A 283034-nucleotide genomic window follows, 5' to 3' on the forward strand; every position below is an offset into this window, starting at 1 on the left:
AGAGGAGTATCTTTGTTACACATGTTAAAAAATAGATTGAGCTCTAAGTAGTCACTTTATTGTCCAGAACTGCTTTCTCTTTAATCTCTTCTTGTCTTTTCCCATACTTGAAGTTTCAGTGGGTCATCCAGTCTTTTTCTGATAGCTTTTGGTCTTACTAGAAAAGCAGCTCTTCACTGAGGTATCCTAATCTTGCGTTATATTCTTCTACCTGAAAAACTGCCAGCCCATTTACTTACCTTTTATGTGGAGTTTTCTGTACTTGTATGTGGGGAGGAGAGGATGAGTTTATGAAAATGATAAAGGGTCTTTAGGCTGATCAACTCCCCAAGGTAACCAGTAAGCAATGCTTCTCATGATTTACTTATTTTTTCCCCACACCCAGCTGTGTGTCACCATGCAGAGTAAAGGGAAAGGTTCCTATAGAAGCAGTAATAACACTGAATTTCCTTTCCCAGACTGTACCGTAAGCAGTGATAATTTTTTTTCATTGCTAGCACATCCTTAGTGTGTGCAGCAGCAGTGCTTCACAGTTGACTCGTGGACTTCATCAGCTGTGTTTGCTTGGATGAAGAGCCTAACTAAGCTATACACATGTACAAATAAAGCTTCTTTCAAGAAAAGTAAAGGTCAAGCTTGGGAAGTGTGCATTTGTACTACAGATTAGCTCATCTTTTAGACTCTGACAAAGATTTTTAGTGTAGAACTAGGACTAGTTTGTGTGTGGAAGTCATTAATCTGTTTTGGCTCTCAATTTTCCTTCAAAGACTAAGGAGAACTTCATTTTTGTAACCCTTCTTATTGCCCTGTTACTTTCTTATTTCATTTAAAAGTTACAACAGTTGTAGTAGCTTCTCTAAAGAGATAGTGTACACATCTAATTGTGATTTCTATGTCTGTGTCAAAAGGTGGAAGTGACAAATACTGATAATTTTGTATGGGTTTAATCTTTTTCCTTGTTCCTGTATTTATAACTCTGTTTAGCAACTACCCAGACGACAGCCAAAGTATGTGCTGTAGAAGATACCACATCTGATGTTTTCCTTTATGTGACAATAAAAGGTGAAAAGGTAAGATATTTTTATCTCTACAAACCTCTTTGTGCACTCTGCTATAGAAGTTATAACTTTGTGACAGATTTAAGACCGAAAAGTGTTATTTGCAAGTGAAATTTGTAATTTGCCATATACAGTAGAAGTGCAATCATTAACTTATTAGAAGATTTATTTTCTAAATCTGTTGTTTGTGAACTTTGGAATGAATTCTGTGAGGTGGAAACTTGTGAACCGCTTTGGAAGGTATTGACAAGCAAATGAAGTCCCCCAAGTACTTCAGATGAACAACTATGTGAATTTACTGTACTTTTGTCCTTCTTTGTGATACACTTAAAGATATTTCAAGAAGGCGGTTGCATGGTGTTATGAAAATAAATACAAGTTCATATGTGCATAAGGCTGAATTCCCAAACAGTTGGGAGAAAGGAAGAAAGCTCGTTGCACTTACCAAAGTGCGTAACTCTTGCTAAACCTCTGCTGCAGCTACTGTCAGACTTAAGCAGCTGCCTAGTAGACAAAAATAAATGTGTTTGAAAACTGCTGCCATTTGGAGTATTTTACCAAGACTTTTAACATTAGAGCTGTGGTCTTCACTGTAGACAATAACTTGGATTACATCTTAATTGGAATACATTCTCTGTTCATAATCACAGTTGGCAAGTGTCACTTCTCTCTGAGCCAGTGAGAACTTTGAAGTTGAATATTGTTTTTTCCTGCCAGGTTTGGATGCACTCTGAATCAAAGGGACATAAAACTGTTAAGATAGTTTTTCTAGAAATGTTTAAAGCTCATAGAAAACTGAGCACAGAATTTTAGGCAAAAGCATGAAACTGGTAAGTAACACCTGTTTGGAGAACATAGAGGAAGATATGACCAACTTTCCTGCCCTGGAATGAGTACTCTTCAGAAAGCATTTGTACATACTGCATATGTCTTCCTGTTGTCTCCAGCTTCAAATAAATTCTAAAGCAGTATGTGATGGTGACTTGCTTGTTGATTCTGGTCAGTCAAATACTTGGGTTTTTTAGGTATGCGTTAATGATGATCTCATCTTAAGCAGCTTTGCTCATTTTGAGCAAGCTGAAGGGAATGCATTGAGTTCAGCAGATTATCAGGAGACTCAAACATCATTAAATCTTGACTCTCTTCCAATGAAAGTTGTTAATCCTGCACTTGATTTGAGGACAGTGCTGCTCCAGCAGAAGGTATCAACAGATCCTGAAACAAGTGGGAACCGTGTGTGTTGGCAGCAATCATTCATGCAGTGCATCATTTGTCTTTACCTGGATATATTGAACTACTGTATCAGTTGGAATCCAACAAGTGGAACAAAAGGTATCCTAACAAACACTGCCTATGTATCAGACTTTACAAAGAGCAATCAAATCAGCAGATGCAGGAATATTCTAAAGCATTTTGTGCTTGATAAGACAAAGGGTGAGTTGCAGGGTCATTTGTTGATATGCTGAAAAGCATTAGATACTGTTGAAATAACTTGTAGCATTGATCAGTGATACCTTACTGTTTGATTTGAGTTTAGAGGGATTTCTCTACACAGAGGTAACTTGAATGTTTTCTGTGAGTTGTCTTGTTTAAAACAGACTTGAATCACTATAAATATCCTCTGTCCTTGTTCCCTCGGTTCATTTGCATATCTTTATGTAAATACAACTGTCTTTTGGTTGTTCTCTTTGCCATTAGAAAATGAGACAAGCAGAGAAAGAAGTCAGTTGCAACCAGCTGTAAAAACACTGGCCTTTCATAGATTCAGATAATCACAAACGTGTTTCTGCATCTTTTAAAATTGTCTTTCTAGATCTTGCTGTATCTGGTTCTGTTCTTGAAAAGACATGACAAAGCTCCAACACAGATGACAGTGAAACTACCACATCTGTAAGTGTTAGATTTTCTATTCAAATGTCAGAATGAATTAAGTGAAGCATCTGTAAGGCAGATTAGGAATACTGTAGTCAGCTATCACGTCCTTTTCTGTAACAAATCTGGGACTAACTCTTGATCTAGTTAAAAGAGAACGTTGTCCTTCAAGTTTGTGGTTCTGGTGGTTTTGGTTTTTTAGATTGCAACGATGCACTTTGAACAGGTTGTGTCTCCTTTTGTACTCACTTGCTCTAGTGCTGTGAAGATGTGTAGTGGTTTTGTGTGGCCAGCTTTTGGTAGTTGTTGGGGGAATACAGGAGCAGATTCTTCAAAGAAAGAGCTGCCAGAAGCTATAGCTTGAGATGTGAACATGAACTGATTCTCCTGTGTGGTTGATGTTCTTGTTGCATGCTTGATTCTTAATGAAGAAAATTCGGTTAGGTAAGAAAACCACCTTGAGCTCAGTAATGTTTTGTTTCTAAAATGTTGCTCTTAAACAGTATTTTACTGCCAGAAAAGGGTTTGTCTTTTCTTGATAGATTGTCAAAACAATCCCAGGATTGCCTTTCAAGGAAAATCCAGCAGTTCACACAGACAGGTGTGGTACAGTATGTTACATATTTGAAACAATTGTGTAGCCAGATAATTAGGAGCTGTAGTATGCTTCCAGTTACTCTTCTTAGACAGCTAAAAGGGCAGAGGGTAAGACAAGATGTGTGCACATGGTATTGGGGAAGGAGGCCATTAGAAGCTGCTGATACTTCTCCAGACCACAGTGAAAATAGCAATTCTTTCTAAACAAGGATGTGATGAGGCAGCACGTTTCTGCACACTCAGCATATTCAGTTGCCTTATTTTATTCTTAGTGTGATTGATAAAGTTTTCAAGCTGAATGAAATCTGACTGAGTTGATTTGTGCAAGGCTTTTATTATGCTGCAAATCATTTGCTGCATATGTAAACAAGCTGAGGGGTGTTTTTAATTCAAGTTTTAACTGTTGCAAAGATACATTATTTCATGGTTTTGCAACTTTAAGACACCTTTTTCCTGCAGTCCCATCTGATTTTCTTCTGAAGTTGAGGAACCCACCAATTATCTTGGTTAAAAAAACCTTTGGGTTATTTTCGGATACCTAAAACCTAATAGTAAATTTTACATCCAAAATGGTCCTTTTTGATTTCTTCTTTCATATTTGAGGGTTTTTGTTGGCACAGGTAATACATCAGAGATATTTTGTAGGTGAACTGTTTCGTGCCATTTTAGAAATATTGGTGATATTTATCGATTACGCTTTCCTTTTGCATTTCCATTGAATTTAATATTTGTATATTTCTCAGGCTTCAGCAGTGCTTAAATTCTGATCCTTTGAAGACACATAGAACTGAAAATGAGCAACAGGTAATTCCAGGATATAACTTCCATTTAAACCTCTGCAAACGTGTGTCATATATGTGGAAGGTGTGGGTAGTGTTGAGGCTAAAAGAGTGGTCATTGTGGAGGGACTCTGTGGAGGGACATCAGGGACTGAATCCAGCCACATCAGCAACAAGACCAGACCAAAGGTCAGCAAGCCAGCAAAGTTGATGGTGCCTCTGTGAAAATATGAAGGGCAAAAAAAAAATGCAGGGGAAGAGACAAAAAGAAAAAAAGCAAGAAACAGAGGCAATGGCCAAGTCAGGGGACAGTAGGAGTCTCAGCACTGTTCTGTGTGACGTGTGTGTGAGTTGTACTTCATTTGTGTTTACATTTCTTTGGCTAATTCTTCTCAAAAAAAATAGTTTTTAAATTGGATGTAAGCTCAAACCCATTTACTAAGTATTGCCTTTGTCATCTATTTCATATGGCTTCAGAGTTTTCAAAATCTTGAAGAAAGAAACTTTGTCTTTCTTGGCAAGAAAGTGAAGCCACCATCAATTCTGGAAGCAGCACCACTTCTTGAAGATCTGGAAAGGGTAATGCTAATGTAATACATTACATTTAGTATTTTTAAGACTAGTATCATACCTTAACTTTCAGATACTAAATACTATAGTAGCTAATTTTGATTGAGGAATGTGTAGGAGGTTGTTCATACGGTTGAGTAAATTATGCTTCAGAGAGACTGTAGAATTGTACAGTTTCATCCGATCTATCAACCACTGCTACAAATGATGGCATTTGAATTAGATGTAAGAATTTAACTCCTCATCCCAGAAGAACTCTTATCATATTGTGTGTTAAGGAAATGTATTATGCAGTGGGTCAAAGGCTTTTAAATTGCTCAGTGCTTTGTGTTGCCTTGTTGGTGTTTCAAGCACACGATTTTCAGGTAGAACTCTTTATTTCTCTTTCTGTAGGAACTTACTCGGAAAATAAGTTTTAGGCCCTAACTCCACTGAATCTTACTGTTGGCCACCAATAGCTCAAGGATGTGATGTAGTTGCCATCTCATGTCAGGGAAATAATCCTTTCTTGTATATTCCACCAGTTCTTATACTTTTGCAGTTGAGCAGTTGCTACAAACCTTGAGAAACAGGAGTGGAGGTTGTATATATTAGAGTACTGCAGGTTTGGTGTTCTAAGGTGCAAATGTCAATGAATGATCCAAAAGGTAGTGCATGTTGAGAATGGGTGCATCTGATGTCATCTTAGAGTATCTTCATGACGCTTCCCAGGTTATTTAGGCCATCTGCTTAGACATTGACAGAGATGGACTGCATGAGTGTGGGAGTCTGTAACTTATTTATCAAGTAATATCTAACAAGTGGTTAATGTCATATCACTTTGATACTCGATGAAGCTTGGTTTTTAAGGGGCTGTTACATAGTGAAATGGAAATGTCTGGTTTGATTTTTAAAACATTGTCATTCATTTTCTAATGCATTAGATCACAGAAACATAGACTCACTGAGGCTGTAAGGGACCACTGAAAATGGCTCACACAGCTCCAAGTAAGACAAGATGTTTCTGCTTCTATGAAACTTTTGGACCTTTCACCGTGTGTTGCTGCACATCCATTTGTCTCCAGCTTGGTGCACGGTTCCTCGGGCCTGTACCATCTGCATTTAAGAGGTGATATGGTGTTAAAAGCTTCTGTTTGAAGCATTGAAAGGCCTGTTTTGCAGATTTTAGTTTTGCCCTAAATTCTGAAATAGTACAATGACTAAGATTCTAAACAGTTGTCTCATGCTCTACTGTAACTCTTTTGTACATACACACCTAGCCACTAGCACTTATCTTGTGTCCTGGGTGGAAGAAGGCTCAACTTGGTTTTGAGCTACTGAAAACATACCAGAGATGCTCCAGACAGCTTCATCCAATGTTGTTAATACTTGGGCAGAACAAAGAAGCAGCTAAAAGTGTGAAAATCTGAGGAAGTAAGAATACTTCTGTCGTCTTAATGACACTTGAATGCAATGTAGGCTGTCTTAGTTGCACAAAACTGTAAGAAATGAAGTTTTACTTTTTCCAATCAAGTGATCATTTTGTTTCTTAGATGCTGTAACTCTAGTGATGCATGAAAGTTCATTAATGCTATTGAACAGCAAATAGTATTAAAGCTGTTAAAATGATCTATGTTTTTGCAAGACTCATAACCACTTTTTTGAGTCAAATGAGTGGGAGGGGTTTGCTGAGGTTCATGCTGAATTAAGATTCATCATAGATGTTCCTGATTTAGAAGCAGGTTTTACAATAGTGGTTTTATTTTTACATGTGTGTATTTTTACATACATGTGTAGATATGGAAGATACAATATTGGCTTTATTTTGTTGCTAAAACCAAACTTCTAAAGGCTATGCTTGAATGTGTTTAAATATTTACCTTCTGTCGATCTGGTTCTACCATGGTCCTGTTGGGAAATGAAATGACATCCTGCTCTGTAAAGCTGTTAACAAAGACTTTTCAGTGTTTAGGAAACACAGTTTTGCCTACTCAGATCTTAAAGACACACAGGGGTAAAGAAATAGAAGCGAACTAAAATGACTGTTGACTAGAAGTCAGAACATGGAGTTATATGGTCCCTATTTAAAACAAACCAAAACAAAAACCCCAACCAAAAATGAGGATAAAAGCTATGATATTGACGATAGCTCCCACAGGAAAGCAGCTACAAATGTTGACATCGTGCTTACTGATAGACTGCATGTGGACCTACTTACTACTGAATATGGGGTCTGCCTTCCTGCTTTCTGGTAGCTCCCATACTCAGCGGTATACCTTAACAGACACATGTATTTTATCAATGGGAGCTGAGCAGAAAAAGTGTGGTATTGAAGATAGCTCCCACAGGAAAGCAGCTGCAAATGTGACACCATGCTGGCTGATAGACTGCATGGGGACCTACTTACTACTGTAGCTGGGGTCTGCCTTCCTGCTTTCTTGTAGCTCCCATACTCAGCGGTATACCTTAACAGACGCATGTATTTTTTTAATGGCAGCTGAGGAGAAAAAGTGTGGTATTGAAGATAGCTCCCACAGGAAAGCAGCTGCAAATGTGACACCGTGCTGGCTGATAGACTGCATGGGGACCTACTTTCTACTGTAGCTGGGGTCTGCCTTCCTGCTTTCTTGTAGCTCCCATACTCAGTGGCATAACTTAACAGACACATGTATTTTTTCAATGGGAGCTGAGGATAAAAACTATGGTATTGAAGATAGCTCCCACAGGAAAGCAGCTGCAAATGTGACACCGTGCTGGCTGATAGACTGCTTGGGGACCTACTTACTACTGTAGCTGGGGTCTGCCTTCCTGCTTTCTTATAGCTCCAATACTCAGTGGCATAACATCACAGACACATGTATTTTTTCAATGGGAGCTGAGGATTAAAACTATGGTATGGAAGATAGCTCCTATAGGAAAGGAGCTGCAAATGTGAAACCGTGCTGGCTAATACACTGCATGGGGACATTCTTACTAGTGTAGCTGGGGTCTGCCTTCCTGCTTTCTTGTAGCTCCCATATTCAGTGGTATAACTTAACAGACAAAATGTATTTTTTTTCAATGGGAGCTGAGGAGAAAAAGTGTGTTATTGAAGATAGCTCCCACACGAAAGCAGCTGCAAATGTGACACCGTGCTGTCTGATAGAGTGCATGGGGACCTACTTACTACTGTAGCTGGGGTCTGCCTTCCTGCTTTCTTGTAGCTCCCATAATCAGTTGCATAAATTAACAGACAAAATTTATTTTTTTCAATGGGTGCTGAGGAGAAAAAGTGTGGTATTGAAGATAGCTCCCACAGGAAAGCAGCTGCAAATGTGACACTATGCTGGCTGATAGACTGCCTGGGGACGTACTTACTACTGTAGCTGAGATCTGCCTTCCTGCTTTCTTGTAGCTCCCATACTCAGTTGTATACCTTAACAGACACATGTATTTTTTCAATGGGAGCTGAACAGAAAAAGTGTGGTATTGAAGATAGCTCCCACAGGAAAGGAGCTGCAAATGTGACACCGTGCTTATTGATAGACTGCATAGGGACCTACTTACTACTGTAGCTGGGGTCTGCCTTCCTGCTTTCTTATAGCTCCAATACTCAGTGGCATAAATTAACAGACAAAATGTATTTTTTTCAATGGGTGCTGAGGAGAAAAAATGTGGTATTGAAGATAGCTCCCACAGGAAAGCAGCTGCAAATGTGACACCATGCTGGCTGATAGACTGCATGGGGACCTACTTACTACTGTAGCTGGGGTCTGCCTTCCTGCTTTCTTATAGCTCCAATACTCAGTGGCATAACATCACAGACACATGTATTTTTTCAATGGGAGCTGAGGATTAAAACTATGGTATGGAAGATAGCTCCCATAGGAAAGGAGCTGCAAATGGGACACCGTGCTGGCTGATAGACTGCATGGGGACCTACTTACTACTGTAGCTGGGGTCTGCCTTCCTGCTTTCTTGTAGCTCCCATACTCAGCGGTATAACTTAACAGACACATGTATTTTTTCAATGGGAGCTGAGGAGAAAAAGTGTGGTATTGAAGATAGCTCCCACAGGAAAGCAGCTTCAAATGTGACACCGTGCTGGCTGATAGACTGCATGGGGACCTACTTACTACTGTAGCTGGGGTCTGCTTTCCTGCTTTCTTGTAGCTCCCATACGCCGTGGTATAACTTAAGCGACAACATGTATTTATTTAATGGGAAATGAGGAGAAAAAGAGTGTGGAATTTAAGATAGCTCCCACACGAAAGCAGCTTCAAATGTGACACCGTGCTGGCTGATAGACTGCATGGGGTCCTACTTACTACTGTAGCTGGGGTCTGCCTTCCTGCTTTATTGTAGCTCCCATATGCGGTGGTGGAACTTAACCGACATGTATTTTTTCCAATGGAAGATGAGCCGCCCCCGCACAAATTCCGCAGACCCAAGCTTGCTACGGGTCCGGGGTCCGTTTCCCCTCTGCGCCCTCACCCCGACAACGACTTCATTGTGACGCAGGCCGACCCCGCCCAAACCTTGCAAACCCAGGCCTGCTGTGGGCCTTCGGTCTGTTGCCCTTCTCCACTGTCACCCCGACAACGGCTTCATTGTGACGCACTCTGCTCCCACCCAAATTCCGAAACCCAGGCCGGCTACAGGTCTGGGGACCGGTACCCCTCTCCGCCGTCACCCCGACAACGGATTCATTGTGAAACAAGCCACCCCTGACCAAACCTTACAAACCCAGGCCTGCTGCGGTCCTGGGGTTTTTTGCCCTTCTCCGTCGTCACCCCGACAACGGGCTCATTGTGACGCAGGCCGCCCCAGCCCAACCTTGCAAACCCAGGCTTGCTGCAAGCCTGGGGTCCGTTGCCCCTCTCCACCGTCACCGCGACAACAGGTTCATTGTGATGCGGGCCGCCCCAGCCCAAACCTTCCAAACCTAGGCCTGCTGTGGACCCTGGGTCCGTTGCCCCTCTCTGCCGTCACCCCGATAACGGGTTCACTTTGATGCAGTCCGCCCCCGCCCAAACTCTGCAAACCCAGGCCTGCTACGGGCCCTGGGTCTGATTCCCCTCTTTGCCGTCACCGCGACAAGGACTTCCCTGTGACGCAGCCTGCCCCCGCGCAAATTCTGCAAACCCAGGCCTGCTTCGGGCCCAGGGTCTGTTGCAGCTCTCCTCCGTCACCCCGAAAACGAATTCATTGTGACAGAGGAAGCCCCCGCCCAAATCTTGCAAACCCAGGCCTCCTGCAGGCCCAGGGTCTGTTGCCCCTCTCCTCTGTCACCCCGACAATGACTTCCCTGTGACGCAGGCCGCCCCCGCCCAAATTCCGCAAACCCAGGCCCGCTGCGAGCCTGGGGACCGTTGCCCCTCTCCGCCGTCACCCCGACAATGGGTTCATTGTGACACAGGCTGCCCCCTCACCCTGCAAACACAGCCCTGCTGCGGGCCCTGGGACCGTTGCCCCTCTCCGCCGTCACCCCGACAATGGGTTCATTGTGACACAGGCCGCCCCCTCACCCTGCAAACACAGCCCTGCTGCGGGCCCTGGGACCGTTGTCCCTCTCCGCCGTCACCCTGACAACAGGTTCATTGTGACGCAGCTCACCAACAGCCAAACCTTGCAAACCCAGGCCTGCTGCGGTTCCGAGGTCCGTTGCCTCCCTCCGCCGTCACCCCAACAACGGCTTCCTTGTGACGAAGGCGACCCCCGCCCTAATTCCAAAAACGCAGGCCTGCTGCAGGCCCAGGGTCTGTTGCCCCTCTCCTCTGTCACCCCGACAATGACTTCCCTGTGACGCAGGCCGCCCCCGCCCAAATTCCGCAAACCCAGGCCCGCTGCGAGCCTGGGGACCGTTACCCCTCTCCGCCGTCGCCCTGACAATGTGTTAATTGTGACGCAGGTCGCCTCTGCCCAAACCTTGAAAACCCACACCTGCTGCGGGCCCTGGGTCCGTTGCCCCTCTCTGCCGTCACGCCGACAACTTCTTCCTTGTTTCGCAGGCTGGCCCCACCCAAATTCCGCAAATGCAGGCCTGCTATGGGCCCGGGGTCCGTTCCCCTCTCCACCGTCACCCCGACAACGGCTTCCTAGTGACGCAGGCCACTGCCACCCATATTCCGCAAACGCAGGCCCGCTCCGAGCCTGAGGACCGTTGCCCCTCTCCGCTGTTTCCCCGACAACGGGTTCATTGTGACACAGGCCATCCCTGACCAAATCTTGAAAACCCAGGCCTTCTACGAGCCCGGGGTCCGTTGCCCCTAACCGCCATCACCCCGACAACAGGTTCATTGTGACGCAGTCCGCTCCCGCCCAAACCCCGCAATCCCAGGCCCGCTGCAGGCCCGGAATTTTTTGCCCCTCTCCGCCGTCACCCCGACAACGGCTTCCTTGTGACGCAGGCCGCCCCCGGCAAATTCCGCAAACCCAGGCATGCTACGGGCCCGGGGTCCGTTGCCCCTCTGGGCCGTCACCCCGACAACAGGTTCATTGTGACGCGGGCCGCCCCCACCAAAACCTTGCAAACCCAGGCCTGCTGCGGGCCCTAGGTCCGTTGCCCTTCTCCACCATCACCCCGACAACGGGTTCACTGTGACGCAGGCCGCCCCCACTCAAACCTTGAAAACAGATACCTGTGAGGGCGCTCAGTCCGTTGCCCCTCTCCGCCGTCACCCCGACTATGGGTTCATTGTGACGCAGACCATGCCCGCCCAAACCTTGCAAACCCAGGCCTTCTGCTGTCCCTGGGTCTGTTGCCCCTCTCCGCTGTCACCCCGACAACGACTTCCCTGTGACGCAGGCCGCCCCCGCCCAAATTCCGCAAACCCAGGCCCGCTGCGAGCCTGGGGATCATTACCCCTCTCCGCTGTCACCACGAAAACGGGTTCATTGTGACACAGGCTGCCCCTGACCAAATTCCACAAACTACGGGCCTGCTGCGGGCCCGGTGTTTTTTGCCCCTTTCCGCCATCGCCCTGACAACGACTTCCCTGTTAGGCAGGCAGCACCCGCCCAAATTCTTGAAACCCAGGCCCGCTGTGGGCCTGGGGACTGTTGCCCCTCTCCGCCATCACCCAGACAACAGGTTCATTGTGAGGCGGGCCGCCCCCACCCAAACCTTGAAACCCAGGCCTGCTGCGGACCCTGGGTCCGTTGCCCCTCTCCGTCGTCACCCCGACAACAGGTTCATTGTGACGCAAGCCACCCCCGCCCAAATTCCACAAACTACGGGCCTGCTACGTGCCCGGGGTCCGTTGCCCCTCTTCGCCATCACCCTGACAACAGGTTCATTGTGACGCAGGCCGCCCCGTCCAAACCTTGCAAACCCAGGCCTGCTGCAGGCCGTTGGTCCGTTGCCCCTCTCCGCCGCCACCCCGAAGACGGGTTCATTGTGATGCAGGCCGCCCCCACCCAAACCTTGCAAACACAGGCCTGCTGCGGGCCCGGTGTTTTTTGCCCCTCTCCACCGTCACCTCAACAACTACTTCCCTGTGACGCAGGCCGCCCCCGCCCAAATTCCGCAAAACAAGGCCCGTTGCGAGTCTGGGTACCGTTGCCCCTCTCCGCCGTCACCCCTACAACGGGTTCATTGTAACACAGGCTGCCCACGCCCATATTCCGCAAACCCAGGCGAGCTGCGAGCCTGGGGACCGTTACCGCTCTCCTCCGTCACCCCAACAACGGGTTCATTGTAACAAAGGCCGACCCCGCCATAACCTTGCAAATTCAGGCCTGCTGGGGGCACGGGGTTTTTTGACCCTCTCCGCTGTCACCCCGACAGCGGCTTCCCTGTGATGCAGGTTGCCCCCGCCTAAATTCCACAAACCCAGGCCTGCTACGGGCCCGGGGTCCGTTGCCCCTCTGGGTCGTCACCCCGAAAACGGGTTCACTGTGACGCAGGCCCCATCCACCCAAACTTTGAAAACCCAGGCCTGCTGCTGTCCCTGGGTCTGTTGTGCCTCTCCTCCGTCACCCCGACAATGACTTCCCTGTGACGCAGGCCGACCCCGCCCAAATTCCGCAAACCTAGGCCCGCTGCGAGCCTGGGGACCATTACTTCTCTCCGCTGTCACCACGAAAACGGGTTCATTGTGACACAGGTCGCCCCTGACCAAACTTTGAAAACGCAGGCCTGTTGCGGGCCTGGTGTTTTTTGCCCCTTTCCACCTTCGCCCTGGCAACGACTTCCCTGTGACGCAGGCCACCCCCAGCCCAAATTCGGCAAACCCAGGCCTGCTGTGGGTCCGGGGTTTTTTTCCCCTCTCCGCTGTCACCCCGACAACGGGTTCATTGTGACGCACGCCGCCCCCGCCCAAATTCTGCAAACCCAGGCCTGCTGCGGGCCCGGGGACCATTGCCCCTCTCCGTCGTCACCCCGACAACGGGTTCATTGTGACACAGGCCGCTCCCGCCCAAACCTTGCAAACCCACGCCTGCTGCAGGCCCTGGGTCCGTTGCCCCTCTCCTCTGTCACCCCAACAACGACTTCCTTGTGACGCAGGCCACCCCGCCCAAATTCCGCAAACCCAGGCCCGCTACAGGCCTGGGAAACGGTAACCCTCTCCGCCATCACCCCGACAACGGGTTTATTGTGACACAGGCCGGCCCTGACCAAACCTTGCAAACCCAGGCCCGCTGCGAGCCTGGGGAACGTTGCCCCTCTCAGCTGTCACCCCGACAACAGGTTCATTGTGACGCGGGTCTCCCCTGCCCAAACCTTGCAAACCCAGGCCTGCTGCGGGCCCTGGGACCGTTGCCCCTCTCCGCCGTCACCCCGACAGCGGGTTCATTGTGACGCAGGCCACCTCCGCCCAAATTCAGCAAACCCAGGCCTGCTACGAGCCCTGGGTCAGTAGCCAATCTCGGCTGTCACCCCGACAACGGCTTCCACGTGACGCAGGCCGCCCATGGCCAAATTTCGCAAACCCAGGCCTGCTAAGGGCCTGGGGTCCGTTGCACCTCTGCACCGTAACCCTGACAACAGGTTCATTGTGACGCACACCACCCCCGCGCAAACCTTGCAAACCCAGGCCCGCTGCGGGTCCGGGGCTTTTTGCCCCTCTCTGCCGTCACTCCGACAACGGGTTCATTGTGACACAGGCCGCCCCCGCCCAAACCTTGTAAACACACGCCAGCTGCGGGCCCTGGGTCCGTTGCCCCTCTCTGCTGTCACCCCGACAACGACTTCCTTGTGACGCAGGCCGCCCCTGCCCAAATTCCGCAAACCCGGGCTCACTACAGGTTTGGGGACTGGTACCCCTCTCCGCCGTTACCGCGACAGCGACTTCCTTGTGACGCAGGCCGCCCACGCCCAAACCTTGCAAACCCAGGCCCGCTGCGAGCCTGGGGAATGTTGCCCCTCTCCGCTGTCACACAGACAACAGGTTCATAGTCACGCGGGCCGCCCCCGCCCAAACCTTGCAAATCCAGGCCTGCTGCAGGTTGTGGCTCCCTTGCCCCTCTCCGCCGTTACCCCGACAACGGGTTCATTGTGACGCAGGCCGACCCCGTGAAAACCTTGCAAAACCAGGCCTGCTGCGGGCCTTGGGTCTGTTGCCCCTCTCCGCCGTCACTCCAACAACGGCTTCCTTGTGACGCAGGCCGCCCCTGCCCAAATTTCGAAAACCCAGGCCTGCTGCGGGCCTTGCGTTTTTTGCCCTTCTCTGTCGTCACCCCGACAACGACTTCCCTGTGACGCAGGCCGCCCCGCACAAACCTTGCAAACCCAGGCCTGCTACGGGCCCGGGGTCCGTTGCCCCTCTCCGCCGTCACCCCGACAACAGGTTCATTGTGACGCAGGCTGCCCCCGCCCAAACCCTGCAAACCCAGGCACGTTGCCGGCCCAGGGTTTTTTGTCTCTCTCCGCCGTCACTCCGACAACGGTTTCATTGTGACGCAGGCCGCCCCCGCCAAAAACTTGCAAACCCAGGCCTGCTTTGGGCCCGGGGTTTTTTTACCCTCTCCGTCACCACCCCAACAACGGGTTCATTGTGACACAGCCCGCCGCCGCTAAAACCTTGCAAACCCAGGCCTGCTGCAGGCCCGGGGACAGTTGTCCCTCTTAGCCGTCACCCCGAAAATGGGTTCATTTTGACGCAGGCCGCCCCCGCCCAAACCTTGCAAACCCAGGCCTGCTGCGGGCCTTGGGTCTGTTGTCCCTCTCCACTGTCACCCCGAAAAATACTTCCTTGTGATGCAGGTCGCTCCCGCCCAAATTCCACAAACCCAGGCCCACTACAGGCCTGGGGATCGTTACCCCTCTCCTCCGTCACACCGACGACTTTCCGGTGACGCAGGCCGCCCCGCACAAACCTTGCAAACCCAGGCCTGCTGCGGGCCCTGGGTCCATTGCCCCTCTCGGCCGTCACCCTGACAATGGGTGCATTGTGAAGCAGGCCGCCCCCCCCCAAACCTTGCAAACCCAGGCCTACTGCGGGCCCTGGTTCTGTTGCCCCTCTTCGCCGTCACCCTGACGACGACTTCCCTGTGACGCAGGCCGCCCCCGCCCAAGTTTCACAAACCCAGGCCCGCTGCAGCCCCGGGGTTTTTTGCCCCTCTCCGCCGTCACCACGACAACGGGTTCATTGTGACGCAGGTCGCCCCCCGCCCAAACCTTGTAAACCCAGGCCTGCTGCGGGCCCTAGGCCCGTTGCCCCTCTCAGCCGTGACCCCAACAACGGGTTCATTCTGACGCAGGCCGCCCCCGCCCAAATTCCGCAAACCCAGGCCTGCTACGGGCCTTCGGACCGTTGCCCCTGTCCGCTACCACCCCGACAACGGCTTCATTGTGACTCAGGCCGACCCCACCCAAATCTTGCAAACCCAGGCCTGCTGCGGGCCTTGGGTCTGTTGCCCCTCTCCGCTGTCACCCCGAGAACGACTTTCTTGTGACACAGGCCGCCCCCGCACAAATTCCACAAACCCAGGGCGGCTACAGGTCTGGGCACCAGTACCCCTCTCCGCCGTCACCCTGACAACGGCTTCCTTGTGACGCAGGCCGCCCCCGCCCAAATTCCGAAAACCCAGGCCTGCTACGGGCCCCGGGTCTCTTGCCCCTCTTCTCCGCCACCCCGACAACGAGTTCATTGTGACACAGGCCGCCCCCGCCGAAACCCCGCAAACCCAGGCCCGTTCCGGCCTCGGATTTTTTGCCCCTCTCCGCCCTCAGTCCGACAACAGCTTCATGGTGATGCAGGCCGCCCCCCCCCAAAACCTCGGAAACCCAGGCCTGCTGCGGGCCCTGGGTACGTTGCCCCTCTCCGCCATTAACCCACACAACGGCTTCCTTGTGACACAGGCTGCCTCCACCTAAATTCTGCAAACCTGGGCCTGCTACGAGCCCGGGGTGCGTTCCCCCTCTCCTCCGTCACCCTGACAACAGCTTCCTTGTGACGACGGCCGCCCCCGCCCAAAATCCACAAGCCCAGGCCTGCTGCGTGCCGGGGGTATGTTGCCCTTCTCCACTGTCACCCCGACAACGGCTTCCTTGTGACGCAGGCTGCCTCCACCCAAATTCCGCAAACCCAGGCCCTCTGCGAGACTGGGGATCGTTTCCCCTCTCCGCTGTCACCCCGACAACGGGTTCATTGTGACACAGGCCGCCCCTGACCAAACCTTGCAAACCCAGGCCTGCTGCGGGCCCGGGGTTTTTTGCCCCTCTTCGCCGTCACTTCGACAACGGCTTCCTTGTGACGCAGACTGCCCCCCCCCCCCCAAATTCGGCAAACCAAGGCCTACTACGGGCCCGGGGTCCGTTGCCGCTCTCCGCTCTCACTCCGACAACGACCTCCTTGTGACAGAGACCGCCTCTGACCGAACCTTGCAAACCCACGCCTGCTGCAGGCCCAGGGTCCGTTGCCCCTCTACGCCGTCACCCCGATAATGACTTCATTGTAACGCCGGCCGCCCTCGCCCAAATTCCACAAACCCAGGCCTGCTACGGGCCCCGGGTCTCTTGCCCCTCTTCTCCGTCACCCCGACAACGAGTTCATTGTGACGCAGGCCGTCCCCGTCCAAACCTTGCAAACCCAGGCCTGCTGCGGGCCCTGGATCCGTTGTCCCTCTCCGCCGTCACCCCAGACGAGGCTTCCTTGTGACGCAGGCCGCCCCCGGCCAAATTCCACAAACCCAGGCCCGCTGCGAGCCTGGGGACAGTTGCCCCTCTCCGCCGTCACCCCGACAACGGGTTCATTGTGATGCAGGCCGCCCCCGCCAAAACCTTGCAAACCCAGGCCTGCTGCGGGCCCTGGGTCTGTTGCCCCTCTCCGCCGTCACCCCTACAACAGGTTCATTGTGACGCAGGCCGCCCCCTCCCAAACCTTGCAAACCCAGGCCTGCTGCAATCCCTGGGTCCGTTGCCCCTCTCTGCCATCACCCCGACAACGGCTTCCTTGTGACGCAGGCCATTCCCCGCCAACCCTGCACCCCGAGGGCCGCTCAGGGCCCGGCTGCTGCGATCCCGTCTCTGCCATCACCCCGACAACGCCTTCCTTGTGACGCAGTCCACCCCTGGCCAAGTCTCGCAAACCCAGGCCCGCTGCAGGCCCGGGGTTTTTTGCCCCTCTCCGCTGTCATTCCGACAACGGCTTCATTGTGACGCAGGCCGCCCCGCCCAAGCATTGCAAACCCAGGTCTGCTGCGGGCCCCGGGTCTGTTGCCCCTCTCCGCCCTCACCCCAACAACGGGTTCATTGTGACGCAGGCCACCCCTGCCCAAACCCCACAAATCGAGGCCCGCTGCAGGACCAGGGTTTTTTCCCCCTCTCCGCCGTCACTCCAACAACAGCTTCATTGTGATGCAGGCCGCCCCTGCCCAGACCTTGGAAACCCAGGCCTGCTGCGGGCCCTGGGTCCGTTACCCATCTCCGTCGTTACCCCGAAAACACGATCATTGTGACGCAGGCCGCCCCCGCCCAAACCTTGCAAAGCCAGGCCTGCTGTGGGCCCTGGGTCTGTTGCCCCTCTCCGCTGTAACCCCAACAACAGCTTGATTGTGACGCAGCCTGCCCCCGCTTAAATTCCGCAAACCCAGGCCTGTTGCGAGCCTGGGGACCGTTGCCCTTCTCATCCATCTCCCCGACAACAGGTTCATTGTGATGCAGGCCGCCCCCGCCCAAACCCCGCAAACCCAGACCCGCTGCGAGCCTGGGGACCGTTTCCCCTCTCCGCCATCACCCCGACAACATGTTCATTGTGATGCAGGCCGCCCCCGGCAAAACCTTGAAAACCCAGGCCTGCTGTGGGCCCTGGGTCTGTTGCCCCTCTTTCCTGTAACTCTGACAACGGCTTCTTTGTGACGGTGGCCGCACCCGCCCCAATTCCGCAAACCCTGGCCTGCTACGGGCCCAGGGTCCGTTGCCCCTCTACGCCGTCACCCTGACAACAGGTTCATTGTGACGCAGGCCGCCCCGCCCACACCTTGCAAACCCAGGCCTCCTGCGGGCCCTGGGTCTGTTGTCCCTCTCCACCGTCACCCCGACAACGGCTTCCTTGTAACGCAGGCCGCCCCTGCCCAAACCCCGCAAACCCAGGCCTGCTACGGGTCCGGTGTCCGTTGCCCTTCTCATCCATCTCCCCGACAACAGGTTCATTGTGACGCAGGCCGCCCCCGGCAAAACCTTTTAAACCCAGTCCTGCTGCGGGCCCTGGGTCTGTTGTCCCTCTCCGCTGTCACCCCGACAACGACTTCCATGTCACGCAGGCCGCCCCCGACCAAATTCCGTAATCCCAGGCCTGTTACGGGCCTGGGGTCCATTGTCCCTCTCCGCCGTCACTCCGACAACAGGTTCATTTTGACGCAGGCCGCCCCCGCCAAAACCTTGCAAACCCACGCATCTTGCAGGCCCTGGATCCGTTGCCCCACTCCGCCGTCACCCCCGACAACGGGTTCATTGTGACGCAGGCCGCTTCCGCCTATAACCTTGCAAACCCAGGCCTCCTGCGTGCCCTGGGTCCGTTGCCCCTCTCCGCCGTCACCACAAAAACGAGTTCATTGGGACGCAGGCCGCCCCAGACCAAACCTTGCAAACCCAGGCCTGCTGCGGGCCCTGGGTCCGTTGCCCCTCTCCGCCATCACCCCGACAACGGCTTCCTTGTGACGCCGGTCGCCCCCAGTCAAATTCCGCAAGCCCAGTCCTGCTTCGGGTCCGGGGTCCGTTGCCCCTCTCCACCATAACCCCGACAACAGATTGTGACACAGGCCGCCCCTGTGAAAAAAGCTCCCACAGAAAAGCAGCTGCAAATGTGACACCGTGCTGGCTGATAGACTGCATGGGGACCTACTTACTACTGTAGCTGGGGTCTGCCTTCCTGCTTTCTTGTAGCTCCCATACTCAGTGGTATACCTTAATAGACACATGTATTTTTTCAATGGGAGCTGAACAGAAAAAGTGTGGTATTGAAGATAGCTCCCACAGGAAAGCAGCTGCAAATGTGACACCGTGCTGGCTGATAGAATGCATGGGGACCTACTTACTACTGTAGATGGGGTCTGCCTTCCTGCTTTCTTGTAGATCCCATACTCAGCGGTATAATTTAACAGACAAAATGTTTTTTATTCAATGGGAGCTAAGGAGAAAAAGTGTGGTATTGAAGATAGCTCCCACAGGAAAGCAGCTGCAAATGTGACACCGTGCTTACTGATAGCCTGCTTGGGGACCTGCTTACTACTGTAGCTGGGGTCTGCCTTCCTGCTTTCTTGTAGATCCCATACTCAGTGGCATACCTTAACAAACACATGTATTTTTTCAATCACTGCTCAGGACAAAAAGTGTGGTATTGAAGATAGCTCCCATAGGAAAGCAGCTGCAAATGTGACACCATGCTGGCTGATAGACTGCATGGGGACCTACTTACTACTGTAGCTGCGGTCTGCCTTCCTGCTTTCTTGTAGCTCCCATACTCCGTGGTATAACTTAACAGACACATGTATTTTTTCAATTGGAGCTAATTAGAAATAGAGTGTGGTATTGAAGATAGCTCCCACACGAAAGAAGCTGCAAATGTGGAAACGTGCTTGCTGATAGACTGCATGGGGACTTACTTACTACTGTAGCTGGGGTCTGCTTTTCTGTTTTCTTGTAGCTCCCATATGCAGTGGTATAAGTTAACCCACAACATGTATTTTTTTCAATGGGATATAAAGAGTAAAAGAGTGTGGTATTGAAGATAGCTCCCACACGAAAGCAGCTGCGAATGTGACACCGTGCTGGCTGATAGACTGCATGGGGACCTACTTACTACTGTAGCTGGGGTCTGCCTTCCTGCTTTCTGGTAGCTCCCATACACAGTGGTATAAGTTAACCCAAAACATGTATTTTTGCAATGGGATATAAAGAGTAAAAGAATGTGGTTTTGAAGATAGCTCCCACACGAAAGCAGCTGCAAATGTGACACCGTGCTTGCTGATAGACTGCATGGGGACCTACTTACTACTGTAGCTGGGGTCTGCCTTCCTGCTTTCTTGTAGCTCCCATACGCAGTGGTGTAACTGAACCGACAATATGTATTTTTTTCAATGGGAGCTGAGGAGAAAAAGTGTGGTATTGAAGATAGCTCCCACAGGAAAGCAGCTGCAAATGTGACACCGTGCTGGGTGATAGACTGCATGGGGACCTACTTACTACTGTAGCTGGGGTCTGCCTTCTTGCTGTCTTGTAGCTCCCATACGCAGTCGTATAACTTAACTAACAACGTGTAATTTTTCAATGGGAGATGAGGAGAAAAAGAGTGTGGAATTTAAGATAGCTCCCACACGAAAGCATCAGGAAATGTGACACCGTGCTGGCTGATAGACTGCATGGAGACCTACTTACTACTGTAGCTGGTGTCTGCCTTCCTGCTTTCTTGTAGCTCCCATACGCAGTGGTATAAGTTAACCCAGAACATGTATTTTTGCAATGGGATCTAAGGAGAAAAAGAGTGTGGTATTGAAGATAGCTCCCACACGAAAGCATCAGGAAATGTTACTCCGTGCTGGCTGATAGACTGCATGGGTACCTACTCACTACTGTAGCTGGGGTCTGCCTGCCTGCTTTCTTGTAGCTCCCATACTCAGTGGTATAACTTAACAGACATAATGTATTTTATTCAATGGGAGCTGAGGATAAAAACTGTGGTATTGAAGATAGCTCCCACAGGAAAGCAGCTTCAAATGTGACACCGTGCTGGCTGATAGACTGCATGGGGACCTACTTACTACTGTAACTGGGGTCTGCCTTCCTGCTTTCTTGTAGCTCCCATAGGCCGTGGTATAACTTAAGCGACAACATGTATTTATTTAATGGGAAATGAGGAGAAAAAGAGTGTGGAATTTAAGATAGCTCCCACACGAAAGCAGCTTCAAATGTGACACCGTGCTGGCTGATAGACTGCATGGCGTCCTACTTACTACTGTAGCTGGGGTCTGCCTTCCTGCTTTATTGTAGCTCCCATATGCGGTGGTGGAACTTAACCGACATGTATTTTTTCCAATGGAAGATGAGCCGCCCCCGCACAAATTCCGCAGACCCAAGCTTGCTACGGGTCCTGGGTCCGTTTCCCCTCTGCGCCCTCACCCCGACAACGGGTTCATTGTGACGCAGGCCGCCCCAGCCCAACCTTGCAAACCCGGGCTTGCTGCAAGCCTGGGGTCCGTTGCCCCTCTCCACCGTCACCGCGACAACAGGTTCATTGTGATGCGGGCCGCCCCAGCCCAAACCTTCCAAACCTAGGCCTGCTGTGGACCCTGGGTCCGTTGCCCCTCTCTGCCGTCACCCCGATAACGGGTTCACTTTGATGCAGTCCGCCCCCGCCCAAACTCTGCAAACCCAGGCCTGCTACGGGCCCTGGGTCTGATTGCCCTCTTATCCGTCACCGCGACAAGGACTTCCCTGTGACGCAGCCTGCCCCCGCAAAAATTCCGCAAACCCAGGCCTGCTTCGGGCCCAGGGTCTGTTGCAGCTCTCCTCCGTCACCCCGAAAACGAATTCATTGTGACAGAGGAAGCCCCCGCCCAAATCTTGCAAACCCAGGCCTGCTGCAGGCCCAGGGTCTGTTGCCCCTCTCCTCTGTCACCCCGACAATGACTTCCCTGTGACGCAGGCCGCCCCCGCCCAAATTCCGCAAACCCAGGCCCGCTGCGAGCCTGGGGACCGTTGACCCTCTCCGCCGTCACCCCGACAATGGGTTCATTGTGACACAGGCCGCCACCGCACAAACCCTGCAAACACAGCCCTGCTCCGGGCCCGGGGTTTTTTTCCCCACTCCGTCATCACCCCAACAACGGGTTCATTGTTACACAGGCCGCCCCAGCCAAAATTTTGCAAACCCAGACCCGCTGCGAGCCTGGGGACCGTTGCCCCTCTTTGCTGTCACTCTGAGAACGACTTCTTTGTGACGCAGGCCCCCCCGCCCAAACTCCGCAAACCCAGGCCTGCTATTGGTCCGGGATCCGATGCCCCTCTCCGCCGTCACCCCCGACAACAGGTTCATTGTGAAGCAGGCCGTCCCCGCCCAAATTTCGCAAACCCAGGCCCGCTGCAAGCCTGGGGACCGTTGCCCCTCTCCACCGTCTCCCCGACAACGTCTTCCCTGTAACGCAGGCCACCCCCACCCAAATTCCGCAAACCCAGGCCAATCGCGAGCCTGGGAACTGTTGCCCCTCTCCTCCGTCAACCCGACAATGGGTTCATTGTAACACAGGCCGTCCCTGACCAAACCTTGAAAACACAGGCCTGCTGCGGGCCCGGTGTTTTTTGCCCCCTTCCGTCGTCACCCCGACAACGACTTCCCTGTGACGCAGGCCGCCCCCGCCCAAATTCCAGAAACTCAGGCCCGCTGTGGGCCTGGGGACCGTTGCCCCTCTCCGCCATCACCCCGACAACAGGTTCATTGTGACGCGGGCCGCCCCCACCAAAACCTTGCAAACCCAGGCCTGCTGCAGGCACTAGGTCCGTTGCCCTTCTCCACCATCACCCCGACAACGGGTTCACTGTGACGCAGGCTGCCCCCACTCAAACCTTGAAAACAGATACCTGTGAGGGCGCTTGGTCCGTTGCCCCTCTCCGCCGTCACCCCGACAATGGGTTCATTGTGACGCAGACCACGCCCGCGCAAACCTTGCAAACCCCGGCCTTCTGCTGTCCCTGGGTCTGTTGCCCCTCTCCGTCGTCACCCCGACAACGACTTCCCTGTGACGCAGGCCGCCCCCGCCCAAATTCCGCAAACCCAGGCCCACTGCGAGCCTGGGGACCATTACCCCTCTCCGCTGTCACCACGAAAACGGGTTCATTGTGACAAAGGCTGCCCCTGACCAAATTCCACAAACTACGGGCCTGCTGCGGGCCCGGTGTTTTTTGCCCCTTTCCGCCATCGCCCTGACAACGACTTCCCTGTGAGGCAGGCAGCACCCGCCCAAATTCTGGAAACCCAGGCCCGCTGTGGGCCTGGGGACTGTTGCCCCTCTCCGCCATCACCCAGACAACAGGTTCATTGTGAGGCGGGCCGCCCCCACCCAAACCTTGAAACCCAGGCTTGCTGCGGACCCTGGGTCCGTTGCCCCTCTCCGTCGTCACCCCGACAACAGGTTCATTGTGATGCAAGCCACCCCCGCCCAAATTCCACAAACTACGGGCCTGCTACGGGCCCGGGGTCCGTTGCCCCTCTTCGCCATCACCCTGACAACAGGTTCATTGTGACGCAGGCCGCCCCCGTCCAAACCTTGCAAACCCAGGCCTGCTGCAGGCCGTTGGTCCGTTGCCCCTCTCCGCCGCCACCCCGAAGACGGGTTCATTGTGATGCAGGCCGCCCCCACCCAAACCTTGCAAACACAGGCCTGCTGCGGGCCCGGTGTTTTTTGCCCCTCTCCGCTGTCACCTCAACAACTACTTCCCTGTGACGCAGGCCGCCCCCGCCCAAATTCCGCAAAACAAGGCCCGTTGCGAGTCTGGGTACCGTTGCCCCTCTCCGTCGTCACCCCTACAACGGGTTCATTGTAACACAGGCTGCCCACGCCCATATTCCGCAAACCCAGGCGAGCTGCGAGCCTGGGGACCGTTACCGCTCTCCTCCGTCACCCCAACAACGGGTTCATTGTAACAAAGGCCGACCCCGCCATAACCTTGCAAATTCAGGCCTGCTGCGGGCACGGGGTTTTATGACCCTCTCCGCTGTCACCCCGACAGCGGCTTCCCTGTGATGCAGGTTGCCCCCGCCTAAATTCCACAAACCCAGGCCTGCTACGGGCCCGGGGTCCGTTGCCCCTCTGGGTCGTCACCCCGAAAACGGGTTCACTGTGACGCAGGCCCCATCCACCCAAACTTTGAAAACCCAGGCCTGCTGCTGTCCCTGGGTCTGTTGCCCCTCTCCTCCGTCACCCCTACAATGACTTCCCTGTGACGCAGGCCGACCCCGCCCAAATTCCGCAAACCTAGGCCCGCTGCGAGCCTGGGGACCATTACTTCTCTCCGCTGTCACCACGAAAACGGGTTCATTGTGACACAGGTCGCCCCTGACCAAACTTTGAAAACCCAGGCCTGTTGCGGGCCTGGTGTTTTTTGCCCCTTTCCACCTTCGCCCTGGCAACGACTTCCCTGTGACGCAGGCCACCCCCAGCCCAAATTCGGCAAACCCAGGCCTGCTGTGGGTCCGGGGTTTTTTTCCCCTCTCCGCTGTCACCCCGACAACGGGTTCATTGTGACGCACGCCGCCCCCGACCAAACCTTGCAAACCTAGGCCTGCTATGGGCCCTGGGTTTGTTGCCCCTCTCCGCCGTCACCCCGACAACGGCTTCCTTGTGACGCAGGCTGCCCCCGCCCAAATTCTGCAAACCCAGGCCTGCTGCGGGCCCGGGGACCATTGCCCCTCTCCGTCATCACCCCGACAACGGGTTCATTGTGACACAGGCCGCTCCCGCCCAAACCTTGCAAACCCACGCCTGCTGCAGGCCTGGGAAACAGTAACCCTCTCCGCCATCAACCCGACAACGGGTTTATTGTGACACAGGCCGGCCCTGACCAAACCTTGCAAACCCAGGCCTGCTGCGAGCCTGGGGAACGTTGCCCCTCTCAGCTGTCACCCCGACAACAGGTTCATTGTGACGCGGGTCTCCCCTGCCCAAACCTTGCAAACCCAGGCCTGCTGCGGGCCCTGGGACCGCTGTTCCTCTCCGCCATCACCCCGACAGCGGGTTCATTGTGACGCAGGCCACCCCCGCCCAAATTCAGCAAACCCAGGCCTGCTACGAGCCCTGGGTCAGTAGCCAATCTCGGTCGTCACCCCGACAACGGCTTCCACGTGACGCAGGCCGCCCGTGGCCAAATTTCGCAAACCCAGGCCTGCTAAGGGCCTGGGGTCCGTTGCACCTCTGCACCGTAACCCTGACAACAGGTTCATTGTGACGCACACCGCCCCCGCCCAAACCTTGCAAACCCAGGCCCGCTGCGGGTCCGGGGTTTTTGCCCCTCTCCGCCGTCACTCCGACAACGGGTTCATTGTGACACAGGCCGCCCCCGCCAAACCTTGTAAACCCACGCCAACTGCGGGCCCTGGGTCCGTTGCCCCTCTCCGCTGTCACCCTGACAACGACTTCCTTGTGACGCAGGCCGCCCCTGCCCAAATTCCGCAAACCCTGGCTCACTACAGGTTTGGGGACTGGTACCCCTCTCCGCCGTCACCGCGACAGCGACTTCCTTGTGACGCAGGCCGCCCACGCCCAAACCTTGCAAACCCAGGCCCGCTGCGAGCCTGGGGAACGTTGCCCCTCTCCGCTGTCACCCCGACAACAGGTTCATAGTCACGCGGGCCGCCCCCGCCCAAACCTTGCAAAATCCAGGCCTGCTGCAGGTTGTGGCTCCCTTGCCCCTCTCCGCCGTTACCCCGACAACGGGTTCATTGTGACGCAGGCCGACCCCGTGAAAACTTTGCAAAACCAGGCCTGCTGCGGGCCTTGGCTCTGTTGCCCCTCTCCGCCGTCACTCCAACAACGGCTTCCTTGTGACGCAGGCCGCCCCTGCCCAAATTTCGAAAACCCAGGCCTGCTGCGGGCCTTGCGTTTTTTGCCCTTCTCTGTCGTCACCCCAACAACGACTTCCCTGTGACGCAGGCCGCCCCGCCCAAACCTTGCAAACCCAGGCCTGCTACGGGCCCGGGGTCCGTTGCCCCTATTCGCTGTCACCCCCGACAACAGGTTCATTGTGACGCAGGCTGCCCCCGCCTAAACCTTGAAAACCCACGCCTGCTGCGGGCCTTGGATCCGTTGCCCCTCTCCGTCATCACTCTGACAATGGCTTCCTTGTGACGCAGGCCTCCCCCAGCCCAAATTCTGCAAACCAAGTCCTGCTACGGGCCCGGGGTGTGTTGCCCCTCTCCGCCATCACCCCGACAACGGCTTCCTTGTGACGCAGGCTGCCCCCGCCCAAACCCTGCAAACCCAGGCACGTTGCCGGCCCAGAGTTTTTTGTCTCTCTCCGCCGTCACTCCGACAACGGTTTCATTGTGACGCAGGCCGCCCCCGCCCAAAACTTGCAAACCCAGGCCTGCTTTGGGCCCGGGGTTTTTTTACCCTCTCCGTCACCACCCCAACAACGGGTTCATTGTGACGCAGCCCGCCGCCGCTAAAACCTTGCAAACCCAGGCCTGCTGCGGGCCTTGGGTCTGTTGTCCCTCTCCGCTGTCACCCCGAAAAATACTTCCTTGTGATGCAGGTCGCTCCCGCCCAAATTCCACAAACCCAGGCCCGCTAAAGGCCAGGGGATCGTTACCCCTCTCCTCCGTCACACCGACGACTTTCCGGTGACGCAGGCCGCCCCGCACAAACCTTGCAAACCCAGGCCTGCTGCGGGCCCTGGGTCCATTGCCCCCCTCGGCCGTCACCCTGACAATGGGTGCATTGTGAAGCAGGCCGCCCCCCCCCCAAACCTTGCAAACCCAGGCCTACTGCGGGCCCTGGTTCTGTTGCCCCTCTTTGCCGTCACCCTGACAACAACTTCCCTGTGACGCAGGCCACCCCCGCCCAAGTTTCGCAAACCCAGGCCCGCTGCAGCCCCGGGGTTTTTTGCCCCTCTCCGCTGTCACCCCGACAACGGGTTCATTGTGACGCAGGCCGCCCCGCCCAAACCTTGTAAACCCAGGCCTGCTGCGGGCCCTAGGTCCGTTGCCCCTCTCAGCCGTGACCCCAACAACGGGTTCATTCTGACGCAGGCCGCCCCCGCCCAAATTCCGCAAACCCAGGCCTGCTACGGGCCTTCGGACCGTTGCCCCTGTCCGCTGCCACCCCGACAACGGCTTCATTGTGACTCAGGCCGACCCCACCCAAATCTTGCAAACCCAGGCCTGCTGCGGGCCTTGGGTCTGTTGCCCCTCTCCGCTGTCACCCCGAGAACGACTTTCTTGTGACACAGGCCGCCCCCGCGCAAATTCCACAAACCCAGGGCGGCTACAGGTCTGGGGACCAGTACCCCTCTCCGCCGTCACCCTGACAACGGCTTCCTTGTGACGCAGGCCGCCCCCGCCCAAATTCCACAAATCCAGGCCTGCTGTGGGCCCTGGGTCCGTTGCCCCTCTCCGCCGTCACCCCAACAACGGCTTCCTTGTGACGTAGGCCGCCTCAAACCAAATTCTGCAAACCCAGGCCCGCTGCGGGCCCTGCTTTTTTTGCCCCTCTTTGCTGTCACTCTGAGAACGACTTCATTGTGACGCAGGCCCCCCCCGCCCAAACTCCGCAAACCCAGGCCTGCTACAGGTCTGGGGTCCATTGCGCCTCTCCATCGTCACCCCGACAACAGGTTCATTGTAACGCAGGCCGTCCCTGCACAAACCTTGAAACACAGGCCTGCTGCGGGCCCGGGTTTTTTTTCCCTCTCCGTCATCACCCCAACAACGGGTACATCGTGACCCAAGCCGTCCCCGATCAAACCTTGCAAACCCACGCCTGCTGCGTGCCCTGGGTTCGTTGCCCCTCTCAGCCGTCACCCCGACAACGACTTCCCTGTGACGCAGGCACACCCCGCCCAAATTCCGCAAACCAAGGCCTCCTACGGGCCCGGGGTCCGTTGCCCCTCTCCTCCGTCACCCCGAAAACGAGTTAATTGTGACAGAGGAAGCCCCCACCCAAACCTTGCAAACCCAGGCCTGCTGCGGGCCCTGGATCCGTTGTCCCTCTCCGCCGTCACCCCAGACGAGGCTTCCTTGTGACGCAGGCCGCCCCCGGCCAAATTCCACAAACCCAGGCCCGCTGCGAGCCTGGGGACAGTTGCCCCTCTCCGCCGTCACCCCGACAACGGGTTCATTGTGACGCAGGCCGCCCCCGCCAAAACCTTGCAAACCCAGGCCTGCTGCGGGCCCTGGGTCTGTTGCCCCTCTCCGCCGTCACCCCTACAACAGGTTCATTGTGACGCAGGCCGCCCCCTCCCATACCTTGCAAACCCAGGCCTGCTGCAATCCCTGGGTCCGTTGCCCCTCTCTGCCATCACCCCGACAACGGCTTCCTTGTGACGCAGACCATTCCCCGCCAACCCTGCACCCCGAGGGCCGCTCAGGGCCCGGCTGCTGCGATCCCGTCTCTGCCGTCACCCCGACAACGCCTTCCTTGTGACGCAGTCCACCCCTGGCCAAGTCTCGCAAACCCAGGCCCGCTGCAGGCCCGGGGTTTTTTGCCCCTCTCCGCTGTCATTCCGACAACGGCTTCATTGTGACGCAGGCCGCCCCGCCCAAGCATTGCAAACCCAGGTCTGCTGCGGGCCCCGGGTCTGTTGCCCCTCTCCGCCCTCACCCCAACAACGGGTTCATTGTGACGCAGGCCACCCCTGCCCAAACCCCACAAATCGAGGCCCGCTGCAGGACCAGGGTTTTTTCCCCCTCTCCGCCGTCACTCCAACAACAGCTTCATTGTGATGCAGGCCGCCCCTGCCCAGACCTTGGAAACCCAGGCCTGCTGTGGGCCCTGGGTCTGTTGCCCCTCTCCGCTGTAACCCCAACAACAGCTTGATTGTGACGCAGCCTGCCCCCGCTTAAATTCCGCAAACCCAGGCCTGTTGCGAGCCTGGGGACCGTTGCCCTTCTCATCCATCTCCCCGACAACAGGTTCATTGTGATGCAGGCCGCCCCCGCCCAAACCCCGCAAACCCAGACCCGCTGCGAGCCTGGGGACCGTTTCCCCTCTCCGCCATCACCCCGACAACATGTTCATTGTGATGCAGGCCGCCCCCGGCAAAACCTTGAAAACCCAGGCCTGCTGTGGGCCCTGGGTCTGTTGCCCCTCTTTCCTGTAACTCTGACAACGGCTTCTTTGTGACGGTGGCCGCACCCGCCCCAATTCCGCAAACCCTGGCCTGCTACTGGCCCAGGGTCCGTTGCCCCTCTACGCCGTCACCCTGACAACAGGTTCATTGTGACGCAGGCCGCCCCGCCCACACCTTGCAAACCCAGGCCTCCTGCGGGCCCTGGGTCTGTTGTCCCTCTCCACCGTCACCCCGACAACGGCTTCCTTGTAACGCAGGCCGCCCCTGCCCAAACCCCGCAAACCCAGGCCTGCTACGGGTCCGGTGTCCGTTGCCCTTCTCATCCATCTCCCCGACAACAGGTTCATTGTGACGCAGGCCGCCCCCGGCAAAACCTTTTAAACCCAGTCCTGCTGCGGGCCCTGGGTCTGTTGTCCCTCTCCGCCGTCACCCCGACAACGACTTCCATGTCACGCAGGCCGCCCCCGACCAAATTCCGTAATCCCAGGCCTGTTACGGGCCTGGGGTCCATTGTCCCTCTCCGCCGTCACTCCGACAACAGGTTCATTTTGACGCAGGCCGCCCCCGCCAAAACCTTGCAAACCCACGCATCTTGCAGGCCCTGGATCCGTTGCCCCACTCCGCCGTCACCCCGACAACGGGTTCATTGTGACGCAGGCCGCTTCCGCCTATAACCTTGCAAACCCAGGCCTCCTGCGTGCCCTGGGTCCGTTGCCCCTCTCCGCCGTCACCACAAAAACGAGTTCATTGGGACGCAGGCCGCCCCAGACCAAACCTTGCAAACCCAGGCCTGCTGCGGGCCCTGGGTCCGTTGCCCCTCTCCGCCATCACCCCGACAACGGCTTCCTTGTGACGCCGGTCGCCCCCAGTCAAATTCCGCAAGCCCAGTCCTGCTTCGGGTCCGGGGTCCGTTGCCCCTCTCCACCATAACCCCGACAACAGATTGTGACACAGGCCGCCCCTGACAAAACCTGGCAAACCCAGGCCTGCTGCGGCCCCTGGGTCCGTTGCCCCTCTCCGCCGTCAGCCCGACAACGGGTTCATTGTGACGCAGCCTGCCCCCGCGCAAATTCCGCAAACCGAGGCCCGCTGCGGGCCCGGGGACCTTTGCCCCTCTCCGCCATCACCCCGACAACGGCTTCCTTGTGACACAGGCCGCCCCCGCCCAAACCTTGCAAACCCAGGCCTCCTGCATGCCCTGAGTCTGTTGTCCCTCTCCGCCGTCACCCCAATAAAGGATTCATTGTGACGCACACCGCCACTGCCAAAACATTGCAAACCCACGCCTGCTGCGAGCCCTGTGATCCTTGCAGCTCTCTGCCGTCACCCCCACAATGGCTTCCTTGTGACGCAGGCCGCCCCTGCCCAAATTCCACAAACTCACGCCTGCTACGGGCCCGGGGTCCGTTGCATCGCTCCTCCGTCACCCCGACAACGGGTTCATTGTGACGCAGGAAGCCCGCGCCCAAACCTTGCAAACCCAGGCCTGCTGCGGGCCCTGGGTCCGTTGCCCCTCTCTGTCATCACCCCGACCACGGCTTCCTTGTAACGTAGGCCCCTCCTGACAAAACCCCGCAAACCCAGGCCTGCTGCAGGCCCAGGGTCCGTTGCCCCTCTCCTCCGTCACCCTGACAATGCCTTCCTTGTGACGTAGGCCGCCCCTGTCCAAACCCAGCAAGCCCAGGCCCGCTGCAGCCCCGGGGTTTTTTACCCCTCTCCAACGTCACTCCGACAACAGCTTGTGACGCAGGTCCCCCCCGCCCAAACCTTGCAAACCCAAGCCTACTGCAGGCCCTGGGTCTGTTGCCCCTCTCCGCCGTCACCCCGACAACGACGTCCCTATGACGCAGGCCGCCACCACCCAAATTCCGCAAACCCAGGCCCGCTGCGAGCCTGGGGACCGTTGCCCCTCTCCGCTGTCACCCCGACAACGTGTTCCTTGTGACGCAGGCCGCCCCCGCGCAAATTCCGAAAACCCAAGCCTGCTACGGGCCCGGGGACCGTTGCCCCTCTCTGCCGTCACCCCGACAACAGGTTCATTGTGACGCAGGCCGCCCCCGCTCAAATTTCGCAAACCCAGGCCTGCTATGGGCCTTGGGTCCGTTGCCCCTCTCCGCTGTTACCCCGACAACGACTTCCTTGTGATGCAGGCCAACCCTGACCAAACCTTGCAAACCCAGGCCTGCTGCGGTCCCGGGTTTTTTTGTCCCTCTCCGCCGTCACCCCGACAACAGGTTCATTGTGACGCACGCCGCCCCCGCCTAAACCTTGCAAAGCCACGCCTGCTGTGAGTCCTGGGTCCGTTGCCCCTCTCCGTCGTCACCCCGACAACGGCTTCCTTGTGACGCAGGCCGCCCCCGCCCAAACCTTGCAAACCCACACCTGCTACGGGTCCTGGGTCCGTTGTACCTCTCCGCCGTCATTTCAATAACGGCTTCCTTCTGACGCAGGCCTCCCCCACCCAAATTCCGCAAACGCAGGCCTGCTACGGGCCTTGGGTCCATTGCCCCTCTGCGCCGTAACCCTGACAACAGGTTCATTGTGGCGCAGGCCGCCCACGCCCATACTCCGCAAACCCAGGCCCGCTGCAAGCCTGGGGTCCGTTGCCCCTCTCCACCGTCACCGCGACAACAGGTTCATTGTGACGCGGGCCGCCCCCGCCCAAACCTTCCAAACCTAGGCCTGCTGTGGACCCTGGGTCCGTTGCCCCTCTCCACCGTCACCCCGATAACGGGTTCACTTTGATGCAGGCCGCCCCCGCCCAAACTCTGCAAACCCAGGCCTGCTACAGGCCCTGGGTCTGATTCCCTTCTTCGCCCTCACCGCGACAAGGACTTCCCTGTGATGCAGCCTGCCCCCGCGCAAATTCTGCAAACCCAGGCCTGCTACGGGCCCAGGGTCTGTTGCAGCTCTCCTCCCTCACCCCGAAAACGAATTCATTGTGACAGAGGAAGCCCCCGCCCAAACCTTGCAAACCCAGGCCTGCTGCAGGCCCTGGGTCTGTTGCCCCTCTCCTCCGTCACCCCGACAACGACTTCCCTGTGACGCAGGCCGCCCCCGCCCAAATTCCGCAAACCCAGGCCCGCTGCGAGCCTGGGGACCGTTGACCCTCTCCGCCGTCACCCCAACAATGGGTTCATTGTGACACAGGCCGCCCCCGCAGAAACCCTGCAAACACAGCCCTGCTGCGGGCCCGGGGTTTTTTCCCCACTCCGTCATCACCCCAACAACGGGTTCATTGTTACACAGGCCGCCCCAGCCAAAATTTTGCAAACCCAGACCCGCTGCGAGCCTGGGGAACGTTGCCTCTCTTTGCCGTCACTCTGAGAACGGCTTCTTTGTGACGCAGGCCGCCACCGCCCAAACTCCGCAAACCCAGGCCTGCTATTGGTCCGGGATCCGTTGCCCCTCTCCGCCGTCACCCCGACAACAGGTTCATTGTGAAGCAGGCCGTCCCCGCCAAAACCTTGCAAACCCACGCCTGCTGCGGGCCCTGGGTCCGTTGCCCCTCTCCGCCGTCACCCCGACAACGACTTCCTTATGACGCAGGCCGCCCCCGCCAAAATTCCGCAAACCCAGGCCCGCTAAAGGCCTGGGGACCGTTACCCCACTCCGCCGTCACCCTGACAATGTGTTAATTGTGACGCAGGTCGCCTTTGCCCAAACCTTGAAAACCCATGCCTGCTGCGGGCCCTGGGTCCGTTGCCCCCCTCTGCCGTCACGTCGACAACTTCTTCCTTGTTTCGCAGGCTGGCCCCGCCCAAATTCCGCAAATGTAGGCCTGCTACGGGCCCGGGGTCCGTTCCCCTCTCCGCCGTCACCCCGACAACGGCTTCCTAGTGACGCAGGCCACCGCCACCCATATTCCGCAAACGCAGGCCCGCTCCGAGCCTGAGGACCGTTGCCCCTCTCCGCTGTTTCCCCGACAACGGGTTCATTGTGACACAGGCCATCCCTGACCAAATCTTGAAAACCCAGGCCTTCTATGGGCCCGGGGTCCGTTGCCCCTAACCGCCAGCACCCCGACAACATGTTCATTGTGACGCAGTCCGCTCCCGCCCAAACCCCGCAATCCCAGGCCCGCTGCAGGCCCGGAATTTTTTGCCCCTCTAGGCCGTCACCCTGACAACGGCTTCCTTGTGACGCAGGCCGCCCCCGCCCAAATTCCGCAAACCCAGGCATGCTACGGGCCCGGAGTCCGTTGCCCCTCTGGGCCGTCACCCCGACAACAGCTTCATTGTGATGCGGGCCGCCCCCACCAAAACCTTGCAAACCCAGGCCTGCTGCAGGCACTAGGTCCGTTGCCCTTCTCCGCTATCACCCCGACAACGGGTTCACTGTGACGTAGGCTACCGCCACCCAAACCTTGAAAACAGATACCTGTGAGGGCGCTCAGTCCATTGCCCCTCTCCGCCGTCACCCCGACAATGGGTTCATTGTGACGCAGACCACGCCCGCCCAAACCTTGCAAACCCAGGCCTTCTGCTGTCCCTGGGTCTGTTGCCCCTCTCCGCCGTAATCCCGACAACGACTTCCCTGTGACGCAGGCCGCCCCCGCCCAAATTCCGCAAACCCAGGCCCGCTGCGAGCCTAGGGACCATTACCCCTCTCCGCTGTCACCACGAAAACGGGTTCATTGTGACACAGGCTGCCCCTGACCAAATTCCACAAACTACGGGCCTGCTGCGGGCCCGGTGTTTTTTGTCCCTTTCCGACGTCGCCCTGACAACGACTTCCCTGTGAGGCAGGCAGCCCCCGCCCAAGTTCTGGAAACCCAGGCCCGCTGTGGGCCTGGGGACTGTTGCCCCTCTCCGCCATAACCCCGACAACAGGTTCATTGTGAGGCGGGCCGCCCCCACCCAAACCTTGAAACCCAGGCCTGCTGCGCACCCTGGGTCCGTTGCCCCTCTTCGCCATCACCCTGACAACAGGTTCATTGTGATGAAGGCCGCCCCCACCCAAACCTTGCAAACCCAGGACTGCTGCGGGCCCGGTGTTTTTTGCCCCTCTCCGCCGTCACCTCAACAATGACTTCCCTGTGACGCAGGCCACCCCCGCCCAATTACCGCAAACCAAGGCCCGTTGCGAGTCTGGGTACCGTTGCCCCTCTCCGCGTTACCCCTACAACGGGTTCATTGTAACACAGGCCGCCCACGCCCAAATTCCGCAAACCCTGGCCCGCTGCGAGCCTGGGGACTGTTGCCCCTCTCCGTCGTTACTTCGAAAACACGATCATTGTGACGCAGGCCGCCCCAGGCCAGATTCCACAAACCCAGACCCGCTGCGGGCCCGGGATCCGTTGCCCCTCTCCGCTGTCACCCCGACAACAGCTTCATTGTGACGCAGGCCGCCCCCACCCAAACCTTGCAAAGCCAGGCCTGCTGCGGGCCCTGGGTCTGTTGCCCCTCTCCGCTGTCACCCCAACAACAGCTTGATTGTGACGCAGGCCGCTTCTGCCCTAATTCCGCAAACCCACGCCAGCTACGAGCTTGGGGTGCGTTGCCCCTCTCCACCGTCACCGCGACAACAGGTTCATTGTGACGCGGGCCATTCCCCGCCCAAACCTTCCAAACCTAGGCCTGCTGTGTACCCTGGGTCCGTTGCCCCTCTCCACCGTCACCCCGATAACGGGTTCACTTTGATGCAGGCTGCCCCCGCCCAAACTCTGCAAACCCAGGCCTGCTACAGGCCCTGGGTCTGATTCCCCTCTTTGCCGTCACCGCGACAAGGACTTCCCTGTGACGCAGCCTGCCCCCGCGCAAATTCTGCAAACCCAGGCCTGCTACGGGCCCAGGGTCTGTTGCAGCTCTCCTCCCTCACCCCGAAAACGAATTCATTGTGACAGAGGAAGCCCCCGCCCAAACCTTGCAAACCCAGGCCTGCTGCAGGCCCTGGGTCTGTTGCCCCTCTCCTCCGTCACCCCGACAACGACTTCCCTGTGACGCAGGCCACCCCCGCCCATATTCCGCAAACCCAGGCCCGCTGCGAGCCTGGGGACCGTTGACCCTCTCCGCCGTCACCCCGACAATGGGTTCATTGTGACACAGGCCGCCCCCGCACAAACTCTGCAAACACAGCCCTGCTGCGGGCCCGGGGTTTTTTTCCCCACTCCGTCATCACCCCAACAACGGGTTCATTGTTACACAGGCCGCCCCAGCCAAAATTTTGCAAACCCAGACCCGCTGCGAGCCTGGGGACCGTTGACCCTCTTTGCCGTCACTCTGAGAACGGCTTCTTTGTGACGCAGGCCGCCACCGCCCAAACTCCGCAAACCCAGGCCTACTATTGGTCCGGGATCCGTTGCCCCTCTCCGCCGTCACCCCGACAACAGGTTCATTGTGAAGCAGGCCGTCCCCGCCCAAACCTTGCAAACCCACGCCTGCTGCGGGCCCTGGGTCCGTTGTCCCTCTCCGCCGTCACCCTGACAACAGGTTCATTGTGATGCAGCCCACCAACAGCCAAACCTTGCAAAACCAGGCCTGCTATAAAACCGGGGTCCGTTGCCCCTCTCCGCCGTCACCCCGACAACGACTTCCTTATGACGCAGGCCGCCCCCGCCAAAATTCCACAAACCCAGGCCCGCTAAAGGCCTGGGGACCGTTACCCCACTCCGCCGTCACCCTGACAATGTGTTAATTGTGACGCAGGTCGCCTCTGCCCAAACCTTGAAAACCCACGCCTGCTGCGGGCCCTGGGTCCGTTGCCCCTCTCTGCCGTCACCCCGACAACAGGTTCATTGTGACGTAGGCCGCCCCCGCTCAAATTTCGCAAACCCAGGCCTGCTATGGGCCTTGGGTCCGTTGCCCCTCTCCGCTGTTACCCCGACAACGACTTCCTTGTGATGCAGGCCAACCCTGACCAAACCTTGCAAACCCAGGCCTGCTGCGGTCCCGGGTTTTTTTGTCCCTCTCCGCCGTCACCCCGACAACAGGTTCATTGTGACGCACGCCGCCCCCGCCTAAACCTTGCAAAGCCACGCCTGCTGTGAGTCCTGGGTCCGTTGCCCCTCTCCGTCGTCACCCCGACAACGGCTTCCTTGTGACGCAGGCCGCCCCCGCCCAAACCTTGCAAACCCACACCTGCTACGGGTCCTGGGTCCGTTGTACCTCTCCGCCGTCATTTCAATAACGGCTTCCTTCTGACGCAGGCCTCCCCCACCCAAATTCCGCAAACGCAGGCCTGCTACGGGCCTTGGGTCCATTGCCCCTCTGCGCCGTAACCCTGACAACAGGTTCATTGTGGCGCAGGCCGCCCCCGCCCATACTCCGCAAACCCAGGCCCGCTGCAAGCCTGGGGTCCGTTGCCCCTCTCCACCGTCACCGCGACAACAGGTTCATTGTGACGCGGGCCGCCCCCGCCCAAACCTTCCAAACCTAGGCCTGCTGTGTACTCTGGGTCCGTTGCCCTTCTCTGCCGTCACCCCGATAACGGGTTCACTTTGATGCAGGCCGCCCCCGCCCAAACTCTGCAAACCCAGGCCTGCTACAGGCCCTGGGTCTGATTCCCCTCTTCGCCCTCACCGCGACAAGGACTTCCCTGTGACGCAGCCTGCCCCCGCGCAAATTCTGCAAACCCAGGCCTGCTACGGGCCCAGGGTCTGTTGCAGCTCTCCTCCCTCACCCCGAAAACGAATTTATTGTGACAGAGGAAGCCCCCGCCCAAACCTTGCAAACCCAGGCCTGCTGCAGGCCCTGGGTCTGTTGCCCCTCTCCTCCGTCACCCCGACAACGACTTCCCTGTGACGCAGGCCGCCCTCGCCCATATTCCGCAAACCCAGGCCCGCTGCGAGCCTGGGGACCGTTGACCCTCTCCGCCGTCACCCCGACAACGGGTTCATTGTAACACAGGCCGCCCACGCCCAAATTCCGCAAACACAGCCCTGCTGCGGGCCCGGGGACTGTTGCCCCTCTCCGTCGTTACCCCGAAAACACGATCATTGTGACGCAGGCCGCCCCAGGCCAGATTCCACAAACCCAGACCCGCTGCGGGCCCGGGATCCATTGCCCCTCTCCGCCGTCACCCCGACAACAGCTTCATTGTGATGCAGGCCGCCCCCACCCAAACCTTGCAAAGCCAGGCCTGCTGCGGGCCCTGGGTCTGTTGCCCCTCTCCGCTGTCACCCCAACAACAGCTTGATTGTGACGCAGGCCACTTCTGCCCTAATTCCACAAACCCACGCCAGCTACGAGCTTGGGGTCCATTGCCCCTCTCCGTCGTCACGCTCACAACAGGTTCATTGTGTAGCAGGCCGCCCCCGACCAAACATTACAAACCCAGGCCTGCTGCCGGCCCTGGGTCTCTTGTCCTCCGCCATCACCCCGACAACGGCTTCCTTGTGATGCAGGCCGCCCCCGCTTAAATTCTGTAAACCCAGACCCGCTGCGGGCCCGTTGACCGTTGCCCCTCTCCGCTGTTACCCCGACAACGACTTCCCTGTGACGCAGGCTGCCCCCGCCAAATTCCGCAAACCCAGGCCTGCTGCGAGCCTTGGGACCGTTGCCCTTCTCATCCATCTCCCCGACAACAGGTTCATTGTGATGCAGGCTGCCCCCGCCCAAACCCCGCAAACCCAGGCCCACTGCGAGCCTGGGGACCGTTTCCCCTCTCCGCCATCACCCCGACAACAGGTTCATTGTGACGCAGGCCGCCCCGCCCACACCTTGCAAACCCAGGCCTACTGCGGGCCCTGGGTCTGTTGTCCGTCTCCACCGTCACCCCGACAACGGCTTCCTTGTAACGCAGGCCGCCCCTGCCCAAACCCCGCAAACCCAGGCCTGCTACGGGTCCGATGTCCGTTGCCCTTCTCATCCATCTCCCCGACAACAGGTTCATTGTGACACAGGCCACCCCCGACAAAACCTGGCAAAGCCAGGCCTGCTGCGGCCCCTGGGTCCGTTGTCCCTCTCCGCCGTCAGCCCGACAGCGAGTTCATTGTGACGCAGGCTGCCCCCGCCCAAATTCCACAAACCCAGGCCCGCTGCGAGCCTGGGGACCGTTGCCCCTCTCCGTCGTCACCCCAACAACGACTTCCTTGTGACGTAGGCTCCCCCGCCCAAACCCCGCCAACCCAGGCCTGCTGCGGGCCTGGGTTTTTCTGCCCCTCTCCTCCGTCACTCTGACAACGGCTTCCTTGTGACGCCTGCCACCCCCGCCCAAATTCCGCAAACCCAGGCCTCCTGCGGGCCCGGGGACCGTTGCCCCTCTCCGCCGTCACCCCGACAATGGCTTCCTTGTGACACAGGCCGCCCCCGACCAAACCTTGCAAACCCAGGCCTGCTACGGGCCCTGGGTCTGTTGCCCCTCTCCGCCGTCACCCCGACAACGGCTTCCTTGTGACGCAGGCCGCCACCACCCAAATTACGCAAACCCACGCCTGCTAAGGGCCCGGGGTCTGTTGCCCCTCTCCACCATCACGTCGACAACGGGTTCAGTGTGACGCAGGAAACCCCCGGCCAAATTCTGCAAACCCAGGCCTGCTACGTGCCCCTGGTCCGTTGCCCCTCTCCACCGTCACCCCGACAACAGGTTCATTGTGACGCAGACCGCCCCTGACCAAACCATGTAAACCCAGGCCTGCAACGTGCCCCGGGTCCGTTGCCCCTCTCTGCCGTCACCGCGACAATGGCTTCCTTGTGACGAAGGACGCCCCCGCCCAAATTCCGCAAACCCAGGCCTGCTACGGGTCCGGGGTCTGTTGCCCCTCTCTTCCCTCACCCTGACAACGGGTTCATTGTGACGCAGGCCGTCCCTGCCCAAACCTTGCAAACTGTCCTGGTTTGAGCCAGGGTAGAGTTAATTCCCATGAGGAACCAGGAAAGGGCACAGCCTGAACAGCTGACCCAGGCTGGCCAGCAGGTATTTGATACCATCCTAACCGTCATGCCCAGGGTACTGGTGGTGGCTGGCTGGAATAAGCTGTTCCCCGGAATAAACTCTCGGTCGCCGGTTGGGAGCAGTCGCTCTCGTCGGGTCCCGGGTGCTGAGCAACTGTATCACTCACCAGTTTTCTTTGTAATATCCCCTTGTCTTTGTTCAATTTCCCCAGTAAACTGTTCTTATTTCAACTTACGTGGGCTCTTTTACTTTTTTCCTCCCTCTCCGATCCCCTCCACATTCCGTCGGGAGGGGGAGGAGTCGCGGTTTCCTTCCCCTTTGCTCCGGCTGGGCAAAACCACGACATTTATTGGCGCCCAACGTGGGGCCCGCGAGGTTGAAATAGAACAGAGTGGGTTTAAACAAAATCCTTGTGTACACTCCTGACACTAGCTGATTGCTGATCACAATGTTGGCTGATATGCTCGTATGGTGGTATTACATGTCCTCTTATCTGCATCATGTATGTCCTGTGATAGTGTTTCTCGTCGGTGGAAAATGTATAAAAATTCTCATGCTACTGCACTGGATGGGATTGGCTTATGATATGATTTTGTCGTGGGTTATTAAGTTGGGTTGGAATGTGTACATGGCTTTTCTATCTCTTCCACACTTTCTCCTAGAACTTAATAATGGCACTCAATTTATGGGAAAAGCTGACGTGTAATTGCTCCCACTATGTCACTTACCCTCATTCCTTCAAGGTGCTTCTAATGGATTCTAACAATAATACTCTGAATGTTCTAATTACCATGTTTGTATTATTTTCCCATGTTTTCACCTCAGCTTGGATTGTAACATTTTTTTGAGAGCTGTGAGGAGAGGCATACAGAATTTGGAGAACACAGGAACCCATTCCTAACTCAGCTGTGCCAGAACCAGTTGCTGTTCCAACTCCAGCAGTGGATGTTGCAGTTGCAGCTGTGAACACTCATACCCAGACTGCTGACACCATTGCTGTTACCACTGTGGACACTCATACCCAGACTGAGAATATTGTTGTTGTGTCCAATCAGACTGCTGCTACAACTGTGGATGCTCAAACCCAGACTGTTGCTGCTACAACTGCGGCCACTCAAACTGAGACAACCAATACAATTGCTGTTGAATCAATCTGTGCCAGTATCAGTTGCCCCTGTACAGAAAAAGAAATACACAAAAAGACCAGTTTGCAGCACTAAGGATGAAGATGAACAAAGGACACCACAGAGGGAAGAAGAGTTGGAGCCAGAGATAATCAGCCGGTCCTTGTCCCTGAGTGAGCTGCGAGATGTGCGGAAAGATTACAGCCGTCGCCCAGGTGAGCACATTATCACCTGGATGCTCCGATGCTGGGAAAATGGAGCCCACAGTTTGGACTTAGAGGACAAGGAAGCCAGGCAATTGGGCTCCTTGTCCCGGGACGGGGGCATTGGTAAGGCTATGGGAAGATCGTCACAGGCCCTCAGCCTCTGGAGGCGACTTTTGTTGGGCGTGAAGGAAAGATACCCCTTCAAGGAAGATATTACAAGCCCCCCAAGCAAGTGGACCACCATGGAGAAAGGCATTCAATATTTGAGGGAGTTAGCTGTGCTGGAGCTTATTTATAATGACTATGCACCCACAGACCCAGATGAAGTTCAATGCACACGAGTTATGTGGCGAAAGTTCCTATGAAGTGCACCACCAAACTATGCCAGTTCGTTGGCAGTTGTCTCCTGGAAAGAAGATGAGAGGCAAACGGTGGAACAAAGAGCTGCTCAGCTTCGGCAATATGAAGAAAATGTGTCTTGTCCCCTACAGGCTGTTGTTTCAGCTGTAGAGAAAATGTCACAGAAGCTTGACCAATTCGTGTCTCGCTCTCCACCTGCCAGTACTCCAGCTGTTAAGAATAAGCGTCCCGGTGCTCAAGAGTAGGAACATAAGGAGTATACACCCCAGGATGTTTCACGGTCCCATCCACAGGACCAAGGAGACAATATGAGCAAGTGGGATAGGCCACCTACCCCATCTACTCCAAGATCACCCACTCCAAGAGCACAGGCACAGGAGTTGCGGAAAGGAAGGGTTAAAAGAAGTAACTCTCCTTGGAGGAATGCCACTCCAGTTTCCAGTGAGCAACCCCCTAGACAAGATAGGAGGATTGATTTCAATTCTGATTCCCTCGAGGGGACCTCTGGTGTTTCCTGGGAAACAGTAAATGATGACTGCGATGACCAGTATTAGGGGGGTCCTGCCTCCAGCCAGGTGGAGGAAAGGGATAATCGGGTTTATTGGACTGTGTGGATTCGTTGGCCTGGCACATCAGATCCACAAGAATACAAGGCTTTAGTGGACACCAGTGCACAATGTACTCTGATGCCATCAAATTTTAAAGGGACAGAATCCATTTGTATTTCTGGAGTGACAGGGGGATCTCAACAGCTATCTGTATTAGAAGCTGAAGTGAGTCTGACTGGCACAAATTGGCAAAAGCATCCTATTGTGACAGGACCCAAAGCTCCATGTATCTTAGGCATAGATTATCTTAAGAGAGGGTATTTTAAGGACCCAAGAGGATACAGGTGGGCCTTTGGTGTGGCTGCAGTGGAGGCAGAAGAGATTGAACAATTATCCAGCATGCCTGGCCTTTCAGAGGACCCTTCTGTTGTGGGGTTGCTGAAGGTTGAGGAGCAACAGGTGCCAATTGCAACCACAACAGCGCACCGTCGGCAATACCGCACCAACAGAGACTCTGTGATTCCCATTCATAAGTTGATTCGCCAACTGGAGAGCCAAAGAGTGATCAGCAAAACTCACTCACCCTTTAACAGCCCTATATGGCTGGTACAAAAGTCTACTGGAGACTGACAGTAGACTATGGTGGCCTGAATGAAGTCACGCCACCGCTGAGCGCGGCTGTGCCAGACATGCTGGAACTGCAATACGAACTGGAGTCCAAGGCAGTCAAATGGTATGCCACCATTGATATTGCCAATGCATTCTTCTCAATCCCTTTAGCAAAAGAGTGCAGGCCTCAGTTTGCTTTCACTTGGAGAGGGGTGCAGTATACTTGGAATCGACTGCCCCAGGGGTGGAAACACAGCCCCACCATTTGCCATGCACTGATCCAGGCCACGCTGGAGGAGGGTGAGGCCCCAGAACATCTGCAATACATTGATGATATTGTGGTGTGGGGTGACTCAGCAGTGGAAGTCCTTGATAAAGGAAAGAAAAGAATTCAAATTCTTCTAAAGGCTGGCTTTGCCATTAAATGCAGGAAAGTCAAAGGACCTGCACAGGAGATCCAGTTTTTAGGAGTAAAATGGCAGGATGGACGTCGTCATATTCCAATAGAGGTGATAAACAAGATTGCAGCCATGTCTCCACCAACTAACAAAAAGGAAACACAAGCTTTCCTAGGTGTTGTGGGTTTTTGGAGAATGCACATTCCAAATTACAGTATGATTGTGAGCCCCCTCTACCGTGTGACACAGAAGAAGAATGATTTTGAATGGGGTCCTGAGCAGCAACAATGTTTTGTACAAATTAAACAGGAGATTGTTCATGCGATGGCGCTTGGGCCAGTCCGGACAGGACCAGATGTTAAAAATGTGCTCTACACCACAGCTGGGGAGAATGGCCCTACTTGGAGTCTTTGGCAGAGAGCACCTGGGGAGGGTCGAGGCCGACCCCTCGGGTTCTGGAGTCGGGGATACAGAGGATCCGAGGCCCGATACACTCCAACCCAGAAAGAGATACTGGCAGCATATGAAGGAGTTCAAGGTGCGTCAGAAGTGATTGGCACAGAAACACAACTCTTCCTGGCAGCTCGACTGCCAGTGCTGGGCTGGATGTTCAAGGGGAAGGCATTCCCTACGCATCATGCAACTGATGCTACATGGAGTAAGTGGATCGCACTGATCACACAACGAGCTCGCATAGGGAAGCCTAGTCGCCCTGGGATCCTGGAGGTGATCACAAACTGGCCAGAGTGTGAAGATGGTGAAATATCACCAGAGAAGGTGACACGTGTTGACGAGGCCCCATCGCATGATGAACTGTCAGAAGATGAGAAGCGGTATGCCCTGTTCACTGATGGGTCCTGTTGCCTTGTGGGGAAGCATCGGAGATGGAAGGCAGCTGTATGGAGTCACCTACGCAAAATTTCAGAAGCTGTAGAAGGAGAGGGTGAATCCAGCCAGTTTGCAGAGGTAAAAACCATCCAGTTGGCTTTAGACATTGCTGAACGGGAAAAATGGCCAAGGATCTACCTCTACACTGATTCGTGGATGGTGGCAAACGCTCTATGGGGATGGCTACAGCAATGGAGACAGAACAACTGGCAACGACGGGGCAAACACGTCTGGGCTGCTCCACTATGGCAGGACATTGCTGCTTGAGTGGAGAAACTAGTTGTGAAGGTGCGCCATGCTCACGTACCCAAAAAGCGGGCCACAGAAGAACATCTGCATAACCAGCAAGTTGACAAGGCTGCTAAGATTTCTCAATTAGATCTGGATTGGCAACATAAGGGGGAGTTATTTTTAGCTCGATGGGCCCGTGATACCTCAGGTCATCAAGGCAGAGATGCTACCTATAAATGGGCTCATGATCGAGGGGTGGGCTTAACCTTGGACACTATTGCACAGGTTATCCATGAGTGTGAGACATGTGCTACAATCAGACAACCAAACGATTGAAGCCCATATGGTATGGAGGACGATGGCAGAAATATAAATATGGAGAGGCCTAGCAGATTGATTACATCACACTGCCACAGACTCGCCAAGGCAAACGACATGTGCTCACAATGGTGGAGGCGACCACCGGCTGGTTGGAAACGTATCCTGTGTCTCATGCCACCGCCCGGAGCACCATCCAGGGCCTTGAAAGGAAAGTCCTCTGGCGACATGGCACCCCAGAAAGAATTGAGTCAGACAATGGGACACACTTCAGAAACAACGTCATAGATGCCTGGGCCAAAGAGCACAGCATTGAATGGGTTTATCATATTCCCTATCATGCACCAGCCTCAGGAAAGGCTGAGCGATACAATGGGTTATTGAAAACCACACTGAAAGCAATGGGAGGTGGAACTTTCAAGCATTGGGATACACATTTGGAAAAGGCCATCTGGTTAGTCAACTCTAGAGGATCAATCGAGCTGGCCCTGCCCTTACCTATTGTAGAAGGGGACAAAGTCCCTGTGGTGCATGTAAAAGACATGTCAGGGAAGGCAGTCTGGGTGTGTCCTGCCTTGGATAAAGGCAAACACATCCGTGGGATTATTTTTGCTCAGGGACCTGGGTGTACTTGGTGGGTGATGTGCAAGGATGGGGAGACTCAATAAGTGTCTCAAGGGAATTTCATTCTGGGTGACAATAACCCGTGAATTGAATTGTATAATGATAGCTGTTAAATGTCACGATTCCTATAGTTGCTTTACGTTATGTATGTGTAGATGATTATGATGTGTAAACCTAGACATGACGTGTAGATGGTATAGAATAAGGGCTGGAATGTCCTGGTTTGAGCTAGGATAGAGTTAATTCCCGTGAGGAACCAGGAAAGGGTACAGCCTGAACAGCTGACCCAGGCTGGCCAGCAGGTATTCCATACCATCCTAACATCATGCCCAGTGTAGGGGCTGGCCGGAAGAAGCTCTTACAGGGGCACGGTTTCTGGGTCCGTGGTCCAGAGCCATCGCCTAGGTTGGGTCCCGGGTGGTGAGCAAATGCATCATTCACAAGTTTTCTTTCTAATATCCCCTTGTCTTTGTTATAGTTGTTCCTTTTCAATTTTCCCTAGTAAATTGTTCTTATTTCAACTTAGGCGGCTCTTTAACTTTTTTTCCTTTGGATCCCCTCCATGTTCTGCCTACAGAGGAGAGAGGGCGTCAGCACGGGTTTTTTCCCTTTTGCTTCGGCTGGGAAAAACCACAACAGAGCTACAAGAAAGCAGGTAAGAAGACCCCATCTGCATTGGTATGTAGGTCCCCATGTATCCTATCAGCCAGCACTGTGCCACCTTTGCATCTGCTTTCCTTTGGGGGCTATCTGCAATCCCATGCACTTTGCCTGCTCAGCTCCTATTGAAAAAACGGCTGCCAGTAGAAGTTCTGCAACTGCATTTAAGACCTACAAGAAAGCAAGTAAGCAGACCCCACCTACAGTGGTATGTAGGTCCCCATGTAGCCTATCAGCCAGCACTGTGCCACCTCTGCAGCTGCTTTCCTGTGGGATCAATCTTCAAACCTGTTCACTTGGCCTGCTCTGTTCCTACTGAAAATACGGGCTGCCAGTGGAGGTTATGCCATTGCATCTGGGAGCTACAAGAAAGCAGGCAAGCAGACCCCACCTACAGTGGTACGTAGGTCCTGTATGGTACTGTAATGTCACACAGCATTGTTTAAGTGTCCAGTTATGATGTGATGTCATAGAGAACTGTTGCTGTGGCCAAATGTGTTTTGAATTCACACAGCCCCATTGCAGTGCCCAGATGTGCTGTGATGTCACACTGCCAGATTGCAGATACCAGAGGTGCTGTGATACCACAGAGCCCCGTTTAAAAATGTCCAGATGTTATGTGATGTCACAGAGCACTATTGCAATGTCCAGATGTGCTGAGATGTCACACAGCCCCGTTGCAAACCCAGATGTGCTGTTGTGTTACACAGCCCCATTGCAGTGTGCACATGAGCTGTGATGTCACAGAGCACTGTAGCAGTTCCCATCTGTGCTGTGATGTGACACGGGACTTCTGCAATGCCCACATGTGCTGTGATGTCACACAGTCCCATGGAAGTGCCCAGGTGGGCTGTGATGTCAAAGAGCACCATTACAAAACCCAGATGTGATGTGATTACAAACATCCCTGTTGCAGTTTCCAGAAGTTCTGTGATATCACAGAGCACTGTTGCAGTGCCCAGATATGCTCTGATGTTAAAGAGAACTGCTACAGTTCTCAGGTGTGCTGTAATGTCACAGAGCATTGTTAAAGTGTCCAGTAGTAATGCTATGTCACAGAGAACTGTTGCAGTTGCCATGTGAGCTGTGATGTCACAGAGAACTGTTGCAATGCCCAGATGTGCTGTGATGTCATGCAGCCCTGTTGCAATGCCCAGATGTGCTGTTTTGTCACACAGTCCTGTTGCAGGTCCCAGATGTGATGCCACAGAGAACTGTGGCAGTGCTCAGAAGTGCTGTGGTGCCACACAGTGCCATGGCAATGCCCAAATGTGCTCGGATGTCACATATTTCTTTTTTTCAGTGCCCAGTTTTACTGTGATGTCACAGGAAACCGTTGCAGTGCCCATGTGTGCTGGGATGTCACACAACACTATTACAATGCCCAAATGTTCCGTGATATCACAGGGTACTGCTGCAGTGCCTAGATATTCTATTGTGTCACAGACTCCTACTGCAGTTCCCACATGTGCAGTGTCCAGTTGTGATGTGATGTTCTAGAGCACTGTTGCAGTGCCCAGATGAGCTGTTCTGTCACAAAGCACTTTTATAGTGCCCAGATGTGCTTTGCTGTCACAGAGACCTGCTACAATGCCCAAATGTGCCAGGATGTCACACAGTCCTGTTTCAGTGCCCAGATATGTTGTGATGTCACACAGTCCCACTGCAAAGCTACATATGCTGTGATATCACATAGTCCTTTTGCATGTCCGAGATGTAATGTCCCAGAGAACTGTGGAAGTGCTCAGAAGTGCTGTGGTGTCACAGAGAACTCTTGCAGTGCCCAGGTGTGCTCTAATGTCACAGAGCAGTTGTGATGTGATGTCACAGAGAACTGTTGCAGTTGCCATATGAGCTGTGATGTCACAGAGAACTGTTGCAATGCCCAGATGTGCTGTGATGTGACACAAGACTTCTGCAATGCCCACATGAGCTGTGATGTCACACAGCCCCATGGAAGTGCCCAGGTGGGCTGTGATGTCACAGAGCCCCGTTACAAAACCCGGATGTGATGTGATGACAAACATCCCTGTTACTGTGTCCAGATGTGCTGTGATGTCACAGAGCACAGTTTCAGTTTCCATATGAGCTGTGATGTCACAGAGAACTGTTGAAGTGCACAGATGTGCTGTGATGTCACACTGCTTGGATACAGTTCCCAAATGTGCTGCAATGTCACAGGTTCCTACATTGACTGTGATGTCACTCAGCAGCACTGCAAACTCCAGATATTCTGTGATGTAATAGACCACAGCTTCACTGCCCAGATGTGCTGTGATGTCTAACAGCCTGGATACAGTTTCCAGATGTGCTGTGATGTCACAGAGCACAGTTTCAGTGGCCATATGAGCTGTAACGTCACAGAAGACTGTTGCAGTAACTAGAAGTGCTGTGATGTCACAGAACAATGCATCATCACAACACATCTGGGTTCTGTAACGGGGCTCTGTGACATCACAACTCATGTTGCCATTGCAGAAGTCCTGTGTAACACAACAGCACATCTGGGCACTGCTACAGTGCTCTGTGACATCCCAGCACATGTGGGCACTGCAACAGTTTCCTGTGACATCACAGTACATCAGAGCGCTGTAAAAAAGAAATGTGTGACATCCGAGCACATTTGGGCTTTGCCGTGGGACTCTGTGACACCACAGCACTTCCCAGCACTGCCACAGTTCTCTGGGACCTCACAGCATATCAGGGAACTGTTGTGTGACATCACAACACACATCAGACTCAATGGTCTTAAAGGTCTTTTCCAGCTGCAATGATTCCATAGGTCTCTGAGCTGTTGCACAGCCGTGGAGCTGAGGTGCTGAGGGACAGGGGTTGGTGATGGGCTCGGCAGGGTGAGGCTGGTGATTGGACTTAATGATCTCAAAGACTTTTCCAACCCAAAGGATTCTTTGATTCAATGATTCTATGTCAGGATGGAAATGTCTCTGTCAGCAGGAATCTTCCCCAGGGACCAGAGGCCCTTGCAGACCCTGAGCCTGCTGTCCCCAAGACGTGCCCCTTCCCCACTGTCACGTCTTTGTGCTCTGATCCCCCCCAGTCAGCCTCGGGGACAGCCCTTGACCCTTGGGCAGCCCGGCACCAGCTCTGGCCCAAACCCCCAAGGGATTTTAATCAGAACAAAGAGGAGGCACAGCCTGAACTCAGGACACTGAAAGTAGAGGAAATGGCTGGCAAGGGCCGAGGGCTCCCTGGAGCTCAGGGCTCTCCCAGCCGCACAGCTCCCTCCTCCCTCCCAGCTGCTCCCAGCCCCGCGGCAGTGACGGGCTCTCCTGGCCCGGGGATGGGCCACCCTTGTGCCCTGAGCTGCGGTGTCACGGCCTCGCTGTCCTCAGGGGGATGTGCCAGGGACACCTCTTGGGCATCGTCGTAGCTCCAGCTCTCTGGGCACAGGCACTGGGCATCTCCCTCAGCTCCAGGGGCCCCGGCACTGCTCTGGGAGCACAGCTTTGTCTCTGCAAAGCAGCAAGGCAGGCTGTAGCACATTTGGACATCTTCCTTCCTTCTCCTCACCACTTCAGAGATGCTGAGCCCCCCTCCACCCGCCCTGTCCCTCATCCTCATACCCATCCTCTCACCTCCAGCTGCGTCCCTGGGCCCTGCTCCCTCCTCTGCTGCCCTGGGCACTTCCCAGTCTCTCTGCCCAGACACAAGGTCCTCCCCTGGGTCAGAAACCTCCCTGGCATCATCATAGCCATCTGCTGGGCCACCTTTGGGCAGGACAGGGACATCTGCAAGCATCGTACAGAGAGGAAGACGGGAGGAAGCGCAGGGACACAGCGCTCAGACAGCGGCACAGGAGATCCCCATCTTCTCCCCAACTCTGATGGTGACACTCAGGGGCACCACTGTCCATCCCGAGTCTGCAGGGATGAGACATCAACCCCTTCCTGCCCCCCAATACCTCGTGCTGACCCCAGACCGTCTTCCTCCTCACTGTCCCTGTGGTGGGGCTGCAGCTTGGTCAGGGACCCCTCCAAATAGGAGCCTGGAGAGAGGTGAGTGGGTGCTGTGGGGGTGAGCTCTGCTGACCAGGCTGCTGCTCTGTGCTGATGGGCACGGGGGACCCACAAAGCCACGGCTGAGTGGGGCGGAGGGCCCAGGACTGACCCTCTGCCCTGGGACAAACCCAGCAGGGGTGGGCAGAGCTAATGGGGAGGAAGCTTCTGTCCTGGGCCAGGACATCTCTGCTCTCCCCACATTGCTGCAGGGACTTGGGCCTGGGGGCTGCAGGGAGTCAGCTGCAGGTGGGGACCAGGGGACAGAGCGCCCAGGGATGGGCCCAGACCCACCTGATGGTTTGAATGTCTCCTGCTCCTCCCACACTGGGCTGTAACACATCTCCTGGTAAATGGCCTCAGGGAAGGGCTCCAGGGCTGTCTGGGAGCCTGTGGATAGAAGCCGCTCTGGCTCAGGGACAGGCAGCTCCCACCTTCCCTCCCCTCTGCAGCTGCCCCCTCTCTGCCCCACGGATCCACAGCACAGCCCCTGCACTGCCACGGGGAGCTGAGGGCTGGGCAGAGGAGCAGCCTGGGGCCTGACACCACGGGGATGGACCCTGCTGCCCTGCATTCCTCCTGGCACCTCCCCTGCCCCACAGCCCCCTCCAGAGCTGCCCAGAGCTCTGACACTGGCCCTTCCTCGTTTGTTTCCCCCCTGTGCCCATGTGCCCCAGCCCAGCTCTGGCCACTTCTGGCCCCATCCCCAACTCCCCCGTGTCGGGACTCTCTTCCCCTGGCTGCTGCTGGCCCATCATCAGGCAGTCAGTGGCACAGCAGCAGCACACGCCTGTGCCCCAGCTCTGCCTGTGCTGACACACACACCCCACAGCGCCCTGGCCCTGCCAAGAGGCATCTTCCTGTGGCAGCGTGGGGCAGGACCCACCTCTGCGCTCAGCCCTGGTGCTGAGCACTCTCCAGGCCAGGAGGGCCAGCAGCAGGCAGACAAGGGCTCCCAGGATCATGCACATGATGACGGGCAACGAGACGCTTCTGCTGCTGGTCGGGCGGCCCCGAGTGGGATCTGCACAGGCAGCGACACACAGAGGGAAGCACCAGGCCAAGGAGCAGTGGGGGGCTGGAGCACACCAGCCCTCACCCCCATCATCCTGTGAGTGGGCAACTCACAGCCCTCCCCACCCCCAGCACCCATAACCCGCTGCCTCCTCTTGGGAGTTTCACCCCCAGTGAGGATCCCCTTCCCTCTGGCTGGGTCACAGCCCTGCCCCGAGGAGACTCGTTGCTGATGGGAAGGACACGTCACCTGCTCCAGGGGTCGGTGCTGCTGTCCTGGGCGCAGCTGCAGAGGAGGAGAAGGAGAGATGAGCTGAGAGGTGGGTATGCGGATATGAGGAGCCTCCACACCCTCCCTGGGCAGCCTGGGCCAGGGCTCCCTCACCCCAACACCAAAGGAGTTTTTCCTTGTGTGTCAGGGGAACTTTTTGTGTTCCAGGTTTGTCCATTAAAGCTTGTTCTGTCACTGGACAGTACAGAAAAAATATCACCCCCTCCCCTGACACCCACCCTTTAGGTACTTGTACACTCACACCTGAACCTCCTCTGGGGCAACTTGAGTCCCTTTCCTCTTGTCCTGTCATTCATTACTGGAGAGAAGAGACCAACTCCCACCTCATTTGGAGTTCGAACTCCGAACTCTCCTGCCAGGGAGTTGCAGAGACTGCTCCTGTCTCTCCTCAGCCTCCTCTTATCCAGGCTCAACATCCCCATTCTCTCAGCCCCTCCCCAGCTCCCTTGTGCTCCAGCTCCCTTCTGTGCTCTGCTGCCCGGCTCTGGCCACGCTGCAGCCCCTCAGTGTCCCTCTGGCAGTGAGTGAGGGGCCCAGCACTGAACACAGCCCTCGAGCTGCAGCCTCACCAGAGCCCAGCACAGGGGACAATCCCTGCCCTGCTCCTGCTGCCACCCCAGTGCTGATCCCAGCCAGCAGGGAGGAATTGCTGGGTGGATGCTGGTGCCCGTGCAGCTCAGAATTACCACGGCAGGTGATGTGGGTCACATCTCGCAGCTCGTCGCACGACCGCGGGTTCCAGGGATCGGAGGGACACAGCCAGAAGGAGCCGTGTCTCTCCTCACACTCCACACGGTCCAGCCAGGCGGGGCCAGACACTCTGCCCCGTGGCCATTGTATCTCCAGGGTCCCTTCCTTCCCGCAGCCCAGCTCCTCGCACGCCAGTGACACCGTTTTGGGGGTCATGGAGTTGGAGCAAACGCTGCCCCACGTCCCGTTGTAGAAAACCTGCAGGCGGCCGGAGCAGCCGTCGCTGTTCTCCAGCCTCAGGGCCGTGAACTCTGGCAGGGGAGAGAGACGAGTCCCTGAGGGCCGCACACCGCTGCCCTTGCCGCCCACCCCCAGGCACAGCTGAGCTCCCCAGGGACCCCGGCGGCCCCGGGGCTGCCCGTGCCTGGCTGTGCGCAGGAGGTGCCGGCGCAGGAGCTCAGCGGCAGCCCGGGCCAGCGCTGGCCGTGCCCGGCTCTCCTGCTGGCCCGGCCTCCCTGAGCACCAGCCTCCCGCCACAGCTCCCGCCACGCACCCGAGCAGATGGCTCCGGCGTCCTCTTTGTGCCCGCAGTCGTGCCGCCCCCAGGGCCCGGCCGGGCAGTCCCAGAGAGCGGCTTCGGCCCCGGAGCAGTTGACACTGTCCAGCCAGATGTGCCCGGAGCCCTCCCCAAAGGCGGCAGAGCCCGGCGCCTCCACGGCCCCTCCGCAGCCCAGCTGCCGGCACACAACGGCGGCATCGGGCAGGTCCCAGCCGTCGTCGCAGACGCTGCCCCAGCTGCCCTGGGAGTAGATCTCCACTCTCCCGGCGCAGCGCCCGGGCCCGTTCGTCAGCCGCACGCGCCGGCTCCCTGCGGCAGGGACAAAGCCCAGATGGCGGCGGGGGCCAGCTGCCCACCCACCCTGTGCCCCGGGGGCCCGTGGGGACACTCACCCTGGCAAACCACCCCCACGTCCTCCACGACCCCGGCTGCCAGCCAGGAGACGTTGCAGAGGCTCAGCTGGGCCTCGTGCCCCTGGCACCGCACCCCTCGCAGCCCCACGGGGCCCATCCCTCGCTCGGCCTTGGGCGGGTTGTAGGCCATCTCTGCCTCTCCGCACTGCAGCTGCCGACACGCCACACGGGCCTCCGCCACGTCCCACTGCTCAGACAGGACTCTGCCCCACGTCCCGCGCTGGAAGATCTCCACTCGCCCGGCGCACCGGCTCCCTCCCCCCACCAGCCGCAGGGACCCGGAGCCAGCGGGGCCTGGGGAGTCGTGGAATCACCAATCATGGACTCACACAACCCTTTGGGCTGACAGGAAAAGCCCCTGAAGCTGCTGCAGCCCCAGCCCTGCCCTCACCCTGCCCAGCCCAGCACTGACCCACGGCCCTCAGCACCTCAGCCCCACGGCTTTGGGATCCCTTCAGGGCTGGGCTCAGGTTTCCCTGGAGCAGGTTGAGATTGGAGCTGAGGTGCTGGGTCAGTGGTGGGTTTGGCAGGGTGAGGGCAGGGCTGGGACTGAAGCAGCTTCAAGGCCTTTTCCAACCTAAACCGTTGGTTCTCTGCTGGAGATGGGCCCTGGCAGCCAGTGTCCCTGGCAGGGAGCAGAGCTGAGGAGTCTGCCCCAGCAGAAAGGACAGGTTTGGGGCTGGTGCTCACCAGAAGCCCCAGCCTGGCTCTGTGCCTCACCCCCTGCTCTTCTGCTGCTGCTGCTGGGGGCAGCCAGGCAGCCCCGTGGGGCTGAGATCATGCCTGGGGCTATTTCTGTGTTGCTGGGACAGGGCTGTCTGCAGCCAGAGGGGTGGGATGAGCCCCACAGCCCTGTCCCACACCGAGAGCCACGGGGGACATCAGAGGAGCCTGAGCCTGGAGGTGGCCCTTGGGGCTGCCCTGGGGGGCAGGGACAACGTCTCTCTGCAGCCCTCAGGGCTTCTGCAGGGGGAAGTGCAGCCTGGGCCTGCCCCAGGTCCCCTGCCTTGGGCTGCTGTCATGCCAGGAGACAAAGGAGCGAATCCAGGGTTTGCCAGCCCTCACCTGAGCAGATGACAGCAGCAGCATCCTCATGGGAGCACGGAGAGGCCCCCAGCACAGTCACTGGGCACTGTCCCAGGTGGGCTTCAGTCCCACTGCAGTGGAACGAGTCTCTCCAGACGGGGCCCGTTCCTCTCCCAAAACTCCCTCCTCTGGGAAGGGACATGGCAAAGCCACAGCCCAGGCGGCCACAGAGGACGTGGGCGTCGGAGAGGTGCCAGCGGGAGGCACAGAGGCTGCCCCAGGTCCCCTGCACGTGCAGCTCCACCCTCCCCTCGCACGCCGTGCTGCTGTTCACCAGCCTGAACCCTGCAAGCACAGAGACAGAGAACAATGGAAGGGGATGGACTTGTGCTCTGGCTCCTTCAGGAGCTGGGGAGAGGCCAAATGGAGGAGAGCTGCCATCCTCCTCCTCCACCTCTTCCCACATCATTGTGGGGCTGCAGACCCCACATCAGCCCCTCTGTCCTCAGGCCCAGCACGGTCCCTGCCCCGCTGCCCTGTCCCCAGCACATCCCTGGTGTTTTACACCCCAGTGAGAGTCCTTACGTGTGCAGCTGAGCCAAGTAGCAGCTCTGGGGCTGCAGAGCTGGTCTCTGGGGGTCTCCCTGGGGCACAACTGGAGGAAGGGTTCATTCCCTGCACACTGCAGCTCTCTGTCCCACATGGCACCGGTGCTGGCTCCATCACGAGCTGCCCCTTGGATGTTCAGGGCTGCCCCACACTGCAGCTCCCTGCAGACCACAGCAGCAGCTCTGGCACCAAAGGCTGAGGCACAGACACTTTTCCACTTCTCCCCATCATGGATCTCCACGTGTCCTGAGCAGTCGTTGTCCCCTCCGACCAGCCGGACAAACCCTGGAGCAGACAAATCCCCTGTGAGTTCCCAGAGCCTGCTGGCAGTTACCTGCCCTCATCCCACCTCATCTCCAAGGAGGCCACAAAGCGCCCCACAAGCTCTGCAGCAGCTCCCAGTGGATGCCGCTGTCACAAACACACCAGGAACAGTTCTGGGCTGCAACAGCTCCCAGGGTAAGGACGGGCACTGAGGACAGTGCAAGTGCTGGCAAAGCTCCTGTGGCACAGGGCAGCTGGGGCTGGGGTAGGCAGGAAAGGTGCAGCAACAGGTCACCCCAACTGCATGGGGTGTGTTTCTGTGGGATGCAGCTCAGAGGGTCACACTGGCAGAGGAATAAGGTGCCAATAGCCCCAAAGTCCCTTGTTGTCTCCTGCTGTTCCCCAGGGCTGTGGGTGGCTGCATGAGAAGCTGTGGGTGCCTCTTGCATCGTGGGACCTGGCACGTGGCAATGCCAGACTGCTCCTGGCTGAGTGGGAGGAGGAAGATGGGAACTGAGACACAATGGGGCAGGGAGGAGGCAGGGCAGGCACCAACTGAGAGTGGGCTGAGCAACCTCAGAGTCCAGGTTTGTGGTGAGAACCCGGGCTGCGTTCCTATTGCCCTTTGTCGGGACTGGAGACACCAGCAACACCAGCTGCAGCTTGGCAGTGTGACCAGCCAGCCTGGACCGTGCTCTCACACACACTCATTGCTCCTGGAGGGCACAGCCAGGTCTCTTTCTGGCCTCTTACCTGAACAGCTCACCCCAGCGTCCATGCTGTGAACACAGTTGTTCTCACCCCATCCGCTGTGTGTACAGTTGGACAGGGCAGGCTCGGAGCCACGACACTGAATATCAATCAACCAAATGGGGCCAGATCCTGGACCGAAATTTCCGTGCCGAAAAGCTTGAACAGCAGACCCACATCCCAGCTGTTTGCAAACCACTGCAGCATCTTTCAAGTCCCAGTTGACACTACAGACAGTTCCCCACTGTCCCTCGTGTTCCACCTCCACTCTCCCAGCGCAGCGGCTGCCGCCATCCACCAGCCTCAACTCTGCAGCCCCTGAAACGCCAACACGGGGCTGGTCAAGAGAGCACTGAGCTCCAGATTACAGCTCTGGGGTCCCCCCTGCCCAGGCAGAGGTAAAGGCACCTGAGGGACAGCCCTCCTCATCCTGGGCTGTCCCTGGGGCAGTCTGGGGGTCCATTTTCTCCCCAGCTCTGCAAAGGGCTGAGGCTGCCCAGCAGCAGACCTGCTGTACCATTCACAGCCCCACAGCCTGCAGCACATCCCCACTAATTCAAACCCCCCTTTCCCATGTCCCCTCTCTCCTCCCCAGCACAGCAACCCCCGTATGGCCCCGTGCCGCAGCCCCACACCTCCCTCTCCCACCCACACAGGCACAGCATCGACTCCCTTGAGCACCTTCTGCCCCTCGTCCCAGCGGCACCCGTGAAGAAACCGAATTGCCAGAGGTATCCCGATGAGCACGCTGGTGCCCACTGGCCCTGGCTGTGGGACAATGGAGCCAGCACTTACCCCTGCACAGCTGCAGCCCGAGGAGCAGCCACAGCACCCGAGGCCACAGGAGTCCCTCCGTGCCCATCCTGAGCCTCCTGCCCCGCGGGCACAGCCCTGCTGCTCCCCACTCCCCAGCACGGCTCCCGCACCCTCGTGGGGCTGCTGCTGATGGGAGGGTGAGATCTCTGAGAGATGCCAACGCAGCTGCAGGAGCCAATCCAAGCAGCAGCACCTTTTGAGATGAGATCAGGAGCTCTCTCCCCTCTGACACAGCTCAGCCCGCCAATGAGCTTCTCCAGTGCCCTTCATGCCCATATATGAGGGACACCACGGTCCCAATGCAGGTGCCACGGCTGCTGCCATGGGGCAGAGTTATGGGTCGAGGCAGGCGCAGAGGGGAAATGGGTCTCCAGGCCCTCAACTGGGAGCACTGGGAGCACTGAGCATCCCCAGGGCTACACTCATCAGAGAACTCACAAGGGCAGTGTCCAGCAGCCCCCGAGCTGTGGGGCTGCTCTGGCCCTGTGTCGGGGTGGAAAGGGAACAGCCCCTGCCCTGCTGCAGCCCCTGTGGGACAGCCCTGGGCTGGGGGCAGAGCTGCAGCCCCGGCCTGCAGGAACATCGCTCCTGGAGAGCCTCAGGACAGGGCCCCGGCAGGAGCCGCGCTGGGACACGTCCCCAGCCCAGCAGCAGGAGAGGCCCCAGCGTGTCCCCAACCATCCCCGTGTCCCCCAGGGGCCGTTGTTCCCTGCAGGCAGATGCATCGGGAGCTGCAGCTGCAGCTGCACAAACCGCAGCCCCCGCGGCCTCGCAGCACTCGCTGCGCTTCCCCCACAGCGCCCGGCCAGGAAGCCTGAGGTTTCCTCCTGGCACCCAGCCCAGGCACAGCCCCGCGGGGCCCCGACACACCCCCAGCCCCACTGCTCCTGCCGGGGCTGCTCCTTCGGCCTCGCAGTGACGCCAATCGCAGCTCCTGGCCCCTGGGACGGCCTCGCTGCACACGGATGCTCCACACTGAGCCCCACGGCCATGGGGGGCACTGCAGGGATGTCACCTCACACCCACATACAGGCACCCCTGACATGTTGTTCCCACTTTCTCACTCCCTTCTGCTACAGCAGCTTCTTCCCCTTCTCCAGTCCGTCCATCACAGAGGCCTTACCTCCATCACTCACTGGCCAGGCCTTGGGCAGCAGCGGGTCCAGCCCTGAGCTGACTGGCCTGGCCCTGCCAGATACATGGGAAGCTCCTGGCAGCTCTTTGTTTAAAGCAGCCACCCCTGGAGCCCCCCACTGCCAAACCTGCCCACACAAACCCACTGCATCCCGTTCCAAGAGAGAGATGCTGTGAGCGAGCCAGCTCTGAGGAAGCCTCGCACTCGCTGCTCAATGGGCTGCAGCTGGGACAGAGCAGGTTCAGGCCTGAGATGAAGGGAGAGGAAGCCAAACATTTCCAGAGCAACATTGCAAGCATAGACACCACCAGCAACAGCAGGAATGACACATATCCTGACAAAGACAGTTTCACAAAGAAAAGCAAAGGCTGTGTGTGGCAGCAAAGGGGAACAACATTTCCTTCTCTCCTTCCCTTTGACTCCTGCTGCCCAGCCCCTTTGTGGGAAGAAGGGCCTCAGGATGCCCTGCAGGTGCTTTGGAAGACAAATGACTCAATGACTTCTTCTTCCTCTGGGCTTGTGTTGCTGAGCAGGGCACCCCAGGGCATGGAATCCCCCTGGGGTCAGCTTGGGGCAGCTCTTCTGGCTTTGTCCCCTGCCAAGCTCTGGCCCAGCCCCAGCTGATTCCCCAGAGGCTGTGCTGCCATTCAGCGGCATCTCCACCGGCTGGAGAGTTGGGCAGAGAGGAACCTCCTGAGGTTCAACAAGGACAAGTTCAGAGTCCTGCAGTGGGGGAGGAACAACCCCCTGCACCAGGACAGGCTCAGGGTGACCTGATGGAGAGCAGCTCTGCAGAGAGAGACCTGGGAGTGCTGGTTGATAAACTGAATGTGAGCCAGCAACGTGCCCTCGTGGGCAAGAAGCCAATGGCAGCCTGGGGGCATCTAGAGTATGAGCAGCAGATCAAAGGAGGTTCTCCTCCCCCTCTCATCTGTAGGTGTCCAGCTCTGGGCTCCCCAGCTCCAGAGGGACAGGGAACTGCTGGAGAGAGGCCAGTGCAGGGCCACCAAGATGATCAGGGGACCAGAGCATCTTCCTTACGAGGAAAGGCTGCGGGACCTGGGGCTGTTTAGTCTGGAGGAGACTGAGGGGGTGAGGGAGTCCCAGACAAACTACCCAGGGAGGGTGTGGAGGCTCCTTCCTTGAAGCTCTTCAAGACCCACTTGGACACTGTTCCCGTGTGATTCTCTGATACTCATTGAATTACAGACGGTCTCATTAGCTACAAAATACATCTTTATTAAAACCAGAAACAGACTTAAATCCACAAGCAGTATCTGCCCTTCCTCCCCAGCACGCCCGGCTTCCACACACCCCTCAGCTCCTGTACCCCCCTCTCCCCATCTGTAAAGCCAGAGGGGCACCAGGAGCCAGCCAGGGCGCTGAGAGTTCTCCCCTGTGGGCAGTGGAAGTCCAAGAGGCCACGTGCTCGATGTTCTCGGTGCAGGCGACAGTGAGCAGCATGGGCAAGGACACAGAATGGAGCTGGATGCCTGAGCCGTGAGCAGGAGCTGCAGGCCCCAGCAGAGGCGACAGATGCTGCGCTGGTTCTCCACTGGGCCGTTCCTGGAGCACACACCCAAGGCCACGAAGCCCCCGAGCAGCAGGTAGCCTGCGGGAGAGCAGAAGCATGGGGCAGGCACCACCCAGCAGGCTCAGCCGGGCTGACAGGAGCTGCTGAGCTGCACCCGCAGCGCTGCAGGGAAACCTGACGCCGGAGCCCACGTCTCTCAGAGCACCAGGGCAGCGGCTGCGGCAGCCACGGGGGCAGCAAGCCCCGGCTGTCCCGGCAGCACCTTGCAGCTCCAGGAGGAGACACACGCAGTGCAGAAACAGCCAGTCCAAAGGGCTCGGTGCCTACCTAGGAGGTACTGCCAGTAGGCTGCAGATCTCCTGCAGGATCTTGAAGATCAGCTGCCGCAGGCTCTGTGAGAAACACCACCCTCGGAACAGCAACAAGGACGTGGCACTTTCCTAGCAGAGGAGATGGCAAGTTGAGGACAGGCAGTGGGCAGCCGTGGCTACCTGCCTCCAGCTGCTGAGCCCTTGCCCTGCAGAGCCAACGGGCACTACCCACGCAGCCCTCCTTGTCCCCAGCTCATGGGGTGAAGGAGGTGACACCTGCTCAGCCTGTCCCCACAGAACAACAACCACAGGCCAAGGAAGTAAAGCAGGAACAGCTTAGGGTCAAAGCCTGGACACGGAGTGTGTCCAGGCAGAGAGGAACCCTGGCACGGTGCCGTCTGGGCTGAGCTCCATCCTGCCACATGGTCAGAGGGACAGGGAAGGGACAGAACCTGCCACAAGTGCCCCAGATTCCCCTGCTTTCTATCCCATGGGCAAACACTGGCTTGTGTGAAAAGCTGCTGCAAGTATCCCCTGTGGGCTTTAGGAGGAGCTTCCATTTAAACATAACTAACATATTTCCCTGTTAATGTGAGGGAGCCCTGGCCCAGGCTGCCCAGGGAGGGTGTGGAGGCTCCTTCTCGGCAGGTTTCCAAAGCCACCTGCACATGTTCCTGTGCCCCTGACCAAGCAGAACCTGCTTTAGCAGGGGGTTGGGCTGAAGGATCTCTAAAGGTTCCCCATCATTCTGTGACTCTGTGGGGAGCAGCCAGGCCCTGTCTCCAGCTGCCACAGTCACGGCTGGACGTGGCCTTCCCTGCAGAGCCCCACACAGCCCAACAGTCACATCACTTCACAGGCATCACAGGATCACAGGATCATTTCAGCTGGGAGAGACCTTTCAGCTCTTGGAGTGCAGCCTTTGTCCCAGCCCCATCACCCACCAGCCCATTTCCCTCAGTGCAACACCCACTCGGCTCTGAAACCCCTCCAGGGACGGTGACTCCAGCAGCTCCCTGGGCAGCTGTTCCAAGGCCTGACAGTCCTGTCAGCAAAGAAATTCCTCCTCACATCCAGTCTGAACCTCCCCTGGCACAACTTGAGGCTGTTTCCTCTTCTTCTATTGCTTGTTATCAGGGACAACAGACTGACCCTCACCTCGCTGCAGCTTCCTTTCAGGTAGATGTAGAAAGTGAGAAGGTCTCCCCTGAGCCTTCTGTTCTCCAGGCTAAACAGCCCCAGTCCCCCCAGCCCTTCCTCATCTGAGACGTGCTCCAATTCCTTTCCTAGCTTGGTAGCTGCTTCTGGATCCTCTCCAGCACCAATATGTCCTTCTTGTAGAGAGAGACCCTGAACTGAGCACACTATTGGAGGTGCAGCCTCACCAAAGGCGAGTCCAGGGCAACGATCACCTCCCTGCTCCTGCTGACAACACTGTTCCTGATCCAGGCCAGGGTGCCCTTGGCCTTCTTGCCCATCCTGGATGACTGAATGTATCCAGCTGGGAAGCTGAAGCTCATTAGTGATGCTTCAGCAGCAGGATTTGGGTTAAAACTGGGCTTTCTGGGAAGAATGAAGCATTTCTTACAGCAGCCACAGCCCTGCTCTCTGTACCCTTGCCCATTCACACCAGCTGCCCAACGGGAGCCCGAAACACAACAAAGGGTGAAAAGGAAACAATCTCTTTGGGGATGGGTCTCACCTGTTTTCATTTCCTTTTCCTTCTTGGAGATCTCGCCTGTCTCTTCTGTGACCTTGGCATCTCCCTTCTCACACAGGCAGAGAACCGAGGTGCCGGCGCTGGCCGCTTCCACCACCGCCCACAGGGCCCCTGAAACACAAACACAGAGCACGTCAACAACCAGCAACCTGCAGGATCTGGCTCTCTCCTAAAAGAGGACAAGGCTCTCAACTCAGATCATCAAGAGAAAGGGGCTGGGGACAGTCAGACACCCCAGTGGAATGAGGCTTGGAGAAGGTTTTCACAGCTCCAGCTGGAACACTGCACAGGGACTCACAAAGTTCACCCCCAGATGCTTCCAAACCCTCCGAGCTTCTCCTCTTTCTGTGAGCACCTTGGTTTTTGCATGAGGCTGGTTTGGGAAGTGCCTCTGCTGGGAGCTGTTTCTGTGACTGATGGTGTGTGGTTTAGGGGAAGGGGATGGCTCTGAGCAGGAGGGTGCTGACAACACCCAGTGAGAGCCCAAAGCCTTGCAACTACCCAACAAATCACCAACACAACTCCTTTTGTCACCTTCCTGCCTGCCACAAGCATTCAAAAGGGAGGAGTAGACTTGGAAGTACAGATAAAACCCCAAAGGAGGGAGTTCAGAGGGACACACAGAGGTGAGGGCAGGACAAGTTCAACCACACCCAGTGGGAAGAGGAACAAAGAGCTGTGCCCACCACATGAACCCAAGGAGCAGACAGCACTGACCAAGAGCCCCCTCCCACTGATGGCCCTCACAGGGCTTCCTTTAGGGAATCCAAAGCCCTTTATATCACTTTAAAACACCTGACTCAGATGAGAACCTGTGGGGCAACCAACTTTTCACCACAGTTGTGTGTTTGCTGCCCCCAGACGTGCTCACACCACCCGTGAGGGAGAAGTGGCAGCAGAGACACTGAGCCAAAGTTGCAACCTCCCGTCCCAAAAGGAAGCCAGGCCAGAGGCAGCCGCCCCACAGCCCCGTGGCTCCCTCCTGAGCTGCAGCCACCGTCCCCTCCAGAGAGGTGGCTTCAGAAGAAATCCCCAAGTCAGCTGCTGGAGAGAGGGACCCGGCGCTACCGATGCGATTCCAGGGGGGCTCCAGGAGCCCTTTCAGCTGCTGTCACCCCTCTCTGGGGCTGAACTTCCTCCCCCTCCCCCGCCATGGGACCGCATCAAGCAGCGTTTAAACACAACAGCGCGAAGGAAATAACGCGGGGCGGGGGAAGAGCGGGACACAAAGTGTTTGCGGTGAGCGAAGCGTGTCCCAGGCAGCTGCCAGCGCCGGGGCCGCCTCCCCCGGGACTCCCCGCCGCAGAACGGGGCCCAGCCCGGTCGTTCCCGGCTGCCCGGGGCTCGTCCCGCTCCGCCGCGGCTGCCCGGCTGCAGCGGGAGGCGGCGGCGGGGAAGCGGGAGCGGGTCAAACCCCGAACAGAAGAGCGGAGCGGGGCAGCGCCGGGGCGGGCCGCGGGCGGCAGCCCCCGCCGGGCCCGGGCCCCGCTCCCGCTTTCCCCCGCGGCACGGAGGGACGGCGCGGCCCCGCCTCCCCCCGCCCCGCTCCGCGCCGCCGCCGGGGCCCGAGGAGCCGCCGCGGAGCCGCGTTCGGCCGCCTCCCCCCCACCGGCGCCCGCGGGCGGCTCTCGGGCTCCCGGGGCCTCGCCGCCCGCCCCGGGCCCGCCGCCGCCTCCGCCCGGCCCCGCCTCACCGGACACCCCCGGCCCGCTGCGGAGCCCCCTCCCCGCCGCCCTCCCCGCCGCCCCCCGGCCCGCCCGCGGCCCGCGCTCACCGCCGGCCACGCGCCCCCCATCCTGCGCTCGCTCGCCGCCCGGCGCGCAGCCGTGGGGAGCTCGGCCGCCTCCTCGCCCGACACGGCCGGAGCCGCCTCCGCCGGGACCCCCGGGAGCAGCCGCCGGCGCCGCCCCCGCGCTGAGAGACCCCGGCAGCGCGAGCGGCGGCGCGAGCGGGGCGGCGGCGCGGGCTCCGCGCGGGGCACGCTGGGACTACGGCTCCCGGCAGGCACCGCGGCTCCCGCCGGCGGCTTTGCGCGACAGCGAGGCGCGGGCGCTGACGGGAAATGGAGTCCGCGGGGCGGCCGCGGGGAAACGGCGCCTGTCCCGCGGCTGCCGGTGCTCCCGCTCCCGCTCCCGCCCCGCAGCATCATCACCTCTGGGCACAGGCGTAAGAATCGCCCGAGGGTGGCAGCTGGAAGGGCCGTCACTAAAAAGAGTCACAGAACGGTGGCAGTTGGAAGGGACCCCTAAAGCTCATCCAGCCCAACCCCCATCTCAGGCGGGTCCCACCTAGATCAGGTCACACAGGAGCGTGTCCAGCTGGGCTTGGAAACCTGCCGAGAAGGAGCCTCCGCAGCCTCCCTGGGCAGCCCGGGCCAGGGCTCCCTCACCTCAGCAGGGAAATGGCTTTTGCTCATGTTTCAATGGGACATTTTGTGTTGCAGCTTCTTTCCATCAGCCCTTGTCCTGTCACTGGATACAACAGAACAAAAGTGCTGCCCCAGCCCCCTGACACCCACCAGTGACATATCTGTCAGTATTAATGAGAACCCCCTGCAGTCTCCTCTTACCTAAACAGCCCCAAGGCCCGCAGCTTTTCCTCCTCACACACATGTTCCATCCCCTCAGCATCTCAGTAGCCCTGTGTTGCCTCTCTCCAGCCGTTCCCTGTCTCTCTGGAGCTGGGGACTCTGCCCTTACTCCTGGTGACCCTCAGCAGGTTCCTCTCTGCCCAACTCTCAGCCTGTCCAGCTCTCACTGACTGGCAGCACAGCCTCTGGGGAGTCAGCCAGTGCTCCCAGTTTGGTGCCATCAGGGAGCTCACTGAGGGTCCCTCTGTCCCCTCATCCAGGTCCTTGATGAAGGCATTGAACAAGACTGGCCCCAGAACCCATCCCTGTGGAACCCCACTGGCCACAGGCCTCCAACATGAGAGTGACAGGGCAGTGGAACAGGCTGCCCAGAGGAGTTGTGGAGGCTCCTTCCTTCGAGGTCTTCAAGACCCTCCTGGACATGTTCCTATGCCACCTGATCTAGGTGACCCTGCTTCTGCTGGGGGGTTGGACTAGATGATCTCTAAAGGTCCCTTCCAACCCCTACCAGTCTATGATTCTATGATTCTAAGATTCTACATCTTTTAATGTCACAGAGCACTGTGTCAGTGCCCAGAGGTGATGTGACGTCACAGAACCCCGCTGCAGTGCCCTGGTGTGCTGTCATTTCACGGAGCACTGTTGCAGTGCCAAGATGCTCTATGATGTCACATCGCCCCCTTCCAGTGCCTAGATATGCTGTGTTTTCACAGAGCACTGTAGCAATGTGCAGTTGTGACATGAAGTTATACAGCACTGTTTCAGTGTCCACGTGTGCTGTGATGCCAGAGTCCCGTTTCATTGCCAGGATATGATATTATGTCTTAGAGCACTGCTACAGTGCCCAGACATCCTGTGATGTCACAGAGCACTATTGCAGTGCCCAGATATGCTATTATATATCACAGCAGTGATGGACTCCCCAGATGTCTTGTAATGTCACAGAGCACTGTTGCAGTGCCCAGTGGTGATGTGATATCACAGAATGCCACTGCAGTGTCCAGGAGTGCTGTGATTCCACGGAGCACTGTTGCAGTGCCAAGATGTTCTATGATGTCATACAGCCCCCTTCCAGTGCCTAGATATGTTATGATGTCACAGAACACTGGTGCAATGCCTAGTACTGCTGTGATGTCATAGAGCACTGTAGCAATGTGCAGTTGTGATGTTATACAGCACTGTTGCAGTGCCCACATGTGTAGTAATGCCACAGAGTCCTGTTTCAGTGTCCAGATATGCTATTATACATCAGAGCACTGCTACGGTGCCCAGACGTCCTGTAATGTTACAGAGCACTTTTGCAGTGCCCAGATGTGCTGTCATGTCACACAGCCCCGCTGCAACGCCCAGATGTGCTTTTCTGTTACAGAATCACGTTGCAGTGTTCACATATGCTGTGATGTCACACAGCACCATTGCAGTGCCCACTGGTGATGTGACATCCCAGAATCCCGCTGCAGTGTCCTGGAGTGCTGTGATTTCACAGAGCACTGTTGCAGTGTCAAGATGTTCTATTATATCACACAGCCCCCTTCCAGTGCCAAGATACACTACGATGTCACAAAGCACTGTTGCAGTGTTGAGATACGATGTCACAGAGAAATGTAGCAATGTGCAGTTGTGATATGATGTTACAGAGCACTGTTGCAGTGCCCACCTTTACTGTGATGCCAGAGTCCCATCAATGCCCAGATATATTGTGAAGTCATAGAGCACCGCTACAGTGCCCAGACGTCCTGTGTTGTCACAGAGCACTTTTGCAGTGACCAGACGTGCTGTCATGTCACACAGCCCCGCTGCAAAGCCCAGATGTGCTGCTGTGTTACACAGTCCTGTTGCAGTGTGCACATGTGCTGTGATGTCACAGAGCACTGGTGCAGTGCCCAGTGGTGATGTGATGTCACAGAACCCCGCTGCAGTGTCCTGGAGTGCTGTGATTTCACGGAGCACTGTTGTAGTGCAGAGATATTCTATGATGTCACACAGCCCCCTACCAGTGCCTACATATGCTGTGATGTCACAGAGCACTGGTGCAGTGTCGAGATATGCTGTCACAGAGCATTGTAGCAATCTCCAGTTATGATATGACGTTAAAGAGCACCGTTGCAGTGCCCACATGTGCTGTGATGCCACAGAGTCCCGTTTCAGTGCCCAGATATTATGTTATGTCTCAGAGCACTGCTACAGTACCCAAATGTCCTGTCGTGGTTTGGCCCAGCCAGCACAGCAGCACCATGACAGTCTCTCGCTCAGTGCCCCCATTCACCCTCACCCTCGTTAGGACGGCGGAGACCTCAGCGAAATGGGAGTAAAAAGATAAACAAGATTGTTGTGGATTAAGACAAGGGCAGGGAGGGCTCGCTGTCAATTACAGTTCCAGGCAAAACAGACTCCAGTGCTCGACTGAGAGAGGAAAATAGGAAAGTTTATTCCACAAGAAACAGAATGGAATAAAAGCAAAAAGGGAGCAGGATGATGAATATTACAACTGGCACTTTAAGATCTCCCTCCCCCATCCCTCCTTTCTTCCCCATCCCATTTCACTGCTCCTGATATCTCTACCTCCTCGCCTCTCAATGGCTCAGGGGGGCAGGGAATGGGGGATGTGCTCAGTCTCTCATAGATGGGCTCTGCCGCTTCTGTCTTCTCACATGAGGACTGTGGAGAAAAAATGAGGGAGCATGGACATGGATCCCGGGGTATAATGTTAGGCCTGATGGGGCAAGGCAATCTGAGTTCTAGTTATACGAATTTAATGCACAATCAAGACCAGAGTCAGAGCCATGGTTAAAGCAGTTGCTGTCACGCAGACAGCAGGCCGCTTTCTCTTCTCTTCTCTTCTCTTCTCTTCTCTTCTCTTCTCTTCTCTTCTCTTCTCTTCTCTTCTCTTCTCTTCTCTTCTCTTCTCTTCTCTTCTCTTCTCTTCTCTTCTCTTCTCTTCTCTTCTCTTCTCTTCTCTTCTCTCTTTCTCTCGGGCTGTTTTCAGCTAACGAGCTAACAGCTCAAGGTGGAAAACAACTTCGGAGAAAAACAAGATGGGAAGATGTGAGGGAGCTTGCTTATGGCAGAAACCACAGGTAGAATGAACATGAGAATGTAATCTATTAGCTGCTGTTGCTGAGCTAGCTTTGAAGCTGCTGTGTATATAAGTTAGAGCCTGCTCTCAATGAAGAAGATTTCTGCTATCACTCACATTGAGTAGGACTGATTTCTTCCCACCCAGCTGAGAATCGGACCCTGGGTTGATCGCCGCATGAAGTAGGCTTGGGGCTGGTTTTTCAGGTTTTGAGCCTGGGTTTCAGGCTTTGAGCCTGGGTTTTTCAGACTTAGAGTCTGGTTTCAGGCTTCAAGCCTGGTTTGCAGACTTCGAGTCTGTTTTTTTCAGGCCAAGAGCCGAAAACTTCGCGGCATATGGCGCCCGAACAGGGACATCACTGGGTGTTACCGGGTAAGGAGCCTGCCTGCGGGGAGCTGAGACTTGAAAATCCAGAGGCAGAGGCAGTCGTCGGAGGAAGCCTGCCGGACCCCAAGCAGAGGTTGCTGTACCCGGGGGAGTGACTACAGGTTGCGGTGAGACGAGGATCCGACAACATGGATAAGGAGGCAGCACTCTCACTTTTACATCGCTTGTTAGAAAAGCAGGGGGTGGACTTTAAACTGACCGATTTGTCTGGTCTACTTGTACATGGTAATTGTAAAGGCTTTTTTAAGGACTCTGAGAAATATTTTGATGAGGAGGAGTGGAGAGCATATGGGACTTGTCTTTGGGACTTGGTTATAGACAAAGATAAGACTGCTCGGAAACTGATAAAACCATGGAGAGAAGTAATTAACTGTTTGAAAAAGTATAAGTTTGAAAAGGATTTGGCCGCTGCTGTAACTCAGCGGCTTGATATGCCCGAGACTGTAGCCGAGCCAACAGCTGGACTGTTTGGTATCAGGACTAATTATATCTCACCTCCCTTTTCTGGTGAGTGGCGAGAAATTGGAAACCTTCTCTGGGAATCCACTATTAATGGTGATAAGGACAATAGTAAGATCAGTAAAGATTTAGGTCTCGTTTGGAGAGACGTGATAAATACTTTAAAAGAAATGCAAGCAGAACAGCGTGTGGCCATGGCTGCAGCCCAGGCGTTGACTGTTGCGCCGAGGCCGAAGGAGACAGACAAGGGAACGGACAGGTTCCTGCAGGAAGTATTAAAGAAACTGGAGTGACAAGAGCCCATGGAAACACAGCCTGTCGCCACTGAAAGCCAGCCCGGTGCCGCCCGGCGCTGAGCGGGGCGTGCTGAGAGAAAAAAAAAAGAAAAAAAAAGAAAAGAAAGAAAGAAAAAAAAAGTTCTTCTCTACACAGGAGTTTTTACAAAGTCAGAGAGGCGAAGGGGCTTCGGAGCAGAGCCCCAGCGGCACAACTGCTTCCCATTCGAGCCCAGCCCGCCGAGTTACCCCTGGGACGACTCGCAGGGGAATGCCGAGCGGGCGGAGTCGGGCGGGGATGCAGCGCAGGATGATCAGAGGAGAGTGGGGGAGCGCGACCCCGTGTTAGACTGGGCACCATCGGGCATGTGAGGGGAGACAAAGAAAACACAGGAGAGACTAATACCGACTGCGCCGCCGGCGCCGGGGACGGCACGGAGTGAGCCAGACCCCCCCGCCCCTTCCATCCGCAGCCGCCGCCGCGCAGCCGCTTCCCGCGCCCGGTCGGTGTCTCCGGAGCCCCCCCCACACACCGCGCCGACACCGCCGGCCCCGGCCCTCACGGACCGCTGGGCTCGTCCTTTCCATCCTCAGTCCCTTGCCTCAACGAGTGTAAAAGCTGTTGGTCGTGATGTTATGCATTTTGCTGTAAATGTGATGATGAATACTGGTTTTCTTACAGTGGAAACTTTCTAAGGTGTTTTAGGTGTCAGGAACAGAACATTTTGGCATTGAGAAGCTAAAAGGTGGTTTGTGTTTTAGACTCATTGGTGAAGGATTTTTTTTTTTTCAGGAGTAAAAAAAAAAAAAATTGATTTTGTCATACTGATGATGCTTCAAATGATTGTGGTAAATGGTTTTAGGCAATTTCAACAACCCAAGCAAAACATGTGGCTTACACTGGCCAAAGCAATCAATCAGTCTGCAATATGTTTATCAATGGCCACTCCAGATAATCCTTTTTCTACCTGTTTGGTGGGAGCTCCATCAGATGTGGCACAATGGCCTGTATCAAATGCATTAAAAACAAATCCCTTAGTTAAGGGTAATGGCAAAGTTGACAGCTGGGATTTGATCATTTCACAGTTGCCAATAATGACACCAGAGCCACAGGAGTTAGAATTATTGGGATCTATAAAGATGGATTTTTGTGTTATGTTTAATTTTACCAGCAATACCAAAACATTTGGGACAGAATGTGGACCCCATCCTGGGCGTGTATAAGAACACAACATCTTGGTGCAATTATACTTCACCAAAAAGATCCAGGTCTAGTCTTGTGCCTGTACAGTTACCAAAGGGAATTTTTCTGATCTGTGGGGACCAGACATGGCCTGGAATACCCTCGAGATTACAAAGGGGACCACGCAGTTTGAGACAACTGACAATCTTGATGCCTAATCACACAATGATTTAGAAACATCATTGTCCAAAACAATTTGTGCATGCATTTACTGGTGAATGTGATGACCATGTTACCTTTGGTCTCCCTCAACAATAATAGCAACTAGTATATTTGCTCCAGGTGTAGGAGTATCTGCTTTATTGACTCAGCTATGCAAATTAGGATAGTGGCTTAGCAAACAAAGTAACCAAACCTCAATGACATTAGAAGACTTGATTAGTAATGTAAGTAGTATCAGCCATACAACTTTGCAACATAGACCTGCTAGAGATTTTACCTTTAGCACAAGTATAATAACTTTGTTTGTCAGCTGTGCTTTTTTTTTCAGTGGATAAGAAGAAGCTTACCAGGCATGAGCTGCAAAATTAATGTGCAGATTGACCTTGAGCTGCTCTTGACTGTGAGAAACGAAGAAGCAAAAATACATACGAGATAACAACTTGGAGCAAGGAGGAGGCTGAGGCAGCATGTGAAACTGCAAGGCTTCTTGCAGAAAACTACAGCTGGCTTTTAGAGAAAGGACCAATTAGAAGTACTATGAACACGCTGGCTTTGCTGCTGATTATGGAGGTCTGATGCTTGTTAGTAAAATTTGAGTTATAGACTGCCCGCAGGGGTCATGGACACACCAGCTATCCCCATGCATTGAGCCACAGTATCCCTCACACTAGTCTTAGGGAGGGGGAGAGCATGGGGTGTAGAAGATATGAGTATAATGGTCTACTGAGTCTCTCTTGCAGATTGACGTGTTTCTCGGAGTGCTCACCGTGATGCAGATCAAGATGGAGTCACTCAACTATTGGCGAGATTGAATAGTGAAGTGGAACACGACCACCACCTGATCATATCTTCCCGCAATTGGCTCAGCTGGCACATGTGCTGGGCAGACACGTTATGTATCAGCCCGTGCCACAGGACACTGGAGTCATGGAGCATAGGGAGGGGGAGATGTGGTAGGCGTCCAGAAGATCTCGGGTTGTAACATGAGAGGTGAAAGGTACAGAAGAGGTGGGCACGGGGTGGAGTGGGAGGAGGTGCTGGTGGTAGCAGATATGAGCACATGGCGTAAACAAGGGGTTGGAATAAAGTATCATCAATGCTGAGTGTGTGGTGATCCGTGTCGCCTCAGTGACGGGGCTGAGTTACCCGTGCGGGCGGCCTGGTGGTGTTGCCGGTGGTGGCAACAACTATTTATGACTGCAAAATCCAGAGCATTGGAAGCTACATTTTTAACCTAACCCAGTATGATCTATGTAGAGAAGGGAACAGGACCATCCTAAAGAACTCCCTTATCAATATTGGGGAGAAATGAGGACAAATTCGGGAAAAGGGAGATTAACTGGAACAAGTAACGTTATAACCAGTGTGAACGCATCGGTGTCGCTCATTTTGGATGCTTGTGATATTATAGATGATGATCCAAGCACTAATTGCAGGGAGATGGTACTATAGGAATCAACCAAAGTATGTTTGCCCAGGTGGAAGCCACTCCAAACTAGATCCTAATAATGTAGTTTCTCAAACAGCCCTCGGCATTTGGTCAGGACACCTCTGTGGAAGCAATGGATGGTCCTGTGTGTGCTGGGATACTGCAGGCGGTAAATCTGAGAGACAATGTGGGAATTTACAAGCTTCAATCACCGGGCTGCAAACAGACGGTAATTGTACACCCAAAGCCTGCAGCCCAGGAAATTTAACCCTTATAAATCCAGGAATTTGGAAACAGAAACAAATAATCAACATTGGACTTATGAGATATGGATCCGGGTGTAGCTAGTAATGCTGGAATAAAAGAAAGGACAAGGGAATGGGTGCAGCACAGGCTGTTATTTAACTCATTTTGTCACGAAATGGAAACAGGAGGGAAACATGAAGTTCCCACAGCTGCTAAAAATCTATCTGTAAACCTTGCTGAAAACATTGCCAAGTCATTGAATGTAAGTAATTGTTGTGTCTGTGGTGGGACAAACCAAGGGGAACAATGGCCATGGGAGTCTGTGGAGAGCAACATCAGTGATCCCCAAGTATGGAAAACAATGGAAAAAGGTAACGGGAAACAACAATGGGTGCTCCAAATGAGTGTCATTGGAAGGAGTTGTTGGCAAAATCTAAGAGAAGATGGAGTACAAGTAGGTAATTTGGAATGTGAAGGAGATTACCTACGGAACGAAACTAGGAGTAGATGGGATAAGTGGGGAAGACCACTGGAAATGGATCATCAATTTAAGAATTGGATCAATGGGACAAACATACCAAATGGCTGGCCAGCTCCTGAAGGACATGATTGCATTTGCACTAGACTGGCTTATGCATATTTGCCACCAAATTGTGCAGGATCCTGTACATTAGGGACTATAAGGCCCAGTTTTTTCCCGCTACCTATAAATCGGGGAGAGCGACTGGGAGTCCAAGCGTATGCTGAAGCTGATGAGTGAAGAAAAAGGTGCCATAAACGGAGCCTACAAGTTGGAGATTGGAAAGATAACAAATGACCTCCCGAGATAATCATTGCCCACTACCATCCAGCTACATGGGCAGAAGATGGATCCTGAGGCTATAGGACCCCAATATATATGCTAAATAGAATAATTAGATTACAAACTGTAGTAGAAATAGTTGTAAATGAAACTGGAGATGCACTTGGATTAATTGCGAAACAAAACACCAAGATGAGAACTGCTTTGTATCAAAATCGCTGAGCTTTGGACTATTTGTTAGCAACAGAAGGGGGCGGTTGTGGAAAATTTAATCTTAGTAACTGTTGTTTAGAAATTGGTGATGAAGGAAACACTCTAAATGAACTTGTAAAAGAAATGAAGAAAATTGCACATGTCCCAGTTCAGACTTGGAATGGAATCGATCTGGGAGGACTATGGGGGAACTTGATGAAGGGTGATTGGCTTACTAACATTGGGATAGTAGTACTGGGGATATTTGGAGGATTGTTAGTAATTCCATATTTAATACCTTTTTTTAAGAGAGTACTACACTTGGTTGTACAAGGAATGCAGATAACTGCAGGGCCTGTTGATTCAGAACCAGGGAAAGAGAAAACTCATTCCTTGATGATACTAAAAACAAAAGAAGATCTGAAATTGATACCAATTCGGCAAGTAGTGACTTGATTAGAAAGAAAACCACGAATCAGTATCATACAAAACAAGAAGGGGGATTGTGAAATGTGTTCACCTGATTCGTGTCCCTATGAAACAATGCTGGGGCCCCAGGGTGAAATGTGACTTTTAACCATTCTGTTTGTCCCTGTATAACCACAGGTTTGGGAGAAGCAGGATGGTGTGTATATAGTTCCTATTTTTATGTATATAGTTCTTGTTTCTTGCAAAGGCCACCTGGCAGACACTCTGGTAGAGCAGCTTAGGCCGTTTCTTGTTGCCACCTGCACGCTGTTAGGTAAGAGAGGCCTATTGAGCGCAGGCCTATGGATATGTATTAGCAGAGGAAATACAAACCGACAACTGGAGCTGTGCGGCGTGCATCTTGGTTGAGCAGAGACTCCCGGTGCACCCAGCACTGTTTGCTTGCCTCTGTTTACTCAGTTGTGAGTTTCACTGGAATCCTGTTTGGGACTAAGTCATTTATCACACAGATGGAAGTGGAAGGCGAGCACGGAACGGCATTCACATGAACCACGTGGGTTGTGCTGCGGAACCCATTGGCGGCCCTGCACCCTCCAGCTGGCGTGGGCTAGCAGGGGAGCTGGGGCTCTGTGGTGGGGACACCCTGGGTCTGCCTGGGCTGTCCTGCAGGCAGCAGCAGAGGCCGGGAACGGCCCAGCTCAGCACCCTCGGGGCCCTAGGAAAAGGACACCTTGTGACTGGGCTTGTGCTGCCAGGTTTAACATCGACAAGTCGCTCTTCAAAGGTGGCCATGCTCAGAGAATCGCAGAAACACAGAATGGCAGGGCACGGAAAGGCCTTTCCAAGGTCATCAAGTCCAAACCCACTGTTACAGAAGGTGCAACTAGATGAGGTCACACGGAGCAGCAGGAGGCGGGTTTGGAAACCCTCCCTGTGGGCAGAGCAGAGGGGGAGCAGAACCTCCCTCCCCCGCGGCCCACACTCTGCTGCTGCCCCCAGGCTGCCGCGGCCCTTCTTGCCCACGAGGGCACGCTGCTGCTCAGGGTCAGTTTATTATCAACGTGGCGCTCCAAAACGCCGGGTGCCTGGGGAACGGCCACGGCCTGGGCAGAGCCGGGTGGTCCCGGCCCCTGGACGGCTGCGGGGGGCGACCGAGGGGCGAGTTCGCAGCCGAAGCGAAGAGCTCCCGGGCGGAAGGATACGGCAGCGCGGCCGGGCGCGCACAACGAGCGACACGAGCGCTCACACCGGCCCTCCCCGGCGCCGCGGCGCGCGGAGGGCTTCGAGCGACGCCTCTCGCCGCCATTGGCCGGCCGGGCCGCCACTCAGCGATCTCGCGCGCCGATTGGTCGGGGCGGCGCGCCGTGGGCGGGCCTCGCCGTTCCCCTCAGAGCGCCGGCGGCAGCGCGGGGGGAGGGAGGGAGCGGTCCGGGCGCTCCGGCGGCGTCCCGCCGCGCCTCAGCCCGAGGAGGCCGAGAGCCGGCAGCAGAGCCGGAGGCAGAGCGTTTGCTGTCGCCCCTGTGCGAGGCCGGCGTGAGCATGGAGGGGGCTGACAGCGGCCGTGTCCCGGGGCTGGGCGTGCAGGCGGCGCCGGGCTGCTGAGATGGCCCCTGGCTGCAGGGCAGAGGGAGGGCAGCCAGGCCGTGCCGCAGGGCCATGAGGAGGCAAAAGGGGCTTCTTTCATTCCTTAAGGCTTTTCTTGGTTATAACTCTGTGTCAGTACTTTTCCATGTCAAGGTTCCATGGCACGCACATCCCTGCGGCTCTGTGGCATCCCTGCACAGGCCCAAGACACAGCCAAACTTCACAGCAGCAACAAGAGAGGCAGGCGGTGGTTTAGCCCTGGCTGAACGGTAACCACAGCACCCAGTCACTGCCACGGGCCAGCTGCTGCCCTGATGTCCCGAGTGTGACGGCACTTGGGATAGAGCAGCCTGGCCACGCTCCCTGGCCTAGGTGAGGCACACAGGCCACCTGCACGTACTGGTTGCACTCCACGGGCCGGTCCAGCTCCAGCAGGGCAGTGTCGTAGTCGGTGACGTTGAAGGAGCTCTGGTGGAGCAGCGCCTGTGTGGTGTATCGCACCTGCACCTCGGGGCCCGTCAGAGTCAGCTGGTTGGCCCCAATCACCACTCAAAACCATGTCTTGTTCCTGGAAGGCAGATGGGGAGCAGAGGGCTCAGTGCCGCTCAGTGCCTCTCAGCTGCTGGGTGTGGGCTGCTGGATGTGTGCGACGAGGACCAGAGGAGCAGGAAGAGCCGCAGTGGCTCTGCATGGTGTGAAGGACTCCAGCAGCTGCTGGATCTCCTTGCAGTGCTCCAGCTGCGTGTTGGTGTTCCTCTGCAGCCAGGATGCGCTGCCTGCGCCTGCTCTCTGCTCTCCATCATCGTCCTCAGCTCATCCAGCTGCAGGAAAGGCAGGCGGCCTCGGCTCAGAGAAGGGATGGACGTGGCCAACAAGCCCAGGTGCCCTGGAGGCTCACTCAATGACCCCATCCAGCCAGGGGCCGTGGCTGGCACCCCCCCAGGACCCCCCTGCCAAGCCAACAGGCAGCTGGAGTGCTGCCCCTCACCTGCCCCTGCAGCTGCTCGGCCACTGTGGCCACCAAACCCCACTGTTCCCCTCAAAACTCCATCAAGACCCCGCTTTTTCCTCAAAACACCACCAAAACTCAAGTTTGCTCTCTAACCTTCATCAAAATTCAATCTTTTCCCCCCAAACTCCACCTCTTTCCCTCAAAACACAACCAAAATCCCATTTTCTCATCCCCATTTTTAAGCCCCATCAAATCTCAACCTTTTCCCCTCAAACCTCTAGAAAAAATATCGCTTTCCCCTCTCAAGTTTACCAAAAAGCCATCCTTTTCCCTGAAACTGAACCAAAGCCTCACTTTTGCCTTCAACATCCCACCACAGCCCTACATTAGCCTAAAAACCCCACCAAAACCCCACCTTTCCCTCAAAACTCAACCAACCCCCCACATTTCCCTCAACACTACACCAAAAAACGCACTTTCCCCTCAGAACTCCACCAAAACTTCACTATTTCCTTCAAAACTCCAACACTGCTCCACCTTTTCCTCAAAACTCCACCGACGCTGCGCTTTTCCTGCCAACACTCCACCAAACCGCCACCTTTCCCTCAGAACTTCACCAACCCCCTGCTTTCCCCATCAAACTCCATCAAAAACCTCACCTTTCCCTCATACAAAAAACACAACCTTTTGCCCTCAAAGTGCACCACAAACACCACTTTTGCCCTCAAAATACTATCACAACCCCACATTTGCCTCAGAACTCCAAGAACCCCACAGCTTTTGCTCTCAAAGGTCCACAAAACCCCCACTTTTGCCCTCAAAACTCCATTACAACTCCGCTTTTCCCCCTCACAACTGCACCAAACTTCAGTTTAATCCTGCAAACTCCATGAAAAAAATCACTTTTCCCCAGAAGTTAACTTTTACCCTCAAACAGTACTAAACCCCCACGTACCTCTCAAAACACCACCAAGATCCAATTTTCCCTCAAAATCTCCGACAAACCCCAACTTTTACTGTAAAAACACCACCAAAACTCCACCTTCTCCCTCAAAACCCCAACCAAAACTCCACCGTCTCCCTCAAAACCCCAACCAAAACCCCCAGACCTTGATAAAATCCCATCTTTTCCCTCAAAACTTGTACAAAACCACACCTATGGGCTGCCAAGTGCCCAGGATGGGCTTTCTAGGGCTTGGGCCAGAAAAGTGTCATTTTCTGCCCCAAGAGAAGGCTACGGCCAGGGACAGCTCGTGGAGATGCCTCCTCCCCTGGGGCAGCACCCACCCTCTGCAACCTCCCGTGCCCTGCAGTGGGGGAGAGCCCCCGACAGTGTGCGTGATGTGCAGATTGTCCACTGAGCACAGGGCTCTGCACAGAGCTGAAGGAAAATCCTCAGGGTGTGTCTCGAGTCCCAAACTGGGAACTGAATCTCCCGCTTGGACAACAAAGCTGTCCGTGGGACCTCTCTCCTCTCACCTTCAACACGCACCTATGAGGCTCTGTCTGAAGCCCTGGGAGGATGATGGCAGAGGGCTGGGAGGTGCAGGGGGTTGATTCCATCTCCAGCGGGATATGGAGGTTTCTCAGCCACTTCTGCACGAAGCAGTTGTCTGAAACGTGCAGCTGTGGGCTCTGGAGTGGGGGCAGATGAGCTGCGCTGGCTGGGCAGGGCTCTGGGCTGGTGAGGGACAATGTCACAGGGCTGTGTGGCAGTTGGAGACATTTTCCAGGCACTGGCAGTTCCATGTGTTGTGGGGTGCAGCTCTCAGGGGTTCTAGGCATTGCAGGAGGGCTGCTTGGGCACAAGAAGTAGCTGCGGGTCTCCATGCTGCATCCTGAAGCTGAGGTGGTGCCACTTTCTCCAGCCCTCTCAGGACTTTGCATCCTTCCTTCGGGCTGTGAGCAGAAAGTCTTTAATCTCCTCAGTCTTGCGAGGCATGGCTGCGGCCCAGGCTCAGTGTGCTACAACCCACAACGGCCACCAGCTCCACTGACCGTTGCGTTTCAGGTTTCTAAGGGCTGCTGGAAGATGTTTCTTTGTCTGGTTCCTCCTGGGCTGTTCACAGACCTTTACAAGAAGGAAAACTTAAATATCTCCAGTAACTAAATACACAAAACTAGAGTTTTTGGGGGTCCCTGAGGGGGTTTGGGGGATCCCTGAGGAGCTTTAGGGTGTGGGGGGGTCCAGTGGCTGTGGGGTGACCCCGATTTTGAGGGGGATCCCCCTTTTCCCCTCAGTCAGTGAATGGGCGGCAGATTGGGCCTAAAGGCTTTGGAGGGCCCCTGAGGGGATTTGGGAGCCATGAAGAGGTTTTGGGGTCCCTAAGGGGATCTGGGGGGATCCCGTGTCTGTGGGGTGACCCCGTTTTTGAGGGAGGTCCCGCTTTTTCCCTCGGTCACTGAATGGGCAGCAGATTGGGCCTAGAGGCTTTGGGGGGTGCCTCGGGGGGTTTTGGGGCTCCCTGGGGGGATTTGGGAGTCCCTGAAGAGATTTTAAGGGTCCCTGAGGGGATTTTGGGGGTCCCTAGGGAGCTTTAGGTTATGGAGGGGCTCTGTGACTGTGCAGTGACCCTGTTTTTGGGGGAGGATCCCCTTTCCTAGTCAGTGAATGGGCAGCAGATTGGGCCTAAAGGCTTTGAGGGATCCCTGAGGAGATTTGGGGGTCCTGAAGCAATTTGGGGGTCCCTGAAGAGATTTTAGCTGTCCCTGAGGGGATTTGGGGGGTCCCAGAAGCGCTTTAGGGTGTGAGGGTTCCCATGACTGTGGGGTGATCCCTTTATTCGGGCGGGTCCCCGATTTTGGGGGGGGGTCCCCCTTTTCCCTCAGGCACTGAATGTACAGATTTGACCTAAAGGTTTCAGGGGGAAATTTGGGATCCCTGAGGGGATTTGGGGGTCCTTCAGGAGCTTTAGGTTGTGGGGAGGCCCCATAGCTGTGGGGTGACCCCGATTTTGAAGGGGTGTCCCCCCTTTTTCCCCCAACCCAGTCTCTGATTGGGTGCCAGATGTGGCACTGAATGGATTCGGGGGGGTGTCCCTCAGGGTTTTCAGGATCCATGAAGAATTTTCATGATCCCTGAGGGAGTTTTGGGGGTCCCTGAGGAGCTTTAGGTTGTGAGGGGATCCCATGGCTGTGGGGTGACCTCGTTTTTGGGGCAATCCCCCTTTTCTTCTCAGTCACTGAATGGGCAGCAGATTGGGCCTAAAGGTTTTGGGGGGGTCCCTGTGGGGATTTGAGGGTCCTTGAAGAGATTTTAGGGGTCCCTGAGGGGATTTTGGGGGTCCCTGAGGAGCTTTAGGTTGTGGGGGGGTCCCATAGCTGTGGAGTGATCCCGATTTTGAGGGGGATCCCCCTTTCCTCCTCAGTCACTGAATGGGCAGCAGATTGGGCCTAGAGGCTTTGGGGGTCCCTGAGGAGATTTGGGGTTCCCTGAAAAAGTTTTAGGGATCTTTGGGGTCCCTGAAAAGCTTTAGGGTGTGGGGGGGGTCCCGTGACTGTGTAGTGACCTTGATATTGAGGGGGGTCCCCCCTTTTTCTCCCACCCAGTTTCTGGTTGGGTGCCAGATGTGGCACTGAATGGTTTTGGGGGGGTGTCCCTCAGGGTTTTGGGGTTTCTGAGGGGTTTTGGGGGTCCCTGAGGGAGTTTTGAGGGTCCCTGAGGAGCTTTAGGTTGTGGGGGGATCTCCTGGCTGTGAGGTGACCCCGATTTTGGGGGGAATCCCCGTTTTCCCATCAGTCACTGAATGGGTGGCAGATTGGGCCTAAAGGCTTTGGGGGGTCCCTGGGGGAAGTTGGAAGCCCCTGAAGAGATTTTGATGGTCCCTGAGGGAAATTTGGGGTTCCTGGAGAGGTTTTGGGGGTCCCTGAGGAGCTTTAGGTTGTGGTGGGCCCCCGTGGCAGTGTTGTGACCCCGTTTTTGGGGGAGATCCCCCTCTTTTTTCCCCCCCCAGTCCCTGGATGGGTGGCAGATCTGGGGCCCGGGGGGCTTCGAGGGGGGGAAATAGGGGCAGGGACCGAGCCTACAACAGAGGTAAAGCGGGACGGGGGGAGGGGTTTTGGGGGGGTCACTTGGGTTTTGGGGGGTCTGGGAGGGGTCTTTGAGGGAGTATGGAGGGTCCTGGGAGCGGTTTGGCAGGGGTTTGAGAGTCTCTGAGGGAGTTTGTGGGGTCCTGATAAGGGAGTTTGAGGGGGCACTTGGGTATTAGGGGTCCTGGGGTGGGTTTGAGGGGGTTTGGGGGTCACTGAGGGGGTTTGGAGGGTCCTGACAGGCGGGTTTGGATGTGCACTTGTATTTTGGCGGGTGCTGAGGAGGATTTGGGTGGGTTTGGGGGTCACTGAAGGGGATTTAAGGGGTTCGTGGGAGGGAGTTTGAGGGGGGCACCTTGGTTTTGGGGGGACATCTCGGGGGGGGGGGGGAGGGGAGGGCTTGGAAATCTGCCTCCAGGACCCGTAGGGGGAGCGTCTGAGCTGCATCTGAAAACCTCATCCCCAGCCAGCTGCAAAACCACAGCAGCAGCAGCCCAGCAGATCTAACCCAGTTCATCCATGAGCTGAGGCAAACCCTCTGAACGCAGCGAAGGACGCTGAGGACTGGCCTAACAGGAGGAAGGATGTAGATGGCTGGTGTAAGAGCTGCCTTTCTTATGCCATGCCCACTGCAGATGACACTGGAGCAAAAGCCCTGCTCCAGCACCAGGGTACTGAAGCCCCATGGGCATGGCTGCACATTGACTTGAAGAGCCCCTGTCAGTGACAGCTTGAAACACCAAATGCACCGTGGTAGTTGTAGCTGCTTTTAGTCAGTGGGTAGAAACCCTCCCCTGCAAAACCACCCCTGCAAAGCTGCTGTTTAACAAGTTCTTTTCTCAGTGGGGTCAGCATATGATCCCTGACCATTTCACGGGCCCTTTCCCAAAGCTCCTCCGGCCTGACGACGTTTTAGCTCTACTGGTTACATCTGGATGCAGGTACCAGCACAATCCCTTTCCTCAGTCTCCTGGCCATGCTCCTGGTCACACAGCCCAGGAAAGTCTTGGCCTCCGTTGCTCCAGGGCACATGGCTGTCTCCTGCCCAGATCACTGATCCAGCACAAAGATCCACGTCACAATGACTTTAAGCGGTTCCTTGCACAACAATTCTTTCATGATTTGTTTAACGAACACGACCTTTTCCATTACATACACTACACAACATACGCTAACTACATTGACAGTAATTAACACAGACACACTGCCAGGTGCCTCAGTTGTCACCATCAGGGAGCGCCAGCCTTGGCCCACGGTCGTCCCGTCCCGCCTTGGGCTCAAGATGTTGATCCTCCGTTTGGGTTACGGTGGTCGAGCAGGCAGCTGGTTCCTGAGGGACATCAAAGAGCTCCTCATAGTATGTGATGAGCAGCTCTACCACCCAGCTCTGGTAACGGCAATCCACAAGTGACGACAAAGCATCTTCTTGACGTGACCTGAGTAGATTTGGGCCAAAGATCACGCCGAGGTTACTGGCTGACATTTGGTTTTCATCAGACTGTTCCATAATCCTGCCAAAAGAGGGATAAAACCCCAAATCCCCAGCAGTTAGAGGGTTTTATTGCTTCTGAAATATTTTAGATATCAAAACATTGTGTCTAAAAGCGCTAAAGGACAATAACAAATCTGACCCTTCAGTGCAGACGGCACTGGGCAGCAGCTGAGGCCAAGTGCTTTCTACACAGGGTGTTTTATGCGTCCCGTTTGGTGAACGTTATTTGTGGCTCCTGGGCATTACAAGGGTTGGGGAAAAGAACATCTGTCTCATTGTGAGCAGGAACACAGCTGTGGCCCAGTATCATCCATTTGGTTTCCAGCCATGGGTTTGGTACACCCTCACACAACCCAGCAGCTGGAGGACAAGGAAGTGCAGCGTCACTGGGGAATGGTTATTAACAGACATGACAGGAGTTTCCATTTGCTGCTAATAGCCACCAAATCCCTGCCTCATCCGGCCCCGTCCTGATTGAAATCACACCGAGGTCCCGACAGCTGCCACTAGTCACTACTCGCCGAGCCAAGTGGTTGTGGAGACTCAGCAATAACAGAGCTCGGCTCTCCCTCTCCTTTCCTTCCATCTCAGATTCTTTTTTTCCCCCAGTGTCATGAATTCTCAGGGGAAAGGAAACAGCAACACAACAAGGTATCCTAAGGCACGTGGGACCTCTTCCTCTACAGTGACCAAAAGGGTACAGAGTTTCCCAAGACACAGCGTGTTGCAGATTGTTTTTCAACAGCCTTTTCCCTGTGAAGACTTTTCTCACCTGTGAAGGTGCCCAATAAGGTACTGCAGAGTGTTGTAGTGTGGTAGCGGCAGCTGTTTCAGGAGATCCTTCATTTGAATGATGACCCTGTTTGGTTCCATCCCCACGGAACGTCCTTTCCCAGCCCCGGGGCTCGTTTCATTAGCGTTCAGTTCCTCATGCTCAGCCTGACTTTCTTTGGCCAGTCCAATGAACTCGTTGTAAAGCCCAAACGACATCAAGGGTTCTGGAAGCTGAAGGAATCAGAACGTTTCAGAAACACACTCAAGCCTCAATTTTAACTTGTCTTCTTCCCGTTTTCCTTCAACTTTCTTCTCTGGCCTGTTCTTAGACCATGACATCGTTTCATCTTCACTCATTAGCTCAAACCACAACTTGTCCAACACAACCCCAGCTAACAAAACCACTCCTCCCTGCACCTTTCTCCACAGCTGTTTTGCCAGCCCTTGCCCGCAGCATCTTTGAGACTGAGTGTTGATCAACACAGCCACAGAGTTCAAGGCAGTGATGGCCGTGGGGCATCTGCAACACTGCACAAACACCATCAGCACTGAGCAGCAGGAACACTAGATCAAACCTGAAATGGTTACTTTCAAACAGGACCTACTTAACTCAGGATTCTGTCTTTACAATGTCCTTACTGCATGTCTCTAGTACTGCTCCTGCTTTTAAAATGAGCAGGTTGACCTAAAACCCCACACCAACAGCTCAGCTACAAAAGCTTCTGCTGCAGGGCTGCTGAAAACGGGGGTTATTTTCCTGTTTTGGACCAAAGAAGTACACTGCACTGCTTTGGTTTTCCATCTGACCCCGCAAGCACATACCTGGCGGAGATAGGCCTTGAGAACACCGCTGATGTCATGTACAGAGACCTCCGAGAGCTCGACCAAATCCCTTCCCTTTTCAAAGTCCCGACAAAGCTTTTCAATGCGCGATTTGGTTCCGCACACGCGATGGATGCCCTGGAGTTAACAGACCCAAATGACTCTCTTAAGTGGAGAGGCAAGTGCAAACCACAGAGATGAACAGCACAGCATTAACACCTGCAGAGGCGTTTTTGTTTCCAGAGAAGGCTGTTCACGTTGAAGGTTCATACACTTGAGCATACACACCTCCACATCCAGCACTCTGCTCTCGATTTCCGATGCGCACGCTCTGAGGAGGAAAGGGATGCTATCGGGATCATTTTGAGCAGCTTGGCCAAGCTCCACTCCGAACAAACGAAGCCTTCCACCAAGTTTCTTGTGCCCACATTGAATAGTTAAAGCTGCTAAACAGTTCTTATGGCACACAAGTGAACACTGCAGAGGAGGACAAAAAGCATGTGGTTTGACACAGTGTGACACCCTAAGAGATGCCTCTGCCATCTGTCACCCCACGTGTGAGCAAAAGGAAAGACTTCTTAGTCCGGGCTGCTTTCGCTTGGAGTCCAGGAGCATTCTGGAAGCCACAACATCTTCTGTACTTCTTACACAGAAACATAACGCAAGCATCCAAACCTCCCGGCTCTGCATCAATCCCAAGCAGCAGTTTCAAGTGCTTTCAGGCTCACCTCCTGACACTCAGCTCCGTGAAGGACCACAAAGCGGCCACACACTCTGCATTTAGCTGGAACTCTCAGCTTCCGCAGCTGGTGTGTTCGTGCTGCTTTGGACGCAGCCGCGCTTCTGAAAGGACCTGCAGAACTGGCAGCCTCCCGTGTCGGATCCTTGGCACCTGGAGAGCATTTCTCTGTTGCAGCCATTCGAGGATCTCCTGTTGGATTAGGGGATGGGTTCCCATGTTTTAGAACTGTCAGGCAGGACACAGCAATCTGTCAGTAACAGCAGCTATCAACGTGGCCAATCAAACCCATTTCCACAAGGAAGCCAAACAACGTCACACTGTGCGCAACAGACACAGGAGTTACCCAATCTCCTTACAAATGGAATCAGGCCATTGGGGTTGCATGTTTAAGTGCTTTGGTTTTCTCCTGTATGAGTGGCATGTGAAAACGTCAGGACACTTTCATTCCAATGCTCTGCAGTTCAAGCAGTGGGTGAAAGTTCTGTTCCAGGCATCTCAGAGCCCTGCACCAGAGGATGAGAGATGGCACTCTGGCGTGGCCTGTAGTGTTCCTGCAACACCCAAAGCTCCTGCAAAGCTCAGGCCCTGACTGCACAACACAACTCAACCTGGCAGGTGAGAGGAACGTTCAGGACGCTGTCAGGATCAGCTCCACCCAATGGCTCATTGTCACTTCAAGCTCTGTCCCACACTGTCTAAAGCAGCAACGATGCCTTGGCTGACATCAAGCAGCCCCAAGAAAAGACTTCCAATGAGCAGAGCAGCAGGTGCAGCTGTACCTGGGCTGGCAGGTGGAGAATCCTTGGGCCCTGCCTCGTCGCTTCCCCCTGCGCTGTCAGAAGCGCTGCACGGCCCTTGTGCAGCGCTGCCCTGGGGCTCCTGTCCCAGCCCCAGCGCTGCAGCTCCGGGTGCAGCTCCCACATCCTCCACCTGCTGCAACGACAAGGAACAGAGACAGGGGCGCTCAATGAGACGTGCCATGGCACGCTGAGAAGCCGCTGCTGGAGAGCTGCAGCCAGCTGCAAAGAGCAAAGGCATCTCCTGAGCGTGACGCTGCCAGCAGCCAGATATTTGTCTCCGTTACCAGGCGGGGACAGAACTTTTCTGCTTTGAACCAACGCTGACAGGGTTGATGAGAAAGCAAAAGGCCCAAAAGCCCTTCAGTCAAGGAGCTGCCCATGAATTGACTCGCAGAAACAGGCTCCAGAGCTGAAAGAGCTGCTGGATGTTTAGAGCAGGTGCTGCAGGGGCCCTCCCGCTGCCCTGGTGCGCCCGGTCACCAGCCTGGCCGGGAAGGACGGGCAGGCCTGGCCTGTCTTGGGCAGACTCTCCTCCCAGCCTTGGCATCACACAAATGGACACCCAGATCAGGGCTAGGGAGCAAGGCGATTTCATGGCCTGTGCCCACTCACTGCCGGCAGAGTCTACTCTGCAAAGGGCCTGGGGGAGACTGACCTGCTCCTGCTGCTGCACTGGGACGTACTTCTCCTGCGGCCGCTCTGGCACCTGCAGCAGCTGCTGCTGCCGCCTCTGGAGATGACTGGGCTCCTCCTCCCAGGGCTTCTCCAGAGCATCCTCCTCCCTCTGAGAGTTCTTCCCTCTCGATGTGCTGAGGGCTGTGGAGACCAGAGCACACAGTCAGGCTCCCAGTGCCTCAGGAGCACCCAGTGGTATGGGGTGTGTTTGGACAGCCCTGAGCATAGTGGTTCTCAAAGACACAGGGGCTCCCAATGGTGTCCCAATTCATGTTTCCAAAACCCATTTATCCTGGGACTGCTTCTTTGCTTGATATCTGGAAAAACCACCCATGTTTTCCTGATGCTTCCTATCATGGTATCAGACTGTGCTCATCTGTTTCAGAAGAGCAACAGCCAAGAGGTAGAACCGCGGCAAAAGCCACAAAGCCCCTTGCCACTGGGCTCCGGAAGACACTCCAGGGCAGGGATGCGGCTCCCCCAGGATCGGGTGCTGGGGAGGAACTGCTCTGCTGGAAAAGGAGACAATCCCTTTGGTGTCCCTTTGCTTGTGCTACTCACCCACTCCATCCCTCAGCTTGGCAGGATCATCTCTAGAGTCCTTCCTACTTGCAAGGACATTTTCCTCCTGTTCAAGGAGAAAGAGAGAAACCTGTATCAGCGCTCCCTGGGCCACGCCATCTGCTTTGCAGAGGCCCTGCCCGTCCTTATGCCGCCCTGGGCAGAGCCACACAGACCCCAGCCACGGCTCCTGCCCCTGAAGAACAAGAGCTGCCGTTCCCGGCTTCCCCAAGGTGCCCCCCTTCCATCTTGGCTACAGGACACGGCGAGGGCAGGCGCTGCAGGGCCCGTGACAGCGGGGTCAGCCCCGTCCCTGCAGCCAGAGAGTAGCCCCCGAGCCCAGAGCAGCGTCGCTCCCCTCTCACCGCCCCGCCACCCGCACACCCCAGCACCGCCAGCCAGGAGTCACAGCACCAGCCCGGCTCAGGGAGGAGAAGGGGAGGTGCAAGTACCCTCTGGTCCTGGCTCCCAATGTGGGGAAAACACTTGGAGCAGCACTTGCCCATCCTGGCAGCACCACGACCAAGCCAGACTGAGGCACAGCTTGCCTCTGACAAAGCCTCCAGCGATGCCACCATCACAATGGGGGTTGCCAGGCGGGGCTGGGCCAGAGCCCGTTGGCTCCCTGATGCCTCCCAGGCACTGAGGTCACAAGAGACCAACAGGGGGCACCCAACGGGGGCTGTGGCCGGGTGGGGGGCCCACGCAGAGGGGCAGAGCAGCGGGTGCGCGGCAGCTGCCTTCCCCAGGGCAGTCTGGAGCAGGTCCTGCAGACGGTGGGGTCGCGGCTGCAGCCCTGGGCCAGGCGACTCCAAGCCTGCTGCAGCCCCCCAAAGGGAAAGACAACTGTGGCCAGTGCTCTGCTGCCAAAGGGATCCAGGAGCCGCTGGGCCGGTCACCGTGGGAGGCGTTTGCCGCTCCTTCCCCGTTCGACTCGCCTCAGCCTCCAACACGCTGCTGGGATCCCCGTTAGGCATTCAGGCAGAATCAGCCATCTCTGAGAGGTGGAAACAGGGGCTGGCTCCTTGAGAAGAGTACAGGAACATTGCCAGGGCAGGCAGGGGTGCAACTAGGAAGGCCAGAGCCCTTCTGGAATTAAATGTAGCCAGGGATGTTAAGGACAGGAATGAGGCGTTTTCCAAGTCCATCAGCAGCAGATGGATGACGAGGGGGAATGTGGCCCCGCTGCTAAACACAGGGGCTGCCCTGGTGTCTGAGGATGCAGAGGAGGCCCAAGTACTGAATGCCTTCTTTGCTTCAGTCTTTACAGCCAAGGCTAGCCCTCGGTTAGCCCAGTCTGGCCAGGATAACAGGATGGCCAGGACAGCAGAGCACTTGCCCTGGGTGGAAGAGGAAGAGGTCAAAGTCTTGTTGGCCAAGCTTAAGGCTCATAGGTCAATGGGTCCTGATGGGATGCATCTGAGAGTGCTGAGGGCGCTGCTGATGTGGTTGCTAAGCCTCTCTCCGTCATGGACAGGAGAGGTGCCTGAGGGATGGAGAAAGGCCAATGTCACTGCAGGCTGCAGAAAGGGCAGGAAGGACGACCCAGGAAACTATGGGCTGCGCAGCCTCACCTCCATCCCTGGAAAAGTGATGGAACAGCTCATCCTGAATGTTATCACTGAACATATGAAGGAAAAGGTGGTTATCAGGGGGAGTCAACATGGATTCACCAAGGGGAAATCCTGTTTGCCCAACCCGATGCCTTCTATGAGTGCAGAACCGGCTGGCTGGATGAGAGGAGAGCAGCAGATGTCATCTACCTTGACTTCAGCAAGGCTTTTGACACTGTCTCCCACAACATCCTCATCAGAAAGCTCAGGCAGTGTGGCTGGATGAGAGGACAGTGAGGTGGATGGAGAGCTGCTGAATAACAGAGCCCAGAGGGGAGTGATCAATGGCACAGAATGGAGTTGGAGGCCTGTGGCCAGTGGAGTTGCACAGGGATGGGATCTGGGACCAGTCTGGTTCAACATCTTCATCAACCACCTGGATGAGGGGACAGAGGGACCCTCAGCAAGTTCCCTGCTGGCACTAAACTGGGAGCACTGGCTGATTGCCCAGAGGCTGTGCTGCCAGTCAGTGGGATTTCGACCGGCTGGAGAGTTGGGCAGAGAGGAACCTGCTGAGGTTCAACAAGGACAAGGGCAGAGTCCTGCATCTGGGAAGGAACAATCTCATGAACGAGGACAGGCTGGGGGTTGAGCTGCTGAAGAGCAGCTCCAGGAGAAGTACCTGGGAGTGCTGGCTGAAAATAAACTGACCATGAGTCAGCAACGTGCCCTTGTGGGCAAGAAGCCAATGGCATTCTTGGGGCATGAGGAAGAGTGTGGGCAGCAGGGTGAGGGAGGTTCTGCTCCCCCTCTGCTCTGCCCTGGTGAGGCCTCATCTGGAGTCCTGTGTCCTGTTCTGGGCTCCCCAGCTGGAGGAACAGAGAACTGCCAGAGAGACGCCAGTGCAGGGCCACAGAGATGATCAGGGGACTGGAGCATCTTTGTTCTGAGGAAAGGCTGCAGGACCTGGGGCTGTTCAGTCTGGAAAAGAGGAGACTGAGGGTGATTCTCAGTAACACTTTCAAGTATTTAAAGAGTAGATGTCAAGAGGATGGAAGGACATTCTTTTCTGGAGTGTTCAGCATCAGGACAAGGGGTAATGGACAAATGACAGAATACAAAAAGTTCCACTTAAAAAGAAGTGAAAACTTCATTACCATAAAGATGAGGGAGCCCTGGCCCAGGCTGGGTGTGGAATCCCCTTCTCAGGAGGTTTTCTAAGCTGCCTGGATGTGTATCTATGCTCCTGAGTGAGGACCAGATGCTTTAGCAGGAGGGTTGCACTGGATGATCTCTAGAAGTCCCTTCCAAACTCCCCCATTCTGGGATTCTGTGAAGCTCCTCTGATGTGGCAGTTCACAGAGCTGCCTCCTGCCCACAGCCCCAGGGGTGCAACTGCAGAGACACCAGGATTGTCCCCAGTGACACAGGACCCCGGTGACAGCCCAAAGGCAAGGGCAGAACAGGAGAGTGTGGAAGGAGGGGACAGCAGCCCTGGGCAGGCCTCGTTCTGCCGCTGCCCTTGGCCGTGGCTCCAGGGAAGCAGCAGCCGCGACTGGCAGCGGCAGAGACAGAGCGGGCAGCGAGGCAGCCAGGGGCAGCCCCAAGGCTGAGCGGGGCTGCTGCTGCGTGGGGCAGCCGGGCACTGGCTGCAGAGCCCTCCTGCATGCTGGGGCTGCTGCTCGCTGCAGAGCCGAGGGGAAGGGACGGCAGCCGGCACACGCCACACGCTGCTGCGTGCGTGAGTGAGTGCATCTGTACAGGCAGCCTGGATCTGCACGGACGTGACATCCAGCCAGAAGAAGGGAGGAGGGCAGAAATAACAATGTTTCAGGCATAAAAGAAAATGAAAGTAAAAATGATAGCACCACAGCATCCTACAAGCTGGAAAAGACCTTTAAATAGGTGTTTGAACATAAGGAAAAATCATTACACAGATGAAGAAAAGTTGTTCCTGGCTTTTCCTGAGATACAGTGGGAGCCTTGATGGGATCATGGGAACCTTATTAATCTGAGGTGTTCACACGCTCTCCGCAAGACATTCTTCATCTCCTGGTTCCTCAGGCTGTAGATGAGGGGGTTCACTGCTGGAGGCACCACCGAATACAGAACTGCCACCAGCAGATCCAGGGATGGACAGGACATGGTTGGAGCCTTCAGGTAGGCAAACATGCCTGTGCCAAGAAACAGGGAGACCACAGCCAGGTGAGGGATGCATGTGGAAAAGGCTTTGCGCCGTCCCTGCTCAGAGGGGATCCTCAGCACAGCCCTGAAGATCTGCACATACAACACCACAATGAACATAAAACACACAAATACTAAACAGACACTAACCACAAGAAGCCCAGCCTCCCTGAGGTAGGTGTGTGAGCAGGAGAGCTTGAGGATCTGTGGGATTTCACAGAAGAACTGTCCAACAGCATTGCCCTGGCAGAGGGGCAGCGAAAATGTATTGGCTGTGTGCAGGAGAGAACAGAGAAACCCAGAGCCCCAGGCAGCTGCTGACATGTGGACACAAGCTCTGCTGCTCAGGAGGGTCCCGTAGTGCAGGGGTTTGCAGATGGCAACGTAGCGGTCGTAGGACATGATGGTGAGAAGAGGACATTCTGTACCAAGGAAGAAGATAACGAGGAAGAGCTGTACAGCACAGCCCAAGTAGGAAATGCTCCTGTGTCCCCAGAGAGAATTGGCCATGGCTTTGGGGACAGTGGTGGAGATGGAACCAAGGTCAAGGAGGGCGAGGTTGAGGAGGAAGAAGTACATGGGGGTGTGCAGGCGATGGTCACAGGCTACGGCACTGATGACGAGGCCGTTGGCCAGGAGGGCAGCCAGGGAGATGCCCAGGAAGAGCCCGAAGTGCCGGAGCTGCAGCTCCCGCCTGTCTGCGAAGGGCAGGAGCAGGAACTGGCTGATGGAGCTGCTGTTGGACATCTGCTGCCTCTGAGCATCAGGCAGTGCTGATAAAGGAAAAGACAGTGACAGCCTGGGGAGACTTCTCTGTGCAAAGTCAAAGCCATTTCCCAGATCCCCTCTCCCTGCTACACACAGACACCCTTTCCTTTTTGTAGGAGCCCTTCCATCAGCTCTGTGGCTGCAGCCCTGCTTGCTGTGGCCGTGTGTGCCATGAAGAGCCAGGATCTGCCTGGGGGCCCTTGAGAAGTCGGCCCTGCTCTGCAGCAGTGGGTAGGGGCAGGGACTGGTCCTGCTCTGCCACTTTGTGCCATGGAACCACAGCAAACACAGAAGGTAAAGGTGATATAAGAGTTGTGGGGGGGTTTTTTCCCATTTCTTCTCCCCTTACCCACATGGAGCATTCTTGGATGTCAGAAACACTCAGCATTTCTGCTGCCCTCGGGGAGAACAGAGCAAGGGCTGTGAGACAGCCCCAGCCCCTGCTGAGAGCACTGAGATAACAGAGAGACAAGAGAAAGAGCTCTCTTACCTTGGAGGGCAGCTCACAGCTTGGAAGGACACCTGGAGACGTTGGCCAGGTCTCTAACAGTAACTTCTGATTAAGGGAAACCCCAATGGTTCTGCAGCCCCACAGGCTGCAGTGTCCACAGCCCCATGGATTAGACCAAAGCTGGGACACTTTTTCCCATGGTCACAGCTGCACAGGAGGAGACACAAGCTCAGTGGGTGACTCTGGGAGCTGGGGGTGGAAGATGAACCTCCCACTCCCAGAGAGCCTGACAGCAAGAGCAGGGCAACAATCACACAGACAGGGGAGAGACAAGAGTGGATGGAGCTTTCTGATCTCTCTCTCCCACCATGTTTCTGGGTTTAGTTTCCTCTCATTCCTTGACCATCTTTCTGCTCCCTGGAGCTGTTCCTCCAGTCATGTGTTTCCCTGTCCCACATCTTTCCCTGTCAGCACTCCCAGAGCCCATCCTCCCCTCTGTGCACTCACCTGGGCCCTAGAGAAACCTGCCTGTTGGCAGGGCACTGCCTGGGCACAAGCTCCTGTGTGCAGTGGGAAAGGGCAGCTCAGAAGAACTCAGATGGGTCCAGCACAGGTGATGCTGCTGCTGTCCATAGGCAGAGCAGAGGCTGAAGGCTCTCCAGGAGGTTCCTGGCAGGCATAAAGATCACTTCATGTTGCGGTTCAGAAGTCTCAGTGTCTTCTTCAATCTCTGAGAGCTAATTTCCATTTGTCATTGAAAATTCCTCAGGAGCAGAAAACAGAAAGCACAGACTCGGGAGAGCTGTGTTTCTTTATCGATGTCCCTGCCTTGAGCTTCCCCTTGAGAAGTGCCCTCAGCGACGTCCTGGGCGTGGTCCCGAGCTGGAGCAGCCCTGCACTGCACAGCACTCTCTTGACAGCAGAAGGACAGTTCCCTGCCAGGAGATGATTTTAAACTCTCTCCCCCTTCCCTCCCCTTCCTTCTGTCCCATCTGGGCCCCCTCCAGGTGTCCCTGGGGCTCCAACTTTGAAACAGGCTGACACCATCCCTGATGTTCCCTTCCTCAGCTGCTGAGAGACTCTTCTTTCCAGCAGCAGCGTATCTCCCCTCAGAGACAGGTTAAAGGCCAACATTTCCTTGTCTCATCGTTAGACAGGACAAGCGGGGCTGAAAGAGCCAAAGCAACCAAGGCCTTTGTTCCTTTTGGCTATCGCGGGTTCTCTGGCTCCTGAGGCCAATCAGGAGAAACTTAATTTGGGTTTGGTTTCTTCTGCACTCCTGCTTGGGGAAGCTGGGAGAATTTGCACATTTTTGGGGCATTTGGCATTGGTCACCCTCACACCCCTCTGGCCCCAGGAATGACCCTGAGCCATGCATGAGGGACAGGACCTGCCCTCCCATGGCCTGGGGGTCAGGCCTTGGCCTTTCTGCTTTAGCAAACCAACCCAGGCTTTTCTCAGCATCAGAGCCAGCTGCACAGGGCCTTGGCTCCCTGCAGCCATGGCCTCCAGTTCCTTGTCCTAACGAGTCCCTGGGAAGGCTTTGTCAGTAACAGCCCTCAGAGGGACTCATTAATGCTTCAAGGTACTTCAGTGAGTTTTGCTCATTGCTGGGATTTCTTGAGCACTTTCTTCAAGTCTCCTTGATCCTCAGAGATTCAAGGGCTCAGCCCCACATATGCTCTGGTGCTCATTAAAGTACTGAAAGTGTTGCAGATACACAATTATTTTAGTTAACAACTTATCATGACAATAAGTAATCAAACACTTGTTAAGCACTTGTTAATCACCCAGGAATAGTTCAATCAATTAGCTAAGCACTTGCAAATAACTCAACACCTATTGATTAAGTAAGTATTCATTTGAATCACATAAGGATCAAACTGCAAGAGTTACATACCACACCTGATGGGGACAAGACCCTGGTGAATGTATTTGTTAGGTTACCTTAGCTGTTACCTTAACTACAAGACCCTGGTAAAGGTATTGGTTAGGTTACCTTGGCTGTTACCTTAGTTGTTACTAAAACAAAGGGACTGATCTCTTTTTTTGACCAATCACTGTGATTTTGGAAAGTTTGTGTTTGTTGGGAACCAATCACGGTGAAGGGCTGAATTGATAGATGGACATTTGATGCATGCTTGTGTTGGCAAATGTGATTCTTTTGTTTGAGCTGTATAAAACCCCTGAAAGGGTAACTAACAATGAGCAGGAGCTATCCCCAGTGTTTCACCAGTGCTGCATAATAAAGAAGTGCCTGCTGATCTGCAGTCTTGTGTAGAGAAGTTTTTTGTGATTGGGGATCTGTCAACAGGGTCAGCTGCACAGGCTGTTCCCCTTCTGAGTTTCTTATGCAAGTTAACCCTAGCCCAGCCCAAACCAGGACAGCCCCAAACCAGGGCTCCCTACACAGGACAATTGGGAGCCAAAAGCTTCTGTAAAGTTTCCCTTGTTTCCAGTGTTTGACTTGTCCAATGTTGGGCTTTAGTTTGCAGCACATGGACAGAGTTGTAGGATACAGCCAAGAGAAACTACAGTTGGGCTTGGCAAGACTTTCTCCTCTTGCATTTCTCTGCAGAGAATGATCGAGGCAGCTGGGACTTTGCAGCCCTAAGGACAGAAGGATGTGTCACTGGAGCAGGGGGAGGGACAGGGCAGATGTCCTGGTTCTGCTCAGCCGAGGACAAAGAGCCAGGAGGCTGCTGGCTCACTGCTGGAACCAGACACAAGGGGAAACATCAAAAGCTAACAAAGGTTGCAGCCAGAACAGTTTAATTGAACAACAGAAGTGAAGATGACAACAGGTATAACCATAAACGAGAGGATAGACAAAGGGAATAAACAACAACAAGAGACAAGTGAAGGAGAAACAGTTCTCCTAGAACTCTCCTAGAAGTGAAGCCCGTCCCAGCCCAAAGCAGGTCAGTAGATGTTGTCCAGACACAGGTGCTGGAACCTGCTGTCAATCAGGCTCAGCGCTCTGTCAACTTGCTGTGGGAGGCCTGGAAGACAAAAACCACACTCAAAGGTAGCAGCACAGGTAGGCTGAGGACACCTCCAGCCCTGCCATGGGAAGCAACCCAGCTGCCAGAAGGCTCCTGAGCTGCATCAACACGTTCATTTGGAACAGACTGGCCACAGAAACCAACATTGAACCAATGTGAGCAGCTCACAATCCCAGGCCCAGCTCCAACAGCTTTGGCCTCCAGCATGAACCCATCTCGCTGGCAGATGGCCCTGAGCACTTGCTGCACATTCACACCCACTGAGCCCTTACCCAGCAGCAGAGACAAGACACTGCAAGAAGTCCAAGTCCCCAGCTGAATGAGAGCTAAGCCAAAGTCAACACAACACTCTTGCCCCCTGTCAGGGGTGCAAAGTGACTGGAGGGCTGAGATTGAAGGACCCCTTACCCAACAGAGCCACATTGCCAACTTTACCTGCTCTATGCCCTGTCCCTACCCCTCAGCTGTCTCAGTGCAGAACTTTCAGCCTTGGCATCACCAGGCTCCACAACACCCTCTTGGGCCTTCTGGTCCCACCAGCATGAACAAGGCAAAACCATTCTCCTCCTGGAGTTACTCTCACTGGTGAAAATGTTCTGTGGGGTTAGTCCTTAGTTGTAGCAAACTCCCTCCCTGTGTCTTGCCTCAAGCAGCGGTCCAGCTGCTTTGTAGCAATGGCAAAACACACCCTTCTGGGCTTCATGGCAGCACAGGCTCCTCTCAAGGATTGTCATATCCACGCCCAAGGTCACAGTGGTTCCCGTGTGCTCAGACAGCTTTGTGTTCTGTCAGGCACAGGCCATCTAGGATCTAGAAGGCAAAAGCAACACAGAGACCATGGGGCAACTCCAGGACTGTGCCTTCTTGTTGGGATTTCTCTCCATGCACCCATCCTTGCGAGCCAAAAGGCTTCAGGGGAATTGCTCTGCAGCACCCTGAGGTGATCCCAGTCCCTCAGAGCACCTGCCTGCTTCCTCCAGCAGCACCTCAGCAACCTGCCCCACAGCTTCCTCTCAGCAGCAGCCCAGAAAGCCAGAGCAGAGTCTAGTGCTGAGGGAAAGCTGCCCCAAGTGGAGCAGCAGCCGTTTGTGTCAGTGCCCCAGCCCAGCCAGGTGCTGAGCAGCCTGGCACAGCCCTTACCTGCCGCGCTCTGGGCACTGCTCGGCTCCGGTGGGGTCCCACACACTGGTCTGGGTTGGCACCTCAGCCTCAGCCCTGGCTGGGACGCTGTGCTCTCAGGGAGCAGCAGGATGGAAAAGCCAGCAGGGACAGCGGCTGCTGCTTTGGGGCAGGATTCCTCCTCTGTGCCTCCTTCCTGCTGCGCTTCCTCAGCAGCTGTGGCCGCTTCCTCCTGAGCGCTGCCCTGCTCTTTGCCAGAGGAGTAGAGCCACCAGCAGCCCAGCAGTGCCAGCACTCCGGGCACGGCGTATGGGATCACACTGCAGAAGCGCAGAGGCATTGTACAGAGCCTCAGCAGGATCTGGAAGGAGACACAGACAGCACGTTCAAATAGACACAGGGAAAGAAACAGGAAGGGGAAAGTGTCACAAATGCCTTCAGGTATTTCCAGGAGCAGTTTTCCAGCTACTCCCAAAACTCACAGCTCTGCTCTACCATCTCGAGCTTCCAAACCCTCCTGTTTGGGCCCAAACCCTTCTCTCTAGCTCCCAATGCCTCCTTTTTGGGCCACAATCAGAACTGTCACAGAGCAACACTACACATAGCCCTGGCAGCCTAGACAGGGGCAAGAGCTCAGCCTAGAGATCGAACTGGGAGGTGCAGAGTTGGATCATGCTTACCTTTGGAAGTGGATGGAAGTTGAGGAGAAGTGGGCAGCAAACAAGCAGTCGTTGAAGAAAGCACAAAGGCAAGTAGCTACAGATGGAGCTGAGTCCTCCCGAGGGCAGCTCAGCCCAACTGGCTCTGGCTGTCCCGCTGGGAGGCTCCACAGCCCCTGGCCAGGTGAGGTCACAACGCTGGGTGGGTTCCGCCCAGAGTTCTCCCTGTCCCTTGGTGACAGACACAGCGCTGCCCCTCCCCTGGGATGGGCTCTGGGATCACTACTGGCCATAATTTAGAACTTCTGCTAGAGCCAGAGCATTGCTCACACTGTCAGGGAAAGTCTAACACTGAGCAGGGCTGCAGGGAGGAGGCAGCTGGGGTGCAAGAAATCTGCTCCACAGTGGCTCCTTGGGACACCAGCACAGAGGCTGGGACAGAGTGGAGACTGTGTGGGCAGGTCCTGTGAGCTCTTGCAGAAGACGGGAGCTGCAGGGTACTGTGGAGCTCATAAGCTGCATGTTTGACACCCTGGGCCAACAGTCTGTCAATGTGTGAAAAAATGCTGGGCTTGGGGTGAACTTTGCTCATGAGAATCTCATTCTACTACCAAAACACAGCTCCATCCCAAAGCCACCCACCTCCCAGGTGCCACCAGCCCTCAGTGAGTGTGTGCTCTGCATTCTCCTTACCCTACAGCTTGGCAAGCAAAGCCAGAGCGTTTCCCAGCACTCCTGATGAAGGTCTGTGTGCCCAGAGTCACTCCAGCCACACCTGGGTGGGAAAAGGACTCTGCAAAAGGCTTAAGAAAGGGGGCTGATGGGGAAGACACCCTCGTGAATAAGTCAGGGGAGATTCCAGCTCAGGCTGCCTCTGACCCCTGTGAGCAGCTGGTCCATTTGGTGCTACTGCACTGCTCCAAAATCCCTTTGTTTTCATTTCAGGCAAGTACTGCAAGAGCTACAGCTGGAGAACAAAACAGTGCCATAGGAAGTGCTCCTGTAGGTACACTCTGCTGCCTAAGCCTCACAAGATGAAGTCTGGACGACAGCTTTGTGTGCTTCAACTATCCACCATCACAATAGGATGACAGCTACAGCCAGTCTGTACCCCCCTGGTATTACACGTGGGTGCCAGAGACAGGTTGAGGTTGGATCCCCCTGTCCCAGCAGGCCTAAAAGCAAGTCTGCTCTGGGACAGGTACATTAACTCCTGCCCCATGCCAACACAAATTCACAGCAGCTTTGACAGGAAAGACACAGACAGAAAGCCCTGTGAACTCATACCCATAAACTCATATCCCTGCTCATATCCCTGATGTGATTGCTAAGCCTCTCTCCATCATTTTTGAACAACCATGGAGCACAGGCGAGGTGCCTGAGGACTGGAGAAAGGCCAATGTCACTGCAGGCTGCAACAAGGGCAGGAAGGATGACCCAGGAAACTATGGGCTGCTCAGCCTCACCTCCATCCCTGGAAAGGTGATGGAACAACTGATCCTGAATGTTATCACTGAACATAGGAAGGAAAAGGTGGTTATCAGGGGGAGTCAACATGGATTCACCAAGGGGAAATCCTGTTTGCCCAACCTGATGCCTTCTATGAGTGCAGAACTGGCTGGCTGGATGAGGGGAGAGCAGTAGATGTCATCTACCTTGACTTCAGCAAGGCTTCTGACACTGTCTCCCACAACATCCTCATCAGAAAGCTCAGGCAGTGTGGCTGGGATGAGTGGACAGTGAGGTGGATGGAGAGCTGCTGAATGACAGAGCCCAGAGGGTGGGATCAACAGCACAGAGTTGAGTTGGAGGCCTGTGGCCAGTGGCGTTGCACAGGGATGGGTTCTGGGGCCAGTTTGGTTCAACATCTTCATCAACCACCTGGATGAGGGGACAGAGGGACCCTCAGCAAGTTCCCTGCTGACACCAACCTGGGAGCACTGGCTGATTCCTCAGAGGCTGTGCTGCCATTCAGTGGGATTTCGACCGGCTGGAGAGTTGGGCAGAGAGGAACCTGCTGAGGTTCAACAAGGACAAGGGCAGAGTCCAGCAGCTGGGAAGGAACAACCCCATGCACCAGGACAGGCTGGGGGTGACCTGCTGGAGAGCAGCTCCAGGAGAAGTACCTGGGAGTGCTGGCTGAAAATAAAGTGAACATGAGCCAGCAACGTGCCCTTGTGAGCAAGAACTGAATGGCATTCTTGGGGCATGAGGAAGAGTGTGGGCAGCAGGGTGAGGGAGGTTCTTCTCCCCCTCTGCTCTGCCCTGGTGAGGCCTCATCTGGAGTCCTGTGTCCAGTTCTGGGCTCCCCAGCTGGAGGGACAGAGAACTGCCAGAGAGACGCCAGTGCAGGGCCACAGAGATGATCAGGGGAACGGAGCATGTTTCATATGAGGAAAGGCTGATGGACCTGGGGCTGTTTAGTCTGGAGAAGAGGAGACTGAGGGGAGACCTTATTAACATTGACAAAAATCTAAAGGGTGGGTGTCAGGAGGTTGGGACATCCCTTTTCTCTGTTGTAGCCAGCAACAGGACAAGGGGTGATGGGATGAAACTGGAACACAAAAAGTTCCATTGAAACACAAGAAAAAATTCTCACCATGTTGTGATTCCTGGCCTTATTTTCCCTCTCCCCCACAGCCTGTCCCCACTTTCCTGCTCATCTCTCTTGCTTAGCTGGCTGGAGCTTCTCTCTTCTCTCCAGGCCTCCATCCTGCTCCTCACCCCCTTTTAGCTCTTCCTCTGACTCTCTCAGCCCATCGCTGTTCCGCCCTCCTGCGCCTCCTTCTGCTGATCCACATCCCTCTGTTCCTCGCTCTCTCCGGATGCTTTCCCATCCTTCTCTTCTCTGTCCCTGCCTTCTGTCCCTGACTCTCCCTTTCTCTCTCCTTTCCCTTGTCTCTCTGTCCTAATCCCTGTCCCATTTCTCTGTCACTCCACTGTCCTGCTGCCTTTTCTGTCTCTCTGCCCCCCTGTCCCACTCCCTCTCCCTGCCTGTGTCTGTGTATCCCCCCCATCCTCCTTTCTGCCCTTCCAATACTCTCTCTGTCCCTCTCTGCTGCTGCTCGTTGCTCTTTTTCCTCCTGCACTCCCTGTCTCCTTAAGCTCCATCCCTTTCCTGCTCTGTCCCTCTGCCCTGCTCCTCCCCCATATTTTCCTCCTCCTCCTCCTTTGGCTCCTCCTGGGGCTGGGCTTGTGCAGCCCTGGGGAGGCGGCCATGGGGCTGCAGGGTCAGGGGGGCCTGGCCAGGGGCTGGTGTCCCTGCAGGGTCAGGCAGCAGGAAGGAGGCCCCGGGGCGTGTGGGAGCTGTAGGCCTGGGGCACTGGCTGTTGGCTCCTGGGCCATGTGGGAGCTGTAGCCCTGGGCTGCCAGCCGTCCCTGTTCATTGCTGGGCCAGCCAAGGGCACTGAGGGCTCCTTTCCCCGCCCAGCAGCACTGTCTGTGCCTCAGTGTGTCTGTGCTCTCTGTGGGGCACTGACACAGCACAGAGATCCCAGCCAGAGCTGCTGTGGCCTGAGCCAGAGGCTCCCTCAGCGCCCAGCCCCGGGGCAGCCAATGGCAGCGCAGCAGGCGGGCACAGCCCTGATTGACGTGTGAGCGGCGGCCAATCAGAGGCGGCGGAGCCTCAGGGTGGGCGGGACCAGGCAGGGCAGTGACAGCCCCGCAGCCAATCAGAGGCGGCGGCGCCTCAGGGAGGGCGGGACCAGGCAGGGCAGTGACAGCCCCGCAGCCAATCAGAGGCGGCGGCGCCTCAGGGCGGGCTCTGGCCCCTCCCGCCCTGTGCTGCAAAGCCCCTGAGCCACAGGCAGAGGCAGAGGCAGGGCCAGAGAGACGGGAGCTGCTGGACACAGGCCCCGAGGGGCCGAGTGCTGAGGGGCCGGCACATGGCTGTGGGCAGCAGAGGCTGCGGCCCTGCAGAGGAGAAGGCTGAGCTCAGGGGCCCTTCTCAGCGCTCAGGGCTCCCTGCAGGGCGGGGGACGAGAGGCTGGGGCCGCTGTGTGCTGTGTGGTGGGCAGGGACGGGACACGGGGTGCCGGGCACACGCTGACACAGGGGCGGCAACCCAAGGCCCTCCCTGGGTACCCCCAGGCACTGCCCATGCGCAGCCTGGGGTGTGAGGGGACGCGGCACGCAGCGGCCGCACATGCACAGAGACATACAAGGGCAGCATCTGCCCAGCTCCTGCTTGTGCCCTCCAAGGGGAGGCCTTGGCAGCTCAAAAGGAGGGGATTTACCCAACAAGGTGTGTTAGAAAGCTAAAACGAGGCTTTGGATGCTGATAACTGAGGTTGAGACCCGAGAATGAGGGATTGAAAGCTGAAAAAGAACAGATTAAAGCTAAAAAGAAATTGGGCCACAAAGTGAGACTTTGGAATCAAAAACTGGAGGACTCTGCTCCAAGAAATAAGGTTAAAAAAAGCAAATAGGAGGCTTTGGAAGCTCAACATGAGCATCTGAGCCACAAAACGAGTTTTGAGGTTAAAATTGAGTGTTTGGAAGCAAAGAAATGATGATTTGAGCACAAAAATGAGACTTTGAAAAGAAAGGTGATGGTTTGGACCTAGAAGAGGATGATTTGAAATCTAATCCCAAGGTCTGGAATCTGACAATCAGGCTTTGGGAATTAGAGTTTGGGTCACCAAGTGAGGTTTGAAAGATTTACATGGCGGCTTAGTCCTGAAAATAAGGCATTGGAAGCTAAAAAGGAGGGTTTGGGCCCCCAGAGGAGGGTTTGGAAGCAAAAACTCTCGCTTCGGATGGTGAAAATGAGGCTTTGTTCCAAAAAGTACCACTTTGGAAGCTAAAAATGAGGGTTTGGATGCCAACCAGGAGGTCTTGAGGATTGAGGACTGCGCCAGCCAAGTTGTACCTTCCCAACCCTTTAGGTGTGGGAGCTGCCCTCAGTCGTGTGCAGTTCGTCTGCTCAGCCCAGATGAACAAATGCAGGGTGCAGGCCAGAGAGATGGGGTGGGCACTGAGGCACACAAGGAAGAACCCAGCCGCAGCTTTCCTAACTCTGTCATAAAACCATGGAATTGTTATGGTTGGAAAAGGCCTCTCAGATGATGGAGTCCAAGCTCGTGCAGATGTTGAGGCTGCGAATAGTGCAGCAGGAGATCAGAGAAGAGACTGTGCAGGGGGATTTCTGAGCTTCCCCAGCCAGCCCTTGACACAACCAGCTCTGAGAAAGAGGCGTCCCTGTGGGGGAGAGAGGTGCAGCCGTCAGCTGCTCCCAGGAGTCAGAGGCAGCCTGAGCTGGAACCTTCCGTGACGGATTCACGATGGTGTCTTCCCCAATAGCCCCCTTTCTTAAGCCATTTTTACAGTCTCTTTCCCTTCGAGGTGGGGCTGGAGTGACTCTGGTCACACACACCTTCATCTGGATTGCTGTGTAATGCTCTCACGTTGCTTTTAAAGGTGTGGGGTGAGGAGAATGCAAAGCACATGCTGAGTGAGGGCTGGTGGCACCTTGGAGCTGTGTGGGCTTTGGGATGGAGCTGTGTTTTGGTGTTATAATGAGAGTCTAATGAGCAAAGATCACCCAAAACCCAGCGTTTTTTCAGACAATGACAGGCTGTTGGCCCAAGTGTCAAAGGAATTGCAGATGTTACAGAAGCCTCAGAGCACAGAAGCATCATTCAGCCAGAAATCTGCAAGAACACATTTGTAAGTGTTTGGTGTCTGAAATATTGGTGTTAGGAACTTGTTCCCTTGTGGCAGTACAAGCTTCAGGACATTGCTGATCTTGTAGAGCCGCAAGAAGCCGTCACTGCAGCACATCTCACTCCTGTTGTTATCTGGCAAGAGTAGAACTTATCTTGGAACAATCAGAGTGAGAGAAGTGAATCAGCAAATGCTCAAGCCTGTCCTGATGTCTGGACAAACACCAGGAAGCCAAAGGTGAAGAATACACTATGAGGAAGACTCAGACCTTCATCCTCAATGGCCCCTGAGGCCCAGCGAAGGAGGCGTGAGGGAGCTGTGGCCTGGGCAGACTGAGGCAGGACAATGGGGGGAACTCATGAAGAAGTGCAATGAACATGCAGATCTAGTCTGGGACATGTGGAAAGTTTCGCTCTAAGCAGGGCACACACTTGGTGGAGCCATCCCCTGTGTGCCCAGCGCTGCCAGAAACACCTGCTTGACAGTCACATTGGCTGTTGAGTCCTGATTGGCACTTTCCTGGCATCACAAACATCAGAGAGGATTTCTTGCTCCCCAGCTGCCTCCTCCCTGCAGCCCTGCTCAGTGTCAGACTTTCCCTGACAGTGTGAGCAGTGCTGTGCCTTTAGTAGAAGTTCTAAAGTATTGCCAGGAATGATTCCAGAGGCCATCCCATGGCAGGGGCAGGGCTGTGGCCATCACCAAGGGAGACAGAGAACGTTGGGCGCTGCTGATGTCACACAGGGGCTGTTCCAGACCCCACCCGGCGTTTGTGACCTCACCTGGCCAGGGACTATAAAGCCTCCCACGGGACAGCCAGAGCCAGTTGGGCTGAGCTGCCCTCGGGACAACTCGACTCCTTCCCTCGCTACTCGCCTTCCTGATTGCTTCCAGCCATTTCTCATTTGCTGCCCAGTTCTCAACTCCCGTTTTCTTCCAAAGGTAAGGATGACCCAAACTCTCAGGACAGGGAAGAGGATGTAGACAGGGATGACAGGAGAGGCTGCTCTGCACCTCCCAGTCAGTTTCCATGCTAAACTCTTCTACCTGCAGAGCCTGGCCAAGGCTATGGGTAGTGTTGCTGTCTGGTGATTCTTCTGTTGACCACAAGATGAGGCTTTGGAAGCTAAAAGCAATGCTTTGGGCCCAAACATGAGGGTTTAGAGCACAGAGCTGGTAGAGCAGAGCTGTGAATGGAAGGAGCAGCTGGAAACCTGCTCCTAGCAATAGCTCAAGCAATTCCTGTTCCCTTGCCTGGGACTACAGCTTGGCTGCAGCTTGTGGTTTTGGTGTGGTGGTTCAGCCCTGGCTGGGTGCCAGGTGCCCAGCAAGTCGCTCTATCCCTCCCCCTCCTCAGCTGGACAGGGGAGAGAGAAATAAAACAAGAGGTTTGTGAGGCAAGGAAAGGACAGGGAGATCCCTCAGCAATTAGTATCTGGGGCAAAACAGACTCAGCGTGGGGAGAAAAGGTTTGATTTATTAATGAACCATTCAAACTGAGCAGGGAGAGGAGACCTCCTCCTCTGGAGGTCTTCAAAAGCCACCTGGACATGTTCATAGAATCATAGAATCACAGACTGGTGGGGGCTGGAAGGGACCTTTAGAGATCATCCAGTGCAACCCCACTGCTTTGACAGCCAGTGTGTGTCTGTGGGAAATGTTCCACAACCAGTGTGTGAGTCTGTGTGCAAAGGTTTGATCCTTTTTAGCCCTGCTCAGTGTCAGACTTTTCCTGACAGTGTGAACAATGCTGTGCCTCTAGCAGAAGTTCTAAATTATGGCCAGTAGTGATTCGAGAGGCCATCCCAGGGGAGGGGCAGCGCTGTGGCCGTCACCATGGGAGAGGGAGACCTTTGGGCAGTGCTGATGTCACACAGGGGCTGTTCCAGACCCCACCCGGCGTTGTGACCTCACCTGGCCAGGGGCTGTAGAGCCTCCCAGCGGGACAGCCAGAGCCAGTTGGGCTGAGCTGCCCTCGGGAGGACTCAGCTCCATCTGTAGCTACTTGCCTTTGTGCTTTCTTCAACGACTGCTTGTTTGCTGCCCACTTCTCCTCAACTTCCATCCACTTCCAAAGGTAAGGATGAACCAAATCTGCACCTCCGGTTCGATCTCTAGGCTGAGCTCTTGCCCCTGCCTAGGCTGGCCGCGCCTATGGGAAGTGTTGCTCTGTTCTAGTTTAGATTGTGGTCCAAAAAGGAGGCACTGGTAGCTCCAGAGGAGGGTTTGTGCCGAAATAGGAGGCTTTGGAAGCTCGAGATGGTACAGCAGAGCTGTGAGTTTCAGGAGCAGCTGGAAAACTGCTCTTGGAAATACCTCAAGGCATTTGTGCCACTTTTGCCTTCCTGTTTCTTTCCCTGTGTCTATTTGAACGTGCTGTCTGTGTCTCCTGCTAGATCCTGCTGAGGCTGTGTGCAATGTCTCTGCGCTTCTGCAGCGTGATCCCATACGTCGTGCCCGGAGCGCTGGCACTGCTGGGCTGCTGGTGGCTCTATTCCTCCCGAAAAGCGCAGGCCAGAGACCGTGAGGAACCGGCCACAGCTGCTGAGGAAGCGCTGGAGGAAGGAGGCACAGAGAAGGAATCGTGGCCCCAGATAGAAGCCTGTGTCCCTCAGGGACTCTCTTCCTCATTGGAAGAGGAATGCCCAGAGACTGAGCTTCCAGAAGTGTCAACACCACCAGTTGTGCCGAGCACCCAGGAGGATGAGAAAGACAGAGAAGAGCCAGCAGGATGTGCAGGGGAAAGCAGCGTCCCTGCTGCTGTTTCTGTCCCTGTGCAGAGCACAGAGTGTCCCGGCAGCGCTGCAGCCAGCCCCGCACAGGGCTCAGGCTCAGGCGCCGACGCAGAGCAGCGGCCGGCAGCAGCGCCGGCAGCGCGAGGAGCCGGGCAGGAGCCGAGCTATGCCCAGATAGCTGCTGCGCTGCCACCATCCCCGCAGGCACAGCCCCGGGCTGAGGAAGCGCTGCCGGGTGCCGCGCGGGATGTGCCCGCTGGGCTCTGCCCGGCTGCAGCCGCCCCAGCTGATTCCCCTCTTCAGACGGCCGGCGCTGCTGCCCCTGAGCGGGGGCTGGCGGAGGCGGCGGCAGCGGCTGAGGAAACGCAGCAGAGAGGAGGGACAGACGAAGAGTCCTGGCCCCAAAGGGAAGCCTGTTTCCCTCAGGAGCTGCCTTTGTCAGCAGCAGAGGAATGCCCAGAGACTGACCTTCAGGATGTGTCAGCAGCAACAGCTGAACCCAGCACTGCTGAGGGTGACACGGCAGGAGCAGAGACAGGAGGATGTGCAGAGGAGAGTGGCGGCCCTGCTGCTGTTTCTGTCCTTTTGCTTCCTAAGAGCACGGAGTGTCCCGGCAGCGCTGCAGCCAGCCCCGCACAGGGCTCAGGCTCAGGCACCGACGCAGAGCAGCGGCCGTCAGCAGCGCCGGCAGCGCCAGGAGCCGGGCAGAAGCCGAGCTATGCCCAGATAGCTGCTGCGCTGCCGCCATCCCCGCAGGCAGAGCCCCGGGCTGAGGAAGCGCTGCCGGGTGCTGCGCGGGATGTGCCCGCTGGGCTCTGCCCAGCTGCAGCCGCCCCAGCTGATGCCCCTCCGCAGGCGGCCGGCGCTGCTGCCCCTGAGCGGGGGCTGGCGGAGGCGGCGGCAGCGGCTGAGCACACGGCTGCCAGCAGGGATGCTGCGGGGCTGCTGGCGGCGGGCAGCCATGCGCGTGGCGCGGCAGGTAAGGGCTGTGCCGGGCTGCTGGGCACCTGGCTGGGCTGGGGCACTGACACAAAAAGGCTGCTGCTCCACTTGGGGCAGCGTTTGCTCAGCACTACTTGGGCTGTCTTGCCTCTCTTACTGGGGAAAGGGTCACTGGGTTTGAGGGCCTGCTGCTGAACTCGGGCCTCCTCCTGTTGCATTCCCAGAGGTGGGCTGGTTACTCTTCAGGCATCAAGGGTGTGTGATGGGACTTGACCCTTCATGACATCCTGGGGAACCTGATGGAGGAGCATCCCCATGGAATGCGTAGCAAGTGCTCAGTGTCACCTCTCTAGGAAAGGATCTCATTGCCTGGCCTGCTGTGTGGCAGCTGCACTGTGTGGGCTGTCTGAATGCTGACCTGAGTGCCTGTCTTGCAGGTGTAAATGGCTCTGACAAGCACTTGGAGGACACAGACGGTCCCGAGTGGCAGACAGTGACCCGAATGAAGTGCAGCCAAAGAGGAAAATCCAAGGTGGTTGTCTGGGCAATAGAGGTGCCAAAGGTAAGCAGCCACTGTCCTGCTCGTGCATCCTGCCCTGCCCTACAGAGACACTTTCAGCTGCCGTGGGGACCCAACAGGAATGAAGAAGAGGTGCAGAGATGGAAAGAAGAGGCATGTTAGAGCTACACCCAGGGCTGGTGGTTGGAGTCCTTCTCCAGCACCTTCCACCCTGATCTGTCAGGGCGATGCTCTGAAAGCCTTCAGAAGGCTTTGAGGGTTCACAGTCCCTGAGAGCAGGGGATGAATTGTGGTGCTTTCCACTGTGCAGGAGGGTCACGCTCCCGCTGCCTGTCCAAACCCACCCTGCAAATGAGCTGTAGGAACCAGGAAGATGGGCAAAAGAAGCCCCAGGGCTCAGTGGGGTTTGATCTACATTTCTCTCCTTGACTCTTGCTTTCTTGTCTTTCATCAAGGATACAGTCAGATACTTGATTGGCAAGCAAGGACAATTTATTAACAGCTTGAGGAGAGAGTCTGGGGCCACAATTTCTCTCTCAGCGCTCCCTGATGTTGATGACTACGAAGTCTGTCACATCAAAGGTAAGAGGAATGCCTCTTTGTTCAGAGTCTAGAAAGTAGCTTGGGGGATTTAATTAGACTAGAAATGGATTCAGTGGCTTGGCAAGGCCACGGCTTTTACCCAAGTGTTCTGCTCAGGGCTGTTCCAGCAGAGGGATGTGGCAAGTGGCCTGGGCCTGGGCACGTGCAGCCTCTGTTGTAGGGCTGGGAATGCATTTGAGCAGCTTTGGCTGCTGGAGCTGAACCAGCCCCTTTTGCAGGATCCCTTTGGGCTTGAAGCGGCAGATAGGGGATGCTTTTCAGCATCTTGTCTGGGAACGTTGTTGGAGCAATTGGAGCTGAAAAGTGTCTGTCAGTGAGTCTCTATGCTGGAGGCCAAAGCCATTCCACGTGGGGCCTGGGGCTCTGAGCTGCTCACGTTGGTTGGATATCAGGGTCTGTGTCCAATCTGTTCCAACTGAACTTGTCAGTGCAGCTCAGGAGGCTTCTGGCAGCTGGGTTGCTTCCCATGGCAGGGCTGGAGGTGTCCTCAGCCTACCTGTGCTGCTGACCTTGGGTGGGATTCTTGTCTTCCAGGCCTCTCCCATGAAGTTGAAGGAGCGCTGAGCCTGATTGGCAGGAGGTTCAAACACCTGTGTCTTGACAACATCTACCATCTGCATCCCCCTGCACCGGTGACACGTCCTTCTGTCCCTAGGACTGCAAAGTCCCAGACGCCTCAAGCGCTTGCAGCAGAGAAAAAGAAGAGGAAATAGTAGTAAATTGTAGTAAATAGTAGTAATTGTAGTAAAAACACTACAAAATAAAGTCTAATGTTGCCAAAGAAAAACACGGGAAACAAAGGAAACTTGACAGAAAGTGAAGTACAGAAACTTGAGGGAAAGCCAGAGCCCCAGGCAGCTGCTGCCACTGGACACAGGCTCTCCTGCCCAGGGGGGCCCCTAGTGCAGGGCTTTGCAGATGGCCAGGGAGCGGCCGTGGCACATGATGGGGAGAAGATACCGCTGTCCTGAAATGAAAAGGAGACTCCTCAATGTGTGGGCAGCACATCCCAAGTAGGAGATGTCCCAATTGTCCCAGTAGGAATTGGTCATGGCTTTGGGGACAGTGGTTAAGGTGTCCCCAGAAGGGGCTGCCAGCCCAAATGCCAGCCCATCTGAGTGGGAACCACAAGTCATCAGGTTTGGGGGCAACTGGTGAGAGCAGTGGGGGGAGTGTGTGTGTTCTGGGCAAAACAGACTCCAAGTGCTTGACTGAGAGAGGAAAGTAGGAAAGTTTATTCTACAAGAAATAGGAAGGTGGGAGCTCTCGTCATTCGTGTGCAGTCAGTCTGCTCAGCCCAGACTCAAATAAAGGCTGCCCTGGGACCCCTGTACAGGAGTAGGATGGACACCTTGTGACTGGGTTTGTGGTGCCAGCTTTGACGTGAACAAACCATTCTTCAAAGGTGGCCATGGTCAGGGAATCACAGAATCACAGAATGGTGGGGTTGGAAGGGAGCTTTAGAGATCATGTAGTCCAACCCCCCCCTGCTAAAGCAGGTCCATCTCCGTCAGGTCACACAGGAACGTGTCCATGTAGGTTCTGAGAGCTCCAAGGAAGGAGCCTCTACACCCTCCCTGGGGAGCCTGTGCCAGGGCTCCCTCACCCTTCCTCTAAAGCAGCTTTTCCTTCACTGAAACTTCTGTTCCAGCCATTGTCCATGCCCCCTGGTGCTCTCACTGGGCACTATCATCCCACCCCATCCCCTTGCCATGCAACTGTCAAAGTGCCAAAGTGCCGAGCTGCTGGCTTAAATCTTCTTCCTACGGCGTGTCCCCCCCTGGCCAAGCCCCAGTGCCAGGGACACCCAGCCCAGGGCTGCGTCATGGGCTCATCTTTATTGCAGGAGCCGTGGTGACGCCGCTGTGGCGGCATCCTACAGGGACCAAAGGGAAACCCCCTGAAACAGGAACAGAAAGGATTGTGCAGGGCACCTGTGTTTTCTTTCTAATCTGCTCAGGAGAGACTGAAAAAGCCCAGATGCAGCCAAGAGAGATTCAGGGAACAGGGTGGACACTGAGGGACACCCAAAAGCCCCCAGCCCCAGGTTTCTCACACTTTTCAGAGGTTCCATGGCAGCCTGTCTGCCCGCAAACTTCTGCCTTCATCCTACTCTTGGTGTAGGGGCTCTCCTCATTCGTGTGCATTCAGTCTGCTCAGCCTAGACTGAAGAAAGGCTGCCCTGGGACCAACATCTTCATCAACCACCTGGATAAGGGGACAGAGGGACCCTCAGCAAGTTCCCTGCTGGCACCAAACTGGGAGCACTGGCTGACTCCCCAGAGGCTGTGCTGCCATTCAGCGGGATTTCGACTGGCTGGAGAGTTGGGCAGAGAGGAACCTGATGAGGTTCAACAAGGACAAGTGCAGAGTCCTGCATCTGGGAAGGAACAACCCCCTGCACCAGGACAGGCTGGGGGTTGAACTGCTGAAGAGCAGCTCCAGGAGAAGTACCTGGGAGTGCTGGCTGAAAATAAACTGAACATGAGCCAGCAACGTGCCCTTGTGAGCAAGAACTGAATGGCATTCTTTGGGCATGAGGAAGAGTGTGGGCAGCAGGGTGAGGGAGGTTCTTCTCCCTCTCTGCTCTGCCCTGGTGAGGCCTCATCTGGAGTCCTGTGTCCAGTTCTGGGCCCCCCAGCTGGAGGGACAGAGAACTGCCAGAGAGACGCCAGTGCAGGGCCACAGAGACTGGAGCAAGTTTCAGATGAGGAAAGGCTGATGGACCTGGGGCTGTTTAGTCTGGAGAAGACTGAGGGGAGACCTTATTAACATTGACAAATATCTAAAGGGTGGGTGTCAGGAGGTTGGGACGTCCCTTTTCTCTGTTGTAGCCAGCAACAGGACAAGGGGTGATGGGATGAAACTGGAACACAAACAGTTCCATTGAAACACAAGAAAAAACTCTTTTACTGAGAGGTGAGGGAGCCCTGGCACAGGCTGCCCAGGGAGGGTGTGGAGGCTCCTTCCTTGGAGGGCTTCAAGGCCCACCTGGACACGTTCCTGTGTGACCTGATCTAGGTGGGAGCTGCTTCTGCAGTGGGTTGGACTGGATGATCTCTAAAGGTCCCTTCCAACCCCACCATTCTCTGATTCTATTCTATGATTCTATGAAATCTCTGAAGTCTGGTACCTGGTTCAGGCATTAAAGGTGTCCCACCTGGGAAGCCTGCTTCCCTTTTCCTTGCAGCTGGTATTTAGAGCATAGACAGTTGCTTTTTGAAAGCAATACCATCACAAAAAACCCCCAAACAAACAGCTGGGTGATTTCCCTTCCCCAGGGCTGGCCACTGGACAAGGTGCTGGTCGGCAGCACTCTCAGGGTGCAGGACTGGGCCCAGGACAGGTCTTTTGCAGGCACCACACTTCTGGAGGCTCCTGCTAATGCAGTTCCTGGCCAGTGCTCAGGGAATGAGGGCAGTTGTCCATAATTGCTAGCTTTGGTCTCTGCCCATCACTCAGTCTGGCTCCCTGCCCTCATCTTTCACCTCCTCCCTCTCTGTCTTTACCCCACCACTGTTTTTTCTTTCTCTTTCTCTGTAGGACTCCTTGTCTGTCCTACATCCTGTTGCTATTTTTTCTCCTCTCCTGCTCCCTGTCCTTTGCCTTTTTCTATCACCATGTTGTCATTCCTGGCCTTATTTTCCCTCTCTCCCACGGCCTGTCCCCACTTTCCTGCTCATCTCTCTTGCTCAGCTGGCTGGAGCTTCTCTCTTCTCTCCAGGCCTCCATCCTTCTTCCCATCCCCTTTTAGCTCGTCCTCTGACTCTCTGAGGCCGTTGCTGTTCCACCCTCCTGTGCCTCCTTCTGCTGATCCACATCCCTCTGTTCCTCGCTCTCTCTGGATGCTTTCCCTTCCTTCTCTTCTCTGTCCCTGCCTTCTGCCCCTGACTCTCCCTTTCTCTCTTCTTTCCGTTGTCTCTCTGTCCTAATCCCTGTCCCATTTCTCTGTCACTCCACTGTCCTGCTGCCTTTTCTGTCCCTCTGCCCCCCTGTGCCACTCCCTGCCTGTGTCTGTGTATCCCCCCATCCTCCTTTCTGCCCTTCCAATCCTCTCTCTCTGTCCCTCTCTGCTGCTGCTCGTTGCTCTTTTTCCTCCTGCACTCCCTGTCTCCTTAAGCTCCATCCCTTTCCTGCTCTGTCCCGCTCCTCCCCCATATTTTCCTCCTCCTCCTCCTTTGGCTCCTCCTGGGGCTGGGCTTGTGCAGCCCTGGGGAGGCGGCCATGGGGCTGCAGGGTCAGGGGGGCCTGGCCAGGGGCTGGTGTCCCTGCAGGGTCAGGCAGCAGGAAGGAGGCCCCGGGGCGTGTGGGAGCTGTAGGCCTGGGGCACTGGCTGTTGGCTCCTGGGCCATGTGGGAGCTGTAGCCCTGGGCTGCCAGCCGTCCCTGTTCATTGCTGGGCCAGCCAAGGGCACTGACGGCTCATTTCCCCGCCCAGCAGCACTGTCTGTGCCTCAGTGTGTCTGTGCTCTCTGTGGGGCACTGACACAGCACAGAGATCCCAGCCAGAGCTGCTGTGGCCTGAGCCAGAGGCTCCCTCAGCGCCCAGCCCCGGGGCAGCCAATGGCAGCGCAGCAGGCGGGCACAGCCCTGATTGACGTGTGAGCGGCGGCCAATCAGAGGCGGCGGCGCCTCAGGGCGGGCGGGAGCAGGCAGGGCAGTGACAGCCCCGCAGCCAATCGGAGGAGGCGGCGCCTCAGGGCGGGCGGGACCAGGCAGGGCAGGGACAGCCCCACAGCCAATCAGAGGCGGCGGCGCCTCAGGGAGGGCGGGACCAGGCAGGGCAGTGACAGCCCCGCAGCCAATCAGAGGCGGCGGCGCCTCAGGGCGGGCTCTGGCCCCTCCCTCCCTGTGCTGCAAAGCCCCTGAGCCACAGGCAGAGGCAGAGGCAGGGCCAGAGAGACGGGAGCTGCTGGACACAGGCCCCGAGGGGCCGAGTGCTGAGGGGCCGGCACATGGCTGTGGGCAGCAGAGGCTGCGGCCCTGCAGAGGAGAAGGCTGAGCTCAGGGGCCCTTCTCAGCGCTGAGGGCTCCCTGCAGGGCGGGGGGCGAGAGGCTGGGGCCGGTGTGTGCTGTGTGGTGGGCAGGGACGGGACACGGGGTGCCGGGCACACGCTGACACAGGGGCGGCCACCCAAGGCCCTCCCTGGGTACCCCCAGGCACTGCCCATGTGCAGCCTGGGGTGTGAGGGGACGCGGCACGCAGCGGCCGCACGGGCACAGAGACACACAGGGGCAGCATCTGCCCAGCTCCTGCTTGTGCCCTCCAAGGGGAGGCCTTGGCAGCTCAAAAGGAGGGGGTTTACCCAACAAGGTGTGTTAGAAAGCTAAAACGAGGCTTTGGATGCTGATAACTGAGGTTGAGACCCGAGAATGAGGGATTGAAAGCTGAAAAGGAACAGGTTAAAGCTAAAAAGAAATTGGGCCACAAAGTGAGACTTTGGAATCAAACACTGGAGGACTGTGCTCCAAGCAATAAGGTTGAAAATGGCAAAAAGGAGGCTTTGGAAGCTCAAAATGAGCATCTGGGCCACAAAATGAGCCTTTTGAGGTTAAAATTGAGTGTTTGGAAGCTAAGTAATGAGGGTTTGAGCACAAAAATGAGACTTTGAAAAGAAAGGTGATGGCTTGGACCTAGAAGAGGATGATTTGAAATCTAATCCCAAGGTTTGGAAGGTGAAAACTGGGCTTTGGGAGAAAATTAGGGTTTGGGTCACCAAGTGAGGTTTGAAAGATTTACATGGGGGCTTAGGCCTCAAAATAAGGCATTGGAAGCTAAAAAGGAGGGTTTGGGCCCCCAGAGGAGGGTTTGGAAGGAAAAACTCTCATTTGAATGGTGAAAATGAGGATTTGTTGTAAAAAGTACCACTTTGCAAGATAAAAATGAGGGTTTGGATGCAAACCAGGAGGTCTTGGGCCCCAGACCGAGGACTGAGCCAGCCAAGTTGTACCTTCCCAGCCCTTTAGGTGTGGGAGCTGCCCTCGGTCGTGTGCAGTTCGTCTGCTCAGCCCAGATGAACAAAGGCAGGGTGCAGGCCAGAGAGATGGGGTGGGCACTGAGGCACACAAGGAAGAACCCAGCCACAGCTTTCCTACCTCTGTCATACAACCATGGAATTGTTATGGTTGGAAAAGGCCTCTCAGATGATGGAGTCCAAGCCCTCACCTCACACTGCCAGGCCCATCGTTGAACCACATCCCTCAGCGCTTCTTCTACACGACTTGTGAATATCTCCAGGGGTGGGGACTGCACCAGCTCCCTGGGCAGCCCGTCCCAGTGCTTCACAACCCTCTAAGAGTGACAAACTTCTTCCTGATGCCCAACCTGAACCTGCCCTGGCGCAGCTTAAACCCGTTTCCTCGTGTTCTGTTATTGGGTACTGGAGAGAAGAGCTCGACCCCCACCTCACTACAACCCCCTTCAGGCAGCTGTAGAGAGTGATCCTGTCTCCTCTCAGCCTCCTCTAGGCTCAACATCCCCAGCTCCCTGAGCCTCTCCTCATCAGACCTGTTCTCATGACCCTTCCCCAGCTTCGCTGTGACTCTGACACCCAGCTGAACCCACGGTGCAGTTGATGGCAGCAACAGGTTCCCCAGGTGCTGGTGGGCTGCTGAGGATGGACACAGCATCTGCCAAAGCTCGTGCAGATGTTGAGGCTGCGAATAGTGCAGCAGGAGATGAGAGAAGTAACTGTGCAGAGGGATTTCTGAGCTTCCCCAGCCAGCCCTTGACACAACCAGCTCTGAGCCAGAGGCGTCCCTGTGGGGGGAGGGAGGTGCAGCCGTCAGCTGCTCCCCGGAGTCAGAGGCAGCCTGAGCTGGAATCTTCCCTGACTGATTCACGATGGTGTCTTCCCCAATAGCCCCCTTTCTTAAGCCATTTTTACAGTCTCTTTCCCTTCGAGGTGGGGCTGGAGTGACTCTGGTCACACACACCTTCATCCTGATTTCTGTGTAATGCTCTCACTTTGCTTTTAAAGGTGTGGGGTGAGGAGAATGCAGAGCACATGCTCAGTGAGGGCTGGTGGCACCTTGGAGCTGTGTGGGCTTTGGGATGGAGCTGTGTTTCGGTGTTATAATGAAAATCTAATGAGCAAAGATCACCCAAAACCCAGCGTTTTTTCAGACAATGACAGGCTGTTGGCCCAGGTGTCAAATGAATGGCAGATGTTACAGAAGCCTCAGAGCACAGAAGCGTCATTCAGCCAGAAATCTGCAGGAACACATTTGTAAGTGTTTGGTATCTGAAATATTGGCGTTAGGAACTTGTTCCCTTGTGGCAGTACAAGCTTCAGGACATTGCTGATCTTATAGAGCCACAAGAAGCCGTCACTGCAGCACATCTCACTCCTGTTGTTATCAGGCAAGAGTAGAACTTATCTTGGACCAATCAGAGTGAGAGAACTGAATCAGCAACTGCTCAAGCCTGTCCTGATGTCTGGACAAACACCAGGAATGCAAAGGTGAAGAATACACTGTGAGGAAGACTCAGACCTTCATCCTCAATGGCCCCTGAGGCCCAGCGAAGGAGGCGTGAGGGAACTGTGGCCTGGGCAGACTGAGGCAGGACAATGGGGGAAACTCATGAAGAAGTGCAATGAACATGCAGATCTAGTCTGGGACATGTGGAAAGTTTCACTCTAAGCAGGGCATACACTTGGTGGAGCCATCCCCTGTGTGCCCAGCGCTGCCAGAAAGAATCCCTGCTTGACAGTCACATTGGCTGTTGAGTCCTGATTGGCACTTTCCTGGCATCACAAACATCAGAGAGGATTTCTTGCTCCCCAGCTGCCTCCTCCCTGCAGCCCTGCTCAGTGTCAGACTTTCCCTGACAGTGTGAGCAGTGCTGTGCCTTTAGTAGAAGTTGAAGTTCTAAAGTATTGCCAGGAATGATTCCAGAGGCCATCCCAGGGCAGGGGCAGCGCTGTGGCCGTCACCAAGGGAGACAGAGAATGTTGGGCACTGCTGATGTCAGGTGCTGTTCCAGACCCCACCCGGCATTTGTGACCTCACCTGGCCAGAGTCTATAAAGCCTTCCAGGGGACAGCCAGAGCCAGTTGGGCTGAGCTGCCCTCTGGAGGACTCAGCTCCATCTGTAGCTACTTGCCTTTGTGCTTTCTTCAACGACTGCTTGTTTGCTGCCCACTTCTCCTCAACTTCCATTCACTTCCAAAGGTAAGGATGAACGAAATCTGCACCTCCAGTTCAATCTCTAGGCTGAGCTCTTGCCCCTGCCTAGGCTGGCCGCGCCTATGGGAAGTGTTGCCCTGTTCTAGTTTAGATTGTGGTCCAAAAAGGAGGCTACAGAAGAGGGTTTGTGCCCAAACAGGAGGGTTTGGAAGCTCGAGATGGTAGAGCCGAGCTGTGAGTTTCAGGAGCAGCTGGAAAACTGCTCCTGGAAATACCTCAAGGCATTTGTGCCACTTTTGCCTTCCTGTTTCTTTCCCTGTGTCTATTTGAACGTGCTGTCTGTGTCTCCTGCTAGATCCTGCTGAGGCTGTGTGCAATGTCTCTGCGCTTCTGCAGCGTGATCCCATACGTCGTGCCCGGAGCGCTGGCACTGCTGGGCTGCTGGTGGCTCTATTCCTCCCGAAAAGCGCAGGCCAGAGACCGTGAGGAACCGGCCACAGCTGCTGAGGAAGCGCTGGAGGAAGGAGGCACAGAGAAGGAATCGTGGCCCCAGATAGAAGCCTGTGTCCCTCAGGGACTCTCTTCCTCATTGGAAGAGGAACGCCCAGAGACTGAGCTTCCAGAAGTGTCAACAGCACCAGTTGTGCCGAGCACCCAGGAGGATGACAAAGACAGAGAAGAGCCAGCAGGATGTGCAGGGGAAAGCAGCGTCCCTGCTGCTGTTTCTGTCCCCGTGCAGAGCACAGAGTGTCCCGGCAGCGCTGCAGCCAGCCCCGCACAGGGCTCAGGCTCAGGTGCCGACGCAGAGCAGCGGCTGTCAGCAGCGCCGGCAGCGCCAGGAGCCGGGCAGAAGCCGAGCTATGCCCAGATAGCTGCTGCGCTGCCGCCATCTCCCCTGGCGGCGGGCAGCCATGCGCGTGGCGCGGCAGGTAAGGGCTGTGCCGGGCTGCTGGGCACCTGGCTGGGCTGGGACACTGACACAAACGGCTGCTGCTCCACTTGGGGCAGCGTTTGCTCAGCACTTCTTGGACTGTCTTGCCTCTGTTACTGGGGAAAGGGTCACTGGGTCTGAGGGGCTGCTGCTGAACTCGGGCCTCCTCCTGTTGCATTCCCAGAGGTGGGCTGGTTACTCTCCAGGCATCAAGGGTGTGTGATGGGACTTGACCCTTCGTGACATCCTGGGGAACCTGATGGAGGAGCATCCCCATGGAATGCGTAGCAAGTGCTCAGTGTCACCTCTCTAGGAAAGGATCTCATTGCCTGGCCTGCTGTGTGGCAGCTGCACTGTGTGGGCTGTCTGAATGCTGACCTGTGTGCCTGTCTTGCAGGTGTAAATGGCTCTGACAAGCACTCGGAGGACACAGACGGTCCCGAGTGCCAGACAGTGACCCGAAAGAAGCGCAGCGAAAGAGGAAAATCCAAGGTGGTTGTCTGGGCAATAGAGGTGCCAAAGGTAAGCAGCAACTATCCTGCTGGTGCCTCCTGCCCTGCCCTACAGAGACACTTTCAGCTGCCGTGGGGACCCAACAGGAATGAAGAAGAGGTGCAGAGATGGGAAGAAGAGGCATGTTAGAGCTACACCCAGGGCTGGTGGTTGGAGTCCTTCTCCAGCACCTTCCACCCTGATCTGTCAGGGCGATGCTCTGAAAGCCTTCAGAAGGCTTTGAGGGTTCACAGTCCCTGAGAGCAGGGGATGAATTGTGGTGCTTTCCCCTGTGCAAGAGGGTCACGCTACCGCTGCCTGTCCAAACCCACCCTGCAAATGAGATGAAGGAACCAGGAAGACGGGCAAAAGAAGCCCCAGGGCTCAGTGGGGTTTGATGTACATTTCTCTCCTTGACTCTTGGTTTCTTGTCTTTCATCAAGGATACAGTCAGATACTTGATTGGCAAGCAAGGACAGTTTATTAACAGCTTGCAGAGAGAGTCTGGGGCCAAAATTTCTCTCTCAGCGGTCCCTGATGTTGATGACTACAAAGTCTGTCACATCAAAGGTAAGAGGAATGCCTCTTTGTTCAGAGTCTAGAAAGTAGCTTGGGGGATTTAATTAGACTAGAAATGGATTCAGTGGCTTGGCAAGGCCGTGGCTTTTACCCAAGTGTTCTGCTCAGGGCTGTTCCAGCAGAGGGATGTGGCAAGTGGCCTGGGCCTGGGCACGTGCAGCCCCTTTGTAGGGCTGGGAATGCATTTGAACAGCTTTGGCTGCTGGAGCTGAACCAGCCCCTTTTGCAGGATCCCTTTGGGCTTGAAGCAGCAGATAGGGGATGCTTCTCAGCATCTTGTCTGGGAACGTTGTTGGAGCAATTGGGGCTGAAAAGTGTCTGTCAGTGAGTCTCTATGCTGGAGGCCAAAGCCATTCCAAGTGGGGCCTGGGGCTCTGAGCTGCTCACGTTGGTTGGATATCAGGGTCTGTGTCCAATCTGTTCCAACTGAACTTGTCAGTGCAGCTCAGGAGGCTTCTGGCAGCTGGGTTGCTTCCCATGGCAGGGCTGGAGGTGTCCTCAGCCTACCTGTGCTGCTGACCTTGGGTGGGATTCTTGTCTTCCAGGCCTCTCCCATGAAGTTGAAGGAGCGCTGAGCCTGATTGGCAGGAGGTTCAAACACCTGTGTCTTGACAACATCTACCATCTGCATCCCCCTGCACCGGTGACACGTCCTTCTGTCCCTAGGACTGCAAAGTCCCAGACGCCTCAAGCGCTTGCAGCAGAGAAAAAGAAGAGGAAATAGTAGTAAATTGTAGTAAATAGTAGTAATTGTAGTAAAAACACTACAAAATAAAGTCTAATGTTGCCAAAGAAAAACACGGGAAACAAAGGAAACTTGACAGAAAGTGAAGTACAGAAACTTGAGGGAAAGCCAGAGCCCCAGGCAGCTGCTGCCACTGGACACAGGCTCTCCTGCCCAGGGGGGCCCCTAGTGCAGGGCTTTGCAGATGGCCAGGGAGCGGCCGTGGCACATGATGGGGAGAAGATACCGCTGTCCTGAAATGAAAAGGAGACTCCTCAATGTGTGGGCAGCACATCCCAAGTAGGAGATGTCCCAATTGTCCCAGTAGGAATTGGTCATGGCTTTGGGGACAGTGGTTAAGGTGTCCCCAGAAGGGGCTGCCAGCCCAAATGCCAGCCCATCTGAGTGGGAACCACAAGTCATCAGGTTTGGGGGCAACTGGTGAGAGCAGTGGGGGGAGTGTGTGTGTTCTGGGCAAAACAGACTCCAAGTGCTTGACTGAGAGAGGAAAGTAGGAAAGTTTATTCTACAAGAAATAGGAAGGTGGGAGCTCTCGTCATTCGTGTGCAGTCAGTCTGCTCAGCCCAGACTCAAATAAAGGCTGCCCTGGGACCCCTGTACAGGAGTAGGATGGACACCTTGTGACTGGGTTTGTGGTGCCAGCTTTGACGTGAACAAACCATTCTTCAAAGGTGGCCATGGTCAGGGAATCACAGAATCACAGAATGGTGGGGTTGGAAGGGAGCTTTAGAGATCATGTAGTCCAACCCCCCCCTGCTAAAGCAGGTCCATCTCCGTCAGGTCACACAGGAACGTGTCCATGTAGGTTCTGAGAGCTCCAAGGAAGGAGCCTCTACACCCTCCCTGGGGAGCCTGTGCCAGGGCTCCCTCACCCTTCCTCTAAAGCAGCTTTTCCTTCACTGAAACTTCTGTTCCAGCCATTGTCCATGCCCCCTGGTGCTCTCACTGGGCACTATCATCCCACCCCATCCCCTTGCCATGCAACTGTCAAAGTGCCAAAGTGCCGAGCTGCTGGCTTAAATCTTCTTCCTACGGCGTGTCCCCCCCTGGCCAAGCCCCAGTGCCAGGGACACCCAGCCCAGGGCTGCGTCATGGGCTCATCTTTATTGCAGGAGCCGTGGTGACGCCGCTGTGGCGGCATCCTACAGGGACCAAAGGGAAACCCCCTGAAACAGGAACAGAAAGGATTGTGCAGGGCACCTGTGTTTTCTTTCTAATCTGCTCAGGAGAGACTGAAAAAGCCCAGATGCAGCCAAGAGAGATTCAGGGAACAGGGTGGACACTGAGGGACACCCAAAAGCCCCCAGCCCCAGGTTTCTCACACTTTTCAGAGGTTCCATGGCAGCCTGTCTGCCCGCAAACTTCTGCCTTCATCCTACTCTTGGTGTAGGGGCTCTCCTCATTCGTGTGCATTCAGTCTGCTCAGCCTAGACTGAAGAAAGGCTGCCCTGGGACCAACATCTTCATCAACCACCTGGATAAGGGGACAGAGGGACCCTCAGCAAGTTCCCTGCTGGCACCAAACTGGGAGCACTGGCTGACTCCCCAGAGGCTGTGCTGCCATTCAGCGGGATTTCGACTGGCTGGAGAGTTGGGCAGAGAGGAACCTGATGAGGTTCAACAAGGACAAGTGCAGAGTCCTGCATCTGGGAAGGAACAACCCCCTGCACCAGGACAGGCTGGGGGTTGAACTGCTGAAGAGCAGCTCCAGGAGAAGTACCTGGGAGTGCTGGCTGAAAATAAACTGAACATGAGCCAGCAACGTGCCCTTGTGAGCAAGAACTGAATGGCATTCTTTGGGCATGAGGAAGAGTGTGGGCAGCAGGGTGAGGGAGGTTCTTCTCCCTCTCTGCTCTGCCCTGGTGAGGCCTCATCTGGAGTCCTGTGTCCAGTTCTGGGCCCCCCAGCTGGAGGGACAGAGAACTGCCAGAGAGACGCCAGTGCAGGGCCACAGAGACTGGAGCAAGTTTCAGATGAGGAAAGGCTGATGGACCTGGGGCTGTTTAGTCTGGAGAAGACTGAGGGGAGACCTTATTAACATTGACAAATATCTAAAGGGTGGGTGTCAGGAGGTTGGGACGTCCCTTTTCTCTGTTGTAGCCAGCAACAGGACAAGGGGTGATGGGATGAAACTGGAACACAAACAGTTCCATTGAAACACAAGAAAAAACTCTTTTACTGAGAGGTGAGGGAGCCCTGGCACAGGCTGCCCAGGGAGGGTGTGGAGGCTCCTTCCTTGGAGGGCTTCAAGGCCCACCTGGACACGTTCCTGTGTGACCTGATCTAGGTGGGAGCTGCTTCTGCAGTGGGTTGGACTGGATGATCTCTAAAGGTCCCTTCCAACCCCACCATTCTCTGATTCTATTCTATGATTCTATGAAATCTCTGAAGTCTGGTACCTGGTTCAGGCATTAAAGGTGTCCCACCTGGGAAGCCTGCTTCCCTTTTCCTTGCAGCTGGTATTTAGAGCATAGACAGTTGCTTTTTGAAAGCAATACCATCACAAAAAACCCCCAAACAAACAGCTGGGTGATTTCCCTTCCCCAGGGCTGGCCACTGGACAAGGTGCTGGTCGGCAGCACTCTCAGGGTGCAGGACTGGGCCCAGGACAGGTCTTTTGCAGGCACCACACTTCTGGAGGCTCCTGCTAATGCAGTTCCTGGCCAGTGCTCAGGGAATGAGGGCAGTTGTCCATAATTGCTAGCTTTGGTCTCTGCCCATCACTCAGTCTGGCTCCCTGCCCTCATCTTTCACCTCCTCCCTCTCTGTCTTTACCCCACCACTGTTTTTTCTTTCTCTTTCTCTGTAGGACTCCTTGTCTGTCCTACATCCTGTTGCTATTTTTTCTCCTCTCCTGCTCCCTGTCCTTTGCCTTTTTCTATCACCATGTTGTCATTCCTGGCCTTATTTTCCCTCTCTCCCACGGCCTGTCCCCACTTTCCTGCTCATCTCTCTTGCTCAGCTGGCTGGAGCTTCTCTCTTCTCTCCAGGCCTCCATCCTTCTTCCCATCCCCTTTTAGCTCGTCCTCTGACTCTCTGAGGCCGTTGCTGTTCCACCCTCCTGTGCCTCCTTCTGCTGATCCACATCCCTCTGTTCCTCGCTCTCTCTGGATGCTTTCCCTTCCTTCTCTTCTCTGTCCCTGCCTTCTGCCCCTGACTCTCCCTTTCTCTCTTCTTTCCGTTGTCTCTCTGTCCTAATCCCTGTCCCATTTCTCTGTCACTCCACTGTCCTGCTGCCTTTTCTGTCCCTCTGCCCCCCTGTGCCACTCCCTGCCTGTGTCTGTGTATCCCCCCATCCTCCTTTCTGCCCTTCCAATCCTCTCTCTCTGTCCCTCTCTGCTGCTGCTCGTTGCTCTTTTTCCTCCTGCACTCCCTGTCTCCTTAAGCTCCATCCCTTTCCTGCTCTGTCCCGCTCCTCCCCCATATTTTCCTCCTCCTCCTCCTTTGGCTCCTCCTGGGGCTGGGCTTGTGCAGCCCTGGGGAGGCGGCCATGGGGCTGCAGGGTCAGGGGGGCCTGGCCAGGGGCTGGTGTCCCTGCAGGGTCAGGCAGCAGGAAGGAGGCCCCGGGGCGTGTGGGAGCTGTAGGCCTGGGGCACTGGCTGTTGGCTCCTGGGCCATGTGGGAGCTGTAGCCCTGGGCTGCCAGCCGTCCCTGTTCATTGCTGGGCCAGCCAAGGGCACTGACGGCTCATTTCCCCGCCCAGCAGCACTGTCTGTGCCTCAGTGTGTCTGTGCTCTCTGTGGGGCACTGACACAGCACAGAGATCCCAGCCAGAGCTGCTGTGGCCTGAGCCAGAGGCTCCCTCAGCGCCCAGCCCCGGGGCAGCCAATGGCAGCGCAGCAGGCGGGCACAGCCCTGATTGACGTGTGAGCGGCGGCCAATCAGAGGCGGCGGCGCCTCAGGGCGGGCGGGAGCAGGCAGGGCAGTGACAGCCCCGCAGCCAATCGGAGGAGGCGGCGCCTCAGGGCGGGCGGGACCAGGCAGGGCAGGGACAGCCCCACAGCCAATCAGAGGCGGCGGCGCCTCAGGGAGGGCGGGACCAGGCAGGGCAGTGACAGCCCCGCAGCCAATCAGAGGCGGCGGCGCCTCAGGGCGGGCTCTGGCCCCTCCCTCCCTGTGCTGCAAAGCCCCTGAGCCACAGGCAGAGGCAGAGGCAGGGCCAGAGAGACGGGAGCTGCTGGACACAGGCCCCGAGGGGCCGAGTGCTGAGGGGCCGGCACATGGCTGTGGGCAGCAGAGGCTGCGGCCCTGCAGAGGAGAAGGCTGAGCTCAGGGGCCCTTCTCAGCGCTGAGGGCTCCCTGCAGGGCGGGGGGCGAGAGGCTGGGGCCGGTGTGTGCTGTGTGGTGGGCAGGGACGGGACACGGGGTGCCGGGCACACGCTGACACAGGGGCGGCCACCCAAGGCCCTCCCTGGGTACCCCCAGGCACTGCCCATGTGCAGCCTGGGGTGTGAGGGGACGCGGCACGCAGCGGCCGCACGGGCACAGAGACACACAGGGGCAGCATCTGCCCAGCTCCTGCTTGTGCCCTCCAAGGGGAGGCCTTGGCAGCTCAAAAGGAGGGGGTTTACCCAACAAGGTGTGTTAGAAAGCTAAAACGAGGCTTTGGATGCTGATAACTGAGGTTGAGACCCGAGAATGAGGGATTGAAAGCTGAAAAGGAACAGGTTAAAGCTAAAAAGAAATTGGGCCACAAAGTGAGACTTTGGAATAAAAAGTGGAGGACTGTGCTCCAAGCAATAAGGGTACAAATGGCAAAAAGGAGGCTTTGGAAGCTCAAAATGAGCATTTGGGCCTCAAAACGAGCCTTTTGAGGTTAAAATTGAGTGTTTGGAAGTAAAGGAATGTGGGTTTGTGCACAAAAATGAGACTTTGAAAAGAAAGGTGATGGCTTGGACCTAGAAGAGGATGATTTGAAATCTAATCCCAAGGTTTGGAGGGTGAAAACTGGGCTTTGGGAGAAAATTAGGGATTGGGTCACCAAGTGAGGTTTGAAAGATTTACATGGGGGCTTAGGCCTCAAAATAAGGCATTGGAAGCTAAAAAGGAGGGTTTGGGCCCCCAGAGGAGGGTTTGGAAGCAAAACCTCTCGCTTTGGATGGTGAAAATGAGGATTTTTTCCCAAAAGTACAACTTTGGAAGCTAAAAATGAGGTTTTGGATGCCAACCAGGAGATCTTGGGCCCCAGACCGAGGACTGAGGCAGCCAAGTTCTACCTTCCCAGCCCTTTAGGTGTGGGAGCTGCCCTCAGTCGTGTGCAGTTCGTCTGCTCAGCCCAGATGAACAAATGCAGGGTGCAGGCCAGAGAGATGGGGTGGGCACTGAGGCACACAAGGAAGAACCCAGCCGCAGCTTTCCTACCTCTGTCATACAACCATGGAATTCTTATGGTTGGAAAAGGCCTCTCAGATGATGGAGTCCAAGCCCTCACCTCACACTGCCAGGCCCATCGTTGAACCACATCCCTCAGCGCTTCATCTACGTGACTTGTGAATATCTCCAGGGGTGGGGACTGCACCAGCTCCCTGGGCAGCCCGTCCCAGTGCTTCACAACCCTCTGAGTGACAAACTTCTTCCTGATGTCCAACCTGAACCTGCCCTGGTGCAGCTTAAACCCGTTTCCTCGTGTTCTGTTATTGGGTACTGGAGAGGAGAGCTCGACCTCCACCTCACTACAACCCCCTTCAGGCAGCTGTAGAGAGTGATCCTGTCTCCTCTCAGCCTCCTCTAGGCTCAACATCCCCAGCTCCCTGAGCCTCTCCTCATCAGACCTGTTCTCATGACCCTTCCCCAGCAGCGTTGAGACTCTGACACCCAGCTGAAGCCACGGTGCAGTTGATGGCAGCAACAGGTTCCCCAGGTGCTGGTGGGCTGCTGGGGATGGACACAGCGTCTGCCAAAGCTCGTGCAGATGTTGAGGCTGCGAATAGTGCAGCAGGAGATCAGAGAAGTAACTGTGCAGAGGATTTCTGAGCTTCCCCAGCCAGCCCTTGGCACAACCAGCTCTGAGCCAGAGGCGTCCCTGTGGGGGGAGGGAGGTGCAGCCATCGGCTGCTCCCAGGAGTCAGAGGCAGCCTGAGCTGGAACCTTCCCTGACGGATTCACGATGGTGTCTTCCCCAATAGCCCCCTTTCTTAAGCCATTTTTACAGTCTCTTTCCCTTCGAGGTGGGGCTGGAGTGACTCTGGTCACACAGACCTTCATCTGGATTGCTGTGTAATGCTCTCACGTTGCTTTTAAAGGTGTGGGGTGAGGAGAATGCAGAGCACATGCTGAGTGAGGGCTGGTGGCACCTTGGAGCTGTGTGGGCTTTGGGATGGAGCTGTGTTTTGGTGTTATAATGAGAGTCTAATGAGCAAAGATCACGCAAAACCCAGCGTTTTTTCAGACAATGACAGGCTGTTGGCCCAAGTGTCAAATGAATTGCAGATGTTACAGAAGCCTCAGAGCACAGAAGCGTCATTCAGCCAGAAATCTGCAGGAACACATTTGTAAGTGTTTGGTGTCTGAAATATTGGCGTTAGGAACTTGTTCCCTTGTGGCAGTACAAGCTTCAGGACATTGCTGATCTTGTAGAGCCGCATGAAGTCGTCACTGCAGCACATCTCACTCCTGTTGTTATCAGGCAAGAGTAGAACTTATCTTGGAACAATCAGAGTGAGAGAAGTGAATCAGCAAATGCTCAAGCCTGTCCTGATGTCTGGACAAACACCAGGAAGCCAAATGTGAAGAATACACTTTGAGGAAGACTCAGACCTTCATCCTCAATGGCCCCTGAGGCCCAGCGAAGGAGGCGTGAGGGAGCTGTGGCCTGGGCAGACTGAGGCAGGACAATGGGGGGAACTCATGAAGAAGTGCAATGAACATGCAGATCTAGTCTGGGACATGTGGAAAGTTTCGCTCTAAGCAGGGCACACACTTGGTGGAGCCATCCCCTGTGTGCCCAGCGCTGCCAGAAGGAATCCCTGCTTGACAGTCACATTGGCTATTGAGTCCTGATTGGCACTTTCCTGGCATCACAAACATCAGAGAGGATTTCTTGCTCCCCAGCTGCCTCCTCCCTGCAGCCCTGCTCAGTGTCAGACTTTCCCTGACAGTGTGAGGAGTGCTGTGCCTTTAGTAGAAGTTGAAGTTCTAAAGTATTGCCAGGAATGATTCCAGAGGCCATCCCAGGGCAGGGGCAGCGCTGTGGCCGTCACCAAGGGAGACAGAGAATGTTGGGCACTGCTGATGTCAGGGGCTGTTCCAGACCCCACCTGGCGTTTGTGACCTCACCTGGCCAGAGTCTATAAAGCCTTCCACGGGACAGCCAGAGCCAGTTGGGCTGAGCTGCCCTCGGGACAACTCGACTCCTTCCCTCGCTACTCGCCTTCCTGATTGCTTCCAGCCATTTCTCATTTGCTGCCCACTTCTCAACTCCCGTTTTCTTCCAAAGGTAAGGCTGACCTAACCTCTCAGGACAGGGAAGAGGATGTAGACAGGGATGACAGGAGAGGCTGCTCTGCACCTCCCAGTCAGTTTCCATGCTGAACTCTTCTACCTGCAGAGCCTGGCCAAGGCTATGGGTAGTGTTGCTGTCTGGTGATTCTTCTGTTGACCACAAGATGAGGCTTTGGAAGCTAAAAGCAATGCTTTGGGCCCAAACATGAGGGTTTAGAGCACAGAGCTGGTAGAGCAGAGCTGTGAATGGAAGGAGCAGCCAGAAACCTCCTCCTAGCAATAGCTCAAGCAATTCCTGTTCCCTTGCCTGGGACTACAGCTTGGCTGCAGCTTGTGGTTTTGGTGTGGTGGTTCAGCCCTGGCTGGGTGCCAGGTGCCCAGCAAGTCGCTCTATCCCTCCCCCTCCTCAGCTGGACAGGGGAGAGAGAAATAAAACAAGAGGTTTGTGAGGCAAGGTAAGGACAGGGAGATCCCTCAGCAATTAATGTCTGGGGCAAACCAGACTCAGCGTGGGGAGAAAAGGTTTGATTTATTAATGAACCATTCAAACTGAGCAGGGAGAGGAGACCTCCTCCTCTGGAGGTCTTCAAAAGCCACCTGGACATGTTCATAGAATCATAGAATCACAGACTGGTGGGGGCTGGAAGGGACCTTTAGAGATCATCCAGTGCAACCCCACTGCTTTGACAGCCAGTGTGTGTCTGTGGGAAATGTTCCACAACCAGTGTGTGAGTGTGTGTGCAAAGGTTTGATCCTTTTTAGCCCTGCTCAGTGTCAGACTTTTCCTGACAGTGTGAACAATGCTGTGCCTCTAGCAGAAGTTCTAAATTATGGCCAGTAGTGATTCGAGAGGCCATCCCAGGGGAGGGACAGCGCTGTGGCCGTCACCATGGGAGAGGGAGACCTTTGGGCAGTGCTGATGTCACACAGGGGCTGTTCCAGACCCCACCCGGCATTGTGACCTCACCTGGCCAGGGGCTGTAGAGCCTCCCAGTGGGACAGCCAGAGCCAGTTGGGCTGAGCTGCCCTCGGGAGGACTCAGCTCCATCTGTAGCTACTTGCCTTTGTGCTTTCTTCAACGACTGCTTGTTTGCTGCCCACTTCTCCTCAACTTCCATCCACTTCCAAAGGTAAGGATGAACCAAATCTGCACCTCCACTTCAATCTCTAGGCTGAGCTCTTGCCCCTGCCTAGGCTGGCCGCGCCTATGGGAAGTGTTGCTCTGTTCTAGTTTAGATTGTGGTCCGAAAAGGAGGCTACAGAAGAGGGTTTGTGCCCAAACAGGAGGGTTTGGAAGCTCAAGATGGTAGAGCAGAGCTGTGAGTTTCAGGAGCAGCTGGAAAACTGCTCCTGGAAATACCTCAAGGCATTTGTGCCACTTTTGCCTTCCTGTTTCTTTCCCTGTGTCTATTTGAACATGCTGTCTGTGTCTCCTGCTAGATCCTGCTGAGGCTGTGTGCAATGTCTCTGCGCTTCTGCAGCGTGATCCCATACGTCGTGCCCGGAGCGCTGGCACTGCTGGGCTGCTGGTGGCTCTATTCCTCCCGAAAAGCGCAGGCCAGAGACCGTGAGGAACCGGCCACAGCTGCTGAGGAAGCGCTGGAGGAAGGAGGCACAGAGAAGGAATCGTGGCCCCAGATAGAAGCCTGTGTCCCTCAGCGACTCTCTTCCTCATTGGAAGAGGAATGCCCAGAGACTGAGCTTCCAGAAGTGTCAACAGCACCAGTTGTGCCGAGCACCCAGGAGGATGACAAAGACAGAGAAGAGCCAGCAGGATGTGCAGGGGAAAGCAGCGTCCCTGCTGCTGTTTCTGTCCCCGTGCAGAGCACAGAGTGTCCCGGCAGCGCTGCAGCCAGCCCCGCACAGGGCTCAGGCTCAGGCGCCGACGCAGAGCAGCGGCCGGCAGCAGCGCCGGCAGCGCCAGGAGCCGGGCAGAAGCCGAGCTATGCCCAGATAGCTGCTGCGCTGCCGCCATCTCCCCTGGCGGCGGGCAGCCATGCGCGTGGCGCGGCAGGTAAGGGCTGTGCCGGGCTGCTGGACACCTGGCTGGGCTGGGGCACTGACACAAACGGCTGCTGCTCCACTTGGGGCAGCGTTTGCTCAGCACTTCTTGGGCTGTCTTGCCTCTGTTACTGGGGAAAGGGTCACTGGGTTTGAGGGCCTGCTGCTGAACTCGGGCCTCCTCCTGTTGCATTCCCAGAGGTGGGCTGGTTACTCTCCAGGCATCAAGGGTGTGTGATGGGACTTGACCCTTCGTGACATCCTGGGGAACCTGATGGAGGAGCATCCCCATGGAATGCGTAGCAAGTGCTCTGTGTCACCTCTCTAGGAAAGGATCTCATTGCCTGGCCTGCTGTGTGGCAGCTGAACTGTGTGGGCTGTCTGAATGCTGACCTGTGTGCCTGTCTTGCAGGTGTAAATGGCTCTGACAAGCACTCAGAGGACACAGACGGTCCAGAGTGGCAGACAGTGACACAAAAGAAGCGCAGCGAAAGAGGAAAATCCAAGGTGGTTGTCTGGGCAATAGAGGTGCCAAAGGTAAGCAGCCACTGTCCTGCTCGTGCCTCCTGCCCTGCCCTACAGAGACACTTTCAGCTGCCATGGGGACCCAACAGGAATGAAGGAGAGGTGCAGAGATGGAAAGAAGAGGCATGTTAGGGCTACACCCTGGGATGGTGGTTGGAGTCCTTCTCCAGCACCTTCCACCCTGATCTGTCAGGGCGATGCTCTGAAAGCCCTCAGAAGGCTTTGAGGGTTCACAGCTCCTAAGAGCAGGGGATGAATTCTGGTGCTTTCCCCTGTGCAAGAGGGTCACGCTCCTGCTGCCTGTCCAAACCCACCCTGCAAATGAGCTGCAGGAACCAGGAAGATGGGCAAAAGAAGCCCCAGGGCTCAGTGGGGTTTGATGTACATTTCTCTCCTTGACTCTTGCTTTCTTGTCTTTCATCAAGGATACAGTCAGATACTTGATTGGCAAGCAAGGACAGTTTATTAACAGCTTGCAGAGAGAGTCTGGGGCCAAAATTTCTCTCTCAGCGGTCCCTGATGTTGATGACTACAAAGTCTGTCACATCAAAGGTAAGAGGAATGCCTCTTTGTTCAGAGTCTAGAAAGTAGCTTGGGGGATTTAATTAGACTAGAAATGGATTCAGTGGCTTGGCAAGGCCACGGCTTTTACCCAAGTGTTCTGCTCAGGGCTGTTCCAGCAGAGGGATGTGGCAAGTGGCCTGGGCCTGGGCACGTGCAGCCCCTTTGTAGGGCTGGGAATGCATTTGAGCAGCTTTGGCTGCTGGAGCTGAACCAGCCCCTTTTGCAGGATCCCTTTGGGCTTGAAGCAGCAGATAGGGGATGCTTTTCAGCATCTTGTCTGGGAACGCTGTTGGAGCAATTGGGGCTGAAAAGTGTCTGTCATTGAGTCTCTATGCTGGAGGCCAAAGCCATTCCAAGTGGGGCCTGGGGCTCTGAGCTGCTCACGTTGGTTGGATATCAGGGTCTGTGTCCAATCTGTTCCAACTGAACTTGTCAATGCAGCTCAGGAGGCTTCTGGCAGCTGGCTTGCTTCCCATGGCAGGGCTGGAGGTGTCCTCAGCCTACCTGTGCTGCTGACCCTGGGTGGGATTCTTGTCTTCCAGGCCTCTCCCATGAAGTTGAAGGAGCGCTGAGCCTGATTGGCAGGAGGTTCAAACACCTGTGTCTTGACAACATCTACCATCTGCATCCCCCTGCACCGGTGACACGTCCTTCTGTCCCTAGGACTGCAAAGTCCCAGACGCCTCAAGCGCTTGCAGCAGAGAAAAAGAAGAGGAAATAGTAGTAATTTGTAGTAAATAGTAGTAATTGTAGTAAAAACACTACAAAATAAAGTCTAATGTTGCCAAAGAAAAACACGGGAAACAAAGGAAACTTGACAGAAAGTGAAGTACAGAAACTTGAGGGAAAGCCAGAGCCCCAGGCAGCTGCTGCCACTGGACACAGGCTCTGCTGCCCAGGGTGGCCCCTAGTGCAGGGCTTTGCAGATGGCCAGGGAGCGGCCGTAGCACATGATGGGGAGAAGATAACGCTGTCCTGAAATGAAAAGGAGAGTCCTCAATGTGTGGGCAGCACATCCCAAGTAGGACATGTCCCAATTGTCCCAGTGGGAATTGGCCATAGCTTTGGGGACAGTGGTGAAGGTGTCCCCAGAAGGGCAGCCAGCCCAAATGCCAGCCCATCTGAGTGGGAACCACAAGTCGTCAGGTTCTCTGTTGGGGGCAACTGGTGGGAGCAGTGGGTGGGTGGTGTGTGTTCTGGGCAAAACAGACTCCAAGTGCTTGACTGAGAGAGGAAAGTAGGAAAGTTTATTCTACAAGAAATAGGAAGGTGGGAGCTCTCGTCATTTGTGTGCAGTCAGTCTGCTCAGCCCAGACTCAAATAAAGGCTGCCCTGGGACCCCTCTACAGCAGTAGGATGGACACCTTGTGACTGGGTTTGTGGTGCCAGCTTTGACGTGTACAAACCATTCTTCAAAGCTGGCCATGGTCAGGGAATCACAGAATCACAGAATGGTGGGGTTGGAAGGGAGCTTTAGAGATCATCTAGTCCAACCCCCCCTGCTAAAGCAGGTCCATCTCCGTCAGGTCACACAGGAACGTGTCCATGTAGGTTCTGAGAGCTCCAAGGAAGGAGCCTCCACACCCTCCCTGGGCAGCCTGTGCCAGAGCTCCCTCACCCTTCCTCTAAAGAAGCTTTTCCTTCACTGAAACTTCTTCTGTTCCAGCCATTGTCCATCACCCCTGGTGCTCTCCCTGGGCACTACCATCCCACCCTATCCCCTTGCCATGCAACTGTCAAAGTGCCAAAGTGCCGAGCTGCTGGCTTCAGTCTTCTTCCCTACGGCGTGTCCCCCCTGGCCAAGCCCCAGTGCCAGGGACGCCCAGCCCAGGGCTGCGTCATGGGCTCGTCTTTATTGCAGGAGCCGTGGTGGCGCCGCTGCGGCGGCATCCTACAGGGACCAAAGGGAAACCCCCTGAAACAGGAACAGAAAGATTGTGCAGGGCACCTGTGTTTTCTTTCTAATCTGCTCAGGAGACACTGAAAAAGCCCAGATGCAGCCAAGAGAGATTCAGGGAACAGGGTGGACATTGAGGGACACCCAAAAGCCCCCAGCCCCAGGTTTCTCGCACTTTTCAGAGGTTCCATGGCAGCCTGTCTGCCCGCAAAATTCTGCCTTCATCCTACTCTTGGTGTAGGAGCTCTCCTCATTCGTGTGCATTCAGTCTGCTCAGCCTAGACTGAAAAAAGGCTGCCCTGGGACCAACATCTTCATCAACCACCTGGATGAGGGGACAGAGGGACCCTCAGCAAGTTCCCTGCTGGCACCAAACTGGGAGCACTGACTGATTGCCCAGAGGCTGTGCTGCCATTCAGCGGGATTTTGACCAGCTGGAGAGTTGGGCAGAGAGGAACCTGCTGAGGTTCAACAAGGACAAGGGCAGAGTCCTGCATCTGGGAAGGAACAACCCCCTGCACCAGGACAGGCTGGGGGTTGAACTGCTGAAGAGCAGCTCCAGGAGAAGTACCTGGGAGTGCTGGCTGAAAATAAACTGAACATGAGCCAGCAACGTGCCCTTGTGAGCAAGAACTGAATGGCATTCTTTGGGCATGAGGAAGAGTGTGGGCAGCAGGGTGAGGGAGGTTCTTCTCCCCCTCTGCTCTGCCCTGGTGAGGCTTCATCTGGAGTCCTGTGTCCAGTTCTAGGCTCCTCAGCTGGAGGGACAGAGAACTGCCAGAGAGACGCCAGTGCAGGGCCACAGAGACTGGAGCATGTTTCAGATGAGGAAAGGCTGATGGACCTGGGGCTGTTTAGTCTGGAGAAGACTGAGGGGAGACCTTATTAACATTTACAATTATCTAAAGGGTGGGTGTCAGGAGGTTGGGACATCCCTTTTCTCTGTTGTAGCTAGCAACAGGACAAGGGGTGATGGGATGAAACTGGAACACAAACAGTTCCATTGAAACACAAGAAAAAACTCTTTTACTGAGAGGTGAGGGAGCCCTGGCACAGGCTGCCCAGGGAGGGTGGGGAGGCTCCTTCCTTGGAGGGCTTCAAGGCCCACCTGGACACGTTCCTGTGTGACCTGATCTAGGTGGGAGCTGCTTCTGCAGGGGACTGGACTGGATGATTTCTAAAGACCCCTTCCAACCCCACCATTCTCTGATTCTATTCTATGATTCTACGAAATCTCTGAAGTCTGGTACCTGGTTCAGGCATTAAAGGTGTCCCACCTGGGAAGCCTGCTTCCCTTTTCCTTGCAGCTGGTATTTAGAGCATAGACAGTTGCTTTTTGAAAGCAATACCATCACAAAAAAACCCCAAACAAACAGCTGGGTGATTTCCCTTCCCCAGGGCTGGCCACTGGACAAGGTGCTGGTCGGCAGCACTCTCAGGGTGCAGGGCTGGGCCCAGGACAGGTCTTTTGCAGGCACCACACTTCTGGAGGCTCCTGCTAATGCAGTTCCTGGCCAGTGCTCAGGGAATGAGGGCAGTTGTCCATAATTGCTAGCTTTGGTCTCTCCCCATCACTCAGTCTGGCTCCCTGCCCTCATCTTTCACCTCCTCCCTCTCTGTCTTTACCCCACCACTGTTTTTTCTTTCTCTTTCTCTGTAGGACTCCTTGTCTGTCCTACATCCTGTTGCTATTTTTTCTCCTCTCCTGCTCCCTGTCCTTTGCCTTTTTCTATCACCATGTTGTCATTCCTGGCCTTATTTTCCCTCTCTCCCACGGCCTGTCCCCACTTTCCTGCTCATCTCTCTTGCTCAGCTGGCTGGAGCTTCTCTCTTCTCTCCAGGCCTCCATCCTTCTTCCCATCCCCTTTTAGCTCGTCCTCTGACTCTCTGAGGCCGTTGCTGTTCCACCCTCCTGTGCCTCCTTCTGCTGATCCACATCCCTCTGTTCCTCGCTGTCTCCGGATACTTTCCCTTCCTTCTCTTCTCTGTCCCTGCCTTCTGCCCGTCTCTCCCTTTCACTCTCCTTTCCTTTATCTCTCTGTCCTAATCCCTGTCCCATTTCTCTGTCACTCCACTGTCCTGCTGCCTTTTCTGTCTCTCTGCCCCCCTGTCCCACTCCCTCTCCCTGCCTGTGTCTGTGTATCCCCCCATCCTCCTTTCTGCCCTTCCAATCCTCTCTCTGTCCCTCTCTGCTGCTGCTTGTTGCTCTTTTTCCTCCTGCACTCCCTGTCTCCTTAAGCTCCACCCTTTCCTGCTCTGTCCCTCTGCCCTGCTCCTCCCCCATATTTTCCTCCTCCTCCTCCTTTGGCTCCTCCTGGGGCTGGGCCTGTGCAGCCCTGGGGAGGCGGCCATGGGGCTGCAGGGTCAGGGGGGCCTGGCCAGGGGCTGGTGTCCCTGCAGGGTCAGGCAGCAGGAAGGAGGCCCCGGGGCGTGTGGGAGCTGTAGGCCTGGGGCACTGGCTGTTGGCTCCTGGGCCATGTGGGAGCTGTAGCCCTGGGCTGCCAGCCGTCCCTGTTCATTGCTGGGCCAGCCAAGGGCACTGACGGCTCATTTCCCCGCCCAGCAGCACTGTCTGTGCCTCAGTGTGTCTGTGCTCTCTGTGGGGCACTGACACAGCACAGAGATCCCAGCCAGAGCTGCTGTGGCCTGAGCCAGAGGCTCCCTCAGCGCCCAGCCCCGGGGCAGCCAATGGCAGCGCAGCAGGCGGGCACAGCCCTGATTGACGTGTGAGCGGCAGCCAATCAGAGGTGGCATAGCCTCAGGGAGGGCGGGACCAGGCAGGGCGGTGACAGCCCCGCAGCCAATCAGAGGCGGCGGCGCCTCAGGGCCGGCTCTGGCCCCTCCCGCCCTGTGCTGCAAAGCCCCTGAGCCACAGGCAGAGGCAGAGGCAGGGCCAGAGAGACGGGAGCTGCTGGACACAGGCCCCGAGGGGCCGAGTGCTGAGGGGCCGGCACATGGCTGTGGGCAGCAGAGGCTGCGGCCCTGCAGAGGAGAAGGCTGAGCTCAGGGGCCCTTCTCAGCGCTGAGGGCTCCCTGCAGGGCGGGGGGCGAGAGGCTGGGGCCGCTGTGTGCTGTGTGGTGGGCAGGGACGGGACACGGGGTGCCGGGCACACGCTGACACAGGGGCGGCCACCCAAGGCCCTCCCTGGGTACCCCCAGGCACTGCCCATGTGCAGCCTGGGGTGTGAGGGGACGCGGCACGCAGCGGCCGCACGTGCACAGAGACACACAGGGGCAGCATCTGCCCAGCTCCTGCTTGTGCCCTCCAAGGGGAGGCCTTGGCAGCTGAAAAGGAGGGGATTTACCCAACAAGGTGTGTTAGAAAGCTAAAACGAGGCTTTGGATGCTGATAACTGAGGTTGAGACCCAAGAAGGAGGGATTGAAAGCTGAAAAGGAACAGGTTAAAGCTAAAAAGAAGAACCTGGGCCACAAAGTGAGACTTTGGAATCAAAAACTGGAGGACTGTGCTCCAAGCAATAAAGGTACAAATGGCAAAAAGGAGGCTTTGGAAGCTCAAAATGAGCATTTGGGCTTCAAAACGAGCCTTTTGAGGTTAAAATTGAGTGTTTGGAAGTAAAGGAATGTGGGTTTGTGCACAAAAATGAGACTTTGAAAAGAAAGGTGATGGTTTGGACCTAGAAGAGAATGATTTGAAATCTAATCCCAAGATCTGGAAGGTGAAAACTGGGCTTTGGGAGAAAATTAGGGTTTGGGTCACCAAGTGAGGTTTGAAAGATTTACATGGGGGCTTAGGCCTCAAAATAAGGCATTGGAAGCTAAAAAGGAGGGTTTGGGCCCCCAGAGGAGGGTTTGGAAGCAAAAACTCTCACTTCGGATGGTGAAAATGAGGATTTGTTCCAAAAAGTACCACTTTGGAAGCTAAAAATGAGGGTTTGGATGCCAACCAGGAGGTCTTGGGCCCCAGACCGAGGACTGAGCCAGCCAAGTTCTACCTTCCCAGCCCTTTAGGTGTGGGAGCTGCCCTCAGTCGTGTGCAGTTCGTCTGCTCAGCCCAGATGAACAAATGCAGGGTGCAGGCCAGAGAGATGGGGTGGGCACTGAGGCACACAAGGAAGAACCCAGCCGCAGCTTTCCTACCTCTGTCATAAAACCATGGAATTGTTGTGGTTGGAAAAGGCCTCTCAGATGGTGGAGTCCAAGCCCTCACCTCACACTGCCAGGCCCATCGCTGAACCACATCCCTCAGCGCTTCATCTACACGACTTGTGAATATCTCCAGGGGTGGGGACTGCACCAGCTCCCTGGGCAGCCCGTCCCAGTGCTTCAGAACCCTCTGAGTGACAAACTTCTTCCTGATGTCCAACCTGAACCTGCCCAGGTGCAGCTCAAACCCGTTTCCTCGTGTTCTGTTATTGGGTACTGGAGAGAAGAGCTCAACCCCCATCTCACTACAACCCCCTTCAGGCAGCTGTAGAGAGTGATCCTGTCTCCTCTCAGCCTCCTCTAGGCTCAACGTTGCCATCTCCCTGAGCCTCTCCTCATCAGACCTGTTCTCATACCCTTCCCCAGCTTCGCTGTGACTCTGACACCCAGCTGAACCCACGGTGCAGTTGCTGGCAGCAACAGGTTCCCCAGGTGCTGGTGGGCTGCTGGGGATGGACACAGCGTCTGCCAAAGCTCGTGCAGATGTTGAGGCTGCGAATAGTGCAGCAGGAGATCAGAGAAGCGATAGTGCAGAGGATTTCTGAGCTTCCCCAGCCAGCCCTTGGCACAACCAGCTCTGAGCCAGTGGCGTCCCTGTGGGGGGAGGGAGGTGCAGCCATCGGCTGCTCCCAGGAGTCAGAGGCAGCCTGAGCTGGAACCATCCCTGACTGATTCACGATGGTGTCTTCCCCAATAGCCCCCTTTCTTAAGCCATTTTTACAGTCTCTTTCCCTTCAAAGTGGGGCTGGAGTGACTCTGGTCACACACACCTTCATCTGGATTGCTGTGTAATGCTCTCACTTTGCTTTTAAAGGTGTGGGGTGAGGAGAATGCAAAGCACATGCTGAGTGAGGGCTGGTGGCACCTTGGAGCTGTGTGGGCTTTGGGATGGAGCTGTGTTTTGGTGTTATAATGAGAGTCTAATGAGCAAAGATCACGCAAAACCCAGCGTTTTTTCAGACAATGACAGGCTGTTGGCCCAAGTGTCAAAGGAATTGCAGATGTTACAGAAGCCTCAGAGCACAGAAGCGTCATTCAGCCAGAAATCTGCAGGAACACATTTGTAAGTGTTTGGTGTCTGAAATATTGGCGTTAGGAACTTGTTCCCTTGTGGCAGTACAAGCTTCAGGACATTGCTGATCTTGTAGAGCCGCATGAAGTCGTCACTGCAGCACATCTCACTCCTGTTGTTATCAGGCAAGAGTAGAACTTATCTTGGAACAATCAGAGTGAGAGAAGTGAATCAGCAAATGCTCAAGCCTGTCCTGATGTCTGGACAAACACCAGGAAGCCAAATGTGAAGAATACACTTTGAGGAAGACTCAGACCTTCATCCTCAATGGCCCCTGAGGCCCAGCGAAGGAGGCGTGAGGGAGCTGTGGCCTGGGCAGACTGAGGCAGGACAATGGGGGGAACTCATGAAGAAGTGCAATGAACATGCAGATCTAGTCTGGGACATGTGGAAAGTTTCGCTCTAAGCAGGGCACACACTTGGTGGAGCCATCCCCTGTGTGCCCAGCGCTGCCAGAAGGAATCCCTGCATGACAGTCACATTGGCTATTGAGTCCTGATTGGCACTTTCCTGGCATCACAAACATCAGAGAGGATTTCTTGCTCCCCAGCTGCCTCCTCCCTGCAGCCCTGCTCAGTGTCAGACTTTCCCTGACAGTGTGAGGAGTGCTGTGCCTTTAGTAGAAGTTGAAGTTCTAAAGTATTGCCAGGAATGATTCCAGAGGCCATCCCAGGGCAGGGGCAGCGCTGTGGCCGTCACCAAGGGAGACAGAGAATGTTGGGCACTGCTGATGTCAGGGGCTGTTCCAGACCCCACCTGGCGTTTGTGACCTCACCTGGCCAGAGTCTATAAAGCCTTCCACGGGACAGCCAGAGCCAGTTGGGCTGAGCTGCCCTCGGGACAACTCGGCTCCTTCCCTTGCTCCTTGCCTTCGTGCTTTCCTCCAAACATTTCCCCGTTGCTGCCCAGTTCTCAACTCCCGTTTTCTTCCAAAGGTAAGGATGACCCAAACTCTCAGGACAGGGAAGAGGATGTAGACAGGGATGACAGGAGAGGCTGCTCTGCACCTCCCAGTCCATTTCCAGGCTGAGCTCTTCCACCTCCAGAGCCTGGCCAAGGCTATGGGTAGTGTTGCTGTCTGGTGATTCTTCTGTTGACCACAAGATGAGGCTTTGGAAGCTAAAAGCAATGCTTTGGGCCCAAACATGAGGGTTTAGAGCACAGAGCTGGTAGAGCAGAGCTGTGAATGGAAGGAGCAGCCAGAAACCTCCTCCTAGCAATAGCTCAAGCAATTCCTGTTCCCTTGCCTGGGACTACAGCTTGGCTGCAGCTTGTGGTTTTGGTGTGGTGCTTCAGCCCTGGCTGGGTGCCAGGTGCCCAGCAAGTCGCTCTATCCCTCCCCCTCCTCAGCTGGACAGGGGAGAGAGAAATAAAACAAGAGGTTTGTGAGGCAAGGAAAGGACAGGGAGATCCCTCAGCAATTAGTATCTGGGGCAAAACAGACTCAGCGTGGGGAGAAAAGGTTTGATTTATTAATGAACCATTCAAACTGAGCAGGGAGAGGAGACCTCCTCCTCTGGAGGTCTTCAAAAGCCACCTGGACATGTTCATAGAATCATAGAATCACAGAATGGTGGAGGCTGGAAGGGACCTTTAGAGATCATCCAGTGCAACCCCACTGCTTTGACAGCCAGTGTGTGTCTGTGGGAAATGTTCCACAACCAGTGTGTGAGTGTGTGTGCAAAGGTTTGATCCTTTTTAGCCCTGCTCAGTGTCAGACTTTTCCTGACAGTGTGAACAATGCTGTGCCTCTAGCAGAAGTTCTAAATTATGGCCAGTAGTGATTCGAGAGGCCATCCCAGGGGAGGGGCAGCGCTGTGGCCGTCACCATGGGAGAGGGAGACCTTTGGGCAGTGCTGATGTCACACAGGGGCTGTTCCAGACCCCACCCGGCGTTGTGACCTCACCTGGCCAGGGGCTGTAGAGCCTCCCAGCGGGACAGCCAGAGCCAGTTGGGCTGAGCTGCCCTCGGGAGGACTCAGCTCCATCTGTAGCTACTTGCCTTTGTGCTTTCTTCAACGACTGCTTGTTTGCTGCCCACTTCTCCTCAACTTCCATCCACTTCCAAAGGTAAGGATGAACCAAATCTGCACCTCCACTTCAATCTCTAGGCTGAGCTCTTGCCCCTGCCTAGGCTGGCCGCGCCTATGGGAAGTGTTGCTCTGTTCTAGTTTAGATTGTGGTCCGAAAAGGAGGCTACAGAAGAGGGTTTGTGCCCAAACAGGAGGGTTTGGAAGCTCAAGATGGTAGAGCAGAGCTGTGAGTTTCAGGAGCAGCTGGAAAACTGCTCCTGGAAATACCTCAAGGCATTTGTGCCACTTTTGCCTTCCTGTTTCTTTCCCTGTGTCTATTTGAACATGCTGTCTGTGTCTCCTGCTAGATCCTGCTGAGGCTGTGTGCAATGTCTCTGCGCTTCTGCAGCGTGATCCCATACGTCGTGCCCGGAGCGCTGGCACTGCTGGGCTGCTGGTGGCTCTATTCCTCCCGAAAAGCGCAGGCCAGAGACCGTGAGGAACCGGCCACAGCTGCTGAGGAAGTGCTGGAGGAAGGAGGCACAGAGAAGGAATCGTGGCCCCAGATAGAAGCCTGTGTCCCTCAGCGACTCTCTTCCTCATTGGAAGAGGAATGCCCAGAGACTGAGCTTCCAGAAGTGTCAACACCACCAGTTGTGCCGAGCACCCAGGAGGATGACAAAGACAGAGAAGAGCCAGCAGGATGTGCAGGGGAAAGCAGCGTCCCTGCTGCTGTTTCTGTCCCCGTGCAGAGCACAGAGTGTCCCGGCAGCGCTGCAGCCAGCCCCGCACAGGGCTCAGGCTCAGGCGCCGACGCAGAGCAGCGGCCGGCAGCAGCGCCGGCAGCGCCAGGAGCCGGGCAGAAGCCGAGCTATGCCCAGATAGCTGCTGCGCTGCCGCCATCTCCCCTGGCGGCGGGCAGCCATGCGCGTGGCGCGGCAGGTAAGGGCTGTGCCGGGCTGCTGGACACCTGGCTGGGCTGGGGCACTGACACAAACGGCTGCTGCTCCACTTGGGGCAGCGTTTGCTCAGCACTTCTTGGGCTGTCTTGCCTCTGTTACTGGGGAAAGGGTCACTGGGTTTGAGGGCCTGCTGCTGAACTCGGGCCTCCTCCTGTTGCATTCCCAGAGGTGGGCTGGTTACTCTCCAGGCATCAAGGGTGTGTGATGGGACTTGACCCTTCGTGACATCCTGGGGAACCTGATGGAGGAGCATCCCCATGGAATGCGTAGCAAGTGCTCTGTGTCACCTCTCTAGGAAAGGATCTCATTGCCTGGCCTGCTGTGTGGCAGCTGAACTGTGTGGGCTGTCTGAATGCTGACCTGTGTGCCTGTCTTGCAGGTGTAAATGGCTCTGACAAGCACTCAGAGGACACAGACGGTCCAGAGTGGCAGACAGTGACACAAAAGAAGCGCAGCGAAAGAGGAAAATCCAAGGTGGTTGTCTGGGCAATAGAGGTGCCAAAGGTAAGCAGCCACTGTCCTGCTCGTGCCTCCTGCCCTGCCCTACAGAGACACTTTCAGCTGCCATGGGGACCCAACAGGAATGAAGGAGAGGTGCAGAGATGGAAAGAAGAGGCATGTTAGGGCTACACCCTGGGATGGTGGTTGGAGTCCTTCTCCAGCACCTTCCACCCTGATCTGTCAGGGCGATGCTCTGAAAGCCCTCAGAAGGCTTTGAGGGTTCACAGCTCCTAAGAGCAGGGGATGAATTCTGGTGCTTTCCCCTGTGCAAGAGGGTCACGCTCCTGCTGCCTGTCCAAACCCACCCTGCAAATGAGCTGCAGGAACCAGGAAGATGGGCAAAAGAAGCCCCAGGGCTCAGTGGGGTTTGATGTACATTTCTCTCCTTGACTCTTGCTTTCTTGTCTTTCATCAAGGATACAGTCAGATACTTGATTGGCAAGCAAGGACAGTTTATTAACAGCTTGCAGAGAGAGTCTGGGGCCAAAATTTCTCTCTCAGCGGTCCCTGATGTTGATGACTACAAAGTCTGTCACATCAAAGGTAAGAGGAATGCCTCTTTGTTCAGAGTCTAGAAAGTAGCTTGGGGGATTTAATTAGACTAGAAATGGATTCAGTGGCTTGGCAAGGCCACGGCTTTTACCCAAGTGTTCTGCTCAGGGCTGTTCCAGCAGAGGGATGTGGCAAGTGGCCTGGGCCTGGGCACGTGCAGCCCCTTTGTAGGGCTGGGAATGCATTTGAGCAGCTTTGGCTGCTGGAGCTGAACCAGCCCCTTTTGCAGGATCCCTTTGGGCTTGAAGCAGCAGATAGGGGATGCTTTTCAGCATCTTGTCTGGGAACGCTGTTGGAGCAATTGGGGCTGAAAAGTGTCTGTCATTGAGTCTCTATGCTGGAGGCCAAAGCCATTCCAAGTGGGGCCTGGGGCTCTGAGCTGCTCACGTTGGTTGGATATCAGGGTCTGTGTCCAATCTGTTCCAACTGAACTTGTCAATGCAGCTCAGGAGGCTTCTGGCAGCTGGCTTGCTTCCCATGGCAGGGCTGGAGGTGTCCTCAGCCTACCTGTGCTGCTGACCCTGGGTGGGATTCTTGTCTTCCAGGCCTCTCCCATGAAGTTGAAGGAGCGCTGAGCCTGATTGGCAGGAGGTTCAAACACCTGTGTCTTGACAACATCTACCATCTGCATCCCCCTGCACCGGTGACACGTCCTTCTGTCCCTAGGACTGCAAAGTCCCAGACGCCTCAAGCGCTTGCAGCAGAGAAAAAGAAGAGGAAATAGTAGTAATTTGTAGTAAATAGTAGTAATTGTAGTAAAAACACTACAAAATAAAGTCTAATGTTGCCAAAGAAAAACACGGGAAACAAAGGAAACTTGACAGAAAGTGAAGTACAGAAACTTGAGGGAAAGCCAGAGCCCCAGGCAGCTGCTGCCACTGGACACAGGCTCTCCTGCCCAGGGTGGCCCCTAGTGCAGGGCTTTGCAGATGGCCAGGGAGCGGCCGTAGCACATGATGGGGAGAAGATAACGCTGTCCTGAAATGAAAAGGAGAGTCCTCAATGTGTGGGCAGCACATCCCAAGTAGGAGATGTCCCAATTGTCCCAGTGGGAATTGGCCATAGCTTTGGGGACAGTGGTGAAGGTGTCCCCAGAAGGGCAGCCAGCCCAAATGCCAGCCCATCTGAGTGGGAACCACAAGTCGTCAGGTTCTCTGTTGGGGGCAACTGGTGGGAGCAGTGGGTGGGTGGTGTGTGTTCTGGGCAAAACAGACTCCAAGTGCTTGACTGAGAGAGGAAAGTAGGAAAGTTTATTCTACAAGAAATAGGAAGGTGGGAGCTCTCGTCATTTGTGTGCAGTCAGTCTGCTCAGCCCAGACTCAAATAAAGGCTGCCCTGGGACCCCTCTACAGCAGTAGGATGGACACCTTGTGACTGGGTTTGTGGTGCCAGCTTTGAGGTGTACAAACCATTCTTCAAAGCTGGCCATGGTCAGGGAATCACAGAATCACAGAATGGTGGGGTTGGAAGGGAGCTTTAGAGATCATCTAGTCCAACCCCCCCTGCTAAAGCAGGTCCATCTCCGTCAGGTCACACAGGAACGTGTCCATGTAGGTTCTGAGAGCTCCAAGGAAGGAGCCTCCACACCCTCCCTGGGCAGCCTGTGCCAGAGCTCCCTCACCCTTCCTCTAAAGAAGCTTTTCCTTCACTGAAACTTCTTCTGTTCCAGCCATTGTCCATCACCCCTGGTGCTCTCCCTGGGCACTACCATCCCACCCTATCCCCTTGCCATGCAACTGTCAAAGTGCCAAAGTGCCGAGCTGCTGGCTTCAGTCTTCTTCCCTACGGCGTGTCCCCCCTGGCCAAGCCCCAGTGCCAGGGACGCCCAGCCCAGGGCTGCGTCATGGGCTCGTCTTTATTGCAGGAGCCGTGGTGGCGCCGCTGCGGCGGCATCCTACAGGGACCAAAGGGAAACCCCCTGAAACAGGAACAGAAAGATTGTGCAGGGCACCTGTGTTTTCTTTCTAATCTGCTCAGGAGACACTGAAAAAGCCCAGATGCAGCCAAGAGAGATTCAGGGAACAGGGTGGACATTGAGGGACACCCAAAAGCCCCCAGCCCCAGGTTTCTCGCACTTTTCAGAGGTTCCATGGCAGCCTGTCTGCCCGCAAAATTCTGCCTTCATCCTACTCTTGGTGTAGGAGCTCTCCTCATTCGTGTGCATTCAGTCTGCTCAGCCTAGACTGAAAAAAGGCTACCCTGGGACCAACATCTTCATCAACCACCTGGATGAGGGGACAGAGGGACCCTCAGCAAGTTCCCTGCTGGCACCAAACTGGGAGCACTGACTGATTGCCCAGAGGCTGTGCTGCCATTCAGCGGGATTTTGACCAGCTGGAGAGTTGGGCAGAGAGGAACCTGCTGAGGTTCAACAAGGACAAGGGCAGAGTCCTGCATCTGGGAAGGAACAACCCCCTGCACCAGGACAGGCTGGGGGTTGAACTGCTGAAGAGCAGCTCCAGGAGAAGTACCTGGGAGTGCTGGCTGAAAATAAACTGAACATGAGCCAGCAACGTGCCCTTGTGAGCAAGAACTGAATGGCATTCTTTGGGCATGAGGAAGAGTGTGGGCAGCAGGGTGAGGGAGGTTCTTCTCCCCCTCTGCTCTGCCCTGGTGAGGCTTCATCTGGAGTCCTGTGTCCAGTTCTAGGCTCCTCAGCTGGAGGGACAGAGAACTGCCAGAGAGACGCCAGTGCAGGGCCACAGAGACTGGAGCATGTTTCAGATGAGGAAAGGCTGATGGACCTGGGGCTGTTTAGTCTGGAGAAGACTGAGGGGAGACCTTATTAACATTTACAATTATCTAAAGGGTGGGTGTCAGGAGGTTGGGACATCCCTTTTCTCTGTTGTAGCTAGCAACAGGACAAGGGGTGATGGGATGAAACTGGAACACAAACAGTTCCATTGAAACACAAGAAAAAACTCTTTTACTGAGAGGTGAGGGAGCCCTGGCACAGGCTGCCCAGGGAGGGTGGGGAGGCTCCTTCCTTGGAGGGCTTCAAGGCCCACCTGGACACGTTCCTGTGTGACCTGATCTAGGTGGGAGCTGCTTCTGCAGGGGACTGGACTGGATGATTTCTAAAGACCCCTTCCAACCCCACCATTCTCTGATTCTATTCTATGATTCTACGAAATCTCTGAAGTCTGGTACCTGGTTCAGGCATTAAAGGTGTCCCACCTGGGAAGCCTGCTTCCCTTTTCCTTGCAGCTGGTATTTAGAGCATAGACAGTTGCTTTTTGAAAGCAATACCATCACAAAAAAACCCCAAACAAACAGCTGGGTGATTTCCCTTCCCCAGGGCTGGCCACTGGACAAGGTGCTGGTCGGCAGCACTCTCAGGGTGCAGGGCTGGGCCCAGGACAGGTCTTTTGCAGGCACCACACTTCTGGAGGCTCCTGCTAATGCAGTTCCTGGCCAGTGCTCAGGGAATGAGGGCAGTTGTCCATAATTGCTAGCTTTGGTCTCTCCCCATCACTCAGTCTGGCTCCCTGCCCTCATCTTTCACCTCCTCCCTCTCTGTCTTTACCCCACCACTGTTTTTTCTTTCTCTTTCTCTGTAGGACTCCTTGTCTGTCCTACATCCTGTTGCTATTTTTTCTCCTCTCCTGCTCCCTGTCCTTTGCCTTTTTCTATCACCATGTTGTCATTCCTGGCCTTATTTTCCCTCTCTCCCACGGCCTGTCCCCACTTTCCTGCTCATCTCTCTTGCTCAGCTGGCTGGAGCTTCTCTCTTCTCTCCAGGCCTCCATCCTTCTTCCCATCCCCTTTTAGCTCGTCCTCTGACTCTCTGAGGCCGTTGCTGTTCCACCCTCCTGTGCCTCCTTCTGCTGATCCACATCCCTCTGTTCCTCGCTGTCTCCGGATACTTTCCCTTCCTTCTCTTCTCTGTCCCTGCCTTCTGCCCGTCTCTCCCTTTCACTCTCCTTTCCTTTATCTCTCTGTCCTAATCCCTGTCCCATTTCTCTGTCACTCCACTGTCCTGCTGCCTTTTCTGTCTCTCTGCCCCCCTGTCCCACTCCCTCTCCCTGCCTGTGTCTGTGTATCCCCCCATCCTCCTTTCTGCCCTTCCAATCCTCTCTCTGTCCCTCTCTGCTGCTGCTTGTTGCTCTTTTTCCTCCTGCACTCCCTGTCTCCTTAAGCTCCACCCTTTCCTGCTCTGTCCCTCTGCCCTGCTCCTCCCCCATATTTTCCTCCTCCTCCTCCTTTGGCTCCTCCTGGGGCTGGGCCTGTGCAGCCCTGGGGAGGCGGCCATGGGGCTGCAGGGTCAGGGGGGCCTGGCCAGGGGCTGGTGTCCCTGCAGGGTCAGGCAGCAGGAAGGAGGCCCCGGGGCGTGTGGGAGCTGTAGGCCTGGGGCACTGGCTGTTGGCTCCTGGGCCATGTGGGAGCTGTAGCCCTGGGCTGCCAGCCGTCCCTGTTCATTGCTGGGCCAGCCAAGGGCACTGAGGGCTCATTTCCCCGCCCAGCAGCACTGTCTGTGCCTCAGTGTGTCTGTGCTCTCTGTGGGGCACTGACACAGCACAGAGATCCCAGCCAGAGCTGCTGTGGCCTGAGCCAGAGGCTCCCTCAGCGCCCAGCCCCGGGGCAGCCAATGGCAGCGCAGCAGGCGGGCACAGCCCTGATTGACGTGTGAGCGGCAGCCAATCAGAGGTGGCATAGCCTCAGGGAGGGCGGGACCAGGCAGGGCGGTGACAGCCCCGCAGCCAATCAGAGGCGGCGGCGCCTCAGGGCCGGCTCTGGCCCCTCCCGCCCTGTGCTGCAAAGCCCCTGAGCCACAGGCAGAGGCAGAGGCAGGGCCAGAGAGACGGGAGCTGCTGGACACAGGCCCCGAGGGGCCGAGTGCTGAGGGGCCGGCACATGGCTGTGGGCAGCAGAGGCTGCGGCCCTGCAGAGGAGAAGGCTGAGCTCAGGGGCCCTTCTCAGCGCTGAGGGCTCCCTGCAGGGCGGGGGGCGAGAGGCTGGGGCCGCTGTGTGCTGTGTGGTGGGCAGGGACGGGACACGGGGTGCCGGGCACACGCTGACACAGGGGCGGCCACCCAAGGCCCTCCCTGGGTACCCCCAGGCACTGCCCATGTGCAGCCTGGGGTGTGAGGGGACGCGGCACGCAGCGGCCGCACGTGCACAGAGACACACAGGGGCAGCATCTGCCCAGCTCCTGCTTGTGCCCTCCAAGGGGAGGCCTTGGCAGCTGAAAAGGAGGGGATTTACCCAACAAGGTGTGTTAGAAAGCTAAAACGAGGCTTTGGATGCTGATAACTGAGGTTGAGACCCAAGAAGGAGGGATTGAAAGCTGAAAAGGAACAGGTTAAAGCTAAAAAGAAGAACCTGGGCCACAAAGTGAGACTTTGGAATCAAAAACTGGAGGACTGTGCTCCAAGCAATAAAGGTACAAATGGCAAAAAGGAGGCTTTGGAAGCTCAAAATGAGCATTTGGGCTTCAAAACGAGCCTTTTGAGGTTAAAATTGAGTGTTTGGAAGTAAAGGAATGTGGGTTTGTGCACAAAAATGAGACTTTGAAAAGAAAGGTGATGGTTTGGACCTAGAAGAGAATGATTTGAAATCTAATCCCAAGATCTGGAAGGTGAAAACTGGGCTTTGGGAGAAAATTAGGGTTTGGGTCACCAAGTGAGGTTTGAAAGATTTACATGGGGGCTTAGGCCTCAAAATAAGGCATTGGAAGCTAAAAAGGAGGGTTTGGGCCCCCAGAGGAGGGTTTGGAAGCAAAAACTCTCACTTCGGATGGTGAAAATGAGGATTTGTTCCAAAAAGTACCACTTTGGAAGCTAAAAATGAGGGTTTGGATGCCAACCAGGAGGTCTTGGGCCCCAGACCGAGGACTGAGCCAGCCAAGTTCTACCTTCCCAGCCCTTTAGGTGTGGGAGCTGCCCTCAGTCGTGTGCAGTTCGTCTGCTCAGCCCAGATGAACAAATGCAGGGTGCAGGCCAGAGAGATGGGGTGGGCACTGAGGCACACAAGGAAGAACCCAGCCGCAGCTTTCCTACCTCTGTCATAAAACCATGGAATTGTTGTGGTTGGAAAAGGCCTCTCAGATGGTGGAGTCCAAGCCCTCACCTCACACTGCCAGGCCCATCGCTGAACCACATCCCTCAGCGCTTCATCTACACGACTTGTGAATATCTCCAGGGGTGGGGACTGCACCAGCTCCCTGGGCAGCCCGTCCCAGTGCTTCAGAACCCTCTGAGTGACAAACTTCTTCCTGATGTCCAACCTGAACCTGCCCAGGTGCAGCTCAAACCCGTTTCCTCGTGTTCTGTTATTGGGTACTGGAGAGAAGAGCTCAACCCCCATCTCACTACAACCCCCTTCAGGCAGCTGTAGAGAGTGATCCTGTCTCCTCTCAGCCTCCTCTAGGCTCAACGTTGCCATCTCCCTGAGCCTCTCCTCATCAGACCTGTTCTCATACCCTTCCCCAGCTTCGCTGTGACTCTGACACCCAGCTGAACCCACGGTGCAGTTGCTGGCAGCAACAGGTTCCCCAGGTGCTGGTGGGCTGCTGGGGATGGACACAGCGTCTGCCAAAGCTCGTGCAGATGTTGAGGCTGCGAATAGTGCAGCAGGAGATCAGAGAAGCGATAGTGCAGAGGATTTCTGAGCTTCCCCAGCCAGCCCTTGGCACAACCAGCTCTGAGCCAGTGGCGTCCCTGTGGGGGGAGGGAGGTGCAGCCATCGGCTGCTCCCAGGAGTCAGAGGCAGCCTGAGCTGGAACCATCCCTGACTGATTCACGATGGTGTCTTCCCCAATAGCCCCCTTTCTTAAGCCATTTTTACAGTCTCTTTCCCTTCAAAGTGGGGCTGGAGTGACTCTGGTCACACACACCTTCATCTGGATTGCTGTGTAATGCTCTCACTTTGCTTTTAAAGGTGTGGGGTGAGGAGAATGCAAAGCACATGCTGAGTGAGGGCTGGTGGCACCTTGGAGCTGTGTGGGCTTTGGGATGGAGCTGTGTTTTGGTGTTATAATGAGAGTCTAATGAGCAAAGATCACGCAAAACCCAGCGTTTTTTCAGACAATGACAGGCTGTTGGCCCAAGTGTCAAAGGAATTGCAGATGTTACAGAAGCCTCAGAGCACAGAAGCGTCATTCAGCCAGAAATCTGCAGGAACACATTTGTAAGTGTTTGGTGTCTGAAATATTGGCGTTAGGAACTTGTTCCCTTGTGGCAGTACAAGCTTCAGGACATTGCTGATCTTGTAGAGCCGCATGAAGTCGTCACTGCAGCACATCTCACTCCCGTTGTTATCAGGCAAGAGTAGAACTTATCTTGGAACAATCAGAGTGAGAGAAGTGAATCAGCAAATGCTCAAGCCTGTCCTGATGTCTGGACAAACACCAGGAAGCCAAATGTGAAGAATACACTTTGAGGAAGACTCAGACCTTCATCCTCAATGGCCCCTGAGGCCCAGCGAAGGAGGCGTGAGGGAGCTGTGGCCTGGGCAGACTGAGGCAGGACAATGGGGGGAACTCATGAAGAAGTGCAATGAACATGCAGATCTAGTCTGGGACATGTGGAAAGTTTCGCTCTAAGCAGGGCACACACTTGGTGGAGCCATCCCCTGTGTGCCCAGCGCTGCCAGAAGGAATCCCTGCATGACAGTCACATTGGCTATTGAGTCCTGATTGGCACTTTCCTGGCATCACAAACATCAGAGAGGATTTCTTGCTCCCCAGCTGCCTCCTCCCTGCACCCCTGCTCAGTGTCAGACTTTCCCTGACAGTGTGAGCAGTGCTGTGCCTTTAGTAGAAGTTGAAGTTCTAAAGTATTGCCAGGAATGATTCCAGAGGCCATCCCAGGGCAGGGGCAGCGCTGTGGCCGTCACCAAGGGAGACAGAGAATGTTGGGCAGTGCTGATGTCAGGGGCTGTTCCAGACCCCACCTGGCGTTTGTGACCTCACCTGGCCAGAGTCTATAAAGCCTTCCACGGGACAGCCAGAGCCAGTTGGGCTGAGCTGCCCTCGGGACAACTCGGCTCCTTCCCTTGCTCCTTGCCTTCGTGCTTTCCTCCAAACATTTCCCCGTTGCTGCCCAGTTCTCAACTCCCGTTTTCTTCCAAAGGTAAGGATGACCCAAACTCTCAGGACAGGGAAGAGGATGTAGACAGGGATGACAGGAGAGGCTGCTCTGCACCTCCCAGTCCATTTCCAGGCTGAGCTCTTCCACCTCCAGAGCCTGGCCAAGGCTATGGGTAGTGTTGCTGTCTGGTGATTCTTCTGTTGACCACAAGATGAGGCTTTGGAAGCTAAAAGCAATGCTTTGGGCCCAAACATGAGGGTTTAGAGCACAGAGCTGGTAGAGCAGAGCTGTGAATGGAAGGAGCAGCCAGAAACCTCCTCCTAGCAATAGCTCAAGCAATTCCTGTTCCCTTGCCTGGGACTACAGCTTGGCTGCAGCTTGTGGTTTTGGTGTGGTGGTTCAGCCCTGGCTGGGTGCCAGGTGCCCAGCAAGTCGCTCTATCCCTCCCCCTCCTCAGCTGGACAGGGGAGAGAGAAATAAAACAAGAGGTTTGTGAGGCAAGGTAAGGACAGGGAGATCCCTCAGCAATTAATGTCTGGGGCAAACCAGACTCAGCGTGGGGAGAAAAGGTTTGATTTATTAATGAACCATTCAAACTGAGCAGGGAGAGGAGACCTCCTCCTCTGGAGGTCTTCAAAAGCCACCTGGACATGTTCATAGAATCATAGAATCACAGACTGGTGGGGGCTGGAAGGGACCTTTAGAGATCATCCAGTGCAACCCCACTGCTTTGACAGCCAGTGTGTGTCTGTGGGAAATGTTCCACAACCAGTGTGTGAGTCTGTGTGCAAAGGTTTGATCCTTTTTAGCCCTGCTCAGTGTCAGACTTTTCCTGACAGTGTGAACAATGCTGTGCCTCTAGCAGAAGTTCTAAATTATGGCCAGTAGTGATTCGAGAGGCCATCCCAGGGGAGGGGCAGCGCTGTGGCCGTCACCATGGGAGAGGGAGACCTTTGGGCAGTGCTGATGTCACACAGGGGCTGTTCCAGACCCCACCCGGCAATGTGAGCTCACCTGGCCGGGGGCTGTAGAGCCTCCCAGCGGGACAGCCAGAGCCAGTTGGGCTGAGCTGCCCTTGGGAGGACTCAGCTCCATCTGTAACTACTTGCCTTTGTGCTTTCTTCAACGACTGCTTGTTTGTTGCCCACTTCTCCACTTCCATCCACTTCCAAAGGTAAGGATGAACCAAATCTGCTCCTCCAGTTCGATCTCTAGGCTGAGCTCTTGCCCCTGCCTAGGCTGGCCGCGCCTATGGGAAGTGTTGCTCTGTTCTAGTTTAGATTGTGGTCCAAAAAGGAGGCACTGGTAGCTCCAGAGGAGGGTTTGTGCCCAAACAGGAGGGTTTGGAAGCTCAAGATGGTAGAGCAGAGCTGTGAGTTTCAGGAGCAGCTGGAAAACTGCTCTTGGAAATACCTCAAGGCATTTGTGCGACTTTTGCCTTCCTGTTTCTTTCCCTGTGTCTATTTGAACGTGCTGTCTGTGTCTCCTGCTAGATCCTGCTGAGGCTGTGTGCAATGTCTCTGCGCTTCTGCAGCGTGATCCCATACGTCGTGCCCGGAGCGCTGGCACTGCTGGGCTGCTGGTGGCTCTATTCCTCCCGAAAAGCGCAGGCCAGAGACCGTGAGGAACCGGCCACAGCTGCTGAGGAAGCGCTGGAGGAAGGAGGCACAGAGAAGGAGTCGTGGCCCCAGATAGAAGCCTGTGTCCCTCAGGGACTCTCTTCCTCATTGGAAGAGGAATGCCCAGAGACTGAGCTTCCAGAAGTGTCAACAGCACCAGTTGTGCCGAGCACCCAGGAGGATGACAAAGACAGGGAAGAGCCAGCAGGATGTGCAGGGGAAAGCAGCGTCCCTGCTGCTGTTTCTGTCCCCGTGCAGAGCACAGAGTGTCCCGGCAGCGCTGCAGCCAGCCCCGCACAGGGCTCAGGCTCAGGCGCCAACGCAGAGCAGCGGCCGGCAGCAGCGCCGGCAGCGCCAGGAGCCGGGCAGAAGCCGAGCTATGCCCAGATAGCTGCTGCGCTGCCGCCATCTCCCCTGGCGGCGGGCAGCCATGCGCGTGGCGCGGCAGGTAAGGGCTGTGCCGGGCTGCTCAGCACCTGGCTGGGCTGGGGCACTGACACAAACGGCTGCTGCTCCACTTGGGGCAGCGTTTGCTTAGCACTTCTTGGACTGTCTTGCCTCTGTTACTGGGGAAAGGGTCACTGGGTTTGAGGGCCTGCTGCTGAACTCAGGGTTCCTCCAGTTGCATTCCCAGAGGTGGGCTGGTTACTCTCCAGGCATCAAGGGTGTGTGATGGGACTTGACCCTTCGTGACATCCTGGGGAACCTGATGGAGGAGCATCCCCATGGAATGCGTAGCAAGTGCTCAGTGTCACCTCTCTAGGAAAGGATCTCATTGCCTGGCCTGCTGTGTGGCAGCTGCACTGTGTGGGCTGTCTGAATGCTGACCTGTGTGCCTGTCTTGCAGGTGTAAATGGCTCTGACAAGCACTCGGAGGACAAAGACGGTCCCGAGTGCCAGACAGTGACCCGAAAGAAGCGCAGCCAAAGAGGAAAATCCAAGGTGGTTGTCTGGGCAATAGAGGTGCCAAAGGTAAGCAGCCACTGTCCTGCTCGTGCCTCCTGCCCTGCTCTACAGAGACACTTTCAGCTGCCATGGGGACCCAACAGGAATGAAGAAGAGGTGAAGAGATGGAAAAAAGAGGCATGTTAGAGCTACACCCAGGGCTGGTGGTTGGAGTCCTTCTCCAGCACCTTCCACCCTGATCTGTCAGGGCGATGCTCTGAAAGCCTTCAGAAGGCTTTGAGGATTCACAGTCCCTGAGAGCAGGGGATGAATTGTGGTGCTTTCCACTGTGCAAGAGGGTCACGCTCCCGCTGCCTGTCCAAACCCAGCCTGCAAATGAGCTGCAGGAACCAGGAAGACGGGCAAAAGAAGCCCCAGGGCTCAGTGGGGTTTGATGTACATTTCTCTCCTTGACTCTTGGTTTCTTGTCTTTCATCAAGGATACAGTCTCACGCTTGATTGGCAAGCAAGGACAGTTTATTAACAGCTTGCAGAGAGAATCTGGGGCCAAAATTTCTCTCTCAGCGGTCCCTGATGTTGATGACTACAAAGTCTGTCACATCAAAGGTAAGAGGAATGCCTCTTTGTTCAGAGTCTAGAAAGTAGCTTGGGGGATTTAATTAGACTAGAAATGGATTCAGTGGCTTGGCAAGGCCGTGGCTTTTACCCAAGTGTTCTGCTCAGGGCTGTTCCAGCAGAGGGATGTGGCAAGTGGCCTGGGCCTGGGCACGTGCAGCCCCTTTGTAGGGCTGGGAATGCATTTGAACAGCTTTGGCTGCTGGAGCTGAACCAGCCCCTTTTGCAGGATCCCTTTGGGCTTGAAGCAGCAGATAGGGGATGCTTCTCAGCATCTTGTCTGGGAACGTTGTTGGAGCAATTGGGGCTGAAAAGTGTCTGTCAGTGAGTCTCTATGCTGGAGGCCAAAGGCATTCCAAGTGGGGCCTGGGGCTCTGAGCTGCTCACGTTGGTTGGATATCAGGGTCTGTGTCCAATCTGTTCCAACTGAACTTGTCAGTGCAGCTCAGGAGGCTTCTGGCAGCTGGGCAGCTTCCCATGGCAGGGCTGGAGGTGTCCTCAGCCTACCTGTGCTGCTGACCTTGGGTGGGATTCTTGTCTTCCAGGCCTCTCCCATGAAGTCGAAGGAGCGCTGAGCCTGATTGGCAGGAGGTTCAAACACCTGTGTCTCGACAACATCTACCATCTGCATCCCCCTGCACCGGTGACACGTCCTTCTGTCCCTAGGACTGCAAAGTCCCAGACGCCTCAAGCGCTTTCAGCAGAGAAAAAGAAGAGGAAATAGTAGTAAATTGTAGTAAATAGTAGTAATTGTAGTAAAAACACTACAAAATAAAGTCTAATGTTGCCAAAGAAAAACACGGGAAACAAAGGAAACTTGACAGAAAGTGAAGTACAGAAATTTGAGGGAAAGCCAGAGCCCCAGGCAGCTGCTGCCACCTGGACACAGGCTCTGCTGCCCAGGGGGGCCCCTAGTGCAGGGCTTTGCAGATGGCCAGGGAGCGGCTGTAGCACATGATGGGGAGAAGATAACGCTGTCCTGAAATGAAAAGGAGAGTCCTCAATGTGTGGGCAGCACATCCCAAGTTGGACATGTCCCAATTGTCCCAGTAGGAATTGGCCATAGCTTTGGGGACAGTGGTGAAGGTGTCCCCAGAAGGGCAGCCAGCCCAAATGCCAGCCCATCTGAGTGGGAACCACAAGTCGTCAGGTTCTCTGTTGGGGGCAACTGGTGGGAGCAGTGGGTGGGTGGTGTGTGTTCTGGGCAAAACAGACTCCAAGTGCTTGACTGAGAGAGGAAAGGAGGAAAGTTTATTCTACAAGAAATAGGAAGGTGGGAGCTCTCGTCATTCGTGTGCAGTCAGTCTGCTCAGCCCAGACTCAAATAAAGGCTGCCCTGGGACCCCTCTGCAGCAGTAGGATGGACACCTTGTGACTGGGTTTGTGGTGCCAGCTTTGACGTGAACAAGCCATTCTTCAAAGCTGGCCATGGTCAGGGAATCACAGAATCACAGAATGGTCGGGTTGGAAGGGAGCTTTAGAGATCATCTAGTCCAACCCCCCCTGCTAAAGCAGGTCCATCTCCGTCAGGTCACACAGGAACGTGTCCATGTAGGTTCAGAGAGCTCCAAGGAAGGAGCCTCCACACCCTCCCTGGGCAGCCTGTGCCAGAGCTCCCTCACCCTTCCTCTAAAGAAGCTTTTCCTTCACTGAAACTTCTTCTGTTCCAGCCATTGTCCATCACCCCTGGTGCTCTCCCTGGGCACTACCATCCCACCCCATCCCCTTGCCATGCAACTGTCAAAGTGCCAAAGTGCCGAGCTGCTGGCTTCAGTCTTCTTCCCTACGGCGTGTCCCCCCTGGCCAAGCCCCAGTGCCAGGGACGCCCAGCCCAGGGCTGCGTCATGGGCTCGTCTTTATTGCAGGAGCCGTGGCGGCGCCGCTGTGGCGGCATCCTACAGGGACCAAAGGGAAACCCCCTGAAACAGGAACAGAAAGATTGTGCAGGGCACCTGTGTTTTCTTTCTAATCTGCTCAGGAGACACTGAAAAAGCCCAGATGCAGCCAAGAGAGATTCAGGGAACAGGGTGGACATTGAGGGACACCCAAAAGCCCCCAGCCCCAGGTTTCTCACACTTTTCAGAGGTTCCATGGCAGCCTGTCTGCCCGCAAAGTTCTGCCTTCATCCTACTCTTGGTGTAGGAGCTCTCCTCATTCGTGTGCATTCAGTTTGCTCAGCCTAGACTGAAAAAAGGCTACCCTGGGACCAACATCTTCATCAACCACCTGGATGAGGGGACAGAGGGACCCTCAGCAAGTTCCCTGCTGGCACCAAACTGGGAGCACTGGCTGATTCCTCAGAGGCTGTGCTGCCATTCAGCGGGATTTTGACCAGCTGGAGAGTTGGGCAGAGAGGAACCTCCTGAGGTTCAACAAGGACAAGGGCAGAGTCCTGCAGCTGGAAGGAACAACCCCCTGCACCAGGACAGGCTGGGGGTTGAACTGCTGAAGAGCAGCTCCAGGAGAAGTACCTGGGAGTGCTGCCTGAAATTAAACTGAACATGAGCCAGCAACGTGCCCTTGTGAGCAAGAACTGAATGGCATTCTTTGGGCATGAGGAAGAGTGTGGGCAGCAGGGTGAGGGAGGTTCTTCTCCCCCTCTGCTCTGCCCTGGTGAGGCCTCATCTGGAGTCCTGTGTCCAGTTCTGGGCTCCCCAGCTGGAGGGACAGAGAACTGCCAGAGAGACGCCAGTGCAGGGCCACAGAGACTGGAGCATGTTTCAGATGAGGAAAGGCTGATGGACCTGGGGCTGTTTAGTCTGGAGAAGACTGAGGGGAGACCTTATTAACATTGACAAATATCTAAAGGGTGGGTGTCAGGAGGTTGGGACATCCCTTTTCTCTGTTGTAGCTAGCAACAGGACAAGGGGTGATGGGATGAAACTGGAACACAAACAGTTCCATTGAAACACAAGAAAAAACTCTTTTACTGAGAGGTGAGGGAGCCCTGGCCCAGGCTGCCCAGGGAGGGTGTGGAGGCTCCTTCCTTGGAGGGCTTCAAGGCCCACCTGGACACGTTCCTGTGTGACCTGATCTAGGTGGGAGCTGCTTCTGCAGTGGGTTGGACTGGATGATCTCTAAAGGTCCCTTCCAACCCCATCATTCTCTGATTCTATTCTATGATTCTATGAAATCTCTGAAGTCTGGTACCAGGTTCAGGCATTAAAAGTGTCCCACTTGGGAAGCCTGTTTCCTTTTCCTTGCAGCTGGTATTTAGAACATAGACAGTTGCTTTTTGAAAGCAAAACCATCACAATAAAACCCCAAAGAAACAGCTGGGTGATTTCCCTTCCCCAGCTGCTGGTCGGCAGCACTCTCAAGGTGCAGGGCTGGGCCCAGGACAGGCCTTTTGCAGGCACCACACTTCTGGAGGCTCCTGCTAATGCAGCTCCTGGGCACTGCTCAAGGAATGAGGGCAGTTGTCCATAATTGCTGGCTTTGGTCCCTCCCCATCGGTTCTGGCTCCCTGCCCTCATCTTTCACCTCCTCCCTCTCTGTCTTTACCCGATCACAGTTTTTTCTTTCTCTTTCTCTGTAGGACTCCTTGTCTGTATTTTCTAACCCCTCCCTGTGTTTCCTACATCCTGTTGCTATTTTTCCTTTCTCCTCTCCTGCTCCCTGTCTTTTGCCTTTTTCTATCACCATGTTGTGCTTCCTGGCCTTATTTTCCCTCTCTCCCCCACAGCCTGTCCCCACTTTCCTGCCCATCTCCCTAGCTCAACTTGTCTCTTCTCTCCAGGCCTCCATCCTTCTCCTCACCCCCTTTTAGCTCTTCCTCTGACTCTCTCAGCCCATCGCTGTTCCGCCCTCCTGTGCCTCCTCCTACTGATCCACATCCCTCTGTTCCTCGCTCTCTCCGGATGCTTTCCCTTCCTTCTCTTCTCTGTCCCTGCCTTCTGTCCCTGTCTCTCCCTTTCTCTCTCCTTTCCCTTGTCTCTCTGTCCTAACCCCTTTCCCATTTGTCTGTCACTCCACTGTCCTGCTGCCTTTTCTGTCTCTCTGCTCCCCGTCCCACTCCCTCTCCCTGCCTGTGTCTGTGTATCCCCCCATCCTCCTTTCTGCCCTTCCAATCCTCTCTCTGTCCCTCTCTGCTGCTGCTTGTTGCTCTTTTTCCTCCTGCACTCCGTCTCCTTAAGCTCCATCCCTTTCCTGCTCTGTCCCTCTGCCCTGCTCCTCCCCCATATTTTCCTCCTCCTCCTCCTTTGGCTCCTCCTGGGGCTGGGCCTGTGCAGCCCTGGGGAGGCGGCCATGGGGCTGCAGGGTCAGGGGGGCCTGGCCAGGGGCTGGTGTCCCTGCAGGGTCAGGCAGCAGGAAGGAGGCCCCGGGGCGTGTGGGAGCTGTAGGCCTGGGGCACTGGCTGTTGGCTCCTGGGCCATGTGGGAGCTGTAGCCCTGGGCTGCCAGCCGTCCCTGTTCATTGCTGGGCCAGCCAAGGGCACTGACGGCTCATTTCCCCGCCCAGCAGCACTGTCTGTGCCTCAGTGTGTCTGTGCTCTCTGTGGGGCACTGACACAGCACAGAGATCCCAGCCAGAGCTGCTGTGGCCTGAGCCAGAGGCTCCCTCAGCGCCCAGCCCCGGGGCAGCCAATGGCAGCGCAGCAGGCGGGCACAGCCCTGATTGACGTGTGAGCGGCGGCCAATCAGAGGCGGCGGCGCCTCAGGGAAGGCGGGACCAGGCAGGGCAGTGACAGCCCCGCAGCCAATCGGAGGCGGCGGCGTCTCAGGGAGGGCGGGACCAGGCAGGGCAGTGACAGCCCCGCAGCCAATCAGAGGCGGCGGAGCCTCAGGGAGGGCGGGACCAGGCAGGGCAGTGACAGCCCCTGAGCCAATCGGAGGCGGCGGCACCTCAGGGAGGGCGGGACCAGGCAGGGCAGTGACAGCCCCGCAGCCAATCAGAGGCGGCGGCGTCTCAGGGCGGGCTCTGGCCCCTCCCGCCCTGTGCTGCAAAGCCCCTGAGCCACAGGCAGAGGCAGAGGCAGGGCCAGAGAGACGGGAGCTGCTGGACACAGGCCCCGAGGGGCCGAGTGCTGAGGGGCCGGCACATGGCTGTGGGCAGCAGAGGCTGCGGCCCTGCAGAGGAGAAGGCTGAGCTCAGGGGCCCTTCTCAGCGCTCAGGGCTCCCTGCAGGGCGGGGGGCGAGAGGCTGGGGCCGCTGTGTGCTGTGTGGTGGGCAGGGACGGGACACGGGGTGCCGGGCACACGCTGACACAGGGGCGGCCACCCAAGGCCCTCCCTGGGTACCCCCAGGCACTGCCCATGTGCAGCCTGGGGTGTGAGGGGACGCGGCACGCAGCGGCCGCACGGGCACAGAGACACACAGGGGCAGCATCTGCCCAGCTCCTGCTTGTGCCCTCCAAGGGGAGGCCTTGGCAGCTCAAAAGGAGGGGGTTTACCCAACAAGGTGTGTTAGAAAGCTAAAACGAGGCTTTGGATGCTGATAACTGAGGTTGAGACCCGAGAATGAGGGATTGAAAGCTGAAAAGGAACAGGTTAAAGCTAAAAAGAAATTGGGCCACAAAGTGAGACTTTGGAATCAAACACTGGAGGACTGTGCTCCAAGCAATAAGGTTGAAAATGGCAAAAAGGAGGCTTTGGAAGCTCAAAATGAGCATCTGGGCCACAAAATGAGCCTTTTGAGGTTAAAATTGAGTGTTTGGAAGCTAAGTAATGAGGGTTTGAGCACAAAAATGAGACTTTGAAAAGAAAGGTGATGGCTTGGACCTAGAAGAGGATGATTTGAAATCTAATCCCAAGGTTTGGAAGGTGAAAACTGGGCTTTGGGAGAAAATTAGGGTTTGGGTCACCAAGTGAGGTTTGAAAGATTTACATGGGGGCTTAGGCCTCAAAATAAGGCATTGGAAGCTAAAAAGGAGGGTTTGGGCCCCCAGAGGAGGGTTTGGAAGGAAAAACTCTCATTTGAATGGTGAAAATGAGGATTTGTTGTAAAAAGTACCACTTTGCAAGATAAAAATGAGGGTTTGGATGCAAACCAGGAGGTCTTGGGCCCCAGACCGAGGACTGAGCCAGCCAAGTTGTACCTTCCCAGCCCTTTAGGTGTGGGAGCTGCCCTCGGTCGTGTGCAGTTCGTCTGCTCAGCCCAGATGAACAAAGGCAGGGTGCAGGCCAGAGAGATGGGGTGGGCACTGAGGCACACAAGGAAGAACCCAGCCACAGCTTTCCTACCTCTGTCATACAACCATGGAATTGTTATGGTTGGAAAAGGCCTCTCAGATGATGGAGTCCAAGCCCTCACCTCACACTGCCAGGCCCATCGTTGAACCACATCCCTCAGCGCTTCTTCTACACGACTTGTGAATATCTCCAGGGGTGGGGACTGCACCAGCTCCCTGGGCAGCCCGTCCCAGTGCTTCACAACCCTCTAAGAGTGACAAACTTCTTCCTGATGCCCAACCTGAACCTGCCCTGGCGCAGCTTAAACCCGTTTCCTCGTGTTCTGTTATTGGGTACTGGAGAGAAGAGCTCGACCCCCACCTCACTACAACCCCCTTCAGGCAGCTGTAGAGAGTGATCCTGTCTCCTCTCAGCCTCCTCTAGGCTCAACATCCCCAGCTCCCTGAGCCTCTCCTCATCAGACCTGTTCTCATGACCCTTCCCCAGCTTCGCTGTGACTCTGACACCCAGCTGAACCCACGGTGCAGTTGATGGCAGCAACAGGTTCCCCAGGTGCTGGTGGGCTGCTGAGGATGGACACAGCATCTGCCAAAGCTCGTGCAGATGTTGAGGCTGCGAATAGTGCAGCAGGAGATGAGAGAAGTAACTGTGCAGAGGGATTTCTGAGCTTCCCCAGCCAGCCCTTGACACAACCAGCTCTGAGCCAGAGGCGTCCCTGTGGGGGGAGGGAGGTGCAGCCGTCAGCTGCTCCCCGGAGTCAGAGGCAGCCTGAGCTGGAATCTTCCCTGACTGATTCACGATGGTGTCTTCCCCAATAGCCCCCTTTCTTAAGCCATTTTTACAGTCTCTTTCCCTTCGAGGTGGGGCTGGAGTGACTCTGGTCACACACACCTTCATCCTGATTTCTGTGTAATGCTCTCACTTTGCTTTTAAAGGTGTGGGGTGAGGAGAATGCAGAGCACATGCTCAGTGAGGGCTGGTGGCACCTTGGAGCTGTGTGGGCTTTGGGATGGAGCTGTGTTTCGGTGTTATAATGAAAATCTAATGAGCAAAGATCACCCAAAACCCAGCGTTTTTTCAGACAATGACAGGCTGTTGGCCCAGGTGTCAAATGAATGGCAGATGTTACAGAAGCCTCAGAGCACAGAAGCGTCATTCAGCCAGAAATCTGCAGGAACACATTTGTAAGTGTTTGGTATCTGAAATATTGGCGTTAGGAACTTGTTCCCTTGTGGCAGTACAAGCTTCAGGACATTGCTGATCTTATAGAGCCACAAGAAGCCGTCACTGCAGCACATCTCACTCCTGTTGTTATCAGGCAAGAGTAGAACTTATCTTGGACCAATCAGAGTGAGAGAACTGAATCAGCAACTGCTCAAGCCTGTCCTGATGTCTGGACAAACACCAGGAATGCAAAGGTGAAGAATACACTGTGAGGAAGACTCAGACCTTCATCCTCAATGGCCCCTGAGGCCCAGCGAAGGAGGCGTGAGGGAACTGTGGCCTGGGCAGACTGAGGCAGGACAATGGGGGAAACTCATGAAGAAGTGCAATGAACATGCAGATCTAGTCTGGGACATGTGGAAAGTTTCACTCTAAGCAGGGCATACACTTGGTGGAGCCATCCCCTGTGTGCCCAGCGCTGCCAGAAAGAATCCCTGCTTGACAGTCACATTGGCTGTTGAGTCCTGATTGGCACTTTCCTGGCATCACAAACATCAGAGAGGATTTCTTGCTCCCCAGCTGCCTCCTCCCTGCAGCCCTGCTCAGTGTCAGACTTTCCCTGACAGTGTGAGCAGTGCTGTGCCTTTAGTAGAAGTTGAAGTTCTAAAGTATTGCCAGGAATGATTCCAGAGGCCATCCCAGGGCAGGGGCAGCGCTGTGGCCGTCACCAAGGGAGACAGAGAATGTTGGGCACTGCTGATGTCAGGTGCTGTTCCAGACCCCACCCGGCATTTGTGACCTCACCTGGCCAGAGTCTATAAAGCCTTCCAGGGGACAGCCAGAGCCAGTTGGGCTGAGCTGCCCTCTGGAGGACTCAGCTCCATCTGTAGCTACTTGCCTTTGTGCTTTCTTCAACGACTGCTTGTTTGCTGCCCACTTCTCCTCAACTTCCATTCACTTCCAAAGGTAAGGATGAACGAAATCTGCACCTCCAGTTCAATCTCTAGGCTGAGCTCTTGCCCCTGCCTAGGCTGGCCGCGCCTATGGGAAGTGTTGCCCTGTTCTAGTTTAGATTGTGGTCCAAAAAGGAGGCTACAGAAGAGGGTTTGTGCCCAAACAGGAGGGTTTGGAAGCTCGAGATGGTAGAGCCGAGCTGTGAGTTTCAGGAGCAGCTGGAAAACTGCTCCTGGAAATACCTCAAGGCATTTGTGCCACTTTTGCCTTCCTGTTTCTTTCCCTGTGTCTATTTGAACGTGCTGTCTGTGTCTCCTGCTAGATCCTGCTGAGGCTGTGTGCAATGTCTCTGCGCTTCTGCAGCGTGATCCCATACGTCGTGCCCGGAGCGCTGGCACTGCTGGGCTGCTGGTGGCTCTATTCCTCCCGAAAAGCGCAGGCCAGAGACCGTGAGGAACCGGCCACAGCTGCTGAGGAAGCGCTGGAGGAAGGAGGCACAGAGAAGGAATCGTGGCCCCAGATAGAAGCCTGTGTCCCTCAGGGACTCTCTTCCTCATTGGAAGAGGAACGCCCAGAGACTGAGCTTCCAGAAGTGTCAACAGCACCAGTTGTGCCGAGCACCCAGGAGGATGACAAAGACAGAGAAGAGCCAGCAGGATGTGCAGGGGAAAGCAGCGTCCCTGCTGCTGTTTCTGTCCCCGTGCAGAGCACAGAGTGTCCCGGCAGCGCTGCAGCCAGCCCCGCACAGGGCTCAGGCTCAGGTGCCGACGCAGAGCAGCGGCTGTCAGCAGCGCCGGCAGCGCCAGGAGCCGGGCAGAAGCCGAGCTATGCCCAGATAGCTGCTGCGCTGCCGCCATCTCCCCTGGCGGCGGGCAGCCATGCGCGTGGCGCGGCAGGTAAGGGCTGTGCCGGGCTGCTGGGCACCTGGCTGGGCTGGGACACTGACACAAACGGCTGCTGCTCCACTTGGGGCAGCGTTTGCTCAGCACTTCTTGGACTGTCTTGCCTCTGTTACTGGGGAAAGGGTCACTGGGTCTGAGGGGCTGCTGCTGAACTCGGGCCTCCTCCTGTTGCATTCCCAGAGGTGGGCTGGTTACTCTCCAGGCATCAAGGGTGTGTGATGGGACTTGACCCTTCGTGACATCCTGGGGAACCTGATGGAGGAGCATCCCCATGGAATGCGTAGCAAGTGCTCAGTGTCACCTCTCTAGGAAAGGATCTCATTGCCTGGCCTGCTGTGTGGCAGCTGCACTGTGTGGGCTGTCTGAATGCTGACCTGTGTGCCTGTCTTGCAGGTGTAAATGGCTCTGACAAGCACTCGGAGGACACAGACGGTCCCGAGTGCCAGACAGTGACCCGAAAGAAGCGCAGCGAAAGAGGAAAATCCAAGGTGGTTGTCTGGGCAATAGAGGTGCCAAAGGTAAGCAGCAACTATCCTGCTGGTGCCTCCTGCCCTGCCCTACAGAGACACTTTCAGCTGCCGTGGGGACCCAACAGGAATGAAGAAGAGGTGCAGAGATGGGAAGAAGAGGCATGTTAGAGCTACACCCAGGGCTGGTGGTTGGAGTCCTTCTCCAGCACCTTCCACCCTGATCTGTCAGGGCGATGCTCTGAAAGCCTTCAGAAGGCTTTGAGGGTTCACAGTCCCTGAGAGCAGGGGATGAATTGTGGTGCTTTCCCCTGTGCAAGAGGGTCACGCTACCGCTGCCTGTCCAAACCCACCCTGCAAATGAGATGAAGGAACCAGGAAGACGGGCAAAAGAAGCCCCAGGGCTCAGTGGGGTTTGATGTACATTTCTCTCCTTGACTCTTGGTTTCTTGTCTTTCATCAAGGATACAGTCAGATACTTGATTGGCAAGCAAGGACAGTTTATTAACAGCTTGCAGAGAGAGTCTGGGGCCAAAATTTCTCTCTCAGCGGTCCCTGATGTTGATGACTACAAAGTCTGTCACATCAAAGGTAAGAGGAATGCCTCTTTGTTCAGAGTCTAGAAAGTAGCTTGGGGGATTTAATTAGACTAGAAATGGATTCAGTGGCTTGGCAAGGCCGTGGCTTTTACCCAAGTGTTCTGCTCAGGGCTGTTCCAGCAGAGGGATGTGGCAAGTGGCCTGGGCCTGGGCACGTGCAGCCCCTTTGTAGGGCTGGGAATGCATTTGAACAGCTTTGGCTGCTGGAGCTGAACCAGCCCCTTTTGCAGGATCCCTTTGGGCTTGAAGCAGCAGATAGGGGATGCTTCTCAGCATCTTGTCTGGGAACGTTGTTGGAGCAATTGGGGCTGAAAAGTGTCTGTCAGTGAGTCTCTATGCTGGAGGCCAAAGCCATTCCAAGTGGGGCCTGGGGCTCTGAGCTGCTCACGTTGGTTGGATATCAGGGTCTGTGTCCAATCTGTTCCAACTGAACTTGTAAGTGCAGCTCAGGAGGCTTCTGGCAGCTGGGCTGCTTCCCATGGCAGGGCTGGAGGTGTCCTCAGCCTACCTGTGCTGCTGACCTTGGGTGGGATTCTTGTCTTCCAGGCCTCTCCCATGAAGTTGAAGGAGCGCTGAGCCTGATTGGCAGGAGGTTCAAACACCTGTGTCTCGACAACATCTACCCTCTACATCCCCCTGCACCGGTGACACGTCCTTCTGTCCCTAGGACTGCAAAGTCCCAGACGCCTCAAGCGCTTGCAGCAGAGAAAAAGAAGAGGAAATAGTAGTAAATTGTAGTAAATAGTAGTAATTGTAGTAAAACCACTACAAAATAAAGTCTAATGTTGCCAAAGAGAAACACGGGAAACAAAGGAAACTTGACAGAAAGTGAAGTACAGAAACTTGAGGGAAAGCCAGAGCCCCAGGCAGCTGCTGCCACCTGGACACAGGCTCTGCTGCCCAGGGGGGCCCCTAGTGCAGGGCTTTGCAGATGGCCAGGGAGCGACTGTAGCACATGATGGGGAGAAGATACCGCTGTCCTGAAATGAAAAGGAGAGTCCTCAATGTGTGGGCAGCACATCCCAAGTAGGACATGTCCCAATTGTCCCAGTGGGAATTGGCCATGGCTTTGGGGACAGTGGTGAAGGTGTCCCCAGAAGGGCAGCCAGCCCAAATGCCAGCCCATCTGAGTGGGAACCACAAGTCATCAGGTTCTCTGTTGGGGCAACTGGTGGGAGCAGTGGGTGGGTGGTGTGTGTTCTGGGCAAAACAGACTCCAAGTGCTTGACTGAGAGAGGAAAGTAGGAAAGTTTATTCTACAAGAAATAGGAAGGTGGGAGCTCTCTCATTCGTGTGCAGTCAGTCTGCTCAGCCCAGACTCAAATAAAGGCTGCCCTGGGACCCCTCTACAGCAGTAGGATGGACACCTTGTGACTGGGTTTGTGGTGCCAGCTTTGACGTGAACAAGCCATTCTTCAAAGCTGGCCATGGTCAGGGAATCACAGAATCACAGAGTGGTGGGGTTGGAAGGGAGCTTTAGAGATCATCTAGTCCAACCCCCCCTGCTAAAGCAGGTCCATCTCCGTCAGGTCACACAGGAACGTGTCCATGTAGGTTCAGAGAGCTCCAAGGAAGGAGCCTCCACACCCTCCCTGGGCAGCCTGTGCCAGAGCTCCCTCACCCTTCCTCTAAAGAAGCTTTTCCTTCACTGAAACTTCTTCTGTTCCAGCCATTGTCCATCACCCCTGGTGCTCTCCCTGGGCACTACCATCCCACCCCATCCCCTTGCCATGCAACTGTCAAAGTGCCAAAGTGCCGAGCTGCTGGCTTCAGTCTTCTTCCCTACGGCGTGTCCCCCCCTGGCCAAGCCCCAGTGCCAGGGACACCCAGCCCAGGGCTGCGTCATGGGCTCATCTTTATTGCAGGAGCCGTGGTGGCGCCACTGTGGCAGCATCCTACAGGGACCAAAGGGAAACCCCCTGAAACAGGAACAGAAAGATTGTGCAGGGCACCTGTGTTTTCTTTCTAATCTGCTCAGGAGAGACTGAAAAAGCCCAGATGCAGCCAAGAGAGATTCAGGGAACAGGGTGGACACTGAGGGACACCCGAAAGCCCCCAGCCCCAGGTTTCTCACACTTTTCAGCGGTTCCATGGCAGCCTGTCTGCCCGCAAAGTTCTGCCTTCATCCTACTCTTGGTGTAGGAGCTCTCCTCATTCGTGTGCATTCAGTCTGCTCAGCCCAGAGTGAAAAACGGCTGCCCTGGGACCCCTCTACAGGAGTGGGATACCTGAGGCTGGGGCCTTTCTGCTGTCCCTCAGGATCTATTCTGTCTCTTTCTCAGCTGCAGCCTGGCTTTTTCAGGCTGGGTTAAGCAGACTCCCTGCGTACAATTGAGGAGAGCTCCCACAGCAGTAGGGCTGGGAAGGTAGAACTTTGCTGGCTGACAGACAACCCTGGGGCCTCTCTTAAGGAGATGAAAACCTGAGGCTGGGACCTTTCTTGTGTCTCTCCCTACCAAACACATCTTTATCAGCTGCAGCTTTCTTGGCTTTTGGGCTCATGTGATGGTTTTGCCCTGACTGGCTGCCTGGTGCCTACCAAGTTGTTCCACCACTCCCTGTGCAATGATGACTGGGAAGAATTGAGGAAGAATGTAGCAATGACACTTCTCTGGCAGAGATGGCATTGTATCAGAGGGACACACGGCAGTGCCAGGCTCGTTTCTTTCTGGCTGAGCGGCCGGTTGAGGGTATCTGGGGGTTCCTGGAGCACGGGGAGCAGAGCAGTAGCGAGGAGCCCCGCCAGGAGCCAGCAGGTCTCACAAGGGGATGCTCCTGGTGAGTGTTGGAGCCGCTGCAACCACAGAGGTTTAAACATTCCCCAGGGAGCTCAGTGACCAGCATGGGCAAACAGAGCCTGGGCATCAGCCAGGGCCTGGCACAGCAGCTTGTGCGGCAGGTGGCACAGGCAGGGCGAGCAGGGAGGACGGGCAGGCAACGATTTCAGTCCAGCATCTGACACCGTCTCCCACAGCATCCTGGCCGCAAAACTGAGACAGTGTGGGCTGGGTGATCAGGTGGTGAGGTGGGTTGTGAACTGGTTGAAGGGAAGAAGGCAGAGAGTGGTGATCAACAGGTCAGGATCTAGTTGGAGGCCTGTGACTCCCGCAGGGGTCGGTGCTGGGACCAGTACTGTTCAATCTCTTCATTAATGACCTTGCTGAGGGAACAGAGGCACTGTCAGCAAGTTTGCTGATGATACTAAACTAGGGGCAGTAGCTGCCAGCCCAGAGGCTGTGCTGCCATTCAACCAGACCTGGACAGGCTGCAGGGTTGGGCAGAGAAAAATCTAATGAAGTTCAACAAGGGCAAGTGTAGAGTCTCGCATCTGGGCAAGAACAACCCCATGTACCAGTACAGGTTGGGGAATGAACTCGGAGAGAAGTGTAGGGGAAAGGGTGCTGAGGGTGCCAGTGGGCATCAGGATGAGCATGAGCCAGCAATGGGCCCTCGTGGCCAAGAATTCCAATGGCATGTTGGGGTGGATTAGAAGGGCTGTGGGCAGTAGTTGGAGAGAGGTTCTGCTCCCCCTCTCCTCTGCCCTTGTGAGACCACATCAGGAATATTGTATCTGGTCTGGGCCCCTCAGTTCCAGAAGGACAGGGAGCTGCTGGAGAGAGTTCAGCACCTTCCCGTGTGACCTGATCTAGTTGGGAGCTTTAGCAGAGGGGTTGCCTAGATGATCTCTACAGGTCCCTTCCAGCTCCTACCACTCTGTGATTCTGTCATAGCTCCCACATCACAGGAGCTGGCAAGAGAGCACTTTGCTGGCTGACAGGCTCCCCTGGGACCTCTCTAGAGGAGTAGGAGAGCTGTGGCTGGGGGCTTTCTTCTGACCTGGGGCTGTTCAGTCTGGAGGAGACTGAGGGGGGATCTCATTGACAGTTACAAACGTCTACATGGTGGGTGTCAGGAGGCTGGGGTTTCCCTTTTTTTCCTGTTGTAGGCAGTGACAGGACAAGAGGTCATGGAAAGAAGCTGGAACAACAAAAGTTCCATTGAAATGTAAGGAAAACAAAGTTTCCCTGTGAGGTGAGGGAGCCCTGGCCCAGGCTGCCCAGGGAGGGTGTGGAGGCTCCTTCCTTGGAGCTCTCTGAACCTACATGGACACGTTCCTGTGGGACCTGACAGAGATGGACCTGCTTTAGGAGGGGGGGTTGGACTAGATGATCTCTAAAGCTCCCTTCCAACCCCACCACTCTGTGATTCTGTGATTCCCTGACCATGGCCAGCTTTGAAGAATGGTTTGTTCACGTCAAAGCTGGCACCACAAACCCAGTCACAAGGTGTCCATCCTACTGCTGTAGAGGGGTCCCAGGGCAGCCTTTATTTGAGTCTGGGCTGAGCAGACTGACTGCACACGAATGACGAGAGCTCCCACCTTCGTATTTCTTGTAGAATAAGCTTTCCTACTCTCCTCTCTCGCTCAAGCACTGGAGTCTGTTTTGCTCAGGACCGTCACTGGCAGCGAGCCCTCCCTGCCCTTGTCTCCATCCACGACGACCTTGGTGATCTTTTTACTGCCATTTCGCTGGGGCCTCTGCCATCCTAACGAGGGTGGGGGTGGATGTGGGCACCGAGCAAGAGACTGTCGTGCTGCTGCTGGGCTGGTTGGGCCAAACCACCACACACACACACACCCCCCCACTGCTCTCACCAGTTGCCCCAACAGAGAACACTAGACCAGACGACTTGTGGTTCCCACTCAGATGGGCTGGCATTCGGACCTCCATCTGTACCTAGAGCAGAGAGTTCCCTTGCCCTAGAAAGCACTTGGATGTGCAGGTATTGGGAAAGCAGGACAGGCTGTGGAGATCAGCTGCAAGGCAAGGCCACAGAAGTGGACTGATCAGCCCCCTGTTTACATGTGACCTGCTCCTTTCAACCCCTTTTCTCTCTGTTTTCCCACCTCTGTCCTCCAGAAACCACCTATCTCACCCTTTGCCTTGGTTTGGTCCTTTCCTACACATCCCATGGCAAGATCCGCGAGGCAGCAGCAGCCATCCTGAGTTGCCACGGCCATGCTGGGAAGCTCTCCCCTTGCCCTCCTCGGTGAATCTTTCACACAGATGTGTTGGAACTGTTTTTCATTCCTCTTTTCAATGATTTCTCAGGAAACACAGCAATTCCCCTCCTACACCTGGCAATTCTGTCTTTTTTAAGAAAGCACTGAAAGCCATTCAGAGCTCCAGACCAGCCCCGGGACATTTCCCAGTGCACAAATTCAAGCAGGGGCTATCTGAAAGGGAAGGATCCTGTTCTAACAGTCTTCACCTCTGGGTTGTCTGGCTGGGCAATGGGACATAGAAACTCGTCTCATTTGAAGAGCAGACAAATCCCGCATTTGTGCCACTGAGAGGAGGATAAAGCAGGGAGTGTCAGGACTCAGCACACTTTGGCTTGCAGACAGAGTCAGGGTCACTTCCTCAGCCTCATTAGGATTGGTCTGATATTCTGATTGTTGTGATCCTGTTCCCTTTGCTTCTCTGGAGCAGGAGTTGTGTCCTGTTTCTCCAGGACAGCTCCATCGCCAGGGTGGGACAGAGAAGAGCCTGCAGAAGTGCCCTTTCCAACAGGACTGTCCTGCTTGACTTACAGCCCAGATGCTTGTTGAGGAGTTACTTGCGTGTGAAGTCATCTTCAAGGCAGCATGAGGGAAAACACAGGGCAGAGAGGAAAAAGACTAATGGGCACTGCAGCTCTCCTGACTGCACTAAGGCACAGAGAGAGAGGAACCTTTCCACGCCCTGTGCCAAGATTCCTCCAATTTTCAGTGATAAAAGTGAGTTCTATCCCAAAAAAGAGCACCCCCTGACACAGAAAAGCTGACTCCTCAGCAGCACAGGAGCAGAGCTCCTGCCCCGCACAGCCAACACACACCACAGCAGAGAAATGCATTTCATTGGGAGGGTAATTACCTGAAGAATGGAGTGGCTTTGCTCAGAGGAGTCTGTCTTCTATTTTCCCTGCACTTTGCTGGTTTTAAAAGGCTCTCCTTCAAAGGAACAGCAAATGCCCAACAGCAGCTGCAGCAGCCAGTTCCTGCTCCTGCCCTTGGCAGACAAGGGGCAGCTGCAGCTGCTGCCCTTTGGGCTGTGCCTGGGCATCTCCCTGGCTGCCCTCCTGGCCAACGGCCTCGTCATCAGTGCCGTAGCCTTTGACCACCCCCTCCCCACTCCCATGGACTTCCTCCTCAGCCTCTCCCTCTCAGACCTGGGCGTCACCTTCACCACTGTCCCCAAAGCCATGGCCAATTCCCACTGGGACAATTGGGACATGTCCTACTTGGGATGTGCTGCCCACACATTGAGGACTCTCCTTTTCATTTCAGGACAGCGTTATCTTCTCCCCATCATGTGCTACGGCCGCTCCCTGGCCATCTGCAAAGCCCTGCACTAGGGGCCCCCCTGGGCAGCAGAGCCTGTGTCCAGGTGGCAGCAGCTGCCTGGGGCTCTGGCTTTCCCTCAAGTTTCTGTACTTCACTTTCTGTCAAGTTTCCTTTGTTTCCCGTGTTTTTCTTTGGCAACATTAGACTTTATTTTGTAGTGTATTTACTACAATTACTACTATTTACTACAATTTACTACTATTTCCTCTTCTTTTTCTCTGCTGCAAGCGCTTGAGGCGTCTGGGACTTTGCAGTCCTAGGGACAGAAGGACGTGTCACCGGTGCAGGGGGATGCAGATGGTAGATGTTGTCGAGACACAGGTGTTTGAACCTCCTGCCAATCAGGCTCAGCGCTCCTTCAACTTCATGGGAGAGGCCTGGAAGACAAGAATCCCACCCAAGGTCAGCAGCACAGGTAGGCTGGGGACACCTCCAGCCCTGCCATGGGAAGCAGCCCAGCTGCCAGAAGCCTCCTGAGCTGCACTTACAAGTTCAGTTGGAACAGATTGGACACAGACCCTGATATCCAACCAACGTGAGCAGCTCAGAGCCCCAGGCCCCACTTGGAATGGCTTTGGTCTCCAGCAGGGACCCAACTCACTGACAGACACTTTTCAGCCCCAATTGCTCCAACAACGTTCCCAGACAAGATGCTGAGAAGCATCCCCTATCTGCTGCTTCAAGCCCAAAGGGATCCTGCAAAAGGGGCTGGTTCAGCTCCAGCAGCCAAAGCTGCTCAAATGCATTCCCAGCCCTACAACAGAGGCTGCACATGCCCAGGCCCAGGCCACTTGCCACATCCCTCTGCTGGAACAGCCCTGAGCAGAACACTTGGGTAAAAGCCACGGCCTTGCCAAGCCACTGAATCCATTTCTAGTCTAATTAAGTCCTCCAAGCTACTTTCTAGACTCTGAACAAAGAGGCATTCCTCTTACCTTTGATGTGACAGACTTTGTAGTCATCAACATCAGGGACAGCTGAGAGAGAAATTTTGGCCCCAGACTCTCTCTGCAAGCTGTTAATAAACTGTCCTTGCTTGCCAATCAAGTATCTGACTGTATCCTTGATGAAAGACAAGAAAGCAAGAGTCAAGGAGAGAAATGTACATCAAACCCCACTGAGCCCTGGGGCTTCTTTTGCCCATCTTCCTGGTTCCTGCAGCTCATTTGCAGGGTGGGTTTGGACAGGCAGCGGGAGCGTGACCCTCTTGCACAGTGGAAAGCACCACAATTCATCCCCTGCTCTCAGGGACTGTGAACCCTCAAAGCCTTCTGAAGGCTTTCAGAGCATCGCCCTGACAGATCAGGGTGGAAGGTGCTGGAGAAGGACTCCAACCACCAGCCCTGGGTGTAGCTCTAACATGCCTCTTCTTTCCATCTCTTCACCTCTTCTTCATTCCTGTTGGGTCCCCATGGCAGCTGAAAGTGTCTCTGTAGGGCAGGGCAGGAGGCACGAGCAGGACAGTGGCTGCTTACCTTTGGCACCTCTATTGCCCAGACAACCACCTTGGTTTTTCCGCTTTGGCTGCGCTTCTTTCGGGTCACTGTCTGGCACTCGGGACCGTCTGTGTCCTCCGAGTGCTTGTCAGAGCCATTTACACCTGCAAGACAGGCACACAGGTCAGCATTCAGACAGCCCACACAGTGCAGCTGCCACACTGCAGGCCAGGCAATGAGATCCTTTCCTAGAGAGGTGACACTGAGCACTTGCTACGCATTCCATGGGGATGCTCCTCCATCAGGTTCCCCAGGATGTCACGAAGGGTCAAGTCCCATCACACACCCTTGATGCCTGGAGAGTAACCAGCCCACCTCTGGGAATGCAACAGGAGGAGGCCCGAGTTCAGCAGCAGGCCCTCAAACCCAGTGACCCTTTCCCCAGTAAGAGAGGCAAGACAGCCCAAGTAGTGCTGAGCAAACGCTGCCCCAAGTGGAGCAGCAGCCGTTTGTGTCAGTGCCCCAGCCCAGCCAGGTGCCCAGCAGCCCGGCACAGCCCTTACCTGCCGCGCCACGCGCATGGCTGCCCGCCGCCAGGGGAGATGGCGGCAGCGCAGCGGCTATCTGGGCATAGCTCGGCTTCTGCCCGGCTCCTGGCGCTGCCGGCGCTGCTGACGGCCGCTGCTCTGCGTTGGCGCCTGAGCCTGAGCCCTGTGCGGGGCTGGCTGCAGCGCTGCCGGGACACTCTGTGCTCTGCACGGGGACAGAAACAGCAGCAGGGACGCTGCTTTCCCCTGCACATCCTGCTGGCTCTTCTCTGTCTTTGTCATCCTCCTGGGTGCTCGGCACAACTGGTGGTGTTGACACTTCTGGAAGCTCAGTCTCTGGGCATTCCTCTTCCAATGAGGAAGAGAGTCCCTGAGGGACACAGGCTTCTATCTGGGGCCACGATTCCTTCTCTGTGCCTCCTTCCTCCAGCGCTTCCTCAGCAGCTGTGGCCGGTTCCTCACGGTCTCTGGCCTGCGCTTTTCAGGAGGAATAGAGCCACCAGCAGCCCAGCAGTGCCAGCGCTCCGGGCACGACGTATGGGATCACGCTGCAGAAGCGCAGAGACATTGCACACAGCCTCAGCAGGATCTAGCAGGAGACACAGACAGCACGTTCAAATAGACACAGGGAAAGAAACAGGAAGGCAAAAGTGGCACAAATGCCTTGAGGTATTTCCAAGAGCAGTTTTCCAGCTGCTCCTGAAACTCACAGCTCTGCTCTACCATCTCGAGCTTCCAAACCCTCCTGTTTGGGCACAAACCCGCCTCTGTAGCCTCCTTTTTGGACCACAATCTAAACTAGAACAGAGCAACACTTCCCATAGGCACGGTCAGCCTAGGCAGGGGCAAGAGCTCAGCCTAGAGATCGAACTGGAGGTGCAGATTTGGTTCATCCTTACCTTTGGAAGAGGATGGAAGTTGAGGAGAAGTGGGCAGCAAACAAGCAGTCGTTGAAGAAAGCACAAAGGCAAGTAGCTACAGATGGAGCTGAGTCCTCCCGAGGGCAGCTCAGCCCAACTGGCTCTGGCTGTCCCGCTGGGAGGCTCTACAGCCCCTGGCCAGGTGAGGTCACAAACGCCGGGTGGGGTCTGGAACAGCCCCTGACATCAGCAGTGCCCAACATTCTCTGTCTCCCTTGGTGACGGCCACAGCGCTGCCCCTGCCCTGGGATGGCCTCTGGAATCATTCCTGGCAATACTTTAGAACTTCAACTTCTACTAAAGGCACAGCACTGCTCACACTGTCAGGGAAAGTCTGACACTGAGCAGGGCTGCAGGGAGGAGGCAGCTGGGGAGCAAGAAATCCTCTCTGATGTTTGTGATGCCAGGAAAGTGCCAATCAGTACTCAATAGCCAATGTGACTGTCAAGCAGGGATTCTTTCTGGCAGCGCTGGGCACACAGGGGATGGCTCCACCAAGTGTGTGCCCTGCTTAGAGCGAAACTTTCCACATGTCCCAGACTAGATCTGCATGTTCATTGCACTTCTTCATGAGTTCCCCCCATTGTCCTGCCTCAGTCTGCCCAGGCCACAGCTCCCTCACGCCTCCTTCGCTGGGCCTCAGGGGCCATTGAAGATGAAGGTCTGAGTCTTCCTCACAGTGTATTCTTCACCTTTGGCTTCCTGGTGTTTGTCCAGACATCAGGACAGGCTTGAGCAGTTGCTGATTCACTTCTCTCACTCTGATTGTTCCAAGATAAGTTCTGCTCTTGCCAGATAACAACAGGAGTGAGATGTGCTGCAGTGACAGCTTCTTGCGGCTCTACAAGATCAGCAATGTCCTGAAGCTTGTACTGCCACAAGGGAACAAGTTCCTAACGCCAATATTTCAGATACCAAACACTTACAAATGTGTTCCTGCAGATTTCTGGCTGAATGACACTTGTGTGCTCTGAGGCTTCTGTAACATCTGCCATTCATTTGACACTTGGGCCAACAGCCTGTCATTGTCTGAAAAAACGCTGGGTTTTGGGTGATCTTTGCTCATTAGACTCTCATTATAACACCAAAACACAGCTCCATCCCAAAGCCCACACAGCTCCAAGGTGCCACCAGCCCTCACTCAGCATGTGCTTGCATTCTCCTCACCCCACACCTTTAAAAGCAAAGTGAGAGTATTACACAGCAATCCAGATGAAGGTGTGTGTGACCAGAGTCACTCCAGCCCCACCTCGAAGGGAAAGAGAGTGGAAAAATGGCTTAAGAAAGGGGGCTATTAGGGAAGACACCCTCATGAATCCGTCAGGGAAGGTTCCAGATCAGGCTGCCTCTGACTCCTGGGAGCAGCTGACGGCTGCACCTCTCTGCCCCCACAGGGACGCCTCTGGCTCAGAGCTGGTTGTGCCAAGGGCTGGCTGGGGAAGCTCAGAAATCCTCTGCACAGTCGCTTCTCTCATCTCTTGCTGCACTATTCGCAGCCTCAACATCTGCACGAGCTTTGGCAGACGCTGTGTCCATCCCCAGCAGCCCACCAGCACCTGGGGAACCTGTTGCGGCCATCAACTGCACCGTGGGTTCAACTGGGTGTCAGAGTCCCAGCGAAGCTGGGGAAGGGTCATGAGAACAGGTCTGATGAGGAGAGGCTCAGGGAGCTGGGGATGTTGAGTCTAGAGGAGGCTGAGAGGAGACAGGATCACTCTCTACAGCTGCCTGAAGGGGGTTGTAGTGAGATGGGGGTTGAGCTCTTCTCTCCAGTACCCAATAACAGAACACGAGGAAACGGGTTTAAGCTGCGCCAGGGCAGGTTCAGGTTGGACATCAGGAAGAAGTTTGTCACACAGAGGGTTGTGAAGCACTGGCACGGGCTGCCCAGGGAGCTGGTGCAGTCCCCACCCCTGGAGATATTCACAAGTCGCGTAGATGAAGCGCTGAGGGATGTGGTTCAGCGATGGGCCTGGCAGTGTGAGGTGAGGGCTTGGACTCCATCATCTGAGAGGCCTTTTCCAACCATAACAATTCCATGGTTGTATGACAGAGGTAGGAAAGCTGCGGCTGGGTTCTTCCTTGTGTGCCTCAGTGCCCACCCCATCTCTCTGGCCTGCACCCTGCATTTGTTCATCTGGGCTGAGCAGATGAACTGCACACGACTGAGGGCAGCTCCCACACCTAAAGGGCTGGGAAGGTAGAACTTGCCTGGGTCAGTCCACGGTCTGGGGCCCAAGACCTCCTGGTTTGCATCCAAAACCTCACTTTTAGCTTCCAAAGTGGTACTTTTGGGAACAAATCCTCATTTTCACCATCCGAAGCGAGAGTTTTTGCTTCCAAACCCTCCTCTGGGGGCCCAAACCCTCCTTTTTAGCTTCCAATGCCTTATTTTCAGGACTAAGCCGCCATGTAAATCTTTCAAACCTCACTTGGTGACCCATACTCTAACTCCCAAAGCCTGATTGTCACCTTCCAAACCTTACAATTACATTTCAAATCATCCTCTTCTAGGCCCAAACCATCACCTTTCTTTTCAAAGTCTCATTTTTGTGCTCAAACCCTCATTTCTTTGCTTCCAAACACTCAATTTTAACCTCAAAAGGCTCGTTTTGTGGCCCAGATGCTCATTTTGAGCTTCCAAAGCCTCTTTTTTACCATTTGTAACCTTATTGCTTGGAGCACAGTCCTCCAGTTTTTGATTCCAAAGTCTCACTTTGTGGCCCACGTTCTTCTTTTTAGCTTTAACCTGTTCCTTTTCAGCTTTCAATCCCTCATTCTCAGGTCTCAACCTCAGTTTTTAGCATCCAAAGCCTTGTTTTAGCTTTCTAACACACCTTGTTGGGTAAACCCCCTCCTTTTCAGCTGCCAAGGCCTCCCCTTGGAGGGCACAAGCAGGAGATGGGCAGATGCTGCCCCTGTGTGTCTCTGTGCCGCCTCTGATTGGCTGCAGGGCTGTCACTCCCCTGCCTGGTCCCTGGGGAGGGAGAGCAGCACGATGCGGTGCCTGGTGCTCAGAGCCCTCAGCGCCCTGTGCCACGAACCCGCGATGGTGAGCAGGGGGCAGCCACTGGAGCCGTGCTGGGGGCCTGGGGCTGGGTGAGGGGAGCTGGGGGACACACAGCTGGGGCTTGGCTGTGCTTTGGGAGCTCTGGCAGCTGCTGCCAGCCCTCCTGCCTCCCCAGTGGCCTTCCCAAGCCCTTCGGGGCAGGTCTTTGGCTTCTGGGTCCCGAGGCTGCAGCGTGGGGTTGAACTGCTGGAGCGCTTTGGGCAGTGCAGCTTTTGAGGCTTCAGCTGTTGCACACAGGCCAGAAGGACGTGGATCATGCAGAGAGCTGCTGGCAGATGCAGGTGGGGGGGTGGTTGAGTTGAGCCTCTACTTGCTCAGAAAGATGCTCCAGGCCTGTTGTAACGGTGCAAGCAATATTCATCCAAAGATGTAGAGAAGCCAGGTAATGCACGTGCAGAGACACACAGGCAATGTAATGCCACCAACAGTGTTGACTCAAACCCTTCCTTTGCCAGCTACTTCCTTAGATGCTTCTTCAACCCCTGTGATCACCCAGGGCCCAACTGATTACCTTGCAGCAGCTGTTTCTGATAATTGGAAGTAGCTTGCCAGCTGCATTAACTTGTCCCTACCATCTTTATTCAAGCTGGCTGGCCCATGTCACATTTGTGCCTACAAACCCGCTGCTGAGCTGCAGACGGGCAAGTTCACACACCCAGGTAGGGACCCTGGCTGTGGTGCCCTGAGGTGCAGCTGCTGAGCTGCTGTTCCCACCACGCTAAAGAAAGAGAAGATGGTTTCTATTTGCTACTGAAAGCAACACAGGGGATGGTTTTGTCTGTGTTGGGTTCCCTTGCTCAAATCCCTTCCTTCGGATGCCTTCGTTTCCCTCACTCACATCTGTGACTGATCCCAGCAGCCCAGTGACTCTCCTGTGTGGTGTGTGGAATCCAGCTGTGCATTTGGGGAAGGGAGATGGGGGACACATGGTAAACACAACCATAAGAGGCATCAGGAGTTTATTTTCATCAGTGATCTTTACCACTTTCCTGTTGTTCCTTGTTGCATCTTTTCCTCATGATCACTGTTCGTGTCTTTTCGACATGACATTTGCAGTGCTGCTTCTCCTCCTAACCCTGGGGAATTTCAGTCAGCTCTGTTGGGAGTGTTTTGTTTGTGTTCCATTGAGCTTCTGCAGGAAATCTCAGGTGGGTTTTTTTCTGCTCCCATGAACAGCCATGAATGGAAAGCATTTGCTACAAGGTGCCATTGAGTCAGCATCACTCAGCTTTCTTTCCACGATTTTGAGAGCAACCTGGACTTTGCTTTACTTGTACCCACCAGTCTGTTTGGTGACACAATGAAGAAGCCAACTTCTACAGCTAATTAATAACTTTTACTCACTGTAGCAGCCATTCTGGCTCTTCTTTATGGCTCAGGAAAGGAGAGGGGAGTTACCACAATTAAAACAAGGAGGTAAGATTCAGCCAAGTCAGAAGTGCCTGATGTATTCATAGGATGGACTTCCTGGGGTGTTTGCACAGCCTGTTTGAGTTTGTCTCTGACTGGGACATGTAGTCTTGGAGAAAGGAGCACGGCTCAGAAATGTGCTTCCACCTGAACTCACTTGGCTCATCGGTGCTGCAGAGCCCAGGTTGTGGTTTTGGGGTCAGTCCAGTTCCTGTGTGTGTGAGCCAACATCCAGGCCTGACAAGGTCGTAGTGGTGAGGCACAGTGCAGCTGGAGCTCTTAGCCAGGCTGGTAATTCATCTGCAGAGCCAAGTCTAAACTACCAAGGTGTAATACAGAGCACTGTGTGGAGAACTACTGCAAATCATTTGCCAGGCAAAACTGTGACTGAGCAGCTGTCTGAAGTACTTTTGGGTTACAGTTGGTGTGTTGGCAGTCTCCACCTGTCCTTTTGTGATTGCCTCTTCTCTCCATTTCTCTACAAAGAGGGTGTTTCTCCTGGGAGAGCCCCGGTGCTGAAACACTCCTGGCCTGGCAAAGATCTAGCTCAACACCTTCATGACATGCAGCTCAAAGTCAGCAGCAACCTTGTTCTTGCAGCCTTCAGCAGAAGGGAATGTTTGCTACTGCCTTTGGGAATGCTGCTCTCAGAGCTAATTGAGAGTAGCAAGAATGGGTTTGTTCTGTAAGCAGTGTGGACTGGCCAATTTGATCCTGCCAAGAGGGCAGTGATGCTGCAGATCATAGAATCATAGAATGGTAGGGCTGGAAGGGACACCCAGGTGGAGCTACCCTGTGCTGTCTGTTGTTCCTCTGCACTGTGTGTCTGCACCTCTGTCACAGCTGGACAAGGGTGACAGGGCTCCTGGGGTCGGCGGTGCAGAAACAGAGAAGGGATGGACAGCCCATGTCCCAGAGAGTTTCAGTCTGCTGCAGGGCGAGAGGCTGCAGCTGGAGCTCAGCAGAAGGGGTGCTGGGGCAGATGCTGGGGCTGAGCTTGTCCCAGCACACCAGCTGCCTGGCTCAGCGTTGCCAGAAATGGGGCCTCCAACGCACTGTAGCTTTTAGCTGACTTTTGACAGCTTCAGCTCACCTCATCTCCAAGACAAGTTTAGGTTTTGTCTGTCGGGGTCTCCGTTCCTCGGGATACAGCTTTTCAATCATTGCATTGATTAGGAAGGCAGCCTTGCTTGGACTGATTGGGGTGAGGATGATGTCTGCTCCCACCCCACTGTAAATGCCTGTGACGCACACAGCACTGCCTGAGCTGGGTGTCTGCAGCCTCTCTATGCTTGGGGAGGAAAGTCAACGGAGAGGACAGTGGTTGTGAGGCAGTGTGAGAGTGGGGACAGCTGTAGGGACAGTGCCAGCAGGGCTGTACAGCCAGAGTTACGACCAGCTGCCTTTTGCCAGCAGCAGTCGCCTCCCTGAGGGCTCGTTGGGGCTGTGCTGCAGGGCCTGGGCAGGGCAGCGTGCTGGAGCTCACAGAAGGAGATCAGAGCAGTCAAACAGGACTGGCATTCATGAAGCTCCTGACATCCCTCCTTGCTTCTCTGAGGAGCAAGGGCTCACTCGTTTCCCAATCGCTGTGTGAGCTGACACAGGCAGCACATGGGAACAGATACGGAACCATGGAGCAAACTCACTCTTGCACCATCTGGGGCATCTCCAACTCAGTCTCTGGGCAGAGGCAGGAGAGGGGGGACTCAGCACCGTGGAGCTTGGTCCTAACAGTAGGAGAGAGAGAAGGCAAAGACCTGCGACCTGCTGCTGTCACCTGTACATCAGGGATTGCTGCCATTTCCCACTGTGATCTCTCCCAGGGCAGGGCAGGAATGGTGAGCGTGTCTGGCGGCTGCCTCCGAGTCCATCACAGGCCTGTGCTGCCCACGCAGGGATGTGCCATCTGCTGAGCACACAGAGCAAAACAGCCAGGAGCATCCTTGATATCTCTGGGTCCCTTGAGCATGTGCTGCGCTAAAGGGTAAAGGAATGTGGCAGAAGCCTCTTGTGTTCCAGCTTGTCCTCAGATGTCAGAGGGGCTGGGGGTGGCTGGGTTTAGGTTCTGGGCGATGCCCAACGTGACGCTGTTGCTCTGGTCACGTCCAGGTGCTCTGAGCTGTCACGGTTACGGCTGTACCAGCAGTGCCCGGCACACGCGGCTCAGCCGGCTGCAGGGGCTCACACGGCCACACTCGCAGCCTGCTGCTGCCCACTGAGACACTTGTACACCCAGCTTAACCAACGGTGCAGCTGATGGAAGCAGCAGCATCTGCAGCTGCTGGTGGGCTGCCGGGGAGCCCTGTCTGCCAAAGCACCCGCAGATGTTGAGAGTAGGAATAATGCGGGGTGAGGTCGGAAAAGCCACTCTAGATATGTCTGAGCTTTGCCAGTGAGCGTTCAGTACAACCAGAGCTGAGCCAAAGGCTTCCCCAGCGGGGAGAGAGCTTCAGCCACGGGCAGATCTCAGCAGTCAGAGGCAGTCAGTGATGGAGTCTTCCCTGACTTACTCGCAATGGTGTCTTCACTTCACAGCCCCCTTTCCTAAGCCTTTTTGTAGTATTTTTCCCTTCAAGGTGGAGCTTGAGTGGCTCTGGTCACACAGACCTTGACTGTCCTTGCTGTCAAAGTCTCCTGCTCCGCTTTTGAAGGCACAGGTTAAGGCAAATGCAGAGCACACGCTCAGTGAGGGGTGGTCGCTCCTCGGTGGCCTTTGGGATGGAGCTGTGCTTTGGTATTGGAATGAGCAAAGCTCACCAAAAGGACAGCATTTGGTCAGACTGGGCCCAGGGTGACAAGCCTACAGCTTATCAGTTCCACGTGCAGTTCCCTTCTTCTGCACTAAGCCACAGAAGCTGCCCACAGTCTCTGCTCCATGCCGGGCTCCGTGCAGGTTGCCCAGGGAACCGTGGATCCCTCACACACCAGCTGCACTCCTCCCTGGAACCCTCTCCAGTGTGACACGTTTCCTTCAGGTGTGAACGATGCTCTCCCATGAGCCCGGGGTTCACCTCTCAATTCCTGCCACTGCTGATTCCCGAGGCTGTGGCAGAGGAGGAGCTCTGTGTGTGGTCACCTGTGGAGGGGGAGCACTTTGGGCCGTGCTGATGTCACAAGGGGAGTGTTCCAGAACCCACCCAGCGTTTGTGACCTCAGCTGGCCAGGGGCTATAAAGCCTCACAGCGGGACAGAGAAGGTCAGTTGGGCTGAGCTGCCCTGGAGGGAACGCGGCTCCTTCACTCGCTCCTCACGCTCCTGATTTTCTCCCAGCACTTCTTGTTTGGTGCTGGCTTCTCTTCCATTCCTGTCCTCTTTCAAAGGTAATGATGATGGAACTTTCGGGACAGAGAAGAGCAGGTCCAGAGGGGATGAAGGCAGAGGCTGCTCCCCATCTCTGGCTGAGCTCTTGCAGCTCTCCAGGCTGGCCAGGGCTATGGAGAGAGTTGCTCTCAGCTGATTCCCATTTCTTTGCCAGCCCCTCGGGTAGGTGAGCAGAGGGGGTCAGGGTAGTGTGAGGCGTTGGGCTCGGCCTGCAGTGATGGGAAGCTCCCCCTGACTGCTGCTGTAGGGAGAGGGACAGAGGGACAAAGCTCTTCAGGTAGCGGCTGACAGTCGGCCACTGCTGCACGCAGGGTGGGCAAGGGAGGGCTGGAGAGCCGCGGGGCTCGTGCCAGCCACGGGCAAGCAGCAGGTCCTCTTCAGAGAGGGTGACCTGCCGTGCAGTCTTTGCAAAGGGCCTTGGGAAAGGCAGTCAGCTGGAGTCCTGTGGAGTGTGATGTGACCTCAGGTGTCCATCCCTGCATCTGCATCCCCCCAGCTTGGACCCCTCGTGGTGCCCCACACAGAATCCCCCTGGAACCAGCAGCTCTGTGACATCAGCGCCGAGGCCGAGGCTTTCCAGGCAGTATCAGCACTACGGGCATCAGACACAGCGCTGGGGGTGACGTGCCCTTGGCTCTTGGAGCTGCCACGTGCCCTTGGCTCTTGGAGCTGCCACGTGCTGCCAGAGTGATGAAAGTTCTGATTGTCCTCATCCTGCTGGGCCTGTGCTGCTGGCCTGTGAGTGCCTCAGTGCAAAGCTGTGGGTAAGTGGCTCTGGGAGGGAGCTTGGGCAGAAAAGAGGGGGCTGAGGGGACATCTTATAAATAGTTACAAACATCGAAAGGGTGGGTGTCAGGAGGTTGGGGCAGCAGTTTTTTCTGTGAGGTGAGGGAGCCCTGGCCCAGGCTGCCCAGGGAGGGTGTGGAGGCTCCTTCCTTGGAGGGCTTCAAGACCCTCCTGTGTGACCTGATCAAGGTGGGAGCTGCTTCTGCAGGGGGGTTGGACTGGATGATCTCTACAGGTCCCTTCCAACCCCCCACCATTCTGTGACTGTATGATTCGATATGATGGGCTTCACTGGTTCCCCATGGCAAAGCCACAGCTTCCCAAGCCCCAGGAGCTGGGAGCCGGGCTGCTGGCACCACTCATCTGCGGGGCAAAGGCAGAAGCCGGGGCGCAGGGTTCCCCGGCCCCGCTGTCCGTGCGCTGCCCGGTGGGGAGGGCAGACGGCTGCCCTGCAGCCCCAGCAGCAGCCAGCCCTCCAGCAGGACACTCCTGACTTTCTGGTGACAGGAGAAACTGCGGGACCCGGCCCTTGGCTGAGCACCACGGGCCGTTGCGCGTCGTGGGCGGCAGCGATGCCTCCCCGGGAGCCTGGCCCTGGATCGTCAGCATCCAGCATCCCTGGGCAGTGGGCAGCGGGCACATCTGCGGAGGCTCCCTCATCCATCCCCGGTGGGTCCTGACCGCAGGACACTGCTTTGACAAGTACAGGTGAGCAGGAGCAGGGCAGGGCCGTGCCACCAGCACTGGCAGAGTTCTCGTCCCGTGCTCGGCACAGGCTGGGCTGGTGCCGTTCCTGCAGCCCGGGGCTCGCGGGGCACCTGGCCTCTCCCTCGGCGAGCTGGAGGCAGGGAACTGCTGGGCTCCCTCTGAGCCCTCTGCTCCCCATCTGCCCCCCAGGAACGTCCCGACGTGGCGCATGGTGATCGGGGCCACCCGGCTGTCTGCGCTGGGCCCCGAGGCCCAAGTGCGCAAGAGCAAGCGGCTGCTGATCCACGAGAGCTACCGCAGCGACACCTCCGAGAACGACATCGCCCTGCTGGAGCTGGACGAGCCCGTGCAGTGCAGCGACTACGTGCAGCTGGCCTGTGTGACTCACTTCTCCGACGTGGTGGTGTCGCAGCTCACAGACTGCCGCGTCGCTGGCTGGGGCTACACCGCGGAAGGCTGTGAGTGCCCCCGGGAAAGCGCCTGTGTGCCTGGGGCGAGCCTGGGGAGACGGCTCGGGCTGCCCGAGGGCCGGGCTCAGGCTGCAGGCAGGGGCCTGAGCTACCTCAGGCTGCCACGATGCGGAGGGGACTTTCCATGAGGAAAGGCTGCAGGACCTGGGATGGTTTTTTGAGCCCTGGCCCAGGCTGCCCAGGGAGGGCGTGGAGGCTCCGTCCTTGGAGGTCTTCCAAACCCTCCTGGACACGTTCCCGTGTGACCTGATCTAGAGGAATCTGCTTGAGCAGAGGGGTCAGACTAGATGATGTTTAGAGGTCCCTTCCAACCCCACCATCTGGGATTCTATGATTCTGAGCCATGGCCTAAAATCAGACAAGGGTCAAGTGCCTCTTTGGCAAGGTGCAAAGCCAAGGCTCAGGGAAGGGCTCTGCCCAGACAGGGGAGGCGAAGTGGCCCAGAGCTGCTGGGGGCTAATTCTTTGCCATGCTCACAGCTGCAGAAATATCCGACGTGCTGCAGGAGGCCAAGGTCCACCTCATCAATGTCAAGCTCTGCAACAGCAGCGAGTGGTACGGAGGGGCCGTGCACAGCTACAACCTGTGTGCTGGCTACCCGCGGGGCGGCATCGACACCTGCCAGGTAGGAGCAGCCACGGGCCAGCCCCGGCAGCACCCGCAGCCCTGGCCCACGTGGGGCTGCTGGGGCTCCCCAACACCCCCCTCACACTGCTGGGGCTCCCCAACACCCCCCTTACCCTGCTGGGGCTCCCCAACACCCCCCTGACCCTACTGGGGCTCCCCAACACCCCCCTCACACTTCTGGGGCTCCCCAACACCCCCCTCACACTGCTGGGGCTCCCCAACACCCCCCTGACCCTGCTGGGGCTCCCCAACACCCTCCTGACCTTGCTGAGGCTCCCCAACACCCCCTCACACTTCTGGGGCTCCCCAACACCCCCCTCACACTGCTGGGGCTCCCCAACACCCCCCTGACCCTGCTGGGGCTCCCCAACACCCCCCTCACCATGCCAGGACTCCCCAACACCCCCTCAGACTGCTGGGGTTTCCCAAGACCCTCCTCACTATGCTGGGACTCCCCAACACCACCCTCACTATGCTGGGGCTTCCCAACACCCCCCTCACACTGCTGGGGCTCCCCAACACCCCCCTGATGCTGCTGGGGCTCCCCAACACCCCCCTCACACTGCTGGGGCTCCCCAACACCCCCCTGATGCTGCTGGGGCTCCCCAACACCCCCCTTACCCTTCTGGGGCTTCCCAGCACCCCCCACACCCTCTGTCCTGTGCTGCAGGGTGACAGCGGGGGCCCGCTCGTCTGCAGAGCTCCACACGCCAACTTCTTCTGGCTCGTGGGCGTGACCAGCTGGGGGAAAGGCTGTGCCAGACCAAAGCAGCCTGGGGTCTACACCTCCACCCAGCACTTCTTCAACTGGGTGCAGTCACGGATTCGCTCAGGAGGAAGTGCTGCGACACTCGCCCGGCCAAAGAGGCCATCACAAGGCTCAGCCCTGGCAACAGCAGCAGTGACTGAGTCCTGCTCATTCCCACTCCAGAAGCTGCTGGATTTCGTTAATTGGATCCAGCAGCTCCTGCAGTCTCTGCAGGGAAAAGTGGCTTAAGCAGAAGGACTCTGAGCATGGCTGGGTCCTGCCCCTCTCCTTCACTGGAGGTTCTCAGCAGTAGTGCTTAGGCAGTAGTCAGTAGAAGCTGTAGCTGTAGCAGTGTCTTTGGACAAAGTGTTGTTGGACTTTGTAAGATTTTATGTGTTTCCTGTTGTGTTTGACAGTTCATTGGCCTCTGCACCCGTGCTGCAGAAGTGCAGAACCTTTGAAATGGAGAGTTACTGACAGTGTTCATCAAAATTAAATGCAAAAGAAAAAGCAAAAGGCCCTGCAATGAGTGACTGTCAAAATTGTTATTGTTGAGTAGGATCGAGTAGGATTCAATTCTATTATGCATATTGTTGTAAGCAGTAACTGCGTTTGTGCAAGTTTGATTATGTTTGGTAAAACCTTGTAATAGTAGTTAAGCCAGCGCCCGGATGGTGCAACAGATAACAGAACTCCAGAGGCAGGAACGCCCAGCAACACCCAGCAACATCTTCCACCAACCTGGAGCTGGCAGATGCGTGTGGACAGCGCGTGGACACTGTCGACTGGCCAACCAGGAGCCAACTCGTCAGGGTGTCCCAGCGCGTGAACGAGTGGATAACATATATAAGCACATACGGAAACTTGAGCGGTGTGCCGCTGGCGGAGCTGAGCTTCCCCCGGTCACCCAGCGCTGGTTTTGCCTAATTACAGCTTGCTTTAATTTGTTGACTTTAATAAAATGGATTGACTCAAAAACACGACTTTATTTATAACAGCCTGTTTTTCCACGTGTGAAAGTGCCCTGGTTTGGGCTGGGAGAGAGTGAATTCCCATGGGGAGCCAGGAAGGACGACAGCCTGGGCAGCTGACCCAGGCTGGCCAGCAGGAATTCCATCCCATCCTGACGTCATGCCCAGTACCCAGCTGGGGAGCAGCCGAAGGAGCTCTCTGATGGGGTCCCAGTTTTCGGCTGCCGGGCCGGAGTGATTGGTCGGGTCGGCTCCCGGGTGCTGAATGAGGGGTCTACAGAGCATGAAGCTTCAAAAGACTTGATCCCACTTCCTTATGCACAGAACTAGGAACAGGAATCACCTTCTGCATGGAGACAGTTTATCCCCAGAGCCTGCTGGAATCCTTCCACTCTGTGGGGTAAGAATGGACAAGGGCTTTTAGCAAGGACTGATTTTTATCTCCTGAGCCACCTAGTGAGTCACTGAGGAGAGCTGTTCAGTTTACACCGTGACATTTCCTTCTGGTTTTCAACAACTGGAGACATAATAAGCAAGGATTCCAGTGTCTTTCTGGTGTGTTTTATTAGTGTCAGCTTCACTGCTGCCAGCAGCACAACAGAACTCAGTAGACTGGAAAAGGAGCAAGAGAAGAGTTACCCCTTTTTTCTTTGGTGAGAAACTGCACTTCAGCGTGATTTCTCACTACGTGCCACCATCCACGACTCGCCAGTGGGACTAACCAGAACCTGAATTCCCAGACACCAGCTGACTGGGCCCCCATCACAGTGGCTGCTTTGCAGATCACCACCAGTCTTTGCACTGGGGCAAAAATGTTTCTTGCTACACCCCATCACAACAAAGCAGAACTCGGGATGGATGTTGGACCAGGATTTCACACCCTGGGGCAGCTGCAGCTGGCTCTGCTGGCGTTAGAAGTGGGCTTGGTGCCCCAGTTAAAGCACCAACCTACACCCCCTGCACACTTCCAATGGCCTCCCCCAGCTCTGGGCTGAGTGTGGAGCTTCTCTCCAAGCTCAGCACACTCGGGAGTGCTGGTCACAGCAGGGACTGTGCCCACAGTCACACAGAGTGTCCCTCATGCTGCAGCCCGTGCGTGGCCTCGGGCTTCATCGGTGCGGGCGGGCGCTGGGGCGGGAGAGGGACGGGGCACAGGCGGCAGCTGCGAGCGCAGCCGGGAGCTGCCCCTGCGCTCAGGGCCCAAAGCGCCACGGGCAGCACCCAGCCCCTCCTGCCCCTGCACACAGCCTGCGCCTGAGGCCCAGCAGCCCCATGCTGAGGGTCCCACCCGCCTGCTGTGGCCACAGGAGCCCTCAGGCCCTGAGCCCCGGGGCAGCCCCGAGCCCAGAGGCAGGGCTGATTGCCTGGATCCCGTGGAGACATCTGGGTGCTGAGATCTTCCTGCTGGAGCCCCAGCACCGCTCAGGACTGTGGCTGGGAAGGGATGAGCGCTCCCTCCTGTTCCTGATGTGGGCAGGGAGGAAGGGCCCCTGCCTGGGCTGAGAGAGCCCACGGTGTCCGCTTGTCCAGCAGACCCAGGGCTCACCTGGGACAGTCTGTCAGCTTCCTTTGGTTTGATGCAGCGCTCAAGGGCATCACTAATCCCAGCCAGGGCACGGGCTGCGGCGACTAGAGCAAAGTGGCCTGCGCGGTGTCCCAGCTGCCTGCTGGCAGTAGTGACATTTGCTCCAGCCCGCCCCAAGATGGAGTAGCTGAACTGTAGGGAATGTTCAGCCTTACATTCTCCATGACTCAGACCAGAATGGCCTCATGCTGATGTTTCCCTGTGTTTCACATCACCACGGGGCTGCCCCTGATTCAGCTGTGGAGCTTGACGGGAGATGAGGTACGTGTGTGACATACCCACTGCCGCAGCTCCGTCAGCGTCCAGGATTAGGGGCTTTCTCCTGTTCATGAGGAACTTGCTGACGTTTCCTGCTGGTGTTCTGATGTGCTTTTTTCTCACCTCCCTGTAGGTCAGATATTGTCCAAAAACACCCCTGGAAGCCAAGGGAACGTTAGAGAAGCTTTTCCACCCCAAAGTGTCCCGTGTGAAGTTGTGGCTGCCGTTGTGTCAGTTGCAGATACAGCAGAGGAGAAGTCTGCCCCCCACTATGATGTATTGATGGCCTCTTTAAAACACACTGTTGAGAATGCTGTTTAGCGGGAATTAAGGCTACTGAATGCAGCAGCCTAACTGGCCTTGCTGTTGGTAAAGCAGATGGAGCTGTGGAGGTGGTGGTCACGGGCCACAGTGCTGATGATGAGGCTATTGGCCAGGAGAGCAGCCAGGGTGATGCCCAAGGAGATGCCCAGGGAGATGCTCAGCAAGAGCCCAAAGTGCAGAGCTGCAGCTGCCGTCTGTCTGCAAAGGGCAGGAGGAGGAAGCAGGTGATGGAGATGCTGTTGGACATCTGCTGCCTCTGGGCATGGGGCACTTCTGGGGTTCTGGGCTTTGTCCAGCTCCTTCCCGTCACCACAACAGGGAGTGTTCTTGGATGTCAGAAGCCCTCAGCATTTCTGCTGCCCTCAGGGAGCACAGAGCGAGGGCTGCGAGGCCAGAGGATGGGCTGTGGGTGAGAGCAGAGCCAGGGCAGCCGGGCTGTGCCCCTGCCTGCTGCCCAGCGCCCTGTTCCTGCCCCTTTCTGCCCGTCCCCTGTGAGCCTGCACAGCCCCAGCCCCTGCTGAGAGCAGAGGGATCCCACTCACATCACTCCGTGTCTCGCCCTTGCTCAAGCTCTCAGCCCCCCATGGCCAGCCAAGGGCACTGACGGCTCATTTTCCCCACCCAGCAGCACTGTCTGTGCCTCAGTGTGTCTGTGCTCTCTGTGGGGCACTGAGACAACACACAGCTCCCAGGCAGAGAACAGACAGGACATGGACAGAGCTGCTTGTGCCTGACCCAGAGGCTCCCTCAGGCCGCAGCTCCCTGTGAGGCCAAACCCCACAGGCCCAGCTGGTTGCCAGGCTCCGGCTGCCTCACATTTTTTGAGGGGAAAAAACTGTTTTGGGGTAAGAATCACTTCTTTGAGGCAAACTTAAGTTGATCTGAGAGGGGAAAAATCCCTCTGAGGCGGGAAAAGCGCCTTTCTGAGAGGGAAAAACGCTTTTTGGGTGAAAATCGCTGCTTTGAGGAAAACCGAGTTGACCCAAGGCTTTGTGTGAGGGAAAAAGCCACTTTGTGAGGGGGATAATCACGTTTTCAGGGGGGAAAGTGCTTTTTTGGGGGAAAAGTCAGTGCTTTGAGGTAAATTAAGTTCATCTGTCAGGGGGAGAAATCCCTTTGAGGCAGGAAAAGCGCCTTTCTGAGGGGAAAAACTGCTTTTTGGGGTGAAAATCACTGCTTTGAGGCAAATGAAATTGATCCCAGGCTTTATATGAAGGAAAAAGACACTTTACGTAAGGGAAAGTCACATTTTGAATGGAAAAAGCTCTGTTTAAGGGTAAAAATCATTGCTTTGATGCAAATTAAGTTCATCTGAGGGGGGAGAAATCCCTTTGAGGTGGGAAAATTGCCTTTTTGAGGGTAAAAACTGCTTTTTTTGGGAGGGAATTGCTGCTTTGAGGCAAAATTAGCTCATCTGAGGGGAAAAAGTGCCTTTTAAGGTTAAAATCAGCTTTTTTAGGGGGGAAAGCACTGCTCTGAGGCAAATTAAGTGCATCTGAGGGGAGAGAAATCCTTTTGAGGCGGGAAAAGTGCCTCTTTGAGGGGAAAAACCTCTTTTTTGGGTGAAAATCGCTGCTTTGAGGAAAACTGAGTTATCTGAGGGGGAAAAAATTCCTCTAAGGCAGGAAAATCGCTGTTCTGTGGGGAAAAACAGCTTTTTTTTCGCAAAATAGCTGCTTTGAGGCAAATTAAGTTAATCTGATGGGAAAAAATCCCTTTGAGGCGGGAAAAGCGCCTTTCTGAGGCAAAAACTACTGGTTTAGGGCAAAACCGCCGCTTTGAGGGCGAAAATGGGAATCATTTGGGGTATAAAACAAAGGTGTGACGGGAAATCTAATCTCTGAGGGCAAAACGGTCCCTCTAAGGTCAACAACCCGCCGCTTTCTGGGGTAAAATGGAGCAATTTAAACCATTTTCTCCCCGTTCCTGCCAGCCCCGCGCCTCCCAACACCTTTCTGTGGCTCCGTCTCGCGTCCCTCCTCCTCCCTGTGCCCCTCCCCGCTGTTCCTCGCCCTCGCTTTTGGCGTCAAAAGCCGCTTTTTCTCCGCCTCCTCCCTCCCCTCAGCCGGGCGGAAGCGGGAAAACGCGCGCTCGGCACAAAATGGCGGCCGCCTCTGTCCTCACCCAACATGGCGGCGCCCTCACAGCACCCGCCCCCTTCACCGTAACGGCGTCCGTACAACATGGCGGCATCGGCATAGCCGCCATGTTAGGTGCTTTGTACCTCCCACGAGCTCCTTTTCCCACCTCACAGCAGCGGTTTTGCCCCTGAAACGGCCGTTGTCGCCTCAGATCAAACCTGTGACCAACCCGCCCTCATTTTGTGACTCGAAACTCCCATTTTGGTTGGGTTTTCGGACCATTTGGGGCGTTGTGGGCTCATTTGGGGGGGGCTTGGGGCTCATTTTGTGGGGTTTGGGGCCATTTGGGGGCCATTTGGGCTAATTTTGGGGGATTTTGAGGTCATTTGAGGGGTGTCTGAGCTCATGGGGAGACCCCCCCCACCCCCAATTCCCCTCCCAGCTTACCCCGAGGGACATTTTGGGGGCGAGAGGGCGAGTTATTGCACCATCAGGGGGGTGTAGCCCCCCTAAACCCCACCTACCCCCCAAAAAGTGGGTGGGCTTCGGCTTGACCACCCCCCACGCTCTTTTCCCCTCCTCCAGCCTCTTTACGTCTTTGGGGGGTATAAGGGACATCCCCCCATCATCCGGGGCGGGGTCTGAGGTGCCACAGGGAAGCAGAAACTCATCGAGAGAGGGGGAGGTGAGTTGGGGCGGTCTTGGGGGCTTTTGGGGGCATATGGGGTCACTTGGGGGGGGTTGGAGTCCTTTGGGAGGGATTGAGGTTATTTGGGGGGGTTGGGTTCATTTGGAGGGGTTTTGGGGTCATTTGGGAGGGCTTGGGGTCGTTTGGGGGGATATGGGGTCACTTGGGGGGCCTGGGGGGATTTGGGGTCGTTTTGGGGATTTGGGGGTTATTTGGGGGAGGTTAGGGGGGAGTGTGGATCGTTTGTGGGGATTTGGAGTCATTTGAGGGGGTTTGGGGTTATTATGGGGGGTTTTGGGCTCATTTGGGTTGATTTGGGGGAGTTTGGGTCCATGTGGGGGCTCTGGGGTCATTTGGGGCATTTTGGGCTCATTTGCAGGAGTTTTGGGTCATTTGGAGGGAGTTGGGGCCATTTTGAGGCGTTTTGGGATCATTTGAGGGGTTTTGGGGCTCATTTGGAGGGAGTTGGGGTCATTTAGGGAGGTTTTGGGCTCGTGGGTGGCTTTTGGGACCGTTTTGGGGGGTTTTGGGTCCTTTGAGGAGGTTTCAGGTTCATTTAGGGGGGTTTGGGCCTCATTTGGGGCTCATTTGGGGGGTTTTGGGGCTCATTTGGAGGGAGTTGGGGTCATTTGGGGAGGTTTTGGGCTCGTGGGGGGAGTTTGGGACAATTTTGGGGTGTTTTGGGTCATCTGAGGAGGTTTCAGGTTCATTTAGGGGGGTTTGGGCCTCATTTCGGGGGATTTGGGGGGTCTTGATCTCATTTGGGGGGGTCTTGGGCTCATTTGGAGGGGTCTTAGGCTCATTTGGGGGTGTTTTGGGTCATTTGGAGGGAGCTGGGGGCATTTCGAGGGGTTTGGGGATCATTTGGGGAGGTTTTGGGCTCATGTGGGGGGCTTTTGGGACCATTTTGGGGGGTTTTGGGTCATTTGATGAGGTTTCAGGTTCATTTAGGGAGGTTTATGCCTCATTTGGGGGGCTCTTGGGCTCATTTAGGGGAGTTTTGGGTCATTTGGAGGGAGCTGGGGCCATTTTGAGGGGTTTTGGGATCATTTGGGGGGTTTTGGGGCTCATTTGGAGGGAGTTGGGGTCATTTGGGGAGGTTTTGGGCTCATGTGGGGGGCTTTTGGGGCCATTTTGGGGGGTTTTGGGTTATTTGAGGCGGTTTCAGGTTCATTTAGAGGGGTTTGGGCCTCATTTGGGGGGATTTGGGGGGGTCTTGAGCTCATTATGGGGGTCTTGGGCTCATTTGGAGGAGTTTTGGGTCATTTTGAAGGGAGTTGGGGCCATTTTGAGGGGTTTTGGGATCATTTGAGGGGTTTTGGGCCTCATTTGGAGGGAGTTGAGGTCATTTGGGGAGCTTTTGTGCTCAAATGGGGGGCTTTTGGGACAATTTTGGGGTGTTTTGCATCATTTGAGGAGGTTTTAGGTTCATTTAGGGGGATTTTGGGCTAATTTGGGGGGATTTTGGGCTCATTTGGGGGGGTATGGGGCCATTTAGGGGAACTTTGGGATCATTTGGGGAGGTTTTGGGCTCGTGGGGGCTTTTTGGGCCATTTCGGGGGGTTTTGGGTCATTTGAGGAGATTTCAGGTTCATTTAGGGGGGTTTTGGGCTCATTTGGGGGGATTTTAGGCTCATTTGGAGGGGTTGGGGTTCATTTGGGGGCGTCTTGGGTCATTTGGGGGGGTTTGTGCCCTTTGCCTTTTGCCTCGTGGCTTGGGGGGGGATGTTTTTTTGGGGGGGAGGGGACATCCCCTTGCCATGATGCCCCAGGTGTAAGAAATATTGATGTTGCTTTTGCAGAATTAGAACTTAAGACAAGGAGTTTCGACTGCTGTCTGTGTCTGTGTGGTGTAAAGCAGTGCACTGACCATAAGACAGTTACCTGCTTGTTTGTAGTGTTAACTAGAGTTTTAAATCTCAGGCCTGTGGGGAATGGGTCATAATGTACAAAAACCAGCCATCCCCTGAGGGGATCGTAGGTGCCTGGAGAAGTTGTAAACCTTGGAGTACCTGATCAGTGGGGAAACAAGGGAGGGACCCTGGACAGGGAATAACAAGCCGAATGTTGTACCTGTCAGGTGTGCTGCTGGCTAGGACACCGCTCTTGCAAGAACGCTTCATACATGTGCTTCCCTGCAGAGTCTGACCCGAGTCTTTCATGAGGAAGCTTGTTTTGTTCCTCACATAGATGTTCTGTCATTTCTTTTTATGTGTTAGAGGTGTTTATACTTGTTTAATCTCAACAGTGGTCAGTAGGGATGCAGCTAAAATCTAAACTGGAAGCTGTGCAACGTAATCTTAAATACAGTGCAGTATAGTGCTAGATTCTACTCAATTCCACAAGGCATCAGGGAAAAGTCCCTTTCCCAGAATATAGCTAGGACAGCTAACCCCAACTGCCCAAGGGACGTTCCATCCCATAGGATGTTGTTCTCAGCAATAAAACCTGTGGGGAAGGAGGAGAAAAGGGGAAGCCAAATTCAATAAGTAGAGACGTTCCCAAGTCAGTGTTAATACACGCTGAAGCCTTCCAGGAGATGCATAAACATCTGGCCACCGATGGGAAACGATGTATTCCTCATTTTGCTTTGCTTCTACACCTAGCTTTTGTTTTACCCCTTGAGGTGTTTACCTATTTCACCCATCAACCTAGGAGTTTTCTCACTTTAATCCTTCCAGTTCTGTTAATCATCCCACTGCAGGAGAGTTAGGAAGCAGCTGTGTGGTGTTGAACTGGGATTAACCCCTAAGAGCAGGAGACCCAGATCAGAGGAGAGACTGGGATAGAACTGGTTACAAAGGCTAAGCAGAAAGCTATGACTCTATTATAAAGAAAGCAACTGTCCTGTAGACTCTTGAGCATGAAGAAAAGCCCGTTGATGGGGTTTGTTGTGTGTTCTGTGTTTTCATACATAGTTCTTGAAAACAATAGGGAAGCCTTATGTCTCTGAACTTTACACAGTGTTTGGTTTAACAAACTGTTTAAATAACAGCAATAACTTTTAGATTGTATGTGCCATTAATTACAGTGCTAAAGAAACTTGAAAGCTGAGAAGTCATTTAATGACCTAATGACTTGAAGTTGAAAGCTGTTTTGCTTGTTGACATTCTGTATGCTCAGTATGCAGCCCCAGTACTTTTTAACGGGCCTCACTAAAGATTAAGTTTCATTTTTAGATTTGCTGCTCAGATAGCTTCTGCTCAAATAAAGGGATGTTTTTAAGTCTAATATTACCTGGTTTTGTTATCTACTCCTTGCCCTAGGTTGAAAGTCCGGGTTGCTTCTGGGTTCCCATGAAAGGATGTGAGCCTTACACAGTCGATGAAATAGAATATAAAAACCTGACTGCTGAAATGAATCAGCTCTACCACACACCTTACAAAGATGTGGATGAGGTAAAACCAGTCACGGTAGAAGAAGGACAGGTAAAAGCACCGTTCTGTTGTGTAGACAGCAAGAGTCTTTGCATTGGTTTGGGGCTGAAGGATCCAGGATGCTTATTCAAAAGAAAATTGTCAGGTATAAAAACAGCTCATGGTGTCAGTGTGAGTTGTGTCTTCCTATCTGTAACCTTCAGAACTGCATAAGTTGTAATGCCTGTGTTTTAAAAGCAAGTTGAGGCCGTATAATCAGTACTTTAGTCTCGCTTCTAAACAAACCTGAGAGTAATTCACTCCATTTAGAAGAACGTACGGTCTTGTTCTTTCTCTTTCAGGTTTGTGTGGTTTTCAGTGGAGAGCTCAAGTGCTGGTGTAGAGCAGTTATTAAGTCAATCATACGCTGTACAGATCATTGTCAAACACAATGTTTCCTTGTGGATTATGCCAAATATAATTTTGTTAAGTCAGATGAGTGTGTGTTTGGATTATTTTGACAGTTTTTCGTTACTTGATGCATACAAATACTGCTGAAGGCTTCTTAAGATTGGTAGTAGCAAGGCTTTGGTTTAATTGAGGTGTGGCTCGAGTCCACGAGAAACTTTTAGCCATGTAACAGGCCATTGCAAGTATGCATGCAAACCAGTCTTGTTCTGTGGATCTTTTCCCCACTGCAGTTTACTGGCTTGTTTGCTAAGAGCTGTCAGTCTGTCTTGACATACTGTGATGGAAAAAGAGTTTTTACAGGTTCCTAGTTGTAAATAAAACCACTGTGAAACCTGCAGTTTCTGAAATCTTGAGAAATACGGTTTGCAGAATAACTCTTCTGAGTTTTTAGCTACATTTAAAGTTAGTTTCTCTAATAAAGTATGCAGCTTTGAGTACAAGAAGCTTTACCATTTTTTTCGATATTCTGCAAAATGCAGCTTATTTTAAAATAAATCTCAAGTTAAACAATGTTTTTAAATTGGATGTATTGGAAACCAGGTTGACAATGCCTCAAGTTAAAAATATGTTCAACCAGAAGTAAATCTGAGGGGTTTTTTAATTGCAAAAGAAAGATTTAAAGATAATTGATAGATATATGGATCTTAAATCTTGCTGTATAAGGTGTTTTGCTGGTTGTTAAATGTCTCAGGTGAAATCAAGTGTAAAAGGTAAATTAACACTCTGGTGATAGCTTTACAAAGAATAAGTTATTTCTAGGAAAGTGAGTACAAATGCACATTAGTGTATTTATCAGGATTGCTTCTTGCTGGTATTAATGATACCTGGTTTCTCACAGCAGTAATTATTGTAGAGGGGAATAAATGGTGCCAGGTGCTATATGTAGTAGTAGTATGAGAGCTAAATGCCATGAAAATACTTCAGTTTTTATGGCAAAAGATCAGAAAGACTTTAAGTAAAGTCTAGGTGAAGTCTAGGTAAAGTCTAGTCTAAGAAGACTAGGATGCCATAAGAAGTCTAAGTAAAGCCTAGGTAAAGTCTAGTCTGATCTAGGTGAAGCTGCTTCTGCAGGGGGGTTGGACTAGATGATGTCTAAAGGTCCCTTCCAACCCTGCCATTCTATGATTCTACAATTAATACCTGGAGCGAATCTATAGATTAATTGCTCCTGGTAGCACCTCTCTTGGAGAGAAAAATGATGATTCCAGGATGTACCACAGTGGGAGCTAAACTTCTGGAAGAACTGTATTGTCAGACACCAGACAATGGAAGAATGTATATGAGACCAATGACTTTTGAAGAATAAAATCTACTTTGTAAAAGGAGATTATTTCTGCTTTGTTTTTAAGCATTCAAGTGGCACTGGAAGCATTCATGTGGATCCCATATAGAGCAAAGAAATGTAGACTGTATCGCACACAGCCAGTGACACTGCATGTCAACTTCTGTGGAAGTACTGCAGGAACAGTGTAAGTAGAGTTTAATAACTGTATTAGTAAGTTTCCTAAGCATGAAGTCTTGTTACATCAGTTATTTTTAGAAGAGATTGTGTTTCAAGAAGAAGGTAGGAAATGAGGTTACAAAACCTGTTTCAGAAGAGCAGTTCTTAAACAGAACCGATTAGTGATAAATGAATGTTTCTTCCTTAGTGATTCCAGTTTTATTATTGACCTGTTTTAATCCTTTGTTATGTCTCATTGGTGCACTTCTTAAGATTTGTCATGACTTGAAGTAATCTCTTGACATGTATCCAAAGCTTTTTCCAAAGTTGTTAGTTTTTGTTGAGGTAGGATGGTTGGTTGTGTTTATTTTCCTAGAGCAGCTAAAAGATGGGATAATGCTGCTACTCAGTATTTTCAAAACCTTCTCAAAGGTAAATAAAACGTCCTGCCAAAATGGTCATTGGTATTTCTGTTTTGGGAAAAAGAAACCATTGAAGAATTGTAGTACTTGTATTTTGTATTTATTTAAGAATGTTGTATTTTAAAAATACAGAAAGAAGCTACATGAGTGGTTTCTGTGTGGACTAAGGCAAAAACATTTGTGGAGCTGCATGTTGAGTACTGTGGGCTTCCATGCTGCATCAGTTTTGACAGTTGACTAGAGGGTATCTGGCTCTTGGATAGGCTAAATAACGTAGGACTCATGTGACAGTTGTTTTGAACAATGAAGCCTTTCTGTCTATTTGTCCTGAATCTTTGATTCAGCATCACAAATGTGTTGTTGTAATTTTGTATGGAGATGTCACAATCTGGCTTACGGATTTACCCTGTCAGTTCTTGTTTGACGAGGATGTAAGCAGCCTCAGAAGAGGAGTATCTTTGTTACACATGTTAAAAAGAGATTGAGCTCTAAGTAGTCACTTTATTGTCCAGAACTGCTTTCTCTTTAATCTCTTCTTGTCTTTTCCCATACTTGAAGTTTCAGTGGGTCATCCAGTCTTTGTCTGATAGCTTTTGGTCTTACTAGAAAAGCAGCTCTTCACTGAGGCATCCTAATCTTGAGTTATATTCTTCTACCTGAAAAACTACCTGCCCATTTACTTACCTTTTATGTGGAGTTTTCTATACTTGTATTTGGGGAGGAGAGGATGAGTTTATGAAAATGAGAAAGGGTCTTTAGTCTGATCAACTCCCCAAGGTAACCAGTAAGCAATGCTTCTCATGATTTACTTATTTTTTCCCCACAGCCAGCTGTGTGTCACTATGCAGAGTAAAGGGAAAGGTTCCTAAGGAAGCAGTAATAACACTGAATTTCATTTCCCAGACTCTACTGTAAGCAGTGATAATTTTTTTTCATTGCTGGCACATCCTTAGTGTGTGCAGAAGCAGTGCTTCACAGTTGACTCGTGGACTTCATCAGCTGTGTTTGCTTGGATGAAGAGCCTAACTAAGCTATACACATGTACAAATAAAGCTTCTTTCAAGAAAAGTAAAGGTCAAGCTTGGGAAGTGTGCATTTGTACTACAGATTAGCTCATCTTTTAGACTCTGACAAAGATTTTTAGTGTAGAACTAGGACTAGTTTGTGTCTGGAAGTCATTAATCTGTTTTGGCTCTCAATTTTCCTTCAAAGACTAAGGAGAAGTTCATTTTTGTAACCCTTCTTATTGCCCTGTTACTTTCTTATTTCATTTAAAAGTTACGACAGCTGTACTAGCTTCTCTAAAGAGATGGTGTACACATCTAATTGTGATTTCTATGTTTGTCTGTGTCAAAAGGTGGAAGTGACAAATACTGATAATTTTGTTTGCGTTTAATCTTTTTCCTTGTTCCTGTATTTATAACTCTGTTTAGCAGCTACCCAGATGACAGCCAAAGTATGTGCTGTAGGAGATACCACATCTGATGTTTTCCTTTATGTGACAATAAAAGGTGAAAAGGTAAGATATTTTTCTCTCTACAAACCTCTTTGTGCACTGTGCTGTAGAAGTTATAACTTTGTGACAAATTTAAGACCGAAAAGTGTTATTTGCAAGTGAAATTTGTAATTTGCCATATACAGTAGAAGTGCAATCATTAACTTATTAGAAGATTTATTTTCTAAATCTGTTGTTTGTGAACTTGGGAATGAATTCTGTGAGGTGGAAACTTGTGAACCGCTTTGGAAGGTATTGACAAGCAAATGAAGTCCCCCAAGTACTTCAGATGAACAACTATGTGAATTTACTGTACTCTTGTCCTTCTTTGTGATACACTTAAAGATATTTCAAGAAGGCAGTTGCATGGTGTTATGAAAATAAATACAAGTTCATATGTGCATAAGGCTGAGTTCCCAAACAGTTGGGAGAAAGGAAGAAAGCTCGTTGCACTTACCAAAGTGCGTAACTCCTGCTAAATCTCTGCTGCAGCTACTGTCAGACTTAAGCAGCTGCGTAGTAGACAAAAATAAATGTGTTTGAAAACTGCTGCCATTTGGAGTATTTTACCAAGACTTTTAACATTAGAGCTGTGGTCTTCACTGTAGACAATAACTTGGATTACATCTTAATTTGAATACCTTCTCTGTTCAGAATCACAGTTGGCAAGTGTCACTTCTCTCTGAGCCAGTAAGAACTTTTAAGTTGAATATTGTTTTTTCCTGCCAGGTTTGGATGCACTCTGAATCAAAGGGACATAAAACTGTTAAGATAGTTTTTCTAAAAATGTTTAAAGCTCATAGAAAACTGAGCACAGAATTTTAGGCAAAAGCATGAAACTGGTAAGTAACACCTGTTTGGAGAACATAGAGGAAGATATGACCAACTTTCCTGCCCTGGAATGAGTACTCTTGGGAAAGCATTTGTACATACTGCATATGTCTTCCTGTTGTCTCCAGCTTCAAGTAAATTCTAAAGCAGTATGTGATGGTGACTTGCTTGTTGATTCTGGTCAGTCAAAGACTTGGGTTTTTTAGGTATGCATTAATGATGATCTCATCTTAAGCAGCTTTGCTCATTTTGAGCAAGCTGAAGAGAATGCAGTGAGTTCAGCAGATTATCAGGAGACCCAAACATCATTAAATCTTGACTCTCTTCCAATGAAAGTTGTTAATCCTGCACTTGATTTGAGGACAGTGCTGCTCCAGCAGAAGGTATCAACAGATCCTGAAACAAGTGGGAACCGTGTGTGTTGGCAGCAATCATTCATGCAGTGCATCATTTGTCTTTACCTGGATATATTGACCTACTGTATCAGTTGGAATCCAACAAGTGGAACAAATGGTATCCTAACAAACACTGCCTATGTATCAGACTTTACAAAGAGCAATCAAATCAGCAGATGCAGGAATATTCTAAAGCATTTTGTCCTTGATAAGACAAAGGGTGAGTTGCAGGGTCATTTGTTGATATGCTGAAAAGCATTAGATACTGTTGAAATAACTTGTAGCATTGATCAGTGATACCTTACTGTTTGATTTGAGTTTAGAGGGATTTCTCTACACAGAGGTAACTTGAATGTTTTCTGTGAGTTGTCTTGTTTAAAACAGACTGGAATCACTATAAATATCCTCTGTCCTTGTTCACTCGGTTCATTTGCATATCTTTATGTAAATACAACTGTCTTTTGGTTGTTCTTTTTGCCATTAGAAAATGAGACAAGCAGAGAAAGAAGTCAGTTGCAACCAACTGTAAAAACACTGGCCTTTCATAGATTCAGATAATCACAAACGTGTTTCTGCATCTTTTAAAATTGTCTTTCTAGATCTTGCTGTATCTGGTTCTGTTCTTGAAAAGACATGACAAAGCTCCAACACAGATGACAGTGAAACTACCACATCTGTAAGTGTTAGATTTTCTATTCAAATGTCAGAATGAATTAAGTGAAGCATCTGTAAGGCAGATTAGGAATACTGTAGTCAGCTATCACGTCCTTTTATGTAACAAATCTGGGACTAACTCTTGATCTAGTTAAAAGAGAACGTTGTCCTTCAAGTTTGTGGTTCTGGTGGTTTTGGTTTTTTAGATTGCAACGATGGACTTTGAACAGGTTGTGTCTCCTTTTGTGCTCACTTGCTCTAGTGCTGTGAAGATGTGTAGTGGTTTTGTGTGGCCAGCTTTTGGTAGTTGTTGGGGGAATACAGGGGCGGATTCTTCAAAGAAAGAGCTGCCAGAAGCTATAGCTTGAGCTGTGAACATGAACTGATTCTCCTGTGTGGTTGATGTTCTTGTTGCATGCTTGATTCTTAATGAAGAAAATTCGGTTAGGTAAGAAAACCACCTTGAGCTCAGTAATCTTTTTTTTTTCTAAAATGTTGCTCTTAAACAGTATTTTACTGCCAGAAAAGGGTTTGTCTTTTCTTGGTAGATTGTCAAAACAATCCCAGGATTGCCTTTCAAGGAAAATCCAGCAGTTCACACAGACAGGTATGGTACAGTATGTTACATATTTGAAACAATTGTTTAGCCAGATAATTAGGAGCTGTAGTATGTTTCCAGTTACTCTTCTTAGATAGCTAAAAGGGCAGAGGGTAAGACAAGATGTGTGCACATGGTATTGGGGAAGGAGGCCATTAGAAGCTGCTGATACTTATCCAGACCACAGTAAAAATAGCAATTCTTTCTAAACAAGGCTGTGATGAGGCAGTACGTTTCTGCACACTCAGCATATTCAGTTGCCTTCTCTTATTCTTAGTGTGATTTATAAAGTTTTCAAGCTGAATGAAATCTGACTGAGTTGACTTGTGCAAGGCTTTTGTTATGCTGCAAATCACTTGTTGCATATGTAAACAACCTGAGGAGTGTTTTTAATTCAAGTTTTAACTGTTGCAAAGATACATTGTTTCATGGTTTTGCAACTTTAAGACACCTTTTTCCTGCAGTCCCATCTGATTTTCTTCTGAAGTTGAGGAACCCACCAATTGTCTTGGTTAAAAAAACCTTTGGGTTATTTTCAGATACCTAAAACCTAATAGTAAATTTTACATCCAAAATGGTCCTTTTTGATTTCTTCTTTCATATTTGAGGGTTTTTGTTGGCACAGGTAATACATCAGAGATATTTTGTAGGAGAACTGTTTCGTGCCATTTAGAAATATTGGTGATATTTATCGATTACACTTTCCTTTTGCATTTCCATTGAATTTAATATTTGTATATTTCTCAGGCTTCAGCAGTGCTTAAATTCTGATCCTTTGAAGACACATAGAACTGAAAATGAGCAACAGGTAATTCCAGGATATAACTTCCATTTAAACCTCTGCAAACGTGTGTCATATATGTGGAAGGTGTGGGTAGTGTTGAGGCTACAAGAGTGGTCATTGTGGAGGGACTCTGTGGAGGGACATCAGGGACTGAATCCAGCCACATCAGCAACAAGACCAGACCAAAGGTCAGCAAGCCAGCAAAGTTGGTGGTGCCTCTGTGAAAATATGAAGGGCAAAAAAAAATGCAGGGGAAGAGAGAAAAAGAAAAAAAGCAAGAAACAGAGGCAATGGCCAAGTCAGGGGACAGTAGGAGTCTCAGCTCTGTTCTGTGTGACGTGTGTGTGAGTTGTACTTCATTTCTGTGTAGCATTTCTTTGGCTAATTCTTCTCAAAAAAAATAGTTTTTAAGTTGGATGTAAGCTCAAACCCATCTACTAAGTATTGCCTTTGTCATCTATTTCATATGGTTTCAGAGTTTTCAAAATCTTGAAGAAAGAAACTTTGTCTTTCTTGGCAAGAAAGTGAAGCCACCATCAATTCTGGAAACAGCACCACTTCTTGAAGATCTGGAAAGGGTAATGCTAATGTAATACATTACATTTAGTATTTTTAAGGCTAGTATCATACCTTAACTTTCAGATACTAAAGATGACAGTAGCTAATTTTGATTGAGGAATGTGTAGGAGGTTGTTCATACGGTTGAGTAAATTATGCTTCAGAGAGACTGTAGAATTGTACAGTTTCATCTGATCCATCAACCACTGCTACAAATGATGGCATTTGAATTAGATGTAAGAATTTAACTCCTCATCCCAGAAGAACTCTTATCATATTGTGTGTTAAGGAAATGTATTATGCAGTGGGTCAAAGGCTTTTAAATTGCTCAGTGCTTTGTGTTGCCTTGTTGGTGTTTCAAGCACACGATTTTCAGGTAGAACTCTTTATTTCTCTTTCTGTAGGAACTTACTTGGAAAAAAGTTTTAAGCCCTAACTCCACTGAATCTTACTGTTGGCCACCAATAGCTCAAGGATGTGATGTAGTTGCCATCTCATGTCAGGGAAATAATCCTTTCTTGTATATTCCACCAGTTCTTATACTTTTGCAGTCGAGCAGTTGCTACAAACCTTGAGAAACAGGAGTGGAGGATGTATATATTAGAGTACTGCAGGTTTTGTGTTCTAAGGTGCAAATGTCAATGAATGATCCAAAAGGTAGTGCATGTTGAGAATGGGTGCATCTGATGTAGTCTTAGAGTATCTTCATGATTCTTCCCAGGTTATTTAGGCCATCTGCTTAGACATTGACAGAGATGGACTGCATGAGTGTGGGAGTCTGTAACTTATTTATCAAGTAATATCTAACAAGTGGTTAATGTCATATCACTTTGATACTCGATGAAGCTTGATTTTTAAGGGGCTGTTACATAGTGAAATGGAAATGTCTGGTTTGATTTTTAAAACATTGTCATTCATTTTCTACTGCATTACATCACGGAAACATAGACTCACTGAGGCTGTAAGGGACCACTGAAAATGGCTCACACAGCTCCAAGTAAGACAAGATGTTTCTGCTTCTATGAAACTTTTGGACCTTTCACCGTGTGTTGCTGCACATCCATTTGTCTCCAGCTTGGTGCACGGTTCCTCGGGCCTGTACCATCTGCATTGAAGAGGTGATATGGTGTTAAAAGCTTCTGTTTGAAGCATTGAAAGGCCTGTTTTGCAGATTTTAGTTTTGCCCTAAATTCTGAAATAGTACAATGACTAAGATTCTAAACAGTTGTCTCATGCTATACTGTAACTCTTTTGTCCATACACACCTAGCCACTAGCACTTACCTTGTGTCCTGGGTGGAAGAAGGCACAACTTGGTTTTGAGCTACTGAAAACATACCAGAGATGCTCCAGACAGCTTCATCCAATGTTGTTAATACTTGGGCAGAACAAAGAAGCAGCTAAAAGTGTGAAAATCTGAGGAAGTAAGAATACTTCTGTCGTCTGAATGACACTTGAATGCAATGTAGGCTGTCTTAGTTGCACAAAACTGTAAGAAATGAAGTTTTACTTTTTCCTATAAAGTGATCATTTTGTTTCTTAGATGCTGTAACTCTAGTGATGCATGAAAGTTCATTAATGCTATTGAACAGTAAATAGCATTAAAGCTGCTAAAATGATCTGTGTCTTTGCAAGTCTCATAACCACTTTTTTGAGTCAAATGAGTGGGAGGGGTTTGCTGAGGTTCATGCTGAATTAAGATTCATCATAGATGTTCCTGATTTAGAAGCAGGTTTTACGATAGTGGTTTTATTTTTACATGTGTGTATTTTTACATACATGTGTAGATATGGAAGATACAATATTGGCTTTATTTTGTTGTTAAAACCAAACTTTTAAAGGCTTTGCTTGAATGTGTTTAGATATTTACCTTATGTCGATCTGGTTCTACCATGGTCTTGTTGGGAAATGAAATGACATCCTGCTCTGTAAACCTGTTAACAAAGACTTTTCAGTGTTTCAAAAACACAGTTTTGCCTACTCAGATCTTAAAGACACACAGGGGTAAAGAAATAGAAGCGAACCAAAATGACTGTCACATTAACAGACACATGTATTTTTTCAATGGGAGCTTAGGAGTAAAAGTGTGGTATTGAAGATAGCTCCCACAGGAAAGAAGCTGTAAATGTGACACCGTGCTGGCTGATAGACTGCATGGGGACCTACTTAGTACTGTAGCTGGGGTCTGCCTTCCTGCTTTCTTGTAGCTCCCATACTCTGTGGCATAACTTAACAGACACATGTATTTTTTCAATGGGACCTAAGGATAAAAACTATGGTATTGAAGATAGCTCCTATAGGAAAGGAGCTGCAAATGTGAAACCGTGCTGGCTAATACACTGCATGGGGACCTTCTTACTAGTGTAGCTAGGATCTGCCTTCGTGCTTTCTTGTAGCTCTCATATTCAGTGGTATAACTTAACAGACAAAATGTATTTTTTTTCAATGGGAGCTGAGGAGAAAAAGTGTGGTATTGAAGATAGCTCCCACACGAAAGCAGCTGCAAATGTGACACCGTGCTGGCTGATAGACTGCATGGGGACCTACTTACTACTGTAGCTGGGATCTACTTTCGTGCTTTCTTGTAGCTCCCATACTCCGTGGTATACCTTAACAGACACATGTATTTTTTCAATGGGGCTGAGGAGAAAAAGTGTTGTATTGAAGATAGCTCCCACAGGAAAGCAGGTGCAAATGTGACACCATGCTGGCTGATAGAATGCATGGGGACCTACTTACTGCTGTAGCTGGCGTCTGCCTTCCTGCTTTCTTGTAGCTCCGATACTCAGTGCTATAACTTAACAGACACATGTATTTTTTCAACGGGAGATGAGGAGAAAAAGTGTGGTATTGAAGATAGCTCCCACAGGAAAGCAGCTGCAAATGTTGCACCATGCTGGCTGATAGACTGCATGGGGACCTACTTACTACTGTAGCTGAGATCTGCCATCCTGCTTTCTTGTAGCTCCCATGCTCAGTTGTATACCGTAACAGACACATGTATTTTTTCAATGGGAGCTGAGGATAAAAAGTGTGGTATTGAAGATAGCTCCCACAGGAAAGCAGCTGCAAATGTGACACCGTGCTGGCTGATAGACTGCATGGGGACCTACTTACTACTGTAGCTGGGGTCTGCCTTCCTGCTTTCTTGTAGCTCCAATACTCAGTGGTATACCTTAATAGACACATGTATTTTTTCAATGGGAGCTGAACAGAAAAAGTGTGGTATTGAAGATAGCTCCCACAGGAAAGCAGCTGCAAATGTGACACCGTGCTGGCTGATAGACTGCATGGGGACCTACTTACTACTGTAGCTGGGGTCTGCCTTCCTGCTTTCTTGTAGATCCCATACTCAGTGGCATACCTTAACAAACACATGTATTTTTTCAAACACTGCTCAGGACAAAAAGTGTGGTATTGAAGATAGCTCCCATAGGAAAGCAGCTGCAAATGTGACACCATGCTGGCTGATAGACTGCATGGGGACCTACTTACTACTGTAGCTGGGGTCTGCCTTCCTGCTTTCTTGTAGCTCCCATACTCCGTGGTATAACTTAACAGACACATGTATTTTTTCAATTGGAGCTAATTAGAAATAGAGTGTGGTATTGAAGATAGCTCCCACACGAAAGAAGCTGCAAATGTGGAAACGTGCTTGCTGATAGACTGCATGGGGACTTACTTACTACTGTAGCTGGGGTCTGCTTTTCTGTTTTCTTGTAGCTCCCATATGCAGTGGTATAAGTTAACCCACAACATGTATTTTTTTCAATGGGATATAAAGGCCTGCTGTGGGTCCGGGGTTTTTTTCCCCTCTCCGCTGTCACCCCGACAACGGGTTCATTGTGACGCACGCCGCCCCCGACCAAACCTTGCAAACCTAGGCCTGCTATGGGCCCTGGGTTTGTTGCCCCTCTCCGCCGTCACCCCGACAACGGCTTCCTTGTGACGCAGGCTGCCCCCGCCCAAATTCTGCAAACCCAGGCCTGCTGCGGGCCCGGGGACCATTGCCCCTCTCCGTCGTCACCCCGACAACGGGTTCATTGTGACACAGGCCGCTCCCGCCCAAACCTTGCAAACCCACGCCTGCTGCAGGCCCTGGGTCCGTTGCCACTCTCCTCTGTCACCCCGACAACGACTTCCTTGTGACGCAGGCCACCCCACCCAAATTCCGCAAACCCAGGCCCGCTACAGGCCTGGGAAACGGTAACCCTCTCCGCCATCACCCCGACAACGGGTTTATTGTGACACAGGCCGGCCCTGACCAAACCTTGCAAACCCAGGCCTGCTGCGAGCCTGGGGAACGTTGCCCCTCTCAGCTGTCACCCCGACAACAGGTTCATTGTGACGCGGGTCTCCCCTGCCCAAACCTTGCAAACCCAGGCATGCTGCGGGCCCTGGGACCGCTGTTCCTCTCCGCCATCACCCCGACAGCGGGTTCATTGTGACGCAGGCCACCCCCGCCCAAATTCAGCAAACCCAGGCCTGCTACGAGCCCTGGGTCAGTAGCCAATCTCGGCCGTCACCCCGACAACGGCTTCCACGTGACGCAGGCCGCCCGTGGCCAAATTTCGCAAACCCAGGCCTGCTAAGGGCCTGGGGTCCGTTGCACCTCTGCACCGTAACCCTGACAACAGGTTCATTGTGACGCACACCGCCCCCGCCCAAACCTTGCAAACCCAGGCCCGCTGCGGGTCCGGGGTTTTTGCCCCTCTCCGCCGTCACTCCGACAACGGGTTCATTGTGACACAGGCCGCCCCCGCCAAACCTTGTAAACCCACGCCAACTGCGGGCCCTGGGTCCGTTGCCCCTCTCCGCTGTCACCCTGACAACGACTTCCTTGTGACGCAGGCCGCCCCTGCCCAAATTCCGCAAACCCTGGCTCACTACAGGTTTGGGGACTGGTACCCCTCTCCGCCGTCACCGCGACAGCGACTTCCTTGTGACGCAGGCCGCCCACGCCCAAACCTTGCAAACCCAGGCCCGCTGCGAGCCTGGGGAACGTTGCCCCTCTCCGCTGTCACCCCGACAACAGGTTCATAGTCACGCGGGCCGCCCCCGCCCAAACCTTGCAAAATCCAGGCCTGCTGCAGGTTGTGGCTCCCTTGCCCCTCTCCGCCGTTACCCCGACAACGGGTTCATTGTGACGCAGGCCGACCCCGTGAAAACTTTGCAAAACCAGGCCTGCTGCGGGCCTTGGCTCTGTTGCCCCTCTCCGCCGTCACTCCAACAACGGCTTCCTTGTGACGCAGGCCGCCCCTGCCCAAATTTCGAAAACCCAGGCCTGCTGCGGGCCTTGCGTTTTTTGCCCTTCTCTGTCGTCACCCCAACAACGACTTCCCTGTGACGCAGGCCGCCCCGCCCAAACCTTGCAAACCCAGGCCTGCTACGGGCCCGGGGTCCGTTGCCCCTATTCGCTGTCACCCCGACAACAGGTTCATTGTGACGCAGGCTGCCCCCGCCTAAACCTTGAAAACCCACGCCTGCTGCGGGCCTTGGATCCGTTGCCCCTCTCCGTCATCACTCTGACAATGGCTTCCTTGTGACGCAGGCCTCCCCCAGCCCAAATTCTGCAAACCAAGTCCTGCTACGGGCCCGGGGTGTGTTGCCCCTCTCCGCCGTCACCCCGACAACGGCTTCCTTGTGACGCAGGCTGCCCCCGCCCAAACCCTGCAAACCCAGGCACGTTGCCGGCCCAGAGTTTTTTGTCTCTCTCCGCCGTCACTCCGACAACGGTTTCATTGTGACGCAGGCCGCCCCCGCCCAAAACTTGCAAACCCAGGCCTGCTTTGGGCCCGGGGTTTTTTTACCCTCTCCGTCACCACCCCAACAACGGGTTCATTGTGACGCAGCCCGCCGCCGCTAAAACCTTGCAAACCCAGGCCTGCTGCGGGCCTTGGGTCTGTTGTCCCTCTCCGCTGTCACCCCGAAAAATACTTCCTTGTGATGCAGGTTGCTCCCGCCCAAATTCCACAAACCCAGGCCCGCTAAAGGCCTGGGGATCGTTACCCCTCTCCTCCGTCACACCGACGACTTTCCGGTGACGCAGGCCGCCCCGCACAAACCTTGCAAACCCAGGCCTGCTGCGGGCCCTGGGTCCATTGCCCCTCTCGGCCGTCACCCTGACAATGGGTGCATTGTGAAGCAGGCCGCCCCCCCCCAAACCTTGCAAACCCAGGCCTACTGCGGGCCCTGGTTCTGTTGCCCCTCTTTGCCGTCACCCTGACAACGACTTCCCTGTGACGCAGGCCACCCCCGCCCAAGTTTCGCAAACCCAGGCCCGCTGCAGCCCCGGGGTTTTTTGCCCCTCTCCGCTGTCACCCCGACAACGGGTTCATTGTGACGCAGGCCGCCCCGCCCAAACCTTGTAAACCCAGGCCTGCTGCGGGCCCTAGGCCCGTTGCCCCTCTCAGCCGTGACCCCAACAACGGGTTCATTCTGACGCAGGCCGCCCCCGCCCAAATTCCGCAAACCCAGGCCTGCTACGGGCCTTCGGACCGTTGCCCCTGTCCGCTGCCACCCCGACAACGGCTTCATTGTGACTCAGGCCGACCCCACCCAAATCTTGCAAACCCAGGCCTGCTGCGGGCCTTGGGTCTGTTGCCCCTCTCCGCTGTCACCCCGAGAACGACTTTCTTGTGACACAGGCCGCCCCCGCGCAAATTCCACAAACCCAGGGCGGCTACAGGTCTGGGGACCAGTACCCCTCTCCGCCGTCACCCTGACAACGGCTTCCTTGTGACGCAGGCCGCCCCCGCCCAAATTCCACAAATCCAGGCCTGCTGTGGGCCCTGGGTCCGTTGCCCCTCTCCGCCGTCACCCCAACAACGGCTTCCTTGTGACGTAGGCCGCCTCAAACCAAATTCTGCAAACCCAGGCCCGCTGCGGGCCCTGCTTTTTTTGCCCCTCTTTGCTGTCACTCTGAGAACGACTTCATTGTGACGCAGGCCCCCCCCGCCCAAACTCCGCAAACCCAGGCCTGCTACAGGTCTGGGGTCCATTGCGCCTCTCCATCGTCACCCCGACAACAGGTTCATTGTAACGCAGGCCGTCCCTGCACAAACCTTGAAACACAGGCCTGCTGCGGGCCCGGGTTTTTTTTCCCTCTCCGTCATCACCCCAACAACGGGTACATCGTGACCCAAGCCGTCCCCGCTCAAACCTTGCAAACCCACGCCTGCTGCGTGCCCTGGGTTCGTTGCCCCTCTCAGCCGTCACCCCGACAACGGCTTTCTTTTGACGCAGGCACACCCCGCCCAAATTCCGCAAACCAAGGCCTCCTACGGGCCCGGGGTCCGTTGCCCCTCTCCTCCGTCACCCCGAAAACGAGTTAATTGTGACAGAGGAAGCCCCCGCCCAAACCTTGCAAACCCAGGCCTGCTGCGGGCCCTGGGTCCGTTGCCCCTCTCCGCCGTCACCCCAACAACGGTTTCATTGTGACGCAGGCCGCCCCTGCTCAAACCCCGCAAAGCCAGGCCCGCTGCGGCCCCTGATATTTTTGCCCCTCTTTGCCGTCACTCTGAGAACCGCTTCATTGTGACGCAGGCTACCCCCACCCAAACCTTGCAAACCCATACCTGCTATGGGTCTGGGGTCCGCGGCGCCTCTCCGCCGTCACCCCGACAACAGGTTCATTGTGGCGCAGGCCGCCACCGCCCATACCTTGCAAACCTAGGCCTGCTGTGGACCCTGGGTCCGTTGCCCATCTCCGCCGTCACCCCCGATAACGGGTTCACTTTGATGCAGGCCGCCCTCGCCTACACTCCGCAAACCCAGGCCTGCTACAGGCCATGGGTCTGATTCCCCTGTTCGCCGTCACCGCGACAAAGACTTCCCTGTGACGCAGCCTGCCCCCGCCCAAATTCCGCAAACCCAGGCCCGCTGCGAGCCTGGGGACCGTTGCCCCTCTCCTACGTCACTCCTACAACGACTTCCCTGTGACGCAGGCCGCCCCAGGCCAGATTCCACAAACCCAGACCCGCTGCGGGCCCGGGATCCGTTGCCCCTCTCCGCCGTCACCCCTACAACGGGTTCATTGTAACGCACGCCGCCCCCGCCAAAACCTTGTAAACCAAGGCCTGCTGCGGGCCCTGGGTCTGTTGCCCCTCTCCTACGTCACTCCTACAACGACTTCCCTGTGACGCAGGCCGCCCACGCCCAAATTCCACAAACCCAGGTCTGCTGCAGGCCCGGGGTCCTTTGCCCCTGTCAGCCGTCACTCTGACAACGTCTTCCTTGGGACGTAGGCCGCCCCAGGCCAGATTCCACAAACCCAGACCCGCTGCGGACCCGGGATCCGTTGCCCCTCTCCGCCGTCACCCCGACAACGGCTTCATTGTGACGCAGGCCGCCCCCTCCCAAACCTTGCAAACCCAGGCCTGCTGCGGGCCTTGGGTCTGTTCCCCCTCTCCGCTGTCACCCCGACAACGGGTTCATTGTGACATATTCCGCCCCTGACCAAATCTTGAAAACCCAGGACTGCTGCGTGCCCGATGTTTTTTGCCCTTCTCCGCTGTCACCCTGACCACGAGTTCCCTGTGACGTAGGCTGCCCCCACCCACATTCCGAAAACCCAGGCCTGCTACGGGCCCCGGGTCTCTTGCCCCTCTTCTCCGCCACCCCGACAACGAGTTCATTGTGACACAGGCCGCCCCCGCCGAAACCCCGCAAACCCAGGCCCGTTCCGGCCTCGGATTTTTTGCCCCTCTCCGCCCTCAGTCCGACAACAGCTTCATGGTGACGCAGGCCGCCCTCCCCCAAAACCTCGGAAACCCAGGCCTGCTGCGGGCCCTGGGTACGTTGCCCCTCTCCGCCATTAACCCACACAACGGCTTCCTTGTGACACAGGCTGCCTCCACCTAAATTCTGCAAACCTGGGCCTGCTACGAGCCCGGGGTGCGTTGCCCCTCTCCTCCGTCACCCCGACAACAGCTTCCTTGTGACGACGGCCGCCCCCGCCCAAAATCCACAAGCCCAGGCCTGCTGCGTGCCGGGGGTATGTTGCCCTTCTCCACTGTCACCCCGACAACGGCTTCCTTGTGACGCAGGCTGCCTCCACCCAAATTCCGCAAACCCAGGCCCTCTGCGAGACTGGGGACCGTTGCCCCTCTCCGCTGTCACCCCGACAACGGGTTCATTGTGACACAGGCCGCCCCTGACCAAACCTTGCAAACCCAGGCCTGCTGCGGGCCCGGGGTTTTTTGCCCCTCTTCGCCGTCACTTCGACAACGGCTTCCTTGTGACGCAGACTGCCCCCCCCCCCCAAATTCGGCAAACCAAGGCCTACTACGGGCCCGGGGTCCGTTGCCGCTCTCCGCTCTCACTCCGACAACGACCTCCTTGTGACAGAGACCGCCTCTGACCGAACCTTGCAAACCCAGGCCTGCTGCAGGCCCAGGGTCCGTTGCCCCTCTACGCCGTCACCCCGATAATGACTTCATTGTAACGCCGGCCGCCCTCGCCCAAATTCCACAAACCCAGGCCTGCTACGGGCCCCGGGTCTCTTGCCCCTCTTCTCCGTCACCCCGACAACGAGTTCATTGTGACGCAGGCCGTCCCCGTCCAAACCTTGCAAACCCAGGCCTGCTGCGGGCCCTGGATCCGTTGTCCCTCTCCGCCGTCACCCCAGACGAGGCTTCCTTGTGACGCAGGCCGCCCCCGGCCAAATTCCACAAACCCAGGCCCGCTGCGAGCCTGGGGACAGTTGCCCCTCTCCGCCGTCACCCCGACAACGGGTTCATTGTGACGCAGGCCGCCCCCGCCAAAACCTTGCAAACCCAGGCCTGCTGCGGGCCCTGGGTCTGTTGCCCCTCTCCGCCGTCACCCCTACAACAGGTTCATTGTGACGCAGGCCGCCCCCTCCCAAACCTTGCAAACCCAGGCCTGCTGCAATCCCTGGGTCCGTTGCCCCTCTCTGCCATCACCCCGACAACGGCTTCCTTGTGACGCAGACCATTCCCCGCCAACCCTGCACCCCGAGGGCCGCTCAGGGCCCGGCTGCTGCGATCCCGTCTCTGCCGTCACCCCGACAACGCCTTCCTTGTGACGCAGTCCACCCCTGGCCAAGTCTCGCAAACCCAGGCCCGCTGCAGGCCCGGGGTTTTTTGCCCCTCTCCGCTGTCATTCCGACAACGGCTTCATTGTGACGCAGGCCGCCCCGCCCAAGCATTGCAAACCCAGGTCTGCTGCGGGCCCCGGGTCTGTTGCCCCTCTCCGCCCTCACCCCAACAACGGGTTCATTGTGACGCAGGCCACCCCTGCCCAAACCCCACAAATCGAGGCCCGCTGCAGGACCAGGGTTTTTTCCCCCTCTCCGACGTCACTCCAACAACAGCTTCATTGTGATGCAGGCCGCCCCCCCCCAAACCTTGCAAACCCAGGCCTACTGCGGGCCCTGGTTCTGTTGCCCCTCTTTGCCGTCACCCTGACAACAACTTCCCTGTGACGCAGGCCACCCCCGCCCAAGTTTCGCAAACCCAGGCCCGCTGCAGCCCCGGGGTTTTTTGCCCCTCTCCGCCGTCACCATGACAACGGGTTCATTGTGACGCAGGCCGCCCCGCCCAAACTTTGTAAACCCAGGCCTGCTGCGGGCCCTAGGTCCGTTGCCCCTCTCAGCCGTGACCCCAACAACGGGTTCATTCTGACGCAGGCCGCCCCCGCCCAAATTCCGCAAACCCAGGCCTGCTACGGGCCTTCGGACCGTTGCCCCTGTCCGCTGCCACCCCGACAACGGCTTCATTGTGACTCAGGCCGACCCCACCCAAATCTTGCAAACCCAGGCCTGCTGCGGGCCTTGGGTCTGTTGCCCCTCTCCGCTGTCACCCCGAGAACGACTTTCTTGTGACACAGGCCGCCCCCGCGCAAATTCCACAAACCCAGGGCGGCTACAGGTCTGGGGACCAGTACCCCTCTCCGCCGTCACCCTGACAACGGCTTCCTTGTGACGCAGGCCGCCCCCGCCCAAATTCCACAAATCCAGGCCTGCTGTGGGCCCTGGGTCCGTTGCCCCTCTCCGCCGTCACCCCAACAACGGCTTCCTTGTGACGTAGGCCGCCTCAAACCAAATTCTGCAAACCCAGGCCCGCTGCGGGCCCTGCTTTTTTTGCCCCTCTTTGCTGTCACTCTGAGAACGACTTCATTGTGACGCAGGCCCCCCCCGCCCAAACTCCGCAAACCCAGGCCTGCTACAGGTCTGGGGTCCATTGCGCCTCTCCATCGTCACCCCGACAACAGGTTCATTGTAACGCAGGCCGTCCCTGCACAAACCTTGAAACACAGGCCTGCTGCGGGCCCGGGTTTTTTTTCCCTCTCCGTCATCACCCCAACAACGGGTACATCGTGACCCAAGCCGTCCCCGCTCAAACCTTGCAAACCCACGCCTGCTGCGTGCCCTGGGTTCGTTGCCCCTCTCAGCCGTCACCCCGACAACGACTTCCCTGTGACGCAGGCACACCCCGCCCAAATTCCGCAAACCAAGGCCTCCTACTGGCCCGGGGTCCGTTGCCCCTCTCCTCCGTCACCCCGAAAACGAGTTAATTGTGACAGAGGAAGCCCCCACCCAAACCTTGCAAACCCAGGCCTGCTGCGGGCCCTGGGTCCGTTGCCCCTCTCCGCCGTCACCCCAACAACGGTTTCATTGTGACGCAGGCCGCCCCTGCTCAAACCCCGCAAAGCCAGGCCCGCTGCGGCCCCTGATATTTTTGCCCCTCTTTGCCGTCACTCTGAGAACCGCTTCATTGTGACGCAGGCTACCCCCACCCAAACCTTGCAAACCCATACCTGCTATGGGTCTGGGGTCCGCGGCGCCTCTCCGCCGTCACCCCGACAACAGGTTCATTGTGGCGCAGGCCGCCACCGCCCATACCTTGCAAACCTAGGCCTGCTGTGGACCCTGGGTCCGTTGCCCATCTCCGCTGTCACCCCGATAACGGGTTCACTTTGATGCAGGCCGCCCTCGCCTACACTCCGCAAACCCAGGCCTGCTACAGGCCATGGGTCTGATTCCCCTGTTCGCCGTCACCGCGACAAAGACTTCCCTGTGACGCAGCCTGCCCCCGCCCAAATTCCGCAAACCCAGGCCCGCTGCGAGCCTGGGGACCGTTGCCCCTCTCCTACGTCACTCCTACAACGACTTCCCTGTGACGCAGGCCGCCCCAGGCCAGATTCCACAAACCCAGACCCGCTGCGGGCCCGGGATCCGTTGCCCCTCTCCGCCGTCACCCCTACAACGGGTTCATTGTAACGCACGCCGCCCCCGCCAAAACCTTGTAAACCAAGGCCTGCTGCGGGCCCTGGGTCTGTTGCCCCTCTCCTACGTCACTCCTACAACGACTTCCCTGTGACGCAGGCCGCCCACGCCCAAATTCCACAAACCCAGGTCTGCTGCGGGCCCGGGGTCCTTTGCCCCTGTCAGCCGTCACTCTGACAACGTCTTCCTTGGGACGTAGGCCGCCCCAGGCCAGATTCCACAAACCCAGACCCGCTGCGGACCCGGGATCCGTTGCCCCTCTCCGCCGTCACCCCGACAACGGCTTCATTGTGACGCAGGCCGCCCCCTCCCAAACCTTGCAAACCCAGGCCTGCTGCGGGCCTTGGGTCTGTTCCCCCTCTCCGCTGTCACCCCGACAACGGGTTCATTGTGACATATTCCGCCCCTGACCAAATCTTGAAAACCCAGGACTGCTGCGTGCCCGATGTTTTTTGCCCTTCTCCGCTGTCACCCTGACCACGAGTTCCCTGTGACGTAGGCCCCCCCACCCAAATTCCGCAAACCCAGGCATCCTGCGATCCTGACGACCGTTGCCCCTCTCCGCCGTCACCCCGACAACAGGTTCATTGTTACGCTGGCCGCCCCGCCCAAACCTTGCAAACCCAGGCCTGCTATCGGCTCGGGGTCCGTTGCCCCTCTCCGCCGTCACACCGACAACGGGTTCCTTGTGACACAGGTCGCCCCCGCCCAAATTCCGAAAACCCAGGCCTGCTACGGGCCCCGGGTCTCTTGCCCCTCTTCTCCGCCACCCCGACAACGAGTTCATTGTGACACAGGCTGCCCCCGCCGAAACCCCGCAAACCCAGGCCCGTTCCGGCCTCGGATTTTTTGCCCCTCTCCGCCCTCAGTCCGACAACAGCTTCATGGTGACGCAGGCCGCCCTCCCCCAAAACCTCGGAAACCCAGGCCTGCTGCGGGCCCTGGGTACGTTGCCCCTCTCCGCCATTAACCCACACAACGGCTTCCTTGTGACACAGGCTGCCTCCACCTAAATTCTGCAAACCTGGGCCTGCTACGAGCCCGGGGTGCGTTGCCCCTCTCCTCCGTCACCCCGACAACAGCTTCCTTGTGACGACGGCCGCCCCCGCCCAAAATCCACAAGCCCAGGCCTGCTGCGTGCCGGGGGTATGTTGCCCTTCTCCACTGTCACCCCGACAACGGCTTCCTTGTGACGCAGGCTGCCTCCACCCAAATTCCGCAAACCCAGGCCCTCTGCGAGACTGGGGACCGTTTCCCCTCTCCGCTGTCACCCCGACAACGGGTTCATTGTGACACAGGCCGCCCCTGACCAAACCTTGCAAACCCAGGCCTGCTGCGGGCCCGGGGTTTTTTGCCCCTCTTCGCCGTCACTTCGACAACGGCTTCCTTGTGACGCAGACTGCCCCCCCCCCCCAAATTCGGCAAACCAAGGCCTACTACGGGCCCGGGGTCCGTTGCCGCTCTCCGCTCTCACTCCGACAACGACCTCCTTGTGACAGAGACCGCCTCTGACCGAACCTTGCAAACCCAGGCCTGCTGCAGGCCCAGGGTCCGTTGCCCCTCTACGCCGTCACCCCGATAATGACTTCATTGTAACGCCGGCCGCCCTCGCCCAAATTCCACAAACCCAGGCCTGCTACGGGCCCCGGGTCTCTTGCCCCTCTTCTCCGTCACCCCGACAACGAGTTCATTGTGACGCAGGCCGTCCCCGTCCAAACCTTGCAAACCCAGGCCTGCTGCGGGCCCTGGATCCGTTGTCCCTCTCCGCCGTCACCCCAGACGAGGCTTCCTTGTGACGCAGGCCGCCCCCGGCCAAATTCCACAAACCCAGGCCCGCTGCGAGCCTGGGGACAGTTGCCCCTCTCCGCCGTCACCCCGACAACGGGTTCATTGTGACGCAGGCCGCCCCCGCCAAAACCTTGCAAACCCAGGCCTGCTGCGGGCCCTGGGTCTGTTGCCCCTCTCCGCCGTCACCCCTACAACAGGTTCATTGTGACGCAGGCCGCCCCCTCCCAAACCTTGCAAACCCAGGCCTGCTGCAATCCCTGGGTCCGTTGCCCCTCTCTGCCATCACCCCGACAACGGCTTCCTTGTGACGCAGACCATTCCCCGCCAACCCTGCACCCCGAGGGCCGCTCAGGGCCCGGCTGCTGCGATCCCGTCTCTGCCGTCACCCCGACAACGCCTTCCTTGTGACGCAGTCCACCCCTGGCCAAGTCTCGCAAACCCAGGCCCGCTGCAGGCCCGGGGTTTTTTGCCCCTCTCCGCTGTCATTCCGACAACGGCTTCATTGTGACGCAGGCCGCCCCGCCCAAGCATTGCAAACCCAGGTCTGCTGCGGGCCCCGGGTCTGTTGCCCCTCTCCGCCCTCACCCCAACAACGGGTTCATTGTGACGCAGGCCACCCCTGCCCAAACCCCACAAATCGAGGCCCGCTGCAGGACCAGGGTTTTTTCCCCCTCTCCGCCGTCACTCCAACAACAGCTTCATTGTGATGCAGGCCGCCCCTGCCCAGACCTTGGAAACCCAGGCCTGCTGCGGGCCCTGGGTCCGTTACCCATCTCCGTCGTTACCCCGAAAACACGATCATTGTGACGCAGGCCGCCCCCGCCCAAACCTTGCAAAGCCAGGCCTGCTGTGGGCCCTGGGTCTGTTGCCCCTCTCCGCTGTAACCCCAACAACAGCTTGATTGTGACGCAGCCTGCCCCCGCTTAAATTCCGCAAACCCAGGCCTGTTGCGAGCCTGGGGACCGTTGCCCTTCTCATCCATCTCCCCGACAACAGGTTCATTGTGATGCAGGCCGCCCCCGGCAAAACCTTGAAAACCCAGGCCTGCTGTGGGCCCTGGGTCTGTTGCCCCTCTTTCCTGTAACTCTGACAACGGCTTCTTTGTGACGGTGGCCGCACCCGCCCCAATTCCGCAAACCCTGGCCTGCTACGGGCCCAGGGTCCGTTGCCCCTCTACGCCGTCACCCTGACAACAGGTTCATTGTGACGCAGGCCGCCCCGCCCACACCTTGCAAACCCAGGCCTCCTGCGGGCCCTGGGTCTGTTGTCCCTCTCCACCGTCACCCCGACAACGGCTTCCTTGTAACGCAGGCCGCCCCTGCCCAAACCCCGCAAACCCAGGCCTGCTACGGGTCCGGTGTCCGTTGCCCTTCTCATCCATCTCCCCGACAACAGGTTCATTGTGACGCAGGCCGCCCCCGGCAAAACCTTTTAAACCCAGTCCTGCTGCGGGCCCTGGGTCTGTTGTCCCTCTCCGCCGTCACCCCGACAACGACTTCCATGTCACGCAGGCCGCCCCCGACCAAATTCCGTAATCCCAGGCCTGTTACGGGCCTGGGGTCCATTGTCCCTCTCCGCCGTCACTCCGACAACAGGTTCATTTTGACGCAGGCCGCCCCCGCCAAAACCTTGCAAACCCACGCATCTTGCAGGCCCTGGATCCGTTGCCCCACTCCGCCGTCACCCCGACAACGGGTTCATTGTGACGCAGGCCGCTTCCGCCTATAACCTTGCAAACCCAGGCCTCCTGCGTGCCCTGGGTCCGTTGCCCCTCTCCGCCGTCACCACAAAAACGAGTTCATTGGGACGCAGGCCGCCCCAGACCAAACCTTGCAAACCCAGGCCTGCTGCGGGCCCTGGGTCCGTTGCCCCTCTCCGCCATCACCCCGACAACGGCTTCCTTGTGACGCCGGTCGCCCCCAGTCAAATTCCGCAAGCCCAGTCCTGCTTCGGGTCCGGGGTCCGTTGCCCCTCTCCACCATAACCCCGACAACAGATTGTGACACAGGCCGCCCCTGACAAAACCTGGCAAACCCAGGCCTGCTGCGGGCCCTGGGTCCGTTGCCCCTCTCCGCCATCACCCCGACAACGGCTTCCTTGTGACGCCGGTCGCCCCCAGTCAAATTCCGCAAGCCCAGTCCTGCTTCGGGTCCGGGGTCCGTTGCCCCTCTCCACCATAACCCCGACAACAGATTGTGACACAGGCCGCCCCTGACAAAACCTGGCAAACCCAGGCCTGCTGCGGCCCCTGGGTCCGTTGCCCCTCTCCGCCGTCAGCCCGACAACGGGTTCATTGTGACACAGCCTGTCCCCGCCCAAATTCCGCAAACCCAGGCCCGCTGCGGGCCCGGGGACCTTTGCCCCTCTCCGCCATCACCCCGACAACGGCTTCCTTGTGACACAGGCCGCCCCCGCCCAAACCTTGCAAACCCAGGCCTCCTGCATGCCCTGGGTCTGTTGTCCCTCTCCGCCGTCACCCCAATAAAGGATTCATTGTGACGCACGCCGCCACTGCCAAAACATTGCAAACCCACGCCTGCTGCGAGCCCTGTGATCCTTGCAGCTCTCTGCCGTCACCCCCACAATGGCTTCCTTGTGACGCAGGCCGCCCCTGCCCAAATTCCACAAACTCACGCCTGCTACGGGCCCGGGGTCCGTTGCATCGCTCCTCCGTCACCCCGACAACGGGTTCATTGTGACGCAGGAAGCCCGCGCCCAAACCTTGCAAACCCAGGCCTGCTGCGGGCCCTGGGTCCGTTGCCCCTCTCTGTCATCACCCCGACCACGGCTTCCTTGTAACGTAGGCCCCTCCTGACAAAACCCCGCAAACCCAGGCCTGCTGCAGGCCCAGGGTCCGTTGCCCCTCTCCTCCGTCACCCTGACAATGCCTTCCTTGTGACGTAGGCCGCCCCTGTCCAAACCCAGCAAGCCCAGGCCCGCTGCAGCCCCGGGGTTTTTTACCCCTCTCCAACGTCATTCCGACAACAGCTTGTGACGCAGGTCCCCCCCGCCCAAACCTTGCAAACCCAAGCCTACTACAGGCCCTGGGTCTGTTGCCCCTCTCCGCCGTCACCCCGACAACGACGTCCCTATGACGCAGGCCGCCACCACCCAAATTCCGCAAACCCAGGCCCGCTGCGAGCCTGGGGACCGTTGCCCCTCTCCGCTGTCACCCCGACAACGTGTTCCTTGTGACGCAGGCCGCCCCCGCGCAAATTCCGAAAACCCAAGCCTGCTACGGGGCCGGGGACCGTTGCCCCTCTCTGCCGTCACCCCGACAACAGGTTCATTGTGACGCAGGCCGCCCCCGCTCAAATTTCGCAAACCCAGGCCTGCTATGGGCCTTGGGTCCGTTGCCCCTCTCCGCTGTTACCCCGACAACGACTTCCTTGTGATGCAGGCCAACCCTGACCAAACCTTGCAAACCCAGGCCTGCTGCGGTCCCGGGTTTTTTTGTCCCTCTCCGCCGTCACCCCGACAACAGGTTCATTGTGACGCACGCCGCCCCCGCCTAAACCTTGCAAAGCCACGCCTGCTGTGAGTCCTGGGTCCGTTGCCCCTCTCCGTCGTCACCCCGACAATGGCTTCCTTGTGACGCAGGCCGCCCCCGCCCAAACCTTGCAAACCCACACCTGCTACGGGTCCTGGGTCCGTTGTACCTCTCCGCCGTCATTTCAATAACGGCTTCCTTCTGACGCAGGCCTCCCCCGCCCAAATTCCGCAAACGCAGGCCTGCTACGGGCCTTGGGTCCATTGCCCCTCTGCGCCGTCACCCTGACAACAGGTTCATTGTGGCGCAGGCCGCCCCCGCCCATACTCCGCAAACCCAGGCCCGCTGCAAGCCTGGGGTCCGTTGCCCCTCTCCACCGTCACCGCGACAACAGGTTCATTGTGACGCGGGCCGCCCCCGCCCAAACCTTCCAAACCTAGGCCTGCTGTGGACCCTGGGTCCGTTGCCCCTCTCCACCGTCACCCCGATAACGGGTTCACTTTGATGCAGGCCGCCCCCGCCCAAACTCTGCAAACCCAGGCCTGCTACAGGCCCTGGGTCTGATTCCCCTCTTCGCCCTCACCGCGACAAGGACTTCCCTGTGATGCAGCCTGCCCCCGCGCAAATTCTGCAAACCCAGGCCTGCTACGGGCCCAGGGTCTGTTGCAGCTCTCCTCCCTCACCCCGAAAACGAATTCATTGTGACAGAGGAAGCCCCCGCCCAAACCTTACAAACCCAGGCCTGCTGCAGGCCCTGGGTCTGTTGCCCCTCTCCTCCGTCACCCCGACAACGACTTCCCTGTGACGCAGGCCGCCCCCGCCCAAATTCCGCAAACCCAGGCCCGCTGCGAGCCTGGGGACCGTTGACCCTCTCCGCCGTCACCCCAACAATGGGTTCATTGTGACACAGGCCGCCCCCGCAGAAACCCTGCAAACACAGCCCTGCTGCGGGCCCGGGGTTTTTTCCCCACTCCGTCATCACCCCAACAACGGGTTCATTGTTACACAGGCCGCCCCAGCCAAAATTTTGCAAACCCAGACCCGCTGCGAGCCTGGGGACCGTTGCCTCTCTTTGCCGTCACTCTGAGAACGGCTTCTTTGTGACGCAGGCCGCCACCGCCCAAACTCCGCAAACCCAGGCCTGCTATTGGTCCGGGATCCGTTGCCCCTCTCCGCCGTCACCCCGACAACAGGTTCATTGTGAAGCAGGCCGTCCCCGCCAAAACCTTGCAAACCCACGCCTGCTGCGGGCCCTGGGTCCGTTGCCCCTCTCCGCCGTCACCCCGACAACGACTTCCTTATGACGCAGGCCGCCCCCGCCAAAATTCCGCAAACCCAGGCCCGCTAAAGGCCTGGGGACCGTTACCCCACTCCGCCGTCACCCTGACAATGTGTTAATTGTGACGCAGGTCGCCTTTGCCCAAACCTTGAAAACCCATGCCTGCTGCGGGCCCTGGGTCCGTTGCCCCCCTCTGCCGTCACGCCGACAACTTCTTCCTTGTTTCGCAGGCTGACCCCGCCCAAATTCCGCAAATGTAGGCCTGCTACGGGCCCGGGGTCCGTTCCCCTCTCCGCCGTCACCCCGACAACGGCTTCCTAGTGACGCAGGCCACCGCCACCCATATTCCGCAAACGCAGGCCCGCTCCGAGCCTGAGGACCGTTGCCCCTCTCCGCTGTTTCCCCGACAACGGGTTCATTGTGACACAGGCCATCCCTGACCAAATCTTGAAAATCCAGGCCTTCTATGGGCCCGGGGTCCGTTGCCCCTAACCGCCAGCACCCCGACAACATGTTCATTGTGACGCAGTCCGCTCCCGCCCAAACCCCGCAATCCCAGGCCCGCTGCAGGCCCGGAATTTTTTGCCCCTCTAGGCCGTCACCCTGACAACGGCTTCCTTGTGACGCAGGCCGCCCCCGCCCAAATTCCGCAAACCCAGGCATGCTACGGGCCCGGGGTCCGTTGCCCCTCTGGGCCGTCACCCCGACAACAGCTTCATTGTGATGCGGGCCGCCCCCACCAAAACCTTGCAAACCCAGGCCTGCTGCAGGCACTAGGTCCGTTGCCCTTCTCCGCTATCACCCCGACAACGGGTTCACTGTGACGTAGGCTACCGCCACCCAAACCTTGAAAACAGATACCTGTGAGGGCGCTCAGTCCATTGCCCCTCTCCGCCGTCACCCCGACAATGGGTTCATTGTGACGCAGACCACGCCCGCCCAAACCTTGCAAACCCAGGCCTTCTGCTGTCCCTGGGTCTGTTGCCCCTCTCCGCCGTAATCCCGACAACGACTTCCCTGTGACGCAGGCCGCCCCCGCCCAAATTCCGCAAACCCAGGCCCGCTGCGAGCCTAGGGACCATTACCCCTCTCCGCTGTCACCACGAAAACGGGTTCATTGTGACACAGGCTGCCCCTGACCAAATTCCACAAACTACGGGCCTGCTGCGGGCCCGGTGTTTTTTGTCCCTTTCCGACGTCGCCCTGACAACGACTTCCCTGTGAGGCAGGCAGCCCCCGCCCAAGTTCTGGAAACCCAGGCCCGCTGTGGGCCTGGGGACTGTTGCCCCTCTCCGCCATAACCCCGACAACAGGTTCATTGTGAGGCGGGCCGCCCCCACCCAAACCTTGAAACCCAGGCCTGCTGCGCACCCTGGGTCCGTTGCCCCTCTTCGCCATCACCCTGACAACAGGTTCATTGTGATGCAGGCCGCCCCCACCCAAACCTTGCAAACCCAGGACTGCTGCGGGCCCGGTGTTTTTTGCCCCTCTCCGCCGTCACCTCAACAATGACTTCCCTGTGACGCAGGCCACCCCCGCCCAATTACCGCAAACCAAGGCCCGTTGCGAGTCTGGGTACCGTTGCCCCTCTCCGCGTTACCCCTACAACGGGTTCATTGTAACACAGGCCGCCCACGCCCAAATTCCGCAAACCCTGGCCCGCTGCGAGCCTGGGGACTGTTGCCCCTCTCCGTCGTTACCCCGAAAACACGATCATTGTGACGCAGGCCGCCCCAGGCCAGATTCCACAAACCCAGACCCGCTGCGGGCCCGGGATCCGTTGCCCCTCTCCGCTGTCACCCCGACAACAGCTTCATTGTGACGCAGGCCGCCCCCACCCAAACCTTGCAAAGCCAGGCCTGCTGCGGGCCCTGGGTCTGTTGCCCCTCTCCGCTGTCACCCCAACAACAGCTTGATTGTGACGCAGGCCGCTTCTGCCCTAATTCCACAAACCCACGCCAGCTACGAGCTTGGGGTCCGTTGCCCCTCTCCACCGTCACCGCGACAACAGGTTCATTGTGACGCGGGCCGCCCCCGCCCAAACCTTCCAAACCTAGGCCTGCTGTGTACCCTGGGTCCGTTGCCCCTCTCCACCGTCACCCCGATAACGGGTTCACTTTGATGCAGGCTGCCCCCGCCCAAACTCTGCAAACCCAGGCCTGCTACAGGCCCTGGGTCTGATTCCCCTCTTCGCCCTCACCGCGACAAGGACTTCCCTGTGACGCAGCCTGCCCCCGCGCAAATTCTGCAAACCCAGGCCTGCTACGGGCCCAGGGTCTGTTGCAGCTCTCCTCCCTCACCCCGAAAACGAATTCATTGTGACAGAGGAAGCCCCCGCCCAAACCTTGCAAACCCAGGCCTGCTGCAGGCCCTGGGTCTGTTGCCCCTCTCCTCCGTCACCCCGACAACGACTTCCCTGTGACGCAGGCCACCCCCGCCCATATTCCGCAAACCCAGGCCCGCTGCGAGCCTGGGGACCGTTGACCCTCTCCGCCGTCACCCCGACAATGGGTTCATTGTGACACAGGCCGCCCCCGCACAAACTCTGCAAACACAGCCCTGCTGCGGGCCCGGGGTTTTTTTCCCCACTCCGTCATCACCCCAACAACGGGTTCATTGTTACACAGGCCGCCCCAGCCAAAATTTTGCAAACCCAGACCCGCTGCGAGCCTGGGGACCGTTGCCCCTCTTTGTCGTCACTCTGAGAACGGCTTCTTTGTGACGCAGGCCGCCACCGCCCAAACTCCGCAAACCCAGGCCTGCTATTGGTCAGGGATCCGTTGCCCCTCTCCGCCGTCACCCCGACAACAGGTTCATTGTGAAGCAGGCCGTCCCCGCCCAAACCTTGCAAACCCACGCCTGCTGCGGGCCCTGGGTCCGTTGTCCCTCTCCGCCGTCACCCTGACAACAGGTTCATTGTGATGCAGCCCACCAACAGCCAAACCTTGCAAAACCAGGCCTGCTATAAAACCGGGGTCCGTTGCCCCTCTCCGCCGTCACCCCGACAACGACTTCCTTATGACGCAGGCCGCCCCCGCCAAAATTCCACAAACCCAGGCCCGCTAAAGGCCTGGGGACCGTTACCCCACTCCGCCGTCACCCTGACAATGTGTTAATTGTGACACAGGTCGCCTCTGCCCAAACCTTGAAAACCTAAGCCTGCTGCGGGCCCTGGGTCCGTTGCCCCTCTCTGCCGTCACCCCGACAACAGGTTCATTGTGACGTAGGCCGCCCCCGCTCAAATTTCGCAAACCCAGGCCTGCTATGGGCCTTGGGTCCGTTGCCCCTCTCCGCTGTTACCCCGACAACGACTTCCTTGTGATGCAGGCCAACCCTGACCAAACCTTGCAAACCCAGGCCTGCTGCGGTCCCGGGTTTTTTTGTCCCTCTCCGCCGTCACCCCGACAACAGGTTCATTGTGACGCACGCCGCCCCCGCCTAAACCTTGCAAAGCCACGCCTGCTGTGAGTCCTGGGTCCGTTGCCCCTCTCCGTCGTCACCCCGACAACGGCTTCCTTGTGACGCAGGCCGCCCCCGCCCAAACCTTGCAAACCCACACCTGCTACGGGTCCTGGGTCCGTTGTACCTCTCCACCGTCATTTCAATAACGGCTTCCTTCTGACGCAGGCCTCCCCCACCCAAATTCCGCAAACGCAGGCCTGCTACGGGCCTTGGGTCCATTGCCCCTCTGCGCCGTAACCCTGACAACAGGTTCATTGTGGCGCAGGCCGCCCCCGCCCATACTCCGCAAACCCAGGCCCGCTGCAAGCCTGGGGTCCGTTGCCCCTCTCCACCGTCACCGCGACAACAGGTTCATTGTGACGCGGGCCGCCCCCGCCCAAACCTTCCAAACCTAGGCCTGCTGTGTACTCTGGGTCCGTTGCCCCTCTCTGCCGTCACCCCGATAACGGGTTCACTTTGATGCAGGCCGCCCCCGCCCAAACTCTGCAAACCCAGGCCTGCTACAGGCCCTGGGTCTGATTCCCCTCTTCGCCCTCACCGCGACAAGGACTTCCCTGTGACGCAGCCTGCCCCCGCGCAAATTCCGCAAACCCAGGCCTGCTACGGGCCCAGGGTCTGTTGCAGCTCTCCTCCCTCACCCCGAAAACGAATTCATTGTGACAGAGGAAGCCCCCGCCCAAACCTTGCAAACCCAGGCCTGCTGCAGGCCCTGGGTCTGTTGCCCCTCTCCTCCGTCACCCCGACAACGACTTCCCTGTGACGCAGGCCGCCCTCGCCCATATTCCGCAAACCCAGGCCCGCTGCGAGCCTGGGGACCGTTGACCCTCTCCGCCGTCACCCCGACAACGGGTTCATTGTAACACAGGCCGCCCACGCCCAAATTCCGCAAACACAGCCCTGCTGCGGGCCCGGGGACTGTTGCCCCTCTCCGTCGTTACCCCGAAAACACGATCATTGTGACGCAGGCCGCCCCAGGCCAGATTCCACAAACCCAGACCCGCTGCGGGCCCGGGATCCATTGCCCCTCTCCGCCGTCACCCCGACAACAGCTTCATTGTGACGCAGGCCGCCCCCACCCAAACCTTGCAAAGCCAGGCCTGCTGCGGGCCCTGGGTCTGTTGCCCCTCTCCGCTGTCACCCCAACAACAGCTTGATTGTGACGCAGGCCACTTCTGCCCTAATTCCACAAACCCACGCCAGCTACGAGCTTGGGGTCCATTGCCCCTCTCCGTCGTCACGCTCACAACAGGTTCATTGTGTAGCAGGCCGCCCCCGACCAAACATTACAAACCCAGGCCTGCTGCCGGCCCTGGGTCTCTTGTCCTCCGCCATCACCCCGACAACGGCTTCCTTGTGATGCAGGCCGCCCCCGCTTAAATTCCGTAAACCCAGACCCGCTGCGGGCCCGTTGACCGTTGCCCCTCTCCGCTGTTACCCCGACAACGACTTCCCTGTGACGCAGGCTGCCCCCGCCAAATTCCGCAAACCCAGGCCTGCTGCGAGCCTTGGGACCGTTGCCCTTCTCATCCATCTCCCCGACAACAGGTTCATTGTGATGCAGGCTGCCCCCGCCCAAACCCCGCAAACCCAGGCCCACTGCGAGCCTGGGGACCGTTTCCCCTCTCCGCCATCACCCCGACAACAGGTTCATTGTGACGCAGGCCGCCCCGCCCACACCTTGCAAACCCAGGCCTACTGCGGGCCCTGGGTCTGTTGTCCGTCTCCACCGTCACCCCGACAACGGCTTCCTTGTAACGCAGGCCGCCCCTGCCCAAACCCCGCAAACCCAGGCCTGCTACGGGTCCGATGTCCGTTGCCCTTCTCATCCATCTCCCCGACAACAGGTTCATTGTGACACAGGCCACCCCCGACAAAACCTGGCAAAGCCAGGCCTGCTGCGGCCCCTGGGTCCATTGTCCCTCTCCGCCGTCAGCCCGACAGCGGGTTCATTGTGACGCAGGCTGCCCCCGCCCAAATTCCGCAAACCCAGGCCCGCTGCGAGCCTGGGGACCGTTGCCCCTCTCCGTCGTCACCCCAACAACGACTTCCTTGTGACGCAGGCTCCCCCGCCCAAACCCCGCCAACCCAGGCCTGCTGCGGGCCTGGGTTTTTCTGCCCCTCTCCTCCGTCACTCTGACAACGGCTTCCTTGTGACGCCTGCCACCCCCGCCCAAATTCCGCAAACCCAGGCCTCCTGCGGGCCCGGGGACCGTTGCCCCTCTCCGCCGTCACCCCGACAATGGCTTCCTTGTGACACAGGCCGCCCCCGACCAAACCTTGCAAACCCAGGCCTGCTACGGGCCCTGGGTCTGTTGCCCCTCTCCGCCGTCACCCCGACAACGGCTTCCTTGTGACGCAGGCCGCCACCACCCAAATTACGCAAACCCACGCCTGCTAAGGGCCCGGGGTCTGTTGCCCCTCTCCACCATCACGTCGACAACGGGTTCATTGTGACGCAGGAAACCCCCGGCCAAATTCTGCAAACCCAGGCCTGCTACGTGCCCCTGGTCCGTTGCCCCTCTCCACCGTCACCCCGACAACAGGTTCATTGTGACGCAGACCGCCCCTGACCAAACCATGTAAACCCAGGCCTGCTACGTGCCCCGGGTCCGTTGCCCCTCTCCGCCGTCACCGCGACAATGGCTTCCTTGTGACGAAGGACGCCCCCGCCCAAATTCCGCAAACCCAGGCCTGCTACGGGTCCGGGGTCTGTTGCCCCTCTCTTCCGTCACCCTGACAACGGGTTCATTGTGACGCAGGCCGTCCCTGCCCAAACCTTGCAAACTGTCCTGGTTTGAGCCAGGGTAGAGTTAATTCCCATGAGGAACCAGGAAAGGGCACAGCCTGAACAGCTGACCCAGGCTGGCCAGCAGGTATTTGATACCATCCTAACCGTCATGCCCAGGGTACTGGTGGTGGCTGGCTGGAATAAGCTGTTCCCCGGAATAAGCTCTCGGTCGCCGGTTGGGAGCAGTCGCTCTCGTCGGGTCCCGGGTGCTGAGCAACTGTATCACTCACCAGTTTTCTTTGTAATATCCCCTTGTCTTTGTTCAATTTCCCCAGTAAACTGTTCTTATTTCAACTTACGTGGGCTCTTTTACTTTTTTCCTCCCTCTCCGATCCCCTCCACATTCCGTCGGGAGGGGGAGGAGTTGCGGTTTCCTTCCCCTTTGCTCCGGCTGGGCAAAACCACGACATTTATTGGCGCCCAACGTGGGGCCCGCGAGGTTGAAATAGAACAGAGTGGGTTTAAACAAAATCCTTGTGTACACTCCTGACACTAGCTGATTGCTGATCACAATGTTGGCTGATATGCTCGTATGGTGGTATTACATGTCCTCTTATCTGCATCATGTATGTCCTGTGATAGTGTTTCTCGTCGGTGGAAAATGTATAAAAATTCCCATGCTACTGCACTGGATGGGATTGGCTTATGATATGATTTTGTCGTGGGTTATTAAGTTGGGTTGGAATGTGTACATGGCTTTTCTATCTCTTCCACACTTTCTCCTAGAACTTAATAATGGCACTCAATTTATGGGAAAAGCTGACGTGTAATTGCTCCCACTATGTCACTTACCCTCATTCCTTCAAGGTGCTTCTAATGGATTCTAACAATAATACTCTGAATGTTCTAATTACCATGTTTGTATTATTTTCCCATGTTTTCACCTCAGCTTGGATTGTAACATTTTTTTGAGAGCTGTGAGGAGAGGCATACAGAATTTGGAGAACACAGGAACCCATTCCTAACTCAGCTGTGCCAGAACCAGTTGCTGTTCCAACTCCAGCAGTGGATGTTGCAGTTGCAGCTGTGAACACTCATATCCAGACTGCTGACACCATTGCTGTTACCACTGTGGACACTCATACCCAGACTGAGAATATTGTTGTTGTGTCCAATCAGACTGCTGCTACAACTGTGGATGCTCAAACCCAGACTGTTGCTGCTACAACTGCGGCCACTCAAACTGAGACAACCAATACAATTGCTGTTGAATCAATCTGTGCCAGTATCAGTTGCCCCTGTACAGAAAAAGAAATACACAAAAAGACCAGTTTGCAGCACTAAGGATGAAGATGAACAAAGGACACCACAGAGGGAAGAAGAGTTGGAGCCAGAGATAATCAGCCGGTCCTTGTCCCTGAGTGAGCTGCGAGATGTGCGGAAAGATTACAACCGTCGCCCAGGTGAGCACATTATCACCTGGATGCTCCGATGCTGGGAAAATGGAGCCCACAGTTTGGACTTAGAGGACAAGGAAGCCAGGCAATTGGGCTCCTTGTCCCGGGACGGGGGCATTGGTAAGGCTATGGGAAGATCGTCACAGGCCCTCAGCCTCTGGAGGCGACTTTTGTTGGGCGTGAAGGAAAGATACCCCTTCAAGGAAGATATTACAAGCCCCCCAAGCAAGTGGACCACCATGGAGAAAGGCATTCAATATTTGAGGGAGTTAGCTGTGCTGGAGCTTATTTATAATGACTATGCACCCACAGACCCAGATGAAGTTCAATGCACACGAGTTATGTGGCGAAAGTTCCTATGAAGTGCACCACCAAACTATGCCAGTTCGTTGGCAGTTGTCTCCTGGAAAGAAGATGAGAGGCAAACGGTGGAACAAAGAGCTGCTCAGCTTCGGCAATATGAAGAAAATGTGTCTTGTCCCCTACAGGCTGTTGTTTCAGCTGTAGAGAAAATGTCACAGAAGCTTGACCAATTCGTGTCTCGCTCTCCACCTGCCAGTACTCCAGCTGTTAAGAATAAGCGTCCCGGTGCTCAAGAGTAGGAACATAAGGAGTATACACCCCAGGATGTTTCACGGTCCCATCCACAGGACCAAGGAGACAATATGAGCAAGTGGGATAGGCCACCTACCCCATCTACTCCAAGATCACCCACTCCAAGAGCACAGGCACAGGAGTTGCGGAAAGGAAGGGTTAAAAGAAGTAACTCTCCTTGGAGGAATGCCACTCCAGTTTCCAGTGAGCAACCCCCTAGACAAGATAGGAGGATTGATTTCAATTCTGATTCCCTCGAGGGGACCTCTGGTGTTTCCTGGGAAACAGTAAATGATGACTGCGATGACCAGTATTAGGGGGGTCCTGCCTCCAGCCAGGTGGAGGAAAGGGATAATCGGGTTTATTGGACTGTGTGGATTCGTTGGCCTGGCACATCAGATCCACAAGAATACAAGGCTTTAGTGGACACCAGTGCACAATGTACTCTGATGCCATCAAATTTTAAAGGGACAGAATCCATTTGTATTTCTGGAGTGACAGGGGGATCTCAACAGCTATCTGTATTAGAAGCTGAAGTGAGTCTGACTGGCACAAATTGGCAAAAGCATCCTATTGTGACAGGACCCAAAGCTCCATGTATCTTAGGCATAGATTATCTTAAGAGAGGGTATTTTAAGGACCCAAGAGGATACAGGTGGGCCTTTGGTGTGGCTGCAGTGGAGGCAGAAGAGATTGAACAATTATCCAGCATGCCTGGCCTTTCAGAGGACCCTTCTGTTGTGGGGTTGCTGAAGGTTGAGGAGCAACAGGTGCCAATTGCAACCACAACAGCGCACCGTCGGCAATACCGCACCAACAGAGACTCTGTGATTCCCATTCATAAGTTGATTCGCCAACTGGAGAGCCAAAGAGTGATCAGCAAAACTCACTCACCCTTTAACAGCCCTATATGGCTGGTACAAAAGTCTACTGGAGACTGACAGTAGACTATGGTGGCCTGAATGAAGTCACGCCACCGCTGAGCGCGGCTGTGCCAGACATGCTGGAACTGCAATACGAACTGGAGTCCAAGGCAGTCAAATGGTATGCCACCATTGATATTGCCAATGCATTCTTCTCAATCCCTTTAGCAAAAGAGTGCAGGCCTCAGTTTGCTTTCACTTGGAGAGGGGTGCAGTATACTTGGAATCGACTGCCCCAGGGGTGGAAACACAGCCCCACCATTTGCCATGCACTGATCCAGGCCACGCTGGAGGAGGGTGAGGCCCCAGAACATCTGCAATACATTGATGATATTGTGGTGTGGGGTGACTCAGCAGTGGAAGTCCTTGATAAAGGAAAGAAAAGAATTCAAATTCTTCTAAAGGCTGGCTTTGCCATTAAATGCAGGAAAGTCAAAGGACCTGCACAGGAGATCCAGTTTTTAGGAGTAAAATGGCAGGATGGACGTCGTCATATTCCAATAGAGGTGATAAACAAGATTGCAGCCATGTCTCCACCAACTAACAAAAAGGAAACACAAGCTTTCCTAGGTGTTGTGGGTTTTTGGAGAATGCACATTCCAAATTACAGTATGATTGTGAGCCCCCTCTACCGTGTGACACAGAAGAAGAATGATTTTGAATGGGGTCCTGAGCAGCAACAATGTTTTGTACAAATTAAACAGGAGATTGTTCATGCGATGGCGCTTGGGCCAGTCCGGACAGGACCAGATGTTAAAAATGTGCTCTACACCACAGCTGGGGAGAATGGCCCTACTTGGAGTCTTTGGCAGAGAGCACCTGGGGAGGGTCGAGGCCGACCCCTCGGGTTCTGGAGTCGGGGATACAGAGGATCCGAGGCCCGATACACTCCAACCCAGAAAGAGATACTGGCAGCATATGAAGGAGTTCAAGGTGCGTCAGAAGTGATTGGCACAGAAACACAACTCTTCCTGGCAGCTCGACTGCCAGTGCTGGGCTGGATGTTCAAGGGGAAGGCATTCCCTACGCATCATGCAACTGATGCTACATGGAGTAAGTGGATCGCACTGATCACACAACGAGCTCGCATAGGGAAGCCTAGTCGCCCTGGGATCCTGGAGGTGATCACAAACTGGCCAGAGTGTGAAGATGGTGAAATATCACCAGAGAAGGTGACACGTGTTGACGAGGCCCCATCGCATGATGAACTGTCAGAAGATGAGAAGCGGTATGCCCTGTTCACTGATGGGTCCTGTTGCCTTGTGGGGAAGCATCGGAGATGGAAGGCAGCTGTATGGAGTCACCTACGCAAAATTTCAGAAGCTGTAGAAGGAGAGGGTGAATCCAGCCAGTTTGCAGAGGTAAAAACCATCCAGTTGGCTTTAGACATTGCTGAACGGGAAAAATGGCCAAGGATCTACCTCTACACTGATTCGTGGATGGTGGCAAACGCTCTATGGGGATGGCTACAGCAATGGAGACAGAACAACTGGCAACGACGGGGCAAACACGTCTGGGCTGCTCCACTATGGCAGGACATTGCTGCTTGAGTGGAGAAACTAGTTGTGAAGGTGCGCCATGCTCACGTACCCAAAAAGCGGGCCACAGAAGAACATCTGCATAACCAGCAAGTTGACAAGGCTGCTAAGATTTCTCAATTAGATCTGGATTGGCAACATAAGGGGGAGTTATTTTTAGCTCGATGGGCCCGTGATACCTCAGGTCATCAAGGCAGAGATGCTACCTATAAATGGGCTCATGATCGAGGGGTGGGCTTAACCTTGGACACTATTGCACAGGTTATCCATGAGTGTGAGACGTGCTACAATCAGACAAGCAAAACGATTGAAGCCCATATGGTATGGAGGACGATGGCAGAAATATAAATACGGAGAGGCCTGGCAGATTGATTACATCACACTGCCACAGACTCGCCAAGGCAAACGCCATGTGCTCACAATGGTGGACGCGACCACCGGCTGGTTGGAAACATATCCTGTGTCTCATGCCACCGCCCGGAGCACCATCCAGGGCCTTGAAAGGAAAGTCCTCTGGCGACATGGCACCCCAGAAAGAATTGAGTCAGACAATGGGACACACTTCAGAAACAACCTCATAGATGCCTGGGCCAAAGAGCACAGCATTGAATGGGTTTATCATATTCCCTATCATGCACCAGCCTCAGGAAAGGCTGAGCGATACAATGGGTTATTGAAAACCACACTGAAAGCAATGGGAGGTGGAACTTTCAAGCATTGGGATACACATTTGGAAAAGGCCATCTGGTTAGTCAACTCTAGAGGATCAATCGAGCTGGCCCTGCCCTTACCTATTGTAGAAGGGGACAAAGTCCCTGTGGTGCATGTAAAAGACATGTCAGGGAAGGCAGTCTGGGTGTGTCCTGCCTTGGGTAAAGGCAAACACATCCGTGGGATTATTTTTGCTCAGGGACCTGGGTGTACTTGGTGGGTGATGTGCAAGGATGGGGAGACTCAATATGTGTCTCAAGGGAATTTCATTCTGGGTGACAATAACCCGTGAATTGAATTGTATAATGATAGCTGTTAAATGTCACGATTCCTATAGTTGCTCTACGTTATGTATGTGTAGATGATTATGATGTGTAAACCTAGACATGACGTGTAGATGGTATAGAATAAGGGCTGGAATGTCCTGGTTTGAGCTAGGATAGAGTTAATTCCCGTGAGGAACCAGGAAAGGGTACAGCCTGAACAGCTGACCCAGGCTGGCCAGCAGGTATTCCATACCATCCTAACATCATGCCCAGTGTATAGGTGGGGGCTGGCCGGAAGAAGCTCTTACAGGGGCACGGTTTCTGGGTCCGTGGTCCAGAGCCATCGCCTAGGTTGGGTCCCGGGTGGTGAGCAAATGCATCATTCACAAGTTTTCTTTCTAATATCCCCTTGTCTTTGTTATAGTTGTTCCTTTTCAATTTTCCCTAGTAAATTGTTCTTATTTCAACTTAGGCGGCTCTTTAACTTTTTTCCTTTGGATCCCCTCCATGTTCTGCCTACAGAGGAGAGAGGGCGTCAGCACGGGTTTTTTCCCTTTTGCTTCGGCTGGGAAAAACCACAACAGAGCTACAAGAAAGCAGGTAAGAAGACCCCATCTGCATTGGTATGTAGGTCCCCATGTATCCTATCAGCCAGCACTGTGCCACCTTTGCATCTGCTTTCCTTTGGGGGCTATCTGCAATCCCATGCACTTTGCCTGCTCAGCTCCTATTGAAAAAATGGCTGCCAGTAGAAGTTCTGCAACTGCATTTAAGACCTACAAGAAAGCAAGTAAGCAGACCCCACCTACAGTGGTATGTAGGTCCCCATGTAGCCTATCAGCCAGCACTGTGCCACCTCTGCAGCTGCTTTCCTGTGGGATCAATCTTCAAACCTGTTCACTTGGCCTGCTCTGTTCCCACTGAAAATACGGGCTGCCAGTGGAGGTTATGCCATTGCATCTGGGAGCTACAAGAAAGCAGGCAAGCAGACCCCACCTACAGTGGTACATAGGTCCTGTATGGTACTGTAATGTCACACAGCATTGTTTAAGTGTCCAGTTATGATGTGATGTCATAGAGAACTGTTGCTGTGGCCAAATGTGTTTTGAATTCACACAGCCCCATTGCAGTGTCCAGATGTGCTGTGATGTCACACTGCCAGATTGCAGATACCAGAGGTGCTGTGATACCACAGAGCCCCGTTTAAAAATGTCCAGATGTTATGTGATGTCACAGAGCACTATTGCAATGTCCAGATGTGCTGAGATGTCACACAGCCCCGTTGCAAAGCCCAGATGTGCTGTTGTGTTACACAGCCCCATTGCAGTGCGCACATGAGCTGTGATGTCACAGAGCACTGTAGCAGTTCCCATCTGTGCTGTGATGTGACACGGGACTTCTGCAATGCCCACATGTGCTGTGATGTCACACAGCCCCATGGAAGTGCCCAGGTGGGCTGTGATGTCAAAGAGCACCATTACAAAACCCAGATGTGATGTGATTACAAACATCCCTGTTGCAGTTTCCAGAAGTTCTGTGATATCACAGAGCACTGTTGCAGTGCCCAGATATGCTCTGATGTTAAAGAGAACTGCTACAGTTCTCAGGTGTGCTGTAATGTCACAGAGCATTGTTAAAGTGTCCAGTAGTAATGCTATGTCACAGAGAACTGTTGCAGTTGCCATGTGAGCTGTGATGTCACAGAGAACTGTTGCAATGCCCAGATGTGCTGTGATGTCATGCAGCCCTGTTGCAATGCCCAGATGTGCTGTTTTGTCACACAGTCCTGTTGCAGGTCCCAGATGTGATGCCACAGAGAACTGTGGCAGTGCTCAGAAGTGCTGTGGTGCCACACAGTGCCATGGCAATGCCCAAATGTGCTCGGATGTCACATATTTCTTTTTTTCAGTGCCCAGTTTTACTGTGATGTCACAGGAAACCGTTGCAGTGCCCATGTGTGCTGGGATGTCACACAACACTATTACAATGCCCAAATGTTCCGTGATATCACAGGGTACTGCTGCAGTGCCTAGATATTCTATTGTGTCACAGACTCCTACTGCAGTTCCCACATGTGCAGTGTCCAGTTGTGATGTGATGTTCTAGAGCACTGTTGCAGTGCCCAGATGAGCTGTTCTGTCACAAAGCACTTTTATAGTGCCCAGATGTGCTTTGCTGTCACAGAGACCTGCTACAATGCCCAAATGTGCCAGGATGTCACACAGTCCTGTTTCAGTGCCCAGATATGTTGTGATGTCACACAGTCCCACTGCAAAGCTACATATGCTGTGATATCACATAGTCCTTTTGCATGTCCGAGATGTAATGTCCCAGAGAACTGTGGAAGTGCTCAGAAGTGCTGTGGTGTCACAGAGAACTCTTGCAGTGCCCAGGTGTGCTCTAATGTCACAGAGCAGTTGTGATGTGATGTCACAGAGAACTGTTGCAGTTGCCATATGAGCTGTGATGTCACAGAGAACTGTTGCAATGCCCAGATGTGCTGTGATGTGACACAAGACTTCTGCAATGCCCACATGAGCTGTGATGTCACACAGCCCCATGGAAGTGCCCAGGTGGGCTGTGATGTCACAGAGCCCCGTTACAAAACCCGGATGTGATGTGATGACAAACATCCCTGTTACTGTGTCCAGATGTGCTGTGATGTCACAGAGCACAGTTTCAGTTTCCATATGAGCTGTGATGTCACAGAGAACTGTTGAAGTGCACAGATGTGCTGTGATGTCACACTGCTTGGATACAGTTCCCAAATGTGCTGCAATGTCACAGGTTCCTACATTGACTGTGATGTCACTCAGCAGCACTGCAAACTCCAGATATTCTGTGATGTAATAGACCACAGCTTCACTGCCCAGATGTGCTGTGATGTCTAACAGCCTGGATACAGTTTCCAGATGTGCTGTGATGTCACAGAGCACAGTTTCAGTGGCCATATGAGCTGTAACGTCACAGAAGACTGTTGCAGTAACTAGAAGTGCTGTGATGTCACAGAACAATGCATCATCACAACACATCTGGGTTCTGTAACGGGGCTCTGTGACATCACAACTCATGTTGCCATTGCAGAAGTCCTGTGTAACACAACAGCACATCTGGGCACTGCTACAGTGCTCTGTGACATCCCAGCACATGTGGGCACTGCAACAGTTTCCTGTGACATCACAGTACATCAGAGCGCTGTAAAAAAGAAATGTGTGACATCCGAGCACATTTGGGCTTTGCCGTGGGACTCTGTGACACCACAGCACTTCCCAGCACTGCCACAGTTCTCTGGGACCTCACAGCATATCAGGGAACTGTTGTGTGACATCACAACACACATCAGACTCAATGGTCTTAAAGGTCTTTTCCAGCTGCAATGATTCCATAGGTCTCTGAGCTGTTGCACAGCCGTGGAGCTGAGGTGCTGAGGGACAGGGGTTGGTGATGGGCTCGGCAGGGTGAGGCTGCCGATTGGACTTGATGATCTCAAAGATCTTTTCCAACCCAAAGGATTCTTTGATTCAATGATTCTATGTCAGGATGGAAATGTCTGTGTCAGCAGGAATCTTCCCCAGGGACCAGAGGCCCTTGCAGACCCTGAGCCTGCTGTCCCCAAGACGTGCCCCTTCCCCACTGTCACGTCTTTGTGCTCTGATCCCCCCCCAGTCAGCCTTGGGGACAGCCCTTGACCCTTGGGCAGCCCGGCACCAGCTCTGGCCCAAACCCCCAAGGGATTTTAATCAGAACAAAGAGGAGGCACAGCCTGAACACAGGACACTGAAAGTAGAGGAAATGGCTGGCAAGGGCCGAGGGCTCCCTGGAGCTCAGGGCTCTCCCAGCCGCACAGCTCCCTCCTCCCTCCCAGCTGCTCCCAGCCCCGCGGCAGTGACGGGCTCTCCTGGCCCGGGGATGGGCCACCCTTGTGCCCTGAGCTGCGGTGTCACGGCCTCGCTGTCCTCAGGGGGATGTGCCAGGGACACCTCTTGGGCATCGTCGTAGCTCCAGCTCTCTGGGCACAGGCACTGGGCATCTCCCTCAGCTCCAGGGGCCCCGGCACTGCTCTGGGAGCACAGCTTTGTCTCTGCAAAGCAGCAAGGCAGGCTGTAGCACATTTGGACATCTTCCTTCCTTCTCCTCACCACTTCAGAGATGCTGAGCCCCCCTCCACCCGCCCTGTCCCTCATCCTCATACCCATCCTCTCACCTCCAGCTGCGTCCCTGGGCCCTGCTCCCTCCTCTGCTGCCCTGGGCACTTCCCAGTCTCTCTGCCCAGACACAAGGTCCTCCCCTGGGTCAGAAACCTCCCTGGCATCATCATAGCCATCTGCTGGGCCACCTTTGGGCAGGACAGGGACATCTGCAAGCATCGTACAGAGAGGAAGACGGGAGGAAGCGCAGGGACACAGCGCTCAGACAGCGGCACAGGAGATCCCCATCTGCTCCCCAACTCTGATGGTGACACTCAGGGGCACCACTGTCCATCCCGAGTCTGCAGGGATGAGACATCAACCCCTTCCTGCCCCCCAATACCTCGTGCTGACCCCAGACCGTCTTCCTCCTCACTGTCCCTGTGGTGGGGCTGCAGCTTGGTCAGGGACCCCTCCAAATAGGAGCCTGGAGAGAGGTGAGTGGGTGCTGTGGGGGTGAGCTCTGCTGACCAGGCTGCTGCTCTGTGCTGATGGGCACGGGGGACCCACAAAGCCACGGCTGAGTGGGGCGGAGGGCCCAGGACTGACCCTCTGCCCTGGGACAAACCCAGCAGGGGTGGGCAGAGCTGATGGGGAGGAAGCTTCTGTCCTGGGCCAGGACATCTCTGCTCTCCCCACATTGCTGCAGGGACTTGGGCCTGGGGGCTGCAGGGAGTCAGCTGCAGGTGGGGACCAGGGGACAGAGCGCCCAGGGATGGGCCCAGACCCACCTGATGGTTTGAATGTCTCCTGCTCCTCCCACACTGGGCTGTAACACATCTCCTGGTAAATGGCCTCAGGGAAGGGCTCCAGGGCTGTCTGGGAGCCTGTGGATAGAAGCCGCTCTGGCTCAGGGACAGGCAGCTCCCACCTTCCCTCCCCTCTGCAGCTGCCCCCTCTCTGCCCCACGGATCCACAGCACAGCCCCTGCACTGCCACGGGGAGCTGAGGGCTGGGCAGAGGAGCAGCCTGGGGCCTGACACCACGGGGATGGACCCTGCTGCCCTGCATTCCTCCTGGCACCTCCCCTGCCCCACAGCCCCCTCCAGAGCTGCCCAGAGCTCTGACACTGGCCCTTCCTCGTTTGTTTCCCCCCTGTGCCCATGTGCCCCAGCCCAGCTCTGGCCACTTCTGGCCCCATCCCCAACTCCCCCGTGTCGGGACTCTCTTCCCCTGGCTGCTGCTGGCCCATCATCAGGCAGTCAGTGGCACAGCAGCAGCACACGCCTGTGCCCCAGCTCTGCCTGTGCTGACACACACACCCCACAGCGCCCTGGCCCTGCCAAGAGGCATCTTCCCGTGGCAGCGTGGGGCAGGACCCACCTCTGCGCTCAGCCCTGGTGCTGAGCACTCTCCAGGCCAGGAGGGCCAGCAGCAGGCAGACAAGGGCTCCCAGGATCATGCACATGATGACGGGCAACGAGACGCTTCTGCTGCTGGTCGGGCGGCCCCGAGTGGGATCTGCACAGGCAGCGACACACAGAGGGAAGCACCAGGCCAAGGAGCAGTGGGGGGCTGGAGCACACCAGCCCTCACCCCCATCATCCTGTGAGTGGGCAACTCACAGCCCTCCCCACCCCCAGCACCCATAACCCGCTGCCTCTTCTTGGGAGTTTCACCCCCAGTGAGGATCCCCTTCCCTCTGGCTGGGTCACAGCCCTGCCCCGAGGAGACTCGTTGCTGATGGGAAGGACACGTCACCTGCTCCAGGGGTCGGTGCTGCTGTCCTGGGCGCAGCTGCAGAGGAGGAGAAGGAGAGATGAGCTGAGAGGTGGGTATGCGGATATGAGGAGCCTCCACACCCTCCCTGGGCAGCCTGGGCCAGGGCTCCCTCACCCCAACACCAAAGGAGTTTTTCCTTGTGTGTCAGGGGAACTTTTTGTGTTCCAGGTTTTGTCCATTAAAGCTTGTTCTGTCACTGGACAGCACAGAAATATATCACCCCCTCCCCTGACACCCACCCTTTAGGTACTTGTACACTCACACCTGAACCTCCTCTGGGGCAACTTGAGTCCCTTTCCTCTTGTCCTGTCATTCATTACTGGAGAGAAGAGACCAACTCCCACCTCATTCGGAGTTCGAACTCCGAACTCTCCTGCCAGGGAGTTGCAGAGACTGCTCCTGTCTCTCCTCAGCCTCCTCTTATCCAGGCTCAACATCCCCATTCTCTCAGCCCCTCCCCAGCTCCCTTGTGCTCCAGCTCCCTTCTGTGCTCTGCTGCCCGGCTCTGGCCACGCTGCAGCCCCTCAGTGTCCCTCTGGCAGTGAGTGAGGGGCCCAGCACTGAACACAGCCCTCGAGCTGCAGCCTCACCAGAGCCCAGCACAGGGGACAATCCCTGCCCTGCTCCTGCTGCCACCCCAGTGCTGATCCCAGCCAGCAGGGAGGAATTGCTGGGTGGATGCTGGTGCCCGTGCAGCTCAGAATTACCACGGCAGGTGATGTGGGTCACATCTCGCAGCTCGTCGCACGACCGCGGGTTCCAGGGATCGGAGGGACACAGCCAGAAGGAGCCGTGTCTCTCCTCACACTCCACATGGTCCAGCCAGGCGGGGCCAGACACTCTGCCCCGTGGCCATTGTATCTCCAGGGTCCCTTCCTTCCCGCAGCCCAGCTCCTCGCACGCCAGTGACACCGTTTTGGGGGTCATGGAGTTGGAGCAAACGCTGCCCCACGTCCCGTTGTAGAAAACCTGCAGGCGGCCGGAGCAGCCGTCGCTGTTCTCCAGCCTCAGGGCCGTGAACTCTGGCAGGGGAGGGAGACGAGTCCCTGAGGGCCGCACACCGCTGCCCTTGCCGCCCACCCCCAGGCACAGCTGAGCTCCCCAGGGACCCCGGCGGCCCCGGGGCTGCCCGTGCCTGGCTGTGCGCAGGAGGTGCCGGCGCAGGAGCTCAGCGGCAGCCCGGGCCAGCGCTGGCCGTGCCCGGCTCTCCTGCTGGCCCGGCCTCCCTGAGCACCAGCCTCCCGCCACAGCTCCCGCCACGCACCCGAGCAGACGGCTCCGGCGTCCTCTTTGTGCCCGCAGTCGTGCCGCCCCCAGGGCCCGGCCGGGCAGTCCCAGAGAGCGGCTTCGGCCCCGGAGCAGTTGACGCCGTCCAGCCAGATGTGCCCGGAGCCCTCCCCAAAGGCGGCAGAGCCCGGCGCCCGCACGGCCCCTCCGCAGCCCAGCTGCCGGCACACGACGGCGGCATCGGGCAGGTCCCAGCCGTCGTCACAGACGCTGCCCCAGCTGCCCTGGGAGTAGATCTCCACTCTCCCGGCGCAGCGCCCGGGCCCGTTCGCCAGCCGCACGCGCCGGCTCCCTGCGGTGGGGACGGAGCCCAGATGGCGGCGGGGGCCGGCTGCCCACCCACCCTGTGTCCCGGGGGGCCGTGGGGACACTCACCCTGGCAAACCACCCCCACGTCCTCCACGATCCCCGCTGCCGGCCAGGAGACGTTGCAGAGGCTCAGCTGGGCCTCGTGCCCCTGGCACCGCACCCCTCGCAGCCCCACGGGGCCCGTCCCTCGCTCGGCCTTGGGCGAGTTGTAGGCCATCTCTGCCTCTCCGCACCGCAGCTGCCGACACGCCACACGGGCCTCTGCCACGTCCCACTGCTCAGACAGGACTCTGCCCCACGTCTCCTGAAGGAAGATCTCCACTCGCCCGGCGCACCGGCTCCCTCCCCCCACCAGCCGCAGGGACCCGGAGCCAGCAGGGCCTGGGGAGTCGTGGAATCACCGATCATGGACTCACACAACCCTTTGGGCTGACAGGAAAAGCCCCTGAAGCTGCTGCAGCCCCAGCCCTGCCCTCACCCTGCCCAGCCCAGCACTGACCCACGGCCCTCAGCACCTCAGCCCCACGGCTTTGGGATCCCTTCAGGGCTGGGCTCAGGTTTCCCTAGAGCAGGCTGAGATCGGAGCTGAGGTGCTGGGTCAGTGGTGGGTTTGGCAGGGTGAGGGCAGGGCTGGGACTGAAGCAGCTTCAAGGCCTTTTCCAACCTAAACCGTTGGTTCTCTGCTGGAGATGGGCCCTGGAAGCCAGTGTCCCTGGCAGGGAGAAGAGCTGAGGAGTCTGCCCCAGCAGAAAGGACAGGTTTGGGGCTGGTGCTCACCAGAAGCCGCAGCCTGGCTCTGTGCCTCACCCCCTGCTCTGCTGCTGCTGCTGGGGGCAGCCAGGCAGCCCCGTGGGGCTGAGATCATGCCTGGGGCTATTTCTGTGTTGCTGGGACAGGGCTGTCTGCAGCCAGAGGGGTGGGATGAGCCCCACAGCCCTGTCCCGCACCCAGCGCCACGGGGGACATCAAGAGAGCCTGAGCCTGGAGGTGGCCCTTGGGGCTGCCCTGGGGGGCAGGGACAACCTGTCTCTGCAGTCCTCAGGGTTTCTGCAGGGGGAAGTGCAGCCTGGGCCTGCCCCAGGTCCCCTGCCTTGGGCTGCTGTCATGCCAGGAGACAAAGGAGCGAATCCAGGGTTTGCCAGCCCTCACCTGAGCAGATGACAGCAGCAGCATCCTCATGGGAGCACGGGGAGGCCCCCAGCACGGTCACTGGGCACTGTCCCAGGTGGGATTCAGTCCCACTGCAGCAGAACGAGTCTCTCCAGACGGGGCCCGTTCCTCTCCCAAAACTCCCTCCTCTGGGAAGGGACATGGCAAAGCCACAGCCCAGGCGGCCACAGAGGACGTGGGCGTCGGAGAGGTGCCAGCGGGAGGCACAGAGGCTGCCCCAGGTCCCCTGCACGTGCAGCTCCACCCTCCCCTCGCACGCCGTGCTGCCGTTCACCAGCCTGAACCCTGCAAGCACAGAGACAGAGAACAATGGAAGGGGATGGACTTGTGCTCTGGCTCCTTCAGGAGCTGGGGAGAGGTCAAATGGAGGAGAGCTGCCATCCTCCTCCTCCACCTCTTCCCGCATCATTGTGGGGCTGCAGACCCCACATCAGCCCCTCTGTCCTCAGGCCCAGCATGGTCCCTGCCCCGCTGCCCTGTCCCCAGCACATCCCTGGTGTTTTACACCCCAGTGAGAGTCCTTACGTGTGCAGCTGAGCCAAGTAGCAGCTCTGGGGGTGCAGAGCTGGTCTCTGGGGGTCTCCCTGGGGCACAACTGGAGGAAGGGTTCATTCCCTGCACACTGCAGCTCTCTGTCCCACATGGCACCGGTGCTGGCTCCATCACGAGCTGCCCCTCGGATGTTCAGGGCTGCCCCACACTGCAGCTCCCTGCAGACCACAGCAGCAGCTCTGGCACCAAAGGCTGAGGCACAGACACTTTTCCACTTCTCCCCATCATGGATCTCCACGTGTCCTGAGCAGTCGTTGTCCCCTCCGACCAGCCGGACAAACCCTGGAGCAGACAAATCCCCTGTGAGTTCCCAGAGCCTGCTGGCAGTTACCTGCCCTCATCCCACCTCATCTCCAAGGAGGCCACAAAGCGCCCCACAAGCTCTGCAGCAGCTCCCAGTGGATGCCGCTGTCACAAACACACCAGGAACAGTTCTGGGCTGCAACAGCTCCCAGGGTAAGGACGGGCACTGAGGACAGTGCAAGTGCTGGCAAAGCTCCTGTGGCACAGGGCAGCTGGGGTAGGCAGGAAAGGTGCAGCAACAGGTCACCCCAACTGCACGGCGTGTGTTTCTGTGGGATGCAGCTCAGAGGGTCACACTGGCAGAGGAATAAGGTGCCAATAGCCCCAGAGTCCCTTGTTATCTCCTGCTGTTCCCCAGGGCTGTGGGTGCCTCTGGCATGGTGGGACCTGGCCCGTGGCAATGCCAGACTGCTCCTGGCTTAGTGGGAGGAGGAAGATGGGAACTGAGACACAATGGAGCAGGGAGGAGGTAGGCCAGGCACCGACTGAGAGTGGGCTGAGCAACCTCAGAGTCCAGGTTTGTGGTGAGAACCTGGGCTGGGTTCCTATTGCCCTTTGTCGGGACTGGAGACACCAGCAACACCAGCTGCAGCTTGGCAATGTGACCAGCCAGCCTGGACCCTGCTCTCACACACACTCATTGCTCCTGGAGGGCACAGCCAGGTCCCTTTCTGGCCTCTTACCTGAACAGCTCACCCCAGCGTCCATGCTGTGAACACAGTTGTTCTCACCCCATCCGCTGTGTGTACAGTTGGACAGGGCAGGCTCGGAGCCACGACACTGAATATCAATCAACCAAATGGGGCCAGATCCTGGACCGAAATTTCCGTGCCGAAAAGCTTGAACAGCAGACCCACATCCCAGCTGCTTGCAAACCACTGCAGCATCTTTCAAGTCCCAGTTGACACTACAGACAGTTCCCCACTGTCCCTCGTGTTCCACCTCCACTCTCCCAGCGCAGCGGCTGCCGCCATTCACCAGCCTCAACTCTGCAGCCCCTGAAACGCCAACACGGGGCTGGTCAGGAGAGCACTGAGCTCCAGACTACAGCTCTGAGGTCCCCCCTGCCCAGCCAGAGGTAAAAGCACCTGAGGGACAGCCCTCCCCATGCTGGGCTGTCCCTGGGGCAGTCTGGGGGTCCCTTTTCTCCCCAGCTCTGCAAAGGGCTGAGGCTGCCCAGCAGCAGACCTGCTGTACCATTCACAGCCCCACAGCCTGCAGCACATCCCCACTAATTCAAACCCCCCTTTCCCATGTCCCCTCTCTCCTCCCCAGCACAGCAACCTCTGTATGGCCCCATGTCCCAGCCCCACACCTCCCTCTCCCACCCACACAGGCACAGCATCGACTCCCTTGAGCACCTTCTGCCCCTCGTCCCAGCGGCACCTGTGAAGAAACCGAATTGCCAGAGGTATCCCGATGAGCACGCTGGTGCCCACTGGCCCTGGGCTATGGGACAAGGGAGCCAGCACTTACCCCTGCACAGCTGCAGCCCGAGGAGCAGCCACAGCACCCGAGGCCACAGGAGTCCCTCCGTGCCCATCCTGAGCCTCCTGCCCCACGGGCACAGCCCTGCTGCTCCCCACTCCCCAGCACGGCTCCCGCACCCTCGTGGGGCTGCTGCTGATGGGAGGGTGAGATCTCTGAGAGATGCCAACGCAGCTGCAGGAGCCAATCCAAGCAGCAGCACCTTTTGAGATGTGATCAGGAGCTCTCTCCCCTCTGACACAGCTCAGCCCGCCAATGAGCTTCTCCAGTGCCCTTCATGCCCATATATGAGGGACACCACGGTCCCAATGCAGGTGCCACGGCTGCTGCCTTGGGGCAGAGTTACGGGCCGAGGCAGGCGCAGAGGGGAAATGGGTCTCCAGGCCCTCAACTGGGAGCACTGGGAGCACTGGGAGCACTGAGCATCCCCAGGGTACACTCATCAGAGAACCCACAAGGGCAGCGTCCAGCAGCCCCCGAGCTGTGGGGCTGCACTGGGTCTGTGTCTGGGTGGACAGGGAACAGCCCCTGCCCTGCTGCAGCCCCTGTGGGACAGCCCTGGGCTGGGGGCAGAGCTGCAGTCCCGGCCTGCAGGAGCATCCCTCCTGGAGAGCCTCAGGACAGGGCCCCGGCAGGAGCCGCGCTGGGACACGTCCCCAGCCCAGCAGCAGGAGAGGCCCCAGCGTGTCCCCAACCATCCCCGTGTCCCCCAGGGGCCGTTGTTCCCTGCAGGCAGATGCATCGGGAGCTGCAGCTGCAGCTGCACAAACCGCAGCCCCCGCGGCCTCGCAGCACTCGCTGCGCTTCCCCCACAGCGCCCGGCCAGGAAGCCTGAGGTTTCCTCCTGGCACCCAGCCCAGGCACAGCCCCGCGGGGCCCCGACACACCCCCAGCCCCACTGCTCCTGCCGGGGCTGCTCCTTCGGCCTCGCAGAGACGCCAATCGCAGCTCCTGGCCCCTGGGACGGCCTCGCTGCACACGGATGCTCCACACTGAGCCCCACGGCCATGGGGGACACTGCAGGGATGTCACCTCACACCCACATACAGGCACCCCTGACGTGTTGTTCCCACTTTCTCACTCCCTTCTGCTACAGCAGCTTCTTCCCCTTCTCCAGTCCGTCCATCACAGAGGCCTTACCTCCATCACTCACTGGCCAGGCTTTGGGCAGCAGCGGGTCCAGCCCAGAGCTGACTGGCCCTGGCCCTGGCAGGTACAGGGGAAGCTCTGGAAACACCTCCTGCTCAACAACAACCTGCAGCTGCTCAACAACTTGGGCAACTTCATCAACAGGTTGTGTGCCAGGCTGGCAGGGGGCTGCTCCTCGTGCCCAGGCTGTGCTCTCCTCACACTCTGCTCCCCCCGTTTCACAGAGCGAGCGTGTTTGTAAGTTCTTTGGTGGCATCATCCCTGACACGATCTAGACCCCAGATGACAAGAGGGTCTTGGTCCGTGTCACCCTTGAACTGCACCAGTGCCACCAGTTGCTGGAAAAAGCCCAATAGATACCCAAAAATCTTGAGGTTGGTCACAAGAGCTGGGGGAGGAGTGGTGATCCCCCAGAGTGCTGATCAATGGCACAGAGTCGAGTTGGAGGCCTGTGGCCAGTGGAGTTCCACAGGGGTGGGTTCTGGGGCCAGTCTTGTTCAACATCTTCATCAACCACCTGGGTGAGGGGACAGAGGGACCCTCAGCAAGTTCCCTGCTGGCACCAAACTGGGAGCACTGGCTGATTCCCCAGAGGCTGTGCTGCCAGTCAGCAGGACCTCAATCAGCTGGAGAGTTGGGCAGAGAGGAACCTCCTGAGGTTCAACAGGGACAAGGGCAGAGTCCTGCAGCTGGGGAGGAACAACCCCCTGCACCAGGACAGGCTGGGGGTGACCTGCTGGAGAGGGAGCCCTGGCCCAGGCTGCGCAGGGAGGGTGTGGAGGCTCCTTCCTAGGGGCTCTTCAAGACCCACCTGGACACTGTTCCCGTGTGACCTGATCTAGGTGGGACCTGCTTCTGCAGGGGAGTTGGGCTGGATGATCTCTACAGGTCCCTTCCAACCCCACCATGCCGTGATTCTCTGATACTCATTGAATTACAGACGGTCTCATTAGCTACAAAATACATCTTTATTAAAACCAGAAACAGACTTGAACGCACAGAGGGGATGGAAGAACACAGAACCAGGCGGAAAAGAGGGCAGTGAGGAAAAGGCAGACACAGCAGGGGAGTGAAGCCTGGAAGGGAAACAAACATACAGCAAAAGCCCCAGCAGTGGCGAGACTGAGGTCTGGGCCAGCTGGTTGGGGCACTCCAGGGGTAGGAGTTCTTCGTCAAGAGATGCTCCTCAAGGAAGCTGCTGCCCAGGCCGTGCTCCAGCTTCCCAGCAGTGCCGTCTGGGTTGAGCTCCATCCTGCCACATGGCCAGAGGGGCAGGGAAGGGAGAGAACCTGCCACAAGTGCCCCAGATTCCCCTGCTTTCTATCCCATGGGCAAACACTGGCTTCTGTGAAAAGCTGCTGCAAGTATCCCCTGTGGGCTTTAGGAGGAGCTTCCATGTAAACATAAGGAACATATTTCCCTGTCAATGTGAGGGAGCCCTGGCCCAGGCTGCCCAGGGAGGGTGTGGAGGCTCCTTCTCGGCAGGTTTCCAAACCCACCTGCACACGTTCCTGTGCCCCTGACCAAGCAGAACCTGCTTTAGCAGGGGGTTGGGCTGAAAGATCTCTAAAGGTTCCTGACAAGCCCCATCATTCTGTGACTCTGTGGGGGGCAGCCAGGCCCTGCCTCCAGTTGCCACAGTCACAGCCGGACGCGGCCTTCCCTGCAGAGCCCCGCACAGCCCAACAGTCACATCACTTCACAGGCATCACACAGTCACAGGATCATTTCAGCTGGGAGAGACCTTTCAGCTCTTGGAGTGCAGCCTTTGTCCCAGCCCCATCACCCACCAGCCCATTGCCCTCAGTGCAACACCCACCCGGCTCTGAAACCCCTCCAGGGACGGTGACTCCAGCAGCTCCCTGGGCAGCTGTTCCAAGGCCTGCCAGCCCTGTCAGCAAAGAAATTCCTCCTCACATCCAGTCTGAACTGTTTCCTCTTCTTCTATTGCTTGTTATCAGGGAGAACAGACTGACCCTCACCTCGCTGCAGCTTCCTTTCAGGTAGATGTAGAGAGTGAGAAGGTCTCCCCTGAGCCTTCTTTTCTCCAGGCTAAACAGCCCCAGTCCCCCCAGCCCTTCCTCATCTGAGACGTGCTCCAATTCCTTTCCTAGCTTGGTAGCTGCTTCTGGATCCTCTCCAGCACCTCCATGTCCTTCTTGTAGAGAGAGACCCTGAACTGAGCACACTATTGGAGGTGCAGCCTCACCAAAGGCGAGTCCAGGGCAATGATCAGCTCCCTGCTCCTGCTGACAACATTGTTCCTGATCCAGGCCAGGATGCCCTTGGCCTTCTTGCCCATCCTGGATGACTGAATGCATCCAGCTGGGAAGCTGAAGCTCATTAGTGACGCTTCAGCAGCAGGATTTGGGTTAAAACTGGGCTTTCTGGGAAGAATGAAGCATTTCTTACACCAGCCACAGCCCTGCTCTCTGTGCCCTTGCCCATTCACACCAGCTGCCCAACGGGAGCCTGAAACACAACAGTGGATGAAAAGGAAACAATCTCTTTGGGGATGGGTCTCACCTGTTTTCATTTCTTTTTCCTTCTTGGACATCTTGCCTGTCTCTTCCGTGACCTTGGCATCTCCCTTCTCACACAGGCAGAGAACCGAGGCGCCGGTGCTGGCTGCTTCCACCACCGCCCACAGGGCCCCTGAAACACAAACACAGAGCACGTCAACAACCAGCAACCTGCAGGATCTGGCTGTCTCCTAAAAGAGGACAAGGCTCTCTACTCAGATCATCAAGAGAAAGGGGCTGGGGACAGTCAGACACCCCAGTGGAATGAGGCTTGGAGAAGGTTTTCACAGCTCCAGCTGGAACTCTGCACAGGGACTCACAAAGTTTACCCCCAGATGTTTCCAAACCCTCCCAGCTTCTCCTCTTTCTGTGAACACCTTGGTTTTTGCATGAGGCTGGTTTGGGAAGTGCCTCTGCTGGGGGCTGTTTCTGTGACTGATGGTGTGTGGTTTAGGGGAAGGGGATGGCTCTGAGCAGGAGGGTGCTGACAACACCCAGTGAGAGCAACAAAGCCTTGCATCTACCCAACAAATCACCAACACAACTCCTTTTGTCACCTTCCCATGTGCTACAAGCAACAAAAAGGGAGAATTAGACTTGCAAGTACAGATAAAACCCCAGTGGAGGGAGTTCAAAGGGTAGCAGCACAGAAAGAGGTGAGGGTAGGACACGTCCAACTGAACCAGCATGAAGAGGAACAAAGAGCTGTGCCCACCACATGAACCCAAGGAGCAGACAGCACTGACCAAGAGCCCCCTCCCACTGATGGCCCTCACAGGGCTTCCTTTAGGGAATCCAAAGCCCTTTATATCACTTTAAAACACCTGACTCAGATGAGAACATGTGGGGCAACCAACTGTTCACCACAGCTCTGTGTTTGCTTCTCCCAAACGTGCTCACACCACCCGTGAGGGAAAAGCAGCAGCAGCAGAGGATGAGCCAAAGTGGCAACCTCCCACCCCAAAAAGAACCCTGGCCAAAGGGAGCCCACCCAGGACAGAGGGGCACGGCACTACCGAAGCAATTCCTGACCCGGGAGGGCTCCAGGAACCCTTTCAGCTGTTGTCACCCCTCTCTGGGGCTGAACTTCCTCCCCCTCCCCCGCCATGGGACCGCATCAAGCAGCGTTTAAACACAACAGCGCGAAGGAAATAACGCGGGGTGGGGGAAGAGCGGGACACAAAGTGTTTGCGGTGAGCGAAGCGTGTCCCAGGCAGCTGCCAGCGCCGGGGCCGCCTCCCCCGGGACTCCCCGCCGCAGAACGGGGCCCAGCCCGGTCGTTCCCGGCTGCCCGGGGCTCGTCCCGCTCCGCCGCGGCTGCCCGGCTGCAGCGGGAGGCGGCGGCGGGGAAGCGGGAGCGGGTCAAACCCCGAACAGAAGAGCGGAGCGGGGCAGCGCCGGGGCGGGCCGCGGGCGGCAGCCCCCGCCGGGCCCGGGCCCCGCTCCCGCTTTCCCCCGCGGCACGGAGGGACGGCGCGGCCCCGCCTCCCCCCGCCCCGCTCCGCGCCGCCGCCGGGGCCCGAGGAGCCGCCGCGGAGCCGCGTTCGGCCGCCTCCCCCAGACCGGCGCCCGCGGGCGGCTCTCGGGCTCCCGGGGCCTCGCCGCCCGCCGCGGGCCCGCCGCCGCCTCCGCCCGGCCCCGCCTCACCGGACACCCCCGGCCCGCTGCGGAGCCCCCTCCCCGCCGCCCTCCCGCCGCCCCCCGGCCCGCCCGCGGCCCGCGCTCACCGCCGGCCACGCGCCCCCCATCCTGCGCTCGCTCGCCGCCCGGCGCTCAGCCGTGGGGAGCTCGGCCGCCTCCTCCTCGCCCGACACGGTCGGAGCCGCCTCCGCCGGGACCCCCGGGAGCAGCCGCCGGCGCCGCCCCCGCGCTGAGAGACCCCGGCAGCGCGAGCGGCGGCGCGAGCGGGGCGGCGGCGCGGGCTCCGCGCGGGGCACGCTGGGACTACGACTCCCGGCAGGCACCGCGGCTCCCGCCGGCGGCTTTGCGCGACAGCGAGGCGCGGGCGCTGACGGGAAATGGAGTCCGCGGGGCGGCCGCGGGGAAACGGCGCCTGTCCCGCGGCTGCCGGTGCTCCCGCTCCCGCCCCGCAGCATCATCACCGCTGGTCACAGGCGTAAGAATCGCCCGAGGGTGGCAGCTGGAAGGGCCGTCACTAAAAAGAGTCACAGAACGGTGGCAGTTGGAAGGGACCCCTAAAGCTCATCCAGCCCAACCCCCATCTCAGGCGGGTCCCACCTAGATCAGGTCACACAGGAGCGTGTCCAGCTGGGCTTGGAAACCTGCCGAGAAGGAGCCTCCGCAGCCTCCCTGGGCAGCCCGGGCCAGGGCTCCCTCACCTCAGCAGGGAAATAGCTTTTGCTCATGTTTCAATGGGACATTTTGTGTTGCAGCTTCTTTCCATCAGCCCTTGTCCTGTCACTGGATACAACAGAACAAAAGTGCTGCCCCAGCCCCCTGACACCCACCAGTGACATATTTGTCAGTATTAATGGGAACCCCCTGCAGTCTCCTCTTACCTAAACAGCCCTAGGGCCCGCAGCTTTTCCTCCTCACACACATGTTCCATCCCCTCAGCATCTCAGTAGCCCCGTGTTGCCTCTCTCCAGCCGTTCCCTGTCTCTCTGGAGCTGGGGACTCTGCCCTTACTCCTGGTGACCCTCAGCAGGTTCCTCTCTGCCCAACTCTCAGCCTGTCCAGCTCTCACTGACTGGCAGCACAGCCTCTGGGGAGTCAGCCAGTGCTCCCAGTTTGGTGCCATCAGGGAGCTCACTGAGGGTCCCTCTGTCCTCTCATCCAGGTCCTTGATGAAGGTGTTGAACAAGACTGGCCCCAGAACCCATTCCTGTGGAACCCCACTGGCCACAGGCCTCCAACATGAGAGTGACAGGGCAGTGGAACAGGCTGCCCAGAGGAGTTGTGGAGGCTCCTTCCTTCGAGGTCTTCAAGACCCTCCTGGACATGTTCCTATGCCACCTGATCTAGGTGACCCTGCTTCTGCTAGGGGGTTGCACTAGATGATCTCTAAAGGTCCCTTCCAACCCCTACCAGTCTATTATTCTATGATTCTATGATTCTACATCTTTTAATGTCACAGAGCACTGTGTCAGTGCCCAGTGGTGATGTGATGTCACAGAACCCCGCTGCAGTGCCCTGATGTGCTGTCATTTCATGGAGCACTGCTGCAGTGCCAAGATGCTCTATGATGTCACACAGCCCCCTTCCAGTGCCTAGATATGCTGTGATGTCACAGAGCACTGGTGCAGTGTTGAGATATGCTGTGTTTTCACAGAGCACTGTAGCAATGTGCAGTTGTGACATGAAGTTATACAGCACTGTTTCAGTGCCCACGTGTGCTGTGATGCCAGAGAGTCCCGTTTCATTGCCAGGATATGATATTATGTCTTAGAGCACTGCTACAGTGCCCAGACGTCCTGTGATGTCACAAAGCACTATTGCAGTGCCCGGATATGCTATTATATATCAGAGCAGTGATGGAGTGCCCAGATGTCTTGTAATGTCACAGAGCACTGCTGCAGTGCCCAGTGGTAATATGAAATCACAAAACCCCGCTGCAGTTCCCTGGAGTGCTGTGATTTCATGGAGCACTGTTGCAGTGCCAAGATGTTCTATGATGTCATACAGCCCCCTTCCAGTGCCTAGATATGTTATGATGTCACAGAACACAGGTGCAGTGCCTAGTACTGCTGTGATGTCATAGAGCACTGTAGCAATGTGCAGTTTGATATGATGTTGTAGAGCAGTGTTGCAGTGCCTACATCTGCAGTGATACCACAAAGTCCCATTCCAGTGCCCACATATTATGTGAACTCATGAGCACTACTACCATGCCCAGACATCCTGTGATGTCACAGAGCACTATTGCAGTGCCCAGATATGCTATTATATATCACAGCAGTGATGGACTGCCCAGATGTCTTGTGATGTCACAGAGCACTGTTGCAGTGCCCAGTGGTGATGTGATATCACAGAATGCCACTGCAGTGTCCAGGAGTGCTGTGATTCCACGGAGCAATGTTGCAGTGCCAAGATGTTCTATGATGTCATACAGCCCCCTTCCAGTGCCTAGATATGTTATGATGTCACAGTGCACTGGTGCAGTGCCTAGTACTGCTGTGATGTCATAGAGCACTGTAGCAATGTGCAGTTGTGATGTTATACAGCACTGTTGCAGTGCCCACATGTGTAGTAATGCCACAGAGTCCTGTTTCAGTGTCCAGATATGCTATTATACATCAGAGCACTGCTACGGTGCCCAGACGTCCTGTAATGTTACAGAGCACTATTGCAGTGCCCAGATGTGCTGTCATGTCACACAGCCCCGCTGCAACGCCCAGATGTGCTTTTCTGTTACAGAATCATGTTGCAGTGTTCACATATGCTGTGATGTCACACAGCACCGTTGCAGTGCCCAGTGGTGATGTGACGTCACAGAATCCCGCTGCAGTGTCCTGGAGTGCTGTGATTTCACAGAGCACTGTTGCAGTGTCAAGATGTTCTATTATATCACACAGCCCCCTTCCAGTGCCAAGATATACTACGATGTCACAAAGCACTGTTGCAGTGTTGAGATATGATGTCACAGAGAAATGTAGCAATGTGCAGTTGTGATATGATGTTACAGAGCACTGTTGCAGTGCCCACCTTTACTGTGATGCCAGAGTCCCATCAATGCCCAGATATATTGTGAAGTCATAGAGCACTGCTACAGTGCCCAGACGTCCTGTGTTGTCACAGAGCACTTTTGCAGTGACCAGACGTGCTGTCATGTCACACAGCCCCGCTGCAAAGCCCAGATGTGCTGCTGTGTTACACAGTCCTGTTGCAGTGTGCACATGTGCTGTGATGTCACAGAGCACTGGTGCAGTGCCCAGTGGTGATGTGATGTCATAGAACCCCGCTGCAGTGTCCTGGAGTGCTGTGATTTCACGGAGCACTGTTGTAGTGCAGAGATATTCTGTGATGTCACACAGCCCCCTTCCAGTGCCTACATATGCTGTGATGTCACAGAGCACTGGTGCAGTGTCGAGATATGCTGTCACAGAGCATTGTAGCAATCTCCAGTTATGATATGACGTTAAAGAGCACTGTTGCAGTGCCCACATGTGCTGTGATGCCACAGAGTCCCGTTTCAGTGCCCAGATATTATGTTATGTCTCAGAGCACTGCTACAGTACCCAAATGTCCTGTCGTGGTTTGGCCCAGCCAGCACAGCAGCACCACGACAGTCTCTCGCTCAGTGCCCCCATTCACCCCCACCCTTGTTAGGACGGCGGAGACCTCAGCGAAATGGGAGTAAAAAGATAAACAAGATTGTTTTGGATTAAGACAAGGGCAGGGAGGGCTCGCTGTCAATTACAGTTCCAGGCAAAACAGACTCCAGTGCTCGACTGAGAGAGGAAAATAGGAAAGTTTATTCCACAAGAAACAGAACGGAATAAAAGCAAAAAGGGAGCAGGATGATGAATATTACAACTGGCACTTTAAGATCTCCCTCCCCCATCCCTCCTTTCTTCCCCATCCCATTTCACTGCTCCTGATATCTCTACCTCCTCGCCTCTCAATGGCTCAGGGGGGCAGGGAATGGGGGATGTGCTCAGTCTCTCATAGATGGGCTCTGCCGCTTCTGTCTTCTCAGATGAGGACTGTGGAGAAAAAATGAGGGAGCATGGACATGGATCCCGGGGTATAATGTTAGGCCTGATGGGGCAAGGCAATCTGAGTTCTAGTTATACGAATTTAATGCACAATCAAGACCAGAGTCAGAGCCATGGTTAAAGCAGTTGCTGTCACACAGACAGCAGGCCGCTTTCTCTCCTCTCCTCTCCTCTCCTCTCCTCTCCTCTCCTCTCCTCTCCTCTCCTCTCCTCTCCTCTCCTCTCCTCTCCTCTCCTCTCCTCTCCTCTCCTCTCCTCTCCTCTCCTCTCCTCTCCTCTCCTCTCCTCTCCTCTCCTCTCCTCTCCTCTCCTCTCCTCTCCTCTCCTCTCCTCTCTTTCTCTCGGGCTGTTTTCAGCTAACGAGCTAACAGCTCAAGGTGGAAAACAACTTCGGAGAAAAACAAGATGGGAAAATGTGAGGGAGCTTGCTTATGGCAGAAACCACAGGTAGGATGAACACAAGAATGTAATCTATTAGCTGCTGTTGCTGAGCTAGCTTTGAAGCTGCTGGGTATATAAGTTAGAGCCTGCTCTCAATAAAGAAGAAGATTTCTGCTATCACTCACATTGAGTAGGACTGATTTCTTCCCACCCAGCTGAGAATCGGACCCTGGGTTGATCGCCGCATGAAGTAGGCTTGAGGCTGGTTTTTCAGGCTTCGAGCCTGGGTTTCAGGCTTTGAGCCTGGGTTTTTCAGACTTAGAGTCTGGTTTCAGGCTTTGAGCCTGGGTTTTTCAGACTTCGAGTCTGTTTTTTTCAGGCCAAGAGCCAAAAACTTCGCGGCATATGGCGCCCGAACAGGGACATCACTGGGTGTTACCGGGTAAGGAGCCTGCCTGCGGGGAGCTGAGACTTGAAAATCCGGAGGCAGAGGCAGTCGTTGGAGGAAGCCTGCCGGATCCCAAGCAGAGGTTGCTGTACCCGGGGGAGTGACTACAGGTTGCGGTGAGACAAGGATCCGACAACATGGATAAGGAGGCAGCACTCTCACTTTTACATTGCTTTTTAGAAAAGTGGGGGGTGGACTTTAAACTGACCGATTTGTCTGGTCTACTTGTACATGGTAATTGTCTAACATGGTTATAGACAAAGATAAGACTGCTCGGAAACTGATAAAACCATGGAGAGAAGTAATTAACTGTTTGAAAAAGTATAAGTTGGAAAAGGATTTGGCCGCTGCTGTAACTCAGCGGCTTGATATGCCTGAGACTGTAGCCGAGCCAACAGCTGGACTGTTTGGTATCAGGACTAATTATATCTCACCTCCCTTTTCTGGTGAGTGGCGAGAAATTGGAAACCTTCTCTGGGAAGCCACTATTAATGGTGATAAGGACAATAGTAAGATCAGTAAAAATTTAGGTCTCGTTTGGAGAGACGTGATAAATACTTTAAAAGAAATGCAAGCAGAACAGCGTGTGGCCATGGCTGCAGCCCAGGCGTTGACTGTTGCGCCGAGGCTGAAGGAGACAGACAAGGGAACGGACAGGTTCCTGCAGGAAGTATTAAAGAAACTGGAGCAACAAGAGACCATGGAAACACAGCCTGTCGCCACTGAAAGCCAGCCCGGTGCCGCCCGGCGCTGAGCGGGGCGTGCTGAGAGAAAAAAAAAAAAGAAAAAAAAAGAAAAGAAAGAAAAAAAAAAAAGTTCTTCTCTACACAAGAGCTTTTACAAACTCAGAGAGGCGAAGGGGCTTCAGAGCAGAGCCCCAGCGGGACGGCTGCTTCCCATTCGAGCCCAGCCCGCCGAGTTACCCCTGGGACGACTCGCAGGGGAATGCCGAGCGGGCGGAGTCTGGCCGGGGTGCGGCGCAGGATGATCAGAGGAGAGTGGGGGAGCGCGACCCCGTGTTAGACTGGGCACCATCGGGCATGTGAGGGGAGACAAAGAAAACACGGGAGAGAGTAACAGCGGCTGCGCCGCCCGCCCCGGGGACGGCACGGAGTGAGCCAGACCCCCCCGCCCCTTCCATCCGCAGCCGCCGCCGCGCAGCCGCTTCCCGCGCCCGGTCAGTGTCTCCGGAGCCCCCCCACACACACCGCGCCGACACCGCCGGCCCCGGCCCTCACGGACCGCTGGGCTCGTCCTTTCCATCCTCAGTCCCTTGCCTCAACGAGTGTAAAAACTGTTGGTCGTGATGTTATGCATTTTGCTGTAAATGTGATGAACAGTGGTTTTCTTACAGTGGAAACTCTCTAAGTCGTTTTAGGTGTCAGGAATGGAACTTGGAAGAACACAACATTTTGGCATTGAGAAGCCAAAGGTTTATGTTGATGCTTCAAATGATTGTAGTAAATGGTTTTAGGTAATTTCCACAACCCAAGCAAAACATGTGGGTTACACTGGCCAAAGCAATCAATCAGTCTACAATATGTTTATCAATGGCCACTCCACATAATCCTTTTTCTACCTGTTTGGTGGGAGTTCCATCAGATGTGGCACAATGGCCTGTACCAAATGCATTAAAAACAAATTCCTTAGTTCAGGGTAATGGCAAAGTTGACAGCTGGGATTTGATCATTTCATGGTTGCCAATAATGACAACAGAGCCACAGCAGTTAGAATTATTGGGATCTATAAAGATGGATTTTTGTGTTATGTTTAATTTTACCAGCAATACCAAAACATTTGGGACAGAATGTGGATCCCATCCTGGGCGTGTATAAGAACACAACATCTTGGTGCAATTATACTTCACCAAAAAGATCCAGGTCTTGTGCCTGTACAGTTACCAAAGGGAATTTTTCTGATCTGTGGGGACCAGGCATGGCCTGGAATACCCTCGAGATTACAAAGGGGACCACGCAGTTTGAGACAACTGACGATCTTGATGCCTAATCACACAATGATTTAGAAACATCATTGTCCAAAACAATTTGTGCATGCATTTACTGGCAAATGTGATGACTATGTTACCTTTGGTCTCCCTCAGCAATAACAGCAACTAGTATATTTGCTCCAGGTGTAGGAGTATCTGCTTTATTAACTCAGCTATGCAAATTAGGATACTGGCCTAGCAAATAAAGTAACCAAACCTCAATGACATTAGAAGACTTGATTTGTAATGTAAGTAGTATCAGCCATACAACTTTGCAACATAGACCTGCTAGAGATTTTACCTTTAGCACAAGTGTAATAACTTTGTTTGTCAGGTGCTTTTTTTTCAGTGTATAAGAAGCAGCTTACGAGGCATGAGTTGCTATAACTAATGTGCAGATTGACCTTGAACTGCTCTCTACTGTGAGAAACGAAGAAGCAAAAATACATACGAGATAACAACTTGGAGCAAGGAGGAGGCTGAGGCAGCGTGTGAAACTGCAAGGCTTGTCACAGAAAACTACAGCTGGCTTTTAGAGAAAGGACCAAGTAGAAGTACTATAAACACGCTGGCTTTGCTGCTGATTGTAAGGGTCTGATGCTTGTTAGTAAAATTTGAGTTATAGGCTGCCCGCAGGGGTCATGGACACACCAACTATCCCCATGCATTGAGCCACGGTATCCTTCACACTAGTCTTAGGGAGGGGGAGAGCATGGGGTGTAGAAGATATGAGTATAATGGTCTACTGAGTCTCTCTTGCAGATTGATGTGTTTCTCGGAGTGCTCACCGTGATGCAGATCAAGATGGAGTCACTCAACTATTGGCGAGATTGAATAGTGAAGTGGAACACGACCACCACCTGATCATATCTTCCTGCAATTGGCTCAGCTGGCACATGTGCTGGGCAGACACGTTATGTATCAGCCTGTGCCACAGGACACTGGAGTCATGGAGCATAGGGAGGGGGAGATGTGGTAGGCGTCCAGAAGATCTCGGGTTGCAACGTGAGGGGTGAAAGGTACAGAAGAGGTGGGCACGGGGTGGAGTGGGAGGAGGTGCTGGTGGTAGCAGATATGAGCACATGGCGTAAACAAGGGGTTGGAATAAAGTATCATCAATGCTGAGTGTGTGGTGATCCGTGTCGCCTCAGTGGGGGGGCTGAGTAATCCGTGCGGGCGGCCTGGTGGTGTTGCCGGTGGTGGCAACAACTATTTATGACTGCAAAAGCCAGAGCATGGGAAGCTGCATTTTTAACCTAACCCAGTATGATCTATGTAGAGAAGGGAACAGGACCATCCTAAAGAACTCCCTTATCAATATTGGGGAGAAATGAGGACAAATTCGGGAAAAGGGAGATTAACTGGAACAAGTAATGTTATAACCAGTGTGAACGCATCGCTGTCGCTCATTTTGGATGCTTGTGATATTATAGATGATGATCCAAGCACTAATTGCGGGGAGATGGTACTATAGGAATCAACCAAAGTATGTTTGCCCAGGTGGAAGCCACTCCAAACTAGATCCTAATAATGTAGTTTCTCAAACAGCCCTCGGCATTTGGTCAGGACACCTCTGTGGAAGCAATGGATGGTCCTGTGTGTGCTGGGATACTGCAGGCGGTAAATCTGAGAGACAATGTGGGAATTTACAAGCTTCAATCACCGGGCTGCAAACAGACGGTAATTGTACACCCAAAGCCTGCAGCCCAGGAAATTTAACCCTTATAAATCCAGGAATTTGGAAACAGAAACAAATAACCAACATTGGACTTATGAGATATGGATCCGGGTGTAGCTAGTAATGCTGGAATAAAAGAAAGGACAAGGGAATGGGTGCAGCACAGGCTGTTATTTAACTCATTTTGTCACGAAATGGAAACAGGAGGGAAACATGAAGTTCCCACAGCTGCTAAAAATCTATCTGTAAACCTTGCTGAAAACATTGCCAAGTCATTGAATGTAAGTAATTGTTGTGTCTGTGGTGGGACAAACCAAGGGGAACGATGGCCATGGGAGTCTATGGAGAGCAACATCAGTGATCCCCAAGTATGGAAAACAATGGAAAAGGGTAACGGGAAACAACAATGGGTGCTCCAAATGAGTGTCATTGGAAGGAGTTGTTGGCAAAATCTAAGAGAAGATGGAGTACAAGTAGGTAATTTGGAATGTGAAGGAGATTACCTATGGAACGAAACTAGGAGTAGATGGGATAAGTGGGGAAGACCACTGGAAATGGATCATCAATTTAAGAATTGGATCAATGGGACAAACATACCAAATGGCTGGCCAGCTCCTGAAGGACATGATTGCATTTGCACTAGACTGGCTTATGCATATTTGCCACCAAATTGTGCAGGATCCTGTACATTAGGGACTATAAGGCCCAGTTTTTTCCCGCTACCTATAAATCGGGGAGAGCGACTGGGAGTCCAAGCGTATGCTGAAGCTGATGAGTGAAGAAAAAGGTGCCATAAATGGAGCCTACAAGTTGGAGATTGGAAAGATAACAAATGACCTCCCGAGATAATCATTGCCCACTACCATCCAGCTACATGGGCAGAAGATGGATCCTGAGGCTATAGGACCCCAATATATATGCTAAATAGAATAATTAGATTACAAACTGTAGTAGAAATAGTTGTAAATGAAACTGGAGATGCACTTGGATTAATTGCGAAACAAAACACCAAGATGAGAACTGCTTTGTATCAAAATCGCTGAGCTTTGGACTATTTGTTAGCAACAGAAGGGGGCGGTTGTGGAAAATTTAATCTTAGTAACTGTTGTTTAGAAATTGGTGATGAAGGAAACACTCTAAATGAACTTGTAAAAGAAATGAAGAAAATTGCACATGTCCCAGTTCAGACTTGGAATGGAATCGATCTGGGAGGACTATGGGGGAACTTGATGAAGGGTGATTGGCTTACTAACATTGGGATAGTAGTACTGGGGATATTTGGAGGATTGTTAGTAATTCCATATTTAATACCTTTTTTTAAGAGAGTACTACACTTGGTTGTACAAGGAATGCAGATAACTGCAGGGCCTGTTGATTCAGAACCAGGGAAAGAGAAAACTCATTCCTTGATGATACTAAAAACAAAAGAAGATCCGAAATTGATACCAATTCGGCAAGTAGTGACTTGATTAGAAACAAAACCACGAATCAGTATCATACAAAACAAGATGGGAGATTGTGAAATGTGTTCACCTGATTCGTGTCCCTATGAAACAATGCTGGGGCCCCAGGGTGAAATGTGACTTTTAACCATTCTGTTTGTCCCTGTATAACCACAGGTTTGGGAGAAGCAGGATGGTGTGTATATAGTTCCTATTTTTATGTATATAGTTCTTGTTTCTTGCAAAGGCCACCTAGCAGACACTCTGGTAGAGCAGCTTAGGCCGTTTCTTGTTGCTACCTGCACGCTGTTAGGTAAGAGAGGCCTACTGAGCGCAGGCCTATGGATATGTATTAGCAGAGGAAATACAAACCGACAACTGGAGCTGTGCGGCGTGCATCTTGGTTGAGCAGAGACTCCCGGTGCACCCAGCACTGTTTGCTTGCCTCTGTTTACTCAGTTGTGAGTTTCACTGGAATCCTGTTTGGGACTAAGTCATTTATCACACAGATGGAAGTGGAAGGCGAGCACGGAACGGCATTCACACGAACCACGTGGGTTGTGCTGCGGAACCCATTGGCGGCCCTGCACCCTCCAGCTGGCGTGGGCTAGCAGGGGAGCTGGGGCTCTGTGGTGGGGACACCCTGGGTCTGCCTGGGCTGTCCTGCAGGCAGCAGCAGAGGCCGGGAACGGCCCAGCTCAGCACCCTCGGGGCCCTAGGAAAAGGACACCTTGTGACTGGGCTTGTGCTGCCAGGTTTAACATCGACAAGTCGCTCTTCAGAGGTGGCCATGCTCAAGAGAATCACAGAAACACAGAATGGCAGGGCATGGAAGGGCCTTTCCAAGGTAATCAAGTCCAAACCCACTGCTACAGAAGGTGCAACTAGATGAGGTCACACAGAGCAGCAGGAGGCGGGTTTGGAAACCCTCCCTGTGGGCAGAGCAGAGGGGGAGCAGAACCTCCCTCCCCCGCGGCCCACACTCTGCTGCTGCCCCCAGGCTGCCGCGGCCCTTCTTGCCCACGAGGGCACGCTGCTGCTCAGGGTCAGTTTATTATCAACCTGGCGCTCCAAAACGCCGGGTGCCTGGGGAACGGCCACGGCCTGGGCAGAGCCGGGTGGTCCCGGCCCCTGGACGGCTGCGGGGGGCGACCGAGGGGCGAGTTCGCAGCCGAAGCGAAGAGCTCCCGGGCGGAAGGATACGGCAGCGCGGCCGGGCGCGCACACCGAGCGACACGAGCGCTCACACCGGCCTTCCCCGGCGCCGCGGCGCGCGGAGGGCTTCGAGCGACGCCTCTCGCCGCCATTGGCCGGCCGGGCCGCCACTCAGCGATCTCGCGCGCCGATTGGTCGGGGCGGCGCGCCGTGGGCGGGCCTCGCCGTTCCCCTCAGAGCGCCGGCGGCAGCGCGGGGGGAGGGAGGGAGCGGTCCGGGCGCTCCGGCGGCGTCCCGCCGCGCCTCAGCCCGAGGAGGCCGAGAGCCGGCAGCAGAGCCGGAGGCAGAGCGTTTGCTGTCGCCCCTGTGCGAGGCCGGCGTGAGCATGGAGGGGGCTGACAGCAGCCGTGTCCCGGGGCTGGGCGTGCAGCCGGCGCCGGGCTGCTGAGATGGCCCCTGGCTGCAGGGCAGAGGGAGGGCAGCCAGGCCGTGCCGCAGGGCCATGAGGAGGCAAAAGGGGCTTCTTTCATTCCTTAAGGCTTTTCTTGGTTATAACTCTGTGTCAGTACTTTTCCATGTCAAGGTTCCATGGCACGCACACCCCTGCGGCTCTGTGGCATCCCTGCACAGGCCCAAGACACAGCCAAACTTCACAGCAGCAACAAGAGAGGCAGGCGGTGGTTTAGCCCTGGCTGAACGGTAACCAAAGCACCCGGTCACTCACTGCCACGGGCCAGCTGCTGCCCTGATGTCCCGAGTGTGACGGCACTTGGGATAGAGCAGCCTGGCCACGCTCCCTGGCCTAGGTGAGGCACACAGGCCACCTGCACGTACTGGTTGCACTCCACGGGCCGGTCCAGCTCCAGCAGGGCAATGTTGTAGTCGGTGACGTTGAAGGAGCTCTGGTGGAGCAGCGCCCGCGTGGTGTATCCCACCTGCACCTCGGGGCCCGTCAGAGTCAGCTGGTTGGCCCCAATCACCATTCAAAACCATGTCTTGTTCCTGGAAGGCAGATGGGGAGCAGAGGGCTCAGTGCCACTCAGCTGCTGGGTGTGGGCTGCTGGATGTGTCCGACAAGGACCAGAGGAGCAGGAAGAGCCGCAGTGGCTCTGCATGGCGTGAAGGACTCCAGCAGCTGCTGGATCTCCTTGCAGTGCTCCAGCTGTGTGTTGGTGTTCCTCTGCAGCCAGGATGCACTGCCTGCGCCTGCTCTCTGCTCTCCATCATCGTCCTCAGCTCATCCAGCTGCAGGAAAGGCAGGCGGCCTCGGCTCAGAGAAGGGATGGACGTGGCCAACAAGCCCAGGTGCCCTGGAGGCTCACTCAATGACCCCATCCAGCCAGGGGCCGTGGCTGGCACCCCCCCAGGACCTGCCTGCCAAGCCAACAGGCAGCTGGAGTGCTGCCCCTCGCCTTCCCCTGCAGCTGCTCGGCCACTGTGGCCACCAAACCCCACTGTTCCCCTCAAAACTCCATCAAGACCCCGCTTTTTCCTCAAAACACCACCAAAACTCAAGTTTGCTCTCTAACCTTCAGCAAAATTCAATCTTTTCCCCCCAAACTCCACCTCTTTCCCTCAAAACACAACCAAAATCCCATTTTCTCATCCCCATTTTTAAGCCCCATCAAATCTCAACCTTTTCCCCTCAAACCTCTAGAAAAAATATCAGTTTCCCCTCTCAAGTTTACCAAAAAGCCATCCTTTTCCCTGAAACTGAACCAAAGCCTCACTTTTGCCTTCAACATCCCACCACAACCCTACATTAGCCTAAAAACCCCACCAAAACCCCACCTTTCCCTCAAAACTCAACCAACCCCCCACATTTCCCTCAACACTACACCAAAAAACGCACTTTCCCTTCAGAACTCCACCAAAACTTCACTATTTCCTTCAAAACTCCAACACTGCTCCACCTTTTCCTCAAAACCCCACCGACGCTGCGCTTTTCCTGCCAACACTCCATCAAACCGCCACGTTTCCCTCAGAACTTCACCAACCCCCTGCTTTTCCCATCAAACTCCATCAAAAACCTCACCTTTCCCTCATACAAAAACACAACCTTTTGCCCTCAAAGTGCACCACAAACACCACTTTTGCCCTCAAAATACTATCACAACCCCACATTTGCCTCAGAACTCCAAGAACCCCACAGCTTTTGCTCTCAGAGGTCCACAAAACCCCCACTTTTGCCCTCAAAACTCCATTCCAACTCCGCTTTTCCCCCTCACAACTGCACCAAAGCTCAGTTTAATCCTGCAAACTCCATGAAAAAAATCACTTTTCCCCAGAAGTTAACTTTTACCCTCAAACAGTACTAAACCCCCACGTACCTCTCAAAACACCACCAAGATCCAATTTTCCCTCAAAATCTCCAACAAACCCCAACTTTTACTGTAAAAACACCACCAAAACTCCACCTTCTCCCTCAAAACCCCAACCAAAACTCCACCGTCTCCCTCAAAACCCCAACCAAAACCCCCAGACCTTGATAAAATCCCATCTTTTCCCTCAAAACTTGTACAAAACCACACCTATGGGCTGCCAAGTGCCCAGGATGGGCTTTCTAGGGCTTGGGCCAGAAAAGTGTCATTTTCTGCCCCAAGAGAAGGCTACGGGCAGGGACAGCTCGTGGAGATGCCTCCTCCCCTGGGGCAGCACCCACCCTCTGCAACCTCCCGTGCCCTGCAGTGGGGGAGAGCCCCCGACGGTGTGCGTGATGTGCAGATTGTCCACTGAGCACAGGGCTCTGCACAGAGCTGAAGGAAAATCCTCAGGGTGTGTCTCGAGTCCCAAACTGGGAACTGAATCTCCCGCTTGGACAACAAAGCTGTCCGTGGGACCTCTCTCCTCTCACCTTCAACACGCACCTATGAGGCTCTGTCTGAAGCCCTGGGAGGATGATGGCAGAGGGCTGGGAGGTGCAGGGGGTTGATTCCATCTCCAGCGGGATATGGAGGTTTCTCAGCCACTTCTGCACGAAGCAGTTGTCTGAAACGTGCAGCTGTGGGCTCTGGAGTGGGGGCAGATGAGCTGCGCTGGCTGGGCAGGGCTCTGGGCTGGTGAGGGACAATGTCACAGGGCTCTGTGGCAGTTGGGAGACATTTTCCAGGCACTGGCAGTTCCATGTGTTGTGGGGTGCAGCTCTCAGGGGTTCTAGGCATTGCAGGAGGGCTGCTTGGGCACAAGAAGTAGCTGCGGGTCTCCATGCTGCATCCTGAAGCTGAGGTGGTGCCACTTTCTCCAGCCCTCTCAGGACTTTGCATCCTTCCTTCGGGCTGTGAGCAGAAAGTCTTTAATCTCCTCAGTCTTGCGAGGCATGGCTGCGGCCCAGGCTCAGTGTGCTACAACCCACAACGGCCACCAACTCCACTGACCGTTGCGTTTCAGGTTTCTAAGGGCTGCTGGAAGATGTTTCTTTGTCTGGTTCCTCCTGGGCTGTTCACAGACCTTTACAAGAAGGAAAACTTAAATATCTCCAGTAACTAAATACACAAAACTAGAGTTTTTGGGGGTCCCTGAGGGGGTTTGGGGGATCCCTGAGGAGCTTTAGGGTGTGGGGGGGTCCAGTGGCTGTGGGGTGACCCCGATTTTGAGGGGGATCCCCTTTTCCCCTCAGTCAGTGAATGGGCGGCAGATTGGGCCTAAAGGCTTTGGAGGGCCCCTGAGGGGATTTGGGAGCCATGAAGAGGTTTTGGGGTCCCTAAGGGGATCTGGGGGGATCCCGTGTCTGTGGGGTGACCCTGTTTTTGAGGGAGGTCCTGCTTTTTCCCTTGGTCACTGAATGGGCAGCAGATTGGGCCTAGAGGCTTTGGGGGGTGCCTCGGGGGGTTTTGGGGCTCCCTGGGGGGATTTGGGAGTCCCTGAAGAGATTTTAAGGGTCCCTGAGGGGATTTTGGGGGTCCCTAGGGAGCTTTAGGTTATGGAGGGGCTCTGTGACTGTGCAGTGACCCTGTTTTTGGGGGAGGATCCCCTTTCCTAGTCAGTGAATGGGCAGCAGATTGGGCCTAAAGGCTTTGAGGGGTCCCTGAAGAGATTTGGGGGTCCTGAAGCAATTTGGGGGTCCCTGAAGAGATTTTAGCTGTCCCTGAGGGGATTTGGGGGGTCCCAGAAGCGCTTTAGGGTGTGAGGGTTCCCATGACTGTGGGGTGATCCCTTTATTCGGGCGGGTCCCCGATTTTGGGGGGGGTACCCCTTTTCCCTCAGGCACTGAATGTACAGATTTGACCTAAAGGTTTCAGGGGGAAATTTGGGATCCCTGAGGGGATTTGGGGGTCCTTGAGGAGCTTTAGGTTGTGGGGAGGCCCCATAGCTGTGGGGTGACCCCGATTTTGAAGGGGTGTCCCCCCTTTTTCCCCCAACCCAATCTCTGATTGGGTGCCAGATGTGGCACTGAATGGATTCGGGGGGGTGTCCCTCAGGGTTTTCGGGATCCATGAAGAATTTTCATGATCCCTGAGGGAGTTTTGGGGGTCCCTGAGGAGCTTTAGGTTGTGAGGGGATCCCATGGCTGTGGGGTGACCTCGTTTTTGGGGCAATCCCCCTTTTCTTCTCAGTCACTGAATGGGTGGCAGATTGGGCCTAAAGGCCTTGGGGGGTCCCTGGGGGAAGTTGGAAGCCCCTGAAGAGATTTTGATGGTCCCTGAGGGAAATTTGGGGTCCCTGGAGAGGTTTTGGGGGTCCCTGAGGAGCTTTAGGTTGTGGTGGGCCCCCGTGGCAGTGTTGTGACCCCGTTTTTGGGGGGGATCCCCCTCTTTTTCCCCCCCCAGTCCCTGGATGGGCGGCAGATCTGGGGCCCGGGTGGCTTCGAGGCGGGGAAATAGGGGCAGGGACCGAGCCTACAACAGAGGTAAAGCAGGACGGGGGGAGGGGTTTTGGGGGGGTCACTTGGGTTTTGGGGGGTCTGGGAGGGGTCTTCAGGGGAGTATGGAGGGTCCTGGGAGCGGTTTGGCAGGGGTTTGAGAGTCTCTGAGGGAGTTTGTGGGGTCCTGATAAGGGAGTTTGAGGGGGCACTTGGGTTTTAGGGGTCCTGGGGTGGGTTTGAGGGGGTTTGGGGGTCACTGAGGGGGTTTGGAGGGTCCTGACAGGCGGGTTTGGATGTGCACTTGTATGTTGGCGGGTGCTGAGGAGGATTTGGGTGGGTTTGGGGGTCACTGAAGGGGATTTAAGGGGTTCCTGGGAGGGAGTTTGAGGGGGGCACCTTGGTTTTGGGGGGACATCTGGGGGGGGGGGAGGGCTTGGAAATCTGCCTCCAGGACCCGTAGGGGGAGCATCTGAGCTGCATCTGAAAACCTCATCCCCAGCCAGCTGCAAAACCACAGCAGCAGCAGCCCAGCAGATCTAACCCAGTTCATCCATGAGCTGAGGCAAACCCTCTGAACGCAGCGAAGGACACTGAGGGCTGGCCTAACAGGAGGAAGGATGTAGATGGCTGGTGTAAGAGCTGCCTTTCTTATGCCATGCCCACTGCAGATGACACTGGAGCAAAAGCCCTGCTCCAGCACCAGGGTACTGAAGCCCCATGGGCATGGCTGCACATTGACTTGAAGAGCCCCTGTCAGTGACAGCTTGAAACACCAAATGCACCATGGTAGTTGTAGCTGCTTTTAGTCAGTGGGTAGAAACCCTCCCCTGCAAAACCACCCCTGCAAAGCTGCTGTTTAACAAGTTCTTTTCTCAGTGGGGTCAGCATATGATCCCTGACCATTTCAGGGGCCCTTTCCCAAAGCTCCTCCGGCCTGACGACGTTTTAGCTCTACTGGTTACATCTGGATGCAGGTACCAGCACAATCCCTTTCCTCAGTCTCCTGGCCATGCTCCTGGTCACACAGCCCAGGAAAGTCTTGGCCTCCGTTGCTCCAGGGCACATGGCTGTCTCCTGCCCAGATCACTGATCCAGCACAAAGATCCACGTCACAATGACTTTAAACGGTTCCTTGCACAACAATTCTTTCATGATTTGTTTAACGAACACGACCTTTTCCATTACATACACTACACAACATACACTAACTACATTGACAGTAATTAACACAGACACACTGCCAGGTGCCTCAGTTGTCACCATCAGGGAGCGCCAGCCTTGGCCCACGGTCGTCCCGTCCCGCCTTGGGCTCAAGATGTTGATCCTCCGTTTGGGTTACGGTGGTCGAGCAGGCAGCTGGTTCCTGAGGGACATCAAAGAGCTCCTCATAGTATGTGATGAGCAGCTCTACCACCCAGCTCTGGTAACGGCAATCCACAAGTGACGACAAAGCATCTTCTTGACGTGACCTGAGCAGATTTGGGCCAAAGATCACGCCGAGGTTACTGGCTGACATTTGGTTTTCATCAGACTGTTCCATAATCCTGCCAAAAGAGGGATAAAACCCCAAATCCCCAGCAGTTAGAGGGTTTTATTGCTTCTGAAATATTTTAGATATCAAAACATTGTGTCTAAAAGCGCTAAAGGACAATAACAAATCTGACCCTTCAGTGCAGACGGCACTGGGCAGCAGCTGAGGCCAAGTGCTTTCTACACAGGGTGTTTTATGCGTCCCGTTTGGTGAACGTTATTTGTGGCTCCTGGGCATTACAAGGGTTGGGGAAAAGAACATCTGTCTCATTGTGAGCAGGAACACAGCTGTGGCCCAGTATCATCCATTTGGTTTCCAGCCATGGGTTTGGTACACCCTCACACAACCCAGCAGCTGGAGGACAAGGAAGTGCAGCGTCACTGGGGAATGGTTATTAACAGACATGACAGGAGTTTCCATTTGCTGCTAATAGCCACCAAATCCCTGCCTCATCCGGCCCCAACCTGATTGAAATCACACTGAGGTCCCGACAGCTGCCACTAGTCACTACTCGCCGAGCCAAGTGGTTGTGGAGACTCAGCAATAACAGAGCTCGGCTCTCCCTCTCCTTTCCTTCCATCTCAGATTCTTTTTTTCCCCCAGTGTCATGAATTCTCAGGGGAAAGGAAACAGCAACACAACAAGGTATCCTAAGGCACGTGGGACCTCTTCCTCTACAGTGACCAAAAGGGTACAGAGTTTCCCAAGACACAGCGTGTTGCAGATTGTTTTTCAACAGCCTTTTCCCTGTGAAGACTTTTCTCACCTGTGAAGGTGCCCAATAAGGTACTGCAGAGTGTTGTAGTGTGGTAGTGGCAGCTGTTTCAGGAGATCCTTCATTTGAATGATGACCCTGTTTGGTTCCATCCCCACGGAACATCCTTTCCCGGCCCCGGGGCTCGTTTCATTAGCGTTCAGTTCCTCATGCTCAGCCTGACTTTCTTTGGCCAGTCCAATGAACTCGTTGTAAAGCCCAAACGACATCAAGGGTTCTGGAAGCTGAAGGAATCAGAACGTTTCAGAAACACACTCAAGCCTCAATTTTAACTTGTCTTCTTCCCATTTTCCTTCAACTTTCTTCTCTGGCCTGTTCTTAGACCATGACATCGTTTCATCTTCACTCATTAGCTCAAACCACAACTTGTCCAACACAACCCCAGCTAACAAAACCACTCCTCCCTGCACCTTTCTCCACAGCTGTTTTGCCAGCCCTTGCCCGCAGCATCTTTGAGACTGAGTGTTGATCGACACAGCCACAGAGTTCAAGGCAGTGATGACCGTGGGGCATCTGCAACACTGCACAAACACCATCAGCACTGAGCAGCAGGAACACTAGATCAAACCTGAAATGGTTACTTTCAAACAGGACCTACTTAACTCAGGATTCTGTCTTTACAATGTCCTTACTGCATGTCTCTAGTACTGCTCCTGCCTTTAAAATGAGCAGGTTGACCTAAAACCCCACACCAACAGCTCAGCTACAAAAGCTTCTGCTGCAGGGCTGCTGAAAACGGGGGTTATTTTCCTGTTTTGGACCAAAGAAGTACACTGCACTGCTTTGGTTTTCCATCTGACCCCGCAAGCACATACCTGGCGGAGATAGGCCTTGAGAACACCGCTGATGTCATGTACAGAGACCTCCGAGAGCTCGACCAAATCCCTTCCCTTTTCAAAGTCCCGACAAAGCTTTTCAATGCGCGATTTGGTTCCGCACACGCGATGGATGCCCTGGAGTTAACAGACCCAAACGACTCTCTTAAGTGGAGAGGCAAGTGCAAACCACAGAGATGAACAGCACAGCATTAACACCTGCAGAGGCGTTTTTGTTTCCAGAGAAGGCTGTTCATGTTGAAGGTTCATACACTTGAGCATACACACCTCCACATCCAGCACTCTGCTCTCAATTTCCGATGCGCACGCTCTGAGGAGGAAAGGGATGCTATCGGGATCATTTTGAGCAGCTTGGCCAAGCTCCACTCCGAACAAACGAAGCCTTCCACCAAGTTTCTTGTGCCCACATTGAATAGTTAAAGCTGCTAAACAGTTCTTATGGCACACAAGTGAACACTGCAGAGGAGGACAAAAAGCATGTGGTTTGACACAGTGTGACACCCTAAGAGATGCCTCTGCCATCTGTCACCCCACGTGTGAGCAAAAGGAAAGACTTCTTAGTCCGGGCTGCTTTCGCTTGGAGTCCAGGAGCATTCTGGAAGCCACAACATCTTCTGTACTTCTTACACAGAAACATAACGCAAGCATCCAAACCTCCCGGCTCTGCATCAATCCCAAGCAGCAGTTTCAAGTGCTTTCAGGCTCACCTCCTGACACTCAGCTCCGTGAAGGATCACAAAGCGGCCACACACTCTGCATTTAGCTGGAACTCTCAGCTTCCGCAGCTGGTGTGTTCGTGCTGCTTTGGACGCAGCCGCGCTTCTGAAAGGACCTGCAGAACTGGCAGCCTCCCGTGTCGGATCCTTGGCACCTGGAGAGCATTTCTCTGTTGCAGCCATTCGAGGATCTCCTGTTGGATTAGGGGATGGGTTCCCATGTTTTAGAACTGTCAGGCAGGACACAGCAATCTGTCAGTAACAGCAGCTATCAACGTGGCCAATCAAACCCATTTCCACAAGGAAGCCAAACAACGTCACACTGTGCGCAACAGACACAGGAGTTACCCAATCTCCTTACAAACGGAATCAGGCCATTGGGGCTGCATGTTTAAGTGCTTTGGTTTTCTCTTGTATGAGTGGCATGTGAAAACGTCAGGACACTTTCATTCCAATGCTCTGCAGTTCAAGCAGTGGGTGAAAGTTCTGTTCTAGGGATCTCAGAGCCCTGCACCAGAGGATGAGAGATGGCACTCTGGCGTGGCCTGTAGTGTTCCTGCAACACCCAAAGCTCCTGCAAAGCTCAGGCCCTGACTGCACAACACAACTCAACCTGGCAGGTGAAAGGAACATTCAGGACGCTGTCAGGATCAGCTCCACCCAATGGCTCATTGTCACTTCAAGCTCTGTCCCACACTGTCTAAAGCAGCAACGATGCCTTGGCTGACATCAAGCAGCCCCAAGAAAAGACTTCCAATGAGCAGAGCAGCAGGTGCAGCTGTACCTGGGCTGGCAGGTGGAGAATCCTTGGGCCCTGCCTCGTCGCTTCCCCCTGCGCTGTCAGAAGCGCTGCACGGCCCTTGTGCAGCGCTGCCCTGGGGCTCCTGTCCCAGCCCCAGCGCTGCAGCTCTGGGTGCAGCTCCCACATCCTCCACCTGCTGCAACGACAAGGAACAGAGACAGGGGCGCTCAATGAGACGTGCCATGGCACGCTGAGAAGCCGCTGCTGGAGAGCTGCAGCCAGCTGCAAAGAGCAAAGGCATCTCCTGAGCGTGACGCTGCCAGCAGCCAGACATTTGTCTCCGTTACCAGGCAGGGACAGAACTTTTCTGCTTTGAACCAACGCTGACGGGGTTGATGAGAAAGCAAAAGGCCCAAAAGCCCTTCAGCCAAGAAGCTGCCCATGAATTGACTCGCAGAAACAGGCTCCAGAGCTGAAAGAGCTGCTGGATGTTTAGAGCAGGTGCTGCAGGGGCCCTCCCGCTGCCCTGGCGCGCCCTGTCACCAGCCTGGCCGGGAAGGACGGGCAGGCCTGGCCTGTCTTGGGCAGACTCTCCTCCCAGCCTTGGCATCACACAAATGGACACCCAGATCAGGGCTAGGGAGCAAGGCGATTTCATGGCCTGTGCCCACTCACTGCCGGTAGAGTCTACTCTGCAAAGGGCCTGGGGGAGACTGACCTGCTCCTGCTGCTGCACTGGGACGTACTTCTCCTGCGGCCGCTCTGGCACCTGCAGCAGCTGCTGCTGCCGCCCCTGGAGGTGACTGGGCTCCTCCTCCCAGGGCTTCTCCAGAGTATCCTCCTCCCTCTGAGGGTTCTTCCCTCTTGATGTGCTGAGCGCTGTGGAGACCAGAGCACACAGTCAGGCTCTCAGTGCCTCAGGAGCACCCAGTGGTATGGGATGTGTTTGGACAGCCCTGAGCATAGTGGTTCTCAACGACACAGGGGCTCCCAATGGTGTCCCAATTCATGTTTCCAAAACCCATTTATCCTGGGACTGCTTCTTTGCTTGATATCTGGAAAAACCCCCCATGTTTTCCTGATGCTTCCTATCATGGTATCAGACTGTGCTCATCTGTTTCAGAAGAGCAACAGCCAAGAGGTAGAACCGCGGCAAAAGCCACAAAGCCCCTTGCCACTGGGCTCCGGAAGACACTCCAGGGCAGGGATGCGGCTCCCCCAGGATCGGGTGCTGGGGAGGAACTGCTCTGCTGGAAAAGGAGACAATCCCTTTGGTGTCCCTTTGCTTGTGCTACTCACCCACTCCATCCCTCAGCTTGGCAGGATCATCTCTAGAGTCCTTCCTACTTGCAAGGACATTTTCCTCCTGTTCAAGGAGAAAGAGAGAAACCTGTATCAGCGCTCCCTGGGCCACGCCATCTGCTTTGCAGAGGCCCTGCCCGTCCTTATGCCGCCCTGGGCAGAGCCACACAGACCCCAGCCACGGCTCCTGCCCCTGAAGAACAAGAGCTGCCGTTCCCGGCTTCCCCAAGGTGCCCCCCTTCCATCTGGGCTGCAGGACACGGCGAGGGCAGGCGCTGCAGGGCCCGTGACAGCGGGGTCAGCCCCGTCCCTGCAGCCAGAGAGTAGCCCCCGAGCCCAGAGCAGCGTCGCTCCCCTCTCGCCGCCCCGCCACCCGCACACCCCAGCACCGCCAGCCAGGAGCCACAGCACCAGCCCGGCCCAGGGAGGAGAAGGGGAGGTGCAAGTACCCTCTGGTCCTGGCTCCCAATGCGGGGAAAACACTTGGAGCAGCACTTGCCCATCCTGGCAGCACCACGACCAAGCCAGACTGAGGCACAGCTTGCCTCTGACAAAGCCTCCGGCGATGCCACCATCACAATGGGGGTTGCCAGGCGGGGCTGGGCCAGAGCCCGTTGGCTCCCTGATGCCTCCCAGGCACTGCGGTCACAAGAGACCAAGGGGGCACCCAACGGGGGCTGTGGCCGGGTGGGGGGCCCACGCAGAGGGGCAGAGCAGCGGGTGCGCAGCAGCTGCCTTCCCCAGGGCAGCCTGGAGCAGGTCCTGCAGACGGTGGGGTTGCGGCTGCAGCCCTGGGCCAGGCGACTCCAAGACAACTGTGGCCAGTGCTCTGCTGCCAAAGGGATCCAGGAGCCGCTGGGCCGGTCACCGTGGGAGGCGTTTGCCGCTCCTTCCCCGTTCGACTCGCCTCAGCCTCCAACACGCTGCTGGGATCCCCATTAGGCATTCAGGCAGAATCAGCCATCTCTGAGAGGTGGAAACAGGGGCTGGCTCCTTGGGAAGAGTACAGGAACATTGCCAGGGCAGGCAGGGGTGCAACTAGGAAGGCCAGAGCCCTTCTGGAATTAAATGTAGCCAGGGATGTTAAGGACAGGAATGAGGCATTTTCCAAGTCCATCAGCAGCAGAAGGATGACGAGGGGGAATGTGGCCCCGCTGCTAAACACAGGGGCTACCCTGGTGTCTGAGGATGCAGAGGAGGCCCAAGTACTGAATGCCTTCTTTGCTTCAGTCTTTACAGCCAAGGCTAGCCCTCGGTTAGCCCAGTCTGGCCAGGATAACAGGATGGCCAGGACAGCAGAGCACTTGCCCTGGGTGGAAGAGGAAGAGGTCAAAGTCTTGTTGGCCAAGCTTAAGGCTCATAGGTCAATGGGTCCTGATGGGATGCCTCTGAGAGTGCTGAGGGAGCTGCTGATGTGGTTGCTAAGCCTCTCTCCGTCATGGACAGGAGAGGTGCCTGAGGGATGGAGAAAGGCCAATGTCACTGCAGGCTGCAGAAAGGGCAGGAAGGACGACCCAGGAAACTATGGGCTGCGCAGCCTCACCTCCATCCCTGGAAAAGTGATGGAACAGCTCATCCTGAATGTTATCACTGAACATATGAAGGAAAAGGTGGTTATCAGGGGGAGTCAACATGGATTCACCAAGGGGAAATCCTGTTTGCCCAACCTGATGCCTTCTATGAGTGCAGAACTGGCTGGCTGGATGAGGGGAGAGCAGCAGATGTCATCTACCTTGACTTCAGCAAGGCTTTTGACACTGTCTCCCACAACATCCTCATCAGAAAGCTCAGGCAGTGTGGCTGGATGAGAGGACAGTGAGGTGGATGGAGAGCTGCTGAATGACAGAGCCCAGAGGGGAGTGATCAATGGCACAGAATGGAGTTGGAGGCCTGTGGCCAGTGGAGTTGCACAGGGATGGGATCTGGGACCAGTCTTGTTCAACATCTTCATCAATCACCTGGGTGAGGGGACAGAGGGACCCTCAGCAAGTTCCCTGCTGGCACCAAACTGGGAGCACTGGCTGATTCCTCAGAGGCTGTGCTGCCAGTCAGTGGGATTTCAACCGGCTGGAGAGTTGGGCAGAGAGGAACCTGCTGAGGTTCAACAAGGACAAGGGCAGAGTCCTGCATCTGGGAAGGAAAAACCCCATGCACCAGGACAGGCTGGGGGTGACCTGCTGAAGAGCAGCTCCAGGAGAAGTACCTGGGAGTGCTGGCTGAAAATAAACTGACCATGAGCCAGCAACGTGCCCTCGTGGGCAAGAAGCCAATGGCATTCTTGGGGCATGAAGAAGAGTGTGGGCAGCAGGGTGAGGGAGGTTCTTCTCCCCCTCTGCTCTGCCCTGGTGAGGCCTCATCTGGAGTCCTGTGTCCAGTTCTGGGCCCCCCAGCTGGAGGGACTAAGAACTGCCAGAGAGACGCCAGTGCAGGGCCACAGAGACTGGAGCATGTTTCAGATGAGGAAAGGCTGATGGACCTGGGGCTGTTTAGTCTGGAGGAGACTGAGGGCAGACCTTATTAACATTGACAAATATCTAAAGGGTGGGTGTCAGGGGGTTGGGACATCCCTTTTCTCTGTTGTAGCTAGCAACAGGACAAGGGGTGATGGGATGAAACTGGAACACAAAGTTCCATTGAAACACAAGAAAAAACTCTTTTACTATGAGGTGAGGGAGCCCTGGCCCAGGCTGCCCAGGGAGGGTGTGGAGGATCCTTCCTTGGAGGGCTTCAAGGCCCACCTGGACACGTTCCTGTGTGACCTGATCTAGGTGGGAGCTGCTTCTGCAGGGGATTGGACTGGATGATTTCTAAAGACCCCTTCCAACCCCATCATTCTCTGATTCTATTCTATGATTCTATGAAATCTCTGAAGTCTGGTACCTGGTTCAGGCATTAAAGGTGTCCCACCTGGGAAGCCTGCTTCCCTTTTCCTTGCAGCTGGTATTTAGAACATAGACAGTTGCTTTTTGAAAGCAAAACCACCACAATAAAACCCCAAAGAACCAGCTGCGTGATTTCCCTTCCCCAGGGCTGGCCACTGGACAAGGTGCTGGTCGGCAGCACTCTCAGGGTGCAGGGCTGGGCCCAGGACAGGCCTTTTGCAGGCACCACACTTCTGGAGGCTCCTGCTAATGCAGCTCCTGGGCACTGCTCAAGGAATGAGGGCAGTTGTCCATAATTGCTGGCTTTGGTCCCTCCCCATCGGTTCTGGCTCCCTGCCCTCATCTTTCACCTCCTCCCTCTCTGTCTTTACCCCACCACTGTTTTTTCTTTCTCTTTCTCTGTAGGACTCCTTGTCTGTATTTTCTAACCCCTCCCTGTGTTTCCTACATCCTGTTCCTATTTTTCCTTTCTCCTCTCCTGCTCCCTGTCTTTTGCCTTTTTCTATCACCATGTTGTCATTCCTGGCCTTATTTTCCCTCTCTCCCCCACAGCCTGTCCCCACTTTCCTGCCCATCTCCCTAGCTCAACTTGTCTCTTCTCTCCAGGCCTCCATCCTGCTCCCCATCCCCTTTTAGCTCTTCCTCTGACTCTCTCAGCCCATCGCTGTTCCGCCCTCCTGCGCCTCCTTCTGCTGATCCACATCCCTCTGTTCCTCGCTCTCTCCGGATACTTTCCCTTCCTTCTCTGTCCCTGCCTTCTGCCCCTGTCTCTCCCTTTCTCTCTCCTTTCCCTTGTCTCTCTGTCCTAATTCCTGTCCCATTTCTCTGTCACTCCACTGTCCTGCTGCCTTTTCTGTCTCTCTGTCCCCGTCCCACTCCCACTCCCTGCCTGTGTCTGTGTATCCCCCCATCCTCCTTTCTGCCCTTCCAATCCTCTCTCTGTCCCTCTCTGCTGTGCTTGTTGCTCTTTTTCCTCCTCACTCCCTGTCTCCTTAAGCGCCATCCCTTTCCTGCTCTGTCCCTCTGCCCTGCTCCTCCCCATATTTTCCTCCTCCTCCTCCTTTGGCTCCTCCTGGGGCTGGGCCTGTGCAGCCCTGGGGAGGCGGCCATGGGGCTGCAGGGTCAGGGGGCCCTGGCCAGGGGCTGGTGTCCCTGCAGGGTCAGGCAGCAGGAAGGAGGCCCCGGGGCGTGTGGGAGCTGTAGGCCTGGGGCACTGGCTGTTGGCTCCTGGGCCATGTGGGAGCTGTAGCCCTGGGCTGCCAGCCGTCCCTGTTCATTCCTGGGCCAGCCAAGGGCACTGAGGGCTCATTTCCCCGCCCAGCAGCACTGTCTGTGCCTCAGTGTGTCTGTGCTCTCTGTGGGGCACTGACACAGCACAGAGATCCCAGCCAGAGCTGCTGTGGCCTGAGCCAGAGGCTCCCTCAGCGCCCAGCCCCGGGGCAGCCAATGGCAGCGCAGCAGGCGGGACAGCCCTGATTGACGTGTGAGCGGCGGCCAATCAGAGGTGGCATAGCCTCAGGGAGGGCGGGACCAGGCAGGGCAGTGACAGCCCCGCAGCCAATCAGAGGCGGCGGCGCCTCAGGGAGGGCGAGACCAGGCAGGGCAGTGACAGCCCCGCGGCCAATCAGAGGCGGCGGCGCCTCAGGGAGGGCGGGCCCAGGCAGGGCAGTGACAGCCCCGCAGCCAATCAGAGGCGGCGGCGCCTCAGGGAGGGCGGGACCAGGCAGGGCAGTGACAGCTCCGCGGCCAATCAGAGGTGGCGGCGCCTCAGAGGGGGCGGGACCAGGCAGGGCAGTGACAGCCCCGCGGCCAATCAGAGGCGGCGGCGCCTCAGGGAGGGCGGGACCAGGCAGGGCAGTGACAGCCCCGCAGCCAATCAGAGGCGGCATCACCTCAGGGAGGGCGAGACCAGGCAGGGCTGTGACAGCCCCGCAGCCAATCAGAGGCGGCATCACCTCAGGGAGGGCGGGACCAGGCAGGGCAGTGACAGCCCCTCAGCCAATCAGAGGCGGCAGTGCCTCAGGGAGGGCGGGACCAGGCAGGGCAGTGACAGCCCCGCAGCCAATCAGAGGCGGCGGCGCCTCAGGGAGGGCGGGACCAGGCAGGGCAGTGACAGCCCCGCAGCCAATCAGAGGCGGCGGCGCCTCAGGGCGGGCTCTGGCCCCTCCCGCCCTGTGCTGCAAAGCCCCTGAGCCACAGGCAGAGGCAGAGGCAGGGCCAGAGAGACGGGAGCTGCTGGACACAGGCCCCGAGGGGCCGAGTGCTGAGGGGCCGGCACATGGCTGTGGGCAGCAGAGGCTGCGGCCCTGCAGAGGAGAAGGCTGAGCTCAGGGGCCCTTCTCAGCGCTGAGGGCTCCCTGCAGGGCGGGGGGCGAGAGGCTGGGGCCGCTGTGTGCTGTGTGGTGGGCAGGGACGGGACACGGGGTGCCGGGCACACGCTGACACAGGGGCGGCCACCCAAGGCCCTCCCTGGGTACCCCCAGGCACTGCCCATGTGCAGCCTGGGGTGTGAGGGGACGCGGCACGCAGCGGCCGCACGGGCACAGAGACACACAAGGGCAGCATCTGCCCAGCTCCTGCTTGTGCCCTCCAAGGGGAGGCCTTGGCAGCTCAAAAGGAGGGGGTTTACCCAACAAGGTGTGTTAGAAAGCTAAAACGAGGCCTTGGATGCTGATAACTGAGGTTGAGACCCGAGAATGAGGGATTGAAAGCTGAAAAGGAACAGGTTAAAGCTAAAAAGAAGAACCTGGGCCACAAAGTGAGACTTTAGAACAAAAACTGGAGGACTGTGCTCCAAGCAATAAGGTTAAAAAAGGCAAAAAGGAGGCTTTGGAAGCTCAAAATGAGCATCTGAGCCACAAAACGAGCCTTTTGAGGTTAAAATTGAGTGTTTGGAAGCAAAGAAATGAGGGTTTGAGCACAAAAATGAGACTTTGAAATAAAGGTGATGGTTTGGACCTAGAAGAGGATGATTTGAAATCTAATCCCAAGGTCTGGAAGGTGAAAACTGGGCTTTGGGAGAAAATTAGGGTTTGGGTCAGCAAGTGAGGTTTGAAAGATTTACATGGCGGCTTAGTCCTGAAAATAAGGCATTGGAAGCTAAAAAGGAGGGTTTGGGCCCCCAGAGGAGGGTTTGGAAGCAAAACCTCTCGCTTGGGATGGTGAAAATGAGGATTTGTTCCAAAAAGTACCACTTTGGAAGCTAAAAATGAGGTTTGGATGCAAACCAGGAGATCTTGGGCCCCAGACCGAGGACTGAGCCAGCCAAGTTCTACCTTCCCAGCCCTTTAGGTGTGGGAGCTGCCCTCAGTCGTGTGCAGTTCGTCTGCTCAGCCCAGATGAACAAATGCAGGGTGCAGGCCAGAGAGATGGGGTGGGCACTGAGGCACACAAGGAAGAACCCAGCCGCAGCTTTCCTACCTCTGTCATACAACCATGCAATTGTTAAGGTTGGAAAAGGCCTCTCAGATGATGAAGTCCAAGCCCTCACCTCACACTGCCAGGCCCATCGCTGAACCACATCCCTCAGCGCTTCATCTACGCGACTTGTGAATATCTCCAGGGGTGGGGACTGCACCAGCTCCCTGGGCAGCCCGTCCCAGTGCTTCACAACCCTGTGAGTGACAAACTTCTTCCTGATGTCCAACCTGAACCTGCCCTGGTGCAGCTTAAACCCGTTTCCTCGTGTTCTGTTATTGGGTACTGGAGAGAAAAGCTCGACCCCCACCTCACTACAACCCCCTTCAGGCAGCTGTAGAGAGTGATCCTGTCTCCTCTCAGCCTCCTCTAGGCTCAACATTGCCAGCTCCCTGAGCCTCTCCTCATCAGACCTGTTCTCATGACCCTTCCCCAGCTTCGCTGGGACTCTGACACCCAGCTGAACCCACGGTGCAGTTGCTGGCAGCAACAGGTTCCCCAGGTGCTGGTGGGCTGCTGGGGATGGACACAGCGTCTGCCAAAGCTCGTGCAGATGTTGAGATCAGAGAAGCGACTTGCCAGAGGATTTCTGAGCTTCCCCAGCCAGACCTTGGCACAACCAGCTCTGAGCCAGAGGCGTCCCTGTGGGGGGAGGGAGGTGCAGCCGTCGGCTGCTCCCAGGAGTCAGAGGCAGCCTGAGCTGGAACCTTCCCTGACGGATTCACGATGGTGTCTTCCCCAATAGCCCCCTTTCTTAAGCCATTTTTACAGTCTCTTTCCCTTTGAGGTGGGGCTGGAGTGACTCTGGTCACACAGACCTTCATCTGGATTGCTGTGTAATGCTCTCACTTTGCTTTTAAAGGTGTGGGGTGAGGAGAATGCAGAGCACATGCTGAGTGAGGGCTGGTGGCACCTTGGAGCTGTGTGGGCTTTGGGATGGAGCTGTGTTTCGGTGTTATAATGAGAGTCTAATGAGCAAAGATCACCCAAAACCCAGCGTTTTTTCAGACAATGACAGGCTGTTGGCCCAAGTGTCAAATGAATTGCAGATGTTACAGAAGCCTCAGAGCACAGAAGCATCATTCAGCCAGAAATCTGCAAGAACACATTTGTAAGTGTTTGGTATCTGAAATATTGGCGTTAGGAACTTGTTCCCTTGTGGCAGCACAAGCTTCAGGACATGGCTGATCTTATAGAGCCACAAGAAGCCATCACTGCAGCACATCTCACTCCTGTTGTCATCTGGCAAGAGCAGAACTTATCTTGGACCAATCAGATGAGAGAAGTGAATCAGCAACTGCTCAAGCCTGTCCTGATGTCTGGACAAACACCAGGAAGCCAAAGGTGAAGAATACACTTTGAGGAAGACTCAGACCTTCATCCTCAATGGCCCCTGAGGCCCAGCGAAGGAGGCGTGAGGGAGCTGTGGCCTGGGCAGACTGAGGCAGGACAATGGGGGGAACTCATGAAGAAGTGCAATGAACATGCAGATCTAGTCTGGGACATGTGGAAAGTTTCGCTCTAAGCAGGGCACACACTTGGTGGAGCCATCCCCTGTGTGCCCAGCGCTGCCAGAAGGAATCCCTGCTTGACAGTCACATTGGCTATTGAGTCCTGATTGGCACTTTCCTGGCATCACAAACATCAGAGAGGATTTCTTGCTCCCCAGCTGCCTCCTCCCTGCAGCCCTGCTCAGTGTCAGACATTCCCTGACAGTGTGAGCAGTGCTGTGCCTTCAGTAGAAGTTGAAGTTCTAAAGTATTGCCAGGAATTATTCCAGAGGCCATCCCAAGGCAGGGGCAGCGCTGTGGCCGTCACCAAAGGAGACACAGAACGTTGGGCACTGCTGATGTCAGGGGCTGTTCCAGACCCCACCCAGCGTTTGTGACCTCACCTGGCCAGAGTCTATAAAGCCTCCCAGGGGACAGCCAGAGCCAGTTGGGCTTAGCTGCCCTCGGGACAACTCGACTCCCTCCCTCGCTACTCGCCTTCATGCTTTCCTCCAAACATTTCCCCGTTGCTGCCCAGTTCTCAACTCCCGTTTTCTTCCAAAGGTAAGAATGACCCAAACTCTCAGGACAGGGAAGAGGATGTAGACAGGGATGACAGGAGAGGCTGCTCTGCACCTCCCAGTCCATTTCCAGGCTGAGCTCTTCCACCTCCAGAGCCTGGCCAAGGCTATGGGTAGTGTTGCTGTCTGGTGATTCTTCTGTTGACCACAAGATGAGGCTTTGGAAGCTAAAAGCAATGCTTTGGGCCCAAACATGAGGGTTTAGAGCACAGAGCTGGTAGAGCAGAGCTGTGAATGGAAGGAACAGCCGGAAACCTGCTCCTAGCAATAGCTCAAGCAATTCCTGTTCCCCTGCCTGGGACTAGAGCTTGGCTGCAGCTTGTGGTTTTGGTGTGGTGGTTCAGCCCTGGCTGGGTGCCAGGTGCCCACCAAGTCGCTCTATCCCTCCCCCTCCTCAGCTGGACAGGGGAGAGAGAAATAAATAGAGAGAAATAACTCCTGCTCCAGAGAAGCAAAGGGAACAGGATCACAACAATCAGAATATCAGACCAATCCTAATGAGGCTGAGGAAGTGACCCTGACTCTGTCTGCAAGCCAAAGTGTGCTGAGTCCTGACACTCCCTGCTTCATCCTCCTTCATCTCAGTGGCACAAATGAGGGATTTGTGCCACGAGTTTCTATGTCCCATTGCCCAGCCAGACAACCCAGAGGTGAAGACTGTTAGAACAGGATCCTTCCCTTTCAGATAGCCCCTGCTTGAATATGTGCACTGGGAAATGTCCCGGGGCTGGTCTGGAGCTCTGAATGGCTTTCAGTGCTTTCTTAAAAAAGCACTCACGGGCCGTGGGCGCCTGGGCTGCCCGGCCCTGCGGGCTCTCTTGGCTCGGCGTGGGCCCCGGGAGCGGCGGCTCCTGCTGCGGCTCCTGCTGCGGCTCCTGCTGCGCGCTCTGCGGCTCCGGGCCCGGGCCATGCTGCCGCTGCCCGAGCGTGCTGCTCAGCCGCTGCCTGCGCTGCCGGCTCCCTGCCCCCGGCCCGCTTTTATAGGGCTGCTGGGGCCGGGCCCTTTGTGACAGCGGCACCTTCTCTGGCCCATCCACACTCTCGGGCACCTTCTCTCAGCACTGACGTCACCAGGGCTGCACCCGCCGGGCTCCACCCGCTCCACCACACAGCACACACCGGCCCCAGCCTCTCGCCCCCCGCCCTGCAGGGAGCCCTCAGCGCTGAGAAGGGCCCCAGAGCTCAGCCTACTCCTCTGCAGGGCCGCAGCCTCTGCTGCCCACAGCCATGTGCCGGCCCCTCAGCACTCGGCCCCTCGGGGCCTGTGTCCAGCAGTTCCCGTCTCTCTGGCCCTGCCTCTGCCTCTGCCTGTGGCTCAGGGGCTTTGCAGCACAGGGTGGGAGGGGCCAGAGCCCGCCCTGAGGCGCCGCCGCCTCTGATTGGCTGCGGGGCTGTCACTGCCCTGCCTGGTCCCGCCCTCCCTGAGGCGCCGCCGCCTCTGATTGGCCGCCGCTCACACGTCAATCAGGGCTGTGCCCGCCTGCTGCGCTGCCACTGGCTGCCCCGGGGCTGGGCGCTGAGGGAGCCTCTGGCTCAGGCCACAGCAGCTCAGGCTGGGATCTCTGTGCTGTGTCAGTGCCCCACAGAGAGCACAGACACACTGAGGCACAGACAGTGCTGCTGGGCGGGGAAATGAGCCGTCAGTGCCCTTGGCTGGCCCAGCAATGAACAGGGACGGCTGGCAGCCCAGGGCTACAGCTCCCACATGGCCCAGGAGCCAACAGCCAGTGCCCCAGGCCTACAGCTCCCACACACCCCGGGGCCTCCTTCCTGCTGCCTGACCCTGCAGGGACACCAGCCCCTGGCCAGGCCCCCCTGACCCTGCAGCCCCATGGCCGCCTCCCCAGGGCTGCACAGGCCCAGCCCCAGGAGGAGCCAAAGGAGGAGGAGGAGGAAAATACGGGGGAGGAGCAGGGCAGAGGGACAGAGCAGGAAAGGGTGGAGCTTAAAGAGACAGGGAGTGCAGGAGGAAAAAGAGCAACAAGCAGCAGCAGAGAGGGACAGAGAGAGGATTGGAAGGGCAGAAAGGAGGATGGGGGGATACACAGACACAGGCAGGGAGAGGGAGTGGGACAGGGGGGCAGAGAGACAGAAAAGGCAGCAGGAGATTGGAGTGACAGAGAAATGGGACAGGGATTAGGACAGAGAGATAAAGGAAAGGAGAGAGAAAGGGAGAGACGGGCAGAAGGCAGGGATAGAGAAGAGAAGGAAGGGAAAGTATCCGGAGACAGTGAGGAACAGAGGGATGTGGATCAGCAGAAGGAGGCACAGGAGGGTGGAACAGCAACGGCCTCAGAGAGTCAGAGGACGAGCTAAAAGGGGATAGGAAGAAGGATGGAGGCCTGGAGAGAAGAGAGAAGCTCCAGCCAGCTGAGCAAGAGAGATGAGCAGGAAAGTGGGGACAGGCCGTGGGAGAGAGGGAAAATAAGGCCAGGAATGACAACATGGTGATAGAAAAAGGCAAAGGACAGGGAGCAGGAGAGGAGAAAAAATAGCAACAGGATGTAGGACAGACAAGGAGTCCTACAGAGAAAGAGAAAGAAAAAACAGTGGTGGGGTAAAGACAGAGAGGGAGGAGGTGAAAGATGAGGGCAGGGAGCCAGACTGAGTGATGGGGAGAGACCAAAGCTAGCAATTATGGACAACTGCCCTCATTCCCTGAGCACTGGCCAGGAACTGCATTAGCAGGAGCCTCCAGAAGTGTGGTGCCTGCAAAAGACCTGTCCTGGGCCCAGCCCTGCACCCTGAGAGTGCTGCCGACCAGCACCTTGTCCAGTGGCCAGCCCTGGGGAAGGGAAATCACCCAGCTGTTTGTTTGGGGTTTTTTTGTGATGGTTTTGCTTTCAAAAAGCAACTGTCTATGCTCTAAATACCAGCTGCAAGGAAAAGGGAAGCAGGCTTCCCAGGTGGGACACCTTTAATGCCTGAACCAGGTACCAGACTTCAGAGATTCCGTAGAATCATAGAATAGAATCAGAGAATGGTGGGGTTGGAAGGGGTCTTTAGAAATCATCCAGTCCAATCCGCTGCAGAAGCAGCTCCCACCTAGATCAGGTCACACAGGAACGTGTCCAGGTGGGCCTTGAAGCCCTCCAGGGAAGGAGCGAGCCTCCACACCCTCCCTGGGCAGCCTGTGCCAGGGCTCCCTCACCTCTCAGTAAAAGAGTTTTTTCTTGTGTTTCAATGGAACTCTTTGTGTTCCAGTTTCATCCCATCACCCCTTGTCCTGTTGCTAGCTACAACAGAGAAAAGGGATGTCCCAACCTCCTGACACCCACCCTTTAGATATTTGTAAATGTTAATAAGGTCTCCCCTCAGTCTTCTCCAGACTAAACAGCCCCAGGTCCATCAGCCTTTCCTCATCTGAAACATGCTCCAGTCTCTGTGGCCCTGCACTGGCGTCTCTCTGGCAGTTCTCTGTCCCTCCAGCTGAGGAGCCCAGAACTGGACACAGGACTCCAGATGAAGCCTCACCAGGGCAGAGCAGAGGGGGAGAAGAACCTCCCTCACCCTGCTGCCCACACTCTTCCTCATGCCCAAAGAATGCCATTGGCTTCTTGCTCACAAGGGCACGTTGCTGGCTCATGTTCAGTTTATTTTCAGCCAGCACTCCCAGGTACTTCTCCTGGAGCTGCTCTTCAGCAGTTCAACCCCCAGCCTGTCCTGGTGCAGGGGGTTGTTCCTTCCCAGATGCAGGACTCTGCCCTTGTCCTTGTTGAACCTCAGCAGGTTCCTCTCTGCCCAACTCTCCAGCTGGTCGAAATCCCGTTGAATGGCAGCACAGCCTCTGGGCAATCAGCCAGTGCTCCCAGTTTGGTGCCAGCAGGGAAATTCCTGAAGGTCCCTCTATCCCCTCATCCAGGTGGTTGATGAAGATGTTGGTCCCAGGGCAGCCTTTTTTCAGTCTAGGCTGAGCAGACTGAATGCACATGAATGAGGAGAGCTCCTACACCAAGAGTAGGATGAAGGCAGAAGTTTGCGGGCAGACAGGCTGCCATGGAACCTCTGAAAAGTGTGAGAAACCTGGGGCTGGGGGCTTTCGGGTGTCCCTCAGTGTCCACCATGTCCCCTGAATCTCTCTTGGCTGCATCTGGGCTTTTTCAGTCTCTCCTGAGCAGATTAGAAAGAAAACACAGGTGCCCTGCACAATCTTTCTGTTCCTGTTTCAGGGGGTTTCCCTTTGCTCCCTGTAGGATGCCGCCACAGCGGCGCCACCACGGCTCCTGCAATAAAGACGAGCCCATGACGCAGCCCTGGGCTGGGTGTCCCTGGCACTGGGGCTTGGCCAGGGGGGGACACGCCGTAGGAAGAAGATTGCAGCCAGCAGCTCGGCACTTTGGCACTTTGACAGTTGCATGGCAAGGGGATGGGGTGGGATGGTAGTGCCCAGGGAGAGCACCAGGGGTGATGGACAATGGCTGGAACAGAAGACGTTTCAGTGAAGGAAAAGCTTCTTTAGAGGAAGGGTGAGGGAGCTCTGGCACAGGCTGCCCAGGGAGGGTGTGGAGGCTCCTTCCTTGGAGCTCTCAGAACCTACATGGACACGTTCCTGTGTGACCTGACGGAGATGGACCTGCTTTAGCCAGGGGGGGTTGGACTAGATGATCTCTAAAGCTCCCTTCCAACCCCACCATTCTGTGATTCTGTGATTCCCTGACCATGGCCAGCTTTGAAGAATGGTTTGTTCACGTCAAAGCTGGCACCACAAACCCAGTCACAAGGTGTCCATCCTACTGCTGTAGAGGGGTCCCAGGGCAGCCTTTATTTGAGTCTGGTCTGAGCAGACTGACTGCACACGAATGAGAGAGCTCCCACCTTCCTGTTTCTTGTAGAATAAACTTTCCTACTTTCCTCTCTCAGTCAAGCACTTGGAGTCTGTTTTGCCCAGAACACACACCACCCACCCACTGCTCCCACCAGTTGCCCCCAACAGAGAACCTGACGACTTGTGGTTCCCACTCAGATGGGCTGGCATTTGGGCTGGCTGCCCTTCTGGGGACACCTTCACCACTGTCCCCAAAGCTATGGCCAATTCCCACTGGAACGATTGGGACATCTCCTACTTGGGATGTGCTGCCCACACATTGAGGACTCTCCTTTTCATTTCAGGACAGCGTTATCTTCTCCCCATCATGTGCTACGGCTGCTCCCTGGCCATCTGCAAAGCCCTGCACTAGGGGCCCCCCTGGGCAGCAGAGCCTGTGTCCAGGTGGCAGCAGCTGCCTGGGGCTCTGGCTTTCCCTCAAGTTTCTGTACTTCACTTTCTGTCAAGTTTCCTTTGTTTCCCGTGTTTTTCTTTGGCAACATTAGACTTTATTTTGTAGTGTATTTACTACAATTACTACTATTTACTACAATTTACTACTATTTCCTCTTCTTTTTCTCTGCTGCAAGCGCTTGAGGCGTCTGGGACTTTGCAGTCCTAGGGACAGAAGGACGTGTCACCGGTGCAGGGGGATGCAGATGGTAGATGTTTTCGAGACACAGGTGTTTGAACCTCCTGCCAATCAGGCTCAGCGCTCCTTCAACTTCATGGGAGAGGCCTGGAAGACAAGAATCCCACCCAAGGTCAGCAGCACAGGTAGGCTGAGGACACCTCCAGCCCTGCCATGGGAAGCAACCCAGCTGCCAGAAGCCTCCTGAGCTGCACTGACAAGTTCAGTTGGAACAGATTGGACACAGACCCTGATATCCAACCAACGTGAGCAGCTCAGAGCCCCAGGCCCCACTTGGAATGCCTTTGGCCTCCAGCAGGGATCCAACTCACTGACAGACACTTTTCAGCCCCAATTGCTCCAACATTGTTCCCAGACAAGATGCTGAAAAGCATCCCCTATCTGCTGCTTCAAGTCCAAAGGGATCCTGCAAAAGGGGCTGGTTCAGCTCCAGCAGCCAAAGCTGCTCAAATGCATTCCCAGCCCTACAAAGGGGCTGCACATGCCCAGGCCCAGGCCACTTGCCACATCCCTCTGCTGGAACAGCCCTGAGCAGAACACTTGGGTAAAAGCCGTGGCCTTGACAAGCCACTGAATCCATTTCTAATTCAAGGCCCCCAAGCTACATCCTAGATCCTGCACAAAGAGGCATTCCTCTTACCTTTGATGTGACAGACTTTGTAGTCATCGACGTCAGGGAGCGCTGAGAGAGAAATTTTGGCCCCAGACTCTCTCTGCAAGCTGTTAATAAACTGTCCTTGCTTGCCAATCAAGTATCTGACTGTATCCTTGATGAAAGACAAGAAAGCAAGAGTCAAGGAGAGAAATGTACATCAAACCCCACTGAGCCCTGGGGCTTCTTTTGCCCATATTCCTGGTTCCTGCAGCTCATTTGCAGGGTGGGTTTGGACAGGCAGCGGGAGCGTGACCCTCTTGCACAGGGGAAAGCACCACAATTCATCCCCTGCTCTCAGGGACTGTGAACCCTCAAAGCCTTCTGAAGGCTTTCAGAGCATCGCCCTGACAGATCAGGGTGGAAGGTGCTGGAGAAGGACTCCAACCACCAGCCCTGGGTGTAGCCCTAACATGCCTCTTCTTTCCATCTCTGCACCTCTTCTTCATTCCTGTTGGGTCCCCATGGCAGCTGAAAGTGTCTCTGTAGGGCAGGGCAGGAGGCACGAGCAGGACAGTGGCTGCTTACCTTTGGCACCTCTATTGTCCAGACAACCACCTTGGATTTTCCGCTTTGGCTGCGCTTCTTTCGGGTCACTGTCTGGCACTCGGGACTGTCTGTGTCCTCCGAGTGCTTGTCAGAGCCATTTACACCTGCAAGACAGGCACACAGGTCAGCATTCAGACAGCCCACACAGTGCAGCTGCCACACTGCAGGCCAGGCAATGAGATCCTTTCCTAGAGAGGTGACACTGAGCACTTGCTACGCATTCCATGGGGATGCTCCTCCATCAGGTTCCCCAGGATGTCACGAAGGGTCAAGTCCCATCACACACCCTTGATGCCTGGAGAGTAACCAGCCCACCTCTGGGAATGCAACAGGAGGAGGCCCGAGTTCAGCAGCAGCCCCTCAAACCCAGTGACCCTTTCCCCAGTAACAGAGGCAAGACAGTCCAAGAAGTGCTGAGCAAACGCTGCCCCAAGTGGAGCAGCAGCCGTTTGTGTCAGTGCCGCAGCCCAGCCAGGTGCCCAGCAGCCCGGCACAGCCCTTACCTGCCGCGCCACGCGCATGGCTGCCCGCCGCCAGGGGAGATGGCGGCAGCGCAGCAGCTATCTGGGCATAGCTCGGCTTCTGCCCGGCTCCTGGCGCTGCTGGCGCTGCTGACGGCCGCTGCTCTGCGTCGGCGCCTGAGCCTGAGCCCTGTGCGGGGCTGGCTGCAGCGCTGCCGGGACACTCTGTGCTCTGCACGGGGACAGAAACAGCAGCAGGGACGCTGCTTTCCCCTGCACATCCTGCTGGCTCTTCTCTGTCTTTGTCATCCTCCTGGGTGCTCGGCACAACTGGTGCTGTTGACACTTCTGGAAGCTCAGTCTCTGGGCATTCCTCTTCTGATGAGGAAGAGAGTCCCTGAGGGAAACAGGCTTCTATCTGGGGCCACGATTCCTTCTCTGTGCCTCCTTCCTCCAGCGCTTCCTCAGCAGCTGTGGCTGGTTCCTCACGGTCTCTGGCCTGCGCTTTGCGGGAGGAATAGAGCCACCAGCAGCCCAGCAGTGCCAGCGCTCCGGGCACGACATATGGGATCACGCTGCAGAAGCGCAGAGACATTGCACACAGCCTCAGCAGGATCTAGCAGGAGACACAGACAGCACGTTCAAATAGACACAGGGAAAGAAACAGGAAGGCAAAAGTGGCACAAATGCCTTGAGGTATTTCCAGGAGCAGTTTTCCAGCTGATCCTGAAACTCACAGCTCGGCTCTACCATCTCGAGCTTCCAAACCCTCCTGTTTGGGCACAAACCCACCTCTGTAGCCTCCTTTTTGGACCACAATCTAAACTAGAACAGAGCAACATTTCCCATAGGCGCGGCCAGCCTAGGCAGGGGCAAGAGCTCAGCCTAGAGATTGAACTGGAGGTGCAGATTTCGTTCATCCTTACCTTTGGAAGTGGATGGAAGTTGAGGAGAAGTGGGCAGCAAACAAGCAGTCGTTGAAGAAAGCACAAAGGCAAGTAGCTACAGATGGAGCTGAGTCCTCCCGAGGGCAGCTCAGCCCAACTGGCTCTGGCTGTCCCGCTGGGAGGCTCTACAGCCCCTGGCCAGGTGAGGTCACAACGCCGGGTGGGGTCTGGAACAGCACCTGTGTGACATCAGCACTGCCCAAAGGTCTCCCTCTCCCTTGGTGACGGCCACAGCGCTGCCCCTCCCCTGGGATGGCATCTGGAATCACTACTGGCCATAATTTAGAACTTCTGCTGGAGGCACAGCATTGTTCACACTGTCAGGAAAAGTCTGACACTGAGCAGGGCTAAAAAGGATCAAACCTTTGCACACACACTCACACACTGGTTGTGGAACATTTCCCACAGACACACACTGGCTGTCAAAGCAGTGGAGTTGCACTGGTTGATCTCTAAAGGTCCCTTCCAGCCCCCACCATTCTGTGATTCTATGATTCTATGAACATGTCCAGGTGGCTTTTGAAGACCTCCAGAGAAGGAGGTCTCCTCTCCCTGCTCAGTTTGAATGGTTCATTAATAAATCAAACCTTTTCTCCTCACGCTGAGTCTGGTTTGCCCCAGACATTAATTGCTGAGGGATCTCCCTGTCCTTACCTTGCTTCACAAACCTCTTGTTTTATTTCTCTCTCCCCTGTCCAGCTGAGGAGGGGGAGGGATAGAGCGACTTGGTGGGCACCTGGCACCAGCTCCTGAACCACCACACCAAAACCACAAGCTGCAGCCAAGCTGTAGTCCCAGGCAAGGGAACAGGAATTGCTTGAGCTATTGCTAGGAGCAGGTTTCTGGCTGCTCCTTCCATTCACAGCTCTGCTCTACCAGCTCTGTGCTCTAAACCCTCATATTTGGGCCCAAAGCCTTGCTTTTAGCTTCCAAAGCCTCATCTTGTGGTCAACAGAAGAATCACCAGACAGCAACACTACCCATAGCCTTGGCCAGGCTCTGCAGGTAGAAGAGCTTAGCATGGAAATGGACTGGGAGGTGCAGAGCAGCCTCTCCTGTCATCCCTGTCTACATCCTCTTCCCTGTCCTGAGAGTTTGGGTCATCCTTACCTTTGGAAGAGGACGGAAGTTGAGGAGAAGTGGGCAGGAAACGAGAAATGGCTGGAAGCAAGCAAGAAGGCAAGTAGCCAAAGAAGGAGCTGAGTCCTCCCGAGGGCAGCTCAACCCAACTGGCTCTGGCTGTCCCACTGGGAGACTTTATAGACTCTGGCCAGGTGAGGTCACAAACGCCAGGTGGGGTCTGGAACAGCCCCTGACATCAGCAGTGCCCAACATTCTCTGTCTCCCTTGGTGACGGCCACAGCGCTGCCCCTGCCCTGGGATGGCCTCTGGAATCATTCCTGGCAATACTTTAGAACTTCAACTTCTACTAAAGGCACAGCACTGCTCACACTGTCAGGGAAAGTCTGACACTGAGCAGGGCTGCAGGGAGGAGGCAGCTGGGGAGCAAGAAATCCTCTCTGATGTTTGTGATGCCAGGAAAGTGCCAATCAGGACTCAATAGCCAATGTGACTGTCAAGCAGGGATTCCTTCTGGCAGCGCTGGGCACACAGGGGATGGCTCCACCAAGTGTGTGCCCTGCTTAGAGCGAAACTTTCCACATGTCCCAGACTAGATCTGCATGTTCATTGCACTTCTTCATGAGTTCCCCCCATTGTCCTGCCTCAGTCTGCCCAGGCCACAGCTCCCTCACGCCTCCTTTGCTGGGCCTCAGGGGCCATTGAGGATGAAGGTCTGAGTCTTCCTCACAGTGTATTCTTCACCTTTGCATTCCTGGTGTTTGTCCAGACATCAGGACAGGCTTGAGCAGTTGCTGATTCATTTCTCTCACTCTGATTGGTCCAAGATAAGTTCTACTCTTGCCAGATAACAACAGGAGTGAGATGTGCTGCAGTGATGGCTTCTTGTGGCTCTATAAGATCAGCAATGTCCTGAAGCTTGTACTGCCACAAGGGAACAAGTTCCTAACGCCAATATTTCAGATACCAAACACTTACAAATGTGTTCCTGCAGATTTCTGGCTGAATGACACTTGTGTGCTCTGAGGCTTCTGTAACATCTGCAATTCATTTGACACCTGGGCCAACAGCCTGTCATTGTCTGAAAAAACGCTGGGTTTTGGGTGATCTTTGCTCATTAGACTCTCATTATAACACCAAAACACAGCTCCATCCCAAAGCCCACACAGCTCCAAGGTGCCACCAGCCCTCACTCAGCATGTGCTCTGTATTCTCCTCACCCCACACCTTTAAAAGCAACGTGAGAGCATTACACAGCAATCCAGATGAAGGTGTGTGTGACCAGAGTCACTCCAGCCCCACCTCGAAGGGAAAGAGACTGTAAAAATGGCTTAAGAAAGGGGGCTATTGGGGAAGACACCCTCGTGAATCCGTCAGGGAAGGTTCCAGCTCAGGCTGCCTCTGACTCCTGGGAGCAGCCGACGGCTGCACCTCTCTCCCCCCACAGGGATGCCTCTGGCTCAGAGCTGGTTGTGCCAAGGGCTGGCTGGGGAAGCTCAGAAATCCCTCTGCACAGTTACTTCTCTCATCTCCTGCTGCACTATTCGCAGCCTCAACATCTGCACGAGCTTTGGCAGACGCTGTGTCCATCCCCAGCAGCCCACCAGCACCTGGGGAACCTGTTGCTGCCATCAACTGCACCGTGGGT

The 283034-nt window shown here is 55.4% G+C and overlaps 2 protein-coding genes and 1 long non-coding RNA gene across 3 annotated transcripts; all 3 read right to left on the bottom strand.

The window, feature by feature from the left end:
• Positions 1 to 48073: 48073 nt before the first annotated feature.
• Positions 48074 to 237737, bottom strand: LOC133629452 (antigen WC1.1-like). The gene is made up of 18 exons (XM_062020084.1): positions 237628 to 237737; positions 236556 to 236626; positions 236098 to 236238; positions 235034 to 235219; positions 234365 to 234670; positions 233376 to 233596; positions 232884 to 233250; positions 232327 to 232641; positions 54494 to 54808; positions 53576 to 53761; positions 52907 to 53212; positions 51935 to 52135; positions 51423 to 51737; positions 50866 to 51180; positions 49760 to 49897; positions 49168 to 49263; positions 48454 to 48606; positions 48074 to 48330 (listed from the first exon to the last, which is right to left on the bottom strand). The coding sequence occupies exons 1-18, from the start codon at positions 237735 to 237737 to the stop codon at positions 48074 to 48076; spliced, it is 3999 nt and encodes a 1332-aa protein (XP_061876068.1).
• LOC133629434 (uncharacterized) lies at positions 57660 to 61494 on the bottom strand. Its single transcript, XR_009821027.1, has 4 exons — positions 60508 to 61494; positions 59989 to 60117; positions 58303 to 58415; positions 57660 to 58053 (listed from the first exon to the last, which is right to left on the bottom strand). It is a non-coding gene; the product is annotated as an uncharacterized LOC133629434 (long non-coding RNA).
• Positions 87273 to 88226, bottom strand: LOC133629453 (olfactory receptor 14J1-like). Its single transcript, XM_062020085.1, has one exon. It carries the CDS (start codon positions 88209 to 88211, stop codon positions 87273 to 87275), a length of 939 nt encoding a protein of 312 aa, XP_061876069.1. The 5' UTR covers positions 88212 to 88226.
• Positions 237738 to 283034: the final 45297 nt, after the last annotated feature.

Source organism: Colius striatus, unplaced genomic scaffold, assembly GCF_028858725.1.
Source record: "Colius striatus isolate bColStr4 unplaced genomic scaffold, bColStr4.1.hap1 scaffold_45, whole genome shotgun sequence".
Lineage (NCBI taxonomy): Eukaryota > Metazoa > Chordata > Aves > Coliiformes > Coliidae > Colius > Colius striatus.

Bases quoted from the DNA above. Each gene is read 5' to 3' on its own strand.
- LOC133629452 (XM_062020084.1), bottom strand. From the start codon at position 237,737: ATGGCCGTGGGGCTCAGTGTGGAGCATCCGTGTGCAGCGAGGCCGTCC. The intron at 53,213-53,575 runs GTGCCATGTGGG...CTGTGCTTGCAG, and splicing joins TCGTGATGGAGCCAGCACCG to GGTTCAGGCTGGTGAACAGC. The intron at 52,136-52,906 runs GTGAGGGCTGGC...ACGACTCCCCAG, and splicing joins TGCTGCTGTCATCTGCTCAG to GCCCCGCTGGCTCCGGGTCC.
- LOC133629453 (XM_062020085.1), bottom strand. From the start codon at position 88,211: ATGTCCAACAGCAGCTCCATCAGCCAGTTCCTGCTCCTGCCCTTCGCA.